The sequence below is a fragment of the Callithrix jacchus genome, chromosome 12, assembly GCF_049354715.1.
Source record: "Callithrix jacchus isolate 240 chromosome 12, calJac240_pri, whole genome shotgun sequence".
Lineage (NCBI taxonomy): Eukaryota > Metazoa > Chordata > Mammalia > Primates > Cebidae > Callithrix > Callithrix jacchus.
The window spans coordinates 43,398,879-43,687,236 of record NC_133513.1 but is presented as its reverse complement, the minus strand read 5'-3'; the positions used below and the strand labels follow the sequence as shown (position 1 = coordinate 43,687,236).

The following is a 288,358-nucleotide window of genomic DNA, read 5'->3' as shown; positions in this document are numbered from 1 at the left end:
AGAAAATCCCACTGCTGCCTTCCTCTCTTAACCCACTGGGTTTTTCCTTTTATTTTTTCTTTGAAACAGGGGCTTGCTCTGTCACCCAAGTTGGAGTGCACTGATGTGGTCATGTCTCACTGTAGCCTAGACCTCCTGGGTTCAAACGATCCTCCTGCCTCAGCCTCCTCAGTAGCTGAGACCACAGGCACATGTCACCATGCCCAGATAATTTTTTCATTTTTTTTTTTTAAGAGATGGGGTTTCACCATGTTTTCCAGGCTGTCTTGAACTCCTGGACTCCAGTGATCCTCCTGCCTCAGCCTCCCAAACTGCTGAGATTACAGGTGTGAGCCACCACACCAGGCTTTCTTTCACACCCTTGTTCATTGCTCATTTCATCTGATTTCACAGCGCTGCTTTGGCTCTTCAGTTGAATGTGAACTGTCCATCTCTACTTTGGCTTCCTCACTACCCTTGCTTACCAACCTCTTTCATCTCATTTTTACTGTTTCTCAGCTTGTATTTATTGTATTTGATCTTCTTTTATATTACTGTATTTTTTAGTTTTACCTTTACTCTTGGTAGCCTCGTGGGTTTTTACTTTAAATTTCCCAGGCCAGCAATTTTTGCATTGCTCATTCTATTAATTCGAGACTTTTATTAATTCATTCCTGGGTTTTCCCAAGGTTAGGGGGAGGGAAAATTCCAGCACCAGCTTGCCTGAGCCACCAGGGCAAGACCCACTGTTGTGCTCCTCTGTACCCTTCCCATGGCACAGTGCAGACACCCATGGCGGCAGCCTAGGTTGGGGGGGCTTCTGCAGGCTGGAGCCATGCCCCATGAGGAGAAAGGAAATCACACACTGTGTGTCCTCCCTAGATAGGAATGCCTCATCTTTCCAGGGCAAGGACGTCTTTACCCCAATTATACAGTCAGGAAACTGGGGCTCAAGACTGGATCTTCAGTCTACTTAGAACCAACTAGTCCGAAAGTTACTTGTGTGAAAAATTGCTTCCTTTGCAAAAGCAAGGAACTGCAAATGTCTGGTTCCCAGACCCAGGATCCCCAGGCAGGGTGGGTGGCAGGACCAAAGAGCAGCTTAGGCTTGTCTGGGGCTCTCATGCTCACATCCAGGGTTCCCCTTGGCCCCCTGGAGTCCAGTAAGGTTCATCCCTCCCTTAGAACCCTGCAGAGGTCAGATAAGGCAAGCTGGAGTGTGCACAAAGCTGTCTCCAAATGCCAAGGGAGAGCAAAGGAGAAGGAAGGCTCAGGTCCCAGGAACAACCCCCAGGAGCTGTCATCTCAGTCCCAGGCCTCAGGGCAAACCATGTCTCACCTCCTGCTAAAGCAGAGATTCTCCAAGTGTATGCCTCACAGCCTGGATCTAAGAGACTCTTCAGAGGAAGCTCAGAGCTCTTGGAGACCCCACTCCAAGTCCATAGCCAGCCTTGTGCATGGGCGCTCTGAGTCCAACTGTGTGTGGAGAACAGCTTCTGCTGCTGCAGTTCATACATGCAAAACCACAGCCCTGAAAAGCCTGTCCCAGAGCCCACAGGCTGGCCCAGGCCCTCCCAGGAGGCCTGCTGGGCTCCCTGCTCCTCAGCCCCAATGCCTGCCTGAGGTGGCTCCTCTCCTCTCTCCTTAATCCCTGGACTCTGCAACTCTGCTGCTTTTGCACTTTGGGGAGCACCCTATTCCCCAGGTGACTGGAAGGACTAAGTGGCAGGGTCCTGAATCCTGGCCTGTCTGACCCCAGAGCTGAACTCAGGCTCCTGTACCCTCATGAGCACTGCCTGGCTATCCCAGGACATGAAGCGCCACAGGGACTCCTGCCCCTCCCACCACTGCCCAGGGCTCGTCCTGCCCCTAATATCTCCTGCTTTAGGTTCCAGGGCTCCACACAGGTTCAGCTGAGACCTTGAGCTGAGTTAAGGAAGGGAGTGTGCCCTGCAGGCGAAGGGAACAGCAAGAGGAAAGGTATGGAGGAGGGGAAGCAAGTAAGGGAAGGCTATGGGGAGAGCGGCAAGGTGGGAAGGAAGAGGCAGCAGAGGGACCAGGGTAGAAGTTGACAGAATGGTCCTGATGGAGATCCTAAGGCCAGACACGCTCCTTCCCAAACACATCTCTACAGAGTGGGCCTGGGGTGTCATCATGGAAGCCAGAGACCTGTCAATCATCATGTCTTCACTGGATATCCTGGGTAAGAGAGCCACCCATCCACAAAAGGGAACTTCAACAGTGGAGTGAGAGGCCTTTGTCCCCCTGGCTACCAGGGAACTCATGGGAGACTGTCCCACCATGATTCTACACACAGTGCTCTATGCCAGTCATCTGTCCTCTGCCCTTCCCAGGAATGAGGCTGCATGTGTCCACACATGGAGCAGCGCCTTGTTGCTCACCAGCCACCACCTGCTCCTTGTCTGAGATGAGGTACCTAAATGTCAGCCTATACAGCAGGCCAGAGCTGCACAGTGGAGAGCCCATTTTGTTCAATGGAGGTGACAGGTCCACCCCACCACACCCCTCCTCATCCCATCCTAAGTTGGGTGCAGTGCAGGGGCTCCCACCAGCTCGAATCCTTTCAGAACCGAGCCCCTGACTCTCCCAAGGGAGCAGGGGTAGGGGGAGCTGTATACACCTGGAGCCCTTGCTCATCCAACAGAAAGCCCCTTCCCCAGACCCAGCCCTCCAGTTAAACGCAGCCCCTAATGGATCTGAGCACCCTACTCACAGACACACCCATTTCCAAGAGCATGTTTTCCAGCCTGTAAACTTCCTCCATCCAGCAATGAAAATGAAATCATAATTGATTTTTCCTATCTGGGTGTCATAGTGCATTTAGCACCCTGTAAACCTAAAGTAGGGAGGTACTACCTCCCAGGAGGCTCCTGGGGACTTGGCTTGGAGCACTGGCTGCCTGGCGCTCCTTCAGATGAGGCGGGGACATGGCAAAGGCCCTGAATCCACTGCCAATGTGCTAGGCAACCTTGGGCAAAGTCCCTGACTTGCTAGAGATCTGTCTGGAAAATAGAGAGGGACCCAGAGTTGTTTTTTGGTTTTTTGGCTTTTTTTTTTTTTTTTTTTTTGAAACAGTCTCTGTTGCGCAGGCTGGAGTGCAGTGACATGATCTCAGCTCACTGCAACCTCCACTGCCCATGTTCAAGTGATTCTCCTGCCTCAGTCCCCCAAGTAGCTGGGATTACAGACAGCACACCTGGCTAATTTTTGTATTTTTCGTAGAGAAGGGGTTTCACCAGGTTGGCCAGGCTGGTCTCGAACTCCTGACATCAAGTGATCTGCCTGCCTCGGCCTCCTAAAGTGCTGGGTTACAAGCCTGAGCCACTGAACTATTGGAGTTTTGATATGTAGGAACAGAAAAGGGAGTGGGAGGCAGCAGACACCCCCAGGGGAGGCTCTCAGGGAAGAAGAGGAACCTGCATGTGCTTAACCCTTGCCAAGCACCAGGCCTGTGCACCACAACAGCACACACACCTCACTGTGGAAACAGGAATGGGGGCCTGCAGATCAGAGGCTGTTGACAGGCCTGCCACCCAGGTCCTCTCACTGTCTCCAGGACCAAGGCAGATCAACCACCAGGGAAGGAGAGGGAGAGGCAGCCTCAGAGGTCAGAAGGGAGGGGCAGAGCTCAACCACCAAGGGAGAAGCACTGTTGCCTGCCAAGCACCTGCTCACAGCTTGTTGGTGACTGACTCAAGACTTTGTGAGAATGGGGTTCTTTCCACTCTACAGATGAGATCATCAAGACTCAGAGCAATGAAGTCACTGGACAGTTAATGAAAAATAGCCCCCAGCATATATCCACATTCTAATCCCCAGAATTTGTAGATGTGACCTTATTTGGAGAAAGCACTTGCAGATTTGATTAAGTCAAGCATCTGGAGATGAGGAGATGGTCCTGGATTGTCCAAGTGGGCCCTAAATGCCAGCATGAATGTCCATCTAAGAGAGAGGGAGAGAGAGATGACACAGACAAGCAATGTGACTACAGAGGCAGGCATTGGATTAGAGGGGTGTGGCCTCCTGCTAAGGAATGCCGGCAGCCACCAAAGGATAAAATTTCATATAGCAGCCACAAGAAATGAACATAATGAAGAGGCCAGGACACAAACCGAGATCAGCCTGATATGGTCCACCAGCCCTGTGCATGGGGACAAACCCCAGCTCCTTTGGGGAAAAGGTCCCCAGGGCCAGTGAGTCCAGCCCAGCATGAGCCCAGGCGACACACAATCACCACAGCAGCCACACGCCCCTCCTGGAGACCAGCAAACAGAGAGAGCTAGAGCAGTCAGCAAGGCAGCCAGCAGACAGGTATGGCCCTCCCAGGGACAGTGATGGTCCTGCACTCCACAGTGTCCTCTGAGGACTGCACCAGCCCACAGGGGCTCACAGGACCCAGGAGGATGGAAATTAGTGGGAGAGACCTCCAGGACCGCAGCACCCACAGCAGCTGTTTCTGAGCCCAGCTGCAACTACCTCCCCTCTGCCCTCCATTCCCACATAGCAATCCACCCCAACCTTATTTCTTAAAACACAAAAAGTCCTTTATTTCTTATATACAAAAGCTTGTTTTAATGTCTTGTTTGATTTAGAAAATGCCAGAAAAATGTGAAGAAGAAAATGATGATAACCCATGACACCACCTCCACGTTCTTCCCAAGTGGCCCATTCTGATCATTGAGACCTTGGCTGAAGTTCTGTTCACATGTAATAAAAGGCAGAGCCTCCGAGGTAGAAACACTTAGTTCCTCTGCCTTCCCCTTCTTCCTGCCTGGAAAGTAGACAGGAGACCTGGAGAAGAGGCTGCCGTCCTGTGACCTTGAGAAGCCAAGCAGGACATGCACAGCCTGCATTCCAGGAGGGCAGAGCCAGGACTGCTTTATCAGCTCAGAACACAGAAGCCAGTCAGACCCTGGCCTTTATAAGCTTCTGCAGTGAAGTTCTCAGTTATTCGTAAATTAACACAAATCCTACCTGATACCACCAACCAAAATAACCACCATTGACATTGTGATGCTCTTCTTCCCATCCTTTTTTCTATTGAAGTACAGTTTCAAAAGAGAAACAGACCAAAGTATTACTATCTGAAATTATGTTTCACTTCTTTCTTGCTTGTCTCCGCCTATAGAAGGAAAGCACGATAAGGAGGGTAATAGTATTTATCCTGTTTACAGTTGTATTCAGTGCCTAAAGAATACCTGGCATGGCTCACAGATATTCAATACATGTTAAATCAATTAATTAATTAGTGAATGAACATTTCAATGTGAGCATTTCTCTCTGCGATGAAATTCTCTTCCAAAAATAGGATTTTTTTTATGGCTGATTACAGTTCTATTCCATGGCCCTATCATACATTATTTAATAATTCATCTGCTGTTGAACATTCTCCCCAGTTTTTACCATTATAAACAATGCTTCTGTAAAAATACTTATACATGCATTTTCGGCTTTTGTGCAATTATTTTCTTAGTAGAATAAATAGCTAGCATTGGTATTGCTGGGTCAAAGGTTATGCATCATTTAAGCCTCAAATACGTAATTCCAAAACTGCCCTCCAAAGCTGATTTTAAAACAAGTCTACACTTCCATGAGCAGTTCATGAAAGTGTCTGCTTCTCTGCACATTCACCAACACTAACATTATTCTTTGTTTCATTCTTGATAAACGAAAAATCATATCTCTAGGTTGTTTTAGGGTGCATTTCCCCATCACTGGGACCACTGTTCTTTCCCCAGTGTGTGGCTCTTTGTGGGGCCACCTGAGGGAAGTGGCCTGCATCTGCCATCTTCTGTTCCAGGTCTGTGACCACAGAAGGGAGGGTCCCCTTGGCCTATAGGCCAGTGGTCAAGCCCTCCAGGAAATGCGGGGGAGAACAGCCAAAGGCTAGACTTCTGGAGTCCATGAGAGTTCCAGATTGGAATCATCTGGAATCATGGAGCTGACCTTCCTTCACAGGAGGCGGGACCATCCTCCTGGTCCCTGCCATGGGTCATGGTGGGTAGGACAGACACAGTCCTATTGTGGGCCCAGAGCCTAGCGGTGATGGTAAGGGGAGACCTTGGGTAGACCCAGGCGAGGACCGGATGTTCTGGGGACTGGCAGGGAAGGGAAGCTGATGCCAGGCCCTGAGATCTAGAAGGCTGTTAGGACTCTGAGATGCCTGAGGCGGGTGAATAAGGAGGAAGGGAGAGCCATTCCATAAAGCGGGTTCAAACATGGGGTGGGCTCAGGCCCAGATCAGGACCCTACGGCCCACGCATCTTCTCGGCGGTACTCCTTTCCAAGGGGCCACTTGAGCCCGCATGCCCCACGCAGGCCCAGCCCGTCTGCGCCCTAATGAAGGCCAACTTAGGGGTTGTTCAGACATCTCCCAACCCTCACTCTGTGCCTGGCCTGGGCCGAGCCTTGAGCCACCGCACAATTGCCCGTATTTCACAGATGGGGGGATTGTGCACGGACCAAGGACGGTCAAGGGCCTCCAGGCCCCGCGAGGGGCGGAGAAAGAGCCACGGGCTCTGGGGGCTCAAGGGCTGGAAGGCCTCATGGAAGAGGCGACGTGGCGCCCTGCCCGGAGAGACCCGGGCTGGACAGAGACAACGGTCTCCGGCTCCCGTGCCCGCCCTAGTGGGCAGGCGGCTACACGGGCAGTTCCACCGATACCGCAGTGACAGCGCGAGGGACGCAGACAGGACGCAGCCCCCGCCAGACGCGGTTCCCAGGCCTAACCGCCGTTGCCGCCAAGGAACAGTCGCAGTGCAATGCTACCCCCTGCCGGCGACCGCGGGAACGCGCCCCGGGCACTGCCGCGCGAGCTGCCCAGGAGACAAGACCTATCCCAAGAATAACCGCCTCCACCTGGTCCGGGAGACCAGGGGGCTGGTAGGCGGGGCGAAGCATAATAGGGCCTAGTCTCAGTGAAAATAACAGCATAGCCCATATTTACATAGCGTTTACTAAGAGCCAGGCACTGTTCTAATGCTTTGCATACATTATTAACTCATGTAATCCTCACCCAATCCTTCTCAAGGGAGGCACTCTTATTATTCTCATTTTACAGAGGAGTAAATAGAGGCACAAGAGAGTTACGTAACTTGCACAGCTGGTATGTGGCAAAATAGGATTTGAACACAGTCATTCTGGCTCCCCAGCCCACATCTTTGAACTATCTGCCAGTGAGGCATTCACCTTTACATAGCCCAGCACCGCTGTGTAAATTCCTTCGGATTTCTAGAGCCCAACCCCCACGGCCAGCCCCTACTGCAAATAGCAGGCAGGTGTCCTATAGCCTGGATCATTAACCATTCTCCGCCTGGACCACACAGAGGCACTGAGACCCTGGATTTCCAAGGGTCTCTTGGAGACTGCCTGAGCCTTCCCTGAGAGTCTTAAAAGGCCAGTTTCCACAGGGGTGACCCCAGTGTCCTCTTCCTAAGGCCATCCAAGATCCAGAGCAGGAAGCAGGCCTGGGTGAGCCTCAGCTTTTGTGAAGAGCCCATTGTGTGTGGCATCTGTCCTGGCAGCCCCAAGTTCTTGCCGGTTCCCCCTCACCCTGATTCCTGCCAAAGTTTCAGGCTCAGCTCTCTTAAAAATCTTAAGTCAAATTGTGACAGTCCTACTTAAAACTCTTTACTGCAAAAACAAAACCAACCTGATTAAAAATCAGGCAAAGGAGGTGAATAGCCATATCTCCAAATAAGATATATAAATGATCAAGAAGCACATGAAAAGAGGCTCAACATCACTAGTCATTAGGGAAATGCAATAAAAACCACAATGAGATACCACCTCACATCCATTAGGATGACTGCTAACCACAATCAATCAATAAACCAAGCAACAACATGAATCAGTTGGAACCCTTGTGAACTATTCGTGGGAATGTAAAACACTGCAGCCTCTATGGAAAACAGTAGGCCATTTCTCAAAAAATTAAAAATAGAACTACCATGTGATTTTCAACTTAACTGAGAGGGTCAGATTCTCATTTACAGAGTTTATTATGTGCAAAATTTAAGGACAAGTGGCCCAGGAAGCAAAGATTCCAAAGGATGGAAGTTGGTATAGATCCAAAGTATAGAAGTTTAGGATCATTCACAAATTTTAGGGAAGCTTAACAAAACATGTAACATTTTTTTATGTAAGTTTAATACATAGTTACAACAATCTGATTAGTCAAGATGGTCTTTTTTTTCTGGGAAAGGTATACTTAACATTCCACACTGAAGCTATAACTGTCATGGGGTCTTCCATGCTATCTGGTCTAAACTAGGTACAGGACAGTAAAAAAAAGCAGTTAATCTATAACTAAGATAGATTGGAAGGGGGAGTCCTGGTTTCTGGTCTCCCCTAATCATTTACAGAACAAGAGCAATGAGTACAAGAGTTCATGTTAATCTTTTTTTTTTTTTTTTTGAGACAAAGTCTCCCTCTGTCACCCAGGCTGGAGTGCTCACTGCAACCTCCGTCTCCTGGGTTCAAGCAATTCTCTTGTCTCAGCCTCCCAAGTAGCTGGGATTACAGGTGGCTGCCACCATGCCCAGCTATTTTTTGTATTTTTAGTAGAGACGGGGTTTCACTATGTTGGCCAGGCTTGTCTGGAACAAGGAGTTCCAGACAAATGATCTGCCCAACTTGGCCTCCCAAAGTGCTGGGATTACAAGTGCAAGCCACCATGTCCGGCCCAAATCTGTATCTAAGAAGAAAAATTACAGGCCAGGCGTGGTGGCTCACACCTGTAATCCCAGCACTTTGGGAGGCCGAGGCGGGTGGATCACAAGGTCAAGAGAGCGAGGTCAAGAGGCGGGTGGATCACGAGGTCAAGAGATCGAGGTCAAGAGATCATCTCTACTAAAAATACAAAAAATTAGCTGGGCATAGTGGTGCGTGCCTGTAATCCCAGCTACTCAGGAGGCTGAGGCAGGAGATTTGCCTGAACCCAGGAGGCGGAGGTTGCAGTGAGCCAAGATTGCGCCATTGCACTCCAGCCTGGGTAACAAGAGGTAAACTCCGTCTCAAAAAAAAAAAGTTTGTATCTTCACTGTGATAAACTAAAAAATAACCAATATTAGCAATAATCTAGATGGTCTGATGACCACTTTATAACAATGACATTTTCACTTATCATCACAATCTAATTAATGCCAAGAAGTACAACTTCAATTGTCTCAAGAATGGACAAAATACTGAAGTATATGTGATATGAGAATAATGATTCCCTAAGAGATAAAGACTACCTTATGCAAAAAAGAAGAGATGGCACTGAAGATATATAACTAACATTGAGAAAAGGAATGAAAATAGCCCAATGTATAAAAATAAAATAAAGAAAATGGAGGGAAAAAAAGAAGAGAGGCCAAGGCGGGTGGATCACTAGGTAAAGAGGTCGAGACCATCCTGGTCAACATGGTGAAACCCCATCTCTACTAAAAATACAAAAAAATTAGCTGGGTATGGTGGCGCATACCTGTAATCCCAGCTACTCGGGAGGCTGAGGCAGGAGAATTGCCTGAACCCAGGAGGCGGAGGTTGCAGTGAGCCGAGATCGCGCCATTGCACTCCAGCCTGGGTACAAGAGCGAATCTCTGTCTCAGAAAAAAAAAGAAAAAGAAGAAATATTGCAAACATGCTACATGAATGAGCGTCCAGGGCTTAACTTCCCCTTGGTATAATAAATTTAGAAAATAAAATAAATGTTATTTTCTTTTACACGATCCAGCAATTCCACTATGGGTATATATCCAAAAGAACTGAGAACAAGTTCTCAAAAAGATATTTGTACATCCATATTTATAGCAATATTATTCACAATAGCTAAAGGGTAGAAGTCACCCAGGTGTTCATCAACAAATGATGGATAAACTGTGGTCCATCCATGCAATGGAATATTATTCATCCTTAAAAAGGAAGGACATTCTGATACATGTTCCAACATAGACAAACCTTGAGGACATTATGCAAAATGAAATAAACCCATCACAGAAAGACAAATGCTGTCCAGAGTTGGTGGCTCATGCCTGTATCCCAGCACTTTGGGAGGCCAAGGTAAGTGGATTGTTTGAGCTCAGGAGTTTGAGTCCAACCTGGGCAACATGGCAAAAGCCTGTCTCAATCAAACAATACAAAATTAGCTGAGTGTCGTTACACACACCTGTGGGCCCAGCTTCTTGGGAGGCTGAGACAGGAGGATGGCCTGAGCCTGGAAGGCAGAGGTTGCAGTAAGCCAAGATCGTACCACTGCACTCCAACCTGAGTAACAGAGTGAGGCATCATCTAAAAAAAAAAAAGAAAAGGAAAGACAAATACTGTGTAATTCACTCATAGGAGGTACCTAGAGTAGTCAAATTCATAGAGACAGAAAGTGAATGGTGGTTGCAAGGGACTGAGGGGAGATGGGAATGGAGAGTTGTGTAATGGGAACAGAGTTTCAGTTTGCGAACATGAAAATGTTCTGGAGATGGATGTACAACAACGTGCATGTACCTAATGCCACTGAATTGTACACTTAAAAATGGTTAAGATGGTAAATGCTATATTATGTGAATTTTATCACAATTAAAAATAAAAATGATATAAAATCAAACAAACCCTTTGCTGGGCCCACTGTCAGCAGAACAATGACCAAGGTCCATAGCACTTGTGCTGTAGTGAATTTCTGCAGGACTGGCCCCAGGCATTGCCCCCTGCCCTAGGAGCTGCACCATCAAAACAACACAGGGCTATAGCAGGAATGGCCAAGGTCTTAGAAGACCCAGGCCCTGACTATGTCTGATTGGTCTGAAAATGGCCACCTACTCCAAAGATACAATCGGCACCCAGAATGCTTGAATAAAGAGAAGCGGGTCCTCTAAGTGATGGGAATGTAAGATGTGAAGTCAGGCTAGGCGGGCAGACATGATCCCTGAGGGGTAGAAGGAACCAGAGAAGCATGGACAAAAGGTGGTGGCTGTTCTCCTGTCCTCGCTGCCTTTGCAGTGTGTTTCTGCCACGTGTTATGGTCACTGGCAACCAAAAGATTACTGGCTAGAACAGAAGCCCTCCAAAGGGCTCCCAACCCCCCAGCGTGAAACAATTCTGTAACACTAATGAGCCACCCTGTCTCCCACCTCCCAGCCCTTGCTGTTCCCTCTCCTAGGAATGCCTTCTTTCATGGATGGTCCACTAAAAATATATGCAGCTTTTAAGATGAGATTGAAGCTCCATGAAACAGGAAACCTTTATTATCTACACCCCCAACTCCACATGGAAGTGACCCATCCTTGGGCCAACTGTGGCTGCAGCACCCACCATCACACATGTCTGTTCTCACAACTGCCTCCCTGTCTAGCTGGAAGGGTCTCAAAAGCTGAGACTCATCTGTGTTCCCACTACCCAGGAGAGTATCTAGTACCTAGCGGGTGCTCAATCAATGCTTACTGAATGAAGACAGAGATACAAAGTAAATATCATCAACCCTCTTTTACAGAACACACAACTGAGGTTCAATGACGTGGCATCCCAGGTCAATCCCTTACAAGCTGCAGGCACCCCCTTGTCCTATCCCATCTCCCAGCCCTCCCCAACTGCTGAAACCCATCCACTGGAACTCCTGGTTAATAGGAAATTCACACCTGGATACATCATAGTGAAAGAGCAGAAAACCAAAGGTACAGAGAAAAATTGTAAAAGCAGCTGGAGAAGAAAAACCAGATTTCTTAAACTGACAGCTAACTTCTCAACAACAGTACACACACAAGCCAAAGAGAGTGGAGTGGTAGCTTTAGCGAGCTGAAAGAACATTTCTACCTTAGAACTCCACACCAAGGAATAAAAATGTCTTTCAAGAATTAGGATGAAATACAGATTTTTCAGGCAAACAAAAATTCTGAGAGTTCAATTAGAAGCAGACATTCACTAAAGGAAATGCTCAAGGAGCTACTTCAAGCAGAAGGAAAGCGATCCCAGATGGAAGGACCTATGCACAGGAAAGAGTGAAAAGCAACAAGCATTTAAATGCACGGGTGCATATAAATGAACGCTGTCTAGAGCAGTGATGCCTATGGCATACAAAAAAATAACTAAAATAGCCGGGCGCGGTGGCTCACGCCTGTAATCCCAGCACTTTGGGAGGCCAAGGCAGGTAAATCACTAGGTCAAGAGTTCGAGACCATCCTGGTCAACATGGTGAAACCCCGTCTCTACTAAAAATACAAAAAATTAGCTGGGTGAAGAGGCAAGTGCATGTAATCCCAGTTACTTGGGAGACTGAGGCAGAGAATTGCTTGAAACCGAGGAGGCAGAGGTTGCAGTGAGCTGAGATTGTGCCACTGCACCCTGGACAATAGAGCAAGACTCCATTTCAAAAAAAAGAAAAAGAAAAAGAAACTTAGAACAGAATGACAAGTAGGTGGATCACGTGAGGTCAGGAGTTTGAGACCAGCCTGGCCAACATGGTGAAACTTCGTCTCTACTAAAAATACAAAAATTAGCTGGGCCTGGTGGCATGCACCTGTAGTCCCAGCTACTCAGGAGGCTGAGGCACATGAATTGCTTAAACCCAGGAGGCAGAGGTTGCAGTAAGCCGAGATCATGCCACTGTACTCTAGCCTGGGCAACAGAATGAGACTTTGTCTCAAAAAAAAGTAATAAGTGTATTACATGTAAGAGAACTGAATGCTTTAGTCAAATAGCAAATGTTAATCAACTGGATTTTTTTTGTAAAAATCTAGATGTGACAAAAGTCACATTTAGGATATAAAAGTAAAGAAATATTGAGAGTAAAAGGAATAAGGACACTGTGCTAGGTGAGCATTAACTAATAAAGAGCTACTGTGGCTATAGTAATATCAGACAAAATAGATTTTAAAGCAAAAAGTATTATTAGAGATAAAGAGGATTATTATGTGATGATAAAAGATTCCATTTACAAGGGAGACATAAAAATTTTATATTTCTATGCACTTAACAACATAGTTGCAAAATATATAAAGCCCAAAATTATATGTCTAGAAGAAGAAAGACAAATCCAACATCATAGTGAGAGCATTTAATGCAAGTCTCTTAGTACAGACAGAAAAAGCAGTAAAAAGCCATCACAATTCAGGGAAGAAATAAACCATCTGTACGATATTATTAACATATTTGATCTAGTGGACACATAGAGAATGCTGCACCAAACAAGAGCAGACTACAGTTTCTTTTCAAGCATACATGAACATTTACAAAAAGATAATGTCTAGGTCAGGCACGGTGGCTCACGCTTTTAATCCCAGCACTTTGGGAAGCTGAGACAAGCAGATCACCTGAGATCAGGAGCTCAAGACCAGCCTGGCCAACATGGTGAAACCCTATCTCTACTACAAATACAAAAATTAACCCAGTATGGTGGTGCGTGCCTGTAATCCCAGCTACTTGGAAGGCTGAGGCAGAAGAATCACTTGAATCCAGGAGGCAGAGGTTGCAGTGAGCCAAGATCACGCCACTGCACTCCAGCCTGGACAACAGAGCAAGATTCCATCTCAAAAAAAAAAAAAAAGATTATGTTGAATTGAAATTTAACATGATTTCTGATAAGAATGTAATTAACTTAGTAATTAATATTAAAAATAAAACTAGGAAATACATTTCTAAACAACTTGGTATACAAAAATAAAATGATACATGAAAATTAGAAAATATTTACAACAGAAGAATAACAAAAATATCACATATCAAAACTTGTGCTTCTCTCTCAGTAGCCCTTTATGTACTAAGAAGATTTAGTCTTGAAGGAAGAAAGGCAGAAAATTAATGAAAAGGTGTCTATTTCAGACATTAGAAAAAGAAATGTAGAATACCCCAAAAATGGTAGAATAAAAAAGTTGAGAGTATAAATAAAATATGAAACAAACATAATACATGCAATAGGGAAATCTAAATAAAATTTGAAAGTCAAAATTCATTTCTTTGAAACTATTAAGAAAGTTTTAAAATCCTGGCAAGACTGATCAAAATGGGAGAGAAGAAAAGAGAAAGAGAGAGAATAAATATAACAAAGCAAGAGAAGTTAACCAAGAATCCTACAGACATCAAAAAATAAGAAAATAGTATGAACATATATTTGAAAATTCAAATGAAATGGATAAATTTTGGGCCGGGCATGGTGGCTCACGCCTGTAATCCCAGCACTTTGGGAGGCCGAGGCGGGTGGATCACAAGGTCAAGAGATCGAGACCATCCTGGTCAACATGGTGAAACCCCGTCTCTACTAAAAATATAAAAAATTAGCTGGGCATAGTGGTGTGTGCCTGTAATCCCAGCTACTCAGGAGGCTGAGGCAGGAGAATTGCCTGAACCCAGGAGGCGGAGGTTGCGGTGAGCGGAGATCGTGCCATTGCACTCCAGCCTGGGTAACAAGAGCGAAACTCCGTCTCAAAAAAAAAAAAAGAAAAAGAAACAGATAAATTTTTTTCTACAATACAATTCACCAAAATTTATACCAGAGGAAATGGAAAACTTGGGCAGCTTTTAAATTTTAAAACCTTGAAACCAAGATGACTTCACTGGTGAATTCTAACAAACATTTAGGGAAGAAACAATGTCATGGTTACACAAACTTTTCCCTAGTTCAGAAAAAGAGAAACCATCCCAACTTGTTTTTTTGACACCAGTGGAACCTTAATACTAAAACTTGACAGATATTAAGGAAATGAAAATCACAAGCTACTCACTTTCATGAAAGTAAATGCAAAAACTCTAAATCAAACATTAGCCAACCAAATCAAAAAATATATTTTTAAAATATAAATATATTAAAATATATATTATAAATGTATAACCCATCCTGACCAAATTTTATGTATTCTAGTAATGGAAATTGGCTTAACATTTTTTTAAAAATCAATGATACTCGGGTCTGGATCCAAGATGGGTGAATAAGAGCAGCTCTGGATCGCAGTTCCCAGTGAGAGCATGGAAGGTGAGTGGTCGCCACATTTCCAGACAGATTTTTATTGCCCGCAGACCAGGAGATTCCCGGGCAGAGAGGCATCATGGGTCTCCAGTGGGCTGTTTCAGCCGTTGCGCTCTCTGCACACACACACAAAAAAAACTCACATGGGTCCAGGCACCATTTCAGCTGGCGACTGGAATGCCTGGGAGACAGAGTCACCTTTTCAACTGATAAAAAGGAGACTGAAATAGGAAGCCAGGCCAGGAGATTCCTGGGCGAAAAAGTGCCACGAGTCTCCAGCACGGCTATTTCAGCCAGTGCAGCGGGTCTGCACACAAAATCTCACACAAATCTGGGCACCTTTTCAACAGGCACCTGGAATGCTTGGGAGACAGACTCGCCCATTCAACTGATAAAAAGGGGACTGAAACAGGGAGCCAGGCCAGGAGATTCATGGGTGGAAAATTGCCTCCAGTGTGGCTGTTTCAGCCAGCGCAGCGGGTCTCCACACAAAATCTCACACAAATCCAGGCACCTTTTCAACTGGTGACTGGAACGCCTGGGAGACAGAGTCACCCATTCAACTGAAAAGAAGGGGGTCTGAGGCAGGGAGCCAGGTGATCAGGCATGGCTGGTCCCACCCCCACAAAGACCAGCAATCCCAAACACTCTGGATTGAGAATTTCACAGAAAGCACAGCTGAACCTGAGACTGTCCAGCTCTGTGTGGGAGGGGCATCCGCCATTACTGAGGCAACCCACCACTAACAAGGTAGTCCACCATTGCCGAGGGGGGTCTGCCATTGCCAAGGTGGCCCGCCATTGCCAAAGAAGCCTGCCATTAAAGAGAGAGTCCACCATTACAGAGGCAGGCCACCATTGCTGAGGCAGTTCTAACTATACCCCTATAAACAGGACTGCAGGGAAGTTCACACAGAAGCTGGGCAAAGCCCACAGCAGCTCAGCAATGCCTCTGCTGGCAGACAGTGACTAGGCTGCCTACTTGCTGGACAAGGCATCCCTGAGAAAAGGCAGCAGCATGACAGAAACTTATAAATAAAGCCCTACCTTCCCTGGACAGAGTACCTGGGGAAAAAAAAAGGCTGTTATGAGTTCTGCTGCAACAGACTTAAACTACCTGCCCAGCAGCTCTGAATGGAACAACGGAGCTCACAGCTCAGCACTTGAGATCCTATAAAGGACAGAATGTCTCCTCAAGCAGCTCCCTGATCCCTGTATATCCGAAGAGTCCCCTCATAAAGGAAAGCTCAGACTGACATATGGCAGGTAGCCTTCTGGGACAAAGATAGCAAAAGAAGAAACTGGCAGCAACACTTACTGTTCTGCAGCCACTCCAGGTGAGCCCCAGGCAACCAGGGTCCAGAGTGGACCTCCAGCAGTCCTACAGCAGAGGGCCTGACTGTTAGAAGGAAAACTAAGAAACAGAAAGAAATAACTTCACCATCAACAAACTGGATGTCCACTCAGAGACCCCATCTGAAAGTCACCAACTACAAAGACCACAGGTAAATAAATCCACAAAGATGGGAAGAAACCAGTACAAAAAGAATGAAAACACCCAAAACCAGAATACCTCTCCTCCTCCAAGGGATTACAGTGCCTGACCAGCAAGGGAACAAGGCTGGATGGAGAATGAGTCTGAGGAATTGACAGAAACAGGCTTTAGAAGGTGGGTAATAAGAACTTCTCTGAGCTAAAGGAACATGTTCTAATCCAATGCAAAGAAACTAAGAACCTTAAAAAAAGGTTTGATGAAATGCTAAGGAAAATAAATAGCTTAGAGAGGAACATAAATGAATTGATGGAGCTGAAAAACACAACACAAGAACTTCGTGAAGCATACACAAGTTTCAATAGCCAAATTGACCAAGCAGAAGAAAGGATATCAGAGGTCAAAGATCAACTCAATGAAATAAAACAAGAAGTCAAAATTAGAGAAAAAAGAGTAAAAAGAAACAAACAAAGTGTCCAAGAAATATGGAATTATGTGAAAAGACCTAATCTACATTTGATGTGACAGAGAGAATGAATCCAAGCTGGAAAACACTCTTCAGGATATTATCCAGGAAAACTTCCCCAACCTAGCAAGGCAGGCCAATATTCAAGTCCAGGAAATACAGAGAACACCACAAAGATATTCCTCAAGAAGAGCAACCCCAAGGCACATAATCATCAGATTCACCAGGGTTGAAATGAAGGAGAAAATGCTAAGGGCAGCCAGAGAGAAAGGTAGAGTCACCCACAAAGGGAAGTGCATCAGATTCACAGTGGATCTCTCAGCAGAAACCCTACAAGCCAGAAGAGAGTGAGGGCCAATATTCAACATCCTTAAAGAAAAGAACTTTCTGCCGGGCGCTGTGGCTCACGCCTTTAATCTCAGCACTTTGGGAGGCCGAGGTGGGTGGATCACGAGGTCAAGAGATCCAGGCCATCCTGGTCAACAAGGTGAAACCCCATCTCTACTAAAAATACAAAAATTAGCTGGGCACGATGGTGCACACCTGTAGTCCCAGCTACTCGGGAGGCTGAGGCAGGAGAATTGCCTGAACCCAGGAGACGGAGGTTGCAGTGAGCTGAGATTGTGCCATTGCACTCCAGTCTGGGTAACAACAGTGAGACTCTGTCTCAAAAAAGAAAAGAAAAGAAAAGAAAAGAACTTTCTACCTAGGATTTCATATCCAGCCAAACTAAGTTTCATAAGCGAATGAGAAATAAAATCCTTTATGAACAAGCAATTTTTCAGAGATTTCATCACCACCAGGCCTGCTTTACAAGAGCTCCTGAAAGAAGCACTAAACATAGAAAGGAACAACCAGAACCAGCCACTCCAAAAACATACCAAATGGCAAAGAGCATCGACACAATGAAGAAACTTCATCAACTAGTGGACAAAACATCCAGCTAGCATCAAAACAGCAGGATCAAATTCACACATAACAATATTAACCCTAAATGTAAATGGGCTAAATGCCCCAATAAAAAGACACAGACTGGCAAATTGAATAAAAAGCCAAACCCCATCGATGTGCTGTATCCAGGAAACCCATCTCACATGCAAGGATACACGTAGGCTCAAAATAAAGGGATGAAGGAAGATTTACCAAGCAAATGGAGAGCAAAAAACAAGCAGGAGGTGCAATCCTAGTCTCTGATAAAATAGACTTTACACCAACAGAAATCAAAAGAGACAAAGAAGGACTTTATATAATGGTAAAAGGATCAATGCAACAAGAAGAGCTAATGATCCTAAATATATACACACCCAATACAGGAGCACCCAGATACATAAAGCAAGTTCTTAATAACCTCCAAAGAGACTTAGACCCCCACATAATAATAGTGGGAGACTTTAACACTCCACTGTCAATATTAGATCAACGAGACAGAAAATTAACAAGGTTATCCAGGACTTGAACTCAGGCCTAGACCAAGCAAACCTAATAGACCTCTACAGAACTCTCCACCCCAAATCCACAGAATATACATTCTTCTCAGCACCACATCACACCTACTCTAAAATTCACCACATAATTGGAAGTAAATCACTCCTCAGCAAATGCAAAAGAATGGAAATCATAACAAACAGTCTCTGAGACCATAGTGCAATCAAGTTAGAACTCAGAATTCAGAAACTAACTCAGAACCGCACAGTTTCATGGAAACGGAACAACTGGCTCTTGAATATTGACTGAATAAACAATGAAACAATAGCAGAAATAAAGATGTTCTTTGAAATCAATGAGAACGAAGACACAACATACCAGAATCTCTGGGACACATTTAAAGTAGTGTCTAGAAGAAAATATATAGCAATAAATGCCCACATGAGAAGCAAGGAAAGATCTAAAATCAACACCCTATCATCAAAATTGAAAGAGCTAGAGGAGCAAGACCAAAAAAAACTCAAAACCTAGCAGAAGACACGAAATAACTAAGATCAGAGCAGAACTGAAGGAGATGGAGACACAAAAAAGCCTTCAAAAAATCAATAAATCCAGGAGCTGGTTTTTTGAAAAGATCAACAAAATAGACCATTAGCCAGATTAATAAAAAAGAAAAGAGAGAAGAATCAAATCAATGCAATAAAAAAAATATAAAGGGGATATCACCACAGATTCCACAGAAATACAAACCACCGTCAGAGATTTCTACAAACAACTATATGCACATAAACCAATAAACCTGTAAGAAATGGATAAACTCCTGGACACTTGCATCCTCCCAAGCCTAAACCAGGAAGAAGTTGAAACCCTGAATAGACCAATAACAAGGGCTGAAGTTGAGGCAGCAATTAATAGCCTACCAAACAAAAAAAACCCCAGGTCCAGATGGGTTCACAGGCGAATTCTACCAGACATAGAAAGAGGTACCACTCCTTCTGAAACTATTCCAAACAATCTAAAAAGAGGGAGTCCTTCTCAAATCATTTTATGAGACCAACATCATCCTGATACCAAAACCTGGCAGAGACTCAACAAGAAAAGAAAACTTCAGGCCAATATCCATGATGAACATAGATGCAAAAATCTTCAATAAAATACTCACAAACCAATTACAACGGCACATCAAAAAGCTTATCCATCACAATCAAGTAGGCTTTATCCCAGGAATGCAAGGTTGGTTCAACATACGCAAGTCTATAAACGTAATCCACCACATAAACAGAACCAAACACAAAAACCACGATTATCTCAATTGATGCAGAAAAGGCCTCTGACAAAATTCAACAGTCCTTTATGCTAAAAACCCTCAATAAACTAGGTATTGACGGAACATATCTCAAAATAGTAAAAGCTATTTATGACAAACCCACAGCCAATATCATACTGAATGGGCAAAAACTGGAAGCATTCCCTTTGAAATCTGACACTAGACAAGGATGCCCTCCCTCCCCACTCCTATTCAATATAGTATTGGAAGTTCTAGCCAGAGCAATCAGGCAAAAAAAAGAAATAAAGTGTATTCGATTAGGAAAGGAGGAAGTCAAATTGTCTCTATTTGCAGACGACATGATTGTATATTTAGAAGACCCTATCATCTCAGCCCAAAATCTGCTCAAACTGAGAAGCAACTTCAGCAAAGTCTTAGTATACAAAATCAATGTGCAGAAATCACAAACATTTCTGTACACGAATAACAGACTTAGAGCCAAATCAAGAACGAAATGCCATTCACAACGGCTACAAAGAGAATAAAATGCCTAGGAATATAACTAACAAAGAATGTAATCCGTATCAGTAACTTGAAAATGAGATATTAAGAAAAACCAATTCTTCCCTAAATTTAGTTCGTCTGGGCCGGGCCGGTGGCTCACGCCTGTAATCCCAGCACTTTGGGAGGCCGAGGCAGGTGGATCACAAGGTCAAGAGATCGAGACCATCCTGGTCAACGTGGTGAAACCCCGACTCTACTAAAAAATACAAAAAATTAGCTGGGCATGGTGGCATGTACCTGTAATCCCAGCTACTCAGGAGGCTGAGTCAGGAGAATTGCCTGAACCCAGGAGGCGGAGGTTGCAGTGAGCCGAGATGGCGCCATTGCACTCCAGCCTGGGCAACGAGAGCGAAACTCCGTCTCAAAAAAAAAAAAAAGACTAAATTTTGCAGTGAGCCGAGATGGCGCCATTGCACTCCAGCCTGGGCAACGAGAGCGAAACTCCGTCTCAAAAAAAAAAAAAAGACTAAATTTTTTTTTTTTTGAGACGGAGTTTCGCTCTCGTTGCCCAGGCTGGAGTGCAATGGCGCCATCTCGGCTCACTGCAACCTCCGCCTCCTGGATTCAGGCAATTCTCCTGCCTCAGCCTCCTCAATAGCTGGGATTACAGGCACGCACCACCATGCCCAGCTAATTTTTTATATTTTTAGTAGAGACGGTGTTTCACCACGTTGACCAGGATGGTCTCGATCTCTTGATCTCGTGATCCACTCGCCTTGGCCTCCCAAAGTGCTGGGATTACAGGCTTGAGCCACCGCGCCCGCCTGGCCCCTCGTCTGTCTTTAAAAGAACATTAAATGTAACCAATTTGTTGGATCGAGGTATTTCTTTTGGAGCATAAAATGTATGCTGCCAATGACCAATAAATATAAACTATGATAATTGGAGAAAAAAAATAATGTAAAGGACCTCTTCAAGGAGAACTACAAACCACAGCTCAACGAAATAAGAGAGGACGCAAACAGATGGAGAAACATTCCATGCTCATGATTAGGAAGAATCAATATCGTGAAAATGGCCATACTGCCCAAAGTAATTTACAGATTCAACACTATCCCCATCAAGCTACCAATGATGTCCTTCACAGAACTGGAAAAACCACCTTAAACTTCATATGGAACCAAAAGAGAGCCCACAGAGCCAAGTCAATTCTAAGCCAAAAGGACAAAACTGAAGGCATCACACTACCTGACTTCAAACTATACTACAAGGCTACAGTAATCAAAACAACATAATACTGGTACCAAAACAGAAATACAGACCAATGGAACAGAACAGAGGCCTCGGAGGCAATGCCACACATCTACAAGTATGTGATCTTTAACAAATCTCACAAAAACAAGCAATGGGGAAAGGATTCCCTGTTTAATAAATAGTGTTGGGAAAACTGGCTAGCCATGTGCAGAAAGCAGAACCTGAATCCCTTGCTGACACCTTACACTAAAATTAACTCCAGATGGATTAAAATCTAGGCAAAACCATTCAGGACATAGGCATAGGCAAGGACTTCATGACTAAAACACCAAAAGCATTGGCAACAAAAGCCAAAATAGACAAATGGGACCTGATCAAACTCCACAGCTTCTGCACAGCAAAAGAAACAATCATTAGAGTGAATTGGCAACCAACAGAATGAGAAAAAATTTTGCAATCTACCCACCTGACAAAGGGCTAATATCCAGAATCTACAAAGAACTAAAACAGATTTACAAGGAAAAAACAAACAAGCCCTTTCAAAAGTGAGCAAAGGATATGAACAGATACTTTACAAAAGAAGACAAATATGAGGCCAACAAACATATGAAAAATGCTCATCATCACTGGTCATTAGAGAAATGCAAATCAAAACCACATTGAGATACCATCTCACGCCAGTTAGAATGGCTATCATGCTGGAGAGGATGTGGAGAAACAGGAACACTTTTACACTGATGGTGGGAGTGTAAATCAGTTCATCCATTGTGGAAAACAGTGTGGTGATTCCTCAGGACCTAGAAATAGAAATTTCATTTGACCCAGTAATCCCATTACTGGGTATATATCCAAAGGATTATAAATTATTCTATTATAAGGACACATGCACATGAATGTTCACTGCAGCACTGTTTACAACAGCAAAGACCTGGAACCAACCCAAATGCCCATGGATGATAGACTGGACAGGGAAAATGTGGCACAGATACACCATGAAATACTATGTAGCCACAAAAAACAATGAGTTCATGTCCTTTGCAGGGACATGGATAAACCTGGAAACCATCATTCTTAGCAAACTGACACAAGAACAGAAAATTAAACACCACATGTTCTCACTCACAGGCAGGTGTTGAACAATGAGAACAAACAGACACAGGGAGGGAAGCATCACACGCTGGGGTCTGTCGGGGGGAACTAGGGGAGGGACAGTGGGGGGTAGGGAGTTGAGGAGGAATAACGTGCGGAGAATGCCAGATATAGGTGATGGGGAGGAAAGCAGCAAACCACATTGCCATGTATGTACCTATGCAACAATCTTGCACATTCTTGACATGTACCCTAAAACCTAAAACACAATAAATATACATATATATATATATCAATGATATTCACCACATTGTAATGGATTAATGGAGGAAAAATATATGAAAACCTATGAATTCTATGGAACAAAAAAAGGTACAAAGAGAAGCTTTCAGAACACCTACATAGATGAAGGGATATACTATGAATAAATATTGGAGGAACAAATATGATACAGAGTCAATTTTTTTTTTTTATAGGACGGGGTTTCACCATATTGGTCAGATTGATCTCAAACTCCTGACCTCAGGGAACCCAAAGTGCTGGGATTACAGGCGTGAGCCACCACCCCCAGCCAAGGATGTCAATTTCAATCAAAGATTCAAAAGATGTTTTGTGGAACTTGTCAAGTAAATCTAAAATGTATTGGGAAATATTAAAAACCAAGATAGCCAAGACACTTTTAAGGAAAAACAAGATGGGAGAACATATTCTGCTAGATGTGAAGACCTATTATAAACAGAAATTCAGACAGTGTGGTATTGACTCAAGATAGAAGATTAGAATGGAATAGAATAGAGAGCCCAGAAAGGACTCTTGCATACACAAACATTTGCTATCTGGCCAAAGTGGCACTGCAGAGCAGACAGGAAAGGACATTCTTCTGAATAAATGACACTTAGATGTCCGTATGAGGAAAAAGTTAAATTGGATCCCTACTTCACACCACACTCTAAATTCCAGGTTGGCTAATAACCTAAACAGAAAAGACAAAGTCTGAAAGCTTTAGATAGTTAGAAAGTTACAAAGCTCGGCTGGGCGCAGTGGCTCACGCCTGTAATCTCAGCACTTTGGGAGGCCGAGGCGGGTGGATCACGAGGTCAAGAGATCGAGACCATCCTGGTCAGCAAGGTGGAACCCCATCTCTACTAAAAATACAAAAATTGAGTGGGCATGGTGGTGCATGCCTGTAGTCCCAGCTACTCAGGAGACTGAGGCAGGAGAATTGCTTGAACCCAGAAGGCAGAGGTTGCAGTGAGCCGAGATCGTGCCATTGCACTCCAGTCTGGGTAACAACAGTAAAACTCTGTCTCAAAAAAAAAAAAAAAGAAAGAAAGTTACAAAGCTCTTAGGACCTTGAGGGGGAAATTTAAACAAGACTTAAAAAGCATTAGCCACAAACGGGGGAAAAGCTACAAAGAGAGTAAAAACAAAGCCATGTTGGGGAAAGATATTTCCAAAATAAAGAATTCTAAATAGAGGGACTATTTGAAGAACCACAAATCAATGTGAAAGAAGCTACACCATCAAGGGAGATGAAAGTTGACTACAAATTCTTTGCTATTCTTCTCATTGAAAGGTGGAATCAAATTCCCCTTTCCTTGAATCTAGGCTGGCCTTACTGACTTGCTTGACTGAAAAAACACATCTGGGACATTCAACACTAGGTCAGAAGAGGCCCTGCACTTTCATCCAATGCTTGCAATGCTTGTTCTGCAGACCACCTGAGACTGTCCTGCTGTGAAGAAGCCATTCCCCAGCTAGCCTCACCCCGTCCATTGAGTCATCACAGCTGAGGACAAGTCGCGCTCAACTTGAAGACCCATGAGCAAAAGAAATTAGTGCTGCTTTTTCTGGACACAAAATTTTGGAGTGGTTGGTGATATAGGAGTACATAACCAGAATAACAACTTAATAGAAAAATGAACAAAGCGTTTGAACAGGCACCTTTCAAAAGAAAAAACTCATTTGTGATTAGAGAGATACAATTTATTTGTTTATTTTTTTTAAGTTGGGGTTTCACCATGATGGCCAAGCTGGTCTTGAACTCATGACCTCAGGTGATCCACCCACCTTGGCCTCCCAAAGTGCTAGGATTACAGGCCTTAGCCACCATGCCCGGCCAGAGAGACACAATTTAAAACTAGAATGAGATGCCATTACACATCCATCAGAAAATAGGAGTGTAAAATCATGTATCCACTTTGGAAAGAATTTGGCATCACCTATTCAAGCTGCAGATACACATGCCCTCTGACCCACTCTACCCTAGGGAGTCTCCCGCATAAGGGCACACGAGACAGACCTACCAATGTTCACAGCAGCACTGTTTGTGAAAGGCAGAATCTGCAAACAACCCAAACTTCCATCTTAGTGGAAAAAGTAAATACATCATTGCAATATGTTTCTACAATGGAGGCCTATGCAGCAGTGAAAATGAACAAGCTGGCAGTTCGGCGGTCCCGCGGATCTGTCTCTTGCTTCAACAGTGTTTGAAGAAAAAAAAAACAGTGTTTGAACGGAACAGATCCCGGGGACTTTCTTCCAGCCTCCAACCGCGCTCTGATTTCCTATCCACTTGGAACCTCCGGGACCATCTTCTCTCCATCTCCTGCTTCTGGTGACCCGCTATTACCATTTTTGTGGTTAGCTCCTTTTTGCCGACGAACCATGAGCTCCCATTCGTCAGAATTACTCCACTAACGTGGAGGCAGCCGTCAGCCGCCTGGTCAATGTGTACCTGCAGGCCTCCTACACCTACCTCTCTCTGGGCTATTTCGACCATGATGATGTGGCTCTGGAAGGCGTGAGACACTTCCGCGAATTGGCCAAGGAGAAACGCAAGGGCTATGAGCATCTCCTGAAGAGGCAAAACCAGCCGCGCCATCCTCCAGGACATCAAGAATGCGGCTCAAGATGAGTGGGGTAAAATCCTGGACACTATGAAAGCCGCCATGGCCCTGGAGAAAAGTCTGAACCAGGCCCTTTTGGATCTTCATGCCCTGGGTTCTGCCCCCGCGGACCCCCATCTCTGTGACCCCCTGGAGAGTCACTTCCTAGATGAAGAAGTGAAAATCATCCAGAAGATGGGTGACCACCTGACCAACCTCTGCAGGCTGGCTGACCCAGAGGCTGGGCTGGGCGAGTATCTCTTCCAAAGGCTCACTCTCAAGCAAGTCTAAGAGCCTACTGAGCCCAGCGACTTCTAAAGGGCCCTTACAAAATAACAGGGCTTCTGCCTAAGCCTCTCCCTCCAGCCATTAGGCAGCTTTCTAACTACCCTAACAAGTCTTGGACCAAATGGAAATAAAGCTATTTGAAGCAAAAAAAGAAAAGAAAAAAGAAAATGAACAAGCTAAAGCTTTAGAAAACATGAATGCTATTTACAAACATGACATTGAATAAAAGACAAAACCAAAACAAAACAGAAAAAAGCCATATGTAGTGGCCTTTTATTCAAATGAAGTTAAATAACAACCGGTACAATTTAGAAATGCACTCAGATAGTAAAAAACTATTTTTTTTAATATTATCAGTGTCAGCTGGGCATGGTGGCTCATCCCTGTAATCCTAGCATTTTGGGAGGCTGAGATGAGAGGATCACTTGAGACCAGGAGTTTGAGACCAGACTGGGCAACATGGTGAAACCCTATCTCTACTAAAAATATTAACACAAAAAATAAGCCAGACACGGTGGCACACATCTGTAATCCCAGATACTTGGGAGGCTGAAGCAGGAGAATCACTTGAACCCAAGAGGTTGCAGTGAGCCAAGATGGTGCTATTGCACTCCAGCCTGAGAAACAGAGCAAGATTCTGTCTCAAAAATCAAAGTAAAACAAAATATTATCAACGTAGCCAGAATAGTGGTTATGTCTAGAGCAGAAGGAAAGGATTATGATTGCAGAGGAGCACTGGAAAGATGTTTGAGGTGTTAATACCCTTAACTTTTTTTAACTTGGGTGATGGTTACATTGGACCTACTTTATTCGCAAAATGGTATATTTGTGTTTTATGCACTTTTCAGTAAATATTGTTAATGTAAGGGAAAAAAGGAGAACGTCCACGAGCTGCACCTAGCTGCAGCGACATGCACATAATTTGCGTCCTTCTGCCCATTGCTTGGATGAAGCACCCCTGACAGCCAACACTAGACCTTGCTCTGCCAGGCCTCCCCCTCCTGCGTCAGTGAGCCTGCCTCTGCAGGACCTGCACTCACATCTCCCTCCAGATGCTCCCCATCTTCCCTTCAAAGCCTACACGCTGTGGGAAGGCTTGTCTAGACTCATTGTCTCCAGGTATTCGCTTCTCATTCTCTCTTGAACTCTCTCCAATTAAGCGTTCCTCCCACCATTCACCCACACTGCTCTATCAAGATCACTAATGACCTGATGGTGTCACATCCAGTGGTCGCCTCTCATTCCTCCTCTTGACCTGTCAGCACATTTGGGACAGCTGAGCAGCCCTCTCTTAAACACTCTCTTCACCTGGCTGTAGGGGCCTCCTCTTGCCCTTCTGGTTTTTCTCCAGCCTTCCTGGCTGCTTCAGCTCAATCTCCTCAGTCCCTCCTTCTCCTATCTCCCCTACCCACCTTTCCTCGGTCACTCTCTGGATGATCTCATACAGTTCCAATGCTTTAAAATGCCATCTCTATGGTTATGACTCCCAAATCTTGATTTCCAGCCCACCACCCCCAACTCTCACCGCCGTGAAGTCCTGCCTCACTGACACAGCCAGCATCTAACCAGCATCTCCACTTAAAGTCGGAACATTCATCTTCAACCAGAGGTGTCCAAAAGTGAGCTCCACATCTTCCCACCCTTAAACCGGCTTCTCCTGCAGCCTTCTCCATTCTGGCAACTTCCATCCTTTCTGAAGCTCAGGCAAAAAACCTGAGAGTCATCCCTGACTTTCTGTTTTCCTCCTCCCACCCCCAAGCCACTCCCACAGCCAAGCCAGTAGCAAATCCTGTCTGCTTTGGCTTCGATAAAGATCCAGAATCCAGCCCCTTCACGCTCCTCCGAGACCACCGCTGAGGCCTCTTGCCTCATTGCAGGAGCTCCTAATTGGTCCCGGGATCCCACCCGTACCCTCACAGCGTGTTCGCAGCAACAGCAGCCAGACTGACTCAGCTACACAGCGTGTCTGTTCTGTCTCTCCTCTGCTGAGAACCTTCGGCTTCCCACCTCCCTTAGGGGAAAAGTTCCCTCCATAGGAGGGTTTCTTCTCTATCCTCCTATCCCTCAACCTCTCACCTCTGCCTCAGTACAGTGGCCTACATATTTGTGCCCCCTGAACACACCTTTGCACCTACCGGTTGCTCTACCTGGCAAGCTTCTCCCCGAGACAGATACCTGCTTTCAAGTTTTCACTCGCTTGCCCTTCTCAGGAAAGCCTCCCAGACCACCCTACTTAAAACTGCAGGTCCTCTTTCCTGCTATGTGTTTTCCCCTAAGGAGTATGACCACCCAACAGTCTATGCTATTTTAAAACCTATTTGTGGCCGGGCGTGGTGGGTCACGCCTGTAATTCCAGAACTTTAGGAGGCTGAGGCAGGCGAATCACTTGAGGTCAGGAGTTTGAGACCAGCCTGGCCCTCTCTACTAAAAATACAAAAAATTAGCCGGGCGTGGTGGCTCACGCCTGCAATACCAACTACTCAGGAGGCTAAAGCAGGAGAATCGCTTGAAACCCGGAAGCATCGCCAGGCGCGGTGGCTCACGCCTGTAATCCCAGCACTTTAGGAGGCCGAGGCGGGCGGATCACGAGGTCAAGAGATCGAGACCATCCTGGCCATGGTGAAACCCCGTCTCTACTAAAACTACAAAAATTAGCCGGGCGTGGTGGCATGCGCCTGTGGTCCCAGCTGCTCGGGAGGCTGAGGCGGAAGAATCACTTGAACCCAGGCGGAGGTTGCAATGAGCCGAGACTGCGCCACTGCACTCCAGCCTGGCGACAGAGTAAGACTCCGTCTCAACAAAAAAAACGAAACCCGGAAGCAGAGGTTGCAGTGAGCTAAGATTGCACCACGGCACTCCATCCTGGGCGTCAGAGTGAGACCCGTCTTAAAACAAAATAAAAACCTATTTTATTATCAATCTCCCCACACTACACTCTAAGCTCCAGGCTGTATACTCAGTACCTGTAATGGTGCTTGGCATGTGGAAGGGGGTCAGTCGACGTTAATTAAAGGAATGAGGGTGACTTGCACACGCCGCATAGTAAAGCGGCGGAGAACCTGCACCAGGCCTCTCAGACCGCGATCCTGAGAAGAACTAGCCTGTAAAACCAGGAAGAAACTGGAAGGGGCGGGGCCCGGTAGGCGGGGCCAGTGCTGAGAAGCCCCGCCCCGCCCCCGGATTGGGAGCTCTCTGGTCTAGGCGCTAGGATTCTCTCAATCCCCGAGGAACGCGGGCCCTGCAGGGCTTGGGGAGCGTGGCTGGGCCCCTTCACCCAGGTCCGGGCAGCGCCGGGCCTCGCCGGGCCCGCTGGAGAGACTGAGCGCCGGGGTCACCGCTGCCTCCGGGGGGTGACAGAGCCAACTGGGCGCACCTGGGTGCTGGCGGCTGCGGAGCCGCGGGGCCCGGGCCTGAGGCCGCCTCCCACCTTGTCCTCGCGCCCTTTCCTGATCTGACCCACCACTGCGGCCCACTAGGCTGACAGCGCCCGGGACTCCTGGCGAGGCGTCTGGGAGGATCTGCGTGCTCAGGGTGGAGGGACCTTGGGGGCAAGCTGAAGAATGAGTTAATATCCAGGCAAAGAGCCAGAAGGTGTCTGGGCCTGGGGTGTCTGAAGCTGAGGGCGAGGAGGGAGCGTTGTTTGGAGGAGAAGACAGAAAGCCAATGTGACTGTACTCGCCACGAGGGCTGCTGTGGGGAGTAGGGGCCCAAGGCCCCAATGAGGATTTGGGCTTTTCCCCAAAGTGGCAATGATCCTTTTAATTGTTCCTCACCAGAGAAGCAGGATCAAACTTGTCTTGTAAACACCTCCCACTTGAATGGAAGGGAAAGGGAAGTGAAAAGCATGAGTAGGACAGGGTCCAGCCAGCCTGGACCAGGGGGAGTGGGGGCAGGTGTAGAGAGGGATAAATAGATTTTTGGAGTTAGAATCAATGGGACCCGGGGAGAAGTTAATTGCACGTGGGGGGGATGATAAAGAAAAAGCAGCCAAAACAGACGTCAGGGTTCTGGCTTAAGCAGCTGCCGAGAAGAGCTGCCACTTCAGGAAGGGGGAGAGGTCATTCCAGAAGGCAGTTTGGCGCCATTAAACCTTTGACACTCATGAGATTACAGCAAATCTGTTCCAATACTTAAGTCACTGGAAGAAACCACTTACCAGGGAAGTTCCAGCGAAGTTGCCTGTAGAGGATCTTTCTCCAGATCACAAAAAATGCTGCCATGCCTGGTGGGGCTGGACTCTGTCTATGCTGGGTTTGGGCCTGGATAAATGTTGCAGCCAGCCTTGATTCTGGGGAGAGGTATTTAAGAATGGGAACATAAAGGCAGCGGCAAATGAGATTGTCACATATATGTGGCCATGGCAGTCCATCCACTGCCTGCCTGACCCTGTGGCCCTGTGTGACTAGCCCAAGGAGCCAACTCTGCCAGCTGCTGTCCACTGTGAAGGCAGCAGGCCTGGCTGAAGCTGGCACTGTGGTTATGACCCTGTTGAGCCAAAACTGTCTGGGTTTGTAATCCCAGCTCCACCTCCTGCTACCTGCATGGCCTTGGTCAAGTTTCTGTTTCTTCATCTGTAAAGTGGGAATACTAACATCTAGATCATATGATTGCAGTGAGACACTCACCATGTTATAAAGGATTCACTACTTGATTAAGAAGAACCACGAGGCCGGGCATGGTGGCTCACGCCTAAAATCCCAGCACTTTGGGAGGCCGAGGCAGGTGGATCACAAGGTCAAGAAATAGAGACCATCCTGGTCAACATGGTGAAACCCCGTCTCTACTAAAAATACAAAAATTAACTGGGCATGGTGGCGTGCGCCTGTAGTTCCAGCTACTCGGGAGGCTGAGGCCGGAGAATTGCCTGAACCCAGGAGGCGGAGGTTGCGGTGAGTCGAGATCATGCCACTGCACTCCAGCCTGGGTAACGAGCGAAACTCCATCTCAAAAAAGAAGAAGAAGAAGAACCACGAGCCCGTGGGGACCAGCTTGGAGTGCAGCCACAGATTCCTTAACAAGTTTATTGAATTTTTAAGTAACTTTTTTTTTTTTGCTTCCCAGTCCAGATGGATCTGTCACACCGGCAGGTGGCGCTCAGAGGAGGAGTCGGGCTGGAAGACACCCAAGTAGGACAGGATGCTGGTGCCTTGAGAGTAGAGGCAACACCCTGGATTGGGCTTCTCAGCAACAGAGCACTTACATTACCTAGGAGTGTTGGAAAAATATCAGCAACCCTGGCCCTCCCCTGAATTCGATCAGCCGGGGCATCAGCATTTTGCAGACCTCCCTAATGATTCTCGAGCAAAGCTGAGATTGAGAACCTCAGGTCTAGAGAGGTCAGGTGGAGAGAGAAGGGCAGCAGCTGAGCAGCTGAGCAGGGGCAGGGAAGGGTCAAGTACAATTTTAGAGGCCAGGCTGAGGAGGAGGAGTGAGCAAGGAGACTAAGACTGTCTTGCCTTGGTGTGGGAGTGAATCCAGGAGCAAACTGAAGAGCCTGGAGCTTGAAATAATGAAAGAGGCAGAGCAAGGGACTGCAGAAGTCAAGGACTGAGATGTGGTGATTCCCTGTGGCCCCGGGAGGCCCCTGGTGACGTTAGCATACAGGATGCTAGGTGGAGATAAAAGCCTAAATGGAGAGTAGAGCCACCAACTGCGATTGGAAGACAGCTGTCCCTAAAAACGGGAAGGAGAGGAGATAGTAGCAGGAGGGAGTTATAGAGTCAAGGGAAGTTTAGTTTGTTTTCTTTTTAGGGCCTTCTGGGCCTGTTGGGAGGGTGAGGAAGTCCCCAGGAGTGGGAGAGGAGGGAAGGAGGAGGTGTGGGAACAGGTCTCTGAGGAGAGAGAAGATGCACCTGAGTCCAGAGGAGCCACTTCTGAGGGAGAAGGGAAGAAGAAGGTGCCAGCCAGAGAGGGCATGCACAGCTGGGGGAGAGGCCCCACGGTCCTCCCGACACCAGAGAGGGAACTGCTGGAAGGCAAGGAGAAATGCTCTAAGGGCAGGACAGAGGACAGACTCCATGTCTCCCAGGCACAGGTTGCTGATGACAGGAGAGGAAAGGGCATCCCCACAATGGAGAAGACTGAAGAGGGGGCAGAGCCCAGGCTAGCCCATGTCTATCAAAGCATCGGGGTGGGATGCTGATAAGAATGCATATGGGGGGATTTTGGGGGGCTAGAGCCCCTGAGGGTTCCCTGGAAGCAGAGGAGAGCAAGGGAAGGCTGGAGGTGGGGTAAGTGGAGGGGCTGCAAGGGGCAGGGTGGGAGTAGAGGAGAAGGCTGCGACCTGGGAATCATCATCATTGAGGTTGGCCACAGCACTGGAGCCTACCTCCCCCAATACCTGGCCAACTCCAGGCCCAGCCAGGCAGCTCTTCCTCCTGGAACTCTCCATATACCCCAGAAGGCTTGGTTCTCCTTCCTGGCTGTGCTCTGTGACCTGAGCCCACCTCAGGTAGAGCCCGCTGAAACCTGACCCCTAAATTACCCTGGGTGCCAGTGCCATCCCAAGCCTGGGTCAGACATGGCCGGGCAGGGCTGGGATGGACTCACGAATGATGCTTAGGAAGTCATGTCTGAGTGTCTCAGGGAGTCTGCCAACCTAAATGAGTGAAAGCAGCAAGAACTAGTTTAGAGTTATTGAAAGAGGAAGGTCAAGTACTGCGCCCGCCTGCCTCTGCTGGCCTTCTCCCTCTGAGTCCTGGGCCCCGTACTGTCACCCTATCCTGGCAGACTGAAGCTGGGGAACGCATGCAAGTGACACACGGTCAGCAAGCATGGCCCCATCCAACACTAAGATGGTGGACCCAACTGTTGGGCGGGGGTTGTGGGAGTTTGGGGGTAGGGTAGGGAACACTAATTTCTCTTTTCTTTTCTGTTTTTTGTTTGTTTGTTTGTTTTGAGATGGAGTCTCACCCTGTTGCCCAGGCTGGAGTGCAGTGGCATAATCTCGGCTCACTGCAACCTCTGCCTCCCCAGTTCAAGCGATTCTCCAGCCTCGTCCTCCTGAGTAGCTGGGATTACTCCCAAGTAGCTGGCAAGTGCGTGCCACTGTGCCAGCTAATTTTTGTATTTTTAGTAGAGATGGGGTTTTTGCCATGTTGGCCAGGCTGCTCTCAAACTCCTGACCTCAGGGGATCTGCCCTCCTCGGCCTCCCAGAGTGCTGGGATTATAGGTGTGAGCCACCGTACCCGGCCCAATCCTTTTAAAAATACTCATTGTGTTGTTGTATTCTGGCAGTGAGATGCACATGACATCATAAGTATGTGTGCAGCACTGCTTGCGATATGAAGCAAGAATGTGCAATGGAAGGACACGCAAGCCAGGGGTAGGGCTTCGGCAGCAAGGGTGGGGCAGGCACTGCCATGGAGCAGGACATCAAGGTGCTGTGTCGTGGGCACGAGAAGCAAGAGGAGCACCAGAGTAAACACTTGCGGGCCTCTCACACCTCCTCCCAGGCGCTCCCCAGCACTGGTAGAGTAGAGGGTGACAGATAGTCAGGAATGAAACTTCAAATTATACTCAACTGCAGAATTATTAAGTTATTTCCTTCTTATTCATTTTCCAATCCTTCTGATTACTTCACAGGGAAAATAAAAAGAACTCAGGCAGAGATAATACATTTTAATTATAAAATTTTTAAGCACACAGATAAATAATGATGTAACAGACACCCTCACCGGCCATGCAGAAATAACCCATGAAATCCCTTTGCTTTGGAGCTTTCTGTATCTACTAGAAATAAATCACTACAGAGAGAGCTGATGCTCATCCTTCCTACCGCTTCCCCTCCCCACAGCGGCGCAGCTGTTGATGTGTAGTATTGGTTACTCTGTTAAGTAGTCAGCTAAAAGGTCCAATTGACGTTTCTATACTTTGATATATGTGTATATTTTCATTAATGATATACATTACAGCGTCAGTGTCTTTCACTTTACATAAACTATGATGATGCTGTGCATATCGTGTTGCCATTTGCTTTTTCCTTGAATCATGTTTTTGATGTTTAGATGCATTGGCAGATGGAGTTTTCTACCTCTGGCTTTGCTGCTTTGGAGCATTCAGTGATATGGCAATTCCACGTCTCACTCTCATGTTCCCCTACCAGGGCAGAGTTAGGTTTTTTCCACTTCTTTAGAATGGTCGACAGTGCCACAATGAATATCTTGGTACTTATACCCTTTCGAACATAGGAACAGGTTTCTCTAGAGAAGGCACTTACAAATGTCTCTGCTACAAAGTATACAAAGATCTAAGGAGGATTCCCAAAGTGCTCTCCACATAGTCAGCTGATTCAGATTCCCACAAGCGGAGTACACAATTTCCTGTTTCTGCCGCAGTCTCACCAGCTTCCTTATGGTTCCCTCTCTGAAAATCTTGTTTTATCCTTACTCCTGAATGATAGTTTAAAATGAAATATATCATCAGGGCCAGGCATGGTGGTTCATGCCTGTAATCCCAGCACTTTAGGAAGCCAAGGCGTGCAGATCACTTGAGTTCAGGAGTTCGAGACCAGCCCACCCAAAATGGTGAAACCCCGTCTCTACCAAAAATATAAAAAATTAGCTGGGTGTGGCGGCGAGAGCCTGTAATCCTAGCTACTCAGGAGGCTGAGGCAGGAGAATCGCTTGAACCTGGGAGGCAGAGGTTGCAGGGAGCAGAAATCGTGCCACTGTACTCCAGCCTGGGCAACAGAGCAAGACTCTGTCTCAAAAAAAAAAAAGTATCGTCAGACTTTTTAAGTCATGCAGATCTTATGGGTGTACAGAAGTTAATTTTTTTTTTTTTTTTTTTGTAAGTCAGGGAGAATTTTAGCCTTTTTTTTTTTTTTTTTTTTTTTTGGAGACAGTCTCACTCTGTCATCCAGGCTGGAGTGCAATGGTATGATCACAGCTCACTTCAGCCTCCATCTCCCAGGCTCAAGCAATCTTCCCACCTCAGCCTCCCAAGTACCTGGGACTACAGGCACACCCCGCCACACTCAGCTAGTTTTTTTTGTATTTTTAGATAAAGTCTTACTATGTTGCCCAGGCTAGTCTTGATCTCCTGGGCTTATGTGATTCTCCTGCCTAGGCCTCCCAAAATGCTTGGATTACAGGCATGTACCACATCACCCAGCCTACATATATATTTTGTCGTTGTTGAGAAAAAGTCTCTCTCTGCCACCCAGGCCAGAGAGAAGTGGCACAATCATGATTCACTGCAGCCCCTACCTTGCAGGCTCAAGTGATCCTCCCACCTCAGCCTCTGGAGTAGCTGGCACTGACTACAGGTAAATGCCATCATGCCTCTTTTTTTTTTTTTTTTTTTAATTTTTGTAGAGATTAGATTTTGCCATGTTGCTCAGGCTGGTCTCAAATTCCTGGGCTCAAGCAATCTGCCCACCTCAGTCTCCCAAAGTGCTGGGATTACAGGCATAAGCCACCACACCCAGCCTATGTTTCATTTATTTATTTGTTTAAGATGGAGTTTCTCTCTGTCACCCAGGCTGGGGTACAGTGGTGAGATCTCAGCTCGCTGCAACCCTCACCTCCTGGGTTCAAGCAATACTCCTGCTTCAGCCTCCCAAGTAGCTGGGATTACAGGCACCATACCTGGCTAATTTTTGTATTTTTTTGGGGGGGGGGGCGGGGAGGAAGGCAGGAAGGGAGGGAAGAAGGACAGTAGGGAGGAAGGAAGGGATGAAGGAAGGAAGGAAGGAGGAAGCGGGGAGGTAGGGAGGGAAGGGAAGGAAGGAAATCATGCAATGAGAGAGACATTGCCGACCTGGATCTAGAGGTTTACAAGTTGATTTCTTTTTTTTTTGAGAGAAGGAAAGAAAAAAAAAAATAAGTAAAGGAGAGGAAGAAAGAGGAAGAGAAAGAGGGAGAGTAAATGGAAATATTGCTTTATTTTGAAAAAATTGGGTATTAATAATGGCCAATCAATGTTTCATTTAAACTTATGGGTAGGTGTGATGTGGTATTGACAATTTTTGTATTTTTAGTAGAGATGGGGTTTCCCCATGTTGGCCAGGCTGGTCTTGAACTCCTAACCTCAGGTGATCCGCCCCCGCACAGCCTCCCAAAGTGCTGAGATTACAGGTGTGAGCCACCATGCCTGGCTTCAAAGTATCCTTTTTAAACAAGTAACCTGATTTTTTAAATGAGAAAAAAACCTGAATAGACATTTCTCAAATGACATACAAATGGCCAACAGTTATATGAAAAAATGTTCAATATCAGTAATCATCAGGGAAATACAAATCAAAACCATGATGAGATACCATCTCACCCCAGGATTTCAAGTTAGAATGGCTATCATCAAAAAGACAAAAAATAATGGATGTTGGCAAGGATTCAAAGAAAGAACTTTCATACGCTATTAGTGGGAATATAAACTAGGACAGCCACTGTGGACAACAGGATGGGGGCGCTTCAAAAAACTAAAAGTAGAACTACCATATGATGCAGCAATCCCACCGCTGGATATATATCCAAAAGACAGGAAATCAGTAAACCTAAGAGTTATCCGCACTGTCGTGTATTACAGCACTGTTCACATTAGTCAAGAAATGAAATCAACCTAAGTATCCACCAGTGAACGAATGGATAAGGAAAATGTGATATATATACACAAAGAAGCATTATTCAGCCATAAAAAAGAACAAAATCCTGTCATTTGTAGCATCATGGATGGAGCTGGAGTTCAGTATGTTGAGTGAAATAAACCAGGTACAAAAAGACAAATATCACACGTTCTCACACATATGTGGGAGCTAAAAAAGCGGATCTTATGGAGGCAGAGAGTAGAATGATGCTTACCAGGGCCTGGGAAGGGTAGGAGGGAGAAGAGATAATGAAAAGTTGATTAATGATTACAAATATACAGTTCGAATGAATAAGATTTACTGTTTGCTAGTACAGTAGGGTGACTATAGCTAACAATAACTGATTGTATATTCCAAAATAGCTAGAAGAGAAGAATTGGAATGTTTCCAACACAAAGAAAAATGTTTGAGGTGATGGATATCCCAATCACCTGAATTTGATCATTACACATTGTATACATGTATCAAACTATTATACCCTCCAAATATATACAACCATCATATATCAATAAAACAAAGTGTCCTTTTAAAAATAAATTTGGCGGGGGGAGTTGGGGAGGGATAGCATGGGAAGAAATACCAGATATGGGTGAAGGGGAGGAAGGCAGCAAATCACACTGCCACATGTGTACCTATGCAACTATCTTGCATGTTCTGCACATGTACCCCAAAACCTAAAATGCAATAAAAAAAAAAAGTTTATTTGAGAGGTGATCACAGGAAGTACAAGGAGGACATTGAGAGAAGTAACACAGGAAAGAGTAGAAAGTCAGCGAAGGGGTGTTTTCAGTCATATTTATTTACTTGCTTTTTAGTATTGAGTCAAAACTCCAACATTGTCACATGCCTGCCATCTATTTCTTTTTTTTTTCTTTTTATTGAGACGGAGTTTCACTCTTGTTACCCAGGCTGGAGTGCAATGGCACGATCTCAGCTCACCGCAACCTGTGCCTCCTGGGTTCAGGCAATTCTCCTGCCTCAGCCTCCTGAGTAGCTGGAATTACAGGCACGCACCACCATGCCCAACTAATTTTTTGTATTTTTAGTAGAGATGGGGTTTCACCATGTTGACCAGGATGGTCTCGATCTCTTGACCTTGTAATCTACCCACCTTGGCCTCCCAAAGTGCTGGGATTACAGGCATGAGCCACCGCGCCCAGCCTATTTCTTGTATTATTTGTTAACTCAGGATAAGCTATGACTTCAGTGCTGCAGAGGCTGTTAACTTCAGCTTGCATCTGAATAATCTGGAGGGCTTGTATTATTGCAGATTACTGGGCCCCTCCTTCATGTTCACTCAGTGCTTCTGGTCTATGGCCTGAGAATATTCTTTTCTTACAAGTACTCAGGTGTTTCCAATGCCGCTTGTCCAGGGAAACCTTTTGGAGAACCACTGTCTGGGTGCATATAGTGGCTGTATTCTCCAGCAAGAATACTGACCCACAGAAGATGCCGTCAGAAACACAAGTGTCTAGATGGTTTCAAGTGGACTTTGGTCCAAATATGAAAGTGGGGTCACCATTGTGTTGAAGTTTCACCTGTGGTTTCAACTTAGAAGCCCGAGTACTTTTTCTGCTCCAAAGGAATACATTAACTACACATTCAGTGTATAAGTGTGTGCCCTGGGATGGAATCTAAACTCTGAAGTTTAAGATAATAGAGGCCTTTGTGAGCATAGCTGCATGAACACTTGAGAATCTGAGAGGTGAAAGAATTCAAAAATAAGGCCTTTGCGGGGTGAAGGGGATTGCTCAGAATTATTCTTATTGCTGTGGGGACTACATGGGGGAGATGTGAAGAAGATGATGGTAGTGGCATTGGAGGTTTCCTGGCATAAGGCCAAACCCAAACCTACGAGATAGGCTTCATTTTTCTGGATGCTGCTTTTTACATCCAGATAAGCCTCTTTATGGTAATTTCCCTCATTAGAAAAAGTATGTCTAGGAAGCTGGATTTGTTTTGCCATGTCAGGGACAGCTGTAGGTTGTAGTGTTTTCTCCTTGGAACCTCTTTCTGTTCTCTCCTTTTTTTTTTTTTTTTTTTTGAGATGGAGTTTCACTCTTGTTACCCAGGCTGGAGTGCAATGGCGCGATCTCGGCTCACCGCAAACTCTGCCTCCTGGGTTCAGGCAAGTCTCCTGCCTCAGCTTCCTGAGTAGCTGGGATTACAGGCACGCACCACCATGCCCAGCTAATTTTTTGTATCTTTAGTAGAGATGGGGTTTCACCATGTTGACCAGGATGGTCTCAATCTCTTGACCTCGTGATCCACCCGCCTCGGCCTCCCAAAGTGCTAGGATTACAGGCTTGAGCCACCACGCCCGGCCTGTTCTCTCCTTTTTCACCAACTTCAATATTCTCTCTCAATTGACACCTCAAAAATATTTAATCTTTACTGCCCATATATTGGATCACATTATGTAAATGGACTTCTCATACCATATCCAATAACATTTCTCAAATTATGAATAGGATTGAGAACTTGTATTTATATGCAATATTTGTGTTTCAAATAATTTGCTTTGTTTTTTAGTTTTTTGTTGCAGCTTTTATTAAAATAAATTGCCTACTTTATGAATACAATGTAAAAAAAATTTAATCTGGAAAAATGGCAGTGGTGGTGGTAACATAACTTTGTGCTTTCTGAATCCCCACATAAACACAGTCAGAGCAACAAGACATTAAAACCAAAACCCAAGGACAATATTGCAACACAACTAGGTGGCAAAGTATCCCCCTCTGTCACCACAAAATGCAAGTGAGTGGGCAACAGCCATGACACATGAGTATCAGCATGCGTAGCGGGAAAGCAGAGGGAAGCAACAGCTTACCTGGGCAGGGGCCGAGTGAGGACCAGCAGGTTTGGCTCACTCTGGATCTTACAAGGGGTCTGTGGTAAGGTCTGAAAATCTGTGAATTCTCACACTGACCTGCCAGGGCTCCCTTCCCAACGGCACCCCACAGTAGGCAGCAACTCCTGGGAACAGAATCAATATTAAGCAGTGGTCAGGCATGGTGGCTCACGCCTGTAATCCCAGCAATTTGGGAGGCCAATATGGGAGGATTGCTTGAGGCCAAGATTTCAAGACCACTCTTGGCAACATAGCAAGACCCAGTCTCTTTAAAAAAAAAAAAAAAAAAAAAAAAAATTGAACAGGATAAAAAAAAACAAAGAGCAAGGAAAGAGGAGCTCCAACTAAACTCCAACCAGGGTGAGGCAGGTAAGCAGAGAAGGGTCCTGGCCTGGAGCACAGAATTTCAGAGCACACTAAAGACTTCAGGGATGCAGAAAATGAGATTTTAATGAAACAATTTTTTTTTTTGAGACAGAGTCTAGCTCTTTCACCAGGCTGGAGTACAGTGGCTCGATCTCGGCTCACTGCAAACTCCGCCTCCCAGGTTTAAGCAATACTCCTGCCTCCTGAGTAGCTGGGACTACAGGCGCATGACACCACTCCCAGCTAATTTTTGTATTTTTAGTAGAGAAGGGGTTCTACCATGTTGGCTAGGATGGTCTCAATCTCTTGACCTTGTGATCCGCCCACCTCGGCTTCCCAAAGTGCTGGGATTACAGGCGTGAGCCGCCGTGCCCAGCCCGCAATAATTTTTTAAGCCAAGTTCAAAGCCAAAAAATCCATGATGAACAAAATATCAAACTGTTAAATAAAGATGGGATATTAACAGTCTTGTACTGAACCATACTGGGGCCTGAGGCCAAAGGAATGATCAGTGATGCTGATTCTGTCTTTTATAGTAACATGGTCCATACCCCTTCTTGAGGATCTACTAAAGCACTAGCTTCAGAGACCAAAATAGCTAGAGAAACGTCTCATTAAGGATTGGTGATGATTAACAAATGTATAGTTATTCGTGGAGTGAAGACTAAATGGTTTAGAAAAAGGGATTATAGTATGTAATGGCTTTACCATCTGATAATGCAAAGAGTACAAACAAAAATAGTGGGGAGGCCCGGCACAGTGGCTCATGCCTGTAATCCCAACACTTTGGGAGGCCAAGGCAGGCAGATTACCTGAGGTCAGGAGTTTGAGATCAACCTACCTAACATGGTGAAACCCTGTCTCTACTAAAAATACAAAAATTAGCCAGACATGGTGGTGCATGCCTGTAATCCCAGCTACTCGGGAGGCTGAGGCAGGAGAATCACTTGAACCCAGGAGGCAGAGGTTGCAGGGAGCCGAGATCATGCCACTGCACTCCAGCCTGGGTGGCACAGCAAGATTCTGTCTTTAAAAAAAAAAAATGGGGAAAAACGACATCCCGGGATTGCAGCTCTCAGGGAAGGCGCGGAGAACTAGAGGAAGCCACACTTTCAGACAAATTCTGGTCGCTCACGGAGCAGGAGATCCCCCAGTGGAGGAAACACACGGGTCGGCGCAGCGGTTCTGCCGGGACCTTGGCGCGGCAGCCCTCGGAGCAAAGTAAACAGGTTCGGAGGACCGGCCCGGGTCCCCAGAAGGACACCAGAGCCCGGCAGCGGCTGTGACGGCACCTCGGCGCGGGAGCGCTCGGAGCAGAGTAAACAGGACCGGTTCCCCTTCTGACCTAGGTTTGGAGCCCCGGGAAGGCAGAGTCGCCTACTACCCACACAAGAAGGAAGCCCGACAGGAGAATCCTGGGCAGAAAAGCACCATCAGTTTTAATGCCGCTGCTCTGGCCCTGGGAACTAACAACCTGGACGTCCACTCAAGAGACCTAATCTGAAAGTTGGTAATTTCAAAGACAACAGGAGGATAAATTTACAATGACGGGAAGAAACCAGCATAAAAATGCTGAGAATACTCAAAATCAGAAGGCCTCTCCCTCTAAAGATGATCACAGTTCCACATCAACAATGGAACAAGGCTTGATGGAGAACTAGCGCATCCCAATGACAGAATCACTCTTCAAGGAATGGACAATAAGAAACTTCGGTGAGTTAAAAGACCATGTTGTAGCCCAACGTAAAGAAACTAAGAACTTTGAAAAAAGGTTTGATGAAATCCTATTGAGAATAGACAACTTAGAGAGGAGTATGAGTGAATTAATGGAACTGAAGAATACAATACAGGAACTCCGAGAAGTATGCACAGGTTTAAACACTCGAATTGTTCAAGCAGAAGAAGGGATATCAGAGGTCAAAGTCCAACTTAATGAAATAAAACGTGAAGAAAAGATTAGAGAAAAAAGGATAAAAAGGAATGAGCAAAGTCTCCAAGAAATGTGGGACTATGTGAAAAGACCAAATTTACGTTTGATAGGTGTACCTGAATGCGACGGAGAGAATGAATCCAAGCTGGAAAATACTCTTCAGGATATTATTCAGGAAAATTTTCCTAAACTAGCAAAGCAGGTCAAAATTCAACCCCAGGTAATACAGAGAACACCACAAAGATATTCCTCAAGAAGAGCAACCCCAAGGCACATAATCCATAGATTCACCAGGGTTGAAACGAAGGAGAAAATACTAAGGGCAGCCAGAGAGAAAGGTCATGTTACCCACAAAGGCAAGCCTATCAGACTTACAGCAGATCTCTCAGCAGAAACTCTACAAGCCAGAAGAGAGTGGGGGCCAATATTCAACATTCTCAAAGAACAGAACCTTCAGCCCAGAATTTCATATCCAGCCAAACTAAGCTTCACAACTGAAGGAAAAATAAAATCTTTTATGAACAAGCAAGAACTCAGAGATTTTATTACCACCAGGCCTGCTTTACAAGAGCTTCTGAAAGAAGCATTACACACAGAAAGAAACAACCAGTATTAGCCTTTCTAAAAATACACCAAAAAGTCAAGAGCACCAACATAAAGAAGAATTTACACCAACGAATGGATAAAACAGCCAGTCAACATCAAATGGCAGCAACCCTAAATTTAAATTGACTAAATCCCCCAATCAAAAGACACAGCCAAAACCCAATGGCATTTTACATCCAGACCTGTTTCACATGCAAGGATACACAAAGACTCAAAACAAAGGGATGGAGAAAGATTTACCAGCCAAATGGAGAGCAAAAATAAATAATAAATAAATAAAAAGCAGGAGTTGCAATTCTCATATCGGAGAAAATAGATTTTAAAGCAACAAAGATATAGTGGTAAAAGGATCAATGCAACAACAAGAGCTAACGATCCTAACACCCACATACGAGACTTAGATTCAATGAGACAGAAAATTAATAAGGATATCAAGGACTCGAACTCAGATCCGGAACAAGTAAACTTAATAAATATTCATAGAGCTCTCCACTTCAAATACACAAAATATACATTCTTGTCAATACCACATCACACCTACCCATAAGTTTAAATGAAACATTGATTGGCCATTATTAATACTCATTTTTTTTTCAAAATAAAGCAATATTTCCATTTACTCTCCCTCTTTCTCTTCCTCTTTCTTCCTCTCCTTTACTTATTTTTTTTTCTTTCCTTCTCTCAAAAAAAAAAAGAAATCAACTTGTAAACCTCTAGATCCAGGTCGGCAATGTCTCTCTCATTGCTTGATTTCCTTCCTTCCCTTCCCTCCCTCCCTCCCTCCCTCCCCGCTTCCTCCCTTCCTTCCTTCCTTCCTTCATCCCTTCCTTCAAAAAAAAAAAAAAAATGGGAGGGATAGAAATAACATATGCATAAAGAAAAGTTTTAGATGTTTGCAGAAGTTACAGATACTTATGGTAGTATTGACATTGTTATTGTAAACTTGTGTTTGAATAAAACAAATGACTAATTGGATTCTAATTCAGTTATTCCTGGTGTCCTTAAGAACCAGGATTCCCAGTGTGGAAGAAAAGAGATACAGGTGTAATGAAGAAGTCCTCCATTTAAATTAGTTACATCAGTACAAATTCCAGTGTATTTTATCACATATGTAATTTATAGCTCCTCCATTGAAAAGACCTAGAAACAAAGATCAACCAAGAAATGAAGAAGATTCCTAGCATCTCAAACTAATAAGATGTCTTGTCATACCATATAACAAGGAAGCATTCAAACACTACTAGGGTCACATCTAAAGGACTCAAGAGTTAACCCAAAGAGGCTCTAGCTGCCCAAAAGATGGGACCATTTGTATGTCAGTAATGATAGTAACTGCAATGTATTGAAATCCATGTAGCACGTTTAAGTCCGCGGCGTCACGATGGTATATTTTTTTAACTAACTCATCATTTTGGGAGGATGACAGGTTAGCGATTCATTATCTTGAAAATTGATAAATAAATGCAAAGATAGAAGCATTTACCCTGCCTTTCCTCTGTGAATGGTTCCACTGGGAAACCAAATAGCAGATGAGAAAAAGAATCTCTTTATAAAATCAATGCAGATGATAAATTATATAACTAGAATATCACCGTTTTCATCCCCCAGGGAATTAATGAATGTAATCATTGGACATCATCTCTCCTCACATCTCAAAAAAGACCACCAGACATTATGTGCCTCCTGGAGTGCCTCCAGCACTACCCCACCTGGAGTCTCACCAAAAATCCTGAACCTGAATCTGATCAAGCCTTTGGATCCAGCTGTCAATTTGCAGGAAATGCCAAAAACAGGGAGATGTGTTGAACTGCACCGGGAGAAAATCAGTGAAATCCAGACTGGAATCTCTTCAGATTCTTCCAAGGATACATTGTAAGGAAAAGAAAGTGATGGAGAAAGAGCCTACAAATTAAAGAGACTTAAAAGATATTAACAAGGTTGGGCGGGGTGGCTCAGGCCTGTAATCCCAGCACTTCAGGAGGCTGAGGTGGGCAGATCACGAGGTCAGGAGATCAAAACCATCCTGGCTAAGACGGTGAAACCCCGTCTCTACTAAAAATACAAGAAATTAGCTGGGTGTGGTGGTGCGTGCTTGTAGGCCCAGTTACTTGGGAGGCTGAGGCAGGAGAATCGCTTGAACCCAGGAGGTGGAGGTTGTGGTGAGCTGAGGTCACACTACTGCACTCCAGCCTGGGTGACAGCGGGAGATTCCATCAAAAAAAAAAAATTAACAAAATGAGCAAGATTCTAGAGAGGCGAACTTGGGTGACAATTTTTTGTTGTTGTTATAGCACAACTTATATATTTCAAATGGACAAAAAGTTAGTATAATTTACAGTATCTTAAGATAAATTTTCTTTGAATGGGAGCTTCCTTTCCAGTACTTTGAGTTCTACAGGACATATCTAGAAAATTTACTACTGTGGAAATGAAGACTGCTTAAATCGAATGAGGGCGGGGAAGGGAAGGGCCTGTGGTGTTTCTTTTTGATTAATTCCTGTAACACTGTCCTGCAGGCGGCTGAGGGAGTTTCATATTTTCTTTAGACATCATTAGGCACCGAAGCTCTTGCAGGACAACTTTGATGCTATATGAATTCTGCCATTTTGCTAGCACTGATATGGCTCTTGGGTCCACGGCTCCATTAGAACTATTAACTCCATTCATATTAATTTTTGTTACAAATCTTACAAAGTAGGGTGCATCTGGGTATTTAGGTCCACATTCTATTTTAAGGCTGTATATTCGGTTTTCATAAATTGTTCTTAGAGGCCCAATTATCATCCCTGTCCATCTTGTGTCATGTCATGTCTTCGTCATCTTCTAGACCCCAGCTAACTGTGCCATCTCCTACTCCTTTCTGGCCTTCTTCCAGTTCTTCCAACAGTCGGAAGTTGCGAGGGACTTTTACTCCCGAGCCCGTGGTGGCTGCCATCATGCGTTGCTATCGCTTGAAGGCGGGCCCCTTCTTCGCCCCTCCGACAACAATTTTTTTAAACTAAGATAAGTAATTACTATGAAAGGCAGGATAGTGGCTACTTTGGCAAGGAAGGAGTCGAGTGAAATTGGAAAGGAGCACAAGAAGGTATTCTGGGGGAAAGTACTATTTATTGGCTTGGGTAGTGGTTACAAAGGTGTTCATTTTATAACAATCACAAAGCTTCATATTTCCGTGGCTTTCTGTATACTGGAGATTGGATTCAAACTCAGAACTTCTAAGGCCAGCGCCCAAGGCAGCAGACCGCAGAGGAAAGGCAGGCGCTCGGGCCTCCAGGCTGGGCGCGGACCGGAATGTATTCCGGACCCCGTGCAGGCGACGCCCCGCAGGGGGCGCTGCTGGCACACTGAGACCTCGTAGAGATGACAGCTTCCGGACCTAGCCCGGGACAAGCCCCAAAGCCTCTCTCACGTCCTACTCCGAGTGCGAGGGCGCGGGAGGAATGGACCCATCAGGAACCCGGCCGGCCTCCGCGCGATGAGCCCTAGGCGGCCGCGCAGCAGGGCAGTGGGCGCAGAGCTGGCAGTCAGCGACAACCCGCCGCTGTGGCCCTGCAGAGCTGCGCCATGCGGTCCTGGGCAAATCGGCTGACACGCGCGCTCGCCCCAGACGCACGGCAGAGGACAGGCAGAACGGGCCGGACTGGCAGCCCCGGCGCCGGGAGGCGGAGGCGGCGGGCGAGGGCCTTGGAGGCCTAAAATCCCGCGCGTCCCGGGGGAGACCTCCCGCCGGTGTCCGCGTGGCCCCGTCGCTCTCCAGGCCTCCTCTCGCCGCCGCCTCCGGGAAACCTCGGCCTCTCCCAAGCTTGCTTGAGCGCCCTCCTGACCTGGCTCTGGGCTCCGCCGCTGGTCGCGCGGGACTTGAGTCGGCCTTGGCTCCTCTCGCTCCTCCCACACCAGCACCTTCCAGACTGGAACGCCTGCCCCGCCCAGGGAGGATCACGGCCAGGGCGCTCCACCGCCCCTTCCATATCCTGGTCCCCGAGGCGGGCTACAGTCTGTGGTTTGGGGAAGAAGAGGTCGCGATTTGGAGCTGGTGGGCTCCTCTAGGGGAGAACAGGGAGTGGGAGACGCAACTCGGCCTGGTTTTCCGTCGCCCACCCACTTCTCGGGTTGGGAGACTGAGGCCGTAGGCATGACTAGGGCACCGCAGTGCCGGCGCCTCTGGAGACAGAGAGAGCGCCTGGAAGACGGCCACGGCGCTATGCGTCACTTGCCCACCTACTTACCAAGCAAATGACACCCGCAAACCCTGGCCCGGCGCCGCCCGCCTCAGGGTGCAGGGGAGAATAAAAAGGGCAGAAGACAGGAGAGGAACCTAAGGACGCGCCCGTCCCCCAACCCCCAGCCTCCTCTCAAGGTGGGCGGCGCGTCCCACCTGGGCCTCCGAGGCCACCGCTGGGTAAAGGGAGCTAAGCCGAGGCGGGGGCCCGGGCTGGCTGGGGTCCGCGACGCGGTTTCCTCCGCCATCCGGCCAGTGTCGAGACGCGCCCAGGTACAGGTGTTGGACTTGGGAGTCCACTAAGGGAAATCTCCGGCCCTCCCCACTGCTCAGTGCCAGGCCCGAGCTGGTCTCGAGGCAGAAGGGCCGGCCTCGGAGGCGGTTACAGCGTCGGGGCGGCCCGACAGGAGCGGAGAGCGCACCCGTGGCCCTGAGCGGCGAGGCGCCCTAGACAGCCCGTGGGCCTGGCCCGCGCGGGGCCCTCCCAACCCCGCCTGGACGTCCTCCTCACTCCGATCCTTTCCCTCTTTCTTGCCCTTGGAGCTCTGTCCTCAAGTCTCTTCTGTCCCTTTCCTCGAAGGACTCCTCTCCCTCCCAGGACTGGGACCGCGCTCCTGGGCGCCCCTTCCCCCGCAGCCCCGCAGACGCCCCGACCCAGCACTGGTGCCTCAGAGGCGCTGGGGAGAGGCCTGGACGTGAGTGACAGACTAGGTCCCTGCCATCTGGGGCTTCCATTCCGTGGGGGAGCAGCAGAAACTGGCGCGTCTACCTTTGCCAGCAGGAAGGAGTGCCGAGAGAACAAGGGAAGGGGTGGGAGGGCGTCGCCTACCGAGACGTAGGAAGGCCTCCTGCGCTCATCCGCCTCCGCCTTTGGAACACTGTGCTCAGTGTCATGTCATTTTACTGAAAAATATATATATATATATTTCAAAGAGAAAATATTCTCAAATAAACAATAATAACCCAGATGGAGGAGATCAGCAAAACATAAAACGTAGTACAATTTATTATAAAAGAGGTACAAATTTATTTCTATTTTCCAATGCCCAAGGAGACCCCAAATGGTTCTGAGGATACCTCAGAGAGGTGCCAGATTTGGGCGGCGATCAATGGGACTGCAGTTCAATGACTGCGGTTATTCTGGCTTAAAAAAAAAAAGTACCGGTCGGGCACAGTGGCTCACACCTATAATCCCAGCACTTTGGGAGGCGGAGGCGGGTGAGTCATGAGGTCAGGAGTTCGAGACCAGCCTGGCCAAGAGGTCGAAACCCTGTCTCTACTAAAAATACAAAAATCAGCCGGGCACAGTGGCAGGTGCCTGTAATCCCAGCTACTCAGGAGGCTGAGGCAAGAGAATCGTTTGAACCCGGGGGGCAGAGTTTGCAGTGAGCAGAGATCATGTCACTGCACTCCAGCCTGGGCAACAGAGACTCCATCTCAAAAAAAAAAGTATTTGATGGGCCGGGCGCGGTGGCTCACGCCTGTAATCCCAGCACTTTGGGAGGCCGAGGCGGGTGGATCACGAGGTCAAGAGATCGAGACCATCCTGGTCAACATGCTGAAACCCCGTCTATACTAAAAATACAAAAAATTAGCTGGGCATGGTGGCGCGTGCCTGTAATCCCAGCTACTCAGGAGGCTGAGGCAGGAGAATTGCCTGAACCCAGGAGGTGGAGGTTGCGGTGAGCCGAGATCGCGCCATTGCACTCCAGCCTGAGTAACAAGAAAGTAACTCCATCTCAAAAAAAAAAAAAAAAAGTACTTGATGTATTGTTGGGGAAACTGAGTATATATGCAAATACATAAACATCTGGTAAGGAAAGCTGAAGACAAAAGGAATGGGCATTGTCCTGGAGGTTTATTATTGTTTATTTGAGAATCTGAGAACTGGGGGTGCCTGTTCAGCCCAGGGCCCCTTTAAGGAAAGCGTATGGGCTGAGCTTTCATAGACTGGAAGGAACAGGAATCCGCAGAGAGCCCCAGGGCTGGCAGGGGCTTCTGAAGAAAGGAGGGAGAGCAGTGGCAGAAGGAGGTGTTTGGGGCAGCAGGGGAAGCATAGGCAGAGGGCATGGGCGTTGGCATGTCAGCCCCATGACAGGGAATCCTAGGGCTAGTCACCACAGCTGAGATGTGTTCTGATGTCCCTGAGTCTCCATCCCTAAGGGACCTGAGAGGATAATCCTCCATGCAGCCTGAGAGGACTTCATAGAATACAGTGCAGAGGCAAAGGCTGGTGCAGAGAGCAACACAGCAGGGCCCAAAGCAGGACAGTTTCCTTGCAGGCTGGGTTGCCTGTAGCCAAGAGGAGACATAACTCTGAGAGGCAGTGAGACTGAATCACATGGGTCCTTGAATGCCAGGATGAGATGGTCAGACTTCCTGAGGGCGCTGGCAGCTGAGGCCGGGTGATCCACAGGGTAGGGGCGGTTTTGGAGCTGGGCTGCAAAAAGCCACATTTGTGGCTGGGGAAGGTGATTTTCCTAAAGGCAAACCAGAGACTGGTTTGGCAAGAGCAAGAGAAACCTAGTACTGCAGGAGAAGGACCTGAATATGGTGATGGGGATGGAAAAGCAGAGGTCAATGGAACAGATGCCATGCAAGCCAGTGCCAGGGGATATGGATGTGGCTCCTTTAATCATGTGGAAAAGCCCATTCAGGCTACCTGGAGGAAGGGGGAGATTCCTTAAGGGCAGAGAAGAAGCCGAGCCAGGCCTTATGGAAACGAGGCTGAGATCTGGGAATCATTAACATTGGAGAAAGCTCCTCTCTTCATGTATGTGGGTCTCTCCTTTCTGTGACTCTACCCTGTCCTCTGTGACTCTAGTGCCCTGTGACTTCTTCCTGCACTGGTCTTCCACTGCCCTGGAGCCAATTCTGACCTCTCATCTCTGTGAACTGGAAGCTCCTGTGTTCCACACTTCTGCTCATAGTTAAGGGTCTTGACATGGAAATAATTGGCCAGCATTAGGCCATGTGTACACCAGGTCACGTGTCCACTCTTGGGTGAAGTCACCCAAGGCTGCCCCTTCCTGAGCTATGGCAAAGCAGATTAGTTCAGAAGTTGACTGACAGGTCTGGTAGAGATGCCAAAGAGAAGCAATCAAAGACAGCAGCAGGGACAACTCATTCTTACTAGAAACCACTGGTGCATTTCACTGAAAGAAAAACATGAACTCAGGCAATTGGTAAACTTCAACACCAGGTATTTATTTATTTACTGAGATGGAGTCTTACTGTGTCACCCAGGTTGGAGTGTAGTGTCTCTGTCTTGGCTCACTGTAACATCCACGCAGGTTGGAGTGTAGTGTCTCCCGGTTCAAGGGATTCTCCTGCCTCAGCCTCTTAAGTAGCTGGGACTACAGGTATGTGCCACCATGCCCGGCTAATTTTTTTATTTTTAGTTGAGTCAGGGTTTGATCACGTTAGCTAGGCTGGTCTCGAACTCCTGACCTCAGGTGATCCACCAGCCTCAGTTTCCCAAAGTGCAGGGATTACAGACATGAGCCACCTCAACTGGCCGGGAATTTTTTAAAAATCAACATCAGGCAGCCGGGTGCAGTGACTCATGCCTATAATCTCAGTACTTTGGGAAGCCAAGGCAGGTGACCACTTGAGGCCAGGAGTTCAAGACCAGCCTGGCCAACATGGTGAAACCCCATCTCTACCAAAAATACAAAAATTAGCTGGGCATGGTGGCGAGCATCTATAGTCCCAGCTACTTGGAACCCTGAGACAGGAGAATCACTTGAACCCAGGAGGTGAAGGTTGCAGTGACCTGAGATAGCACCACTGCACTCCAGTCTGGGAAAAATCAACATCAGGCAATATTCTCAATGAAAAATGTCAAAACTATTTTTAAAACAGAAGTACGTGTAGGATGACCTCTATCATTCTCTCTATTCAGTATTATACTGGCAATCCTAGCCAGCACAGTAAGAGAAGAAAAAGAAAATGGATGTGTAAAAAAGTGGAAAGGCAGAAATAAAACTCATTATGCAGGTAATAATCATATCTAATAGAAAACCAAAGAAATCTGTAGACAATTTATTATACTAATAAGAGCTTATATAAAAACCAATTGCATTTTTATACAACAGCAGTTAGAAAGCACAATCTTTTAAATGTTATGTATAATTTTTAAAATAATACTGGCCAGGTGCGGTGGCTCATGCCTATAATCCCAGCACTTTGGGAGGCCAAGGTGGGTGGATCACTAGGTCAAGAGATTGAGACCATCCTGATCAACATGGTGAAACCCAGTCTCTACTAAACATACAAAAAACAGCTGGGCATGGTGGCGCAGCCTGTAGTCCCAGCTACTCGGGAGGCTGAGGTAGGAAAATTGCCTGAACCCAGGAGGCAGAGGTTGTGGTGAGCCGAGATCGTGCCATTGCACTCCAGCCTGGGTAACAAAAGCGAAACTCCGTTTAAAAAAATAATAATAAAATAATACTATTTTCTCTAGGAACAAAAAAAAAATTCAAGGTATCTAGGAAAAAATCTTATGAAAGATGTGTAAGGAAAAAAATTTTAAACTTTATTATAATATATGAAGGACATAAATAAATACAAGAGTATAATGTGTTTTTAGAAAACTCAATACTGAATGAGGTCAATTTTTCCCAAGTTGATTTCTAGAATCTATGTAATTCTAAACAAAAACCCCAACAGGGTCATATTTGAGGGATTTGACAAGCAGATGCTGAAACTTATCTGGAGGCTGGTGCGGTGGCTCATGTCTGTAATCCTAGCACTTTGGGAGGCTGAGGAAGGTAAATCATTCGAGGTCAAAAGTTTGAGACCAGCCTGGCCAACATGGTGAAACCCCCATCTTTACTAAAAATATAAAAATTAGCGAGGCATGGTGGCATATATCCCAGCTACTTAGGAGGGAGGCTGAGGCAAGAGAATCCCTTGAATCTGTGAGGCAAAGGTTGCAGTAAGGCTAGATCATGCCACTGCACTTCAGCCTGGGAGACACAGCAAAACTTGAAAGAAAGAAAGAGAGAGCCTGGCGCGGTAGCTCATGCTTGTAATCCCAGCACTTTGGGAGGCCGAGGAGGGCGGATCATGAGGTCAAGAGATAGAGACCATCCTGGCCAACATGGAGAAACCCCATCTCTACTAAAAATACAAAAATTAGCCGGGCGTGGTGGTGTGTGCCGGTAGTCCCAGCTACTCTGGAGGCTGAGGCAGGAGAATTCCTCAAATCCGGGCGGCAGAGGTTGCAGTGAGCCGAGATTGCTCCACTGCACTCCAGCCTGGCACCTGGCGACAAGGCAAGACTCTGTCTCAAAAAAAAAAAAAAAGGGCCAGGCATGGTGGCTCAAGCCTATAATCCCAGCACTTTGGGAGGCCGAGGCGGGAGGATCACGAGGTCAAGAGATCGAGACCATCCTGGTCAACATGCTGAAACCCCGTCTCTACTAAAAATACAAAAAATTAGCTGGGCATGGTGGTGCGTGCCTGTAATCCCAGCTACTCAGGAGGCTGAGGCAGAAGAATTGCCTGAACCCAGGAGGCGGAGGTTGCGGTGAGCCGAGATCACGCCATTGCACTCCAGCCTGGGTAACAAGAGAGAAACTCCGACTCAAAAAAAAAAAAAGAAAGAAAGAAAGAGAGGAAGAGATGGGGAGGAGGGAGGGAAGGAGAAAGGAAGGAAGGAGGAAGAAAGGGAGGGAAGGAAATGGAGAAATTTCTCTGGAAAAGCAAAGGCCCAAGAAGAGTCAAGTAGCCGTGACACAGGTAGGAGGAGGAAGATAAAAGACCTGATTTACCGGGTGAGTATTTATAATGAAGCTACTGTAACAGAGTGTGGTATTGGCAGAAGGATACATAATAGACTAATGGAACAGGATAGAGAACAAAGAAACAGTCTCAGAAGAATATAAAACTTGATATCCAACAAAGGTGATTTTGAATACTATATTAGTTCCCTATTGCTACTGCAACAAATTACCGCCAATGTAGTTACTCAAAGCAATACACATTTATTACCAGGCAGTTCTGGCGGCCAGAATTCTAATATGTGTCTGCAGGCCTGTGTTCCTTTTGGAGGCTCAAGGGAAGAATTCTTTTTCAGCTTCTAGAGCCAGCCTACATTCCTTGGCTTGTGGACCCTTTCTCCATTTTTATTTTATTTTATTTATTTATTTATTTTTGAGATGGAGTTTCTCTCTTGTTACCCAGGCTGGAGTGCAATAGAGCGATCTCAGCTCACCGTAAACTCCGCCTCCTGGGTTCAGGCAATTCTCCTGCCTCAGCCTCCTGAGTAGCTGGAATTACAGGCACGCGCCACCATGCCCAACTAATTTTTTATATTTTTAGTAGAGACGGGGTTTCACCATGTTGACGAGGATGGTCTCGATCTGTTGACCTCATGATCCACCCGCCTCGGCCTCCCAAAGTGCTGGGATTACAGGCGTGAGCCACTGCGCCCAGCCCCCTTTCTCCATTTTTAACGTGCGTTACTTCAACCCCTGAGCTGCTTCTGTCTTTACATCTCTCTGATTCTAACTCCTCCAATGAGGACCTTCTGATTATACAGCGATCATCGCATAATCCAAGATAATCTCGCGTTCTTGAGATCCTTAACTTAATCATACCTGCAAATTCCTTTTCTCCTTACAAGATAACACATTCGGGGCCGGGCGTGGTGGCTCACGCCTGTAATCCCAGCACTTTGGGAGGCCGAGGCGGGTAGTTCACGAGGTCAAGAGATCGAGACCATCCTGGTCAACATGGTGAAACCTGTCTCTACTAAAACTACAAAACATTAGCTCGGCACGGTGGCGCGTGCCTGTAATCCCAGCTACTCAGGAGGCTGAGGCGGGAGAATTGCCTGAACCCAAGAGGCGGAGGTTGTGGTGAGCCGAGATCTCGCCATTGCACTCCAGCCTGGGTAACAAGAGCAAAACTCCGTCTCAAAAAAAAAAAAAAAAGATAAAACATTCACAGTTGTATGTGGACATCCATGGGGAGCCATTGTTTGGCCTACCACAAAGACCAACAAGGAAAGGACAGAAATGGTGCTGGGACAATTGATTGTTCATATGGAAAAAAACAAAATTGATATTTGTAACACAAAAATAATTCCAAAAAGATCACTTAAATGTGAAAATCAAAGTTTAATACTTTTAGAAACTACTATAGGAAAATGTCTTTAACAAGTTTGGTAGAGAATGATTTATTAACTAATATATTAAAAGTTGGAATCATAAAAGAAAAGATTAGGCCGGGTACGATGGCTCACACCTGTAATCCTAGCACTTTGGGAGGCCAAGGCAGGTAGATCATTTGAGCCCTGGAATTCATGATCAACCTGGGCAACATGGCGAAACATCATCTCTACAAAAACAAAAAACATTAGCCAGGCATGTTGGTGCAGACCTGCATACCTGTAGTCCCAACTACTCAGGAGGCTAAGGTGGGAGAATTGCTTGAGCTTGGAAAACAGAGATTGCAGTAAATCCAGATCATGGCACTTCACTCTAGCCTGGGTGACAGAGTGAGACCCTGTCTCAAGAAAAGAAAAAAAAAAATCTTCCAGAACATGAAGGTACATTTCATCATCATTTTATAAGAAAAAAAGAAAAGGCCAGGCACGGTGGCTCATGCCTGTAATCCCAGCACTTTGGGAGGTCAAGGCAGGTGGATTACCTGAGATCAGGAGTTCCAGACCAGTCTGACCAACAGGGTGAAACCTCATCTTTTTTTAAAAAAAAGGAAAGCTTAATAAATCCAACTGCATTAAAACTTAAAAGTTTCATAAAAGACACTGTAAAGAAAGTGAAAAGTCAAGGCACAAACTAGAAGAATATATTCACAACATACATAATCAACAAGGAAATCATATTCAAAATACATAAATATAAAAATCAATAAGAGGCCGGGTGTGGTGGCTCCTGCCTGTTATCCCAGCACTTTGGGAAGCCGAGACAGGCAGCTCACTTGAGGTCAGAAGTTTGAAATATTTACCCACCTGGCTAACATGGTGAAACCCTGTCTCTACTAAAAATACAAAAATTACCTGGGTGTGGTGTCTGGAGCCTATAGTCTCAGCTACTCAGTAAGCTAAGACATGAGAATCTCTTGAACCCAGAAGATGGAAGTTGCAGTAAGCCGAGATCGTGCCATTGCACTCCAGCCTGGGCAACAGAATGATACTCTGTCTCAAAAAAAAAAAAAAAGAGATGGAGATCATCCTGGTCAACAAGGTGAAACCCTGTCTCTACTAAAAATACAAAAATTAGCTGGGCACGGTGATGCACGCCTGTAGTCCCAGCTACTCGGGAGGCTGAGGCAGGAGAATTGTTTGAACCCAGGAGGTGGAGGTTGTGGTGAGCCAAGATCGTGCCATTGCACTCCAGTCTAGGTAACAACAGCGAAACTCCATCTCAAAATATATATATATATATGAAAAAGATAAACAACGCAATAGAAAAATGGACCAAAGACCAATGGTCTGGAAATATGCTCAACCTCATCAGTAATCAGGAAAATGGAAATAAAGATAACACTTGAGATGCTATTTTATGTCCAGTAAATTAGCAAAAGATTTAAAATCCGATTGTTCAAAGTGTTGGTGGAAAGATAGCGCAGTAGGGATGCCTTTAGCTGCACATGGGAGTATAAATTGGCACAATCGCTTTGGAAAACAAGTTGGCCATATTTTAAACTGAATATGCACGTATCCTATAGCTAGATATTTCACTCTTAGGTATCTATCTAGAGAAACTCTTATACATATGCATGAGGAGATATTTACAAAACAGATCATAACAGAATTCTTTGAAATTAAAAGTCTTGGGAGGGCCAGGCACAGTGGCTCACAACTGTAATCCCAGCACTTTGGGAGGCCAAGGTGGGCGGATCACTTGAGGCCAAGAGTTTGAGGCCAGCCTGGCCAAGATGGTGAAATCCCATCTTTACTAAAAGTACAAAAATTAGCCAGGCATGGTGGTGGACACCTGTAGTCCCAGCTACTTGGGAGGCTGAGGCATGAGAATCATTTGAACCTGGGAGGTGGAGGTTGCAGTGAGCCAAGACTGCAGCACTGCACTCCAGCCTGAGCAACAGAGTAAGACTCTGTCTCAAAAAAAAAAAATTCTGAGAACATTCCATATTTCCATGGATGGGCTACTGCATAGATAAACTGTGGAAATTTCATGTAATGAAATATTATCTAGCTGTGGAGATGAATGACCTACAGCTACATGTAACAATAAAGATAAATCTCAGAAACATAAAAGTGAGTGGGGGAAAAAAAAAGAAATCTTTCAGAAGACAGCACATTATAAGTTACTATTTTTATACATCTCAAAAACAGGCAAAACCAAGCAATATGTTGTTTAGAGATCCTGATAGTCCATTTTGTGCTGCTGTAACAGTATCTGAGGTTGGATTATTTATAAAGAACAGGAACTTATTTCTCACAGTTCTAGAGGCTGGGAAAGCCAGGATCAAGGCACCAGCAGGTTTGGTCTCTGGCTCCAAGATGGCACCTTGCTGTGTCTTCCAGAGAGGAGAGACGCTGCATCCTCACATGGCAGAAGGTAGAAGCGGACAAACCCACTCCTGCTAGCCGTGTGTGTGTGTGTGTGTGTGTGTGTGTGTGTGTGTGTGTAATAGAGTTTTGCTCTTGTTGCCCAGCCTCAGCTTCCTGAGTACCTGGGATTACAAGTATGTACCACCACCCCGGCTAATTTTGTATTTTGTATTTTTAGTAGAGACAGGGTATCTCCACGTTGGTCAGGCTGGTCTTCAAACTCCCAACCTCGGGTGATCCGCCCACGTAGGCCTCCCAAACTGCTGGGATTACAGGCATGAGCCACCATGCCCGGCCTGCTAGTCCTTTTTATAGCAGTGTTAATTCAGTCATGAGGACAAAGCCCATATGACCTAAACACCTCCCATTAGGCCCTACCTCACATATTTTGGGGGACACATTTAGACCATAGCAGAGATATATTTATGTTAGCTTATATTGTTTTTAAAAGCATGAAAATGATAAACACAAAATATATGGTGGTAGCCACCTCTGAAGAGTAGAGAGGAAGGCAGGGGTTGGCATAAGGGAGAGGCATGCTGCTCCAGAGGCTCACATTCCAGAGCTGAAGTTGGGGCAGGCTCACAGTATTCACTGTATTATCATTATAACTTTACATATGTACGTTATATTATTTTAAAGGTAAATCTTGGTTCGTTAATACTAAGTACTTGGCTGGGCTTGGTGGCTCACGCCTGTAATCCCAGAACTTTGGGAGGCTGAGGTGGGAGGATCACGAGGTCAAGAGATCGAGACCATCCTGGCCAACATGGTGAAACCCCGTCTGTACTAAAAATACAAAAATTAGCTGGGCGTGGTGGTGCGCGCATGTAACCAGCTACTCAGGAAGCTGAAGCAGGAGAATTGCTTGAACCTGGGAGGCAGAGGTTGCAGTGAGCCAAGATCGTGCCACTGCACTCCAGCCTGGCGCCTGGCAACGGAACGAGACTCTGTCTCAATAAAAAAAAAAAATACCAAGTACTTACGTTAAGAAAAATACGTTGTTATTAAGCAAGTGACTGGGAGAACATGTTCTCAACACATATATCTGACAAAATATTAATATGCAAAATATATTTTAAAACACCTATATAGCAATTACAAAACAACTCAATTAGAAAATGAGCAAATGGCTTGAACAAACCACTTCATAAAAAAGATAGCCAAATGACCAATAAGTGCATGAAAAAGGGCTCAACCTCATCACTCATAGGGGCAATATACATGAAAACCATCATGAGATGCCACCACATACCAGACAGGATGGCTAAAATGTAAAAGTCTGACAATATTAAGTGGTGGCAAATGGAGCAGCTAGAAATTATTAATTGTCAGAAGGAGAGTATTCCGTGTTTCTATTTTAGAAAACAGTTAAACATACGCTTAACTCTATGACCCAGCAATTCCATTCCTAAATATTTACCCAAAAGAAATTAGTGTATATATCTATAAAGGGCATGCATGCAACTGTTCATGACAGACTTATTTGTAATAGTCCCACAGAAGAAACAATCTAGAACATAAATCTGTAAAAGACATACACAAAAGTGTTCATGATAGCTTTATTCACAATAGCCCCAAACTGTAAGCAAACTAAATGTTTACCAACAAGGTAAATAAATTGTGGTATATTTATACAATTAAAAAGAAGAAACGGCCGGGCACGGTGGCTCACGCCTATAATCCCAGCACGTTGGGAGGCCGAGGCGGGTGGATCGTGAGGTCAAGAGATCGAGACCATCCTGGTCAACAAGGTGAAACCCCGTCTCTACTAAAAATACAAAAATTAGCTGGGCATGGTGGTGCGCGCCTGTAGTCCCAGCTACTCGGGAGGCTGAGGCAGGAGAATTGCTTGAACCCAGGAGGCGGAGGTTGCAGTGAGCCGAGATGGTGCTATTGCACTCCAGTCTGGGTAACAACAGTGAAAATCCATCTCAAAAAAAAAAAAAAAGAAGAAGAAGAAGAAACTACTAATACAATAACATGCATGAATCTCCAACATTATGTTGATCAAAAGAAGTCAGACACATACATGCTGTATGGTTCTCTAGAGATGACATTCTAGAACAGGTGAATTAATTGATGATCGTAGAAGTTGGAGTCGTGGTTGCCTCTTGGTGGGGAAAGGTCTTGCCTGAGAAGAAACATGAAGGAAACCTCTGGGTTGATGGAAATGTTCCAGATATTGATCTGAGTGCTGGTTACGTTGTGTATACACATGAAAAATGTTATCGAGTTCTACAGTTAGGACTCGCAAATTCTAATATATATATATACATATATATATATATATTTTTAAGTCCCCTACTTCTCTCTTTCAAGCAGATTTCCCCTCCTCACCATGCCCTGTATAAGAATTCTGGACTCCTTGACATTTGGCCTCAGGAAAGCCACTTGAATCACAGAGAACAAATATAGCAAAGACACTAATATTATCAGGAGTATAAAATGACTCACAGAGCCAGGTGCAGTGGCTCACACCTGTAATCCCAGCACTTTGGGAGACCAAGGCTGGTGGATCACTTGAGGTCAGGAGTTCAAGACCAACCTGGACAACATGGTGAAACCCCATCTCTACTAAAAATACAAAATTAGCCAAACGTGGTGGTACATATCTATAATCTCAGGTACTTGGGAGGCTAAGGCAGAATTGCTTGAACCCAGGAGGCAGAGGTTGCAGTGAGCTAACGCCACGTCACTTCAGCCTGGGCAAGAAGAGCAAAATGCCATTCCAAAACAAAACTGCTCACAGGATAAACAAGAAACCAGGAGGCACAGTTGAGAGGAATGTATTTTGCTGATGGAATGCAGATAAGTAGAACAGGAAAGCTGACTGCCTCATGAATTCATTTGTTTATTCCATAAACACTACTTGAACTTCGACCACATGCAGACATCAAGCCAGCTTCTCCTCTAAGGATCAGGCCATCTGACTGATCCCTCAGAAACCAGAACTGGCTTTATCTTCCCCTTCATGTTGACTCAGTTTCTCTCTGCTCCTGCCTTAGCCTCTCGTCCTTTCTTCTGTGGACCTTTTCCATCTCATGAGTTTAGCTGACTTGAATTTGACCATGGCCTATGAATCTGTGAACCCTTCATTTTGGCTCTTCCTCATAAGTATCTGTGTCAGTCAGCTATAGCTGTGTAACAAAGTACACCCAAACTTGGTTGCTCAAAACAGCATTTGTCACTCCACTCATTCTGTGGAGTTTGGCAGGGCTCAGTGGGCACAGCTTATCCTCCACATGGTGTCCTGGAGTGGTTCAACCAGGGCTGGGGGATCCAACACACCTTCCTCCCTGTGTGGGCCTTGAGATAGCTGTTATCTGTCAGCTCTCTCTGACTCTTCTGCCTTCTTCTCAATAACAGCTCATTAAGAATTACCTGAACACAGCCTCTCCTTTCCCACTGAGCTCTTGTAAAACTTTCAGATAGTGGCTACCACTGTCCCTACAACAAACACAGACAGGTGCTAAACCACGATGCTAAGTTCGGCACCAGCATGAGGAGTCCTCTGTGTTTCTAAGAACCAGGCTTCGTGAAATGCACAGAGATGGTGTGCAGCCTATGATTGGGAGACTAAGGCTGGGCTAAAAATATTTTATTGTCATTGTTAAGAAAGGGGGAAAAAAACCTATCTTGGGTAACCCCAGGTTAGACGAATAAATCAGCTGCTTCTCTTCACACTGTTTCCCACTCCACCCAGCTTCTTCCTGGATTTTCCATTCAGGCTAAATCTTCATAAATCCAAAGCCTCCGTGCGAACGGAGGTGGAGCAAAACAGAAATAAATGTCAAAGACTGCACAGACAGCATGCATCAGCCTCTGACCCAGCAGATTATTTCAGGAAACACCCACAGTGCTCAGACAGGAAATTCTGTACACTTCAGATCTGAGAGCTCACAGATGCAGGGAGCATTGCTGTTACAGCCCAGACTTGAAGAATTGAGATAAAGCATGAATTGGACCCTTCTCTGCTTGCTGTGATCCTTGACTTCTGTAGGTCACAGTTTCCACCGCTGTAAAAGAGATGTGGCAATGAATGAGACACTGCACATAAGCCACCTAGTAGGTGTTCAATAGATGTTGGCTTCCACTTGGACCATGGAGAAACCCAGCCCTGCAGTTGCTCCATGCCCCAAGTAGAAAGCTGGCCTTGTCCGACCACTTCATCAACTGTCGTGAAGCCAGGCCTGGCCAGGCATCATGGCTCATCCCTGTAATCCCAACACTTTGGGAGGCCAGAGCAGGAGGGTCACTTGAGCCAAGGGGTTCAAGACCAGCCTGGGCAACATAGCAAGACCCCATCTCCACAAAAAATAAATACTAGTTGGATGTGGTGGTGCACGCCTGTAGTTTCAGCTACTCAGGAGGCTGAGGTGGGAGCATCGCTTGAGTCCAGGAAGGCTGAGGCTGCCGTGAGCTGTGATCACACCACTGCACTCCAGACTCTGTCTCAAAAAAAAAGAAAGAAAAAAGAAAAGAAATCAGCTTATTGTGGGCCATCCACAGCTGGCACTGTTTCTTGTAAAGGGGTGGTCCTTTTTTCTCCCATGCTGGGCTGTACACACCTGTGGCTCACCCTTAGTACATTATATTACCATAGTCATCATTTGACCAGATAGAATAAGATTTTATTAAAATGCCATTATGTTAATATGCTGTGTATGAGACACCTACATGCTCTGCTATAAACAATTCATACATATATTTCCAGGCAATGCCCAAAGTAAACCTCTGTTGTATTTTTTAATGTCACATTGCCTTGAAAATCAGGTAAGAGTTCTCCTGATCATAGTTTTGAAAAAGAAAATCAGGTAAGAGTTTGTCTGTTCACACATGATGAACTCTTAAACCATAGACCTGGAAACCCAAAACGGGAACATAAACTCTCCTGGAAGTATCTAGCAATTGAAGACAGGCCCAGCATGGTGGCTCACACCTGTCATCCCAGAACTTTGGGAGGCAGAGGCAAGTGGATCACTTGAGGTCAGGAGTTTGAGACCAGCCTGACCAACATGGAGAAACGCTGTCTCTACTTAAAATGTAAAAATTAGCCGGCCATGATGGTGGGTGCCTGTAATCCCAGCTACTCAAGGGGCTGAGGCATGAGAATCGCTTGAACCCAGGAGGCAGAGGTTGCAGTGAACCAATATCTCCCCACTGCACTCCAGCTTAGGTGACAAAGCTAGACTCCATCTCTAGATAAATAAATAAATTGAAGACTGCAGGCACATTCTAGGTGCTCAGTAAATGTTCACAGTTAATATTAAAAACATTCCTCGGGCCGAGGGTCGTGGTTCACGACTGTAATCCCTGCACTTTGGGAGGCTGAGGCAGGTGGATCACGAGGTCAGGAGTTTGAGACCAGCCTAACCAACATGGTAAAACCCCATCTCTACTAAAAATACAAAAATTAGCCAGGCATGGTGGCACACACCTGTAATCCCAGCTACTCAGGAGGCTGAGGCCAGAGAATAACTTGAACCCAGGAGGTGGAGGTTGCAGTGAGCCAAGATCATGTCACTGCACTCTAGCCTGGGCAACAGAGTAAGACTGTGTCTCAAAAAAAAAAAAAAAAAATTCCTCAGAACATCATCCTGGGCTGCAGAGGCATGATCAGACAGTCGTTGGAACAGTAACAGGTGCTGAAGTAAGATGGTTTGCTTTACTCCATTTTCTTTTTTTTTTTCTTTTTTTTTTTTTTTTTTGAGACGGAGATTCGCTCTTGTTACCCAGGCTGGAGTGCAATGGTGCGATCTCGGCTCACCGCAACCTCCGCCTCCTGGGTTCAGGCAATTCTCCTGCCTCAGCCTCCTGAGTAGCTGGGATTACAGGCACGCGCCACCATGCCCAGCTAATTTTTAGTATTTTTTTTAGTAGAGACGGGGTTTCACCATGTTGACCAGGATGGTCTCGATCTCTTGACCTCATGATCCACCGGCCTCGGCCTCCCAAAGTGCTGGGATTACAGGCTTGAGCCACCGCGCCCGGCTGCTTTACTCCATTTTCATTTCTCATGTGTCTGGGTTCTCTGTGTCACTCTTCCAACCCTAAAAATAAATGCTGTATTTAACATTAGTCCACTTAAACTATTTCTGTCTGGACATGGTGGATTGTACAGTAATTCATGCTTACCATTTCACAAACCTCTCAATGATCCAAAGGTTAAATGCAGGATGTGGTTGCGGCAGGCTCTGGCATATATATAGCGCATGTTCAGTGCCGGCAAGCTATTTTTATGAAAGCTGTGCTTAAATTTTCACCTTGGATGACAGCCACATAAAACAGAAGTTAGAGTCGCAATGTGTGCTTATATAATATTTGGTTTGTCTTGTTTTATTTTCCATGGGGTGCTGCATAAGTAGAGTACTGACAACTACAGTACTGTAACCCTGAAAATTTATTTTTTATTATTTCAGTTTAGTCACCAAAAATTATTTCATGTATCACATGGCCAATCATGCAAAAATTCATGCTTAAGTGCCTCAGAAACTTTTCCATGGTCGAAAGGTTCAACTCAGGATGTGGTTTCCACCCCAAAGCCAGTCACAGCTGCCACTCACTTTTCTTTTCTTTTTTCTTTTTTTTTAAGAATTAAGGTCTCTTTCTGTCACCCAGGCTGTAGTGCAGTGGCGCAATCATGGCTCACTGCAACCTCAACCTCCTGGGCTCAAGCAATCCCCCTTCTTCAGCCTCCCAAATAGCTGGGACTACAGGCTCTTGCCACAATGCCTGATTAAATCCTTTTCAACTTATTTTTTGTAGAGTTTTTGTAGGGTTTTGCTAGCCTACCCAGGCTTGTCTCGAACTCCTGGCCTCAAGTGCTCCTCCTGCCTCAGCCACTCTAGATTCCGGAATTTCAGACATGAGCCACTGCACCTGGCCCCTCACTTTCCTTTTATAGCTTGAGTTTTATCTCTATCAAAGTAATAGGTGTGCATTCTTCAAAAATCAAACCTTTTATGGTGAAAAGGCTTATAATTAAAAATAATAGTCTCCTAGCCCTGCAGATTGTCATTGGCCTCTGTTCCCGGGAAGCACCCACTTCCAGCCCTGGCACCTGCTTTTTTCTGACGGTTACTTTAATCTCTCTCTCTCTCTCTCTCTCTCTCTCTCTCTCTCTCTCTCTCGCTCTCGCTCTCGCTCTCGCTCTCGCTCTCCTTTTTTTTGTTTGTTTGTTTTGAGACGGAGTTTCGCTCTTGTTATCCAGGCTGGAGTGCAATGGCGCGATCTCGGCTCACCGCAACCTCCACCTCCTGGGTTCAACAATTCTCCTGTCTCAGCCTCCTGAGTAGCTGGGTTTACAGGCACACGCCACCATGCCCAGCTAATTTTTTGTATTTTTTTGTATTTTTGAGACCAGGATGGTCTCCATCTCTTGATCTCATGTCTTGACTTTTCCACTGGCTGTCTGCCCTAGAAGACTAGAATTCCCCTCTCCTATGCCCCACACATATCTCCCCAATAAAACTCTATCACAAGTTTTGTTGAGATCAGTACTCAGTATTCAACATCCATGATTACAACTGTGTAAATATTGCTCCAGTGAGCCATATAGACTATACTATGATTGCATTTATTTTCTCGTGAAACTTTGTTTCCTCAAGGTTAATAATTTGCTTATTTTTCTAAGTATTTATCTTCCCTTCATCACAAGGTGCCAATTGACTCATGAATTGATTCCCAGAACACTCGGACCTGTGAGGTCCATTCTCTTAATATTTTCTTCTTTACTGTGTCTCTCCTGGAATTCTCCTGCTTCTAATTACTCTCTTCCTTAAAACTTTAAGCGGTTTCCTCCTTGCTATGAGGAATCAGAATTTATTTTAGCAATTGTTTGAGATAAAAATAAAAAATCACTTTGAGATCGTTTCAGTAGGACACTGAGTATTCAAACATTAATAAAACCAGCTTCCTGCCCTCAACAAACTTTATCTGAACAAGACAATCCATGAAACAGAAAAATTCAGGGATGTGTACACAGGGACTATGGGAGTGGCCACCCAGCAAGGACGGCATAGGGTCTCGGGACCCCCAGCTGCCCTGGGAATCAGGCAGACCTGGGTTCAAATTCTGATCCTGCCCCCATGTGACCTCAGGTGGCTAACCCAGACTCATGATATGAGATTTATTTCTCTGTGAAACACAGATGCCACCCACTCATCCTCCTACGATGTTGGAGAGCTTATGTCAGAAGACTTACGTGAAAGCACTCAGCACACAGCAGACCCTTGACATGGTCATGCCCTGTCAATCTCAACAGTTGAGTCAAGGAAAAACTCCTGAAAACCCCAAGAGCCACTTACTTTAGGATTTGTGCTGATTTTCATGTAATATTGCAGTTGTCCTCCCTAAAATCACCTTAACTTTTTCTTTTTTTAAGCATTTTCTTTCTTTTTTTATTTGAAACAGAGTCTTACTCTGTTGCCCAGGCTGGAGTACAATGGCGTGATCTTGACTCACTCCAACCTCTGCCTCCTGCATCCAAGCAATTCTCCTGCCTCACCTTCCCGAGTAGCTAGGATTACAGGCATGCACCACCATGCCTGGCTAATTTTTGTATTTTAGTAGAGATGGGGTTTCACCATGTTGGCCAGGCTGGTCTTGAACTCCTGACCTCAGGTGACCCACCTGCCTTGGTCTCCCAAAGTGCTGAGATTACAGGCAGGAGCCAACGCACCCAGCCTTTTTTCACACTTTCAAAGGCTTGTAACTAGGAAAGTAAGAAGCTCAATTTCACTGGAAGGTGATAACTTCATTTCAGTACATGCCCATTTCAGAGCTCAACTCCAGTTTTGCAAGTCAGAAATTCCTCGGGGTGGTTGTAAGAAAAATCCCCCAGTAAAAATTCTGTTGTTTTCTATTCTAAGGGAAGTATAGGTTTTCAACCAGGCGATCATTTAGTATTACTGGACAGCTAGAGGGACCATCATTTTCAAAGCACACGGATCTTATTCAGAGGTGGGGCTTAAATTGTCTCACCTGCTGCTTCCTAAGTCTTGGTTGTTAATCAGCAGCCAATGGCCAGGTTCTCCCAACATCTTTGTGAGGTTTGAGTAACTTCCCTGTTCCAGGGGTTTTTAAGGATGTTAAACACCCTGAACAGACTAATTTGGATATTGACTATTTTCATTAGTAGTCATTTTTTTCTAGGATTATTTTATTATTTTACTATTTATGTATTTATTTATTTTTGAAACGGAGTCTTACTCTGTTACCCAGGCTGGAGTGCAGTGGCACAGTCTCGGCTCACTACAACCTCTGCCTCCCAAGTTCAAAGCAATTCTCCTGCCTCAGCCTCCTGAGTAGCTGGGATTACAGGTGCATGCCACCATGCCCGGCTAATTTTTTGCATTTTTAGTAGAGATGAGGTTTCACCATGTTGGCAAGGCTGGTCTTGAACTCCTGACCTCAGGTTAACCACCAGCCTTGGCCTCCCAAAATGCTGGGATTATAGGCAAGCCACTGTGCCCAGCCATGTATTTATTTGTTTTTGAGACAGTCTTGCCCTGTTGCCCGTGCTGCAATGCTATGGCACAATCTCAATTCACTGCAGCCTCTACCTCCTGGCTCAAGAGATCCTCACACCTCAGCCTCCCAAGCAGCTGAGACTACAGGACCACCACCATGCCTAGCTAATTTATTTTATTTTATTTTATTTTTAGTAGAGGCAATTTCTTGCTATGTTGCCCAGGCTGGTCTCGATCTCCTGAATTTAACCAATCCTCCTGCCTCAGCCTCCCAAAGTAAGTGCTGAGATTACAGGTATGAGCCACTGTGACTGGCTGAGGATTGTTTTAGAGAATCAAGACATTCAGTAAAAAGATCCAAGAACTACTCCTTTTTTTTTTTTTTTTTTTTTTTTTGAGAAGGAGTTTCGCTCTTGTTACCCAGACTGGAGTGCAATGGCGCGGTCTCGGCTCACCCCAACCTCCGCCTACTGGGTTCAGGCAATTCTCCGGCCTCAGCCTCCTGAGTAGCCGGGATTACAGGCACGTACCACCATGCCCAGCTAATTTTTGTATTTTTAGTAGAGACGGGGTTTCACCTTGTTTACCAGGATGGTCTCGATCTCTTGATCTCGTGATCCTCCCGCCTCGGCCTCCCAAAGTGCTGGGATTACAGGCGTGAGCCACCGCGCCCGGCTTTTTTTTTTTTTTTTTTTTTTTTTTCCTTAATCTTATATTCCACTATAGCTTTCTGAACCAAGAACTATTCTTAATTTTGCTCATATTCCTGAAGAACGAAGGAGTGGGCTCATTTCAGCATTAACCTATTCACATGATGCTTGTTGAAATATACATTACCGCGGGCGCGGTGGCTCACGCCTGTAATCCCAGCACTTTGGAAGGCTAAGGCGGGTGGATCACGAGGTCAAGAGATCGAGACCATCCTGGTCAACATGGTGAAAACCTGTCTCTACTAAAAAAAACAAAAAATTAGCTGGGCATGGTGGCGTGTGCCTGTAATCCCAGCTACTCAGGAGGCTGAGGCCGGAGAATTGCCTGAACCCAGGAGCAGAGGTTGCGGTGAGCCGAGATCGCACCATTGCACTCCAGCCTGGGTAACAAGAGAGAAACTCCCTCTCAAAAAAAAAAAAAAAAAAGAAATCTACGTTACCTGTAAACCACTCAGGAACTGTTAGCTATAGATAACATGGTTATTATATCCACTGCCTCTGGCAACAAAGAATACTAATCTCTGCTCCACAGAGATCAGGTTTCCATTAAGCTATCAGGACTCTTCTAACTAAAGGGTGGATTTCTGGCGGCCCTTGAATTTAAGCAGGTCATCATTAAATTCAATGATATGGCTCAATATTCAGCACCCTCTGCCAACCCTTTCTAAATAACAGTGCTAGTGATACCAACTTTTTGTCTGTTCATTTGTTTTCCTGCTTTTTTCAATTTATTTTTAATACATAGGAAATGAATAGGTAGAGTCTCATTTAAAAGTCCAGGCCAGGTGTGGTGGCTCACACCTGTAGTCCCAGCACTTTGGGAGGCCAAGGTAGGAGGACCACTTGAGCTCAGGAATTCAAGACCAGCCTGGGCAACAGAGTGAGGCCCTGTCTCTACACATTAAAAAAAAAAATTAGCTGAGCATAGGGATGCATGCCTATAGTTCCAGCAACGCAGGAGGCTGAGGTGGGAAGATCACTTGAGTCCAGGAGTTCTAGGCTACAGTGAGCTATGATAGCACCACTGCATTCCAGCCTGGGCAAGAGTGAGACCCTGTCTCAAAAAAGAGAAGAAAAGAAAAATGAAAGAAAGAGAGAGAAAAAAAGGGAATGAAGGAGGAAGAGAGAGAAAGGAAGGGGAGAGAGAAATAAAGGAATCCAAATCAATACAGAATAAGCACAATTTGCCTTGTATATCCCCTCATCTCATCCCCTAGAAATAATAATGAGTTTGATATTTAACCTTTCAGAATTTTTCCATCTATGCACTCAGAAACATGCATAGAAATTATATGTACTTCAACCGATAGAACAAGCTGTACCTATTACTATGCCACTTAAATTTCCCTCTTGGCCGGGCGCAGCTGCTCAAGCCCGTAATCCCAGCACTTTGGGAGGCTGAGGTGGGTGGATCACGAGGTCAAGAGATCGAGACCATCCTGGTCAACATGGTGAGACCCTGTCTCTACTAAAAATACAAAAAATTAGCTGGGCATGGTGGCGCGTGCCTGTAATCCCAGCTACTCAGGAGGCTGAGGCAGGAGAATTGCCTGAACCCAGGAGGCGGAGAGTAAGCTGAGATTGCACCACTACACTCCACCCTGGGCGACAGAGTGAGACTCCATCTCAAAAAAATGTATATATATATGACTTTCTCTTTCCTTGTCAGCACAAGAGAGAGCTCTTTTCACTGCTGTGTGATATTCCATGCAAAAAAGGACCACAATTTGTTTAACGCAATTTCCTTACTCAGGGCATGCAGGGAGTTTTCATTTTTCACCATTTTGATGTTGGAGAGAACATATTCATATTTACTCTTTATGTACAATACAAGTGTCTTCTCCAGTGATTTACAAGAAATAAAATTCCTGGGTCAAAAGATACACATATTCAAAAATTCAATAGATACCATCAAATTGACCTCTAAAAGGCTGTCGCATTGAGAGAGGATAAATAGGTGAAGTACAGAACATTTTTAGGGCAATAAAAATACTCTTCGTCACTAACATGGCGGATAGAGGTCATTGTGCATTTGTTCAAACCCACAGAGCATAGAAGATCATGAGTGAGCCCTAATGCGAACTTGGACTTTGAGTGACAATGATGTGTCACGTGCATTGTAGCAAATGCACGACACTGATGCAGGATGTTCATAATGGGGGAGGCTGTGCATGTCGTGGGCACAGGGATACCTGGGAAGCCTCTGCACCTTCCCTTTAATTTTGCTGTAAAACTAAACCTACTCTAAAAAATAGTCTTTTTTTTTTTTTTGGAGACAGAATCTCACTCTTGCCCAGGCTGGAGTGCAATGAAGTGATCTCAGCTCACTGCATCCTCTGCCTCCGGAGTTCAAGAGATTCTCCTGCCTCAGCCTGCCATGTAGCTGGGACGACAGGCACATGCCACCACGCCTGGCTAAAATTTTGTAATTTTTGCCACTGTACTTCAGCCTGAGAGACAGAGTGAGACCCTCTCTCAATAAAAAAATACATTGACTTGGTCGGGTGCGGTGGCTCACGCCTGTAATCCCAGCACTTTGGGAGGCCGAGGCGGGTGGATCATGAGGTCAACAGATCAAGACCATCCTGGTCAACATGATGAAACCCCGTCTGTACTAAAAATACAAAAAAATTAGCTTGGCATGGTGGCGCGTGCCTGTAATCCCAGCTATTCAGGAGGCTGAGGCAGGAGAATTGCCTGAACCCAGGAGGTTGCGGTGAGCTGAGATCGCGCCATTGCACTCCAGCCTGGGTAACAACAGTGAAACTCTGTCTAAAAAAAAAAAAAAAGTTAAAAAAATACATTGACTGGGCTGGGTGCGGTGGCTGACGCCTGTAATCCTAGCAGTTTGGGAAGCTGAGGGAGGTGGATCATAAGGTCAAGAGCTCAAGACCTGCCTGGCCAAGATAGTGAAACCCTGTCTCTACTAAAAATACAAAAATTATCTAGGTGTCGTGGCACGCGCCTGTAGTCCCAGCTACTCAGGGGGCTAAGTCAAGGGAATCGTTTGAACCCAGGAAGCGGAGGTTGCAGTGAGCTGAGCTCACGCCTCTGTAGTGCAGCCTGTGTGACAGAAAGACTCCGTCTCAAAAAATAAAATAAAATAAAAATACATTGCCTGGTTGCCTACTATGTGTCAGGCCCTGTTCTGGGCACTGGAACTTAGCAGTAATGAAAGACACAAAGCTCCTGCCTTTGTGAAGCTTACATGCTAGCCAGGGAGAGAGATGATGAACAGATACATAATAAAAATACATTATTTTTATTATGTATCTGAAGTGAAGAGAGGTGGTGAGGAGTAGTCAGATTCTGGCCATAATTTAAAATGGAAGTGAGAGGGAAATAAATGAATTATATAAAGGGAGGTGGTGTCAAAATTATTTCTAGGAGCTCAGTGAAGGGAACTGAGCTATGAAAGGCTCATGGGTTACATACAGATTGGTGTGCCGAGGGTCTTGGAGTTTAGTTTTGACATATGAGGTAGGAGATGCCTGGAGACATTCAGGCAGAAATGGGGCACCTGCGCCTGATGTGCATGGTTAGAAAATGTTAGGACCAGGCCGGGTGCGGTGGCTCATGCCTGTAATCCCAGCACTTTGGGAGGTTGAGGTGGGCGAATCACGAGGTCAAGAGATGGAGACCATCCTGGCCAACATGATGAAACCCCGTCTCTACTAAAAATACAAAAAAAAATTAGCTGGGCATGGTGACGCACGTCTGTAGTCCCAGCTACTCGGGAGGCTGAGGCAGGAAAATTGCTTGAACCCAGGAGGTTGGGGTGAGCCAAGGTCACGCAACTGCACTCCAGCCTGGCACCTGGTGACAGAGTGAGACTCTGTCTCAGAAAGAAAGAAAATGTTAGGACTACAAATGTGGGAGTCATCAACACATAGGTGGTGTTCCAAGTCATGAGTCTTGGTGGTCTTACGGGTTATTCCAAGTCATTAAGACCGCCAAGAAGTCAGGGAGCGAGAAGGGGCCACAGACTGAGATCAGGGGTCTTCAGAAGCTTTTGTGTACACAGATGGACAGGTTTTAGTCTTAATATAAAGGCAACTTGGTTGTGAGGTATTCACTTTTTTTTTTTTTTTTTTTTGAGGCAGAGTCTCACTCTGTCACCCAGGCTGGAGTACAGTAGCACTATATCGGGTCACTGCAACCTCTGCTTCCCAGGTTCAAGAGATTCTTCTGCCTCAGCCTCCCAAGTGGCTGGGATTACAGGCACCTGGCCGCCATGCCTGGCTATTTTTTGTATTTTTAGTAGAGACAAGATTTCACCATGTTAGTCAGGCGATTCTCAAATTCCTGACCTCAGGTGATCCAACCACCTTGGCCTCCCAAAATGCTGGGACTACAGGCGTGAGCCACCGCTCCTGGCCACATTTTTTTTTTTTTTCTGAGACTGAGTTTCGCTCTTGTTACCCAGGCTGGAGTGCAATGGCGCAACCTCGGCTCACCGCAACCTCCACCTCCTGGGTTCAAGCAATTCTCCTGCCTCAGCCTCCCGAGTAGCTGGGACTACAGGTGTGCGCCACCATGCCCAGCTAATTTTTGTATTTTTAGTAGAGATGGGGTTTCACCATGTTGACCAGGATGGTCTCGGTCTCTTGACCTTGTGATCCACAATTTGGGAGTCATCAACACATAGGTGGTGTTCCAAGTCATGAATCTGTGGTCTTACAGGTCATTTCAGTGTTGGAGGTGGGATTAGGGGGAAGCCTTTGGGTCTCCCTCATGAATGGCGTGGTGCCCTCTCCGCGGTAATGAGTAAGTTCTGACTGTATTAGTTCATGCCAGATCTGGTTATTAAAAAGAGTCTGGTGCCTCCCTCCCTACTCTCTTGCACTCTCTCTCACCATGTGACATGGCTGCTCCCTCTCTGCCTTTTGCTTTGATTGGAAGCTTCCTGAGCCTTCACCAGGAGATGCTGGCACCCTGCTTCTTGTACAACCTGCTGAACCGTGAGCCATAGAAACCTCTTTTCGGGATGACCCAGCCTCAGGTACTCCTTATAGCAATGCAAAACAGATGACTGCACGTTCCTGTAAAGAAAACACTTGGCCTGTTAACTTGGGGAAAAGGACAGAAAAACGAGAAAAGAGAAAATAGAAAAAAGAAAAAAGGAACAGTGTTATACAAAGTCTGAGAAAACAGAAAAGGAGGAAATACTTTTCTAACCCGTTTGTGACTCATTTGTCCCTGACACCAAAACTTGATGTGGACATTGTAAGAAAGAAAGATTATACTGTAGTCCAATCTTTCACGGCTTGTATGTAAAATGGTAACAAAATGCTAGTCAGTAAATTATAGCAGTATATAAAAATGTGGCTGGGCGCGGTGGCTCACGCCTATAATCCCAGCACTTTGGGAGTCTGAGGCGGGTGGATCCTGAGGTCAAGAGATTGAGAGCATCCTGGTCAACAAGGTGAAACCTCGTCTCTACTAAAAATAAAAAAATTAGGGCCGGGTGCGGTGGCTCACGCCTGTAATCCCAGCACTTTGGGAAGCTGAGGCGGGTGGATCACAAGGTCAAGAGATTGAGACCATCCAGGTCAACATGGTGAAACCCCGTCTCTACTAAAAATACAAAAAATTAGCTGGGCATGGTGGCGCGTGCCTGTAATCCCAGCTACTCAGGAGGCTGAGGCAGGAGAATTGCCTGAGCCCAGGAGGCGGAGGTTGCAGTGAGCCAAGATTGCGCCATTGCACTCCAGCCTGGGTAACAAGAGCGAAATTCCGTCTCAAAAAAAATAAAAAATAAATAAATAAATTAGCTGGGCATGGTGGTGCACGCCTGTAGTTCCAGCTACTCGGGAGGCTGAGGCAGGAGAATTGCTTGAACCCAGAAGGCGGAGGTTGCGCTGAGCCGAGATCATGCCATTGCACTGCAGTCTGGGTAACAAGAGCAAAACTCCGTCTCAACAAAACAAAACAAAACAAAACAAAAAAACTACAGATGCATGCCACCACCCCAGCAATTTTTAAAAATTGTTTTTATTTTATTTTGTTTTATTTTTTTATAAAGACGGGGTTTCACCATGTTGGTCAGGCTAGTCTTGAACTCCCTACCTCAGGTGATCTGCCCGCCTTGGCCTCCAAAGTGCTTGGATCACAGGCATGAGCCACCACACCTGGCCTATTATTTTATTTTTAGTAGAGACAGGGTTTTACCTTGTTACCAGGATGGTCTCAATCTCCTGACCTCCTGATCCGCCTGCCTCAGGCTCCCAAAGTGCTGGGATTACAGGTGTTAGCCACCACGCCCAGCCCTAACCCCAGCTAATTTTTGTGTGTGTTATATAAAGACAGGGTCTTGCACCAGGCGCAGTGGCTCACACCTGTAATCCCAGCACTTTGGGAGGCCAAGGCAGGTGGATCACGAGGTCATGAGATCGAGATCATCCTGGCCAACATGGTGAAACCTGTCTCTACTAAAAATACAAAAAATTAGCTGGGCATGGTGGCACATACCTGTAATCCCAGCTACTTGGGTGGCTGAGGTAGGAGAATCGCTTGAACCCAGGAGGCGGAGGTTGCAGTGAGCCAAGATTGCGCCTTTGCACTCCAGCCTGGGCAACAAGAGCAAAACTCCATCTCAAAAAATAAAAAAGAAGGACAGGGTTTTGCTATGTTGCCCAGGCTGGTCCTAAACTCCTGGGGTCAAGTTATCCAACTGCCCAGACTCCCAAAGTGCTGGGATTCCAGGCGACAGCCACCATGCCCAGCACCAGGACTCTTGATATTTTTATTTTCATTTTCATCCAGTTCTAATTTATTTTTAAATTAAATTAATTTATTATTATTATTATTTTTTTTTAAGGCAGAGTCTCACTCTTTCACCTAGGCTGGAGTGCAGTGGCTCGATCAGGGCTCACTACAACCTCCACCTCTTGGGTTCAAGTGATCTGCCCCACTCAGCCTTTCAAGTAGCTGGGTCTACAGGCAAGTGCAACCATACCTGACTAATTTTGTATTTTTCATAGACATAGGGTTTCACCATGTTGCCCAGGATGGTCTTGAACTGCTGGGCTAAAAGTGATCCACCTTCCTCGGCCTCCCAAAACTGCTGAGATTATAGGTGTGATCCACTGAGCCCAGCCTAGTTCTAATTAAAAAAAAAAAAAAAATTATGGCCAGGTGCTGCGGCTCACACCTGTAATCTCAGGATTTTGGTAGGCTGAGGTGGGCAGATCACTAGGTCAGCAGTTCAAGACCAATGTGGCCCACATGTTGAAACCCTGTCACTATTAAAAATACAAAAATTAGCCAGGCGTGGAGGCATGTGACTGTAATCCCAGCTACTCAGGAAGCTAAAGCAGGAGAATTGCTTGCACTCAGGAGGCAGAGGTTGCAGTGAGCTGAGATTGCGCCATTGCACTCCAGCCTGGGCACCAGAGAGAGACTCCATCTCAAAAAATAAAAAAATATACTTTATTTTTTAGAGTAGTTTTAGTTTTACAGCAAAACTGAGTGGAAGGCACAGAGATATCCAAGGTACCCCCTGTGCCTGCGACATGCATAGCCTCCCCCATTATCAACATCCTACACCAGCAAGTCTTTGTATGAATATGTGCTTTCATTTGCCTTCAGTAAATACCTAGCAGTGAAATGTATGGGTGATGTAGAAAGTGTGTGTTTAAGAAACTGACAAACAGGCCAGGACAGTGGCTCATGCCTGTAATGCCAACACTTTAGGAGGCAGAGGTAGGTGGATTGCTTGAGCTCGGGAGTTCAAAACCAGCCTGGGCAAAATGATGAAACCCTGTCCCTACAAAAAAATACAAAATATATATATATGTCCCATAACCAAAATCTAATTGCAAAATCAAACACTCACAAAACAAAACAACAACAACAAATACAAAAAAAAGTGGGCTGAGCTAGGTGACACACGCCTGTAATCCCAGCATTTGGGAGGCCGAAGGAGGGGGCCAATCATGAGGTCAGGAGATTGAGACCATCCTAGCCAACAATGTGAAACCCTGTCTCTACGAAAAATTTTTAAAAATTAGCTGGGCGTGGTGGCATGAGCCTGTAATCCCATCTACTCAGGAGGCTTGTTATTCACGTCCAACAGAACCAAATATTAAACACATTTAATAAAGAGATAGAGCCGGGCGTGGTGGCTCACGCCTGTAATCCCAGCACTTTGGGAGGCCGAGGCTGGTGGATCACGAGGTCAAGAGATCAAGACCATCTTGGTCAACATGGTGAAACCCTGTCTCTACTAAAAATACAAAAAATCAGCTGGGCATGGTGGAGCCTGCCTGTAATCCCAGCTACTGAGGAGGCTGAGGCAGGAGAAGTGCCTGAACCCAGGAGGCGGAGCTTGTGCCACTGCACTCCAGCCTGGGTAACAAGAGTGAAACTCCGTCTCAAAAAAAAAAAATTAACCAGATGTCTTGGTATGCGCCTGTGGTCCCAGCTACTTGAGAGGCTGAGGTGGGAGGATCACTTGAGCCTGGGAGGTTGAGGCTGCAGTGAGCCAAGATCATGCCACTGCACTCCAGCCTGGGTTGCAGAGCAAGACCCTGTCAAAAATAAGACAGACACTAGGGGAAGGGAAAGGGGAAAGGGAAGGGGAAGAGGGAGGCAGAGGGGAAGGGAGGAAAGAGGGGGGAAGGGAGGAGGGAGGGGGAGAAGGGGAAGCGGGGGAGGGAAGGAAGGAAGGAAAGAAAGAAACTGGCAGAGTTTTCCAAAGTGGTTTTTCCACTTCACATTCCCACCAGCAGAGTATAAAATTCCAATAAATCCATGGATTTATAATCAACTCGTTTTCAACAAAGGTGCCAGTGTGACATGGTAAAAGGCCCCATAAAACTGCATACCTCAACCATACCGCAGCTTTCTGTTGAAACTGCTCTCTATAACCCAAATGTGAATAAGTAATTAAGGACTGTGATCACCATGCTACCCAGACAATGTGTAAACAAATGCTAATCTTGACTTTTGTGAACCACTTAAGTAACAACCAGAATGTCAAATAGTCCTGTGGCCCTGGGAATGTCGGGAGCCCCTCACCCTCATCTTCGCCTAGGAATCCACTGGAATGTCCGGAACCCCCTCATCCTCATCTCCGCCCAGAAGGTGATTTGCAGAATCCACTAGCCCTCGGAATGTCTGAAGCCCCTCACCCCCACCCCCGCCCCTCACCCTCACTCCCAAGGTGATTTTTACGAGTATAAAAGGTCTTGACACCCTGCTTTCGGGGCCACAGGTTGGAGAGACGTGAGTCCTCCGTGGCCTCAGGCAATAAAGACCCTGCAATTTAGCATACTTTTGCCTTGGAGTTGACTTTCTATGTTCGGGCCAGTACAACACCAGGACATACACTGGTATGACAGTCCCTTCAACAAATGATGCCGGGTACACTGGATATCCATATGCACAGGAGCAAAACTAGACCCCTATATCTTTCCATATACAAAAATTAAATCAAAATCAATTAATGATTTAAATGTAAGGCCTGAAACTATAAACTACTTAGGAAAAACCATGAGGGAAATGCTTCAGGACATTGGTCTGGACAGAGGTTTCTTGAGTAAGACTCAGAATCCCTGCAATCAGAGCGAAAATGGGTAAACAGGATCACACCAAACTAAAATGCTTCTGTATCCTGCAAAGGAAACAATCAACAAAGGAGAATACAGAATAGGAGAAAATATTTGCAAACTATTCAACTGATAAGGAATCTGAACAACCCAATAGCAAAAATACAAGGAATCAGATTTTTAAATGGGAGTAGACCTGATTACACACTTTTCAAAAGAAGACATACAATCGGCCAACAGGTATATAAAAAAATGCTCCTCATCTCTATTTTATTTATTTATTTATTTATTTATTTATTTATTTATTGAGACGGAGTTTCGCTCTTGTTACCGAGGCTGGAGTGCAATAGCGCGATCTCGGCTCACTGCAACCTCCGCCTCCTGGGTTCAGGCAATTCTCCTGCCTCAGCCTCCTGAGTAGCTGGGATTACAGGCACGCACCACCATGCCCAGCTAATTTTTTGTATTTTTAGTAGAGATGTGGTTTCACCATGTTGACCAGGATGGTCTCGATCTCTTGACCTCGTGATCCACCCGCCTCGGCCTCCCAAAGTGCTGGGATTACAGGCGTGAGCCACCGCACCTGGCCTAAATGGCTATTATCAAAAAGACAAAAAATAATGAGGCCAGCAAGGCTATGGAGAAACAGTAACTGGTACAGTGCTGGTGGGAATGTAAACTAGTGCGGCCACTGTGGAAAACTAACAATAGAACTACTATATGACCCAGGAGTCCTGAAGTCACCCTCACAGTGTTAAGAGGAATTCTGGACAGAAACAGAGTTATGATCAGGCTGCACTTTGGCAGTGTAACTGGAGGCCACGTAGCACCAGAGCCTGTTTGCATACCCATTGTTCCTATAGAGGTAGAATTGATGTTAAAATCATGTGGCTTTTGTTTAAGAATTGCTCAAGATGTTTTTCACATCTCCAATTCCAGCAAAACAGCTGATGCCAACCAGCCCAAAGACCCCCACGGAGGAATAGAATCAACATAATGGTTTCTTCCGCTTATGTTACAACTTCACCCTTCCCTCCTGGACTAATAACGATCTCTACACTTCAGCTCACTCCAGAACCCTTAAATACTTTAGCCCCAAACACTTCAAAGAAATCCATTTGAAGTTTCTTCCCATTTCCTCGTTTGGCTACCCTATAATTAAACCTCTGCCGCAACCCAGAGAATATTAACATTCTCAGGGTATTAACTTGCTGGGTACATCAGGTAACAGACCTGTTAAAGGTTTCAATCCCACTGTTGGGTATCTACCCAGAAGAAAGGAAGTATATTGGAGATATATCTGCACTCTTGTGTTTATTGCGGCACTAATCACAATAGCCAAGATATGGAATCAATGATTCCACAGTGTCCAGAAATGGAGAAATGGATAAAGAAAATGTGGTGGCCAGGCAGGATGGCTCATGCCTGTAATCTCAGCACTTTGGGAGGCCAAGGAGGGCAGATCACTTGAGGTTAGGAGCTCAAGAACAGCCTGGCCAACATGGAGAAATCTCATCTCTACTAAAAATATAAAAAATAGCCTGTTAGCACACACCTGTAACAGGCTGAGACAGAAGACCCGCTTGAACTGAAGATGCAGAGGTTGCAGTGAGCTGAGATTGTGCCATTGTACTCAGCCTGAGTGACACAGTGAGACTCTATCTCAAAAAAAAAAAAGAAGAAAGCCGGGCGCGGTGGCTCACGCCTGTAATCCCAGCACTTTGGGAGGCCAAGGCAGGTGGATCACGAGGTCAAGAGATCAAGACCATCCCGGTCAACATGGTGAAACCCCGTCTTTACTAAAAATACAAAAAACAAAACATTAGCTGGGCATGGTGGAGCATGCCTGTAATCCCAGCTACTGAGAAGGCTGGGGCAGGAGAATTGCCTGAATCCAGGAGGCGGAGGTTGCAGTGAGCCGAGATCATGCAATTGCACTCCAGCCTGGGTAACGAGCGAAACTCTATCTCAAAAAAAAGAAGAAGAAGAAGAAGAAAAAGAAAATGTGGTGTAAATACACAGTGGAATATTATTCAGCCATAAAAAAGAATAACATTAGGGCCGGGTGCAGTGGCTCATGCCTGTAGTCCCAGCACTTTGGGAGGCCGAGGCGGGTGGATCACGCGGTCAAGAGATAGAGACCATCCTGGCCAACATGGTGAAACTTCGTCTCTACTAAAAATACAAAAATTAGCCAGGCATGTGGGTGGACACCTGTAGTCCCAGCTACTCCGGAGGCTGAGACAGGAGAATTGCTTGAACCTGAGAGGCGGAGGGTGCAGTGAGTGGAATTTCACCACTGCACTCTAGCCTTGACAATAGAGCAAGACTCTGTCTAGAAAAAAAATAATAATTAAAAAATAAAATAAAATCCTGTCATTTGCAACAACATGAATGGAACTAGAGAATGTTATGTTAAGTGAAATAAGCCAGGCACAGAAAAACAAGTACCTCATGTTCTCACTGATGGGGGAACTAAGAAAATTGATCTCAAGGAGGTAGATAGTAGAATGATGGTGACTAGAGGCTGGGAAGGGTAGCATTGGGGAAGGATAAAAAAGGAGCTGGTTGCCGGGCGCAGTGGCTCACGCCTGTAATCCCAGCACTTTGGGAGGCCGAGGTGAGTGGATCACAAGGTCAAGAGATCGAGACCATCCTGGTCAACATGGTGAAACCCTGTCTCTACTAAAAATACAAAAAATTAGCTGGGCACTGTGGTGCGTGCCTATAATCCCAGCTACTCAGGAGGCTGAGGCAGGAGAATCGCCTGAACCCAGAAGGCAGAGGTTGCGGTGAGCTGAGATCTTGCCATTGCACTCCAGCCTGGGTAACAAGAGTAAAACTCCGTCTCAAAAAAAAAAAAAGGAGCTGGTTAATGGGTGATGGAACTGAAGCAAGTGATCAGTGCTGCAAAAATATAGTTAGACTGTAGGAATAAGATTGAGTGGTAGCACAATAGAGCGACTATCGTTAATAATAATTTATTGTATATTTCAAAATAACTACAAGAGTAGATTTGGACTATTCTCAACACAAAGCAATGCTAAATGTTTGAGTTGATGGATACCTTAATTATCTTGATTTGGTCATTACACAGTATATGCTTGTATCAAAATATCACCTGCACCCCACAAATATGTAAAAGTTGGTTTTTTTTTTTTTTTTGAGACCGAGTTTCGCTCTTGTTACCCAGACTGGAGTGCAATGGCGCGATCTCGGCTCACCACAACCTCCGCCTCCTGGGTTCAAGCAATTCTCCTGCTTCAGCCTCCCAAGTAGCTGGAACTACAGGCGCGCAGCGCACCACCATGCCCAGCTAATTTTTGTATTTTTAGTAGAGATGGGGTTTCACCATGTTGACCAGGATGGTCTCAATCTCTTGACCTCATGATCCACCTGCCTCGGCCTCCCAAAGTGCTGGGATTATAGGCGTGAGCCACCGCGCCCGGTCGAGTTCCCTGTTTTTCAATGCTCCAGAAGAATTTGTATAAGATTGGAATTATTTCTTGATGATTTAGTGGAAATAACTTTCAAAACCATGGACTTTGTGTCATGTGTGTTTTGAAACCTTTTAATAATGCTGATTCAACTTCTTTAGAAATTGTAAAACTCTATCTCTTTTTGTGTCAGGGTTTTCTTTTCTTTTTTATGACAGAGTCTTGCTCCGTTGTCTCAGCGGGAGTGCAATGGTGTGATCTTGACTCACTGCAGCCTCCGCGTCCCAGGTTCAAGGGATTCTTGTGCCTCAGGCTCCCAATAGTTGGGATTACAGGCACGCACCACCACATGAGGCTAATTTTTGTATTTTTAGTAGATACAGAGTTTCACCACGTTGGCCAGGATGGTCTGTGCTCCTCACCTCATGTGATTCACTCACCTCAGTCTCCCAAAGTGCTGGAATTACAGGCGTGAGGCACCACATCTGGCCAGGTTTTTCTATTTTGCTACATTATTCTAGGAATTTGCCTACTTCATTAAATCATAAATTCATTAGCATGCATTTATTCAGAATATTTAATTAAATCATTTTAACCTCAAGTGTTTCTGTACTCATGTGTCTTTTAAAATTTTATTTATTTATTTGACACAGCGTTGCTCTCAGGTTAGCATGTATTGATTTTTATACTTACTTTTTTTCTGCAGAAAAGAAATTTATTAGGGAGGGAGGGAGGGAGGGAGGGAAAGAGGAGAGAGGGAGAGAAGAGAGAGGGAGGGAGGGAGAGAGAGAAGAGAGAAGAGAGGAGGAGAGAGGAGAGAGGAGAGGAGAGAAGAGAGAAGAGAGGAGAGGAAAGAAGAGGGAAGAAGAGAGAAGAGAGGGGAGAGGGGAGAGAAGAGAAGGGAGAGGGGAGAGGGGAGGGGGAAGGAGGGAGGGGGGAAGGGGGGAAGGGGGGAGGGAAAAGGGAGAAGAGAGAAGAGAGTTTGTTTTCCCGGGAGCCGCGGTGGCTCTGGCCAGTTGTCCTGTGCTTGAGGAGGCGAGGCTATGAGTTCAAGGCCAACCTGAGCAACATGAGAAGCTCTCATTCATTAACAAAAAAAAAAAAGAGAGAGAGAGAGAAAGAGAGTTCCCAAGCTGTCGTGGGAGGTGATCCAGAGATGGAGTCTGTCCATACTTCCTTTCGTAATTTATACTTTATTTCTTCCTTCTTGGTCAGGGTCCTCAAAATTTAGACTTTGCAAAGAATCCATTTTTCACTAATTTAAGAAATTTGCCGTTATCTTCTTCCTTCTACCTATTAAGGGTTTATTCTATTGCTCTTACTCTGTCATCAAGATGAATATGTACTTTACAATTTTTAGTCATTCTGTCTTTCAAATATAAGAATTTAAAGCTAAACATTTCTCCTGACGTACCATTTTGCTGCATCCCATGATTTTTTTTTTTTTTTTGAGACAGAGTTTCCTTCTTGCCGTCCAGACTGGAGTGCAATGGTGTGATCTCATCTCATTGCAACCTCCACCTCCCGGTTTCAAGTGATTCTCCTGCCTCACCCTCCCAAGTAGCTGGGATTGCAGGTGCACACCACCAAGCCCAGGTTATTTTGTATTTTTAGTAGAGATGGGGTTTCACCATGTTGGCCAGGCTGGTCTCAAACTCCTGAACTCAGGTGGTCTACCCACTTTGGCCTCCCAAAATGCTGGGATTACAGGCATGAGCCACTGTGCCTGGCACCATGACTTTTGATATATTTTATTTTCATTATCATACAGTTCTAATTTATTTTTTAAATTAAAAAAATTTTATTGAGACAGGATCTCACTCTTTCACCTAGGCTGGATTGCAGTGGCTCACTGCAACCACCACCTCCTGGGTTTAAGTGATTCTCCCCCCTCAGACTCTCAAGTAGCTGGTACTGGAAGCATGTGCCACCACACCCAACTAATTTTGTATTTTTCATAGAGGTGGGGTTTTGCCATGTTGCCTAGGATGGTCTCAAACTTCTGGGCTAAAGTGATCCATTTGCCTTGGCCTCCCAAAAGTGCTGAAATTACAGGTGTGAGCCACTGTGCCTAATTCTAATTAAAAAAAAAAAAATTATGGCTGGGTGTGGTGGCTCACGCCTATAATCCCAGTACTTTGGGAGACTGAGGTGTGTGGATCACCTGAGGTCAGAAGTTTGAGACTAGCCTGGTCAACATGGTAAAACCCCTTCTCTACTAAAAAAACAAAAATTAGCTGGGTGTAGTGGTGTGCACATGTAATCCCAGCTACTCAGGAGGCTGAGGCAGGAGAATCGCTTGAACACAGGAGGTGGAGGTTGCAGTGAGCCAAGATTTTGCCACTGCACTCCAGCCTGGGTGACCGAGGGAGACTCTGTCTTAAAAAAATAAAAAAATGATTATAATTAATTTAACCCATGATTTATCAGGTTGTGTTTTTACATTTCTAAGCATATAGCTTTTTTCATTTAACTGCTTGTTACTGTCTTTTAAATAAATTGTTCTGAATATTTTCACCTTAAATAATATTGCCTGTTCTATGATTTTGTATAAATCAATGCATAAGTATCAAATTCGCAGTCTCAAGCAATCCTCCCACTTTAGCCTCCCAAAGCACTGGGATTACAGGTATGAGCCACCACGCATGGCTGTATTTCACGTATTTTGAAAATTCAGCTTCTTCCATTCAGCATTATGAATGTGAAATTTCTTCATGTTGTTATTTATTTATTTATTTTATTTGTTTTTTTGAGATGGAGTTTCGCTCGTTACCCAGGCTGGAGTGCAATGGCGTGATCTCGGCTCACCGCAACCTCTGCCTCCTGGGTTCAGGCAATTCTCCTGCCTCAGCCTCCTGAATAGCTGGGATTACAGGCATGCACCAACATGCCCAGCTGATTTTTTGTATCTTTAGTAGAGACGGGGTTTCACCATGTTGACCAGGATGGTCTCGATCTCTTGACCTCGTGATCCACCCACCCCGGCCTCCCAAAGTGCTGGGATTACAGGCTTGAGCCACCGTGCCTGGCCCGATGTTGATTTTGAAAGTAATTCACCGGGCATGGTGGCTTACGCCTGTAATCCAAGCACTTTGGAGGCCAAGGTGGGCAGATCACCTGAGGTTGGGAGTTCAAGACCAGGCAGACCAACATAGTGAAACCCCATCATTTAAATTAATTAATTAATTAAAAGTAATTCATGCCTCTTTATTACTATTTTATCTCATGAACATATCAATTTGTTTATTGTCTGTGGATGAACATTTGAGTTGTTTCCAGTATTTCCTATTTGTTGATAAAATGATTATCAATATTTTCTACAATTTTTTCTGTTGAATATTTTCATTCCGTCTGGATAAAGTGAAACTGTTAGGATGAAGGACAGGTGTATCTTTTTTGTTTTTGTTTTTGAGCTGTGGCCCAGGGTGGAGTGCAGTGGTGCAAACCTGGCTCACTGTAGCCTCAACCTCCTGGGCTCAAGCAATCCTGCCTCCTGCCTCAGCTGGGAGTATGGGCATGTCCCACCATGCCCAGCTTTTATTGACTGATTGATTGATTGGCAGAGATGAGGTCTCACCACATTGCCCAGGCTGGTCTTGAGTTCTTGGCCTCAAGTGATCATCCTGCCATGGCCTCCCATGGGATTCCAGGGGCGAGCCAGTGCACTCAGCCCAGACAGGTATATCTTTAATTTCACAAGGAATTGACAAAAGTCCTCCAAAGTGGTATTAGATTTTATATTTACAACAGCATTAAAAAAGTTCCAGTTGTTCATGTGCCAACATTTGGTGGTCTTTTGAACTGACCATTCTACTGAATATATAATAGCATCTCATTGTCGTTTTTATTTTTATTTACTTAATTTGACACTGAGTCTCACTGTGTCACCCAGCTGGAGTGCAGTGGCACAATCTTGGCTCACTGCAACCTCTGCCTTCTGGGTTCAAGCAGTTCTCCTGCCTCAGCCTCCTGAGTAGCTGGGACTATAGGCACATACTGTCACAGCCAGCTAATATTTGTATTTTTAGTAGAGATGTGGTTTCACCATGTTGGCCAGGCTGGTCTCAATCTCCCGACCTTGTGATTTGCCCGCCTTGGCCTCCCAAAGTGCTGGAAATACAAGCGTGAACCATTGTGCCCAGCCTATTCTATTTTTGAGATGAGATCTGGCTCTATTGCCCAGGCTGGAGTACAGTGGCATGATCTCAGCTCACTGCAACCTCGATCTCCTCGGCTCAGGTGATTCTTCCACCTTAGCCTCCTGAGTAGCTGGAACTATAGGTGCGCACTACCATGCCTGGCTAATTTTTCCTATTTTTTGTTGAGACCAGGTTTCACCATGTTGCCAGTCTGGTCTTAAGCTTATGAGCTCAAGCAATCCACCTAACTAGGCCTCCCCAAGTGCTAGGATTACGAGGGAGAGCCACTGCGCCCAGCCAACCACCAGACGTGGCCTGTGATTTAAATTTGCAATTCTATGACTCATATTGGCTATTCATATATCATCCTTTGTGAAGTACCTGTTCAAGATTTTTGTTCATTTTTAAATTGAATTATTATTGTAGTAGTTCTTTATAGATTCTAAAGATCCCTTTTTCAGACATATGATTTGTGAATGTTTTCTCCCAGTCTGGCTCTTTATTTTCTTCCAAAGCTAGAATGTAGCAGCATGGTCATGGCTCACTGCACCCTTGAACTCCTGGGCTCAGGCAGTCTTCAGTCTCAGCCTTCTGAGTAGCTAGAACTACAGGCATATACCACCATGCCCAGCTCATTTATTTTTATTTTTTGTAGATAAGGCAGAGGATAGGGAAAGTCTAAGTTGCTCAGGCTGCTCTCAAATTCCTGATCTCAAGTGATCTGCCTGCCTTGGCCTCATGAAGTGCTGGGATCACATGAGCCACCATGCCCAACCCTCTTCATTTTCTTAATGGTTCAGGAATTTACTCAAAGTCAATAAACATGTATCAGAAAAAGAATTCAAATTTTATGTGTGATTTGTCTTTCTATCCATAGCCTGAAACCACTCTTACACGGTCATGTTTAAGTGGGGAGAATAGATGGAAACTCCCAGGAAAGATCCTTAAATCTAGCTTTGTGGCTAAAAGCAGTAAGAAGAGGTTGAGGAATCTACTTGTGGTAAATGCAGGAAGCCTAAAGGCTGACAATAAGAAGAAAACTGAAAAGCTACAAAGCACTATAAAACCTCAGACACAAAGAAGTCTTGGATCATACTCATAGGAGCAAAAAATACCTAATTCAGCACAGTAAGTATGCCAAGGGCCTAACTGAAAATCCAGTTCCTAATCGGCCTGAGTTAACATTATATTCAGGTGAGTATTATTAAAAACATGGAGAAATACGTAGTATTTAACAAAAACTGGTTAAATGTGTGTTAAGTGACACAGTGTATTTCCCATTAGAGTCAGCTATATAGTTTGTGGCACTTTGTCCTCCAAAATAGGTCAATAGACTTATGTTAAAGACAACATGTGTATTGAAAGTAGCAATTTTATTTGAGTTAAAATTATTTACAAAAACCCAAAGACATACTTCATGAAACTGGTACAAACTATTTTTTCCTGCCGTTGGCTTTTGCTCCAAAGATCACAGCTGAGAAATACTGTATAAAATAAAAATAGGATTGGATTCAGAAAAGTACTCTACTGTTCTAATTTCCAATTGGTAGTATTTACAGAAATATTTACAATGGAAAAAAAGGTTACTTTAAAACTTTAGTTAATTTGCAAGTCAGCCTCAAGTACCCTAAAATGCAGAGTTCTCTGAGGGTTAAAAACACACAAATGCACTGCAGTTGGTGAAGTGATTATCTCCCCCACCACCTCCCCCCACCAAAATCTGCATCTCTATCAGTGTTTGACAATTAGTTATTATTTAAAAAACAAAATAAAACAAAAAACTGTTAAACACTGAGGTAAATCAATTCTCAAATGATTACCGGTGTAACAGAAAAATGTAGTTCGCCCTGATTGTTCTCATCCAAATGTTTTATAATATTCCTTACCATCTGCCACAAGTCAGGTTCACCAAAAATCTGTCCCTTTTCCTAAATCCAATGATTAATAAATATCAATATATTTTGCATTTTAAAATAATTAAACAAAATATATCTAATTTAATTTTATGGGTATCGTTTACCAATATGCTTTTAAAAATATTTTGCTAAGCTAGCTTTAATACTCAGGGCAAATACAATCTCAGTGGTTCCCACGTTACACTGGCATTCTATGTTCTTAAAAGGTGATGGGTAGGGATTGGGGTGGGTAGAAGGAAGAAAACAATTTGCCTGGAATCAGTTACTTCCTTAAAGATTTCCCAACAATCTGCATTATCAAAAATAGGAAGACAATAGAAGGCAGCCACTGCATTTAAAAACATTACAGCTGGCACTGATACAAGAGCCCCGATTTGTCACTTTATACAAGGAAATAACAAAGTCTAAATGGGTAAAAATTAGACTTTTAGCTATTTTCCCCAATACACACCAAACTAATATTTTTATGGCTTCAAGTTTTTCAAATCCAATGAAGAAACATGATGTAACTACCTGAAAGGTATTTAAAAAGCATTAATGAAAAAGATCTCTAGAAAGCCTGTATTCAGGCCCAATCAATAAAAAGGGAAAAAAAGTATATAACCATTGATCTGAAAAATAATTAACACAAGAAAAATTTGCAATGTTCTGAAATTAAATCTATAAAATGTTTTGTGTTCCATTAACTGTTTTTCAAACAACTGCTCTATGAACAAAGAATCTGAATGAAAAAAAGGTCTTCTCTAAACCAGCAATTTAAGGCTTTGCGCTTATGCAATTGATCCTGTCACTCTATAGAAGAATATACATGTTACTGGAAACATGAATTCCACATTGGTGTTTTAGCTTCCTTATATTTATTGTATTGAACATTAGAAAATATATCCAGAGAGTATTTCCTCAAAACTTAATGTTTTAAGAGCCTCCCTAGCATTAAGTGTAAACTACCCTGGGTTTGACTATTTTGCTTCCTCCGTTATTTAACAGGGCATATCATCTTATATAATATTCCCTCAAAGTGTTACTTCTTTTCTTGTGTCTATAGCTATGACACATTATAGTATGATATTGAATATGGTTGTGGTCTCAAAAGTAAAAAACAGTTCAATAACCCAAACCTAATCAAGAATAAAAAAATATACTATTAATCGCTTGTATCTTTGGATTCCATCTAATTTTAAATACAGACAGTAGTTCAGGGAACAACAACCAAAAAATTCACAAAATTATTAAAAGCTTTATTTACGATTGGAATCATTCAACAAAAAAGCAAAAGCAAATGAGCCTGAAAAAGGAACTAAGCTGTTGTCTAGAATGTCCTCAGAACATTCACTACCTCAGTAGCTAAGCTGCCTTTGCACCTGGCTGGCATGACAACAGTGGCTCAACATACACAGCAGTTGCACTAACAGCAGCACATATTTTCCCCTTAAAACTTGCCCAGAATAAAGCAAGAGAACAAGGGGAGGGTATAAACTCTGCCAAAGTAAATGTATTTAAATACTGCATGGAAATGTTAACAGCCTGAACCTTTTCCCTCATTTTTGATAGTTGCAGATTGATGTAGTAACTGTCATTTAGCAAATGCTGAATGCATGACGATGAAATCAGGTGGCCTTAAAAATCCAAACATGAATGATATTGATGAATGTTCTTGGTATGTCTTCAAGGACTTCTTTCATGACTTGACTTTTCTTTGTCTAAGGATAGCTCCAGTATTACCAAGCACCTGAAGCAAAGGGAAAGCAGCTAGCAATGTTCCAAATACTCAATCACTCTAGAGATAGATTTCTGGCCAGTTGTTCCAACAGCACACTGAAAGGGGGGTGAAGGGGAAAGGAAGTAACAGTTAATATTTAACAGATTTGAAGAAGTATTAAATAAAAATTTACTTCTAGATTTACTAAACTGAACACTACAAATCAAAGTATACTAAGTTTAAATTGTGGGTTTGATAAAGTTATTTGCCATAACATGCAGTAATTATCTTGAAGAAATAGAACACAATTACTAAAATTAAAAGAAAATCCCTTTTGCTCCCACTTGCTATGGTCATAGTGTTTTTATTTCTACTGTCAATGCATTATACTTAAATCTAAAATCATATAAGCTCCAATAAAAGCTACTTACAGTAAGATTCATGAAGCTCAAAAATTTTTTGAGCATCTCTGTCATTATTGAAAAGTCCCCTTCTGGCAGATATTCCCGCACAGTGGTTACATTGATCTGAGCAAAACAGAGCAAGAAATATTGGTCAGCTGGAAGAAAACATGAGATTGCACCTCATACAATGTTGCTGGGTTTTTTTGTTGGCTTTTTTTTTTTTTGAGACGGAGTTTCGCTTTTGTTTCCCAGGCTGGAGTGCAATGGTGCGATCTCGGTTCACCGCAACCTCCGCCTCCTGGGTTCAGGCAATTCTGCTGCCTCAGCCTCCTGAGTAGCTGGGATTACAGGCACACGCCACCATGCCCAGCTAATTTTTTGTATTTTTAGTAGAGACGGGGTTTCACCATGTTGCCCAGGCTGGTCTCAAACTCCTGAGCTCAGGCAATCCGCCCATCTCAGCTTCCCAAAGTGCTAGGATTACAGATGTGAGCCACCACACCCATTTTTCTTTTCTTCTTCTTTTTTTTTTTTTTTTTTGGAGATGGAGTTTCGCTCTTGTTACCCAGGCTGGAGTACAATGGCGCGATCTCGGCTCACCGCAACCTCCGCCTCCTGGATTCAAGCAATTCTCCCACCTCAGCCTCCTGAGTAGCTGGGATTACAGGCACGTGCCACCATGCCCAGCTAATTTTTTGCATTTTTTTTTTTTTTTTTCAGTAGAGACAGGGTTTCACCATGTTGACCAGGATGGTCTCAATCTCTTGACCTCGTGATCCACCCGCCTTGGCCTCCCAAAGTGCTGGGATTACAGGCTTGAGCCACCGCGCCTGGCCTCTTCTTTTTTTTAATGAAACAGTCACTCTGTTGCCCAGGCTGGAGTGCAGTGGTACCATGTTAGCTCACTACAACCTCCACCTCCTGGGTTCAAGTGATTCCCATACCTCAGCCTCCCAGGCAGCTAGGATTAAAGATACGTGCCATGACACCTGGCTAATTTTTGTATTTTTAGTAGAGACAGGGTTTCATCATGTTGACCAGGCTGGCCTCAAGTAATCCACACACCTTGGTCTTCCAAAGTGCTGCGATTAAAGGCGTAAGCCAGTGTACTCAGCCTACTTTCACAAATGCAAAGAAAAAGGCCTGAAATAACAAACTGTACTGTTTAACGTATGTGTGTGTTTCATTGGGGGACCAGAGGGGATAGGAGTAGAGGGTGAGGACTTCAGACTTGAGAATATTCTCACAGAGCTGCTCACAAAATAAAAAGATCAAATAAAATTCACATGCTTCACAGGTGAATCCAACTAATTATATAGGACAGAAATTAACTAGAAGTACCTTTCTAAAGGTAATCTAACCTCATCTATAATAAATAGATTCTCAGACAGTATCAGAAGAGGAAACCTGGGCCGGGCAAGGTGGCTCAAGTCTGTAATCCCAGCACTTTGGGAGGCGAGGCGGGTGGATCACGAGGTCAAGAGATCGAGACCATCCTGGTCAACGTGGTGAAACCCCGTCTCTACTAAAAACATAAAAAATTAGCTGGGCATGGTGGTGTGTGCCTGTAGTCCCAGCTACTTAGGAGGCTGAGGCAGGAGAATTGCCTGAACCCAGAAGGCAGAAGTTGCAGCGAGCCGAGATCAAGCCATTGCACTCCAGTCTGGGTAACAAGAGCGAAACTTCGTCTCAAAGAAAAAGAAGAGGAAACCCTTCATTATTAGGAAGAAGCAGCCAAACGATGTATAAACCAATCGGTTGTATGAAAAACATTACACAACCTGCTTAAAAAATTGTTCATTTCATTGTAGTAAAGAATGCTTTTGGCGGGGCGTGGTGGCTCACACCGGTAATCCCAGCACTTTGGGAGGCTGAGGATGGCGGATCACGAGGTCAGGAGTTCAAGACCAGCCTGGCCAGCACGGTAAAACCCTGTCTCTATTAAAAAAAAAAAAAAAAAAAAAAAAAAGAATGCTTTAAATGTTTTAGGGAGAATCAAAAGAAAAGATCTTCGAGGAAGGTTCAAATAAGGAGCAAAGGAAAGTATACTGTACCAAGTGGGGGGCACAAGGTAAAGGAAGGTTCACCTTTAATAAGGAACAAAAGAAAGTATACTGTACCAAGTGGGGACACAAGGTAAAGGATTAAACAAAACCAACCAAACAACAACAATAAAATACATGAAAGCTTACAATTTGACTTTTGTTATTAGAGGCAAAAAAGGAGACACGACATACCACTTTTCAGAAATTTGCCACTACCCACCTCCTTTTTCCTATTCCCATGCCAGGGTACTTGAAAATTAGAAAGCAGCAAAATAATGAGATGAATACAGCTTCAGAAAATATCTAATCGAAATACTGCTAAAGTACTCATGTGCTGAAGGTATCAGTTACACACATTCAAACTGATCCTCTCCACCAAAAGTTATCACAGTGGTGGGCAGAGTAGTGGCTAAGGTGTCTCTGGAGAACAGCTCAGTAGAAAAGTGCACCTCTATAATAAAGAATATATGATTAGCTTCTATGTTTTTGAATGAAAGGCCCTCATTAATCCAAATCAAATCCTTCTCTATCAACACACTATAGAACATAACATATAGCGTTTCTGAGGCAAGGGAAGGGACAGTGACAGCATTTTATTAACAGAGCATAGCAGGTACAAAAAGAAAAGGTATGATACAGCATGGCCTATTTGAAAATTTTAAAAAGTATCCACGGGGTTTGGATGTAGGTTTGGAAACTGCAGAATCAGTCTGAAGTTGAGGGTCTCGCAGCACTAAACAAAGTCATTACTCCCCTTACCGGCTATGAGTCAAAGAAGACTGGGCAAGGAGCTATGTGATCAGCAAGTGTTCTGATGTAAGTTAGCTCTGGTGGCAATGTGCAAGGTCAGGAATGGGGAGGCAAGAAAGCAGAAAGAGCAGTGAGGAGACTGACCACTGCAATGCACCCGATGCAAAGTGAGACGTCATGGAGGGCAAGTGAAAACAGGATCAGACCACAAAGCAGCATTTACTGCAACAACCACATGCTTTTTTGTCTGTCTCTTTCACTTACACATCAGGCAAACTAACTCCCTTTACTTTTTGTGGTATCAGCTAGCTTTTTGGGGTTAATCATAATAATCTCCAAGACAACGAATAAATCTGAGGCTCTATGAATTTACAACATTGCCCACAACTAAGAACATTCTCTCTTTAGAGACAAGATAGATACAGGCAAACACAAGTTAGAATTAGCATGGGAATGATAGGCTAAGGTAAATTATATGTGGTAATAACACAATTTCAAGAACAATTATGTAAGGAAAAACATGACTGAAATATGACTAAACCTATGGTGGATACAAAACAGTGTCTAAAAATATTTATATTTAACTATTATTTTCAATGCTTGTATTTGAGGCCTGAGTTTTCCTCCTGTGTGTGATGTGTTTCTGACTTGCTCTTAAAATCCTGTCACTGGAAATAAGAAAAAGGAATATAAAGATCTTGCAGGGCCTCCAGAGCCATGATGAGAACTTTGGTCTTGATCTTGAAAGCAGTGGTACCCAGATGGGACTCACAGAGTGGGCTGGTGTATTTAGATTGGTTACAATATAAGTGTGGAAGAGATGGACAAGATGTACTCAGAAAAATACACAGAACTTAGATACAGAAAGTCGGGGCGGGGGAGAGGGAAAGGCAATACAGATAACTAGATGGCAAAAATGAGGAAACTGGCCCCTGCTTTCTACTGAAATTAACCCCCTCCCTATAGGTCTCCACTCTTTCTTGCTCCTAGAAAACAATCTGCCTTCCATTTTGAAATATGGCTTTTCATTTTTTGAGATGGAGTTTCGCTCATTACCCAGGCTGGAGTGCAATGGCGCGATCTCGGCTCACCTCAACCTCTGCCCCCTGGGTTCAGGCAATTCTCCTGCCTCAGCCTCCTGAGTAGATGGGATTACACGCAAGCACCACAATGCCCAGCTAATTTTTTGTATTTTTAGTAGAGACGGGATTTCACCATGTTGACCAGGATGAACTCGATCTCTTGACCTTGTGATCCACTCACCTCGGCCTCCCAAAGTGCTGGGATTACAGGCTTGAGCCACCGCGCCCGGCCCAAAATATGGCTTTTCAAATGGAGTTTACACTTAAAAATAATCGACCTGTGCCCAACCCCCCATCTTAAAGGGAAACACTGGCCGGGCGTGGTGGCTCACCTGAGGTTGGGAGTTCAAGACCAGCCTGACTAACATGGTGAAACCCCGTCTTTAAAAATAAATAAATAAAAAATTAAAGGGAAACACTGACAATGATTCTGCCAATTTCTTCCTCAACAGTTTCACTCCTCATCTTTGTTTTTCCCAAGGTAGCAGACTTCCCAGAGTCATAACCTTCCACTTCTGGGCTGGCTCAGCCTGATTGTCTAGACATTCAAATTTCTCCTAAGTGAATCCTGATGATCTAATCCACTCACAGTAATCCCTGTTCCTGGCCAGTGACTGGTTCAAACAAAAGCATGTGACCCAATATTGGCCAACATGAAAAGTCCACCTGGTGAAACGTGAGAGTGGCATGGGGTCCCACAAGGGAAACAAACAGTTGTCTTAAAAAAAAAAATACATATTTCCAGCCAATGCAGCTATGGGGGGAAAAAAAAAACCGAACCATAGAGGAAGTGGCACCAATACTGTTAGGCATTAACTTGATGAGGCAACTAACTGCAGACAGCACAGGACCATGAGGGTTAGCAGAGGACAACATGTGGAGGAGCGCAGCTGAAAGACAGAAATGGGCTGGGCATCACGGTTCACACCTATAATCCCAGCACTTTGAGAGGCAGGAGGATCACTTGAGCCCAGGAGTTTGACACCAGCCAGGGCAAAAAACCCCATTTCCACAAAAAACCACAGAAAAATAACAATGACAGAAATGATCTAAGTCTCTGATGACCAGAATGATGCACTGACAACACACAAACTTGCCATCTTAAGCCAGGTGAGTACAGGTTTCATACTATCCCTTCTTTTACTCCAATCAAAGGCATCTGAACAGATTCATGCATCAAACAGCTTTTTTTTCCTTCTTTACTTTTTTTGTAACAGTCTTGCTCTGCAGCCCAGGCTGAAGTACAGTGGCACGATCCCAGCTCACTGCAAACTCCGCCTCCGGGATTCAAGCTGAGATTACAGGTGTGCACCACCTCGCCCAGCTGATTTTTGTATTTTTAGTAGAGACATGATTCCACCACGTTAGCCAGGCTGGTCTTGAACACCTAACCTCAAGGTATCTGCCCGTCTAGGCCTCCCAAAGTGCTGAGATTATAGGTGTGAGCCACCACACCCTGCCACAAGAGGTTTTTCATTAGACTTAATGTATTCTGACCTTTGGGATGTACCTTAAAAAGCTCAACAAGTATTTAAAAGTTTTTAGTATTATATGCCATCTTAATTTTAAATTTGATTTCTTATATGTAATTCTTCATTTTTCATGAGATTAAAAGCACTAACTAGCTTGTTTTTCAGAACGACTTTTTCTTATATCTTTAACAGCCTAACTCTGACAGGTATATCCTTTCTAATAAAGCCATAAAGATCAACTTTATTTCACTTTTTAAAAAGTGAAAACCAATTTATTCCACTCCAAACTTTACTTAGTATAACCTATATTGGAAAGGATTAGCATGTAAAAAATGCTACACATTCCCTTTCCAGTTTTATTAAAGTTTTTACTTTAAAACTATTTAGGTAATTTAAAATAAAACTACCGGAAATGTTAACGCATTTTCTACCATTTTTCTTTCATAAAAAACACAAAACAGTTGAAATAACCCTATAACCAGCCAATAGCCTTTGTGAAATAAGTTGAACATTAAAGGGGAAACACTGAAGAAATAAATAAGTGAAACAGACAATGGCATGAAATTGTTACATTGGAATCTTTCAAAGATACATAAAACAGTACTGAACTATGTACTTACTGGACTTTCCTGGCAGAGACACCCTAGAAGTAGTGCTGTGTAGGAGGCCACAATGCAATCCTCCATGTGTTTGCCAGCATGCTGAAGGGCTGAGAGAGTTGAAGAATGGTAACAGATATTAATTCAGACAAATCTCACAAAACCAACCATTCTGTTAATTATCTTTACTTCAAAATTGCTACAAATCGACAAGTGATGCTAAAACAACTGGATATCCACAAACTAACAAAAATTAAATCAAAATGGAATAGGGATCCAAAAAAAGAGGTGAAACCATAAAACTTCTAAATTTTTGTGTTGCAAAGGACACAATTAACAAAGTGAAAAGATAATCCACAGAATAAGAGAATATATTTGCACATCATGAACTTGATAAGGGTCAAGTATACAGAACAAATAAAAAAGTCTTGGCCAGGCACAGTGGCCCACACCTGTAATTTCAGCACTTTGGGAGGCCAAGGTGGGTGGATCATGAGGTCAAGAGATTGAGACCATCCTGGCCAACATGGTGAAACCCAGTCTTATAAAAAGAAAAAAAAGAAAGAAAAGAAAATTCTTACAACTCAACAACAAAAACAATCCAATTAAAACTGGGGCAAAGAGTCAGGCATGGTGGCTCACACGTATAATCCCAGCACTTTGGAAGGCTGAGACGGGAGGATCACTTGAGCTCAGGAGTTTGAGACCAGCCTAGGCAACATAGTGAGACCTTTCCACTAAAATTCAAAAACCTTAAATGGGTGTGGTGGTACAGGCCTGTAGTCCCCAGCTACTTGCAAGGCTGAGGTGGGAGGACCACCTGAGCCTGGGAAGTCAAGGCTGCAGTGAGCCCTGATCCTGCCACTGCTCTACAGTCTGGGCGACAGAGCAAGACCCTGTCTCAAAAACAACAAAAACAAAAAACCTGCAAAACTGGGCAGAGGACTTTATTTCTTGAAACAAGATACACAAATGGCCAATGAACACATAAAAAGAGGGTCAACTTCATTAATCACCAGGGAAATGCAAATCAAACCACCATGAGATAAATGCCCACTAGGATGACTGAAAACTTTCTTTTACAAGTAATTTGAAACCTTCATACATTGCTGATGGGACTGTAAAATACTGCGGCCACACTGGAAAACAAGTGGGCATTTTCTTAGAATGTTAAACAGAGAGTTAACATACACCCTAACAATTCCAACTCCTATGTATATATCCAAAAGAAATAAAAACATTATGCCTACAAAAAAACTGGCAGATAATTGTTCAAAAAGCAGAAACCACTCAAATGCCCATCAGCGAATAAACAAACTATGGTATAACAATATTACAGAATATTATTTGTCTAAGGAATATAGTATTAACACATACTATATCATGGACAAACTTTGACAACATTCTTCTGGCTGAAAGAAGCCAGTCAAAAAAGGCCACATATTGTATGACTCCTTTTAAAATGGAATGTCCAAAACAGGCAAATCCATAGAAACAGAAAGTAGATTAGTGGCTGCTAGTGGCCAGGGAGGAGGGGAAAATAGGGGTGATGGCTGCTAATGGGTACAGGGTTCCTTTAGTGGTGATAAAAACGGTATTTGGAATTAGAGGTAGTGGCAGCACAACCTTGTGAATATACAAAAAACTACTAAATTACCCACTTTAAAAGCATAAATTGTATAGTATGTGAATTGTTTCAATAAAGCTGTAACTTTTAAAGAGTCTTCTAAAAAAACAAAAATGTTATTATGCCAAAAAAAGAACAGCATCAAAACCTATTAACTGGGAAAAAGGAAAAGAACTATATTACAGTATCAGAACTAATGGCATCAGATTTGGGGAGGAGTGGGAGTAACAGAAGAGCCTCAGAATGAGACATTGCTGCAACTTGCTTTCCAGTGATGTGAAGCTGAACATATTACAGTCATCCTTCTGCATCCGAGGGGGGATTGGTTCTAGGATGCCAGGACCCTCCAATACCAAAACTGGAGGATGCACAAATCTCTGATAGGAAAGAGTGCAGTATTTGCATATAACTTACACACACCCTCTGGCATACTTTTAAATCATTTTTAGATTACTTATAATACCTAAAACAATGTAAATGTTATGTAAATAGCTGTTATACATTATTTATTAACCTGTATTATTTTTTCTTCCTGAAATATTTTTGATTTGTGGTGGGCTGACTCCATAGATGTGGAACCCACATGTATGGAGGGCTGACTGAACTTAAATTTATAACCTTATTGATAACGAAGTTACAAATGGCTATTCTGCAGAACTTGTATGAATGGCAAAAGTTGTATGACAAATTCTGACAATAGTAGATACTCAATAATATATAACTGGTGAAGATACTATCTGCAGTATCTTTTTTTTTTTCTTTGAGACGGAGTTTCACTGTTGTTACCCAGGCTGGAGTGCAATGGCATGATCTCGGCTCACCGCAACCTCCGCCTCCTGGGTTCAAACAATTCTCCTGCCTCAGCCTCCCGAGTAGCTGGGACTACAGGCACGCGCCACCATGCCCAGCTAATTTTTGTATTTAGTAGAGATGGGGTTTCACCATGTTGACCAGGATGGTCTCGATTTCTTGACCTTGTGCTGGGATTATAGGCGTGAGCCACTGTGCCCGGCCGTCTTTTTTTTTTTTTTTTTTTTTAAATGAGAAAGGGTCTTACTCTGTCATCTACGGTGGAGTGCAATGGTGCAATCATAGCTCACTGTAATTTCAAATTCCTCAGTTCAAGCCATCCTCCCACCTCAGCCTCCCGAGTACCTAGGACTACAGGCTTATGCCACCATGCTAAGCAAATTTTTAAAATTTTTCGTAGGGATGGGGTCTTGCTACCCTGTTTCAAACTCAGCCTCAAGCAATCCTCCTGCTTCAGCCTCCCAAAGCGCTGGCCTTGCAGGTGTGAGCCACCAACCTGCAGTATATTTCTTACTATGTTTACCATCTAGTACTTACCCTTTGAGAACCATTACTGTAATTTATAATGAGATCTTCAAGTTTAAAGTGAAGCTAAAAAAAAGGCAATCTCAAAAACTGGAAACTGGAAAAATCCTATTATGTATCCTATGTGTCTGCTCACAGATGAGTAAAGGAAAGGAGGCTCCAGGAAGAATAGTGACTTGACTAACTGGATCTTTGCCATCATTAGCATGCCTGCCACTGGCATGCACCTTCCTCACTGCAGGAGAACTACCACAAGCACTCGTATCAAAGCTTGTGTGGCTTGAACTAGGGAGGTCCTCAAGTAATAGCCAGATTAAGACAATCTGTGAATTAAAATGGTTTGAAGAAAAAAATAAAATCAAACCACTATCTTCCATTTAAACACATCATTCAAAGTAAATATACCTTTATTGAGGTCAAGTTCTTCATCATCCTCCTCCTTCTTATGTTTCTCTTCTGTACCATCAGTCTTTTCAGTTGACACCCACTGTATTTCTCCACTTGTTTCTTGCCACTCTCCACTCTTATCATGCTGAGTGGTGGGAGCATCTTTGATCAACTCATCTGTTTTACTTTCTGCTAGCTGGGCTGCCCGCTCTCGCTCAAGGAATAGCTGATAAAAATTATTTTTGAAGATCATTAAAAAGAGATCGCCAATCAATACGTATATGTGCAAATAAAAAGTTCTGGTTGCTTTTAATCTATCACTAACTCTAAGATGGTTATGTGGTAAAAAGAGGTGAGTATAAGTAAAAGCTTTATTCTGCATCCTACTGAAAGCCAAAACAAAAGTATAAATGCTGCTGGGATTCAATGAAGTCATCTATTAATGATGCAGGTTGCTTGCAAAATGAATCTCCGTAATTTCCCTTAATTTGCATACAAGAAATTCAAGCAAAAAATACAAAATTAGAAAACTCTTAAGTCAAAAGGGAATATGCCAAATTCCTTGCCTTCACTTAACTTTATTTTCCCTATGCTGGTACAGTACTGACAAAGAAAACACTGAATATACTCATTGACATGATTTGGGAAATGCTCCAGTTACCAGAAAGGACTGCCGGAAAACCAAATGCCAAGTAGACCCCAAAGATTTGTTAAGTATACAGAAGAGTGGCATATAAACTTCAAAGAGAGACTACATAAGAAAATATATTTTAGAAAATAAAAGGTAGCCTTCACAGAGAGCAGCAATTCTCAAAACTGGGTTTAAGAATCCCTGTGGATTCCTAAGACCCTATCAGGGAGTATGGGAGGTCTTACACTCATATTACTAACAGGTCTGCTGACTTCTTTTTTCTTTCATTAAGTTACAGTGAAGTTTTGAAGTCTACATGCTATGTGATTATGTCACTGCTCTAACAGCTAATGTAATGTTTCCCAGTTTTAATCTCTAATTCAGTAAATATAGATATATAAAGCACATATTAACAACAAAAGTTGCTTGGGTTTCCCAATAATTTTGAAGCACTGAGATCAAAATGTATGAGAAGACAATCAAGGACTCCTACTTATGACTCCAAAAAGAACTGAGTTGTTATGGGTTACTTTGAAGACAAAACTTCAAGGATTACTGCCATTGAAAAGACCAAAAAAGGAAGTTAAACAGTTAGCAACAGCTTTGGAAAAATAAAAAGAACGAACCATTACTGTTTCTGGACATGTACAAAATACCATTTAAGGAAATACCAAAAATATCTAGGAACCTGTTAGACTGGCAAAAATCTTGGCTTAAGAGTATGAAGGAATGGGGACTCGTTTTAGGGGGACGTATAAATTGAGGGCACAGGAAATATGTGTTTGGTGATAAGGGTGGGAGGAGTTAGGCATATCAATTTTAAATACAGTACAATATATTCTGATACAACAATTCCTAAACCTGGAAATTAGGCCCACAGACATATTTTGGAAAGAATGGCCTGGCCAGGAGGGGTGACTCACACCTGTAAATCCCAGCACCTTGGGAGGTCAAGGCAGGCAGATCACTTGAAGTCAGGAGTTCACAACAGCCTGACCAACATGGTGAAACCATCTCTACTAAAAATACAAAAATTAGCCGGGCGTTGTGGCGCATGCTTGTAATCCCAGCTACTTGGGAGGCTGAGGCAGGAGGATTACTTGAACCTGGGAGTCAGGGGTTGCAGTGAGCAGAGATGGTGCACTCTAGCCTGGGAGTGAGACTTTGTCGCCAAAAAAATTAAAAAAAAAAAAAAAAAAAAAGAAAAGTACAGCCTAAGATTTAGATACTAGGATATTTATTCCTTAATTTTTGTTAACAAAATAAAACTCCCAGCACTTTGGGAGACCAAGGCAGGTGGATCACCTAGGTCGGAAGTTCAAGACCAGCCTGACCAACATAGAGAAACCCTGTCTCTATTAAAAATACAAAATTAGCCAGGCATGGTGGTGTATGCCTGTAATCCCAGCTACGCAGGAGGCGGAGGCAGGAGAATTGCTTGAATCCAGGAGGCAGAGGCTGCAGTGAGCCAAGGTCAGGCCATTGCACTTCTGGGCAACGACAGCAAAACTCCGTCTGAAAATAAAAAGGCCAGGTGGGTGGCTCACGCCTATAATCCCGGCACTTTGGGAGGCTGATGCAGGTGGATCACAAGGTCAGGAGTTTGAGACCAGCCAGACCAACATGGTGAAATCCTGTCTCTACTAAAAATTAGCCAGGTGTGGTGGCACGTGCCTGTAGTCCCAGATACTTGGGAGGCTGAGGCAGGAGAATCACTTGAACCTGGGAGGCGGGGGTTGCAGTGAGCCAAGATCGCGCCATTGCACTCCAGCCTGGGCAAGAGAGAGACTCTGTCTCAAAAAAAAAAAAAAAAGTGTATATTAGCAGAGGTTTGATTAAAAACTACCACAGCAGGGATGGTAGCTCATGCCTATGATCCTAGCACTTTAGGAGGCAAGGCAGGGGGATCACATGAATGCTTGAGTTTGAGACTAGCCTGGGCAACACAGTGAAACCTCAGCTCTACAAATACAAAACTTAGCCGAAGATGGTGGCATGTGCCTGTGGTCCCAGCTATTTGGGAGGCTGAGTTGGGAGGATCACCTGTGCCTGGGAGGTAAAAGCTGCAGTGAGCTATTAATGCACCATTGCACTCCAGCCTGGGAGAAAGAGTGAGACCATGCATGTATGTATGTATGTATGTATGTATGTATGTGTATATATATGTGTGTGTGTGTGTGTGTGTGTGTGTGTGTGTATGTGTGTGTGTGTATATATATATATGTAGGAATCAATCAAAAAGCTACTGAATGGTTTGCAGTCATTACAAAGCATGTGATAAACCTATGTGTTGACATAAAAAGCTCAGGAAGACACAGTAAGCAAAAAGCAGTATACACTAATCACTATGTACAGTAAGAGTCCATTTATATAAAACACATTGCACATTTATTTTTTATTTACTTTTCAGACAGGATCTCACTCCCATTGCCCAGGCTGGAGTGCAGTGGCAGGATCATGGCTCACTGCAGCCTCGACTTCCTGGGCTCAAGTGATTCTCCCACCTCAGCCTCCCAAGTAGCTGGGACTACAGGCACATGCCACCACACTTTGCTAATTTTTTATATTTTTAGTAGAGATAATTTTGCCATGTTGACCAGGCTGGGCTTGAACTCTTGGGCTCAAGCAATCTGCCTGCCTTGGCCTCCCAAAGTGTTGGGATTACAGATTACAGGCATGAGCCACCATGTCTGGCCTGCACGTTTATTTTGATATATGCATAACACTAACTTCTCAGGACAGACACAAAACTATTACAAATGGTAACGTTTTAGGAAATAGATTTGTGGAGTTTAAACCTTTCTGGATCTGACATTTTTTCCCCCCCACTATGTAAGTGAATTATGTTTGGTTTGTAAAAAATAAGCAGATCCATAAATAGATAAGAAAAGAACAGTTAGAAAGAGGAAAGTTCATGTCAGTAATCAAAACTACCTGTATGATTCCATTTATACATTATTAAAAAGATACGTAATTTGAAAATTACTGAATTCAGACTGATGTTATCAGTAGCATAAAGGATATAAATCTAAACATGGATTTTTCCACAGTATCTTTGAATATCGAAATTAAGAGCCATTTCTTAATTCTTAGGATAACTGATGTGAGTACAAGGCAGCATGATTTTCTATAATGAGTAACAGAACCCATCACCAAAAAGGTATTAAAATTGAAAAACAAAAACTTGAGACTGATTTTAAAATGAGAAACCATAAAATAAATAAATAAATTAAAAAAATGAAAAGCCATAAACCACAGCAGATAAAGATATAAGGTGATACCCTGAAGGACAAGAAGCTTCTGTAACACTAAGCACGAAAGAGGAATACTGGAAGTGATATTCCCAGGTCAGTCAGATGTAGTAGGAAAATTTGAGACGATCCCTAAAACAACTCACAAACAAGGGTCTCCTGGGGTGTGGGGATGGCTTCTAAAAATTAACCCCTATTATGTGAATAATGCAGATCTACCATCTGTACCTTCAAACACAGCTCCTGAGGCCACCAATGTAAGTTTTTATTCATTTCTAGGTTCCAGTTGAAGAAAAGTCAATTTTTAAAAGACAGGGACTAGAATAATAGAAAAAAATAAAACAAGTGATGGAAAAGGATGAAAAACAGGTTAGTGGTAGCTAGGAGACAGGGAGGGCAGGCAGGCTGTGAGTGAGCAGCACAAGGGAATTCTTTTGTGGTGATGGTTTTATACCTCAATGTAGTGGTGAGTACATGAACCTATGTAATAAAATTGAACAGAATTACATACATTACACACAAACATATATGAATGCAGATGAAAATGGTGAAAGTGAATAACGTATAAAGTGCAGTTTATACTTTATACCATGCTGACTGCTCAGTTTTGCTACAGTACTACAGTTATGTAAGATGTCACCATTTGAGAAGTTAGGTAAAGGGTAAATGGGATTCTTTGGACTATTTTTGTAACTTACTGTGAGTCTCTATTCTGAAATAAAAAGTTTGAAAACAAATCAACTGTACAGAAAAAAATATATCCTTTTTTTTTTTTTTTTTTTTGGAGACGGAGTTACACTCTTGCTACCCAGGTTGGAGTGCAATGGCGCGATCTCGGCTCACTGCAACCTCTGCCTCCTGGGTTCAGGCAATTCTCCTGCCTCAGCCTCCTGAGTAGCTGGGACTACAGGCACGCACCATCATGCCCAGCTAATTTTTTGTATTTTTAGTAGAGACGGGGTTTCACCATGTTGACCAGGATGCTCTTGATCTCTTGACCTCAGGCCTCCCAAAGTGCTGGGATTACAGGCGTGAGCCACCGCACCCAGCCTAAAATATATACTTTTTTTTAAACGTTTTTAAGACAGGGTCTCACTCTGTTGCCCAGGCAGGAGCACAGTGGCGTAATCACGGCTCACTGCAACTTCAAACTCCTGGGCCCAAGCAATCCTCTCACTTCAGCCTCCTGAGTAGCTGGTACTATGGGCATGTACCACCACACTTGACCAATTTTTTTACTTTTTGTACACAGGATCTCACTATGTTGCCCATGCTGGTCTTATCCTGAGTTCAAATAATCCACCCACCTTGGCCTCCCAAAGTGCTGGGATTATAGGTGTGAGCTACTTTGCCTGGCCAAGAAATGCTTCATTTAGCAGAAAAATAAGTGTCAATGGGATCAAGGCAGGAGGTACCAAATGTTTTTAGCATTAAATAAAATCTCTAAATCATATCTGGAGACTAAAAATAGTTAATTACCAATTATTGTTAGTAAATTACTACTACCATTTACTATTACCATTATTGATAAGTTATGAAAATTTATCACTAGTTTCACATTTAATATTGTATTTTAAATAACTAAAATTTCAAGGCTCTTGAAGACTGAATATTACAAATCTAAGAAGAAAAGCCTAGCGATTAACTAATTCTTATCTATGGTCAACATTCAATCACACATAATAGATTAGAACAAAAGAGGATAATAAAAATATGACTTTAAATGGCTCAAAGAAACATTCTCATTCACAATTTCCCAGACTTGGCTACTCTGCCACTTTCCAGAGTGGGTAAGGAAATAGGTGACAAAGGAGTTCTGGTTTTCTATGGTCCGTAAGGTTAAACAACGTTCTGGACACAGATCAGACCAGTAAATAGAGGATGTGAAGTAAATGAGATGGGCCTGGATTCTTGATCTGACTTAAAAAAAAAAAAAATACAGATGGGAACTCACTATGTTGCCCAGGCTGGTCTTGAACTCCTGGATTCAAGTGATCCTCCCCACCTCAGTCTCCCAAAGTGCTGTGATTACAGGAGTGAGGCACTTTACTAATTTGATTAATAAAACAGATGTGCCTTTGTCTCTGCTTTTTGATAACAATGCGTAGGGAGTGATAACAGTTAAGAAAAAACAGCAAAATAAAGAGTACATCTTAAGCAGTGTACCTCTTACTGATTTATAGAGAAATTATACCACCATTTTGTTTTGTTTTGTTTTTTTGAGACAGTCTTGCTCTGTTGCCCAGGCTGGAGTGCAGTGACATGCTACCTCGGCTCACTGCACTCTCCACCTCCTCAATTCAAGCAATTCTCCTGCCTCAGCCTCCTGAGTAGCTGGGACTACAGGTGTGTGCCACCATGTCCAGCTAATTTTCGTATTTTTAGTAGAGACGGGGTTTCACCATGTTGACCAGGATGGTCTCAATCTCTTGACCTCCTGATCCGCCCGCCCTGGCCTCCCAAAGTGCTGGGATTATAGGTGTGTACCACCGCGCGCAGCTATTTTTGTATTTTTAGTAGAGACGAGGTTTCATCATATTGGTCAGGCTGGTCTTGAACTCCTGACCTCAAGTGATCCACCCACCTCGGCCTCCCAAAGTGCTAGGATTACAGGCATGAACCACCGCGCCTGGCCTGTACCACATTTTTAATTGGTTACAAATTCTGGTTTAAAATAAGCTTTTACCCTAGAAGGTATGAATATTTAAAAATTGGTCAGGTGTAAAACAGTCCCTTTCCACCCCAGCAGAGACATGTTTCAGGAGTTCTAACTAAGAAGGCCGGGGTAAGGGTGGAGGGGGCCAGCAGTGGAAGGGCAAGACAAGGGGGTAAAAGGTACAATTGCCAAAGAAATTGGACAAATGTAACAAACTGTAGTTATGGGTTTGTTTTTAAAGTGGTTGCTTACCTGCACTAAAGCCTGGACAGCATGAACTTGTCCAGCTATCCTTAAGCGATCATCCCCTTCTCCAGTACAGATGGAAGAATCAAATGAACACGATGTTTCCATGTTGACAAGACAGTGCCGATTCCGAGCACTATACTCCACTAGATTTATCAGCAGACCTAAGCCCTTCAAAAATTTTAGGAGACACGTATTATCAGAGATGAGTACTTAAAACAAATGAACACAATATACATAATTTTTATTGGCAGCTAAAAAGCTGAAAATCAGTGTTCTACCATCTATAAAATGGCTAAAAACCATTAAATATGAAAGGCCAAAAAATAAAGACCAAAAAGGAAAAAAAGGCCAGGCGCAGTGGCTCATGCCTGTAATCCCAGCACTTTGGGAGGCTAGAACGGGCAGATCACCTGAGGCCAGGAGTTTGAGACCGGCCTGGGCAACATGACGAAACCCCATCTGTACTAAAAATACAAAAATTAGCTGGGTGTGGTGGCACAAGCCTGTAGTCCCAGCATCTGGAAGCCTGAGGCAGGAGAATCGCTTGAAGCAGGGAGGCAGAAGTTGCAGTGAGCCAAGATGGTGCTACTGCACTCCAGCCTGGGTGATGGTGAGAATCCGTCTCAAAAAAAAAAACAAAAAAAAACAAAAAAAGAAGTATGTTCATTAGGAAATTCATGAAAACAACCACAATATTAAAGGGTTGATTCTTAAACCCAAACTAAGGTGAATATTTTGCACACCTTACTAGATACAATACTCTTCCTGAAAAAGTCATTTCAACTTACCAGCACTCGAATATCAAATCTCTGCTCCTGAGGTAGGTACTTTGGAACCTGAAGCACACAGTTTAACGCTGTGCCTATGAGACCGTCCTGCTCTCCTGTTTTGGTGCTGCCCCACTCTGAAATAAGAAATGGATATAGGAAAATTGTTACTGATTCTGCCTTAGGACAGTAATAACAGATTTATTAACATGGATATTAACTTAGGATTGTATAGTCATTCCTCTATTGAAACATACTGTTGATACTTCCAGGTCAAGATACTAGGCTTATAGAAATACCAACTCTTAAAAGTGATTTTTAAACCTACACATAAGTACATTAAGACAAATAAAAAAAATCACTACACCAAGAAAAGGAGAAACAAAAAAAAAAATAACTTGTTTTCACATGCAACATACATCTTTCAATGAGAAAAAAAATGGAAAAAAATCTTACCATTATCATTAGTTAAATTGAGCAACACCCCAATGATGGCCCTCATGCAGTCCTCTACTGCTTTGCCCACATGGTTAGTTACATTCTGGTGAGGCAGAGGCTTACTGTCAGCTAAGCATATGCTGTCCTCAGCGCGGTTGTACTGCTGAATCAGTTCTTCACAATGTTGTAATGCTCTTAAGAGAAAATAAAATATAGACTATTATAGTAAATAATAGGTACACAACTTATTTCTATTTACTTGAACCTAAAGGCTATCAGATAAAACTTCCCTTTATTTTGGAAAAACCTGATACCTTAAAAAAACTACCCAAGGAATGTTAAAAATTAAACACTAATGGCAGAAGTTTTTATCTGTGCTACCTACATTTACTCTAGTAATCTCTTTATTTCCAAGTTGTCTCACATGTTATTGATCTCTTCGTCAGACAGAGCACAACCCTTTCTCAAACAGGGAAAATGGTTAAGAGCTAATGTTGAACACTTCTGAGGTAGTAAATGTTATTGCCATTATTACACAACAAATGTTAATGTAAAGACAAGTATTAATACTTCATATGCATTAGAGCAAATAATTATTATCTTAACTATCAATGTTACAGTATAATCATTATTTTTTAATTGAAGGTCAAGCTGACATGTCTCCTTGCCAGTTATCCAAGGGGATGAGCTACATCCAAGTATTCTCAAGATACTACCCAAAATAACAAGGAAATATAATCCCTAAATGGGTCTAGTATTTCTAAAGATGCTGTTTAAATCACCAACTCCACTATTTTTAAGTTTAATACAAATCAAGTAAGCGGTCTCTGTCAGTTGATTCTTCATGCATTATGTAAAATGATACAAGATTCTTAAAAAAATCATATCTAATCTAGGCCTAGTTGCCCTTTAAAACATACTGAGGAAATTCTGTAAAGGTTTCCTAATATTTTACAACCCTTTGGTCAGGAAGGTGTTCCTCATGTGTAACCTAAAATAATTTGTACTTCTGGTATTGAATGCTTGTCAGGATTACCATACTGCCATTGGTAACTCAACTGTTTTTAGACTGAGCTAAACTAGGGCTTTGAAGATAAAAGGAGGTTCAGCATATGTTATTTAATCTTTCTGTATGCTACCCCTGCATTGATCATGGTTTCTGCTGAAAAGCTTAAAATCTAGAGATGAGTGCTCTTTTACAAACAATTCTGACCTCTACCGTCACTTCCAAGACATTTGGTCTGAACTTCCTAATCATAACAAAAGAGCTAAAATGTGTCATATTAAATACTTCCATTTACAAGGCACTTGTTGGAGAGAATTAAGTATACATAAGAGATATTTTTAAATCAGAAACAACATATACAATTTTTATTTGTCAATTTAAAAAAGAAAATGAAATCAGAAACATTTAACTTCAATAATCTTTGGTAAGAAAGGGTAAAACATGGTAGCAAACAAGCAGAATGCATGTGGTAAGAGCACTAACTATATAGGCAGGGCATAGTTCATGCCTATAATCCCTACACTTTGGGAGGTCAGCGTGGGAGGATCACTTGAGCCCAGGAGTTTGAGAACAGCCTGGGCAACATAGCAAGACATTGTATCTATTTTTTAAAAAAGAATGCTAAATATATATATAAAATAGGCCAGGTATGCCTATGATCCCAGCACTCTGGAAGGCTGAGGAGGGTGGCATTACCTGACGTTAGGACTTTGAGACCAGCCTGGCCAACATGGTGAAACCCCATCTCTAATAAAAATACAAAAATTGGCTGGGTGTGGTGCATATGCCTGTTGTCCCAGGTACTCAGGAGGCTGAGGCAGAATTGCTTGAACCCAGGAGGTGGAAATTGTAGTGGGCCGAGATCATGCCACTGCACTCCAGCCTGAGCGACAGAGACTCCATCTCAGAAAAATAAATAAATAAAAGCAAAATATACCATTGAAAAATACAAAATGTAGAAATGCAATCAAGTCCACAAATGCTCTGGAGGAAGACAAAAAAAAAATGTACAAATGCAAGACAAAAAAAGGAGATTTAAAAAACCTATAGATTAAGAAATCTATTGAGACTAGAAATTTGAGATTACTGAAAATTAGAATATTGACTAAACATAAAATAGTAAGCAACTAGATAATCAATAGTATGAAAATAGTATTGGGTTATATTTTTTAAAAGTCATTTTCTTTCAGACATTGTATACTTAAGTATTTATGGATGAAATGATAATATCTGGATTTGCTTCAAATAATACAAGAGGGGGAATGGATGGGGTTATAGATGAAAACCAGACTGGCCATGACTGATAATGTGTACATAACAGCTTATTACACTATTTATATTTGAAATCCTCTAAAATAAGAGGTTAAAAACAGATAAATCAGAATAAGACTGCAATGGGCCTTTGCAAAAGGCCGACTTCCTGTAATAAGAAAGTTGCACATATATCCAAAGACAATAAGCAATCAGAGATTTGGGAAAGTTAACTTCATGTATTACTGTTCTAGGCTAAAGGCCAGAGAAGTAGGGCAGATATTAAGAACTAGGACAAAGATATCATGAAGAGGCTGCTGTAATAAGATAGAACCAGGACTGGAGACATAGTTGGAAATTTTACCTGCACAGAGGTGACAGCATTAGCCTAATTGTGATGAAATATGTGTGGGAACAAAGAATGTGGAATAGAAGTTATATACAGATATGGAAAAACAAGTCTAAATAAAGTACAGAAGAAGAGGGCTAGAAAAGTCCATTTAAAACAAGAATGAGGACAAATGCTCAGTATTTATTATATGCCAAGTATTGTTCTAGGCATATTAACTAATTGAACTCATTAATACGTATTATACATAATATACAAAAGATACTTTTTAATTTAAATTTTAAAAATGTTTTATATATATTTTTAATATACACATATTTTAAAGTATCTATTAAGAATATATTTCTTACAAACATATAAATTAACTCATTTTATTGAAATAACAATCCTAAGTGGGTTAGATACAATTATTATTATTTTTTTTTAACTTTCTTTTTTGAGACAGAGTTTCACTCTTGTTACCCAGGCTGGAGTGCAATGGTGTGATCTTGGCTCACCGCAACCTCCGCCTCCTGGGTTCAGGCGATTCTCCTGCCTCAGCCTCCTGAGTAGCCGGAATTACAGGCACGCACCACCATGCCCAGCTAATTTTTTGTATTTTTAGTAGAGACGGGGTTTCACCATGTTGACCAGGATGGTCTCGATCTCTTGACCTCGTGATCCACCCGCCTCGGCCTCCCAAAGTGCTGGGATGACAGGCGTGAGCTACCTCGCCCAGCCCATAGATACAATTATTTATCCCCTTTGTAAAGAGCTTAATTTGTACATTACAAAAGTTATACAGCTGAAATTATCAAGCTGGAATCCACATTTTGTGTCCAAAATCTGTACTCTTAAAACTTTAGTTATATAATGTGCACCAATTCATCGAACTCAATAGAGTATTTCATAAAGGAAGCTAATCCAAATTTCTTTCATTTGTGGTCAATCCAAATGTTTAAAATAAATAATGTTAGTTGTTAGCTAATAAAAAACTTACTTAGCTGATGAAACAATAAGTTGGGAATCTTTATATGCTATCAAGTAGCTTTGATTTTCAGGATTATGCACAGTTACCTACAAGGGAAGAATATAAAATAATTGTGGCAATCCAAAACTTTCATTCACATATTACACTCTGCCTGGTCCCTAAAAGATAAAAAGATGAGGAAAAAAACAGTCCTTGTTGTCTAAGGGAATAATTTCACAACCCACAGGTTCCAGATGTAAAATAAGAAAGCTAATGTTTTGTGAAAAAATTAAGACATCACTGTTATTATTCATTCATATTTTACACTATGTATTCACTGTAACGAACTGCCTAACACATTGAATGTCAGAACAGAGCAGTCCTTAACAAATAACAAACAGCAAGCAAATAACATAAAGCTCTTAAGTAGATTCATTTAGAATACATTTTTACAAAGAAATATCTGTTATCTACTGTTCCCAAAGAACTGTAGAAGACACACGGAATAATTACCATTTAATCTATGCCAGAAGTTTTTAATTTATACTACACTATTTTCCCCACGAATGCTTTTAAAATAAACTGGTGAACAAATCTATGCATTCTGAGGTTAGCTGGCAACATAAATTCTAATCTATATGGAACTCGGTTAAAGTCCTTCATAAGAGTCAAAGAACAAAATACACTTACTACAATTCAACAGTATCATTTTCCAAAGCCAAATATCATGACAAACCGTGCTTATAAACAATCTGATGCAGGCCAGCCATGGTGGCTCACGCCTGTAATCCAAGCACTTTGGAGGTCAAAACGGGCAGATCACCTGAGGTTGGGAGTTCAAGACCAGCCTGACCAACATGGTGAAACCCCATCTTAAAAAAGAAAAAAATTTTGAAGGAAAAAAAAAATCTGACTCAAATAAAAGTCAAATAAACCAAATGCTAATAATAATTTAAAAATAAAACCTGACCACATTTAGCTATTGTTATCTGCAAACAATATAGTCAAGCAGAAACTCACATTAAGGAAAAAACAATAAAGACTGAAGGGGCTCAGCAAGGTAGCTCATGCCTGTAATCCCAACACTTTGGGAGGCCGAAGCTGGCAGTCCACTTGAAACTGGGAGTTTTGAGACCAGCCTGTCCAACGTGGTGAAACCCCAACTCTACTAAAAATACAGAAATTAGTAAGGCATGGTGGCAGACACCCGTAATCTCAGCTAGAGGCTGAGACATGAAAATTGCTTGAACCCAGGAAGTGGAGGCTGTAGTGAGTCAAGATCACGCCACTGCCCTCTAGCCTGGGTGACAGACCAACATTTTGGCTCAAAAAAATAATAAAATCTTTAAAAAAAAGATTGGTATATATAAATAAGCCTGAACTTTCATTTGCAGCAGTAATACAGGTACTCTTCAAAAACTGCTCATTTCACTTGTTTAATCACAACTGGTTGCTAAAAAAAAAAGGTACTGAAATTTCTATCTGGATTAACAGAAGTGAACCCCACAGGCGTATATAAAATATCTGGCAGTCTCTCTCTTACACAGGCATTCACAATCAAGATTGAATACTTTTTGCCAAATTGTCATCCATACTTACACTTTCTAAAACTCGTAAACATCTCTCTGCTCCCCATAATGAGGCTACAAGTTTCTCTTCATCCTCATCTCTACTTAAATGATCCACACATTCTTTTACTACGTGAAAAGAAACAAACATAAGTTAATACTTATCATCAATACTTACCAATACAATACTTTTAGCTAACATTAAAAGCCATCTGTACACATGCTATGAACATGCTGGAATCTCTGTGAACATTTTTTATTCTAGGTTTCATACTTTGAGATTTTGAAATGTATCATACCCTGTAATTATTTCGTTTCCATAATCTCCCAATATCAAAATGTTAACAGTCTTTTTTTTTTTTTTTTTGAGACAGAGTTTTGCTCGTTCTTCCAGGTTGGAGTACAATGGTGCAATCTCAGTTGACCACAACCTCCTCCTCCCAGGTTCAAGCGATTCTCTTGCCTCAGACTCCCAAGTAGCTGGGATTAAAGGCATGTGCCACTATGTCCAGCTAATTTTGTATTTTTGGTGGAGATGGGGTTTCTCCATGTTGGTCAGGCTGATCTTGAGCACCTGACCTCAGGTGATCTGCGCCTTGGCCTCCCAAACTGCTGGGATTACAGGCATGAGCCACCGTGCCTGGCCTGGCCTCTTCTTTAAATGTTAGAAATCTGCAGGATACTACTTTTAAAAACAGACGTTTCCAAACTGATACAATAACTTTTTGAAGTATGTCAATAGAGTATTTTCTTCAGGCTTTAAATAATATATAAAAACATTATACATGTGAATATCATACCTTTATCTACAATATGATCCAGACCACCCAAAAGTCGGAGTTCTTCCTTAAACCAGTCTCCTGCTCGTTTAGAAGTAAGGGACAATAATGTCTCCATAGCTAAATGCCCAGTCTAAAAACCAGAAGCATCATTAATGAATATTTACTTTTAGCAATTCTAAAGATTGTTTCTCTTTTCAAAAATTTACTGCACGCTATCAGTACAGTTTTTTAACACTATATTTATACATAAAATTGAATTTTCAATTTTATCAGAACAGCCCGCATTTAACAAAGTTCTAAAACTAGCTTTTCATAGAGAAAATGTGCTATTACAGTAGTCTATCATTTGTCAGTTTATTATTACACATACGTAGAGGTACTCATTTCTATAGTACAGAGGCCTAGTGTCAGACTGCTAAGTCAAAGGATACATGTATTTTTTAATTATTAATCAATATTAATTTGCCACAAAGGATTTAACAAGTAACACTCTCAGGAGCAAACTGTGGGATTGCCAGTTGTCCTGAATCTTCAAAAGCACAAGTTATCACTTAACATTTTTGTCTGAGGGCACAAAATGGTATAACACTTTGGGTTGTATCTTTTTTTTTTTTTTTTTTGAGACGGAGTTTCACTCTTGTTACCCAGGCTGGAGTGCAATGGCGCGATCTCAGCTCACTGCAACCTCCGCCTCCTGGTTTCAGGCAATTCTCCTGCCTCAGCCTCCTGAGTAGCTGGGATTACAGGCACGCACCACTATGCCTAGCTAATTTTTTGTATTTTTAGTAGAGACGGGGTTTCACCATGTTGACCAGGATGGTCTCAATCTCTTGACCTCGTGATCCACCCACCTCGGCCTCCCGGTTGTATTTTTACAACTACAGTAAACTTGACCAGTTTTTCACATATTAATGAACTATATTTCTAGTATGAGATTCCTGTTCGTTATTCTTTCCATATTTTCCTACAAGACTGATTGTCTTTCCTTATTGTTCGGTGTATTGTGCATATTTTGCATACAAATCCTTTGCTCACTTTAGTACAGCAAACTGACTAGTTTTAAACTGAAGACTGCAGGCTTAATAGCTCAGATATTCATCATGTGGCCATGATGACAAAACTATTCAAATAATGCTTTAGGATCACCACCAGAAGAGTACAAAAGCTAACAGCCACATTTACAATCAGAGTAAAGTTTGTCTTTCTCTTTATTTCACTTTAGTTGTTGTTTTTCTATTTAAAGCATAAAGCCACCTCCCAACAAAGAGCAATTTGGTTTCTGTTGTAATAAAGGAATTTCAGCACAACAAAAGAAATGCTTTAATTAGCAAAGATTGACAAGACCTAGTTTTTCTCCCAGTTTCTCCCCTTCAAAAGATGATAGTTTACATTAGGTCCTTCCGGCCTATTTGAAAACTGTACATAAACTAGATACTTAGAAATTCAAACAACAGGTATTACCAGTATTGCACATTTGGGAGAGATATAGAAGATTTTTAATCTACTTCTTTTAAAACAGTTGTTCTTGGCTGAGTGTGGCTGGTAGCTCATGCCTGTAATCCCAGCACTTTGGGAGGCTGAGGTAGGTGGATCACCTCAGATCAGGAGTTCAAGACCAGCCTGGCCAACATGGTGAAACCCTATTCTACTAAAAACACAAAAATTAGCTGGGCATGGTAGTAGGCACCTGTGATCCCAGCTACTCACTACTCAGGAGGCTGAGGCAGGGAGAATTGCTTGAACCCAAGAGGCGGAGGTTGCAGTGAGCCAAGATCATGGCACTGCACTCTGGCCTGGGCAACAGAGCAAGATTCTGTCTCGAAAAGAAAAGAGAAGAGAAAAGAAGAAAAGAAAAGAGAAAAAAAGGTTGTACTCCAAGGTGACAAATGTAGAACTAGAACCCAATACTACAAAAACAGATTCAACTCTGTCATTTCTCATTCTGTCCCTCAAAGAATGATTTAGATTGGTTTTAGGTGTATTAATTCATGAGTCATACTGGAAAAGCTGAAGACTAATGAGGCATTCTTTGTTTAGAAAGAAAGATGATGGTAATTTGATATTAATAATTAAAACTCGTGCCTTTTTATGCTTAAAAGGGAGTTTCACTTTTGTTTCTATTGGCATAAAAAGGATTCTTTAATGTTTTAGGCTATATTAAGTATACTGCATGCTAGCATTTAAAAATTGCCTATTATTCAAGCATGTTATTTGAAAACTTGAATAGTCCTCAGAATTAAAGCACAGCCAAGTCATTAACCAGAAAATAAGAGGATTAGGCTGTGAGATGGCTACACCTGTAATCCCAGCACTCTGGGACGCTGAGGCACAGGATCGCTTAAGCCTGGGAGGCGAATGTTGCAATGAGACCAGATCACATTACTGTACTCCAGCCTGGATGACAGAGTCAAAGAGTCTCAAGGGGGAAAAACAACAACAAAAAACCACCCTGAGACAGGTCCTTCAGGAGGCATTCCAGGACAAGGCATTGTTATCACAGGAGATGACATCTCCATTCATGTTTTACTGTCCCTAAAACCTTCCAATGGGACAAGATGTGGAGGTGGAAGACAGTCCTATTGATAATCCTGGCCCTGTGTGAACCTTGGTTAACGTGTGTGTCTTCATTTTTACAAAAAAAAAATTTTTTTAAGTTAAAAAAATAATTAATTTTGAAAGAAGAAAAAAGCTCATAGAATATTTTTGCACAGTATACAGTGTTTTAAGCTAAGAGTTATTATAAAAGAGTCAAGAGTTAAACAGTACAGCCAGAGTACAGTGTTTATCAAGTCTACAGTGGTGTGCAATAATGTCCTAGGTCTTCACGTTCACTCACCATCACTCACTCACTCACTGACACAGAGCAACTTCCAGTCCTGCAAGCTCTACTCAAGGTAAGTGTCCATATAGGTTTACCTTTCTAAATCTTTTATACTGTACTTTTACTGTACCTTTTTTTTGTATTTAGGTGGACAAATTTTGCCACCACTGTGTTCCAATTGCCTGCAGTGATCAATATAGTAACATGCTGTACAGGTTTGCACCCTAAAAGCAACAGGCTGTACTACATGTGGTACAGCCTGTTGCTTTTAGGGTGCAAACCTGTACAGTCTAGATGTGTAGTAGGCCATAACTTTTAGGTTTGTGTAAGCACAGTCTGATGCTCGTACAACAACAAAATCACCTAATGATTCATTTTCAGAACACATCTGTCATTGAGCAAAGCATGCCTATACTACTGTTTTAAATTATCTTTTCATGGCACATCAGCAATACCAATATATTCAAGAAATTAAGTAACTAGTAACAAAACTAATGTGTAGAAGATATTCATTGTACAAAACAACACAGTAAATCTACTGTACAATTTAAAACAAACAATACTCAAGAATAGTTAACGTTAGGGGGAAAAAAGTGGAATCCTAAAATTGACATCTGTGCTCTGGCTTAATCATATGAATAAAAAAGTTGTTTTATCTAATACAGTAAAGTTTTTATTCTGGTATTTATCATCCTAATAAATTCAACAAAACATAAGACAAATTAAATCATCAAGTTTATCATTGCCATTTAACAGCATACCGGAAATGAATCTAAATGTTGAACATAGGAGACAAAAAAATAAAGGCACATCCACCCAACTATGTAGGCAGTTAAAAATTACAGGCTCAAATTTATTCTTTTATAGTATGAAAAAATGAGTAGACATTGTAAAAATTGTATAAATAAATAAAAATTACAAACGTTTTAACCAGGCTCAGTGGCTCATGTCTGTAATCCCAGGAAGGCTGAGGTGGGCAGATCACCTGAGTTCAGGAGTTCAAGACCAGCTTGGCCAACATGGCAAAGCCCCATCTCTACTTTAAAAAAAAAAAAAAATAGCTGGGCATGGTGGCATGCACCTGTAATCGCAGCTATCTCGGGTGCTGAGGCTTGAGAATAGCTTGAACCCAGGAAGTGGAGGCTGCAGTGAGCCGAGATCACACCACTGGACTCCAGCCTGGGTGACAGAGTAAGACTTCATCTCAAAAACGAAAAAAAGTTAAAAAGTTTTCAATGGAGTATACAGATGGTATGATGACATGGAGGAATACAGATTTGCCATCTGAGTGCAGCATCTCTCTCCACAATCTTATAAAGTGAAAAGTACTGAATACATGTCAGTTTTGTATCTTCTTGTTTAAAGTTAAACTGCTCTCCCATCCTCCACCTTAACCAGAATCTATTACCACCTCTAACCTAATTAACACAGAATAGAGCAAGAGCCTTAAGTCACATCTGGCTAGCACAAAGCATTCTATACATTTTTGTGACAAATGCTGCTGTAGTCTTCAGTTAAATAATGGGGAGACATTGGCTTTTTTTTTTTTTTTTTTTGAGACATAGTCTTACTGTCACCCAGGATGGAGTGCAGTCGCACCAATTCCAGCTCACTGTAACCTCTACCTTGCCTCGTAGGTTCCAGGTTCAAGCAATTCTTGTGCCTTCACCTCCCCAAGTAGCTGGGAATACAGATACCTGCCACCAGGTCCAGCTATAATTTTTATATTTTTAATAGAGATGGGGTTTCACCATGTTGGCACAACTCCTGGTCTCAGGTGATCCGCCCACCTCAGCCTCCCAAAGCACTGGGATTACAGCTGTGAGCCACATCATCTGGCCTGAGATCTGATTAACATCTGTTCTGGGAAAGCCTCTAAAATTTCTGGTTTACTCGTTGTTCCCTGTGTAAAATCAGGTACTTACTGTATATCTTAACCTGAGGTCAAACAACTTGATGTACTTCAGTGGCCCTACACATCTATTCTGAATTATACTTTCCCTATGGCATATAAACCCTAAATGTGGGGGTAATAGCATGGGGATCCCAAGACACAAACACGGCTTTTGATTAGAAGTCCCTACTAAATGTTTCTTTCTGAAAAACTGGATTTGTCACTCTTCAGTTTCTCAGCTTCCCTGGACTTTCGGGGTACGTTTGCATAGAAAATAATAAATGTTTATTATAGTTTTGATGTTGGAAACGTCTACAAACCAGGTTATTATGTAATAAACACTCTTATTTTTTCCAAAATCACAAGCCAATTATCTTCTACTGGCCTAGAAACCACTGGAACATTATTGATTCTATAAGTAAAAAAGCCAGAAGAAAGCAGAACTGAAATAAAGCAAAAATGGCACAGCCATCTCACACATGGTGCATTGTGATGAGCATAAGAGCAGCTACTGGCCATGACCGTATTATAAAAAACACCACCTCAGGGGAGGTGAGGTGCCTAAGAGTCTTCTTTGAGGTGTCTTCAGGGTTCTTCAGGTCCCGTGAAACAGACACCCTGAGGTACTTGGAATAAATAGATGCCTATTCATTGAAAATGGCAGTTGTGTCAGGAGTGGTGGCTCACGCCTGTAATTCCAACACTTTGGAGGCTGAGGTGACCTCGCTTGAGCCCAGGAGTTCAAAACCAGCCTGGGCAACGTGGTGAAAACCCCATCTCTACCAAAAATACAAAAGTTAGCCAGATATAGTGGCATAAACTTGTAGTCCTAGCTACTTGTGGGGCTGAGGTGGGAGGATCACTTGAGGCCAGGGGCTTGAAGCTGCAGTGAGCCATGACTGTACCACTGCACTCCAGCCTGGGTGACATAGCAAGACCCTGTCTCAAAAAATAATTATTATTATAAATTAAAAAAGAAAAAGGCAGACGTAAATCTTCTGAAGTTTTTATTCCTGAAACCTATGGAGAATAAGAATGCAAATTCCTAATAGCCTAAATGTAGTTCTACCTTTTTTTTTTTGAGATGGTCTTGCTCCGTCACCCAGGCTGGAGTGCAGTGGTACAACCTTGGTTTACTGTACTCTCAAACTCCCCGGGCTCAGGAGATTCCCCCAACCTAAGCCTCCTGAGTAGCTGGGACTATAGGTGCACACCACCATGTCCAGCTAATTATTTTGTATTTTCTGTAGAGATGGGGGTTTTGCCATGTTGCCCAGGCTAGAACCAAACTCCTAGGTTCAAGAAATCCAACTGCCTTGGCCTCTCAAAGCAGATATTGTAGGCGTGAGCCACTGCACCTGGCCCCTTTTATTTCTTAAAAAATAAAATAAATAATAAAGAGAGAAGGATTAGGCAAAATGCAACAGAAAATGTGCAGCAATTTACTGGGCAAAAAACCTAAAAGCACATAAACTAGGAAGTTCAGGCAAGGAATGAAATTATACTCAGAGCTAAACCTGTTAATTTGCCAAACTGTAAACCAAGGTTAGAAGTTAAATCATTTGCCCACAGTCACCCAGTTATTGCAACTAACCAAAGACTTTCTGAAAGTAATTCTCACCTTGGAAAGAAGAAGGAACCTACCGTTATATTTTCTAGATCAAGATGCTTGTTGTGTACAGTTTCACAGAGCCTTCGGATTTTTTCTTTAATTTTGTTCATGTCTTTTTCATTCAGTAGCTTGGCTGACGAAGCATCTTGTTCCAGTTCCAAAAGTCGAATCATGAGATCTAAACTAGCTCTATCAAGATCCATGTTCAAACGATCTCTACTCAGTATATACATGAGGGCAGCTGTACAGAGGGACAGATTCTTCAACAGACCAAAAAAAAGGAAAAGAAAAAGTTCATGTGAGCAACTCCTGACAATCTCAGGAAATAAGACTGTTAGTGACTTTTGCTTACAAGTTAAAATGCCTAAAACTTGTATTACTGACCATGTTGGAAACTTGAAAAATGTTTTATTCAGTGGTCCCTCTAAAAATATTCTGAAGAAACATGCTTAAAAAATGAAATGCTGTTGCTTAAGATTATCCTTTCAATGGACCTTCCATACGTGAATGCCTGAAAGCTGTAAGAATATAAGCTGAGTTACATATTTCTTTGGCTATTCTGTGCTAAATGAAGAGTTTATAGAACATTTTTACAGACCTGTGTGTGTGTACCGGTATAAATTCTACTATGATATACCTCACTTTTTTCTGAGACAGGGTTTCACTTTGTCACCCAGGCTGAAGTGCAGTGGCATGATCTCAGCTCACTGTCACCTTGACCTTCTGGACTCAAGCAATCTTCCCCACCTCAGCCTCACAAGTAGCTGAGACAACTGGCATGTGCCACCATGCCCAGCTGACTTTTTTGTATTTTTGTAGATAGGGTGCCCAGGCTGGTCCTAAACACCTGAAGTCAAGTGATTCACCCACCTTGGCCTCCCAAATTGCTAAGATTATAGGCATGAGCCACCATGCCCAGCCTATTCTTTATGATATAGTAGACAGTCATATTACAGTTTAAAATCAGTAACTGAAGGCCGGGTGCAATGGCTCACACCTGTAATCCCAGTACTCTGGGAGGGTGAGGCAAATGGATCATGAGGTCAAGAGATGGAGACCATCCTGGCCAACATGGTGAAACCCCGTCTCTACTAAAAAAATGCAAAAAATTAGCTGGGCATGGTGGGGTGTGCCTGTAATCCCAGCTACTCAGGAGGCTGAGGCAGGAGAATTGCCTGAACCCAGGAGGCGGAGGTTGCGGTGAGCAGAGGTCGCGCCATTGCACTCCAGCCTGGGTAACAAGAGCAAAACTCCGTCTCAAAAAAAGAAACAAACAAACAAAAAAAACCCTCAATAACTGAAATAATTTTAAATCGTATCAAACCCTTAACGTTCTTTTCCCCTGCAAAACACAGCTGTGTTTACATCTGTATATAAACCCAGAATGCTGAATGACACATATTTGCATTTCTTTAAAATAAACCAATTGCCAGATCTGGTGGCTCATGCCTGTAATCCCAGCACTTTGGAAGGCCAAGCCAGGTGGACCACTTGAGGTCGGGAGTTCAAGATCTGCCTGGCCAACATAATGAAACCTCATCTCTACTAAAAATACAAAAAAAATTAGCTGGGCATGGTGACGCACGTCTGCAATCCCAGCCACTCCGGAGGCTGAGGCAGGAGAATTGCTTGAACCCATGAGGCAGAGGTTGCAGTGAGTCAAGACTGCACCACTGAACTACAGCCTGGGTGACAGAACGAGATTCTGTCTCAAAAAATAAATAAAAAAATAAAACATCAGGGAAGGATAATGTTAGGAGAAATACCTAATGAAGGTGATGGGGAGATGGAGGCAGCAAACCACCATGGCATGTGTATACCTATGTAACAATCCTGCAAGATCTGCACATGTACCCCAGAACTTAAAGTATAATAAAATAAATAAAATAAAATACAAAAATTATCCAGGTGTGGTGGCGGGTGCCTGTAGTCCCAGTTACTTGGGAGGCTGAGTTGTGAGGATTGCTTGAAATAATACAATAAACCAATCAAGTCTGAGTGAACCAAATAATTTTTTAAATCATTAATAAAATGTACCAAACCCACTCAGGTCAAGTAGTTAAGTTAGCACATTCTATATTTAATTTTAATTTTTTTTTTTTTTAAAGGAGTCTCACTCTGTCACTGAGGCTGCAGTGCAGAGGCACAATCTCGGCTCACTGTAACCTCTGCCTCCGGGGTTCCAACTATTCTTGTGCCTCAGCCTCCTGAGTAGCTAACGTTACAGGCATGCACCACCATGCCTGGCTAGCTTTTTGTATTTTTAGTAGAGATGGGGTTTCGCCATGTTGCCCAGGCTGGTCTTGAACTCCTGAGCTCAGGCAATCTGCCCACCTTGACCTCCCAAAGTGTTAGGATTACAGGCATGAGCCGCCACACTCGGCCAGCACACTCTACTTATACAATCTAAAAATACTGAAGATGAAGTATTTTAGATAAATGTGAATATAAAAAAATGTCTTACATATGGGATATTCCAACACTTGAGATATTCTGTTCTTACACTTATTTCAACATACAGAAAATACAACTATCTAAAGATTTAAACTTTGAGACCCTAAAGTATAGAAGTGTCAGACCAGATGTCTGATTAAATGTTTATGCAGCAAATTATTTTTGGAAAATAGGATGCCATAGTAAAGGCCATGGGGGACCCACTGCCCTTAAGATCACACACTGTAATGCCTTAGTCCCCTGTTAACTGCAATAATAAAGCAAACAAAGTCTTTTTTGTTTGTTTTTAAGAGATGAGCTCTCACTAGGTTTCCCAGAATGGATCTGAAACTCCTGGGCTCAAGAAATCCTCCCACCTTTGTCTCCAGAGTAGCTGGGACTTACAAGTGGGGACACGCCCTTGTCCAGCAACAAACTACTATTTTTTTTTTTTGAGACAGAATCTGTCTCCCAGGCTGGAGTGCCGTGGCAAGATCTTGGATCACTGCAACCTCTGACTCCCAGGTTCAAGTGATTCTCCTGCTTCCGCCTCTTGAATAGCTGGGACTGCAGGCACGTGTCACCATGTTGGCCAGGCTCATCTCAAACTCTTGACCTCAGGTGATCCGCCCACTTTGGCCTCCCAAAGTGCTGGGATTACAGGCATGAGCCAAGACGCATGGCCCAGAAGATGCAGTATTAAATTAATTCTGTATCACCTAATCCGTTTTTAGAACATAGTTTCTTTAACAAAAATATTGCAAGGCCATCTCAAAATACTACTAATCATAATAATTAGCAATGATGGTTACTTTTTTCTAATTTTGGAAAATATAAACCTATTTACTTTCATTATGTTTACTTTATTATTAAGCAAAAACATCAAAGGCAAGGAAAATGAAGAATTTATTCCTTATCACAATGAGGCTATGTTCGAGTCAATGAACAGAAAAGTTTCTAAGAAAATTAAAGCTGCATTTCCAAACCAGTTTTTTCCCCATGCATTAGTATCAAATAATATTAACAGATTCTTCTCAGCGCTTTCTGATTATTGGGAAAATCATGCTTTTAAAATTCAGTATCAGTATGCCACATTAGCCAAGATAACAAAATAAAATTTTAATAGTATAAAATGACAAATTAAGAAAAAATGTGTTCATGAGAAAATAAGTTAAGCAAAATCTTCTGACCATAAGCACTACAAATTTAGGAAATAAAATGAACTCAATCTATAATTAGGATTTATTTATAGAATATCCAGTGAAGACATTTTTTGATAGCCAAACAGACTAGTAGTTTTCTCAATCTCAGAAAGTTAAAAATACCTGATGGTGCTGGGAATCATCCAAGGTTTTAAAGACCATTGCTACCATCCCATGTGCTCTCAGGTGCATTCGAAAACTGGGCATGGCACATTTAGTAGCCAAGCTAATAACACTAGAAGAAAATACAGTAGGTTAGGGGAACTGGAAACAGCTAGTACATTAGTTTTGTTTGTGTAATACCATAACCAGCAAATAGGAAGGGGGTAAAAGGGTCAAAGCACTGCCCATACATCATCACAATATAAAAACCAGAGGCAAAACACATTAATAAAATATACTGGTGCCTAGTATGTGATTAGGTATACTGTATTTTTTAAAAATAACATAATTGTCTTTAGTGCATTCTTTACATTACTACTATCATTAAAAGCTTAAACTCTGAGCTACCTTTCATAATACTTCTAATAAAAATTAGAATTAATTACATTTGATTGACTATACTCCAAATGACTCAAATATTCAATCAAAATTATAGTATTCAATCAATTCATTAGGGAATACAAAAGATCATCTTTTTATTTTGAGCATTTGGGTGTAAATGTAAGCACTCAGACCACAACATGCTTAAATAAACCTAATTTATTACGTGAACATCAAAGTAAAAATAACTTAAAAGATTCTTTTTTAAAAATTATTTATTTTCTTTCGGTATTTTTTTCTTCCTTTTTCTGGAGACAGAGCCTCACCTCACTCTATCATCCAGGTCAAGCCATCCTGCCACCTCAGTGGCCCAAGGAGCTGAAACTGCAGGCACATGCCACCATGACTCACTTTTTATTTTTTATAGACACAGGGTCACATTATGTTACCCAAGGTGGTCTCGAACTCTCGGACACATGCAATCCTCCCATTTTGGCTTCCCAAAATGCTGGGATTACAGGTATGAGCCACCATACAGGGCAAAAAGGCTTTAGCATGTTGTTCTTGTTTTTTAACCACTTAAAAACTGAAGCCTATGGTATGCTACAAATGCTATGATCACCCAGCTTTCCCTCAATCATGTAGAACCAAATTCCTTATAAAGAAATGAATAGTTCTGACTGGACAAGGTGACTCACGCCTGTAATCCCAGTACTTTGGAAGGCTGAGCAGGTGGATCACAAGGTCAGGAGCTCAAGACCAGCCTGACCAACATAGTGAACCCTCATCTCTATTAAAACTACAGAAAAGTAGCTGGGCATAGTGGCTCATACCTGTAATCCCAGCTAACCGGCTACTCGGGAGACTGAGGCAAGAGAATCACCTGAACCCAGGAGATGGAGGTCACTGCACTGTACTCCAGCTGGGGTGACAGTGTGAGAAACGAGAAAAGAGGGGACAGGAGAGAAAAGGAAAAGAAGAGAGAGACAGAGGGAGGGAGGGAGGGAGGGAGGGAGGGAGGGAAGGAAGGAAGGAAGGAAGGAAAAAAGGGAGGGAGGGAGGGCGGGTGGGCATTTTAACGTATCACTGGCTATATATACTATACACATCATAACAAAATTAAAAATGTCTGGCTTTTTGGATAATACATAGTTGAAAAAATTTAATACAGCATGTACATAATTGTAAAATATAAAAATCTTACCTAAGGCAACGCGTGTTTAGAGGCTGAGTGCTCTTTAAGCCACTTAACAAGTATTCAATGTCATCAGTGAACTCTTGATTTTCACCAAATTCTACGACATCATTGAAGTGCTTCACGTGCTGAACAACAGTATATAACTGCCAAGAAAAAAAAATGTCACCCCTTTTTAACTATGAACTATTTAAATCTGTGGGCTCACTGTACTTTATATAAGTGCATAAAAGAGTTTGTTAGATAGCAACAAAAATATTTTTAGAACAATGATGATGGTAGGACAAAAGAAGTTTGTGGTTCAAAACTGAGTATCAGTATACTGATATTTGTTGAAGATATTAAAAGGCTGAATGTTACATACAAAAATCTATCAACATGCAGTAAACACTGTATATGGCTGCTTACTTCTTTGTCTTCTCGTCTGCATTTCAGTGCAGTAACTATATCTTGGTAGGGCTGAGTAGGTATTGTCACAGTTTTTATCACTTTGGATGGTGGTGCAGGAGCCTTAAAAACTCCATCATCTTTTTGATTTGGTTCCTTTGAAGACAGCCTCACCTATTAATAAAGGTATTAAATTAGTTGTTCTAAATAAATATACAAAAATAGGAACATCTCATCTATCTGGCAAATTCGGCTTCAGAAAAAGTAAATAAAGCTTTTTAAAAAGGGGGGAATGGGGAGGCCTCTCAAAGGCCTTTAGAAATATTTTGAATTCCATGTGCTAACAGGTAAGACATATGCATGTCTACATACAGAAGAACCACTCAAAAATTCTTTCTGGTCTTTTTTAAACTTTTTATTTCACACAATTTGTCTCTAGTACCATGAGAAAGACTACAGAACCACAACTGCATGCAAAAATAGCTTTCATAAGCAGAAAGGGACAGGACAGAAAAACTAGAGTCAAAAGAATTTTAACATCAAAAGAGTGTGAAATAGTTTAGGGCAGAAATAAACAGCTGTAACGGGAGCATGATATATTACTACCAATATACAAAATGATTTCTTTATACTATCAAGAGGAGTCTAAACAGTTTACAAAGACAGGAAACTGTACATTATATATTAGAAAAACTTCTATCCCCAAATTATTTGTTGTTGTAAAGAACTACTTTACCTGATAACCCCAGATGACTGAAGCTTTACTGTTAACCTAGAAATCATGTATGATACTATCAGTCATTCTGGAGAAAATAAGTTGCTAAGAATCTTTTTCCTAATGTTTTGGATTAAAAAGTATTACTGGAATACAGGAAGAAATTTGCCTCTGAAAAGCAAATTAAGCGTGGAAAGCCACTTAGAAATACATATAGATGCAATATACAATATACCTCTTATAAAAACATCAAATATGGACAATCTTGCTCTTAAACACTAAATACTATAAATTCCATGAAATGTGGGTCATGAGTAACAAGAGTCTTATTTTTTATGGCTTTCATTCTTAACCTAGCAGCACTAGAATCTCTGCTATCTTACCGACAACCCTCAGTTTTCCAATGAATTAAACTGAAACTACTGTTTTAGTAAAGAAAGTCAAAACAAACTGTTAAATAGGGAAGTCAAAGATTTACAAATTGTGAATTAAAAGGGTAACTGCTTAATGTATAGCTTTTTAAAAAAACACAAAATAAGTAAGTACAGTTCACTTACTGTGACACTCTGAGGTTTTACTACTGGTGGTCCAGGCAGTTCTTCTGAATCGGGATGATTCCAATGTCTGGCATTATATACAGCTTTTGTGGGTGACTAGAGAAATGAGAGAAAGATCAACTGCTTCCATCCTTATAAAAGACTCAATAAACTAAAAATCATAAAGAATAATTTATATGCATAAACGTGTATCCTAGAAACAGCAGGACAGATGCTATCTGGGTATAGTCCCACCATAATTCCCATTCCCATGCCATTAGCAAATATAATCACTGTAGGACTAGGTCACAATATCAGCAATTAGTGCTCTGAGCAACTATGACTAACCAAGAAAAGATGGCACTTGAAAGTAAACCTAGGCAGGGCATGGTGGCTCATGTCTGTAATCCAGTACTTTGAGAAGCCAAGGCGAGTGGATCACTTGAGGTCAGGAGTTTGAGACCAGCCTGGCCAACATGGTGAAACTCCACCTCTACTAAAAACAACAAAAAATTAGCCAAGTGTGGTGGTGCATGCCTGTAATCCCAGCTACTTGAGAGGCTGAGGCAGAAGAATCACCTGAACCTGGGAGGCAGAGGTTGCAGTAAGCTGACATTGCTCCACTGCACTCCAGCCTGGGAGACAGTGATATTCCGTCTCAAAAAAAAAAAAAGGTAAGTAAACCTCTTGCTAGGCTTGTACTGACTAAGTAATCAACACATTTAATTCAACATGGGTTGGGCATGATGGTTCATGCCTGTAATCCCAGCACTTTGGGAGAGTGAGGCAAAAAGATCACTTGAGTCCAGGAGTTTGAGACTAACCTGGGTGACAAAGCAAGACCCCATCTCAAAAACTTAAAAAAAAAAAAAAAGAAAAATTAATGATAATAGTTCAACATGTTCTTTGGCAAAACTTTATTCTTCAAACTACTGATTCATGCCTCACAATCTTCCAATCTTCCAACAATGGGAATCCAGCAGTTTATGACAAATAATGCAGTCATTTAAAGCAAACCACTGCAGCCAGATGTATGCTACCACTCAAAAGTTCTCAATTCTGTTTAGAATACATATACCACATATTCCAAGACACAGTGGGATCTAAAAAAGTACCATGTAATAACATACATGGTTTCTGCAGCAAAATGTCACACTAAGCAGGATAAAGATGTAAAGTCTATCACATCAAGTCAGGTTATTGTGCTGCTCTATCAATTTACTTAACTTATCGGGGGGATTTTCAGTTTTAACACTGAATTTCAGAATTGAGAACAGATAACAGTAAACCTACAAAATCAAATCAAGGAAAAGAACAAAACCCTCACTTTCAATAGAAAATGCAGAATTACAAAGATTGACAAGACAGAAAGGTAACACCTAATTCTCTCTATCATCTACAAAAGTGATGTTAAATTATGTTCTGAAGTTCAAATAAATGGTGTGGTCATAAACCATTTCTTTCTTTCATAAACAGAGATTTTCTTTCATAAACGGAGAAACTTTCTGATTATAAAACTAATCTTTTTTTCGGTACAACATAAAAATAAGTGGAAAAACAGTATTTCAAGACGGTCCATCAATCTACATTTAAAAAGCAGCTATCTCCCATTACTAGCTGCAGTAACACAATTAGCATTAAGCATTAGTGTGACCTAATGGTTAGCTTTTTATATATTATCTTTACTAAGGCAGAAAAACCTCATCTGTATTGTGTATACAAACCTATCACTCTTATATGCCAGGTTTGCATAATATGATGATGCATTAGCAATCTGAAACAATTTATGCACTCATGCAATGACTCACACTGCTTTCCTGAGGCACAACACAAAGAGTGGACACAGTTTTATGTGATTAAAACCTACCTCTCTATTCCTTCTATTCTTTTCAAAGACCAGCTACATAACATGTGTGTCTGCTAGCTATGAATCCCTGATTTGAACTACCTTTGGTACCGCATGCATACTCAGAGCCCAGGCTTTGGTAACAGCCTTTTGGTAAGAAAAAGTGCCTTAAAGCTCAATTTTACTTCTTTTTAGAAAGCACTGACTAGGCTAGACGCAGTGGCTCACACCAGTAACTGCAGCACGCCTGTAGTCCTAGGCAGGAAGATCACTTGAAGCCAGTTGTTCAAGACCAGACTGGGCAACAAAGCAAGACCCTGTCTCTAACAAAAAATAAAATCAATAAAATTAAAAAAACAAAAAGAAATTATAAAAAAAAAAAAAAAAAAAAGCATTGATGGCTGGGTGCGGTGGCTCACGCCTGTAATCCCAGCACTTTGGGAGGCCGAGGCAGGCAGATCACCTGAGGTCAGGAATTCAAGACTAGCCTGGCCAACATGGTGAAACCGCATCTCTAACAAAACAAACAAAGAAACAAAAATAAACCAAAAGCATTGACTACAGTTAATAATCTAGTTACCTAGTTCCATAGCTAACAAAATACTAGGGTGGCTCAAAGTTCTAAATTAAAACACTGTAAGGAATACCTGAAAGAGTATGTGCTTTGTAAGTATTAAATATTATCGATAATAATTGTTACGTAATGATGTGCTGCTCAGTTTAAGTCTAATACATTTGTAAGAAAACAAATATATAGCTTAACTACCTAATAAAGAATATGATAAACAAATAGGATAACTGATTGGTCTAGGATAATAGGTAACTCATCTCAAAACTCCTTGAAGCATAATGGTATATCACTGAATAGCTTATATTAAAAGGTCATATTAAGGGAACATTTGGTTATGCTGTTGAACAAGGTGATTTAGTAACACTATTAAATTTAAAGCTTTTGATGATGTGTTACCATTTTAATACTAATAAGCAATATAAAGGGAAGAAGTCCATTAAGAACTTTTTCTTGACTTTTATTTCAATTACAAGACTAATATAGGATTTATTAAGGGTGGAGGGATACTGGAGACACATCCCTCTAACTAAAAATGAAAATAAGTAATATCTGTATATGGCTAATATACACACATGGCAGAGAGTGGAAGAAACAGGGAAAGAGAAAAAGGAACACTGACTGAGCTTTTTACATCATTCCACAACAGTACAATAATTCCACATGCTCATGAGTGAATTGTGTATGTGAACCGCACAACAGTGGTATGTCACATACTAACTTCACTCAATGAAAGTGATTGTGTGTGTGCATGTAAAAATAGCATACAGCAATCAACTTTCCATGGAAAATAAAAAATCACCCTTACCATTTAGCAACCTAGCTAAATGATAACAGCATCATTCTGATTGCATCATCAGGCTTGTCTTTAATCTTGTTAATTTTATTCTGGTTTGAAAAGCAGATACAGGGCCAGGCACAGTGGCTCATGACTATAGTCCCAGCGTTTTGGGAGGCTGAGGCAGGTGGATCACTTGAGGTCAGGAGTCAGAGACTAGCCTGACCAACATGGTTAAACCATCTCTACTAAATACATAAACTTGGCCAGGCATGGTGGCGGGTGCCTGTAATGCCAGCTACTTGAGAGGCTGAGGCAGAAGAATCGCTTAAACCCAGAAGACAGAGGTTGCAGTAAGCCAAGATTGTGCCACTGCACTTCGGCCTGGGTGACAAAAAAGCGGCTCACGATTGTAATCCTAGCATTCTCAGAGGCCAAGGCAGGTGGATCACGTGAGGTCAGGAGTTCAAATCCAGCCTGGCCAACATTGTGAAACCCCATCTCTAATAAAGATATTTTTAAAGTTAGTAGGGTGTGGTGGTGGGCATCTGTAATCCCAGCTACTCAGGAGGCTGAGGCAGGAGAACTGTTTGAACCAGGGAGGCAGAGGTTGCAGTGAACAGAGATCGTGCCATTGCACTCCAGCCTGGGCAACAAGTATGAAATTCCATCTCAAAAAAAAAAGAAAGGAAAAAAAGAGAAGAAAAGCAGATACAGCAAATAAACCAGATTCCTAAACTTTTTTTTCTGTGTAAAAAAAAAATTTGTGGCTAGGCGTAGTGGCTCTCACCCGTAATCCCAGCACTTTGGGAGGCCAACGCAGACAGATGGCTTGAGCCCGGAGTTTGAAACAGCCTGTGTAACATGGTGAAACTCGGTCTCTACAAAAAATAGAAAAATTAGCTGGGCACATGCCTGTGGTCCCAGCTACTCTAGAGGCTGAGGTGGGAGGATCACCTCCTGAGTCCAGGAGGTAAAGGCTGCAGTGAGCCAAGATCATACCACAGCACTCCAGCCTGGGTGACAGAGCAAGATTCTGTCTCCACAAAAAAGGGTGGATTATGTTTGCTATACAAATTAGTAAGCAAAATACTTATAACAAAATAAGCAAAAAGTTTGTAAAAATAACATTCTAAATATTCAGAACCATTTTAGCATATTTCAATATAATAATTAAGTAATCTTAAATATATTATTCTTTTGTATTAAGTGCTCTGGGGCATGATAAGCAAGAAAAATCTCAAAAGTGACATTCCATTAAAGCTAAGGAAAAAAATATTCCAGTGATAAACTGAAGGGGCATTTCTCCATGAGAGATAATATAGCTTCCATAAAAACAATGGATAAAAATTGGTTTTTATACCACCACCAAGGTTGTGGTTAAAAGATTGGATTGCTGAATCACAACTATAAACCAGAAGAAAAGGCTAGGCACGGTGGCTCATGCCTGTAATCCCAGCACTTTGAGAGGCCGAGGTGGGCAGATCACTTGAGGTCAGGAGATCAGACTGGCCACCATGGTAAAACCCTGTCTCTACTAAAAATACAAAAAAATTAGCCAGGCCTGGTGGCACACGTCTGGAATCCCAGCTACCCCGGGAAGGCTGAGGAAGAACTGCTTGAGTCCAGGAGATGGAGGTGGCAGTGAGTCAAGACTGCACCACTGTACTCAGCCTGGGTGACAGAGTGATACTCCATCTCACAGAAAAAAAAAAAAAAAAAACCACTAGAGGAAAGGAAGCATTCCTTCCTGAAAAGCTAAGAGGAAGTGACAACATGATGTTATCCCCCACTGGGCTGCTCATAAAAGGGAGAAGAAAGGAATTTTTTAAGCCATGAATACTTCATAAACAATAAGAGCAAATTTATTTATACATTTTAAAAACTATATGCTACATGAAGACAAAACAAGTAAGCTGATTAAAATTCATCCAGCCTTACCCACCGAAGGATAACACCAGTAATTCAATCAGCATGAAGTACAACTAAATGAACGCTGAAGAAGTACTGCACAAATAACTGTGTGGATGTGTGCACAGTACTTTAGGGGAAATTCAAAAGGGGAAAGAACAAAACAAAACAATCTCGATTTGGATTTTTAAAAATTTCATTAAAGAGGCAGGGCGTAGTGGCTCACACCTGTTATCCCAGCGCTTTGGGAGGCTGAGGCAGGCAGATCACTAGGTCAAGAGTTCAAGACCAGCCTGGCTAACGTGGTGAAACCCTGTCTCTCCTAAAAATACAAAACGTAGCTGGGCATGCTGGCATGTGCCTTAAATCTCAGCTACTCGGGAGGCTGAGGTGGGAGAATTGCTTGAACTGGGACTCAGGAGGCGGAGGCTGCAGTGAGCAGAGATCATGCTGCTGTACTCCAGCCTGGACTACAGAGCAAAACTCCAGCTCAAAAAGAAAAAAATTATTTAAAAGACTTTTATAAAACAGTTTAAATCAGATGCAGGAGAGGAAAGTCTTACAAAGAATCTTTTAGCTCTTTACAACTCCCTTTTAAGCATAATAATACAATCTCAAATTGTCTTAAACTATAAAAAATGTAACACATGTTAAATATTCAGAGTATTGAATTATTTGAAGGAAGATTAGAGAAATTCCTAAATTAAAGCCAACAGCATCTGTACTATCAAGAACCAGAAACTGTAATAGGCAATATGCAACACTGCGTGGAGAATCTAATCCACAGCTAACGGGAAGAAATAAAGCTGCAAAGTCCTTCTCTGCCTGAATCAATTACCTACTACAGGTAGTAACAACTTTTAAAAAGACAGCTATCATTTTTTTTTTGAGACACAGTTTCGCTCTTGTTACTCAGGCTGGAGTGCAATGGTGCGATCTCGGCTCATGGCAACCTCCGCCTCCTGGGTTCAAGCAATTCTCCTGCCTCAGCCTCCCAAGTAGCTGGGACTACAGGCATGTGCCACCATGCCCAGCTAATTTTTGTATTTTTAGTAGAGACGGGGTTTCACCACATTGACCAGGATGGTCTCAATCTCTTGACCTCGTGATCCACCCGCCTCGGCGGATGCTGGGATTACAGGCGTGAGCCACCGCGCCCGGCTGACAGCTGCCATTTTTATGAAGAAACTGTCAGTTCCTTTCTTCATGAAGAACAATGCACACCACTACCCTGAGTATAACTTCAAAAGTGTAACTGGTAGCCACAGTTTTATACAATAAAAGATTTAACTTTTATTACATAAAAGTTATTTTAAAAACCCAGAAGCTGTAACTTGAGACAACACCTGTGATTAGGGAATATCCATTCTACCCTTCCTTTAAGAACATTTAGCTGGACACATGCTCACATAGATTTTTCAACATCTTAATGCTTGTGTGGGCATGTAACTAAGCTCTAGTCAATGACATGTGAAGAGAGGTGAGGTATCCCTTCTGGGTCCTGGCTTCTAGGGAAGGTTCATTGCCTCCCCTTCCAGTTCTATCTTAGTCAAGAGCCTAGAAATGGCAGAACACTACCACACAAGAGATGCCTGGGTCCCCTACACTGCAGCAATTTGAAAACTGTCCAGAGATAAACAACCAGAGTCTGGTAAGCCAGAGAAAAATAAGCCATCTATTAAAAACTAATTTGGGATTTCTTTTACAACATCTGAACCAAATCCTAGGACACCACCTTTGAACAACAGTAAAGTTGAGATTACAAGCAAATAATAGGACATGCTGAAAGTATAAAATTTTGGCAATACTGGATGTGCATAAACTATGCACACATAACAGTAAAAAGAAACAACTTAAAAGATATAATCAGTCAAGGTGTAAGAGAATGGAGGAAGACAGAAACTAAAGGAGAAAATAAAATCTAAAACCAGCTTTTTAGAATTATAAAAATATATACTAAGAAAGAGCTATATGAACTGATACAAAGTGACTTCCAAGAAATATTATTCAATTTTAAAGGCGAAACAGTGCAAAAGAACACAATAGATGTTACTTTTTATGTAAGAAAAAAAATTTTTTTAATTAAATTTTATTTTTTTTGAGACAGTGTCTCGCTTTGTCACCCAGACTAGAGTGCAGGGGTGCGATCTCAGCTCACTGAAACCTCTGCTTCCCAGGTTCAAGTGATTCTCCTGCCTCAGCCTCTCAAGTAGCTGGGACTACAGGCGTGTGCCACCACGTGCGGCTAATTTTTTCTACTTTCAGTAGAGAGATGGGGTTTCACCATGTCAGCCAGAATGGTCTCGATCTCCTGACTTCGTGATTTGCCCACCTCGGCCTCCCAAAGTGCTAGGACTACAGACATTAGCCACTGTGCCTGCCCCACCCCACCCCCGCTTTTTTTTTTTAAGTCAGAGCTTCACTCGTTGCCCAGGCTGGAGTGCAATGGTGTAATTTTGGCTCACTGCAACCTCTACCTCCCAGGTTCACGTGATTCTCCTGTCTCAGTCTGCTGAGTAAGCTGGAATTACAGGCATGTGCCACCACACCCAGCTAATTTTGTAGTTTAGTAGAGACAGGATTTCTCCATGTTGGTCAGGCTGGTCTCGAACTCCCAACCTCAGGTGATCTGCCCTTAGCCTTAGCCTCCCAAAGTGCTGGGATTATAGGCTGAGCCACTACACCTAGCCGAAAAATTTTAAAGTCTGCTTATTTTTATATAAAATAGAAAAACAGAAAAAAAAGCAGAAAACACTAAAATTGGTTCCCTACAAGGGTGGATGACAAACTGGAACAGCTCTCAGATGAAGACCTCATTAAACTTACCTTTTTATTTAGTTTTGTCTTTTATAAAGACAAAAATACTTTTTATTTAAAAAAAAAAAGTAAGAATAGAAAGGGAAAATACTACCTTTAAGTTTGCTAAAGCAAACCAGAACAAAGAAACCTACTCATATTTCACATGGACAGCAAATACCGTGGAGAGAAGACAGACAAATCACCCATCTCACTGACCAACCTCGAGGCAGGCAGGCAAAGCAGAAATAATCCCAAGTAATTTGTGAACACATTTGACTTTATACCCTCAATCGTGGCAGGGTGGAGTGGGGCAGGTGCAGAACTGCCAAACAATTCCTAAAAATTTTTGTAGAGTTACTTATTGTAGTGGAATGGGCAAAGCAATTCTGTACCTATTAAAGGTTGAGTAAATGTGTTGCTGTTGTTCACTGTGAAAAAGACAGAAGGCAAGAAAGAACCCTGGGTTCTTGCTGTGAAAAAGACAGAAGCAAAGAAATCCTGAGAGGATGCATTAATACTGCAGATATCAGTGTGAATTCATGATTTCTAGATTTATGTGCATAGGCATGAATCCACATATATATGGGAAGATATATTTATATGTGAATGTATGTGAATATACATACACGTATGTAATATACGTATACATGCATGTTTCCTATGTCTGTTTGCTAAAAGGGCCAAGAAGCAAAGAGCACACCTAGGGCCCATTATCATAGTCTCCAATACCATTCTCCACTAAAGAGAATGATCACTCCTCAGAGAACGGGCCTGATCCCAAGGCTACAGCTGAGCAGGTAACAAAGATCTGTGTTACACCAGGAAGAAAGAAGTTTTCATAGAATGATGGGGACATGGCAGAGGAATAAAACAGCCAGCTTGATGAGGCTCTACTAGCCAACTGAGGACCAATTTAGGCCCAAAAGAATTAAGTACAGTAAGCTAGGCGTGGGGGCTCACGCCTGTAAATGCCAGCAATTTGGGAGGCAGGCAGATCACCTGAGGTCAGGAGTTTGAAACCAGCCTGACCAACATGGAGAAACCCTGTCTCTACTAAAAGTACAAAATTAGCCGGGCATGGTGGCACATGCCTATAATCCCAGCTACTTGGGAGGCTGAGGCAGGAGAACTGCTTGAACCCAGGAGGCAGAGCTTGTGGTAAACCAAGATCGCACCATTGCACTCCAGCCTGGGCAACAAGAGTAAACCTTGGTCTCAAATAAAAGAATTTAGTACAGTAATAGATTATAAACCATTGGGGAAAAAGTAGGTATTCACTAAGGAAGTCAAATTCGTAGGAATGAAGAGTAGAAAGGTGTTTGCCAGGGCTGGCAGGTGGGGAAATGGGATTTGGGTCAAAGGGTAGAAACTTCCCACTATAAAATGATTAGGTTCTGAAGATCTGACTTATAGCATGGCGACTACAGTTAATAATAATGTACTTTATAGAGTCATGCACCACATAACAAGGTTTTGGTCAATTACAAACTTCATATACAACGGTGGTCCCATAAAATTTTAAGGGAGCTGAAAAATTCCTGTTGCTTAGTGACATCTTAGCACTATGCATTATGTGAGTGTTTGTGGTGGTGCTTTCATAAACAAACCTACTGAGCTGCCAGTGTTATAAGAGATAGCATATAGAACTAAGTACAGTATGTAACACTTCACAATGACTAGTAACAATAATATAGTTACTACACTGTATTTTTAACCATTTTAGACAATACTCCTACACGTAAAAGGAAAAAAAGTTCATTGTAAAACAGCTTTAGACAGGTCTCCTTCAGGAGTTATTCCAAAAGAAGGCTGACATCATAGGAGATGACAGCTCCATTCATGTTATTGCCCTTGAACACCTTGCAGTGGGGCAAAATATGGAGATGGAAGACAGTGAGAATGATAACTTTGACCCTGGGAAGGCTGGGATTTTTTTTTTTTTTTTTGAGACAGTCTTGCTCTGTTGTCCAGGCTGGAATACAGTGGCGTGATTTCAGCTCCTGCCACCATGCCCAGCTAATTTTTGTATTTTTAGCGGCGATGGAGTTTCACCATGTTGGCCAGACTGGTTTCAAACTCCTGACCTCAGGTGATCCACCCGCCTCGACCTCCCAAAGTGCTGGGATTACAGGCATGAGAGCCACCATGCCCAGGCAACAAAGAAGTTTTTAAAGTAAAATTTAAAATAATTTTTAAAATAGAAAAAAGCTTACAGTAAAGATATAAAGAATGAAAATATTTTTGTACATAGTACAGTGTGTTTAAGCTAAATGTTGTAACAATAGCCAAAAAGTTTTAAAGAAATTAAATGTTTATAAAGTTAAAAAGTTACAGTAAGCTGGCTGGCCACAGTGGCTCATGTCTGTAATCCCAGCACTTTGGGAGGCCAAGTGGGGAGGATGACTTGAACCCTGGAGTTTGAGACCAGCCTGGACAGCATGGTGAAACCCCATCTCTACATGAAATACAAAAATGAGCAGGGTGTGATGTTGTCCACCTGTAGTCCTAGCTACTAGGGAGACTAAGGTGGGAGGATCAATTGAACCCAGGAGGTTGAGGCTGCAATGAGCAGTGATCACACCACTGTACTCCAACCTGGGTGACAGACTGTCTCCAAACAAAAAGCAAAAAAGGAAAGCAAAACAAAAAAGCCATTACAGTAAGCTGAGGCTAAGTATCATTGAATAAACTTATCATCTTATAACTTTAGTGCAGCATATGTGTACAGTGTTTATGAAGTCTACAGTAGTGTCCTAGGCTTTCACACTCACTGACTCCCCACAGCAACTTGCAATCCTGCAAGCTCCATTCACAGTTAAGTGTTCTATATTAAGTATATCATTTTTATATGTATTTTTACTGTACCTTTTTCATGTTTAGATACACAAATACTTACCATTGGGTTACAACTGCCTACAACATTCAGTACGGCAACATGCCAGGAGCAACAGGCTACCCCATATAGCCTAGGTGAGTGTAGGCTAGCTTATCTAGCATTGTGTAAGTACACTATTTGCACAACAATGAAACTGCCTAATGATACAGTTCTCAGAACGTATCCCTGTTAAGCAATATGTGAGTGTAGTACAAAATGGAAAAACAAGTGAAATTCCTAAACACCCTAACATACACAAAGGCACATATGCGTGCGCATACTTACACTTTCTCTCTCTCTGACCATCCCCCGCCCCGCCAACTGTCAAATGGATGCCAGTGCCTTCCAGCTCTGGATTACCTATGGCCACATTTTCTCATTTCAAGCCTCATTTCCTGGGAAATAAGTTAGAGTAAAATACTCTGAACTTTCAAACTTTAAAGGCATCTATACTAAAGAAAATAAGATTAGGCTGGGTGTGGGGGCTTACACCTGTAATCCCAGCACTTTGGGAGGAAGGCAGGTGGATCACTTGAGATCAGGAGTTCAATACCAGCCTGGCCAACATGATAAAACTCCATCTCTACTAAAAATACAAAAATTAGCCCTAGAATATGGTGGCACCTGCCTACAGTCTCAGCTATTCAGGAAGCTGAGGCAGTAGAATCACTTGAACCCAAGAGGCAGAGACTCTACAGTGAGCCAAGATTGCACCACTGCACTCTAGCTGGGCAACTGAGCAAAACTCTGCATCCAAAAAAAAAAAAAAAAAAAAAAAAAGAATAGTACTTTCGTTCCATATTAAAATCCTTCCAGAATAAAGTATTAAAGAAAAAAAAAAAGCACAAGAATTGGATCGCAGAGAGAAAATAAATTACATTTTCCTAAGTGTTTTTGACTTAGGAAAATCAAATAAGGAAGATATATAAGGAAGATAAATGCTTCTGGTTTGGAACAAACACATTGAGGAAATGCTAAGAGTTCTCAAAATTCCAGTAAGAAAAACAATTCTGCCTTTTTAAGATTCCCTTCTTATTCCTTTTTGTATCCCTAGCACAGTGAAAATCATGTAATAAACACTAAATAAAAACAATAATGGAAAAAGGCCAACTAAAACTAACTCCCTCTCTTCCATACCCAGGCCCAGCCAGAACCTTCTTAGCTTCAACAACTCTGGATCACCGACCCAGGAGCTGTAAATGAATGGCGGCAGCTATTAACTTCCACACTTTTGCCAGTTTCTCTCACCACCAAGCCAACTGCTACAGTCTTTTTTCAGGCTTCGTATCAATTAAGATCTCAGGTTTCTAGTACTTGAGAATATAGTGGATCTCACAATACCACATGATGACTGGATCTCAAGATGGTCAGTGAGTCCCCAAACATAGAACAAAGGTAACACTGGGTAAAACTGTTCTGACAGATATATGCTATTTCATGAGACTGGGTTCTAACTGCTAAAGGAAGATATTGTGTGAAAGAAACATTGTTTTCTGAGTGAGATGTAGGAGCACCTGCCCTTTAAAGTCTTCAAGTGTAAGATTTTGCTAGTAAGTTGACAACCTATATAAACTCATTTTATAAAACAAAAAAATAAGTTTATCAAACTATAAAGCTATACCCAACTTTAAAATGCAGGTTTATATAATTATAACATTCTAAAACAACTAAATATGTAACCATGATTTATACTGATAAATTTTAATTGCCCAGATGCCCATTATCCAGTGTCATATCGAAGGACAGATGGGAAGAAAAAATTAAGTCCAGAATGTTCCTTAAAGAGTTAGACAAAAGATAGTGCCAGAAGGGCATAGTTTTAAACCATAGGGGAATAATAAAAGTAAAGGTACAAGCTGGGCACCACGGCTAATGCTTGTAATCCCACCACTTGGGAAGCCAACACCAGCAGATGGCTAGAGCTCAGGAGCCTGAGACTAGCCTGGGAAAAACGGTGAAATCTCATCTCTACAAAAAGTTAGCTGGGTGCAGTGGCGTGCACCTGTAGTCCCAGCTACTCGAGACGCTGAAGCAGGAGAATCACTTGAGCCCAAGAAGTTGAGGCTACAGTGAGACATGATCACACCATTGCACTCCAGCCTGGGCGAGAGGAGTGAAACCCAGTCTCAACAACAACAAAAAGAAAGAAAGTAAAGCTATAAATATTTGAGAATTGAAACTGAGACTGACGTTATGGTTAGTTTCATCAATGACCCAGCAGCAGTCTTCAAGGCAAAACAAGACGACCAACATCCCAGGTAAAACACCACCCATCCTGCAAGCGGAAAACCTATTTATAGTCAGGCTAACTATATAGACAATGAATGCTTACAAGCAGGGAAGACAGGCAGCAGCTGAATAAAAAGGTAGAAATCAAACCATAAGCAAGGCAAGCAGAGGACACAATCTATCAGCACAAATATGACAGATACAAATAATGGCATGTAGGGAAACTGTAGCCAGAAATCAGAAACCAGATGACATTTCATTGATGAAAGCACCAAGAATTGCTCCATGATAAAAACCTTACCTAGAAACAACAGGTACTTAAATCCAGGTATGTTTCAACCCAATCTATCAAATCCTACCTTTATTTTTCTCACCAGCAAATGACAACTTTTCTGAATCATCATTTCAACTATGTTCTTGCTAGAAGTTTTCTTCACCCTTCTCATCTTCTTTCTGGACATGTATTCCTACAGTCAGCCCTCAATCTGGATATTAACAACTTCTCTATATTCCTGGGAGATGTTAAAGTAAATTCTCACAGACAAGTATGCTTAAGAGTTAATGCTTTCTAACACAAGGTAGAGGGTCAGGAAGAGGGAAGGGGGACCTCTTGGCCAGACTCTGTCAGCAGTACTAAAGTGAGGAAGATGGCCGGCGTAGTCAAGAAATTGGTTACATAAATGAGGATTGAGAAAATAAGAACACATGCGGAGGATAAGGGAAACCAGATTTCTCTTGGTGAAGAGAAGTAAAATATGGCAAATGACAAGTCTAGAATAAAACATAGTATTGGACTAGAATCAGAAATATTAGTGTGAACTCATTGTTCTAAACATATATAGAGGCCAGGTGGGTGGCTCAGGCCTATAATCCTAGCACTTTGGGAAGCTGAGGTGGGTTAATCACATGAGGTAAGAAGTTCAAGATTAGCCTGGCCAACATGGCAAAACCCTGTCTCTACTAAAAATACAAAAAAGCCATGCGTGGTGGCACATGCCTGTAATCCCAGCTACTTGGGAAGCTGAGGAAGGAGAATCACTTGAATCTGGGAAGTGGAGGTCGCAGTGAGCCGAGATTGCGCCACTCCACTCCAGCCTTCGTAATGGGAGCGAGACTCCATCTCAAACAAAAAAAAAAATTACATAGAATGATCATGAAATAGGCATGTGTCTGAATATGAAAGAGAATATGCATATTTTCACATATTTCCTAGCTGTCTACTCAAAGAGGGCCTAGAAGTAATGACACTTCAGAAAAAATAACCATACCGAGTAGTGAACAACTCTCTGTCGCCAGGCTGGAGTGCAGTGGTGCAATCTTGGCTCACTGCAACCTCCACCTCCCCGGGTTCAAGCAATTCTCCTGCCTCAACTTCCTAAGTAGCTGGGATTACAGGCACCCACCACTGTGCGTGGCTAATTTTTGTATTTTTTTGTAGAGATGGGGTTTCGCCACCTTGGCCAGGATGGTCTCGATCCTTTGACGTTGTAATCCGCCTGCCTTGGCCTCCCAAAAGTGCTGGGATTACAGGCGCAATTCACTGTGGCCAGCCTAAAATACATATATACATTCTAACATACATGGAGGGGAAGAAAAGATACCCCTTACAACAGAAGGCCAAATACTAGTAACTGTAGAACAAATGCTATAATTAGGACATCACATTTGGCAGCCAATGTTGTAAAAACTGACTCAGGCAAGAATCAGTGCTAAAACTAGGGGATCAAAGTCTAATCAACAAAGGTGATGAACCTGATAGATACCATCTTAACCAAGTGATCAGTTAACATTAATAGTAATGGTACAAACAGATATTGAGTACCACCTGATGGGACACAGCAAGAAAATGGCATCTCCTCTGTACTGCCATCAAAACTGTGTAACATAAATCAAATCATGAGACAGCATCGAACACAAACTAAAGGATATTAGACAAAATAACTGGCCTTAACTCCCCTAAAGATGTAAAAGCCATGAAAAGTCCAGGAAACACAGATCCCATGGCAGACTGAGGGAGAGTAAAGACTTTTGACAACTAAACGTAACATGTGATTCTGGATTAGATCATGGGTTCTTTGTTTAGGAGATGTAGGGGTGTGGTTTAGTTGTTTTGCTATAAAGAACATTACTGGGGCCGGACTCGGTGGATCACGCCTATAATCACAGCACTTTGGGAGGCCGAGGTGGGTGGATCACGAGGTCAAGAGATCGAGACCATCCTGGTCAACAAGGTGAAACCCCATCTCTACTAAAAATACAAAAATTATCTGGGCATGGTGGTGTGCGCCTGTAGTCCCAGCTACTTGGGAGGCTGAGACAGGAGAATTGCTTGAACCCAGAAGGCGGAGGTTGCGATGAGCCAAGATCGTGCCATTGCACTCCAGTCTGGGTAACAACAGTGAAACACTGTCTCAAAAAAAAAAAAAAAAAAGAACAATACTGGAACAACTGCTGAAATTTGAATGGGATCTGTGGATTAGACAATGGATTACATCAATGTTTGATGGGTATGCTGTGGCAATATAGTGAAGTGCTCTTGTTTTTAGAAGATACAAACTAGGTATTTAGGTGTAATGGGCATCATATCTGAATTTACTATCAAGTCACACACACACATATATATACATCAGTGTGATAAGGATGCATTTCACCCTCAAGGGGCATTCAGCAATGTCTACAATGTCTAAAGACATTTTGGGTTGTAACAACTAGGAAAGGCGGGGAGGGGTGCTACTGACAACTAGTGGATAGAGGCCAGGGATGTTGCTGAATATCCTCCAGTATACAGGGCCAGCCTCCAAAACAAGAATTATTCTGTCCAAAATATCAATAGTGCTCAAGCTGAAAAACTATGATAAAGGAGGGGGGAAACTCCTGTCACTCTAAGTCACAAACTACCTCTTTACCACTTGGAAATGGGGCCACTGATACCCTTAAATCTAATCAGATTAAAGAGCCAGAAAATCCAGATACTCCCACTGACTACCAACTACACAAGGGTGTTTCTATTATAACAGAGAATGAGCCAGACACAATGGCTCTTGCCTGTAATTCCAGCACTTCAGAAGGCCAAAGAGAGCAGATCACCTGAGCCCAGGAGTTCAAGATCAGCCTGGGCAATATAATGAGACCCCATCTGTACAAAAAAATACAAAAATTAGAAAGTGTGGCGTCATGTGACTGTACTCCCAGCTACAGGCACTAGCTACCCTCAGGAGGCTGGGATGCAATGAGCCATGATCATGCCACTGCACTCCAGCCTAGGCAACAAAGCGAGACCATGTTTCAAACAAAAACAAAAACAACAAACAAAAACAGGAACTGGAATGACTGCTGAGAACATTTCCTGTATCCACCTAACTGGCCTTCTTTTTTTCCTCCTGGTATGTGCAAGATAACTTATGTAAAACTTCCTTGGAGAACTGAGCTTTCCATGCATCCTAATTTCTCATATATAAACAAATCTGTGTCATCCACATAAGTAAGCCTCTTCTGGGAATAAAATGTTAGGGCTACACCTAAGATCCTGCTCCTGTTAAGTGGTGAAATCAACTGAAGTTGGCTCCTAAAAGTTGTGTTTATTCTAGTTTTGTTTGTAAGTAGGTTTTGTGAGAATTCATTTATGTTTACTATATGTCTTTTAAATTAGAAAATATTTTTGGCCAGGTGCAGTGGCTCATGCCTGTACTCCCAGCACTTTGGGAGGCTGAGGCGGGTGGATTACTTGAGGCCAGGAGTTCGAGACTAGCCTGCCCAACATAGTGAAACCCATCTCCACTAAAAATACAAAAACAAAAAAGAAAATTTATCCGGGTGTAGTGGTGGACATCTGTAATTCCAGCCACTTGGGAGGCTGAGGCAGGAGAATCACTTGAAACTGGGAGGCAGAGATTGCAGTAAGTCGAGATCACATCACTGCACTCCAGTCTGGGCAACAAGAGCAAAAACTCCATTAAAAAGAAAAGAAAGAAGCCAGGCGCAGTGGCTCACGCCTGTAATCCCAGCACTTTGGGAGGCCGAGGCGGGTGGATCACGAGGTCAAGAGATCGAGACCATCCTGCTCAATATGGTGAAACCCCGTCTCTACTAAAAATACAAAAAATTAGCTGGGCATGATGGTGCGTGCCTGTAATTCCAGCTACTCAGGAGGCTGAGGCAGGAGAATTGCCTGAACCCAGCAGGCAGAGGTTACGGTGAGCCGAGATTGTGCCATTGTACTCCAGCCTGGGTAACAAGAGTGAAACTCCGTCTCAAAAAAAAAAAAAAAAAGAAAAGAAAGAAAATATTTATTATGTATGTCCTTTTAGATTTTGCGTGCAGTGCATACTTTGAAATGATCACCCAGTAGTGTCTTATCTAGCATTGTCTAAATTTGAGAATCATACGGTGGAATCAAATTTCAGTAGGAAACCACGAGTTATTAATACATTTTCCATTCAAATACTAATTTCAGAAGAAAACATAAACTATTATTCTTAATAGGGCTGATCTGAATTAATCTGCCTTTATGTTTGGGGAAAAAAATAGCTAAGACATTGCATGCAAGATGTTGTGGGATATACGCTTATCTTTTGGCCCCATTTGTTAATTACCTATTTGAACACTGTCCTGTTCTGTTGTTAGTTTTCTTTACCATTTACTGTATAGTCAACTTTTAAAGTTCTGTAATATGAGACCTTTCTCCAGCTTTTAAATTATTGTTATCTAAAGTTAATAAATCCAGATTATATGTTTCTTACACGTGGGTAACATTAAAATGAATAAAGGCTTTGCCTTGCAAAAAAAAAACAAAAAAGAAAAAAGAAAGTTAGGGCTACTATGTTAAAACATAGCTTGTTAAGACAGCTTTGGCTGGATGCGGTGGCTCACCCATGTAATCCTGGCACTTTGGAAGGTCAAGGTGGGTAAATTACTTGAGGTCAGCAGTTCAAGACCAGCCTGGCAAACAGGCAAAACCCCATCTCTACTTAAAAATATAAAAATTAGCTGGGCATTGTGGTACATGCCTGTAATCCCAGCTACTCAGAAGGCCAAGGCAGGAGAATTGCTTGTACCCAGGAGGCAGAGGTTGCAGTGAGCCGAGATCATGATACTGCACTTCAGCCTGGGGGACAGAGTGAGACTCCATCTCAAAAAAGATACAGCTTTACTAATATTTTTCAAATAAGCTCAGTCCCATAGCCCTTTTTGTTTTGTAAATTAGCAATAATTTTCTTAATTTTCCCTGACACTATCACGTTGCATCCATCAACAGTAAATAGGTCTGCTGCTGACTCAGTTGCCATGACCTGATTTACTTTAGGCCAGGCAGATTCCTTTGTAATCAGGTCAAGTACATGTACACTGCTGCCTTCTAAGTTATGTTAGTTAACAAAGAAATTACTCCAATATTAAGTTCAAAATTAAAAAAACAGAACACAAATAGTTACAAATGAACTCAACTGAACATAGAATTAACATAAGCAGACAATATAAAAATCATTTCAACTAATTTTAACATACTACCATGGCTGTTCATTCTAAGTAAACTATAATCTAAGGACAAATTACAAAAAAATTAAAATTCACTCAATATATTTATTGCTCATATTATTGCAATTATAATTTTTATATATGTATGCTGTAGGATAAAGCAAGTAAGTACACAATTCTGTAATGCTAAATTTGAAATAAAACTATCAATAATATAAACTCATGGTTCATTTTTCAACATATTTCCTAACTCTATCCGAAGAAAGAACCTAGAAGTAATGAACGTACTAAGCACTCAGATCTTGGTTTCTAAGTACTAATGTCCACAAAAACAACCAAGGTTCCTAGAAAAACAGATGATTCCATAAAACAGGGAATCCACAAGATGAGCCTAAGCCATCTTACAGTACCGGAGGCAAGGGAAGTTTTCTCAAAGACGATAGGTTATTTCAAAAGGATACAAGAGACAACTTGAAATGGTTCACATTGGCCAAATCTGAAACAACTTCAACTTTAAAAAAAAGGCAAAATCAACTATAAAACATTTACTAAATATTTATTTTTATTGCATATATTTAACATACGCAAAATGTTTTGATATACACAGTGATTAATACAAGCAAGCAAATTAACATATCCATCACTTTCCCATAGTTTACCCTGTGTGTGTGTTAAAAGCACCTAAATCTACTCTCTTAGCAAATATCCTATATATATTATTAACGACAGGCCTCCTACTATATATCAGAGAGCTACATTTATTCATCCTGTATAACTGCAAGTATGTACTATCTGACCAACACTGGCCTATTTCCTCCCCCTCCTCATCCCTGGTAACCACCATTCTATTCTGTTTCTATGTCTTCAACTATTTTTAGTTTGACACGTAAGTGAGACCATGCAGTTTTTAATATTCTTTGTGTCTGAGTTATTTAACTTAGCATAATGTCAGTAAGTAAACTGTTATCCAATAAGCAAAAACTACTGAGTCTATAGATGAGGACAGTGGGAAGAAGAAGGGAAGGAGAAGAGAGATGGAGGTTCCTCTTTACAAAATTCCAGTTATTATTCCATGAGTATGAAATAACGATTAGAAAACTCATTCTATAGCTCAAGCAACAAATGATGTAGGCAAAGCTCAACAATGGATACTAAAATATGAGGTAAGACAGTAATGTGGAATACGGCACGCACGTGGTGCCAGACTAACACTCTGAAGTCTACTACTAAATTATAAAAGGAGAAATGTATTTTTATTTTGGAAAGAGCTGGCAATCACAACCTTAACTAGGTGGTCCAACAATGATAAGAGGGGAATAATCAGGTGTCATGAAACTTCTGATGTAAAGCATCACACACAATGCAACTGCTGAAATAGTCTTACCACCATGACCCCCAAAAAAGTCTAACCTAAATTTAATCCAACTTCTAGACTTAAATTCCGGAACTTTAATACAGTGAGGCAACAAGTTAAATAGCAATGCTAGGAAACAATCAGATAAATTCTGAATGTAGAACTTTCTGTATCCTGGGCTCTTATAAAAAACATCAGGGCCAAGGGAAATTTTTTTCAAAGGAGGGGACTCTTCAAAAAAAAGAGACATAACTAAATGATTATAGTTTGGAAAAAAATATGAAGACATTTTGAAGATGAGAAACATTGAATACACAGTGATTATCAGATTTTATCAAAGAATTACTAGGAATTTACATAAGTGTTATATAACCACAGGTATGAGACCTTTTTCTTAAGAAATTCAGGCAACTTATTTTTCAAATAAGACCATATATATATTTAATACAGTAAGTATTACACATCATACAATAAATACATACAGAGAAGAGACCATGTACAATTATAGTCAAAATGTTAATTGGAAAGCAATCTAGGCAGAGGGACATGGGTATTCATTTTACTGCTCTTTCACATTTTCCGCATATTTCAAATTTTCATTTATTTATTTATTTTTAAGAGACAGGGTATCACTCTGTTGCTCAGGCTGGAGTGAAATGCTATGATCATAGCTCACTGCAGCCTTGAACTCCTGGGTTCAAGTGATCTTCCTGCCTCAGCCTCCCAATTATGTGGGACTATAGACAAGTCACCATGCCCAACTACATTTTTTTTTTTAAGAGATGGGGCTGCCAGGCGCTATGGCTCATGCCTGCAAATCTCAGCACTTTGGGAGGCCAAGGTGGGTGGATCACGAAGTCAGGAGTTGGAGACCAACCTACTAAACAAGATGGTGAAACCTCGTCTCTACTATAAATACAAAAATTAGCTCAGTGCAGTGGCAAGTGCCTCTAATCCCAGCTACTCTGGAGGCTGAGGCAGGAGAATTGCTTGAACCTGGAGGACAAGGCTGTGGTGAGCTGAGATTGCACCACTGCACTCTGTAGCCTGGGCAAAAGAGTAAGACTCCATCTCAGAAAAAAAAAAAAAAAAAAAAGGCCGGGCGCGGTGGCTCACGAGGTCAAGATATCGAGACCATCCTGGTCAACATGGTAAAACCCCATTTCTACTAAAAATACAAAAATTAGCTGGGCACGGTGGTGCGTGCCTGTAATCCCAGCTACTTGGGAGGCTGAGGCAGGAGAATTGCCTGAACCCAGGAGGCGGAGGTTGGTTGCGGTGAGCCAAGATCGCGCCATTGCACTCCAGCCTGGGTAAGAAGGGTGAAACTCCATCTCAAAAAAAAAAAAAAAAAGATTGGGCCAGGTACATTGGCTCACACCTGTAATCCCAACACTTTGGGAGGCCGAGGCAGACAGATCACCCGAGGCCAGGAGTTCAAGACCAGACTGGCCAACATGATGAAACCCTGTCTCTACTAAAAATACAAAAAATTAGCCAGGCATGGTGGTGCTCGCCTGTAGTCCCAGCAACTCAAGAGGCTGAGGCAGGAGAATTGCTTGCTCCTGGGAGACAGAGGTTACAATAAACTGAGATCACTGAGCCACTGCACTCCAGCCTGGGCAACTGAGCAAGACTAGGTCTCAAAAACTTTTTTAGGCCAGGCACTGTGCCTCACACCTGTAATCCCAGCACTTTGGGAGGCCGAAATGGGCAGATCACAAGGTCAGGGATCAAGACCATCCTGGCTAATACGGTGAAACCTCATCTCCACTAAAAACACAAAAAATTAGCCAGAGTAGTGGTACACACTTGTAGTCACAGCTATTCAGGAGGCTGAGGCAGGAAAATCACTTAAACCCCGGAGGCAGAGGTTGCAGTGAGCAGAGATCGCACCACCACACTCCAGCCTGGGCAACAGTGCGAGACACTGTCCAAAAAAAAAATCAAAAGATGTTATTTGGCTTTTTACTGCACTGACATTTGTATGGATGGGTAAAATTGCTGATGCCTTGGCATGAATCAAGGTAGGATCTCTGAACTGCTACATACTATGTAGCGGTCAAAAAATAAAATGTCAGTTTCACTTAAAGCCCTTAACGAAGGAATAAAAATGATTATTTTTATCAAATCTCTACCGCTGAATATACTAATAATTTCTGTGACAAAACAAGTATGCATAAAACACTGCTGCTGCATACAAAGCATAGTGGTTGTATGGAGGGAAAAAGCACCACTGTTTAAGTTGCAAGCCAAACAAACTACTTTTTTCTCAAACATCGTTCTTTTTTGAGACAGAGCCTAACTCCATCATCAGGCTGGAGTGCAGGGGCGTGATCTCAGTGCACTGCAACCTCTGCCTCCCAGGTTCAAGCGATTCTTCTGCCTCAGCCTCCTGAGTAGCTGGAACTACAGGCACACACCACCACACCCAGCTAATTTTTTGTATTTTTAGTAGAGAGAGGGTTTCACCATGTTGGCCAGGATGGTCTCAAATTCTTGACCTCATGATCCACCTGCCTTGGCCTCCCAAAGTCTGGGATTACTGGCATGAGCCACCACAGCCGGCCTCAAACATCGTTCTTTACTGGAAAGATTGACAAACTATGCTGATTCAAACGTGGGAATGTGGCAGGTATTTTCTCACAAACAAACAGTAAATCTGTCACTGCCAGTTGTTTTCCTTGAAGTATTTGCTTCCAATTAAAAAAAAAAAATTGAACTTTCAAGCAAAAACGACTTTTAGAGAACTTATATCTACCACTGTTAACTTCACACGTTCCCAGTACTTACAAACTTTTCTGAATTTGGCAGTGGTATTAACGTGGTTTTTTTTGATACTGTATAATGAAATGTGTCATCATTTGAAAGATATGCATAATTTATTGTTACCAGTATTTTGCAAGTGACCAGTGTACGATGTTACAAAGCATGTATGGGTAAACACCCATTCAAAATGCAAAACAAAGCAACAGATCTTAATATAATGGTATAAAAGGTTACTGGCATGGTTTTAAATTCCAAGTTGCAACTAAGAAACTCCCATTTCTTGAGTTCTGGGGAAGTACTGTATATATAAGAATATCCAAAATTACCTGAAAAGGCTATTAAAATACAACGACATATCACCATGAAGTCATAGAGTTTTCTAGAAATTCAAAGTCTCAGCTAAGCACCTGGGAGTGCAAAAGCATAACACAATTACAGTGAAAAGATCCCTAAATGGGCTCTTTAGGTAAAAGAAGAAAAACCAGGCCGGGTGCGGTGGCTCCCGCCTGTAATCCCAGCACTTTGGGAGGCCAAGGCGGGTGGATCATGAGGTCAAGAGATCAAGACCATCCTGGTCAACAAGGTGAAACCCCGTCTCTACTAAAAATACAAAAATTAGCTGAGTGTGGTGGTGCGCGCCTGTAGTCCCAGCTACTTGGGAGGCTGAGGCAGGAGAATTGCTTGAACCCAGGAGGTGGAGGTTGCAGTGAGCCGAGATCATGCCATTGCACTCCAGTCTGGGTAACAACAGCAAAACTGTCTCAAAAAAAAAAAAAAGAAAGAAAGAAAAACCAACAATAAGGGCATAAAAATTGAACACATTCATTCTTTAGTTACTAAAAAGCAATTCAATCTACAAGAATAAAAGGTACTGACAGCCTCTAATTGTAACTTTAAAGAACAAAATACTAAAACAAGCTCTTTAAGGAATGTTTTACAAAAAAGGTGAAGCCAAACAAATCATTCTCAATACCTATTCTGGACCATATTACACTTTGGGAGGCGGAGGCAGGCAGGCAGTCTGAGCCTAGGAGTTGAAGACCAGCCTGGGCAACAAAGTGAAACCCCATCTCTACAAAAAATACAAAAGTTAGCAAGGTGTCATGGCGCACACTTGTAGTCCCAGTTATTCAGGAGTCTGAGGTAGGAGGATCACCTGAGTCTGAGGAGGTCAAGGCTGCACTGAGCTGTGATCATGCAACTGCACTCCAGCCTGGGTGGGAGCGAGACCAACTCAAAACAAAAGAAGAAGAGAAATAAAACTTGCCCTAATCTTATGCCATATACAAAAATTAACTTAAAATAGAACAAAAACCTAAACATAAAGGCCTGAACTCTTGGAAGAAAACATAGACGAAAAGGTATGTATCACTGGATCTGGCAACAATTTCTCAGACATGACACCAAAAGCACAGACAACAAAAGAAAATTTAAAATGTTTTTACATCAAAGGACAGTATCAAGACAGTGAAAAGCAACTAACAGAATAGCAGAAAATATTTGTAAATCATATAACTGATGAGGACTAACATACTACTACAACTCAATAAAAACAAAAAAACTCAATTCAAAAATGGGCAAACGGCCAGATGTGGTGGCTCAGGCCCGTAATCCCAAAACTTTGGGAGACCAAAGCAGGTGGATCACCTGAGGTCAGCAGGTCGAGACCAGCCTGATGAACATGGTGAAACGCCATCTCTACTAAAAATACAAAATTAGCCAGGCATGGTGTCACATGCCTGTAATCCCAGCTACTTGGGAGGCTGAGGCAGGGGAATCGCTTAAACCCAGGAGGAGGAGGGTTGCAGTGAGCCAAGACGGTACCAATTGCACTGCTGCCTGGGTAACAAGAGCAAAACTCCATCTCAAAGCAAAAAAACAAAAATAGGCAAAGGACTTGGACATTTCTTCAAAAACAGCCAATAAGCACATAAAATGTGCTCAATATCACTAATCATTAGTGAAGTGCAAATTAAACCACAATGAGATACCACTTCACACCTATTAGGCTATGATCAAAAAACACAAATAGAAGTGTTGGTAAGGATATGAAGAAACTAGAGCCCTCATATGCTGCTGGTAGCAATGTAAAGTGGTTGCAGCCACCACAGAGAACACTTTGGCAGCTCCTCAGAAAGCTATCAATCCAGGAAATCTACTCCCAGGTATATATCCAGAAGAACTGAAAGCAGAGACTCAAAAAGAGAGATCTATATGCCAACCTTCACAGCAGCATTATTCACAGTAGCCAAAAGGTGAGAACAATGCAAGTGTCCATCAAAGATGAATAAACAAAATGTGGAAGGTGTGGCGGTGTGCGGATGTGTGTCGCACACAATGGAATATTATTCATATATATATATATATATATATATATATATAAAACTCACATACAATGGAATTTTATTCAGCTACAAAAAGGAGTGAAATTTTGACATACAGTAAAAGACAGATGCACCTTAGAAACATCAGGCTTAGTGAAATAGACACGAAAGGACAAATATCGTATGATTCTACTTACACAAGATAGTTAGAAAAGGCACATTCCTAGAGATAGAGTAGAATAGTGTTGACTAGGCATGGGGTGGGTTATTGTAATGGGTACAGAGTTTTTGTTGGATATGATAAAAAGGTTTTGCGTATAGATAATTAACATCATGAAAGTAATGCCACTGACTTGTACACTTGAGAATGGTTTAAAAATATGTGTATTTTACCACAATTTAAAAAATACAGTTACATTTGAAAAAATGACTTACATATATCCTTTGAAAGACAGTTGCTGTTTATTAGTGACTTTCAAATTAAAAATTAAGAGTTGAGCCCTCCAATAACAAATCAATAATAAAAATCACTGATAATGCTTTACTTACCCGTTTGGGGCCACTAAAAATCTTTCTGGTGTTTTCTTTTGATTTATCTCCTTGTTTATTTATGGGTTTCTTCACACTTTCAGGCACACCAGGCAAGTCCTCTGTAAAATCCAAGTTTTCTGAAATGGTAACCAAAACTGTCTAGCTTACTAACATTTCAAATTACCTACCAGACAACCCATGAAGATTAAATATATATGAATGAATGAAAATGGGAATTAAAGAATAAAGGAATCAGAGCACCACAGAGCTCCCCAGAATACTCCCTAGAATAAGAAGTTTCATTCTGCCATTCTTCTCCCTTCCTGCTTGTCCCTTCCATAAGAGAAATCATAAACCTGGTTGCTGTCTATGTGTTCTAGTCCTAATTTATGTTAAATGGCAAAATTAAATCTTTTCCAAAATAATTTTCTTACTTTCGAGAAGTCACGTAACTGCTGGATATCTATGGATACTGACACTGGAAAGGTCTAGTTTACGTACATATAAAACATCATGTGGTACCCACCTGTAGCATTTTTTTAGGAACTTTAAATCCACTAAATCATGTTAGCGTTCAAAGAATGCCTGTTGGCAACTATAAAAGCCACATTGAAAACACCAGAAAAGGCCGGGTGCGGTGGCTCATGCCTATTATCCCAGCACTTTGGGAGGCCGAGGTGGGTGGATCACGAGGTCAAGAGATCGAGACCATCCTGGTCAACAAGGTGAAACCCCATCTCTACTAAAAATACAAAAATTAGCTGGGCATGGTGGTGCACACCTGTAGTCCCAGCTACTTGGGAGGCTGAGGCAGGAGAATTGCTTGAACCCAGAAGGCAGAGGTTGTGGTGAGCCGAGATCGTGCCATTGCACTCCAGTCTGGGTAACAACAGCGAAACTCCGTCTCAAAAAACAAAACAAAACAAAAAAAAACACCAGAAAAGGAGGACAGTTATCCTTGGCAAGAGATTTTAAATGACCTAATATAACAAAGTTTAATGGTTTGTCAGTCTTCAAACACAACTAACCAAACAATCAGCTTATTTCCCAACTGGTTAAAAATATGTATCTTTATCTAAGCTAAACAAAAAAAAGAAAATAGGAAGACTTTTCTCTATCCCAATGCTTAAAATTTTTTGCTGCTTCATATATGGTATGAAGACTGAAATTTCAACTTTCAGTAGATCAACCAAATGGCCTCTAATTTTCAAATGTTATTTATTATCTACTTTAAGTTTCTCAAAAGGAGTCTAATTCCACATTTTAAAGCTTTAAAAGTTTTACTACCCAATGTGTAAATTTCAGCCACAGATTTTCAATTGCAGACGAGGATAACTTGCTATCCAAGTCAGAATAAAAGCTAAGTCAACTGTAGCAGGACAAGGGCACCGGTATTGTATAGCAGCATTTATCATTCTCCTGAGGAACCAAACGTCTAGCTATTCTGCCCAGCCAGATCTCAAGATACAGTAAGGCTGCTGCAAACTTCCATTATCCAGAAAGCATTCAAAGATAACACTGGATGTATTCCTTTTTTTCTGGGGGAGGGGGTGCGCCCCTAGGGGTACTCCTGTGTATTTCTAGTTTTGAAGAATAAATTGAACAAAATTATTTTTAGGCCAAATAAAGCAAAATGGTAGATAATCTCAAGAATGACTTATACTCTACAAGAGAATCTCTATTTTAAAATGCTATTATAATTCTAATTTACCATAATGACACTTCTGTGGCCCTATCAGGACAAAAACTTTACTTAATATGTAAACCAATCCAGAAAAACTGTATTTGGTTAAAAAACCATGTATCCCAGAGGCTTCCACAAATTCTTCCTCACTAGACAGTCAATCCAGTTCATAAAGTCCTTGTAAGGTAATGACTTAATTATAGTAGAGCTAACCTATTTCTTTTGTCTCTCTCTCACAGTGGAGACTGAACTCCTAGAGGACCTTTCGTCATCACTGGGTCTACAATCTCCCACAAATTAAATTTCCACAGCTAAGAGTGAATGCATACTTACCTGGCACTCTTCAATTTTACTGAACCAACTTAAGAGGGTTTGAGGGTATTTTGAATGTTTATCAGTTTTAATTCAACCACAAAGCGTTTTTTAATTCTAATCTGTTCTTTCCCTCATTATAACCATCTGTTATCAGTATAGTTCCAAAGGTCCAAAACCTAACCTATGTCTTCACTGCATTTGGATTTGTCAAAATGAAAACATCATGATGTCTAATGCCCCTGCCCCATATACCTATATGCTTTAAAGTTCTCAAGTGCTAAAGGTTAAATTAAAACTCAAATATGAACACTCTCCAATTTACAAATTGGTTCCTTACAACCTGGGACCTGATCATTAACACTTAAAATGCTGTACCTCTGAATAAGGTAATCTGCGGTTCTCAACAGGTACTTTTAACAAACATAACAACCTAAAATTGAGTATCTAGGAAGAAACTATGTAGCTGTTGATTTAAGCCTGAAAAGCACACTTAAAGTAGTCCCCCTGCCATCAATAGGCGATACATATCAGTCCCTAGTAGATGCCTGAAACCATGGAATAATACACCAAAACCTGTATGTACTATGTTTTTTCATATACATACCTACGATAAAGTTTAATTTATAAATCAAGCACAGTAAAAGATTAACAATAAGAATAAAACAGAATCATTATAACAATATGCTATAATAAAAGTTATGTGAATGAGGACTTTATCTTCTTATATTGTACTCACCTCTTTCCAGAATGTGGTTGACCTTGGATAACTGAAACCATAGAAAGTGAAACTGTGGATACGGGGGGACTACTGTACTTATTATACATATTTTTAAATTCTTACCTGCATTATTAGTACCAGACTGACTGTCCTGGGAATTATCATTGCTTTCTGGGGGAGGTTGCAAGGAGGGTGATGGAGCCGTTTTAGTTCTTTTTTTGCTTGTCTTTCTTTCCACTTGACAGTCTTCATCTTCATCATCTTCGCTTTCACTGAGATCATCAAAGCCAAAATATTTAATTTTGTAATTAGAACTTCCAGAACCTCCTTCATCACCTCCTGTCTCATGATCTTCAAAACCAAAAAATTCAAGTTTAACATCCTTTTTGGATTTAGTATTACTAGGTCGAAATCTAGTAGTGGTCTTAGAAGTTGCAATATCTGCCTTTTTTCTGAGACGACCAGCTTCTCCCAAATCTGCAGGAGTGGATGCAGTGAATTCATCCATGCTGCGTTCCATAGTATCCTGTATAGTAACATTACAAACTGACAAGCAAGATGGATGTAAAACAGTATAATCTCTAGTCCGTCCAACTGTCCCTCTAAAACTGGTCCCACAACTTACACCACCTTTCTTTGCCTGATTCAGGCCATCTTTACTCGATTCACTGTTTGCTTTGGCTAAGGCCTGACTGGTGCCGTCCATCAGCTTATCAAAATTTGATGCTCCTTGGGAAGATTTCGCTTTATTGGCCCTACAGTACGTCCTACAATTGGTTGGCCTAAGAACACTTTGAACAACATCATCCTCAATGGCTTCATTCAGATTTTCCAATCGATTTTTAAAATCATCATCCTTCATCTCCAAAAGGGAATCACTATCCAAACTTAAAATACAGTCTTCTGATCTGATATCTTCAAAATCATTATCCCATTCATATAAACCAGTTCTTACAGATCCCTTGATTGGAGATATTTCTGATGGCGATTCTGGCCTTTTCCCACACTGGGAGTTCCAAGTATCATTTGTTTCCTTGATTTCAGAGGCCACTGTAGTTTCTGCACTGGGCTTCTTAGTACTGTCGTCAGCATTTTTGTGAATATGGTGACTGTTCTTTTCATGTTCTTCATGAAAATTCTCTACTTTATCTGTAAAAATAAGTCAAATGATAAAAACATGAATGGTATCAATATAAAAGTTAATAAATAACAGATATGTGGTTAATCGATGGTATATGATCAATCTTGAAAGAACTATAATTATTTTAAGTTGTGAAGAAATTAACGTTTAAATATCAGACATTTCCTCTCCTACCTTTTCAGTATATAGCTCTCATGTCTTCTACTGACCTTTCCTTAGGCAACCAAGTTCCTTAAAATTATAAACTCACGAGAAATTTCAGCAGGGTTAAGCAACTGAATCCAATCAGAATGGCATATAAATGACTCAGCCACATCTTCTTAGTGGTATTATGGGCTTTTCAAATAAAGATGCTTAAATTAAAAAATACTTAGTAAAACCTAAACCAACTGAACAGTTAATAAAAACCTTCCATCAGTGTTTGTATTTATCTGGGACAGGGCTGCCCATAACGTGTGCTAGTTCTATCTAGAAGCCTGTCCTCAGGATCAGGTTTCTCTAGCTATTTCTGTTCTTTTTTCTAATCCTAAAAGCCATATAGCCTCAAGGAACTTTTAGCAGTAGTTCTGGTGTATTAGTTAAATGGCTAACAGAGGCTATTTATGCATATCAGCCAGTAATAAATCCTTAGCCTGACTATTCATCTTGTATGTGGAGAATTCATTTTTGTTACCTTTAATTTTTACTATCAGAAACATTCTTTTAACGTTTCCAAATGAGATACAAATATGATTCCAACTGGTATTTTGATTAATTCCCTCAGTACTTATAGAAAAACACTGGCAAAATGTATACTCTATGCCAAGCAAAAAAATTACTTCCACAAAACACATCTACATTTATGAAAAGCTATTTACAAATCTCAGTATCATCAAATACAGGTGACAGGGATGCTTTACATGGACAGATTCACCGTATACTTTTTAATGCTACCCCAATAGGTTTTCTTCCCCAAGATAGGGTCTCACTCTGTCACCCATGTTGCAATATGGTGTGATCAAGGCTCACTGCAGCCTCGGAGACCTCCAGGCCTCAAGTGATCCTCCCACCTCAGCCTCCCGAGTAGCTGGAATTACAGGTATGCACCACCACACCTAGTTTGTTTGTCTGTTTAACAGATGGGGTCTCACTATGGTGCCTAGGCTGGTCCTGAACTCCTGGGCTCAAGCAATCCTCCTGCCTCGACCTCCCACAGTGCTACCATTACTGGCGTGAGCCACCTCGCCCAGCCTCCTATAGGTTTTAATATAATTTAACAGGTTAAGATTTGGTAATATCTTTTAAAACTAAAAATGTGCATGTGAAAGAAACGGACTGAAATCTTGAAGCCAGCAGTTTCATTTATAAGTATTTAGAAATAACAAGAAACTCACTACAATACTGTTTCCTGGTTTTTGCTTTCATAAACAATACAAATACCAATCAATAAAAAACTCATTAAATTACAACATGCCCACACACCTGAATACTATGTAGTTGTTAAAAAGAACCAGGCAGTTCTACACTGTTTATACTGTATTAAGCTGTCTATTCAAAAGCCAGAACATAAAAACTGCCAAAATTACACATTAAATAAATACCTTAAAGTGTATTTTTTTGAGGTCCTTATCTGTCAAGTATATTTATGAATGAAATAAAACATCCAGAATTTGCTTTGGTGAGGATAAAAATAAAACGACTGGGCGATGCATTGGCTCACACCTGTAATCCCAGCACTTTGGGAGGGCGAGGCAGGTGGAACACAAGGTCAAGAGTTTGAGACCAGCCCCAACATGGTGAAACCCCATCTCTACTAAAAATACAAAAATTAGCTGGGCATGGTGGCACATGCCTGTAATTCCAGCTACTCAGAGGCTGACGCAGAAGAATCACTTGAACCCGGGAGGCGGAGCTTGCAGTGAGCTGATATTGTGCGACTGCACTCCAGCCTGGGCGACAGAGCAAGACTCTGTCTCCAAAAAAAGGGAAACAAGACTGGCAATGAACTGACGTTTCTTGAGGCTGGAGATATAAATAGATACATACATACATATATAAATATATATAGAGAGAGAGAGAGAAATTTTTTCCTAGACATATACACAAAAATGTATACAACTGTGTAATGTATACCAGGTCTATATACACAAATACATACATACTTCCTTCACCCTTCTTATAAGAAAATGAAGATGGCCGGACGTGGTGGCTCACACCTGTAATCCAAGCACTATGGAGGCCAAGGTGGGCGGATCACCTGAGGTCGGGAGTTCAAGACCAGCCTGACCAACATGGTAAAACCCCATCTTGAAAGAAAGAAAGAAAGAAAGAAAGAAAGAAAGAAAGAAAGAAAGAAAGAAGGAAGGAAGGAAGGAAGGAAGGAAGGAAGGAAGGAAGGAAAAGAAAAGAAAAGAAAAGAAAAGAAAAGAAAAGAAAAGAAAAGAAAAGAAAAGAAAAGGAAGATATTTCCTTTGACTACTTACCAAACCCATCATTACACAGATGAAAAAGAAAGACCCAGAGAAGCTAATGACTGCAGAGGTGGCCAATTAAACCAACAGCCAAAAGAGACTTCATAAAAAGACCCATACCAAGCTGCATTACACTACCTCTAGTGGTGGCTGCTAAAACCTGAAATGCTAGACAGCCCACGCCTGTAATCCCAGCACTTTAGGAGGTTGAGGCGGGCAGGTCACCTAAGATCAGGAGTTCAAGACCAGCCTGGCCAACATGGTGAAACCCCATCTCTACTAAAAATACAAAAATTAGCCAGGCATGGTGGCAGGTGCCTGTAATCCCAGCTACTCAGGAGCTGAGGCAGGAGAGTCACTTGAACCCAGGAGGCAGAGGATGCAGTGAGCCCAGACAAAAGCAAGCCTTCGTCTCCAAAACAAAACAAAACAAGCATAGACATACATACTGTGCCTATTAAAAACTGTGTAACAAACTGTTAACAATACTTGTTTCAGTGAAAGGGAATTTACTTTTCACTGTTAATTAAGGGCATTGGCTAGTCATCAGAGGCACCTAAAAAGCCACAGAAAAAACACGGCACATCTTCTTAACTGAGCAAATCTTTATTCAAAGATTTAAAGGTAAAAATTATTTTTTAAAACAGTTAAGGCCAAGTGCTGTGGCTCACGCCTGTAATCACAGCACTTTGGGAGGCTGGGGTGAGCAGATTACTTGAGGTCAATAGCATAAGACCAGCCTGGCCAACATGGTGAAACCCCATCTCTACTAAAGATACAAAAATTAGCCATGAGTGGTGCTGCACACCTGTTATCCCAGCTACTCGGGAGCCTGAGGCAAGAGAATCACTTGAACCCGGGGGGGAAGAGGCTGCAGTGAGCTGAGAACACACCACTGCACTCAGCCTGGGCAACAGAGTGAGACTCCGTCTGGGGGGCAGGGTTGGGGAACCAAAAAACAGTTAAATGCAACCCAAAACATTTTATACTTTTAAGGCATACCTATAAAATACAAAATTTGGCCTGGCGTGGTGGCTCACGCCTACAATCCCAGCACTTTGGGAGGCCGAGGTGGGCAGATCACCCAAGGTCAGGAGTTCAAGACCAGCCTCCCCAACATGGTGAAACCCCATCTCTAAAATAAAAAATAAAAATAAAATATAAAATGCAGATGCAATTTTAAAGATAAAACACTAAACCAAAAACAATTTCAAAAGTACTACTCAGTTTGGCCCACTACACAGAACCATCCAAGTTATCACAACCTTCCCCAACCCCCATCAACACGGCCTGTGGGGAGCTTCCCAGCCAACTGCCACAGCTTATCTGCACATCAAGGAACTTGTTTGCTCCCTGGCCTCCTGCTGAAGCTACCCATCTCCGCCCCACCCCTGCAGCAGAATAGGAAAGACACCACACACCCCCACCACTCCTTAACCTTGGGCCTCTCTTTGAGATGGCAATTAACTCTTCAAACTAGAGACACATATGCCCGGAGGTATACAAAGGCCTACCAAATACAGGTACAATTGCATTTTTTTTTTCTTAAAGTGTTATAAATTTTATTAAAGTTAACATTACAAGAGCTCGTACTCACACAAATCCAAACTGCAAAAAATTCCAGGCATTAAAAACTATTATCTGTGTTAGTGTGCCATCTTTCTTCTCCAAATGTGAAACTGTCCATAAAAAAGTCTTTAGAAAGTCAAATCCACTGTCCATTTGTGTTGGGTAAGAAACCTATGTCTTCATTCACTGTATGGAATCCATATTAAAAGAACCCTGTGTCTTGGTTGTATATTATCACAGGACTCTTGATTTAATCCAGTTTCCTCAATTCCCCATAGTAGACTGACATCTTGATTTCTCAGTGGTAGGGTCCATTTGAAACTCTTCAAGCTGATTGGGTGTAAATGCTTCCTCCAATGTCTACGTCATTGTATGGGGCCTTTAGAGTTCATTCAGTATAAGGTTCATATTTTTTTTTCAATCACTCCTGTTCACAAGTATGATTACAATAATCACCCTTGATATTTTACTGACTTTCCCAAAGATTTCCTTTATCCTCAAGGATAAAACTCCAATGTCTCAGTCTTCAAAACTGCATACCTCAAATAAAAGAACTCTATCTGTTCAGAATCATCAGCAACCAAATGAATTTTAATCTCTTAAATCACCGGGTCCGAGCGCGGCCGCCGGCACCTCCTGATCGCCCAAACCCGAGTCCCGGGCCGGACCGCGCGCCCGAGGCTTCAGTCCGCGCCAGGTCCAGCCGCCGGGGCCCCGGGGAGCCTCCGAGGCTGCTGCCGCAGCGACGCTTTCGACGTCGTGGGCCCCGGTACAATTACATTTTAAGGAAATTCACTTCTAAATCCCCAACCTCCAGGTGTATATTGTTCCAAAAACTGAGGTGCCAACCCAGCTGGGATAAACCAATCACTCTTCTCCCAATACACTATTACAAGTATCAGTAACAGCATATTGCTCTCCTGTCCCTAATCTTATATGGTACATTCCTCCAACCCTTCACATGACCTATAAAGAAATAATGTGATAAATTGCTGGTTTCTGTACTTCATAATTAAGTAAAACTTCCCTGTGTGGGTAACAAATCCCTTGGATGTCAGGTGGTTTCCAATTAATTGTATTTCACAAAATCGGAAAGACCTAACAAATTGATTCATTATTCCAATGAATTTTTATAATTACCACATGCTTTGTGGCACAGAGGAATTCAAGTAATAGGCCGGGCAAGGTGGCTCATGCCTGTAACTCCAGTACTTTGGGAGGCCAAGGCAGGTAGTAGATCACCTGAGGTCAGGAATTCAAGACCATCCTGGCCAACATGGTGAAATCCCATCTCTACCAAAAATACGGTGGCAGACATCTATAATCCCAACTACTCGGGAGGTTAAGGTAGGAAAATTGCTTGAACCCAGAAGGTGGAGGTTGCAGTGAGCTGAGACTGTGCCACTGCACTCCAGCCTAGGCAAAAAGAGCAAAAGTCCATCTCAAACAAACAAACAAAAAAAAAACAGAATTCAAATAATAGAAACTGCTATAACAAAACTCTTATCATTCCTATGTTTATTTTGTTAATTTATGGCTTCTCAACATTCACACATATTAAAAAGTTGAAATAGGAATAATAGGGCATAGTAGCACACACAGCTCCCACCCAGAGCTACCCAGAGCACTGAGGCCAACAGTTCATTTGAGGCCAGGAGTCTGAGGCTGCAGTGTTGTGATCACACCTGTGAGTAGCACACCAGCCTGAACAACAGTGAGGCTCCATCTCAACAACAATAAACAAAAAATAGGAATGAAATTGATGCCAAAAAATTTTTTTCCAAAATCTTTATATATGCTAGCAATAATATTCATTCAGATTCAGATATATATATAAACTAATTGAAAAAGGCTCATTCATCTCTTAAAAGGTAAATTTCCAATAAATTTTATCTTTTTTTTTTGAAACACTCACTCTGTCATCAGGCTGGATTTCAGTGGTGCGATCTTGGGTCAGTGCAACCTCCGTCTCCCAGGTTCAAGGGAGTTTCCTGCCTCAGTCTCCCGAGTAGCTGGGACTACAGAGATGGAGTTTCACAATGTTGGCCAGGATGATCTCAAACTCCTGACCTCGTGATCCACTGGCCTCCGCCTCCCAAAGTGCTGGGGTTACAGGCGTGAGCCACCGTGCCCGGCCTAATTTTGTCTTTATATGTAGCATTTGGCCGGGCACGGTGGCTCACGCCTGTAACCCCAGCACTTTGGGAGGCTGAGGCGGGTGAATCACCTGAAGTCAGGAGTTCAAGGCCAGCCTGGCCAACATGGCGAAACCCTGCCTCTACCAAAAATACAAAACTTGGCTGGGCATGGTGGTGGGTGCCTGTAATCCCAGTTACTCAGGAGGCTGAGGCAGTAGAATCGCTTGAACACAGGAGGCAGAGAGGCTGCAATGAGGTGAGACTACACCATTGCACTCCAGCCTAAGCGAGAGAGTGAGATTCCATCTCCAAAATATATATACATATATTTATACATGATTCAAGTTTGATTATAGCATTCAAGCTTGATCAGATATTCTGCTGAGAGAGAGCATTTGATTAACAAAATAAAAGTTTGCACTGATAACTGTGATCATGATGTAGTACAGAATCATTTTTAAAACAGTTTAGAGCATTACAGTCACATAAGCTGTGGGGTTTTTTTTGATAGAGACAGGGTCTCCCTATGTTGCCCAGGCTGGTCTCAAACTCCTGGTCTCAAGCAATCCTCCCATCTCAGCCTCCCAAAGTACTGAGATTACAGGCTTCAGCCACAGCAACCAGCCTTTTTTTTTTTTTTTTTTTTTTTTTTTTGAGAGAGAGAGTCTAGCTGTCACCCAGGCAGTGGTGCAATCTCCGCCTACCGCATTCAAGTGATCTCCTGTCTCAACCTCCTGAGTTGCTGGGACTACAGGCGTGTGCCACCATACCCAGCTAATTTTTTCATTTTTAGTAGAGATGGGGTTTCACCAGGTTGCCCAGGCTGGTCTCAAACTCCTGACCTCAAGTGATCTGCCCTCCTTAGGCTCCCAAAGTGCTGGGATTAACAAGCATGAGCCACTGCACCCAGTCACAGCTCTTAAAAGTTTGAATTTAAGTGCATACACATACTTTTGTACCAAGAATTATGAAAAGGGTGACCACTGGGCCGGGCGCAGTGGCTCACACCTGTAATCCCAACACTTTGGGAGACCAAGATGGGTGGATCACGAGGTCAAGAGATTGAGACCATCCTGGTCAACATGGTGAAACCCCATCTCTACTAAAAATACAAAAAAATTAGCTGGGCAGGGTGGCGCGTGCCTGTAATCCCAGCTACTCAGGAGAATGAGGCAGGAGAGGTGCCTGAACCCAGGAGGCAGAGGTTGCAGTGAGCCGAGATTGCGCCATTGCACTCCAGCCTAGGTAACAAGAGCAAAACTCCGTCTCAAAAAAAAAAAGAAAAGGGTGACCACTAAAAGTCTAAACATAAATACTATAATCAATAGGATAAAATTCTGAAGGGGAAGTAAGATAGAAATACAACTTCAAAAAGAACAAGGAACACTACAAACATTCTGGCTATTGAAGAGTGTGTTCTATTTTTTTAAACATATGAAAGTGAATACTTTCTGGGGCATAATGGGTGCTTGTAAGAAAGAAAAATTATTAAAGAAAAAATTTTTAAAAGAGAATGAACAGCAAGTAATTATGGCATTTGCAAGCAAGAAATTACAAGCCAGAGCAGTGGTTCATGACAGTAATCCCAACACTTTGGGGAGGTCAAGGTGTGAGGACTGCTTGAGCTCAGGAGTTAAAGACCTCAATCTCTACTAAAATAAAAAAAAAATGGCCTGGCATGGTGGCTCATGCCTGTAATCCTAACACTTTGGGAGGCCAGGAGTTTGAGACCAGCCTGACTAACATGATGAAACCTTGTTTCTACTAAAAATACAAAAATTAGTCGGGTGTGGTGGCAGGCATCTGTAATCGCAGCTACTCAAAAGGCTGAGGCAGGAGAATGGCTTGAACTGGGAGGTGGAGGTTGCAGTGAGATCTCGTTACAGCACTCCAGCCTGGGTGACAGCGAGACCCTGTCTCAAAAAATAAAATAAGATAGATAAATAAAAGAAAAGAAAAGAAATTAGCTGGCCATAATGGCAAACACCTGTGGTCCCAGCTTCTTAGGAGGCTGAGGCAGAAGGATCACTTGTGCACCCAAAAGATTGAGGCTGCACTGAAACATGACTGTACAACTGCACTCCAGCCTGGGCGACGGAGCAAGAGCCTGTCTCCAAAACAAAAAATAGATTCTGACAGAAGATAAGATGGCAGTTACTTTGAGAGTAAGGAAGAAGTGATGCATGAAAGAGCTTCTAGAGTGGCTGGCACAATTCTATTTCTTAACCTAGGTAATGGTTATAGAAGTGTTCCTCTTCTAGTAATTAATTAAGCTAGACCTCTTGTGTTTTCTGTATGTTTTAGTTTTAATTTACAATTTAAAAAGTTAAAAGAAATCACTATGATACCTAAACTGAATGTTATATTTTAAAATGTCGGGCGGGCACAGTGGCTCACACCTGTAATCCCAGCACTTTGGGAGGACAAGGCGGATGGATCACGAAGTCAAGAGATCAAGACCATAATGGCCAACATGGTGAAACCCTGTCTCTGTTACATATAAGAAATTTTAAAATGTTTTTTTATTTTTATTTTTATTTATTTATTTATTTATTTTGAGATGGAGTTTCCCTCTCGTTACCCAGGCTAGAGCGCAATGGCGCAAATTTGGCTCACCGCAACCTCCGCCTCGTGGGTTCAGGCAATTCTCCTGCCTCAGCCTCCTGAGTACCTGGGATTACAGGCACACGCCACCATGCCCAGCTAATTTTTTGTATTTTTAGTAGAGACAGGGTTTCACCATGTTGACCAGGATGGTCTCGATCGCTTGACCTCGTGATCCACCTGCCTCGGCCTCCCAAAGTGCTGGGATTACAGACGTGAGCCACCGCGCCCGGCCCTAAAATGTTTTTATTTTTAAAAATAAATAATAAAATAAAATGTCAATATTGGCCAGGCATGGTGGCTCACGCCTGTAATCCCAACACTGAGGAGGACCAAAGCAGGGGAATCACTTGCATCCAGGAGGTGAAGACCAGTCCAGGCAACAGAGCAAGAATCTGTCTCTACAAAATAATTTTGAAAATCAGCCAGGCATGGTGGCACATTCCTATAGTCCTAGCTACTCAGGAAGTGCGGGCAAGAGGATCACTTAAGCCCAGGAGTTTAAGGTTGCAGTGAACTATGATCATGCCACTGCACTCTAGCCTGGACAACAGAGTAAGACCTTGTTTCTAAAAATACAAATAAAAAGGATACCTGGGGTTCATTCTTTCTACCATTTCCTTGCCCTACACTTGACTGAGGATGCCTCTTCTCCAGCAGCCCTCCCTACTATTTCAGAGCAGGACAGTTTGGGGACATTGATATGCTGATTCTCCAGAGCCTCTTTATGAAATGATCACTCCTCCACTGAGTTATAAAAGCCCCTTCTTGGCTTGTTTTTCTTGTATAAGACTTAACAAATAATAATAACAATAGGGCCGGGCTCGGTGGCTCACGCCTATAATCCCAGCACTTTGGGAGGCCGAGGCAGGTGGATCACGAGGTCAAGAGATCGAGACCATCCTGGTCAACAGAATGAAACCCCATCTCTACTAAAAATACAAAAATTAGGTGGGCATGGTGGTGTGCGCCCGTAGTCCCAGCTACTCAGGAGGCTGAGGCAGGAGAATTGCTTGAACCCAGGAGGCGGAGGTTGCAGTGAGCCAAGATGGTGCCATTGCACTCCAGCCTAGGTAACAAGAATAAAACTCTGTCTCAAAAATAAATAAGTAAATAAATAATAATAACAATATTAATACAACAAAAATAAATGAGGAAATAGTATTTTTAAAAAAAGAAAGGGCCAAGCACAGTGGCTCATGCCTGTAATCCCAGCACTTTGGGACGCTGAGGCGGGCGGATCACGGGGTCAAGAGAGACCATCTTGGCCAATATAGTGAAATCCCATCTCTTCTAAAAATACAAAAATTAGCCAGGTATGGTGGCAGGTGCCTGTAATCCCAGCTACTCAGGAGGCTGAGGCAAGAGAATTGCCTGAACCTGGGAGGTGGAGGTTGCAATGAGCCAAGATTGTGCCACTGCACTCCAGCCTGGGCAACACAGGAAGACTGTCTCAAAAAAAAAAAAAAAGTAAAGCCCCTTCTTTTGAGGCTTGTGTTAGTTACCCTATAATCTTCCTAATACCTGTCATCCAACAACCTCTTATTCACCCTTAATGTATTTAAGGATTTTACGCCAGATTTATAATCTACTCCTCCCTACCAATTTTGCTATCACACTGAATTCCACCAAATTCCAACCCTCTGACTTCCCAGCCTAACCTTACCTCATCAACAATCTGCCACATTCCATCTCAGCCAGCAGTTCTCACAGTTTCATCCAGAAGTTTGCTATATGTCCCAAAATGCTTCATTTTTTAAACATTAAAATCAGATAACCCACTTTTTTATCACAACCTACCAACCATCCAAGTTGCTTGTGCCAGTACACCCATTTGTCACTTTAACTGAAGAAGATTCTCAGTATACTACCCACCGCACTTCTCCCCTTTCTCCTATTTATTAGCCCGGTCCGGGCACTCAACATTTTAAATTCCAGTTTATCTTCTCACTCACTCTCTGGGCAATAATACCCTAAATTCTCTTGCTTCTCTATCTCTTCATTCTACATGCTGAGTGACAAAATGTCTATTGAGGCCAATTCTAATAATTTTATCCAATATTCTGTATTCTGTGCAGGTTCCAGATAACGGGGCCTACTAAAGAAGGGGGAAAAACATACTCACACAATAGGTAGATTAGTGACCATGTGTTTTTTGTTTTGTTTTGTTTTTTGTTCTTCTCGCTGGGCTGCCCAGGCTGCAGTGCAGTGGCACGATCTCAGCTCACTGCAACCTCAGCCTCCCAAGTTCAAGCAATTCTCCTCAGCCTCCCGAGAAGCTGGGACTACAGGGGGTGCCACCATGCCCAGCTAATTTTTAGCAACAGCAACTTCAACTAAGGCCTCAATAACGTCCAGAAATTCTACTTTGTCTCTAGACAACACACTCTCACACTTTTAGCAACATCTATCTGAACTCTTTCCTGTTCCACTAAAATCCTCAAGTTACCCTGTCTTTCTCCCTTTCAGTAATAACCTCTTTAGTCACTTTATAGGGGGAGGGAAAAACACTTTTAGCTAAAAACCACCTTCTCTTATGTCCTCCCACTAAGCTCATTTTTCCTCCTTCCAAAACTGCTCTCTTGTGCCTTAGATCCCATGCATGAAACTATCCAGAATCCCTCACATCCTTCTATCTGCCCTTTTTCTTCTCCTCCCTTCAAACATCTTTAACAAGCTGTAAACACTTGTTATCCCCATTTCCTCACCCCTTAGATGACTCCAATCCAAGCTGCAAATCCAAGGTCTACCTTGGAGTCCTTACTTTAGGTGACTGCAGCAGCATTCCGATTCAGTCAATATTTTCTTAAACACTTTTATGTTGGCTTCCATAATCTATCACTCCCCTGGACTGCCTTAAGCTGCTCTAGTGGCTCCTACTTAATTTTCTTTCTAGTTCCTTCCTCTTCACTCCTTCTATTAGCATTGAAAGTCCTTTACAGCATAGTCCTAATACTTTTTCCTCTTACACTCTCTTTAATGCCTTCAACTAATCCTCTCTTTTCAGATAATATTTATATACTGAATTTCAAATTAATTGTCTCTAGCTAATCAAGGCTTATTTTGGCTCCATTCCAGCAAATCTGCTATTTAAACATATCTTACAAACATCTCAAACCCAATGTGCCCAGAACTGAACTCAAACTTTCTGTCAAAATGTTTCCTATCTCAGTAAATGACACTACCATCTGCTCTGCTGCGCACATTACATAGCTGGGAATCATTCTTGATGTCTCCTTCCTCATTGCTCATGTCACCAAACTCGGCCACTACTATCCTTTCTCAGTCCACCAACAGGTCTCAGGTTAAATGTCAGCCTTGCCTACATATCCGCACCCCCAGGACAAGCAAATAAGCCCACAGTGCTACACTCCCACAGCACTCTGTATTTTTTCCTTAGTTTTCAACACACTTGTGATTCTTCATTCTATCTTCCCCAGTACAATGCAAAAAATGCAATTGAGTCCATCTTGTGCATAGACACTAAAATAATAGCTGAATACTTAGAAGGAGGTATCACCTAGACCTTCCTATGATCAAGCTCATTCTCCTCTACCATTGGGGGTCTAGGAAAGTGGAATACCACTTCCTAAAGGCATAAGTGCCAGACAAGAAAAATTCATGAAGTATAATCTGGCTCCAAGTTCTAAAAGCACAGAATACTTATGAAAGATGCTCTGAAAAGTATAACGTATTAATATAAAAGTGTTGACATCATGTTAGAAGCAAGTTCTTATCATGACTAGCAGAAGTCAATAACTCTAAAGAACAGAGACTGTTTATAAATTTCATATTTTACCCTATGACTGCTATTCAATCTGGATCTGAGGAGAACCTTGTTAGTTGTCTCCCACGTTTTTGTTAATGCAAAAACCTTGAGAATAATATTCCTTTTATTCAGAAAATCTGAGTAAGAAACAAAAGTTCTGCTTTAGAACAAAATGAATTCACTTAAAATTATAATGCCTCTTTTGTAATTTACATAATGTTGAATTTCCATTAGTATATACACACACACAAAAAAGTAGAAAATATCTACACAAATGAAGTCAGCATTACTTGGTAAGTATTAAAAATAGTCTCATTTTGTTTCTGAGATGGTATATCTTGCTCTTGTTGCCCAGGCTGTGACCCAATCATGGCTCACTGCAGCCTTGAACTCCTGGGCTCAAGTGATCCTCAACTCAGTCTCCCAAGCAGCTGGAACTACGGGTGCACCCCAACACATCGGGCTAATTTCTTTTTCTTTTGTAGAAATAAGATGTCACTATGTTGACCAGGTTGGTTCTGAACTCCTGGGCTCAACAAATCCTCCCACTTTGGCCTCCCCAAGTGTTGGTATTACAGTTGTTAGACACCACACCTGGCTCATCATTCTTATTAAAAAGAAAATATGCCAGGCACGGTGGCTCAAGCCTGTAATCCCAGCACTTTGGGAGGCTAAGGTGGTCAGATCATGAGGTCAGGAGTTCGAGACCAACCTGGCCAACCTACATAGTGAAACTCATCTCTACTAAAAATACAAAAAATTAGCTGAACGTGGTGGTGGGCACCTGTAATCCCAACTACTCAGGAGGCTGAGCCAGAAATCACTTGAACTTGGGAATCGAAGGTTGCGATGAGCTGAGAGTGCAGCAACCACTGCACTCCAGTCCAGCTGACAGTATAAGACTCCGTCTCAAAAAAAAAAAAAAGAAAAGAAAATTACTGACAGGCATGGTGGGTCACTCCTGTAATCTCAGTCCTTTAAGAAGCCGAGGTGGGTGGATCAGGAGTTCGAGACCAGCCTGGCAAACACGGTGAAACCCCGTCTCTACTAAAAATACAAAAAATTAGCTGGGTGTGGTGGCAGGTGCCTGTAATCCCAATTTCTGGGGAGGCTGAGGCAGGAGAATCGCTTGAACCCAGGAGGCGGAGGTTGCAGAGTCAAGACTGTGCCACAGCATCCAGAGCCTGGGCAACAGAGGGAGACTCTGTCTCAAAAATAAAATAATAAAATTACTTAAGACAGGCGGCATGCCTGTCATCTCAGCTGCTCAGAAGGCTGAGGCAGTAGGCTGAGGTGCGAGCATCACCTAAGCCCAGATGTTTGAGGCCAGCCTGGGCAAGATAGTAAGATACCAACTCTTTAAAAAAAAATCAAATTTTAAAATTAAAAAAAGCAGAAAATTACTTAAATAGAGACAAGAGGGAATTCATAATTTGCCCCTCGCAAAATAACTTTATTTTCAACATCAAGATAAAATTGTTCTTACAGTGACTGTCTCTTCTAAATAGACAGCTTTGAAAATGACAAAATTAATCTTTCATATCAGAATACAACAGCACTGTATGTAAAGAACACTTTGGATATTTCCCAGATTTTCCACTTAACAGTTCAAGTTATTCAACCTTTGAACTGTGCCTTACCCTCAGTACAATGGAAAAACAGGAGGTTTTATTTCCATTGTACTGAGGGTATAGTGATTAAGGGTCAATTGATACGTAAAAGTAGGAATTTAAGAAATAACAGGGCTGGGCACAGTGGGTCACCCCTGTAATCCCAACAGTTTGGGAGGCAGAGGTGAGAGGATCACTTAGCCTAGGAGTTCAGGACCAGGTTGGGCAACATACTGAGACACTGTCTCTACAAAAAATTTAGAAATTAGCCCGGTGTAGTGGTGCATTCCTGTACTCCCAACCACTGGGGAGGCCGAGGAGGGAAGATGGCTTCAGCCCAGAAGGTAGAAGCTGTGACAACCTGGATGACAGAGTGAGACCCTGTCTCCAAAAAAGAAAAAGAAAAAAAGAAACAATTGGTCTTATCTGCTTCTCTTAAAACTCGGACTTTAGGTATGATTTAAATATATTCTATACAATGGATACATTCAATGAATAAAGGCAAGTAACTCTTACTGATACTATCCTCTGAGGGTTTAAAAAATAGTTATAGGCCGGGCGCGGTGGCTCACGGCTGTAATCCCAGCACTCTGGGAGGCTGAGGCGGGCAGATCATGAGGTCAAGAGATCGAGACCATCCTGGCCAACATGGTGAAACCCCGTCTCTAATAAAAATACAAAAAAATTAGCTGGGCATGGTGGCGAACTCCTGTAGTCCCAGCTACTGGGGAGGCTGGTGCAGGAGAATTGCTTTAACCCAGGAGGCGGACGTTGCAGTGAGCCGAGGTCGCGCTACCGCACTCCAGCCTGGCGCCTGGTGACAGAGTGAGACTCTGTCTCAAAAATAATAATAATAATCCTCATTAATTACCTGTAGTTTATCCAATAACAATCTCATCTCTGGTCATAAGTTCCTGGCCTATTTCCCTTTCTTAAAAATCACCTTCAGTTCTAAATCTAAGTTCAAAATCTCCTGACAATACCATCCCTCTTACACAAATACTCATTATAGCTTTAAGCAAATTAAAAAAAATTTTATTGGCTACAAAACCAGTCAGGCAAATTAAGAGCCTATGCTGTAGTTATCTCAATATTTGGCAGGATATGTAGACTGAATCCCAGCTGGCTGGCAAGGAAAGTGTGCCAAGCTGAAATATAAGTCTTTGCACACTTTATTCTAGAATCCAGATTAAAAACCTGTAGAGGCCGGGAGCAGTGGCTCAAGCCTGTAATCCCAGCACTTTGGGAGGCCGAGGAGGGCGGATCATGAGGTCAAGAGATCGAGACCATCCTGGTCAACATGGTGAAACCCCGTCTCTACTAAAAATACAAAAAAAATTAGCTGGGCATGGTGGCACGTGCCTGTAATCCCAGCTACTCAGGAGGCTGAGGCAGGAGAACTGCCTGAACCCAGGAGGCGGAGGTTGCGGTGAGCCGAGATCACGCCATTGCACTCCTGCCTGGGTAACAAGAGTGAAACTCCGTCCCCCCCCCCCCCAAAAAAAAATACCTGTAGAAGACAGCACAAAGACAGAAGTAGCCTCGCATAAAAGGCAAGACAAGCCTTCTTTTACCTCTAATAGACAACACTGATTCAAACCATTAAGGAATACCTGGAGATCTCTTAGAAGGGTGAACCTCTAGCTCCTACTAACGTTCATTTTTAATTGGCACACCTGACTGATAACTCACTGGCTTTAACAGCAATTGCAATCAGAAATTTCTGTTTTCAAAATTAAAGATTAGATACAGAAGCATTTGCAGATAGAAACATAAATCCTAAATTAGCTTTAAAATCCAGGAAGTAAAGGAGGGGAAGTGGAGAGTAGCGTGCAAAACAGATGAAACAAGATCTGCCAGATACTAACAAGTATTGGAGGTGGACAATCGAGTACATGAGCTTTTTTTTTACTCTTCTATTTTTGTGTGCCTGAAAGTTTCATAATAAACATTTTCTTCTTGTTTAAATTAAGGAATAGGACATTTTAGCAACTCAACCCTTCCCTGCAGTATCTATTCCGTTTGTAATCTTGTTTCTGGTTCCAAGCATCTATCTGTCTGGAAAATGGAAACCACTATGTTTTGTTTTGTTTTCTTTTCTTTTTTGAGATAGAGTCTCGCTTTATTGCCCAGGCGGGAGTGCAGGGACACAATCTTGACTCATTGCAACCTCCACCTTCCAGGTTCAGGCAATTTCCAGCTAATTTTTTTTTTTGAGACGGAGTTTCGCTCTTGTTACCCAGGCTGGAGTACAATGGCACGATCTCGGCTCACCGCAACCTCTGCCTCCTGGGTTCAGGCAATTCTCCTGCCTCAGCCTCCCAAGTAGCTGGGACTACAGGCACGCGCCACCACGCCCAGCTAATTTTTGTATTTTTAGTAGAGATGGGGTTTCACCATGTTGACCAGGATGGTCTCGTTCTCTTGACCTTGTGATCCACCTGCCTCGGCCTCCCAAAGTGCTGGGATTATAGGTTTGAGCCACCGTGCCCGGCCTTTCCAGCTAATTTTTCATATTTTTAGTAGAGATGGGGTTTCACTATGTTGGCCAGGCTGGTCTCAAACTCCCAACCTCAAGTGATCCGCCCACCTCAACCTCCCAAAGAGCTGGGATTACAGGCGTGAGCCACCATGCGCGGCCATTGTATGTTTTTGTTTTGTTTTGTTTTGAGACAGAGTTTTGCTCTCATTACCCAGGTTGGAGTGCAATGGCGTGATCTCAGCTCACCGCAACCTCCGCCTCCTGGGTTCAGGCAATTCTTCTGCCTCAGCCTCCTGAGTAGCTGGGATTACAGGCACGTGACACCATGCCCAGCTAATTTTTTGTGTTTTTAGTAGAGACGGGGTCTCACCATATTGACCAGGATGGTCTCGATCTCTTGACCTCGTGATCCACCCGCCTTGGCCTCCCAAAGTGCTGGGATTACAGGCTTGAGCCACCGCGCCCGGCCCATTGTATGTTTTATAGTGAACTACTCAACCTGAGTTTCCTCTTCGAGTGAAACACAATTTTTAAAAGTACTATCCATTGCCAGGCGTGGTGGCTCAAGCCTTAATTCCAGCACTTTGGGAGGCTAAGGCGGGTGGATCATGAGGTCAAGACATCGAGACCATTCTGGTCAACAAGGTGAAACACCGTCTCTACTAAAAATACAAAAATTAGCTGGGCCTGGTGGTGTGCGCCTGTAGTCCGAGCTACTCGGGAGGCTGAGGCAGGAGAATTGCTTGAACCCAGGAGGTGGAGGTTGCGGTAAGCCGAGATTGTGCCATTACACTCCAGTCTGGGTAACAACAGAGAAACTCGGTCTCAAAAAAAAAAAAAAAAGTGCTATCCATTATTAAAGTACTTAAAGAATTTTAAGTGTCAAAAAAAAAAAATCAACCACATATTCCCCTATAGAGAAAGATACTTAAAAACATAATGCCAGGACAGATGATACAATATTCCTGAGCCTGGATAAGCCCTTTTCACTGATGTGATACAATTGTACAGCAAAAAATAGTATGAATGAGCAGGGACACTCAACACTCCACTGGAAAGATACACTGAAACTTTACAGGTGCACTTTGAACAAGTTGTTAAAATTTGCAACCAGTTCTTAAATAAAATGCCTAAACATGACCTGCAAAAGACTGCTAAGATTTCTGAGACCTAAGTAGGTACATGAGTACTTGCATGGAGAAAAGAGTTCAAAACTTTATTATTCTCAGAAGGGACCCTAATGCAAAAAAGGTTAGGAACCACTTGAGATTTACAAAGACCTCTTTTATCAAAAATTTAGGTTTGAGTTTCTAAATTTCTACTAAAATTACAAGGCTTCCTGAGTGAGGGTAAAGGCAATGAAAATTGACAACATAATGCAAGAAAACAGTCTAGGCACAAGGAAAATGACCAATGTTTAGAGGGGAAACACAAAGGAAACGTCACAAAGTACAAACGCATCCCCACAACTAAAACCAACTTACAAACATACAAACTTATAAATGGTTTATAAGAATAACTAACTTGCACACATTAGAGACAGCGTAAGACTACCATGAAAATTAAATGTACTCCCTCAAAGTTCACTTCTTATCCTACAGGGAGCTGCCAAGGTTGCTGCAGCTCTAGATGGCCAAGGGAGAGGAGAAAAAAAGAGAAATATTCATAGTGCTACACCATTGCCTGACCACCAAGAAAGCCTTTGTGAAGGAGGATGGAAGAGGGACAAGATGTTCTTGAACATCTATTTACCTGTATTTTAGTATGCATTTTCTCCTCTCAAACCAATTTAAATGGAGTTTGTACTCAAGAGTCAGTAGTTCTATCAGCATTAGAACTCTAATTTAGCTACATAGACCGGGAAGCAATTACCCCACTTAGCTGCCAACTTCCAACAGAATGAACACAAAGATATACTGTCAGCAAGGCTACATAAACAATTACTTACATGATTAACTTTCACATTCCTTTTCCCCCTCACCTAAACATTCATCTTTATTAATACACTCTGACATCAGGGACCCTGCCTGCCAACGATGCCCCATTCCTCAAAAGACCACACACTTAAGGAAGCTGGAGTCAACCTTGAGCATTTTCACCATTTGCACAGCTTCATCTTACTTCCTCCAGCCCACCCACCCCACAACACTGTAGATTATCTGAAAACAGCAAGAAACGTCAGTAGAAACAACAAACAACACAAGCAGAATACCATTTGCAGAGCGTATTACGGTGGGGTTTGATAAACATTAGGTGCTCAATAATATGTTGACAATAAACGAATCTCATTCCAATTCTGCCATTATCTGACCTTAGACACTTAACCTCTTTGAGCTTCAGGTATGAGACCTGAGTTAAAATTCACTTTCATTCAAAAAAGTTTGATGGGCCAGGCATGATGGCTCACTCCTATAATCCCAGTACTCTGGGAGGCCGAGGCAGGTGGATCACCTGAGGTCATGAGTTCAAGATCAGCCTGACCAACATGGAGAAACCCCATCTCTACTAAAAGTACAATATTGGCCGGACGCAGTGGCTCATGCCTATAATCCCAGCACTTTGGGAGGCCAAGGCGGGTGGATCACGAGGTCAAGAGATCGAGACTATCCTGGTCAACAAGGTGAAACACCATCTCTACTAAAAATACAAAAATTAGCTGGGCATGGTGGCATGTATCTGTAGTCCCAGCTACTCAGGACGCTGAGGCAGGAGAATTGCTTGAACCCAGGAGGCGGAGGTTGTGGTGAGCCGAGATCGCGCCATTGCACTCCAGCCTGGGTATCAAGAGCAAAACTCCATCTCAAAAAAAAAAAAAGTACAATATTAAGTCAGGCAGTGGTACAAGCCTGCAATCCCAGCTACTCAGGAAGCTGAGGCAGAAGAATCACTTGAACCCGGGAGGCAGAGGTTACAGTGAGCCGAGATTGCCCCACTGCACTCCAGCCTGGGAAATAAGAGCAAAACTGTCTCACGAAAAAAAAAAACCTGTCTCTACACTTTATGAAGTAAAAAACTTAATTATTAACCAACTTATAATACGGTATCTACAAAATACAGAAATTAGCCAGGCATAATGGTGGGTGCCTGTAACTCCAGCTACTGGGGAGGCTGAGGCAGAATCACTTGAACCCAAAAGGCAGAGTTTGCAATTAGCTGAGATTGTGCCACTGCACTCCAGCCTGGGCAACAGAGCAAGACTCCATCTCAAAAAAAAAAAAAAAAAAAAAAAAGATGATTTTTAACACATTTTTAGGAGCTGACCTGGAAAGTTTTTATGCTGGGTTGCTTTTTTTCTTTTTTTTTTTTTGTGACATCTTGCTCTGTTGCACAACTGAGTGCAGTGGCACAACCTCGGCTCTTTGCAACCTCTGCCTCCTAGGTTCCAGTGATTCTCCTGCCTCAGCCTCCCCAGTAGCTGGGATTACAGGCGCCCACCACCACGCCCAATTAATTTTTTGTATTTTTAGTACAGATGGGGTTTCACCAGGTTGGCCAGGCTGGTCTTGAACTCCTGAACTCAGGTGATTCACTTGGCCTCCCAAAATTCTGGGATTACAGACACCTGGCCCTTTTTGATGCTTTTTAATGCAAATTTAACCTAAACTTGTGAACAATGCCTAAGGAGAAATGTAGACAAAGCAGTAGGAACAGCCAAATTAGAATTAACCCTGAGGATCAAGGGAATGACAGTAACAGCTGGCTCATCATCTCATCCAAGAGTGAGAAAAAGAGTGAAAAAATGCTCAGCATTAAAACTATGTAAGGGCCAGCACACTGTACTGTTTGACGTGCTTACATTAAACCTTCAAAGGACAAATTCCCCTTAAAAATTCAGTAAAGTTTTGTGTTTCTGTTTACTTCCTTTCAAACTTTGAGATTCTTATAACCTTTTATTATTGCTAAACTTTGCCAAGAAGTCAAGAACTAAGGTTTCTTTTCAATTTCATTATAGTGACACCCTTGTCCTACAGCTGATAGAGTGCTCCCACTTCTCTCCCCCACCTCTTCCCTAACACCCTCAATATTAGCTCTTCAGTCTTTTAGTTAATTGCACTTTTCACTTAAGTCTCAAATCCTTTACAGGAGTAGGACAGAACGAACAAAATATTTTGTTTTAGGAGAGAATACTAGATGCTATTTTTACAAATTAAAAATATAATCAGTTTTGTGGTTTAAAATCTATCAATACAAATTGCTACTGCCCCCAAACTAATTTCAATTTGGAGTCAAGTTCAATTCTTTAATGTCTCCACTCAATACCTCCTTAATCCTTCTGAACTAGTTTTGGAAGAGGGTCTACTATTCTTAACTAATCCTCATTTTAAATATTCATCTCATTCTCATTACCAATAACCATCCAAATCCTCCGTAATAATAGAAATTAGATACTTTGTGATCCTAACACAACAAAAAGAGATATTTCTTACTGGAATTGGGGTTAGAAACTTCTTGCTGTTCCCAATATGTACACCGAGTTAACAGTCTTTAAACATTAATATCCAAGTTGTTTTATTAAATATTTCAACCTCTAACTGGTTTCTTTAAAGTTGTTAAATGTCTTTTACAAAACTATCATTAGTCCCCATTTATCCTAAGTGCAGGAAAAAACACTATATAGATATATATAGATATATATATATACTTTTTTTTTGAGAAAGAGTCTCACTCTATCACTCATGCTCTGTCAGCAGGCGCCAGGTTGGAGTGCAGTAGCACAATCTCAGCTCACTGCAACCTCCACCTCCCAGGTTCAAGCGATTCTCCTGCCACAGCCTCCTGAGTAGCTCGGATTATAGGTGCGCACTATGACGTCCAGCTATTTTTTGTATTTTTAGTAGAGATGGGGTTTGGCCAGGCACGATGGCTCATGCCTTTAATCCCAGCACTTTGGGAGGCTGAGATAGGTGGATCACAAGGTCAAGAGATTGAGACCATCCTGGCCAACACGGTGAAACCCCGTCTCGACTAAAAAAATAAAAAAGTTAGCTGGGCGTGGTAGCACGCGCCTATAGTCCCAGCTACTCAGGAGGCTGAGGCAGGAGAACTGCTTGAACTTGGGAGGTGGAGGTTGCAATGAGCCAAGATCATGCCACTGCACTACAGCCTGGCGCCTGATGACAGAGCGAGACTTTGTCTCAAAAAAAAAAAGAGATGGGGTTTCACCATGTTGGTCAGGCTGGTCTCAAACTCCCGACCTCATGATCCACCCATCTTGGCCTCCCAAAGCACTGCGGCCACTGCGTGCAGCCGAACAATATATATTTTAGAATTTAAATCATTTAAATAAATTTCTTGCACAAATCTCTCTTCGCTAATAAAGAAAATCAAAACTTACCTGAAGTTATTAATTTATTACAGCTACTTATGCTTGCATCATCTTCTATGATTCGGTTTGTGCTCTTTTCTTTCCCAAGCGAAGTGTCCTCCAAAGGGAAGCATTTATCAGATACAACAGTGTCTTCAACCACCACATGACTAATTTTGCTATTAGCTTCAAGTACTGAAGTGACTTCTTCCAGCTGAGCAGCTTCACTAGATTCTGAATAAGAACCCTTACCCTGGGCTAAATTCTTTGAAGAAACTGGTAGAGACTCATCATCACTATCAAATCCAAAAGGATCTCCAGTATTTTCTTCTTCCACTTTAGGTTTCTTCGGAATTTCTTGGATATCTGGTTTAAAATTGGGCCTCTTCTGCCCTAATTTAGCCATAAATGTGGTCTCTCCCCATTTTGTGCTAAGGGTGGTCCGTTTGTTGGAAAAGACTTCATCAAATTTTGAACTGCCATTTCCACCTTTCCTACTGTATGTTTTCCCAAATCTGGATGTCATTTTGACACCAGTTTCATATTCTCTGTGAAAAAAAAAATTTTAAAAATATATATAATCATCAAATACTTAACAAGTGTTAATTAAACAGTGTGTATAAAAATAAAAACCTAGGGATTTTCCCCCTCATGATTTTGTCACACTCACCATACGGACTTTTAAATAAACAAATATGAGGAAGGTGTATAAAGAAAGGCTGATTTATTACTCTAAATGCTTCCATGTCAATTTTCCTCTATGATGAGTATATTCCTACGCTTTATGAAGTAAAAAACTTAATTATTAACCAACTTATAATATGGTATCCACAAAGTTAACTTAAAATGTATTTTTAAGTTCAAAATGAATCAACTTACTATTCTTATAAACATCATTTATACCTTGATCTATATAGGCTGGGCACGGTGGCTCAGGCCTGTAATCCCAGCACTTTGGGAGGCCGAGGCAGGCACATCAAAAGGTCAGGAGTTCGAGCCCAGCCTGGCCAACATGGTGAAACCCCGTCTCTACTAAAAAAACAAAAATTAGCTGGGCGTGGTGACGCCAGCTACTTGGGCGACTAAGGCAGGAGAACTGCTTGAACCTGGGAGATGGAGGTTGCAGTGAGCCAAGATCGCGCCACTGCACTCCAGCCTGGTGCCTGGTGCCAAAGAAAGACTTTGTCTCAAAAAAAAAAAAAAAAAAAAAAAACAAAATTAGCTGGGCATGGTGGCGCACACCTGTAGTCCCAGCTACTCGGGAGGCTGAGGCAGGAGAATCACTTGAACCCGGAAGGCAGAGGCTGCAGTGAGCCGAGATCATGCCACTGCACTCATGCCTGGCGACACAGCGAGACTCCATCTCAAAAAAATAATAACAATCTGTATAGAGGCTGCGTGCTCTATACAGATTACACTCAGACCTGTAATCCTAGTACTTTGGGAGGCCAAGGAGGGCAGATGACTTGAGGTCAGGAGTTTGAGACCAGCCTGGCCAGCATGGTAAAAACTCATCTCTACTAAAAATACAAAAATTTGGCTGGGCATGGTGGCTCACACATGTAATCCCAGCACTTTGGGAGGCTGAGGCAGGTGGATCACGAGGTCAGGAGTTAGAGACCAGCCTGGCCAACGTGGTGAAAACCTGTCTCTACTAAAAATACAAAAATTAGCCGGACGCAGTGGTAGGCTCCTGTAATCCAAGCTACTTGAGAGGCTGGGGCAGGAGAATCACTTGAACTCAGGAGATGGAGGTTGCAGTGAGCCAAGATTTTGCCACTGCACTCTAGCCTGACAAGGCTAAAAAAAACTTAAAAAAAAAAAAAAAATTAGCTGGGACTGCTTTTGATCCCAGATACTTGGGAGGATGAGGCAGAATTACTTGAAGCTGGGAGATGGAGGTTGCAGGGAGGTGAGATCACACCAATAACTATAATAATATTAATATAATAACCCATATAGGGTAATTACCTCTAATAGAAAATCTTAAGCACAGAATGTTAATTTTTTTCAGGATCCCAGAAATATCCAATAATTTATTAAATTTAGTATTTTGAAATTTCATAGCACTAATTTATGAGAAAAAAGGTCCCCAAAATGGTGCTTTTTCTCATGTTTTACAATCTGCAGCTTTTAACCCAATCTTAAAGATTATGCTTCTTGGTGCAATGTAATTTGGGCTGTGACTTAAAAAAATATTCCTTAGATGGTCAGCTCTCTAAGGGAAAGAAACTATCCTTATCCTATCTGCCTTGTCCCGATAGTGCTGTGCTCATTTGCTGAGTTACATTTTCTGGAGCTTGTGAGCTCCAGCATATTACCCTGTTTCATACAGGAATAGAAACATATAACCTTTATTTCACTCTTGAATTTATAAATGACAAATCGATTCACCTGATTTATCTACTTCACAGGACAAAAAAAAAAATCTTGAGGGCAGTAAATCAAGAGTCAAACATCTTTTTAAAACAAGGTACTTGCATTGGTTCTGTGCCCGTTAAAAAAAAATTACAGTACTTTTTAAACATTATCAATCCTCATCAGTTTCGTACACTTTGACCTTTCTACAGTTCAAACATCAATACATCGAATATAACTTTAAAAACTGAACAAAGGCCTAAGGGCTTGAAAAATCTTCATTAATTTGAAACCTACAAGAATTGAAATATTTGAACTATACTTTTGAATGTTTTGACCTATACTTATTTTCCCTTAACTTAAATTTCTACAACTTATAATGAGTCACTGTCTGAGTTTTATATAAAATCAGTAGTGATTCGTGCCCCGCCCCATCCCCCCTTTGTGAGAAGCCAATTTTATTTGACAAAATAATTTAGTCATCATACATCTGTGTTAAAACAGTGTTCCTGAAGGAGATCTATTTCATCTTCTACTGCAGCTCTAACACTAACAAGTCTTACTGTCTTTCTTGTTAAGTACAGCCTAAAACACAACAGAATACTGGACAACTACCACAGACAACAAAATAAAAGTCAATTATCTTGATTCCTTTAAGAATGCAAAGCTGGGCTGGGCACCGTGGCTCACACCTGTAATCCCAGCACTTTGGCAGGCCAAGGTGGGCAGATCACAAGGTTAGGAGTTCGAGACCAGCCTCCTGACCAACATGGTGAAAGCCTATCTCTAAAAAAAAAAAAAAAAAAAGTAAAGCTGAGATCCTGCAGGTCTGTAAGTGTACTTACATATACACCACGGAAGCTAACTAGAATGCTTTGGATACACTTACATGGTAATCATCTAAAAACACCAAAGGCCAAACCAAAAACCTAGACTTGAGTTCCTTTATGCCAATATCAGAAAAACTCATTATAAAAATGGTTCTAGAACCACAAAGCATTCACTCCTGACCAAGTTTAAAGTCTGCAGATGAATACACCACAACAGTAAGGACTTAATTATTTTATGTGATGAGAAATAATTTTGTGATGGCCCGGCACGGTGGCTCACCCCTGTAATCCCAGCACTCTGGGAGGCCAAAGCAGAAGGATCACCTGAGGTCGGGAGTTCGAGACCAGCCTGAACAACATGGAGAAACCCCATCTCTACTAAAAACACAAAATTAGCCGGGTGTGGTGGTGCATGCCTGCAATCCCAGCTACTCGGGAGGCTGAGGCAGGAGAATCCCTTGAACCTGGGAGGTGGAGGTTGCGATGAGCCCAGATGGCGCCGCTGCACTCTAGCCTGGGCAACAAGAGCGAAACTCTGTCTCAAAAAATAATAGAAATTTTGTGCTAAAAGACTACATCTTTTACAAATACATACTGAAATACAGATGAAATAACATCAGCGATTTTCCAACATTAAGAAATGAGAAGTGTATAGATGAAATAAATTTAATAGTAGCTGCTGAATCCAAGAAATGGGTACAGAAGAGTTCATTATATAATATCTCCTCCTGATTGCCTTTATCGTTTCCCACAATAAAACGTCTTTAAGTCAGCACACTGTTGCAATGGCATTATCTAAGCTTAAAGCACTATAGATTCCAAAATAAGTGTGCAGACGTTTTTGAAGTAAAAATTTAAGTGTTTCAAGTACCAATCTTGCTCAACCTTTTAACTCCAAAAACTGTCCTAACTAAAAAGGAAAGAATGATTCACGACTAAGTCTTCTCGCTCGTTGGGCTTTTGCCCTAGCCCAAAATCAGGTCGAATTTTGAGGGAAGTGCGCTGTGATTTAAAAAAAAAAAAAAAAAAAAATTTACACTTCACTCCCATCCGAATCTAGCGTCCTCCCGGTCCCCAAAGGCTCTAAGGGCATCCATTAAGGAAGAAAAGAAGACGGGACAAACCCTTACCACCCAGAAATCCTCACCTGGGGGCGGCCGGTACACCACGGGTAGTGGGCGCGGCGGCCCCCTCTGGCTGGACACTTACCAACTTTTCTCCTCCCCACCCGCGCCGCCCAGGAAAGGGAGGTCGCTTCCGACGCCCCGGAAGCTTCTGCCACCGAATCCCTAGGGCAGTGCAAGGCCCCAGTGGCAGCCAGGGGCGGATAAAACCTCGAGAAAGGACTCGGGGCTGAAATCAACACAGTTGACTGGGTTTGGGGAGCTAAGTCAATCTGCAGTAGCCCGAAAAAGAACTCCGAAAAAGGAAAATAAAAGCGGAAAAAAAGAGTTCTTCAGGTCGTTCCCCTGCCCAACTTCCTCAGCGGCCAGGTGGGCGAGGCAGTGAGACTTCCATCGCCCGCTCCCAGCCTCTGCCTCCCCCACCCTCCCGGCGCCCTCCCGGCCTAGGCAGCCGCCCGACACCTCACTTACCCTCGGCGCCTGGCGGGTGCTTTGGCTACGGACCGCCTCCGACTCTGCCTCTCCCGCTCCCTGCGGCCCGCAGGCAGGCGCGGAACCCCCGCGCGGGAGAGCAGGACCGGCTGGTGAGAGACGAGAGGCGAGGGACTCTGCTTTCGGTAAATAGGAAGCCCGGTGGGGGGGAGGAGCGGCGGCCCCGCAACTTCCCTCCCCGCCTCGAGTACCGCCGGCCGGGCCCGGGCCTACTCTCGCTGGCCGCCGCCGCCGGAGCTGATGCCGGAGCCCGCTACGTGCCCCCGCTTGGCCGCCGCCGCCTCCTGCGCCGCCGCTTCCGCCGGTGAATGGTCAGCGCTGGAGTTTGAACAGGGCCCTGAACCATCTCAACGCCATTTGCGCTCCCGGCCCCCACCTCCTTCCTCCAACAGCCGCTCGCTCCGTCACTCCGCTTCCCACAGTCCCCGCGCGGCCGCCTGACCCCGCAGCCAATCGTGCAGCCGTTTACTCAAACCGCCGCGCAGGCGCTGCGCCCCGCATGCTCCGGCGCCCGCCATTGGCCCGGCCGCGGGGCCCGACGGGAGTTGTAGTCCAGGTCCGCGAGGTTGCGGAGCCGAGGTCCAGGCGCTGGCGCGGGAGCTGGAGCGGGCGACAGGCCTGGCCCTCCTGGGCTCTGGAGCCAATGCTAGCTCCTCGCCCCGCCAGGAGATGCAGGTGCCACGGGGATAGGCGGCCGGGCCGGGGGCGCAGTGCAAGCAGCTGTATCAATCGCTTCCCCTCCGGGGACCCGCCGGTGTCTGGGGACCGCGGGTTGTGCAGCTGTGCCGGGCCTGCAGGGGCCGTCGCCCAGGAGCGGAGAGGCAGGGAGCGCGTGGTCCAGAGCCTCCCTCGATCTGGCCTGGCCGGTCCTGGCCTGGCGCAGGTGACAACGGCGGGGACTGCGAGGCGCCGGACACCCGAGGGCGCGAGCAGTGTCGTCCCGCGCTTTTTCGCGCCCCTCCAGCCCTGCAGTCCTTCCTCCGACTCTTAACTCCGTATATCCCTCACCTATTAAAAGTGGCCCCGAGAATATTGGATGGTATTGAGCAATTATCATTAATCTTGCTGGGTGTGGTAACGGTAATGTGGTAATCTTTTTTTTTTAAAACCTAATGTGTTGACAGGTAGAGTGATCTGGTGTCAGAACTGTAAAATACGCCTATGGAAACGGGGAGAGGAATAAACAAGCTGGCAGGACGTTTTTCATTGTTGACACTGCGTGATGCGAACACATGCGCTCATCATACAGTCTCTCTACTTGTGTATCTGAAACTTTCCATAATAAAAAGTTTAAAGAAGTGTACTAGTGATTGCCTCTAGGGAGGACAGGGAGGTGGTGGATGACGGGAGGAAGGAGTATTAATTTTCGCTGTACACCCTTTTGTGCTGTTTTAGGTTTTTCCCATTCAATGTGTTACCTAATTCAGAAAATTGGGAATGTTTTTTTAAGGCTACCATGGGAAAACAGCGTTCTAAAGAGTAGCACAACCAGTTCCCCCTAAGAGAGGTGCATGATTCATCGGATTCGGACAGCCTTGGTGTTTGTTAGACGGTTAATGGAGACCCACCTGGGAAATTGGAAAACTAATTGCTTTCAGTGAAAAGCCCGCCCTTCCACAAATGGATGATTTGCTTTTAATGCACCCAGAAGTTATCCAGCTCCCTCCGGTATAATCGGGAAAACTCCAAATAAAGGAAAAGTAGTTCAGAGACCCTGCAGCCTTTCCCAGTAGGAATTTAAGATGGATTTTAGTGTGGTTGGATTGTTTTGCCTACCTGACTGTTTGCAGAATTTATATTCTGACATTTACAATTTCCCAAATACTGAATCCGTATTTTTCTTGTTTCAAAATAAATCAACTTCTTCTGCAGTTTATATGAATAACAAGTCGTGTTTTCCACTGTGGGTGGAATCCACATGACTTTTATTTGGGTCAGTTTTGTCTCTTTTCTTTAATTGGCAGTTTAGGAACTTGTTTTTATCATTTTGTTTAAATATCTCTGGCAGAGGTGCAGGTTGCACTTACTATAATTATTTAGATGACAAGGTGGTGGCGGGTGCTAATTAAAGGGTAATTATCATCAGAGGCAAAAGGTAAGATCAAAAAGCCAGAAGAGGTGAGGAGACAATTGCCAAGATCTTCCTGTAGGAGGGTGTTGTGAACCTCCCAAGACCAAAGGATGTGTCCATTATGCTTGGCCTCTCTAGTGCTGGACACTTGGCAGGGTCAGTGGCTGCAAGAAGCTGAAGTGGAAGGGCTCATTGTCTACACTGTGTGATGCCTTTTGAGGGCTTTTGTGTGGTGGTTGTGTTAAGTAATGGAACTTAGTGTCAAATTCTTGCCAGTCAAAGAATGATCCCCAGTCAGCAGTGTAGCATAACCTGGGAGTCTGTAAGGAATGCGTAATTCCTGTCTTCACCCCAGCTCCACTGAATCAGAACCTGCATTTTAACAGGATTCCCCCAGCTGATTGCACTGCACATTAAAGTTTGACAAGCACTGATTTAAAGTATACACGTAGCATGTGACAGCAACCTAGTATTTTTTGTTAGGATGAGGGAGAGGAAGGAAGATGATTAAGAACCTTGTATTTATCACGTAAGATGCTAGGCTGATCAGGGGCCTTGTCTGCTTCCCAGCCTGTTACCCTATCTTACAGGTAAGAAAATGGGGAGACTTGTATATTATAACTAATGAGGGAGTCAAGCTTTTTCTTAACAGTTGTTTACCCACTAGTACTTGTGAATGTTCTTGAATCTGGTAGAAAGTGGTACGTGATTTGAGAAGTAAACTGTGTGTGTGTGTGTGTGTGTTTAGTTTGTGGAAGCTTATTTGTGTGTGTGTGTGTGTGTATTTAGTCTATGAAAGCTTATTTTGTGTGTATTTAGTCTGTGGAAGCTTAGTGTGTGTGTGTGTGTGTGTGTGTGTGTATTTAGTCTGTGGAAGCTTGGTATATGAATATTAAGCAGAGCTCTTCTGGGCTGTGTACTCTTGTGTGCCTCATACTAAAGAGACCTCTCGGTCCCCTCGAGGGAGTTCAGACTCTCAGCCCTACAGTCTGTACCCCCACCTTAAACCTTTACCTCCCCTGCTTCCACAGAGGCAGGCAAATGTCCTGAAGTCATCTCATTCCCTTATGGGGGCCCTGGGTTCCACGCCAGAATGAGCAAACAGGACTCCAGTGTGGATGTTACATGGCTGAGCAGTTTTTTGTTGTGCTGTTTTTGTTTTCCTAGTTCTCTCAACTCAGGCTCCGCCCTCTGCCCACCCACCTGGCCCCCCTCAATCAGTAGAATGGTTGTCTTCTTGAGAATCTTCTTCACACTAACATCAAGTAGCCTATAGGTGCTTTTTGTTTTGCTAGAAAGCCTCTGTGCAAGCTCTCAGATACCTGATTTATTCCCCTCACTAAATGCTGTATTTGTGTCAGAAACTGAAATCATGAATTGGAGCCAAGTTTGTCGTACCCTTAGGAGGGGCTTCTGCCCTCCTGTGTGCTGCCTGCTTGAGGGCAGAACTCCCTACTTCCTGGAGCTCCACTTGAGCGGGCCCATACCTGTATTTTCCTCTGAAAAAAGAAAATCCTACAAAGAAAATAGAAAACACAGGCCGGGTGCAGTGGCTCACACCTGTAATCCCAGCACTTTGGAAGGCCAAGGCAGGCAGATCACGAGGTCAAGAGATCAAGATCACCCTGGCCAACATGGTGAAACCCTGTCTCTATTAACAGTACAAAAAATTAGCCAGGTGTGGTGGTGCCTGCCTGTAGTCCCAGCTACTCGGGAGGCTGAGGCAGGAGAATTGCTTGAACCCAGGAGGCGGAGGTTGCGGTGAGCCAAGATCGCGACACTGCACTCCAGCCTGGCGACAGAGCAAGACTCCACCTCAATTAAAAAAAAAAAAAAAGAAAACATCTGTTCTGCCATTGTGGTGCCCTTATTCTAGCCCAGACATGAGAACTGTCAGAATTGGAGTTACTAAACAGAATTTGTTAGTCTTTTTCTGATTATGTTTAGTAAAGTGTATTACAACTTACAGAATTCTACATAGGGAACCTGAAGGTCAGAAACTACCATTTTGGTAGCAGTCAATTTTTCTTTGCCATAGAATGTTGAATAAAATGTTAAATTGCAGGCCGGGCGCCGTGGTTCAAGCCTGTAATCCCAGCACTTTGGGAGGCCAAGGCGGGTGGATCACGAGATCAGGAGATGGAGACCATCCTGGTCAACATGGTGAAACCCCGTCTCTACTAAAAATACAAAAAATTAGCTGGGCATGGTGGCATGTGCCTGTAATCCCAGCTACTCAGGAGGCTGAGGGAGGAGAATTGCCTGAACCCAGGAGGCAGAGGTTGCGGTGAACCGAGATCGCGCCATTGCACTCCAGCCTGGGTAACAAGAGTGAAACTCCATCTCAAAAAAAAAAAAAAAAAAAAGTGTTAAATTGCACGCTTGGATATTGTCGTGGTTGTGTTACAAAGCTCTACAAGATGTGGGCCAGGCCCTGCCCTTCACTCATGCAGCTCCTACTTTCTGCTCTGCCTACACCTGACTCTTTGCTGTTTCCCCAACTTAGGGCCTTTGCATTTCCTATTGCCTTTGCCCACAACTCCCCGAGATACCAGCCTGCTTCAATTCCTCACCTCCTTTAAGTTTTCACTTAAATAGGACTTTTCAGTGAATCTCCCCTGACCAACTTATTTTAAATTGTTGTAACATCGTCACTCCTAAATGTCACTGTCCCTGCTTTACTTTCCTTCAGGGGATTTATCTTTCCATCTAACATCAGGCGTTTTGCATGTTTATCTTACATGTTGTTAAGGGCAGGGATCTCTGCCTGTCTTGTGAAAACAAGACAAACCTTGCTGCAACCCTAGCACCTAGAAGAGTGCCTGGCATAGAGTACGTGCTCAATAAATATTTGTTGAATAAAGGCACCCATTTATTTCCGTCTTTCATGTAAGATTATATACATATATATACACACATGTACATATATGTGTGCTACTGCACTCCAGCCTGGGCAATGCAGTGAGACTCTGTCTCAAAAAAAAAAGTGTGTATATATATATATATATATATATATATACACCTTTTTATGTATATATATATTTATACACATATATATGTATATATATATTTATACTTTTATTTTTTGAGACAGAGTCTCACTGCGTTGCCCAGGCTGGAGTGCAGTAGTACCATCTCTAGTCACTGCAACTTCCACCTCCAGGGCTCAAGCCATCCTTCGACCTCAGCCTCTCAAGTAGCTGGGACTACATGTCTGTGCTACCACTGCCGCGCTAATTTTTGTATTTTTGTTAGAGGTTTTCACCATGTTGCCCAGGCTGGTCTTGAACTCCTGGGTTCAAGCCATCCACCCTCCTTGGCCTCCCAAGTTGCTGGGATTACAGGCATGAGCCCTGCCCCTGCCTATATCTTGAAAGGAAAGTGACAAAACTATCAAGAGTTTCACATAACCTGGTAGCTCCAATAAAGTGTTGACTGGGTTTTCACAATGCGGAAGGGTGTGCCTTCTGGAGTTACCTTTTGTTCTTGTCTGGATAGGTTTTCATTCTGAGAATTGAGAAAGTGAGTACTCTCATAATCCCAATTATCTTATTTCCCAGGATAATTGGAATGTGTTCTTTGGAGATAGTGACAGCCTTTGGGGAATACGCCGCTGTCTAGGTAGATGACACACAAAGCAAAGGAAATTCTCTAGGAGCACATTGCCTGACAAGATTGGTACCAGAAACCTCAAAGAAGTGTGGCTTCCTAACCCATGTCCTGGAAACAGCCCTTTTCTTCCCAGGATCCTTACCCCTAATACCGTATGATAACCCCCTATCAAAAATCCTCAAGGGTCCTCCTGTCACTAAGACTAAAATCCAAAATTCTTATGGCAAAAAGGCCCTGCGTGATCTAGCCCCTGAGTACTTCTATCCCTAGCCGCCTTGCCAAGCCCGTCTACTACTAGAATATGCCAAACCAGCTCCTGCCCTCGGGCCCTCTTCGTACTTACTGTTCCCTCTGCTAGTCCTCAGAAGACACACATGACTCAGTCCCTCCATGCTTTCAGGTCTTTGCTCAAGTGTCTCTTTCTCAGTAGTGTCTTCCCTGGCCATGCTATTTAAGGCCATCCAGCACCCTGTATCTCCTTTCCCTGCTGCTGCTTTTCTCCATAACATAGTCATTGCATTTGTTTGGCTACGAATTTGTATATTATCTCTTTCCTTTCAGAAGGATATCAACTCCATAAGGATGACGATGGTTGACTTTTGTTCACTTTATGTGCCCAGCACACCTAGAGTAGTGCCTCACATACAGAAAGTGTGCTATAAATATTTGTTGACTGAATACCTGAATAAATTCAAGCTTTAAATTGTGTTCAGCTCACACCTGTAATCCCAGCACTTTGGGAGGCTAAAGCAGGTGGATCACCTTAGGTCAGGAGTTTGAGAACAGCCTGGTCAACATGGTGTAACCCCGTTTCTACTCAAAATAAAAAAATTAGCTAGGTGGGTGGGAGGCACCTGTAATTCCAGCTGCTTGGGAGGCTGAGGCAGGAGGGTCACTTGAATCTGGGAGGTGGAGGTTGCAGTGAGCTGAGACCACACTATTGCACTCCACCCTGGGCAACAAGAGCAAAACTCCATCTCAAAAATCATAAATAATAAATTGTATGTAACTTCTATATCTTTAATATTTTTTGTCTGCTTGACCTATGATTGGAAAACATAATGAAAACCTCTGACTATAAAGTAATCGTAACCAGGTGAAGTGGCTCACACCTGTAATCCCAGTGCTTTCGGAGGCTAAGGTGGGTGGATCACCTGAGGTCAGGACTTCGAGACCAGCCTGGCCAACATGGTGAAACTCTGTCTCTACTAAAAATACAAAAAATTAGCTGGGCATGGTGGCACACGCCTGTGATCCCAGCTACTCTGGAGGCTGAGGCCAGAGAATCGCTTGAACTAGGAGGCAGAGGTTGCAGTGAGCTGAGATCGCACCACTGCACACCAGCCTGGGCAACAAGAGTAAAACTCCATCTCAAAGGAAAAAAAAAAGTATTCTTATCAATTTCTATTGTCTATTTTAGAGTGTTTTGTTATGCAGCATTGTGGCAATAGATAATTGATAATAGACAGGGTTTCACCCTGTTGGTCGGGCTGGTCTTGAACTCCCACGCCCGGCCAAAAAAAAGTATTCTTATTCATTTACCCCTGTAGTTCTATTTTTCTTTTTGCATTTTGAGGCTATTTTATTGGGTACATATGGTACAAGTTTAGAATTGCTATCGCTTCCTGATAGAATTGAAAGCTTTTAAAGTAATATGGGAGATTAATTGCAAAAATTGCCTAAATTTTCCACTCCTCCCTGTAGCCGCACCATTTGCAATGTGATTTGATAGCTCCTCCCAGAATCTCAGCTGGATTTTAACTCACCTTGGCCAAAAGAAAATGACAGAAGTGACAAAGTCCTGAGCCTGAGCCTTAAGACATCTTGAATGCTTCCACATTCTCTTTGGGATCCCTGCCTCTGCCATGAGAACAGGCCTGGGCTAGTTTGATGGAAGATGAGAAGCCATCTCTTCAGAAAAGAGCTGAAGTCTTCCCTGACCCTGAACAGCCAGCAGATCCCAAACATGTAAGCCCAGCCAGGAGCAGCATGGCCACCCACCTGACCTGCAGCCACCCAAAGATGAATATGTGAGCTCACCTGGTAGAACTGTCCTGATGACCTGTAGACTCATGAATAATAATAGCCAGTTATTATGTTAAGCCTCTGAATTTTAGAGTGTTTTGTTATACAGCATTGTGACAATAGATAATTGATAACAAGTAGTGATTTTCCCATAGGTAATGGGTCTCAACCACCCAAAGGCTTTCCTGACTACGCAGGCAATCTGAAGCAGCTTCCCAGTCTCTATCATAACACTGGTGTATTATTAACACATATAACTCTCCAAAATTATCTTTTTTTTCTTTCAGATAGGGTCTGCCTCTGTCACCTGGGCTGGCGTATAGTGGTGCAGACATACACAGCTCACTGCAGCCTTGACCTCCCAGGTTCAGCCTCCTGAGGAACTGGGACTACAGGCAGCGATGCCCAGGGAAAAATTCAAAAAATTTTTCATTTTTGGTAGAGATGGGGGTCTCACTACATTGCCCGGGCTGGTCTTGAACTCCTGGCCTCAAGCAGTCCTCTCACCTGGGCTTCCCAAAGTGCTACAATTGCAGGTGTGAGCCACCACACCCAGCCTGCTTGCTTCTTTTTTTTTTTTTTTTTTTTTTTTTTCTGAGACAGGGTCTCACTTTCTCACCCAGACTGGGGTGCAGTGGTGCAATTTCGGCTCACTGCAACCTGTCTTCCAGGCTCAAGCAATTCTCCTGCCTCAGTCTCCCGAGTAGCTGGGATTAAAGGCATGTGCCACTACCACCTGGCTAATTTTTCTATTTTTAGTAGAGACGGGTTCACCATGTTGACCAGGATGGTCTCAATCTCCTGACTTCAAATGATCTACCCGTCTCAGCCTCCCAAAGTGCTGGGATTGCAGGCAAGAACCACCACACTGGGCCTACTTTATTATCTGTCTCCCACATTAGAATGTCAGCTGGGTAAAGGCAGATACCTTGTCCATTCTGCTCTCTGCTGTATGCTCAGCACCCAGCACGGCCTGCACAGTCCAGTGTGGTAGCCATGAGCTCTGTGTCTACCGAGCATTTGAAATGTAGCTAGTCCAAGCTGAGAAGTGCTGACAATGCAGAACACACACTGGATTTCTTTTCTTTTTTCTTTTTTTTTGAGATGGAGTCTTACACTGCTGCCCAGGCTGGAGTACAGAGGCGTGATCTCAGCTCACTGCAACCTCCGCCTCCTAGGTTCAAGCAATTCTCCTGCCTCAGCCTCCCGAGTGGCTGGCATTACAGGCACCCGCCACCGTTCCCGGCTAATTTTTGTATTTTTAGTAGAGACAGGGTTTCACCAAGTTGGCTGGGATGGTCTCGATATCTTGACCTTGTGATCCGCCCACCTTGGTCTCCCAAAGTGCTGAGATTATACAGGTGTGAGCCACAGCTCCCGGTCTCACACAGTGGATTTCAAAGGCTTCCTACAAAAAAAGAAAATTAAATGTCTCAATATTTTTTACACTGATTAAATGTTTTTTTTTTCTTCTTACATTTTTTTTTAAATAAAGACGGGGTTTCACCCTATTGGTCAGGCTGGTCTTGAACATCTGAACTCAGGTGATCCACCCGCCTTGGCTTCCAAAGTGTTTGGATTACAGGTGTGAGCCACTATGCCCAGCCACTGATTAAATGTTGAAATGAATTTTTTTTTATCGAGTTATATAGAGTATGTTTTTGTTGTTGTTGTTTAAAGATGGGGTTTCACCATGATGGCCAGGCTGGTCTTGAACTCCTGACCTCAGGTGATCCACCCACCTCGGCCTCCCAAAGTGCTAGGATTACAGGCGTGAGCCACCGTGCCCGGCCTATATAGAATATGTTAATTTCACCTGTTTTTACCTTTATTTAATGTGGGTACTAGAAAAAATTAACTTACCTTTGTGGCTTGCATTATATTTATATTGGAAGCACTGATATAGAACCTCAGTAGCTGCATGCAGTGGCTTATGCTTGTAATCCCAGCACTTTGGGAGACCAAGGCAGGGTGAATGGCTTGAGCCAATGAGTTTAAGACCAGCCTGGGCAACATGGTGAGACCCTGTCTCTACAAAAAATACAAAAATTAGCCGGATGCAGTGGGGTGAGCCTGTAGTCCCAGCTACTTGGGAGGTTGAGGCAGGAGACTCTCTTGAACCTGGGAGGCAGAGGTTGCAGTAAGCTGAGGTCGCACCACTGCACTCCAGCCTGGGTGGCAGAGCAGACTCCGTCTCTAAATTAATAAATAGAATAATAGAGGAAACTGGGGAAGGGGGTTGGAGAGGGAGGTATATGGGAACTCTGTACTATGTGCTCGGTTTTTCTGTGAACCTAAAGTTGTTCAAAAAACAGTCTATGGCCAGGTGCGGTGGCTCATGCCTATAATCCCAGTACTTTGGGAGGCCGAGGCAGGTGGATCATGAGGTCAAGAGATCGAGACCATCCTGGTCAACAAGGTGAAACCCTGTCTCTACTAAAAATACAAAAATTAGCTGAGCATGGTGGTGGTGTGCGCCTGTAATCCCAGCTACTCGGGAGGCCGAGGCAGGAGAATTGCTTGAACCCAGGAGGAGGAGGTTGCGGTGAGCCGAGATCGCGCCATTGCACTCCAGTCTGGGTAACAACAGCGAAACTCCATCTCAAAAAATAAATAAATAAATAAATAATAAAAAGAGTCTATTTTTTAAAAACGAATGTACTCTTCTTTCACAGCTCCCAGAATATTTCTAAAACATACATTTGAGAAATCACTCCCCCCTCCTGAAAAAACAAACCTTTTGCTCCCCACCATCTATGGGAATTAAGTTCATATCCCATAGGCATAAGTAATTTGCATTGGCATTTATTGTTGTGTTCCACCTTGCTGTGCCTCTCTCCCTCCTCTCCTGACTAGCTGGACCAGACTACTCGACTCCATGCCCAACTCATGCAGTCCCCTCTATCTAGAACTTCCTTCTCCCTCTGCACTTGTGGAGCCTCACACTGATGGCGTCATACACTCTCTCATATATGAATCAATCATCCTCTACTCTTTGGTTCCACCAGTTCTATGTTAAAAGAAAATACAGGCCAGGTCCCACGGCTCATGCCTGTAATCCCACACTTTGGGAGGCTGAAGTGGGTGGATCATTTGAGGTCAGGAGTTGGAGACCAGACTCACCAACATAGTGAAACCCAATCTCTACTAAAAATACAAAAACAATTAGCTGGATGTAATAGTGCACGCCTGTAGTCCCAGCTACTCGGGGGGTTGAGGCAGGAGAATCGCTTGAACCTGGAAGGCACAGGTTGCAGTGAGCCGAGATCGTGCCACTGCACTCCAGCCCGGGAGACAGAGTGAGACTCTGTCTCAAAAAGAAAAAGAAAACAAAGGTAGCCAGGTGTGGTGTGGCATGTTTCTGTAGTCCCAGTGAGGCAGGAAAATAGGGTTTGGAGGCAGGGAATATAAGGCCAATTCACACTTCATCTATAAGAGGAAATACATTTTCCATAGGGCATACACCGTAAATGACTTTGTAACTTTTCTTCATCCTCTCCATTTATATAGGGCAGTACCTGAAGTAACCAATGAAATCCTCTAGGGGGTAATTAAACTCCCAAAAATTCTGTAACGGGGTCTTTGAGCCTCATGTTTGGGCTGATTCCCACACTGTGGAGTGTAGGAGTGTACTTTCATTTTCAATAAATCCCTTCATTCCTTCCTTGCTTTGTTTGTGCATTTTGTCCAATTCTTTGTTCAAGACAACAAGAACCTGAACACCCTCCACCATTAACAGAGTTCTGTTAACACCAGCTACTTGGGACACTGAAGTGGGAGATCACTTGAGCCCAGGAGTTCAAGGTTACGGTGGGCTGATTACTTGAGGACAGGAGTTTGAGACCAGCCTGGCCAATATGGCAAAACCCTGTCTGTACTAAAAAAACAAAAATTAGCTGGTCGTGGTGGCTGGCACCTGTAATCCCAGATACTCAGGAGGCTGAGGCAGGAAAATGGCTTGAACCTGAGAGGCAGACATTGCAGCGAGCCAAGATAGCGCCATTGCATTCCAGCTTGGGTGACAAGAGTGAAACTCTGTCTCAAAAACAAAAAACAAACAAACAAAAAAACCCAAGATGGATATAATGGGTCTATATATTAATCTTGGAAATTTTGAAAAAGAATCTGGTAGCTGTTGGTGGGTAAGGAATTAATAACCTTGCGATGGAAATAGTAGAAGCGGAACAAGGCTATTGAATGTCAGGGAAGATCTGCTTGGGCTCACCTTCTAGGTGAGAGGCAGCAGGACACCCAGCTAGGAGCAGAATCCCAGCAGTGAGGCCCTGCTCGCTGACTGCTTGCCCACAATGATGTCAGGAGAAGGCCTCTGGGGTGTCACCTGCTCTGAAAGCCAATCTGCCTCTGAATGCTACTTGCCCAAGTGAGGATGCCATGGCTATACAGTTTCAGGTATTTAACTTCCAGAGCATGACTGAGTGGAGGTAGAGGTAGTAGCAACATTACTGATGTCATGGTCTCTACCTCCATACTGTGGAGCCTCAGGAGAGTGTGTGAGAACAGAGGCAAGCTCCAGCTACTCAGGAGGCTGAGGCAGGAGGATCTCCTGGGCCCACAAGTTCAAGGTTGCAGTGAGCTATGATCATGCCACTGCACCACCACATGAGTAATAGAGCAAGGTCCTGTCTCTAAAAAAATTTTTTAAATAAAAGAACAAAGGCAAGCAGCCCCCTAGGTGCTGAGTTGTTCTATTCTTACCTAGGGAGAAGGCTACCATTTCCTGAGCCCTAGTCTTTGCCAGCCACAATGCAGATTTCCCTGCATTGTAATTTACATTGTCATTGATGCCTCATCTCCTTATCAGGGCAGCATTATCCTACCATTTCTCTGATGTAGATCCCAGAATATCAAGCCAGGTAGAGAAACCACATCCTTCTGTTGTCCTTTCAAGCCAGAGGCACCAGCCTGGAGGAGTGAGAATCAAGGCTGAGAACTCAAAGCTGTTTGGAGGAAGAAGCCAAGTTCAAGGAGGAGTGAGGAATGGTAGGTGGAGAGCCTTTGGCCTGGGGGAGATCAGGTATTTATGAGCAGCAAAGGTAGGGCAGACAGACATCCACAAGGCCAGGTTGTCAAAGTCAAGGTCACAGTGCCTTGTCTTAACCAGGCCATGTCTCTTCTTGCCCTGCCCACTTGGTTCTTGACAGCATCCAGATGCATTGCTGGGGCCTGGAGGGAGCTCCTCTACCATAAGCCGCTCTTCCTTCACAGCAATGTCCCACGGCTAGGCCATGGGCTCTGCAACTGGCCTCTGGGCAAAGGGAGGAACTGGCAGAGGGGCAGGAGCTCATGCCTGTAATCCAAGCACTTTGGGAGGCCAAGGCGAGCGGATCACCAGGTCAGGAGTTCAAGACCAACCTGGCCAATATGATGAAACCCCATCTCTACTAAAAATACAAAAATTCCCCAGGCATGGTGGCGCGTGCCTGTAGTCCCAGTTACCTGGGAGGCTGAGGCAGAGGAATCGCTTGAACCCGGGAGGTGGAGGTTGCAGTTAGTCAAGATTGCGCCACTGCACTCCAGCCTGGGCAACAGAGTGAGACTCAGTCTCAAAATAAGTAAATTTAAAAAAACTAAAAGGGAGGAACTGTGCTTTCTGAGAAGTGCTCAGGAATAACCTGGGAGGGGATCTCCTTGTGTGAGGAACTCCAGGCACTGAGTAGGCAGAGGAGCTCCTCAGCTTGCCTCCATTCCTCTGATTCACCCCTAGCCTGGCCCATAGTTTGGGTCCCTTGGGCCGCCCTGCAGATTCCCTGAGCCGAGGGGCCTCTCCTAGGAGAGTGGGAAAGAATTCTGTCCTTTGTGTAACTCGCTTCATGATGTATGAGTATTGGCTCCCCTGGTTGAAAAATGATCACTTCTCTATTGGGTTCGCCCAGCTTGAGGCGAAAGCTTTTGGAAGCTCAGGCAGCTTGGAAGATTTCGGGGATTAGAGAACATTGAAGTTGGAGAACTGCAGTGGGGCCTAAAAAACGTTCCAGAATCAGGATGGCGCCTGATGCCCTACCCAGCCCCTCTCCAGCACACAGGAGCCCTGGGCCCTTAGCAATCATGTCTCTGCTTGGACCCCATATCCAACAGGGGAGCGTGCACCAATTTACTCTCACCCCACCAGGCGAGTGGAGGGCAAGTGACCTGCCAGTTCTCGAGAGAAGCCAGATGACTGACTTTGGTCACCTTATCACAGGTTAATCCATGAGAAGAGCTTGGAACAGCTCCCGGCAGAGTGTCAGCGCTCCCAAAGTGTGTGCGGGTATGATTACCATCGCCAGCGGCTGAGCTGGGCAAGGGATCTGACTAGATAATGTTGGCAATAACTCGACAAACTATCCAATGTGGACAGGGAAACACATGCCAGGGTTTTTAAAAAGCTCCCGCTGTGACACCCTCTGTGTCCTCCCTGGGCGCAGCGGCCTCCCGGCAAGGGACACCCAATCCCGCGTGGTCAGGGCTACCCACGGACGTCCCAAGGCGTGGGGGCGACTTGGCGGCGGAGTGCAGGCCGGGCTGCCCAGCAGGACCTGCGCGAAGCCTGCGGCCCGGGCGGGACCGGGGTTGGGCTCTGCGGGAGCTGAGCAGCCACCGCCCCGCCCAGGCTTCCCCGCCCCCACCTGTGACCTGGATTCCGCGGTGCCTGCGCGGGGGCGGAGGGTGTCAAGGACGCGAGCAAATAAATGTCTATGGACCGGGGAAACTTCAACTCCCGGAATCGGTGCACCAAGGATATGCTATGGCGAGGGGTCGGGGCTGTGTAATCATTTACCCGGTTCGTCGGTGTACACCGGCCTCTCTCGCTTATACCAACGCATGTTTTACCCGGTTCGCACCCGAGTCAGAGGCGGTTTGTTTATTAATCCCACAGAGGCTTCTGCCTGCCTTCTAGGAGACTGATCTGGGCCAAGGGGAAACTTCAAAACATTAACATTTCAAATAAATGCCCCGGGAGTTGGGAGCGGGGTGCCTCCGATTGCTCCCCCCCCAGGACCCCCCTTTGCATTGGGGTCACCCAGGGCATTTACAAGACAGAAGTCGCCGCCCGGGCCGCTTTTATTGAGCAGGTGACCTTCCCGGTCTGGTCGGTGGCCCCGCTGCTCTGCCGGGCTGTTCTGGTTCCGGGAGCGGGCGCGGGGCGCTGACCCACTGCCAGCCCGAGATCGCCCCGGCTCCGCCGTCAGCCGCTGTCCGCGCAGTGCTGGGGCCGCCGGGGACCGGGAGCCGGGGCGAATTAGGCCGCCGGCCCCCACCTGGGCTTTGATCTTATCTGAGGCTTAGCAGCGACCGCAGCGTGCCCTAACGACAGGGACACCCGCACCTCCGAGCCTCCCCCTGCGGAGTACCTATGAGGCCAGGCCTGCGCAGCCCCGGGAAGAGGGGTGGGTGCAAACCCGCGGTGGCGGGGGGGGGGGGGGCGAGGCCCGAGGGCTGCAAGGTTCCTGCCATCCTCGCTGCGCCCTTTCTCCCGCGCTCGCGCCCTCCGTCCTGCTGAAGCTGATCGACACAGCAAACCCGACAGCCACCGACCTGTGTCCCCTTCTTTCCCTCCTCGCCTCCTCGGCGACCCTTGAAAGCACGCGAGTAGGAAGTTACAATTGCAGTTATAATTAACTGCGTCCGACTTCGGCTTCCCCAAGTCTTGGCTTCCGTTAGGACACTGTCCCCGGGTCTCCCTGTCTCGGGCAGCCCCAGTTCCCAAGAAATAGTTATGAATGGATGTTTGCATCCGGTACCCAACCTCAGGCTGTGTACTCCTTTCTCCAAGCACAGAGATTCTTCTGGAAGGCCCAGGGATGGTGGAAAGGGAACTAGGCGTGAAGTTCCGTAAAATGAGGACAATTATACCAGCCCCCTCCCCCTTCCCTTCCCAGAAAAGGGATTTAGGAGGCACAAGTGAGGTAGCCACACGCCTGCAGGCTGATTGATAAGCAGAGGGCCCCAGGCAACCTGGATCTTGTCTCGTGCCAGAAGCCGCAGTGGGTGTCCTGATGCAGAGCCTGCGTGGCAGTGCTGTTACAGTGGGTAGCCGCAGACATGAGAAGGGCAGGAGAGCCCCTCCCAACCCCAGGAATATCAGGAGACCATCAGGTGATCGTCCGGCAGTTGGTAAGCTGTCTCTCTAAAATGACAATTGGTCAGAGCGCCAGAGAAAGGCAGTCTCCCAACAGACAGAAAAACCCAAAACTGGTGATCAGCTTCCCAATTAGATCTCAGGTGCTGAGCGTGTAGGCTCAAGCATGTGAACTAAGAGGCAAAATGGCAGAGTTTAACTGGTATATGAGCTCTGGGAACATCCAACTGGTAAGAGCAAAACAACTCGTGAGCATGCGCACCACTTCAGTGAACGCTGTGCCAGAGGCCCCTCCCAAGTGCTGGCAGCCACCCCAAGAGAAGAATCAGGGGAGAAGGGACGAAACTAACCCCAACGGAAGATCAAGGGAGAATGGACGCAACTACCCCGGCACCCACCAAGGATCCGAACTTATAAGATCCTAAGTCAAAGGTCAAACCGTGCAGTTGAATCTCTCCAGTCACCCACTTGGCCCTCTTCCAAGTGTACTTTTACATTTTTTCCTGCTCTAAAACTTTTTATTTCATTATTTTATTTTTATTTTGTTTTGTTTTGTTTTTTTGAGACAGAGTTTCGCTCTTGTTGCCCAGGATGGAGTGCGATGGAACCATCTCGGCTCACTGCAACCTCTGCCCCCTGGGTTAAAGTGATTCTCCTGCCTCAGCCTCCAGAGTAGCTGGGATTATAGGCATGTACCACCATGCCAGGCTAATTTTTTGTATTTTTAGTAGAGACAGGATTTCTCCATGTTGGTCAGGCTGTTCTTGAACTGCTGACCTCAGGTGATCCGCCTGCCTCGGCCTCCCAAAGTTCTGGGATTACAGGCGTGAGCTGCCGTGACTGGCCTATTTTTATTATTATTATTATTTTGAGACAGACTATTTCTCTTTTGCCCAAGCTGGAGGGCAGTGGTGTGATTCAGCTCATTGTAACCTCCACCTCCCAGGTTCAAGAGATTTCCATGCCTCAGCCTCCCAAGTAGTTGGCATTACAGGTGTGTACCACCACGCCCAACTAATTTTTGTATTTTTAGTAGAGACAGGATTTCACTATGTTGGCCAGGCTGGTCTTGAACTTCTGACCTCAGGTGATCCACCTGCCTCGACCTCCCAAAGTGCTGGGATTATAGGTGTGAGCCACCTCGGCCGACCATGTGTTTTTACTTTCATTCCTGCTCAAAAGCTTTTAATAAAACTTTCACTTCTGCTCTAAAACTTGCCCTTCTCTCTCCGCCTGTCTTAGGCCCCTTGGTGGTATTCTTTCTTCTGAGGAGGGAAGAATTGAGGTTGCTGCAGCCCCTTATGGATTTGCCACCAGTTACAGCCTTTGGTGCCCACATCCCCTGGGGCTAACAGTCTCAACCTTTGAGAAACATATGTTTTGTTAATTCTCCATGTCCTGAAGGATGCACATGTCCTTCTGATTTTGTGTGCACCCTGTTTCAGGCTCCCCTATGAAGTTTGCCCAAGCCCAGGTTTAGGAATCTTGTTCACCTTCCCTGCTTATGCCTCTTGCTGGCCTACTTGCTGTTCCCGCAGCAGTCAGCTTGGGCTGTCCAGCTTATTTCTTACCAGCAGTGAGCTTGGCTATGGGAGTACCCACTTCCTCTACACCCACCCCCACCCAAATTATTTTTTTTATTTTTATTTATTTTATTATTATTATTTTTTTGCCAATCAGTTTGAGCTTTATGAGGTTGCTCAGGTTAGCCTTGAACTGATGACCCCGCCTTCGTGAGCGCCATGACCTCCGGCTGGAGCCACTTTGGACCCCGTATTTTTTTTTTAATAAAGATGGGGTTTCACCATGTTGGTCAGGCTGGTTTTGAAATTCCAACCTCAGGTGATCCACCTGCCTTGGCCTCCAAAATGCTTGGATTACAGGCATGAACCACTACGCCTGGCCCACCTAAATTCTTTCCTTTCATCCTTCTCCACGGCAGCCAGGGGTCCTCACCTCCCAGCCTCACCAACAGCTTGGTGAGCCTTCTGATGTGGCGCCCACTGCTTAGGGTATCAGTCCTGGTGGCTGACACGCTCCTGAGGCAGGGCCTTGACTTCACTTTCTGTCCTTCTCCCTGCCCCATTAGGCCAGAGGATTCTCAGAATTCACAGCATTATCTTGCTGACTGGGCAGTGCTCCAGGACACCTGTGATGACTTCACTGCCAAGGTAATCCCCTAAATGTTCTTTTGACTGGAGATGCCACCAAGAAATCTCCAGACCTTGGAAGGCATGCATAATAAATCCTAAGACTCAAAAACCTTGCAGGATTCTTCCGCATAAAATGAGTGGAGAAGTACTTTGGGGCTTCCCACATTGAGGACTCTGTTTATCCCGTGGGCTGCTCCACAGCAGTGGATTGAGACGATCACCAGATGCTGATAGAGGCCTTTCGTGTACCAGGCAGCAGTTTTGGGGGCTGAAGGTCCCCAGAGCAAGTTGGGGTTAGGAAGTCTAAAACATCCAGGCGCGGTGTCTCATGCCTGTAATCCCAGCACTTTGGGAGGCTGAGGTGGGCGGATCACCTGAGGTCAGGAGTTTGAGACCAGCCTGACCAATATGATGAAACCCCATCTTTTTAAAAAAAAGGAAGTCTAAAACAGATGACAGCCATAGTGTCTGCTTTTCAGGAGCACTTCCTGCTCTTTCTGAGCTGCTCTCAAGGCTTAAAACTTATTTCTGAGGCCGGGCGTGATGGCTTACGCCTGTAATCCAAGCACTTTGGAGGCCAAGGCGGGTGGATCACCTGAGGTCGGGAGTTCAAGACCAGCCTGACCAACATGGTGAAACCCCGTCTTAAAAAAATAATAATAAAATAAAAATAAAACCTTATTTCTGTCCCTCCCCACGACATTAGCGTCTCCTTCCTTTGTGCACCGGTACTTTCCTCTCTTTGAGCAGTTGTTTCATCAGTGCCCACCCGAGCCAGGCTGGTACCTACCTAAAGAAAGGCCGCCAAACATCCTCTAAGCCTGACTGTGAAAGGAAAGGCAGGAAAGGGATTCTGAGGTTGGACACATGCCAGTCGGAGGTGCTTGGCCCTGAGGAATCAACAGCTTTGTTTGTTTGTTTGTTTCGAGACAGAGTCTTGCCCTGTCACACAGGCTGGAGTGCAATGGCACCATCTTGGCTCACTGCAACCCCCACCTCTGGGTTCAAGTGATTCTGTCTCAGCCTCACAAGTAAATGAGATGACAGGCGTGTGCCACCACACCTGGCTAATTTTTTTGTATTTGTGGTAGAGATGGGGTTTCATCATATTTGTCAGGCTGGTCTAGAACTCCTTGCCTCAAATGATCTGCCTTCCTCGACCTCCCAAAGTACTGGAATTACAGGCCTGAGCCACCACACTCGGCCTTCAATGGTTTTTAAATTCATTTAAAAACTTACCATTTTTTAATGATCAGTTTTACTTTTTAGTGTAGCAAAATATAAAGAATAAAAATTATACCTAGCTCTCAGATCTTGGTTTTAATACCATTCTCTAATAAAAAGAATTAGGGCTCGTAATTCTTTTTAGGGCCCGTAATTAGAGAAACGGCTGATTCTAGGACTAGGGCCCATAATTAGAGAAACGGCTGATTCTAGGACTAGGGGTAGGAAATATACAAGATGAGCGTGCAGTATGATATCTTGTAGGGTCAGAAAGTAAGGAAGTATTAAAAAACAAAACCCTAAAAACCCAATGCTGAGGCTATATCAAAAAAACAAATGAGCCAGGCGCAGTAGCACACGCCTGTAATCCCAGCAGTTTGGGAGGCAGAGGCGGGTGGATTGCTTGAACTCAGGATTTCAAGACTAACCTGGGCAACATGGTGAAACCTCATCTCTACAAAAAAGACAAAAATTAGCTGGGCATGGTGGCACATATCTGTGCTGCATGTCTGTAGTCTCTGTTACTCAGGAGGCTGAAGTAGAAGGATCGCTTGAGTCCAGGAGGTTGAAGCTGCAATGAGCCAAGATCATATGACTGCATTCAAGCCAGCGCAACAGAATGAGACCCTGTCTCAAAAACAACAAAGACAATGGAAAAGAGCATCCAGTGGCCAAAGCAGGAACAATTTAAGTAACAGAATCAATAAAATACTGGATTATGACCCAAAGTGTAAAATAAATATCCATGAATCTGTACTAATATAAATAAATGATTGAATAGATAAAAGGAGAATTGTAGACAAATCTCCCATGCAGGAGAATCCCAAGTAATTTATATGGCTACTGTGCCCTCAGGGAGGGAACATTACTCCACGCTCCTTCAATATAGGTTGTGCTTAGTGACTTCCTTCCTAAGAGTTCATATAGAAAAAGAGAAAAAAAAGACTACATGGAGAAACCTGACAAATACTTCCTCAATCAAGCGATCAAGTCATTGATATGTCATGTTGATAAGTCACTTGAGAGTAAATTATAAAAATTAGCTAGGCATGGTGGTGGGCATTTGTAATGCCAGCTACTATGGAGGCTGAGGCAGGAGAATCGCTTAAACCTGGAAGGTGGAAGTTACAGTAAGCTGAGATCACACCACTGTACTGCAGCCTGGGTGACAGAGGTAGACTCCATCTCAAAATAAATAAATAAATAAGAGAGGAAGTATGTACCCTTGATATGATATGATTAACATGGGACTTTACCCTGTAGTCCTACTCCTGAAAATCCACACTCCTGGTTGGGTGCACTGGCTCACACCTGTAATCCCAGCAATTTGGGAGGCCAAGGTGGGTAGATTACCTGAGGTCAGGAAATCGAGACCATCCTGGCCAACATGGTAAAACCGTGTCTCTACTAAATCTTAGCCGGGCATGGTGGCACGCACCTGTAGTCCCAGCTGAGTAGTACTCAGGAGGCTGCGGCAGGAGAACAGCTTGAACCTGGGAGGCAGAGGTTGTAGTGACCTGAGATAGCGCCATAGCACTCCAGCCTGGGTGACAGAGCAAGACTCCACTTCAAAAAACAAACAAACAAAAAATCCACACTCCTAGTTCAACCACGTGAAAAACACCAAAGATATTATATTAGAGGGATGTCCTACAAAGCACTGAACTTGGCCAGGCACAGTGGCTCACGCCTGTAATCCTAGCACTTTGGGAGGCCGAAATGGGTGAATCACTTGAGGTCAGGAGTTCAAAACCAGCCTGACCAACATGGTAAAACCCTGTCTCTACTAAAAATACAAAAAAATTAGCCATGCATGGTAGCAGATGCCTATGATCCCAGCTACTCAGGAGGCTGAGGCAGGAGAATTGCTTGAACCAGGAGGCAGAGGTTGTGGTGAGCTGAGATCAAGCCACTGTATGTACTCCAGCCTGGGCAACAAGAACAAAACTTCACCTCATAAAAAAAAAAAAAAACGCACTGAACTTAAAGTACCTCTTAAAGTTGTCATGGTCGGCCAGATGCAGTGGGTGATGCCTGTAATTCTGGCACTGGTGGGAGGCTGAGGCAGGTGGATAGTTTGAGCTCAGAAGTTTAAAACGAACCTGAGCAACATGGTGAAACCCCATCTCTACAAAAAATACAAAAACTTAGCCAGGTGTGGTGGTGCACACCTGTTGTCCCAGCTACTTAGGAGGCTGAGGTGGGAGGATGGCTTGAACCTGGGAGGCAGAGGTTGCAATGGGCCAAGATTGGATCACTGTATGCCAGTCTGGGTGACAGAGCCAGACCCTGTCTCAAACAAACAAGAAAAAATTGTCATGGTCATTAAAATAAGGAAAGTCATCAGGCATGGTTGCTCACGCCTGTAATTTCAGCAATTTGGGAGGCCAAGTAGGGCGGATCATGAGGTCAGGAGTTCGAGACCAGCCTGGCCAACAGGGTGAAACCCCATCTCTACTAAAAATACAAAAATTAGCTGGGCATGGTGGTACATGCCTGTAGTCTCGGCTACTCAGGAGGCTGAGGCAGGAGAATTGCTTGAAACTGGAAGGCAGAGGTTGCAGTGAGCTGAGATCATGCCACTCCACTCCAGCCTGGGAAACAAGAGCAGAACTCAAAAAAAAAAAAAAAAAGGAAAGTCAGAGAAACTGTCCCAGCTAAGAGCAGCTTAAGGGGATGTGACAAGTAAATGTAATATAAATGGATGGGCTCCTGCAACCTGAGAAAGCTATTAGGTAAAAAATAAGCAGCTGTGAGTGGTGGCTCACACCTGTAATCCCAGCACTTTGGAAGGCTGAGCTGGGTGTATCACCTGAGGTCCGGAGTTTGAGACCAGCCTGACCAACATGGAGAAACCCCTTCCTTACTAAAAATACAAAAAAATTATCTGGACATAGTGGCACGCACCTGTAGTCCCAGCTACTGGAGAGGCTGAGGCAGGAGAATCTCTTGAATTGGGGAGGTGCAGGTTGCAGTGAGCCAGGATCATGCCATTGCATATAGCCTGGACAACAAGGGCAAAGCTCCATCTCAAAAAAAAAAAAGAAGAAAAGCTGAATAGCTGAGCTCAGTGGCTCATGCCTGTAAACCCAGCAGTTTGGGAGGCCAAGGCGAGCAGACGCAAGGTCAGGAATTCGAGACCAGCCTGGCCAATATGGTAAACCCCTTCTCTACTAAAAATACAAAAATTAGCTGAGCAGGGTGGCACAGGTCTGTAGTCTCGGCTACTCAGGAGACTGAGGCAGGAGAATCACTTGAACCTGAGAGGTGGAGGTTTCAGTGAGCCAAGGTCTCACCACCGCACTCCAGCCTGGACGACAAAAAAAAAAAAAAAAGAAAAGAAAAAAGAAAAGGTGAATAAAGCATGCACTTCTATGGACTTTTGTTAGTGATGCTCTATCAATATTTGTTCATTAATTTTAACAAGTATACCATACTAATGTAAGATATTAATAATAGGGGATATTGGATGCAAGGCATATAGAAATTTTCTGTACTATTTTGTCAATTTTTCTATAAATCTTTTTTTTTTTTTGACATGGAATCTTGCTCTGTTGCCCAGCTGGAGAGCAGTGGTGCAGTCTCAGCTCCTAGCTCACTGCAACCTCTGCCTCCTGGGTTCAAACAATTCTCCTGCCTCAGCCTCTTAAGTAGCTGGGGTTATAGGCACCCACCACCACGCCCGGCTAATTTTAAAAATATTTTTAGTAGAGACAAGGTTTCACCATGTTGGCCAGGCTGGTCTCGAACTCCTGACCTCAAGTAATCCACCTGCCTTGGCTTCCCAAAGTGCTGGGATTACAGGCATGAGCCACCATGCCTGACCAATTTTTCTGTAAATCTAAAACTGCTCTAAAAATAAAGTCTATTATTTTAAAAATTATATCTGTCTGCTTGTTTTGGTTTGTTTTTTTGAGACAGAATCTTGCTCTGTCACCTAGGCTGCAGTGCAGTTGCACAATCATGGCTCACTGCACCACCTGGGCTCAATCAATCCTCCGGCCTCAGCCTCCCAAGCAATAGAGACTATAGGCATTCATCACCATGCCCAGCTAATTTTTTTTTTTTTTTTTTTTGTAGAGATGGGTCTCACTGTGTTGCCCAGGCTGGCTGGCTATTTTTTTCTATTTTCTGTAGAGACAGGGGTCTCACTATGTTGCCCAGGCTGGTCTCAAACTCATAGACTCAAGCCATTGGCCTCTTCAGCCTCCCAAAATGTTGGGACTACAGGCGTGAGCAACCACACCTGGCCTAAAAACAACATGTGCTTTATTATAAACTACCTAGTACCCAGCAAGAAGATGGGCTGAGGGGAGGTCCTGCAGGCTGAAGCCTCAGAGCATCCACTTCTGTTGGTGCATCCAGTATTCCTGCCATAGAAAGTTCATTTTGGAAAAAGGGATATTATCCTTTTTATTTTTTTTTCAGATAGGGTCTCGCTCTGTCGTCCAGGCTACAGTGCAGTGGCGTGATCTTGACTCACTGCAACCTCTGTTCTGCCTCCTGAGTTCAAGCGATTCTTATGCCTCAGCTTCCCGAGTAGCTGGCATTACGGGTGCCCACCACCATGCCCACCTGATAATGCTGTGAGGAACACTATTCCTTTTTAAGTGACTGGGAGTTAGAACTGTTTGCTTAGTTTGCAGCAACCACGTGAGGGCAAAGCCACCCACGTGGTTTGGAAGGACGGGAACTGGTCCTGTGCCAAGCTGTGCCTTCTCTCTCAGTGGTGGAGGGGGTAGTGCGGCCTACAGGGAACTAGGCAAACTCAGGCCCTGCCAAAAGGGATGGCAGATGCTCCCCTCCAACCGACAATAGCCATGGGAGAGAGAGGACCCAGAACTGCCAGATCTTTCCATATTTCAAAAGACATGATTAATCTAGCTTTTCTTGTGAAGTCTTCTGATATTTTTCCTTTATTTTCCCTCACAGACAAGAATTCTCCTGATTTTTGAATGTTGCCAACTAATTCTAATTTTATTTAAACACTGCTCACTGTATAAACAATATACATCCAGGTCACTATACAATACGCATGTGTGGGCCACATCTGGTCAAGCCTTACATAGGTTGCATTTCTCAAGGATGGGTTCATCCAGTTTTATTCTTTCTGTGCCCCTCAGGACCTACCATGGCACCTGATGTGTAATTGGTACTCCAAAATATATATGGAATAATGAACAAGATAATAGGGAAATGACACATACATATATTGACAATATATATATTTTTTGATATTGAGTTTCACTCTTGTCACCCAGGCTAGAGTGCAAAGGCATGATCTCTGCTCACTGCAACCTCCACCTCCCGTGTTCAAGCAATTCCCCTGCCTCAGCATCCCAAGTAGTTGGGACTACAGGCATGTGCCACCACGCCTAGCTAATTTTTGTATTTTTAGTAGAGACGGGGTTTCATCATGTTGGCCAGGCTGGTCTCAAACTCCTGACCTCATGACCCGCCCACCTCAGCCTTTCAAAGTGCTGGGATTACAGACGTGAGCCACTGCACCTGGCATGAAATCCTCTTTTTTTTTTTTTTTTAATTAAATTTTTTCTTTTGTCAGGTGTCTTGCATTGGAACTGAAATCCTCTTAAGTCTTGACTAAGAGGCTGGAGGATCTGCTTTCAAGGTGGCTTATTTCACACATACCTGAAAAATTGCTACTAGCAAGTCAAATTCTTTCCATATATGGTCTTTCTACACGTGGCCCCCTCCACAGGACTGAGTGACTTCACAACATGGTAACTAGTTTCTGCTAGAGTGAGCACTTCTAGAGAGTGAGACAGGAAGTTATCACTTTATCCCTATTACAATCTAGCCTAGAGGGTCATATAGTATCATTTCCATCATATTGTATTCATTAAGTCAGCTGTAGTCCAGTCTAGTGGCTCACACCTGCAATCCCAGCATTTTGGGAGGCTGAGGCAGGCAGATCACGAGGTCGAGAGATCGAGACCATCCTGGCCAACATGGTGAAACCCCATCTCTACTAAAAATTCAAAAATTAACTGGGCATGGTGGTGCGTGCCTGTAGTCCCAGCTATTTGGGAGGCTGAGGCAGGAGAATTGCTTGAACCTGGGAGGCAAAGGTTGTAGAGAGCTGAGATCATGCCATTGCACTCTGGTGATAGAGTGAGACTCTGTCTAAAAAAAAAGTCAGTTGCTAAATCCAGCCCACAGTGAACAGGAGGAGAGTCATCTTGTCTGAAGAGCTCTTAGAGACCTCACTAGAGGAGTGACCTGCCATAGGAGTTGAATTCTGCACATCCCCACCCAGTGCTAATCCAGACCTATTACTAGAACTGTGGTTCTCAATCTCAGCTGCACATTGAAATCATCTGGGAGCCTTAAAAAACACTGGATCCCATCCCCCCAAACTTCGATGTAATTGGTCTGGGTTCTAATGTATTTATTTATTTATTTGTTTGTTTGTTTTTTGCTTTTTTATTTTTTCTTTCTTTTTTTTTTTTTGAGACGGAGTTTCGCTGTTGTTACCCAGACTGGAGTGCAATGGGATGATCTCGGCTCACCGAAACCTCTGCCTTCTGGGTTCAAGCAATTCTCCTGCCTCACCCTCCCGAGTAGCTGGGATTACAGGCACGTGCCACCATGCCCAGCTAATTTTTGTATTTTTAGTCGAGATGGGGTTTCACCTTGTTGACCAGGATGGTCTCGATCTCTTGACCTCGTGATTCACCCGCCTCAGCCTCCCAAAGTGCTGGGATTATAGGCCTGAGCCACCTCACCAGGCCTATTTTATTTTATTTTTTTTATGTATTTGTTTATTCTTTTTTATTTTCATTTCTTTTGAGACAGAGTCTCACTCTGTCACCCAGGCTGGAGTGCAGTGGCATGATCTCAGCTCTCCAACCTCTGCCTCCTGGGTTCAAGTGATTCTCATGCCTCAGCCTCCCAAGTAGCTGGGATTATAGGCACAAACCACCATGCCTGGCTAGTTTTTATATTTTCGGTAGAGACAGGGTTTCTCCATGTTGGCCAGGCTGATCTCGAACTCCTGACCACAGGAGATCTGCCCGCCTTGGCCTCCCCAAAGTGCTGGGGTTATAGGCATGAGCCAACGTGACCGACTAGCTCATAGTTTTTGTATCTTCTTAATCTCCCTCACTCTGAAACAGTTCTTCAAGTCCTTCTGTAACTTTCATATCCTTGATATTTTTGGTGATTGCAATCCAATTATTTGGCGATAGCCCCAGTGTTGGTTTGTCTGCTGTTTCGTCATGTCTAGAGTCATGTTTCCACAGAAGTGATGCTGAGCTCCTCTCCTTGCATCCGGTCAGGTGGTGCATGACTTTAATTTGTCACATTAGGAATGATGTTTGCCCTGCTCACTTAATTAAGGTGACGTCTGCAAGGCTTCTCTGGTGTAAAATCATCCATTTCCCCCTTGTAATTAATACATATTTTGTGGATACTCTGAAACTCTATAAATAGCCGGTGCCTCATCAATGTTCTCACTTATTTATATATATGAGTATGGACTCATGCTTTTCTATTTTATTCAAAATAGGGCTATACTTTCTTAATTTGATTGGTTCACATTATACCAGATTTGGCCAGCAGAAGCCCCTTGATGATGGCTCATGGGTCCTTTTTATATGCCCCTAACATTCTTTTTTTTTTTTTTAAAGACAGGATTTCACCGTGTTGGTCAGGCTGGCGTTGAACTCCCGACCTCAGGTGATCCGCCCACCTTGGCTTCCAAAGTGCTTGGATTACAGGCGTGAGCCACCACGCCCAGCTGCCCCTAACATTCTTTAAGCAAATCCTTGCTTTTGGTACAAAAAGATGTTTGGGGCTCATCTTGCATATTCCCTGCTCCAAGCCCAGGATCCACCATTTCTCTCATTCCTTTTAGAGAAAATGATATTTCTGGGTCCGAAGTGTACTCAAGCCAAGATTTGAGTGCCAGATATGCCCATTGCTGTTAGGATTCTGCTCCTCCCAGGCCCTCTCCTGTACAGCAATAGGTCAAATAGGACACGGACACACACACACACACACACACACACACACCACAGTTCTAGTAGTAGGTCTGGATTAGCACTGGGTGGGGATGTGCAGAATTCAACTCCTGTGGCAGGTCACTCCTCTAGTGAGGTCTCTAAGAGCTCTTCAGGCAAGATGACTCCGCAGACAACCGAGGCTCAGTGCGCTTTTGAGAATCTTCCTGTTTACTTATCATTGCCCTCACTTCAACTTAAGAAACTTGGTGAGGCTATGAATTCAACTGATACTGTCATTTATCAAACTATTGCTCAAATGTCAGGTCTAATTTTTGGCTACTTCAGCCCTGTGGCAATAAGAGGTTAGAGATTCTTTTAACACAATCACAGAAAGTGACTGGACCATGCTTTAGATTGAGAATTTATAGCATATTCTTTCTTTCTTTTTAAACTTGATATAGTCTCGGATTTCCTCTCCCCTCCCAACCAAGAACCATCTGAGAGTAAGTTGTTGATGTGATTATCCCCTAATCCTTTAGTGCAACCTTTCTCAACCAGGGTTCCTCATGTGATTGACAGAATAGAAAAAAAAATGATTTGAATTTAAAAAAGCAATCACCTCACCAGGAACTGAATTAGCCAGAACCTTGATCTTGGACTTCCCAGCCCCCAGAACTGTGAGAGTTAAATTTCTGTTGTTTAAGCCACCCAATCTATCATATTTTGTTTTAGCAGCCCAAGTTGATTAACAGGAGGCCTCCTAAAGAAGGCTTGGAGGAAGTGCTACACTATATACTCAGAAAGTTATGGTAGGCTCTTTCCTTCAGTGTGCATTTATTCAAGGGACTCTGGACCTGAGAGCTGACTTGGGCTTGGAAATTGGAACAAGAACTATTTCTTTTTATCATGATGGCTTCAGTCAAACCTCTGTTTGCCAGACTTAGAGTTTTTAGTTATTCCGTAGAAATGTAATGGGCTGTATATCTCTCTCTTTCTGGCTTGTAGATGGCTGCCTTCTTGTTATATCCTCACGTGGCCTAGGTGCATGTATGTGAAAAGAGAGATCTCCTTCTCTTCCTCTTCTTAAAGGCCAATAATCCCATCATGAAGGCCCCATCCTTATGACCTAATCTAACCCTAATTACTTTCCAAAGGCCCCATCTCTAAATATTATCATACTGAAGGTTTGGGTTTCAACGTGTCAATTTTGGGGAGAACACATTCAGTCCATAGTATTATACCCCTGACCTCTTAAAAGTACACTGAAGTTTACAGTAGCCCAAACTATAGTCTTCATTCATTCATTCCATCCTGCCAGTCCCAAAAGTCTTAATTTGGTCCAGCACCAACTCTAAAGTCTAAAGTCAGAAGTTTCATCTAGACTACTATGGGTGAGACTTGAGGTGTTCATCCTGAGGCAAATTCCTCTCCAGTGCTCAACCTGTGAAACCAGACAACTACAATGATGGGAAGGCATAGGATAAACATTACAACTTCCAGAGGAAGAAATAGGCCAGGCACAGTGGCTCATGCCTGTAATCCCAGTGCTTTGGGAGGCTGAGGCGGGTGGCTCACCTAAGGTCAGGAGTTCGAGACCAGTCTGGCCAACATGGCAAAACCCCATCTCTACTAAAAATACAAAAATTAGCCTGGTGTGAGGGCTGGCACATGTAATCCTAGCTACTCGAAAGGCTGAAGCAGGAGAATCACTTGAACCCAGGAGGTAGAGGTTGCAGTGAGCTCCAATCTCAGCAACAAGAACAAAACTCCGTCTAAAAAAGAAAGAAAGAAAGAAAGAAAGAAAGAAAGAAAGAAAGAAAGAAAGAAAGAAAGAAAGAAAAGAAAGAAAGAAAAAGAAATAGAAAAGGACAGGGTGATTCTGCTAAAAATGTTAAAGAAAGAAAAGAAAAAAAGGGGGGGGAAAAGGACAGGGTGATGTGTCCCAAGCAAATTCAAAACTTAGCAAGGTGTATTCTCTTTGATCTAAAGCCTTGAGAATAATCCTCTTTGGTTATATGCTCTGCTGTGTGGACCCACTGGGGTGATGGTCCACCTTCAGGGCTTACTGGGACAGTGGTCCTGGCTCTGCAGCTCTGCCAGGAAGGGTGTGACCTACCAGTTTCTGGGAGTCTAGTCTGAAGGTTCTGCACAATGGTTCCACCTCCAAGGCTTCAAGTGGTGGCCATCTGGCCAGCTGAAGTTGAGGCAGGTCTCTGAATCTTCACTGGGGTTCTCAAGGTCATTTTTCCATAGTCTTGAAGAAGAGCACAGATTTTGCAGCCAAATAGCTCTGTTGTCCTGTCTTGTAGAATCTAAGAAGTCCTACAGTTTTTCTTCATGTCATCTTGTATCTGTCTTTTTCTTCATTTCATCCCATATCCATCCCATATCTTTTGTTCAAACTGGCTATGTGCCTGCTCATATAATCCCATAAACCCTTCACAAAGCAATAGTCCAAGCACACCCTCAGTGTTCCCTTTAGAACAAGCTTTCTCATTTTTTGCAATACTGGCAGGCTGAGTGAGGATTATCCAAATCTTCAAGTTCTGGTTCTTTTTTTTTTTTTTTGAGACAGAGTTTTGTTCATTACCCAGGCTGGAGTGCAATGACGAGATCTCGGCTCACCACAACCTCCGCCTCCTGGGTTCAAGCAATTCTCCTGCCTCAGCCTCCCGAGTAGCTGGGATTACAGGCATGCGCCATCACGCCTGGCTATTTTTTTTTTTTGTATTTTTAATAGAGATGGGTTTTCTCCCTGTTGGTTAGGCTGCTCTTGGACTCCTGATCTCGTGATCTGCCTGCCTCGGCCTCCCAAAGTGCTGGGATTACAGGCACAAGCCACCGCGCCTAGCAAGTTCTGGTTCCTTTTTGCTTGACAATTCCTCCTTCAATTAATCTCTTTCTTCTCACACTTTACTGCAAACGCTGAGGAGGAACCAAGCCATTCTTTCCAGACTTTGCTTAGAAATCTCCTCAGCTGGCTGGGTGTTGTGGCTCACGCCTGTAATCCCAGCACTTTGAGAGGCCAAGGTGGGCAGATCACAAGGTCAGGGGTTCGAGACCAGCCTGGCCAACCTCATGAAATCTCGTCTCTACTAAAAATACAAAAATTAGCTGGGTATGGTGGCATGTGCCTGTAATCCCAGCTACTCTGAAGGCTGAGGCAGGAGAATCACTTGAACCCGGGAGGGGTGGAGATTGCAGTGAGCTGAGACTGTGCCATTGCATTCCAGCCTGGATGACAGAGCAAGACTCTGTCTCAAAAAAAAAAAAAAAAGCTGGGCGCAGCGGCTCACACCTGTAATGCCAGCACTTTGGGAGGCTGAGGCAGGTGGATCACGAGGTCAAGAGATTGAGACCATCCTGGTCAACATGGTGAAACCCCGTCTCTACTAAAAATACAACAAATTAGCTAGGCATGGTGGTGTGCGCCTGTAATCCCAGCTACTCAGGAGGCTGAGGCAGAAGAATTGCCTGAACCCAGGAGGTGGAGGTTGCGGTGAGCGGAGATCGTGCCATTGCACTCCAGCCTGGGTAACAAGAGCGAAACTCCGCCTCAAAAAAAAAAAAAGAAGAAGTCTCCTCAGCTAAATATCCAGTTTTATCACCTGCAAGTTCTATATTCCACAAAACACAGAAACATGATTCAGCCAAGCTCTTTGCCATTTTATTATGAGGATCATTATTCCTTTAGTTTCCAATAACATGTTCCTATTTCTCTCTGTGACTTCAACAGGATTTCCCTTAATGTCTGTATTTCTAATACTTACCTCAAAACTGTTCCAGCCTCTACCTGTTGTCCAGTTCCAAAGGTGCCTCCATATGTTTAGGTATTTGTTACAGCAACACCCCACTTCTTAGCACCAAAATCTGTATTAATGTGGGTTCCCCATATAAAAAGAACCAAATATGTATGTGTGTGTGTGTGTATACATATATATATATATATATAGTGTGTGTGCATATACATATATATATATAGTGTGTGTGTGTCCATACACATGATTCATTTATTTATTTCGAGACAAGATCTGGCTCTACTGTAGAGTCTGGAGTGCAGTGGTGCAATCTAGCTTAATACAACCTCTGCCTTCTGGGTTCAAGCCATCCTCCCACTCTCAGCCTCCCAAGTAGCTGGGACTACAGGCATGTATCACCATGTCCTGCTAAGTTTTGTATTTTTTGCAGAGAAGAGGTTTCACTGTGTTGCTCAGGCTGCTCATGAACTCAAGCGATCTGCCCACATCGGTCTCCCAAAATGCTGGGATTACAGGGGTGAGCTATCATGCCCAGCAAGAGATTTGTTATAAGGAATTTGCTCATATGAATATAGAGGCTGAGAAGTCCCAAGATCTGCAGTTGGCAAGCTGGAGCCACAGGAGAGTTGATGGTGTAAGTTATAGTTCAGGACTGAGTCAAAGACAGGAGAAGACTGATGTCCCAGGTCACAGACAGTCAAGTAGAAAAAGTAAATTACCTGTTTATGGATGAGTTCCATGCAAATTAGGGAGAGCCATCTGCTTTACTAAGTCTACTGGTTCAAACGTTTATCTCTTCTGGAAACACTCTCACAGACAACCAGAATAATGTTTGTTTGTTTGAGACAGAGTCTCACTCTGTTGCCCAGGTTAGAGTGCAGTGGCGTGATCTTGGCTCACTGCAACCTCTGCCTAAAGGTTTAGGTTTCTGCTAGAGACTTAAAACAACACACACTTGCTATCTCACAGTGTTGGTGGGTTAGATATCTAGGCACAGTTTGTGTCCTCTGTGCCAGCTCTCACAAGGCGGCAGTCAAGGTGTCAATTGAGGCTGTGTTCTTATCTGAAGACTGGGGATGGATCCATGCTCAAGCTCCCTCACCTGCTTGTTGACAAGATTCTGTTTTTTACAAATGGTTGACAGAAATCAACCTCAATTTGGTGTCAGTTGGTGCTCTCCAGCATGTCAGCTTGCTTCATTAAAGTGTGCAGACACAGAAGGTGGAGAGCAAGAAGGAAGTCACACTCTTTTTTTTTTTGAGACAGAGTTTCGCTCTTATTACCCAGGCTGGAGTGCAATGGTGTGATCTCGCCTCACCGCAACCTCTGCCTCCTGGGTTCAGGCAATTCTCCTGTCTCAGCCTTCTGAGTAGCTGGGATTATAGGCACGCGACACCATGCCCAGCTAATTTTTTGTATTTTTAGTAGAGACGGGGTTTCACCATGTTGACCAGGATGGTCTCGATCTCTTGACCTCGTGATCCACCTACCTCGGCCTCCCAAAGTGTGAGCCACAGGATTACAGGTGTGAGCCACCGTGTCCGGCTCTCAGTCTTTTATAACCTAATGATGGAAGTGATAGTCCATCATTAGGAGCAAATCACTGGGTCTGGATTACATGGGTGAACACCAGGAAGCAGGGATGTTGGTGAGCCATCTTTTTTCTTTGAGACGGAGTCTTGCTCTGTTGCCCAGGCTGGAGTGCAGTGGCATGATCTTGGTTCCTCTGCCTCCCAGGTTCAAGCAATTCTCCTGCCTTAGCCTCCCAAGCAACTGGGATTACAGGCATGTGCCAGCACACTCGGCTAATTTATGGTGAGCCATCTTAAAGGCAACCTACCACAGTAATCTTCAACCCTATCTAGGGAAGAAGACCAGTCTCAGATTTTCTCCATTTCCCTGAGTCTATTGCTTATACCTCATACCTCATATAAATTGCTTTTCTATTCAGAATTCTTGATTGCAAAGTTAAAAACTAATTCTGGTTAACTTAAGCAAAAATGGTCTCTATAAAGTTAGGCTTAGGCCGGGCAGAGTGGCTCACACCTGTAATCCTAGCACTTTGGGATGCTGAGGTGGGTGGATCAAGAGTTCAAGACCAGCCTGGCCATCATGGTGAAACCCCATCTTAAAAAAAAATAATAATAATGGTGCGGTGGCTCAAGCCTGTAATCCCAGCACTTTGGGAGGGTGAGGTGGGGGGAATCACGAGGTCAGGAAATCGAGACCATCCTGGTCAACATGGTGAAACCCCGTCCCTACTAAAAATACAACAAATTAGCTGGGAATGGTGGCGCATGCCTGTAATCCCAGCTACTCAGGAGGCTGAGACAGGAGAATTGCCTGAACCCAGGAGGCGGAGGTTGCGGTGAGCCGAGATCATGCCATTGCACCTCCAGCCTGGGTAACAAGAGCAAAACTTCGTCTCAAAAAAAAAAAAAAAAAAAATAATAATAATAGTTAAAAAAGAAAATAAATTAGGCTTAGAATTCTGAGGAATTTTTTTATATTCTCGAAAATGACCACTAGGTATGTAGTGAATACATCATGGTTTTTGTTTGTTTTCTTTACAGACGAGATCTCTCCACATTGCCCAAGCTGGTCTCAAACTCCTGGGCTCAGGCTATCCTCCCATCTGCCCTCCCAAAGTGCTAACATTCCAGGCAGGAGCCACTACACCCACCCCATCATGGTTTTTGAATGAGTGAGGGAAAGGCTAAATATAAAAGTGAATAAATTAACAAAATCTCCAGAAGTAAGTGCATGTTAGCTGGTGGCATATTTGGCTTGGGAAATCTCTCAAAACCTGGAACTGTTTGTTTGTTTGTTTATTTATTTATTTATTCATTTTGAGATAGAGTCTGTCACCCAGGCTGGAGTGCAGTGGCACAATCTCGGCTCATTACAACCTCTGCCTCCTAGGTTCAAGTGATTCTCCTGCCTCAGTCACCTGAGTATCTGGAATTACAGGCGCACACCACCACACTCAGCTAATTTTTTTTTTTTTTTTGAGACAGACTCTCGCTCTGTCATTTAGGCTGGGGTGCAATGGTGCTATCTCAGCTCACTGCTTCCTCCGCCTCCTGGGTTCAAGCAATTCTCTTGCCTCAGCCTCCTGAGTAGTTGGGATTACAGGTGCATGCAAACCACGCCCCACTAATTTTGGTATTTTTAGTAGAGACAGAGTTTCACCATGTTGTCCAGTATGGTCTCGATTTCTTGACCTTGTGATCCATCTGCCTTGGCCTCCCAAAGTGCTGGGATTACAGGCATTAGCCACTGCTCCTGGGAGCTGTTTTAATAACAGGATATTTATATGTATTCACTTGGAAAGTTGTCAACAATATGTTACTAGGTAACAAAAGTACATTCTAAACAATTTTTAAAAATTCAGGTACATTTAATTTCAAGTAGTCATCAACTTTTCAAGTGTCCAATAACAAAACTGAGGGCAAGGTCATGGAGGGGCTATCGATTGATGATTTGGAGATCTTTAAGAGGATTAAAAAAGAGCAGTTTCACAGGAGGCATTGGACACCCCAAAGAGAACCAATATTGGTGGCTCCTCCAGTCCTAAGAAAAAAAAGTTTATCAATTTTTTATTGTTCTGCATACATTATCCCAAAATATAGTGACTTAAAGCAACAGCCATCATTTTATCAGCTTAACAATAACCCACAACACTCGGACCAACTAACAGCCATCGTTTTATTACCTCATTCTGTTCCTGGAGTTGACTGGGCTGAGCGAGGCTGTTCTTGCTGGGATCTTTCAGGCAGTTGTAGTTAAGCCACAGCTTGGGCCTGCAGGCTCCCTCTCAGCTGGGGTTTCAGCTAGATCATCCATATATGCCTCTCTCCCTGTGGCCTAGGTTTCCTCGCAGCACAGCAGCTGGATCTGTGTATGAGTGTCCCAAAGAGAGAAAGCCTCGCTGGCAGCTGATCTGCTCTTACAACCTGGCCTCAGAGGACATTTTGCCTCAGCTCCTCTGTATCCCATTTGTTAAAAGAAAATTGCTAAAAACAGCCCATATTCAAGGGAAGGGAAATTAAGAGTCCATTCTTTTTTCTTTTCTTTTCTTTTTTTTTTTTTTGAGATGGAATTTCACTCTTGTCACCCAATGCAATGGTGATATCTGGGTTCACTGCAACCTCCGCCTCCCAGGTTCAAGCGATTCTCCTGCCTTGTAGCTGGGACTACAGGTGCCCACACCACACCTGGCTAATTTTTGTATTTTTAGTAGAGACGGGGTTTTACCATGTTAGCTAGGCTGGTCTCGAACTCCCAACCTCAGGTGATCCACTCGCGTCGGCCTCCCAAAGTGCTGGGATTTCAGACGTGAGCCACTGCTCCCAGCCTTAGACTCCACTCTTGATATAACAAGTCTCCAAGGATATGTTTAAAAACTGCCACAGGAGCCATTAAACTGGCTGCTCTGGGCTCTGCAAGTGAAGTCTTCCCAGGCAAATGCAATGACAGCTGAATAATGAGCAGGGTGTGCACGAACTTTAGCAAAGACAGACATAGGGACAGATCCTGGGCATGCTGTGGTCTAGGGCATGGAGCACAAACAGAGTTCATTTTCTATTCCCAGTGCTGGATCTCATCCCAGGCACCCAACTTGCTTGCTCTTCAGGCCGGCTCCATCTCAGGCAGTGCAATCTGATTTGGCAAAACAAGCATGGGCTTTGAATGCAGACAGACCTGTTTCCAAGCCTGGTTATGCCACCTACTAACATTCAAACTTGGATGAGTTACTCATTATCTCTTTAGGGATCCTATCAGTCAGGGTCCTGAAGAAAACAGATGACACCCTTGATTGGGTAATTTGAGGAGAGTTTAATCAAAGGACTATTTACAAAGGTGAGGGTAAGGTGTAGAGTAAGCAGGAGGGATAGTGCAGTACTCCAGGACTAGGAACAATAGGACCATTGCCTCCCCTGGGCATAAAGGGGCCAGCAAGGGGAATGGTTTTCAGAACCCAGAGACAGAGAGACTGTGTGCAGGGCACACCTGTATCAAAATGGAACTGTCAGTGCTGCCCACAGCCAGTCAGTAAAGGCTCTGCAGAGGGAACCAGGGACCGTGCACCCAACTCTGGCCTGTCAGCTCCTGCTGGTGCCAGGGGAAGCCAGAGGAGGAAGAAGCTTGCCAATGCTGAGCTTCTCAAAGCCTCAACTTCCGGGGGTTGAGTGGAGAGCCAATCTGGAGGGGCAAACAGAAGATACTCAACACAGAGATTACATGAAAAATGTATAAAAACAGCCTCAGCCGGGCACGGTGGCTCACGCTTGTAATCCCAGCACTTTGGGAGGCCGAGGCGGGTGGATCACAAGGTCAAGAGATCGAGACCATCCTGGTCAACATGGTGAAACCCCGTCTCTACTACAAAGACAAAAAATTAGCTGGGCACGGTGGTGCGTGCCTGTAATCCCAGCTACTCAGGAGGCTGAGGCAGGAGAATTGCCTGAACCCAGGAGGCAGAGGTTGCAGTGAGCCGAGGTCGCGCCATTGCACTCCAGCCTGGGTAACAAGAGCGAAACTCTGGCTCAAAAAAAAAAAAAAAAAAGCAGCCTCACCCAGAGAAGACACTCAGTAGATCTTAGTTCCAATGCCTTGCTCAAATCTTTACTTAATAGAGAAAGTAAGTAAAGGTGTAGAAAAGGTGCTGGGCTCTATTTTGGATAAAAATGCACACAAATCTCCCAGGCACAGTGGCTCACACCTGTAATCCTAGCACTTTGGGAAGCTAAGGCCAGTGGATCACCTGAGGTTAGGAGTTTGAGACCAGCCTGGCCAACATAGTGAAACCCCGTCTCCACTAAAAATACAAAAATTGGCTGGGCACAGTGGCTCACGCCTATAATCCCAGCACTTTGGGAGGCTGAGGTGGGTGGATCATGAGATCAAGAGATCGAGAGCATCCTGGTCAACAAGGTGAAACCCTGTCTCTACTAAAAATACAAAAATTAGCTGGGCATGGTGGTGCGGGCCTGTAGTCCCAGCTACTTGGGAGGCTGAGGCAGGAGAATTGCTTGAACCCAGAAGGCAGAGGTTGCGGTGAGCCAAGATTGTGCCATTGCACTCCAGTCTGGGCAATAACAGCGAAACTCCTTCTCAAAAAAAAAAAAATACGAAAATTTCCCTGGCATGGTGGCATGCACCTGTAATCCCAACTACTCAGGAGTCTGACGCGGGAGAATTGCTTGAACCTGGAAAGCGGGGGTTGCACTGAGCTGAGATCACACCACTGCACTCCAGCTTGGATGAAAGAGCAAGACTCTGTCTCAAAAAAAAAAAGATAAAAAAAATAGGCACACAAGTGTGTTTTAACACAAAACATTTTGAACATTTATAATTTGCCCCCAGGAAGGCAGAAAGGCAAACGTATCCTGTTTGGGAGGCACACCACAGCCTAGAGCAGCATCTAGTGGTTGTTAAATGCATAGAAAAATATGGGAATCCTAGATATTCCCATGAAACCAATTGTTACAAATTCAAGTAATGGTTTCCAGGCAAATTGGACAGGTTCGTCTAGGCCTCCTGGAATTTGGATGCCAGGTTTCTTTTTTTTTTTGAGACGGACTGCCCCGTGCCACCCAGGCTGGGATTCGGTGACATGATCTTGGCTCACTGCAACTGGATTCAAGAGATTCTCTTGCCTCAGCCTCCCCAGTAGCTGGGACTACAGGCGTGCACCACCATGCCCGGGTAATTTCTAGTAGAGACAGGGATGTTGACCAGGCTGGTCTCAAACTCCTGACCTCAAAGTGATTCGCCGCCTTTGACTCCCAAAGTGCTGAGATTACAGGTGTGAGCCACCTTGTCTGGATTCAAAAAATTTTTCAAAACCGCAGTGAGCCGTGTTGCCTGACAAAAATGGGAACTGACGTTTAGTTGTCACCTGGCAGCCAACCTCAGGAAAGGGTCTGCTTCACTTCTGTCCTTCCCTTTTCTTATTGGAAATACAATATAAGGACATGAATGGTGTTTTTTAAAAAGAAAATCACTTATAATACCACGCCCCCATCAGCCCCTTTTTTGCAAGTGTGCTTTCTGGTCTCGAACTCCCAACCTCAAGTGATCTGCCTGCCTTGGCATCCCAAAGTGTTGAGATTACAGGCATGAGCCACCATGCCCAGCCTGGATGCCATGTTTCTCATCATCCCTTTCTTGGAACCCATCTGAGGATGTAACCAGTTACTTCGCTCTTGTAACTTCATATTATAGTATAGTTATAACTACTTACTCCACTTGTGTTTTTCAACAAAGACACCACAGAGACTTCTTAATTATGAATCTTTAATCATTGCATAATATCCATTGAGATGATACACTGTAATTCATCAGTTATTCCCTTATTGTATATTTATTCTGTTCCTTCCCCCAGTTTTTTTTTTTTTTTTTTTTTTTGCTTTTATAAAAAAATGTTTTTGGCCAGGCATGGTGGCTTAATAAAAGTTCTCATGGACATTTTAAAAAATTGGTATATATTTATCTTTTGAATTGGGGTCTCCCTCTGTCACCCAGGCTGGAGAGCAGTGGCACAACCATAGCTCACTGCAGCCTAAAACTCCTGACCTCAAGCCGTCTGTATTAGTCAGTTTTCATGCTGCTGATAAAGACATATCTAAGACTGGAAGAAAAAGTGGTTTAATGGATTTACAGTTCCACATGGCTGGGGAGACCTCATAATCATAGTGGAAGGCAAGGAGGACCAAGTTATGTCTTAAACAGATGGCAGCAGGCAAAGAGAGAGAGCTTCTGCAGGGAAATTGACATTTTAAAAGCTCTCAGATCTCATGACTTATTCACTATCGTGAGAACAGCATGGTAAGGATCTGCTCCCATGATTCAGTTACCTCCCCTGGGTTCCTCCTACAACACATGAAAATTCAAGATGAGATTTGGGTGAGGACACAGTTGAACCATGTCATTCAGCCCCTGGCCCCTCCCAAATCTCATGTTCTCACATTTGAAAACCAGTCATGCTTCCTAACAGTCCCCCAAAATCTTAACTCATTTCAGCATTAACTCAGAAGTCCACAGTCCAAAGTCTCATCTGAGACAAGGCAAGTCCTTTAAGCCTGTAAAATCAAAAGCAAGTTAGTTGCTTCCTGGATGCAATGGGGGTACAGGCATTGGGTAAATACAGGACAAGGCAAGTCCTATAAGCCTGTAAAATTAAAAGCAAGTCAGTTGCTTCCTGGATACAATGGGGGTAGAGGTATTGGGAAAATACAGTCATTCCAAATGGGAGAAATTGGCCAAAACAAAGGGACTTCAGGCCTCATGCAAATCTGAAATCCAGTGGGGCAGTCAGATCTTAAAGCTCCAAAATGATCTCCTTTGACTCTATGTCTCACATCCAGGTTATGCTGATGCAAGAGGTGGGTTCCCATGGTCTTGGGAGGCTTCACCCCTGTGATTTTACAGGTATAGCCTCCCTCCGGCTCCTTTCACGGGCAGCATTGCATTGAGTGTCTACAGCTTTTCCAGGCACATGGTGCAAGCTGTTGGTGAATCTACCATTCTGGAGTCTGGAGGATGGTGGCCCTCTTCTCATAGCTCCACTAGGTGGTACCCCAGTAGGGACTCTATGTAGGGGCTCCAACCCCACATTTCCCTTCTGCACTACCCTAGCAGAGGTTGTCCATGAGAGCTAAGCTCCTGCAGCAAACTTCTGCCTGGGCATCCAGGAGTTTGCATGCATTCTCTGAAATCTAGGAGGTGGTTCCCAAACCTCAGTTCTTGACTTCTGTACACTGGCAGACTCGGTACCATTTGGAAACTGCCAAGGCTTAGGGCTTGCAGCCTCTGAAGCTATAGCCCAAGCCCTACATTAGCCCCTTTCAGCCATGGCTGCAGCAGCTGGAGCAGCTGGGATACAGGGCACTTTGCACTGCATCCCATGCTGCACAAGGGTTCAAAGACCTAAGAGGAAATAGCAGGGGATAAAGAAAATACATACAGACAGACATGTATAAAGCTGGGCCAGGCAGTCCAAAAAGCTGATGATGTCAGTCTCTTCGGCCCAGACCTGCCTTAGAGTACTTTATTTTATATGTTCACAAAGCACATAGCAGAGGGAGGGTGCACTTACTTAGAACAGCCTGTGGTTACAACTCTCATACTTCAGTTAACATACTTCAGCTAACAACTGTCTTGCAGCAAGGTCAATGAGAGCTGGTTATCTTTTTCTAGGCCTCTCTGCTCTTCGAGACATACACATTCCACTATTATGGTTTTGCTTCTCTGGAGTTCACCCAAAGTTCACAGCAGCCTTGCTGTTGATTCCCCCAGAGGAGGTGGGCCACTCTGGCTCTCTACAGGGCACCAAGTTCCTAGGCTACACACAGCATGGGGACCCTGGGCCTGGCCCATGAAACCACCTTTTCTTCGTAGGCCTTTGGGCCTGTGATGGGAGGGGCTGCCAGGAAGACCTCTGACGCACCGTGGAGACATTTTCCCCATTGTCTTGGGTATTAACATTTGGCTCCCTGTTACTTATGCAAATTTCTGCAGCCTGCTTGGGTGTCTCCTCAGAAAATGGGATTTTCTTTTCTATAGCATTGCCAGACTGCAAATTTTCTGTATTGCTTCCCTTTTAAAACTGAATGCTTAAGATGGCCGATTGCTAACATCCCGGGATTGCAGCTCTCAGGGAAGGCGTGGAGAACTAGAGGACGCCACACTTTCAGACAAAGTCTGGTCGCTCACGGAGCAGAAGATCCCCCAGTGGTGGAAACGCACGAGTCGCCACCGCGACTCTCGTGGTCGGCGCAGCGGTTCCGCCGGCACCTCCATGAGGCAGCGCTCGGCGCAGAGTAAACGGGACCGGTTCCCGTTCTGACCGAGGTTTGGAGCCCCGGGAAGGCAGAGTCGCCTACTACGGAAACAAGAAGGAAGCCCGACAGGAGAATCCTGGGCAGAAAAGCACCATCAGTTTTAACGCCGCTGCTCTGGCCCTGGGAACTAACAACCTGGACGTCCACTCAAGAGACCTAATCTGAAAGTTGGTAATTTCAAAGACGACAGGAGGATAAATTTACAATGACGGGAAGAAACCAGCGTAAAAAGGCTGAGAATACTCAAAGTCAGAACGCCTCTCCCTCTAAAGATGATCACAGTTCCACATCAACAATGGAATAAGGCTTGATGGAGAACGAGCGCCTCCTGATGACAGAATCACTCTTCAAGGAATGGATAATAACAAACTTCGGTGAGTTAAAAGAACATGTTGTAGCCCAACGTAAAGAAACTAGGAACTTTGAAAAAAGGTTTGATGAAATCCTATTGAGAATAGACAACTTAGAGAGGAGTATGAGTGAATTAATGGAACTGAAGAATACAATACAGGAACTCCGAGAAGTATGCACAGGTTTAAACACTCGAATTGTTCAAGCAGAAGAAGGGATATCAGATGTCAAAGTCCAACTTAATGAAATAAAACGTGAAGAAAAGATTACAGAAAAAAGGATAAAAAGGAATGAGCAAAGTCTCCAAGAAATGTGGGACTATGTGAAAAGACCAAATTTACGTTTGATAGGTGTACCTGAATGCAATGGAGAGAATGAATCCAAGCTGGAAAATACCCTTCAGGATATTATTCAGGAAAATTTTCCTAAACTAGCAAAGCAGGTCAACATTCAACCCCAGGTAATACAGAGAACACCACAAAGATATTCCTCAAGAAGAGCAACCCCAAGGCACATAATCGTTAGATTCACCAGGGTTGAAACGAAGGAGAGGATACTAAGGGCAGCCAGAGAGAAAGGTCAGATTACCCACAAAGGCAAGCCTATCAGACTTACAGCAGATCTCTCGGCAGAAACTCTACAGGCCAGAAGAGAGTGGGGGCCAATATTCAACATCCCCAAAGAACAGAACCTTCAGCCCAGAATTTCATATCCAGCCAAACTAAGCTTCACAACTGAAGGAAAAATAAAATCTTTTATGAACAAGCAAGAACTCAGAGATTTTATTACCACCAGGCCTGCTTTACAAGAGCTTCTGAAAGAAGCATTACACACAGAAAGAAACAACCAGTATTAGCCTTTCTAAAAATACACCAAAAAGTAAAGAGCACCAACATAAAGAAGAATTTACACCAAAAAATGGATAAAACAGCCAGTCAACATCAAATGGCAGTAACCCTAAATTTAAATTGACTGAATTCCCAATCAAAAGACACAGCCAAAACCCAACGGCATGTTACATCCAGACCTGTTTCACATGCAAGGATACACAAAGACTCAAAACAAAGGGATGGAGAAAGATTTACCAACCAAATGGAGAGCAAAAATAAATAATAAATAAATAAAAAGCAGGAGTTGCAATTCTTGTATCGGATAAAATAGATTTTAAAGCAACAAAGATATAGTGGTAAAAGGATCAATGCAACAACAAGAGCTAACGATCCTAACACCCAGATGGGAGACTTAGATTCAATGAGACAGAAAATTAACAAGGATATCAAGGACTCGAACTCAGATCCAGAACAAGTAAACTTAATAAATATTTATAGAGCTCTCCACTTCAAATACACAAAATATACATTCTTGTCAATACCACATCACACCTACCCATAAGTTTAAATGAAACATTGATTGGCCATTATTAATACCCAATTTTTTTCAAAATAAAGCAATATTTCCATTTACTCTCCCTCTTTCTCTTCCTTATTCTTCCTTTCCTTTACTTATTTTTTTTTTTCTTTCCTTCTCTCAAAAAAAAAGAAATCAACTTGTAAACCTCTAGATCCAGGTCGGCAATGTCTCTTTCATTGCTTGCTTTCCTTTCTTCCCTTCCCTCCCTCCCTCCCTCCCTCCCGCCCTCCCTCCCCGCTTCCTCCCTTCCTTCCTTCCTTCATCCCTTCCTTCCTCCCTACCGTCCTTATTCCCTTCCTTCCTGCCTTCCTCCCCCCGCCAAAAAAATAAAATAAAACTGAATGCTTATTTTTTTATTTTTAGTAGTAACAGGGTTTCACTATGTTAGCCGAGCTGGTCTCGAACTCCTGACCTCAGATGGTCCGTCTGCCTTGGCCTCTCAAAGTGCTGGGATTGCAGGCATGAGCCACCATGCCCGGCCTAAAACTGGATACTTTTAATAGTACCCAAGTTACCTCTCGAATGCTTTGCTTCTTAGAAATGTCTTCCACCAGATGCCCTAAATCATCTCTCTCAAGTTCGAAGTTCCACAGATCTCTAGGGCAGGGGCAAAATGCTGCCCGTTTCTTTGCTAAAACATAACAAGTGTTATCTTTGCCCCAGTTCCCAACAAGTTCCTCATCTCCACCTGAGACTACCTCAGCCTAATTTCATTGTCCCTATTATCAGTACTTTGGTCAAAGCCATTCATCAAGTCCTTATGGAGTTCAAAACTTTCCCACATTTTCCTGCCTTCTTCTGAGCCCTCCAAACTGTTCCAACCTCTGCCTGTTACCCAGATCCAAAGTCAGTTCCACATTTTTGGGTATCTTTTCAGCAGCGCCCAACTCTACTGGTACCAATTTACTGTATTAGTCCATTTTCCCCCTGCTGATAAAGACATACTCAAGACTGGGAAGAAAAAAGGGTTTAGGCCAGGCAGGGTGGCTCACACCTGTAATCCAAGCACTTTGGGAGCCTAAGGCAGGCAGATCACAAGGTCAGGAGTTCAAGACCAGCCTGACAAACATAGTGAAACCCGTCTCTACTAAAAAATACAAAAAAATTAGCTGAGCATGGTGGCATGTGCCTATAGTTCCAGCTACTCAGGAGGCTGAGGCAGGAGAATCACTTGAACCTGGGAGGTGAAGGTTGCAGTGAGCCAAGATTACACCACTGCACTCCAGCTTGGGCAGCAAAGGATTTTCAAACCTCTCAAAAAAAAGAAAAAAAAGAAAGAAAAAGAGACTTAATGGACTTACAATTCCACATGGCTGGGAGATCTCACAATCATGGTGAAAGGCAAAAAGGAGCAAGTTACATTTTATACAGATGGCAGCAAGCAGGCATAGAGAGAGAGCTTGTGCAGGGAAACTTGTGTTTTTTAAAACTATTAGCTCTTGTGAGACTTACTCACTATTATGAGAATAGCACTGGAAAGACCTGCTCCCATGATTCAGTTACCTCCCAACAGGTCCCTCCCACAACACGTGGGAATTCAACATAAGATTTGGGTGGGAACACAGCCAAACCATATTACCATCCTCCCACTTCAGCCTCCCGTAGTGCCGAGATTACTAACATGAACTATCAGGCACAACCATGGACTTTAGTTTTTGAGATGGAGTCTTGCTCTTTTGCCCAGGCTGGAGTGCAGTGGTACAATCTGTCAGCTCACTGCAACCTCCAACTCTCCGTTCAAATGATTCTCTTGCCTCCACCTCCTGAATAGAAGGGATTGCAGGCACCCACTACCATGTCCAGCTAATTTTTGTAGTTTTAGTAGAGATGAGGTTTCACCATGTTGGACCAGACTGATCTCGAACGCCTGGCCTCAGGTGATCTGACCGCCTCAGCCTCCCAAAGTGCTGGGATTACAGGCGTGAGCCACTGCACCCGGCCATTTTTGTTTTGTTTTTAATAGCAAACGTACAGGAACAGCACAGAAGACAGACAACATTAAAAACAACATGTACTTGCATGTAGGACAACTCAGTTAGAAAAGTATAGTGAATATCAAAGTTGAACTTTCTTGAGGCTTATTTTCCCAAAATGCCTGCAGTGGGATTCTGGGCGTGGGCTGGTCAGGGATCTGGCCCCCACTCTGAGGGTTGGCCTCTCCCACCATCCGCAGCTCCCCTCTGTGTTCCTCCCCTCAGCACAGCCATTGCAACGCTTCAGCTGTGGCTCAGACTACACTGAATGGAAAAGCCCAAATTAGAGCAAACGGGACCCCAAACAAAAATATTATTTGCCTTTACAGAACTTGGAGTCCAAACACCTAAAAGTTCTTTAATCACAACACCTTATCCTGCAAATCCCAGGACTAACTGAAAAGCAAAATTGGCCGGGTGCTGTGACTCATGCCTGTAATCCCAGCACTTTGACCGGCCAAGATTGGAGGATCACTTGAGCTTCGGAGGTGGAGATCAGCCTAGGCAACATGGCAAAATCCCATTTCTACAAAAAATGCATGGCCGGGCACAGTGGTGTACCTGTAGTTCCTTCTGCTTGGGAGGCTGAGGTGGGAGGATCTCTTGAGCCTTGGAGGTGGAAGTTGTAGTGCGCCATGATCACGCCACACACCACTGCACTCCAGCCTGGATGACAGAGCAAGCCTGTCTCAAAAAAAAAAAAAGGAAAAAGAAAAGAAAAATTGGAGCTTTGGGCTCCTCTGCCCAGCAGCCCAGGCCTGAACTATAGTTTCCTTGGGTTCAGGTTTCTGAACTTTAGACCTGTTGCCCAGAGGTGATATTTCCCCATGAGAAAGAGTCCAGGCCTGGGGATCTTTGAGTATTTTGTTTTCAACCTCGTGGAAGAAAGCTGAAATGCATTTCTCTCTGGCATGAGTTTTCTGACCCCTGCATCTGGTTATGACCTGAAGCGGCTGTGATCTAGGGACCTGGATGTGAGCCTTGGGCACCTCTGAGCCTCATAACTAGAGCAAGAGTCATTCCTGGGTCCTGAGCAAAGTGGAAGTCTGCAGGATCTGTGCGGGAGGTCTTTGGACAGGAAAAAGCATCAGAAATAAGCCATGCATCTCCTCAGGGCTGGGCCCCAGGAAAGTGAGAAGCATTTGTCAACAAAAAGCATCAAACTCTGTAAAATATTTGAGGAGATTTATTCTGAGCCAAATATGAGTGATGATGGTCGGTGACACAGTCCTCAGGAGGACTTGAGAACATGTGCCCCAGGTGGTCAGGGCACAGCTTGCTTTTATACATTTTAGAGAGGCATGAGCCATCAATCAAATACACTTAGGAAATACGTTGGTTTGGTCCAGAAAGGTGGGACAACTCAAAGCAGGGGCTTCCAAGCTACAGGTGAATTGAAACGTTTTTTCTTTTTCTTTTTCTTTTTTTTTTGAGGTGGAGTCTCTGTCACCCAGGCTGGAGTACAGTGGCACCATCTGGGTTCACTTCAACTTTCACCTCCCAGGTTCAAGGGATTCTCCCACCTCAGCTTCCTGAGTAGCTGGGATTACCACGACTGACTGATTTTATTTTTAGTAGAGACGGGTTTCACCAGGTCAGCCAAGCTGGTCATGAACTCCTGAACTCCGGTGATTCACCCACCTTGGCCTCCCAAAGTACTGGGATTACAGGCAAGAGGCACTGCCCAGCCGAATTTAAACATTTGCTGGTTGATAATTGGTTGAGTTTGTCTAAAGACCTGGGATTGATAGAAGGGGAATGTGCAAGTTAAGGTAAAAGATTGTGGAGACCAAAGTTCTTTTAGGTATTATAGTGGCTGCCCTTAGATGACAAATGTTTCCTCTTCAGATCTTAATCTCTGTAGGATTGGGAGGGTCTGGAAGAAAAATGTCTAGCTATATTAACAGAGATTCTTTACAGAGGCAACTTCCCCCCCAACAAAGAACAGCTTTGCAGGGCCATTTCAAAATATGGCAAAGAAACATGTTTTGGGGTAAAATATTTTGATTTTCTTCCTTGCCTCTTAATGTTATGCCAGTGTCAGGTTGGAAAGTAAATCACAGCCACATGCAGCAGCTCATGTCTGTAATCCCAGCACTTTGGGAGGCCAAGACTGGAGGATCATAAGGTCAGTAGTTCGAGACCAGCCTGGCTAATATGGTGAAACCATGTCTTTACTAAAAATACCAAAATATTAGCGGGGCACAGTGGCGCATGCCTGTAATCCCAGCTGCTCAGGAGGCTGAGGCAGGAGAATTGCTTGAACCTGGGAGGTGGAGGTTGCAGTGAGCCGAGATCATGTCACTGCCCTCCAGCCTGGACCATAAGAGCCTGACTCTGTCTCAAAAAAAAAAAAAAGAAAAAAGAAATAATGATATAAAGGGTTAAATAAAATCTATCTGATGAGAATTTATAATTTGTAGGGCACGACTCCCCAGACCCCTTCAATAAGTATTTGTGTAAGATTAAAAAAAAATCAGAGTTTAGTCCTTAGGCTGCAGTGCTTGTCTGGTCATGCATGTGCCTATTGGTGCCAGAGTGAGCAGAAGCTCTCAGAGAGTTGCATTTAGGAATTGCTCCTGTCCCTCAACGTCTGCTTGGCCTTGGCCTCAGCTGTCCTGTGCTCGGAGCTGGCTCCTAAGAAGAACTTGCACCCAGTGTAGTGCTTGGGTAGAGCTGAGAGGCCCTTAGGTCCTGATGTTTCCCACATGGCTCTAAAAGGAATCCCTCCAGAGGCCTCTAAGAATATGGATGTGTGGGTCAGGATTGGAGCAAAGACAACTACCTTGTCTTTCCCTTTGGGGAATCCTGGCACTGACCAGCCTGCTCTGTTCTGGAATTTGTCTTGTTAGCTGTGCATGTCTCACAGAAGGAACTTGGGTCATTTCAGACAGACAAAACCACCCAGTGGGTTCAGCTTGCCAGAGCCAATTTATCAAGACAGGAGAATTGCAGTAGAGAAAGAGTTATTCCCATAGAGCCAGCTGTGCACGAGATTGGAGTTTCATTGTTACTCAGATCAGTCTCCCTAAGCATTGGAGGATCAGAGGTTTTAAGGACAATTTGGTAGGTGGGTGTGGGGGAGGCAGCCAGTGAGTCAGGAGTGCTGATTCGTTGGGTCGGAGATGAAATCACAGGGAGTCAAAGCTGTCTTGTGTCCAGTAAGTTCCTGGGTGGGGACCATAGGATCAGATGAGTCAGTTTATAGATCTGGGTGGTGCCAGCTGATCCATCAAGTGCAGGGTCTGCAAAATATCTCAAGCACTGATCTTAGGCTTCACAATAGTGATGTTATTCCCAGGAGCAGTCTGGGGAGTCACGTAGCCTCCAGCTGTGTGACAATGGCAGGACAAGTCTCCAGGCAAGAAGGGGGTTTGTTTTGGGAAAAGGCTATTATTTTCACTGTTCTAAACTATAAACAAAATTCCTCCCCAGAGTTAGTTAAGCCTATCCCCAGGAAAGAACGAGGACAGATTGGAGGTTAGAAGCAAGATGGAGTTGGTTAAGTCAGATCTCTTTCACTGCCTCAGTTATAATTTTGCAATGGTGGTTTCACTCTCCCCCTACCACTTCTGATTCCAAGTGTGGGGGAAACGCTGTTGGACCAGGTCACACAGACTCCTTCTTGCCAAGGGTTTCTTCTACAATAAGGTCTGGGCTGAAAGATGATTCAGGAGTACTTTGCATTTCTGGAAAGAGAGGATGCAATTAGGCAAATCCCGAAAATGAGATACACGGCATTCAACACCAAAGACTGCATATCTAAGCTAAGTCCTGCAATTTCGGGGAAACATTCTGCTTTCTTTCTTTCTTTTTAAACACCCAGAGGTCTTTTATTTATTTATTTATTAACACATATTATGCCATGAATTCATAGGAAATAGGTTCCAGCAGCTCAGGCTTCTTCCCATTGGTTCTCACAAAATGTGCTTCTCTGGGTGGAGCAGGCTGGGCTTCAGTTGAAGCCAGGTACCTTTCTCTTTGGCTTCTTTCTTTTTCTGATCATTTCCCTTCACACGTTTCAGGAAGCGATCTCAGCTCTTAGAGTGCTTGATGTGCTCATTAAGCGCATTAATTCTCTTGGCAAGAATCTTGCTCTTAACTTTTTTTTGTGTGTGTGATGGAGTTTCGCTCTTGTTACCCAGGCTGGAGTGCAATGGCGCAATCTCGGCTCACCGCAACCTCAGCCTCCTGGGTTCAAGCAGTTCTCCTGCCTCAGCCTCCCGAGTAGCTGGGACTACAGGCGCGCACCACCATGCGCAGTTAATTTTTGTATTTTTAGTAGAGACAGGCTTTCACCTTGTTGACCAGGATGGTCTCGATCTTGACCTCGTGATCCACCCGCCTTGGCCTCCCAAAGTGCTGGGATTATAGGCATGAGCCACCGCGCCCGGCCATAACTTGTTTGTTTACAACAATGCTTGGTAACATTGTAGACTCTTCCAGTTTGCCATGATAACATTTGTGGGGCATTCCTTTTTGAACAGTACCCGTTTCCTTCGTGTCTACAATATCATCTTTGTTATAGATTTGCATATATGTGGCTAAAGGAACAACTCCATGTTTTCTAAAAGGCCTGGAGAACATATACCGAGTGCCTCTCCTCTTTCCTTTTGTGTTCGTCATTTTGGCAAATTACTGGAAGATGACGGTTGTGGCCGAAAGTATGCTTTTCTTTATTTATTTTTAATTTTTTTTTAATGTGCTCGGGCCTCAGAAGGGCCAGGATGTGGAGTGGAAAGCTCAGGGTCAGATGGGCTTAGGTGTGCATCTCTTGCTCTGTGAGGTTCATGCATTAAAAAATAATAATACCACAATGAGATACCTCTTCTTCTTCTTTTTTCTTTTTGAGATGGGCTCACCGCAACCTCTGCCTCCCAGGTTCAAGCAATTCTCATGCCTTATCCTCCCAAGTAGCTGGGATTACAGGCACCCGCCTTATGCCCGGCTAATTTTTTGTATTTTTAGTAGAGACAGGGTTTCACCAGGTTGGCCACACTAGTCTCAAACTCCTGACCTCAGGTGATCCACCTACCTCTGCCTCCCAAACTGCTGGGATTACAGGCGTGTACCACCACACCTGGCCAGATGCCTCTTTATACCTATGAGGACAGCCATTATTTTTACAAAGTGTTGGTGAAAGTGATAAGAGAAATTGGAACGCTCATATATTGCAGTGTGAAAGGAAAATAAATCCCGGGGCCCCTAAACCTATCTCTAAACTAAGGGGAAAAGTCAAACTGGGAACTGTTTAGGGCCAACCTCCCTCCCATTCTATTCAAAGTCACCCACCTGCTCACTGAGATGAATGCATATTTGATTGTCTCCTTGAGGCTATCAGAAACCCAAAAGAATGCAACCATTTGTCCCTTATCTACCTATGACCTGGAATTCCCCTTCCTGGCTTTGTCTTCGTCTTTGCGTCCAGTTGTCCTGCCTTTCCAGGACATCTTGCATATATTGATTGATGTCTCATGTCTCCCTAGAATGCATAAAACCAAACTGTGCTCTGACCAGCTTGAGCACACCTCGTGAGGACCTCCTGAGGGTATGTCATGGGCCTTGGGTCCCCAACCTTGACAAAATTAATTTTCTAAATTAACTGAGACCTGCCTCAGATTTTTGGGGTTCACAGCAGGTGGGGATATAAAAAGATGAGCTGCTATGGAAAACAGTATGACAGTTTCTTAAAAAGGTGAATATAGCATTATCATATTATCCAGCAAGCCACTTCTGGGTATAAACTCAAAGGAATTGAAAGCAGTGGCCTAAACCTATATCTATTCTTGTATGTTCACAGCAGCATTATTCACAAGAGCCAAAAGATGGAAACCACCTAAGTGCCTATCAACAGATGAGTGGATAAACAAAATGTGAAATATTCATATAATGGAGTATTACTTAGCCTTAAAAAGGAATGAGATGGTGATACATGCTACAATACAGATGAAACTTGAAAGCATTATGCTAAGTGAAATAAGTCAGCCACAGAAGGACAAATGTCATGTGATCACACTTACATGAGGTACCTAGAGTAGACAAATTCATCCATACAGAAAGTGTATAGAAGTGGCTGGGTTCAGTGGCTCATGCCCGTAATCCCAGTACTTTGGGAGGCCAAGTCTGGTGGATCACCTGAAGTCAGGAGTTCGAGACTAGTCTGATAGATATGGTGAAACCCATCTCTACTAAATACAAAAAAATTAGCTGGGCATGGTGGCACATGCCTGTAATCCCAGCTACTTGGGAGGCTGAGGCAGGAGAATTGCTTGAACCTCGGAGGCGGAAGTTGCAGTGAGCCAAGATTGAACCGTTGCACTCCAGCCTGGACAACAAGAGTGAAACTACATCTCAAAAAAAAAAAAAAAAGTGTACAGAGGTTACTAAGGGCTAAAGGGAAGGAATGTGGAGTTACTGTTTAATGGGTGAGGGATTTTTGTTTGGAGTGATGAAAACATTCTGAAAACGGATTGTTGCAATGGTTGAACAACATCGTGAATGTACTTAATGCCACATCACCGCTGAACCACTGTCAGCCCTGGACTTTCTAACATTTGTTCCAGGACATCTCCACTGCCCCATAACCTGGATGGTGCCCTTGCTGTGGTTCATGATCCTAGAAAGGATTCTTTGCAACAAAGATCCCAATTCAGATCTGGGCAGGATGCAGTTGATTGGCCAAGCCTGTATTTTAGTTGTCCATGTTCTACGTGCAAAGAAGCTGGAAAAGCAAGTGTCTGGTCTTATGTCTTCTGTAGTTGAAGGTTAAGGTCTTTGTCTCCCAGCAAAAAGAGCCTTAAAAGAAAAGTCAAAACTCCATTTCACCCATCTTCACCTAGATTTTCTCCAGCCTCCCGAGTTACTGTGCTAGTCACTATCCAGATGTCATGTTTCCTTGTAGTGCACAGCAGAGTTCCTGAAGATTTAAAGAAAAAAATTACCTGAAGAATGATTTCTGATGCTGGCAATGAAGGACACTTGCTTGGATGGAGGCAGGGGTGAGCATGAATGTGAGCTTGTGCGTGTGTAATAATTTTATGGCATCCTCACTATATTTGATATTATTATTGGTTTTTTGTTTTGTTTTGTTTTGCTTTCAAGATGGGGTTTCACTCTTGTTTCCCAGGCTGGAGCGCAGTGGTGGGATCTCAGCTCACCGCACCCTCCTCCTCCCGGGTTCAAGCAATTCTCCTACCTCAGCATTCTGAGTAGCTGGGATTACAGGTATGTGCCACCATGCCTGGCTAATTTTGTATTTTTAGTAGAGGCAGGGTTTCTCCATGTTGTTCAGGTTGGTCTAAACTCTCGACCTCAGGTGATCAGTCTGCCTTGGCCTCCCAAAGTCAAAGTGCTGGTATTAGAGGTGTGAGCCACCGTACCTGTCCTATTATTGTTTTTGTTTTGTTTAGAGATGGGGTTTCACCGTGTTGCCCAGGCTGGTCTTGAACTCCTGAGTTCAGGCAATATGCCTGCCTTGGCTCCCAAAGTGCTAGGATTACAGGCGTGAGCCACCATGCATGGCCCTATTTGTTTTTTTTTTTCAGATTTCAATTTTTATTTTTAGAGACAGGGTCTTGTTCTGTTGCCCAGGCTGGAGTGCAGTGGTGTGATTATAGCTCACTGCAGCCTCAATCTCCCAGGCTCAAGTCATTCTCCTGTCTCAACTTCCCAAATCACTGTGAGAACAGGGATGAGCTATTATGCCAGCTGATATTTTAAATTTACTTTTTTTTTTTTTTGAGACGGAGTTTTGCTCTTGATACCCAGGCTGGAGTGCAATGGCGTGATCTTGGCTCACCGCAACCTCCACCTCCTGGGTTCAGGCAATTCTCCTGTCTCAGCCTCCTGAGTAGCTGGGATTACAGGCACGCGCTACCATGCCCAGCTAATCTGTTGTATTTTTAGTAGAGACGGGGTTTCACCATGTTGACCAGGATGGTCTTGATCTCTTGACCTCGTGATCCACCCGCCTCGGCCTCCCAAAGTGCTGGGATTACAGGCGTGAGCCACCGCGCCCGGCAAATTTACATTTTCGTATAGGCAGTATACTCAATGGGTTCAATATAAAAATTTTCATTCTTAGAAGTTTTGCTTACACTCAAGTCACCATCCAGCCCATCACCTCCCTACTGGCCTTTTGTAGAGAACCACTTTAGTGAATCTTTCCAAGTTTTGTTTGTTTTGTTTTTATAGAGACTGGGTTTTGCCATGTTGCCCAGGCTGGTCTTGAAGTCCTGGACTCAAGCAATCCACCCACCTTGGCCTCCCAAAGTGCTGGGATTACAGGCCTGTTTTTTTTTTTCCAGTGTTTGTTTATGCAAATAAAAGAAAATATAAATAAGTATGTATTCTTATTTCTCTCACTTTCTCACAAAAACAGGTAGCATGTCGTTTTTACTGTTCTGCATCTTGCCTTTACATTTAACAATATTTTCTCAAGAAAAAATTCTTTTGGAGGGGACAGTGTTTCAGGTTTCACTCTATTGCCCATGCTGGAGTGCAGTGGTGTGATCCTGGCTCACTGCAGCCACTGCCTCCCAGGCTTGCATGATCCTCCTGCCTCAGCCTCTCAAGTAGCTGGGACTGCAGGGAGTGCACCACCATGCCTCGCTAATTTTTGTAGTTTTTGTAGAGACAGGGTCTCACTATGTTGCCCAGGCTGGTCTTGAATTTCTGGGCTCAAGCAATCTGCTCGCCTTGGCCTCCCAAAGTGCTGGGATTACAGGCATGAACCACTGTGCTCAACCAGGAAATTTTTATATCAACATATAAAAAGCTTTCCTTTTTTTTTTTTACTTTAAAAATACTTTCATCTACTATATAGATGAACTATTTAGTAACAACAAAACACCAACAGATGGACATTCGGGAAGTTTCCAGTATTTTACTATTAAAAATAACTTAGCAATAAGTAAACTTTATCTTATAGTAAACTGTAGTAAATACATTAATGCAATAAATAATCTCATAATAAGTAAATCATTTTTTTTAAACCCAGATATTATTTTGTCCATACGCAGGAATATCTGTCAGATACATTTTTTGAAGTGATATTGCAAGGTTAAAGAGTGTGTACATTGTAATTTTGGTGGATAGTGCCAAATTTCCTTCTATGGGTGAGGTGCCAGTTTGCATGAGGATGCCTGTTTCCCACAGTATCAGAGAGGCTGTTGTCAGCCTTTTGAATCTTTGCCAGTCTGATAGGTGAGAAACTTAATTTCAGTGTGGGTAAGATTTGCCTTTCTTGGCTCATGCCTGTAATCCCAGCACCCTGAGAGGCTGAGGCGGGCAGATGACTTGAGGTCGGGAGTTTGAGACCAGCCTGGCCAACATGGCAAAACTGGTCTCTACTAAAAATGCAAAAATTAGCCTGGTGTGCTGCCACCTGGTGTGCCTGTAGTCCCAGCTACTCAGGAGGCTGAAGCATGAGAATCGCTTGAACCCAGGCAGCAGACATTGCAGTGAGCCGAGATCATTCCACTGCACTCCAGCCTGGGCGACAGAGTGAGACTCCATCTCCAAAAAAAAAAAAGAAGAAAAGGAAAAATGCAGAAAAAGCATGCACAGTTTTTAGAAAAAAAGCAATGAAAATCACCCTTAAACATGTGAAAAAAATGTTCAGCTTCACTCATAACAAGAGAAATGCAATTTTTTTTTTTTTTTAAGATAGAATCTTGTTCCAGCACCCAGGCTGGAGTGCAGTGGAATGATCTTGGCTCACTGCAACCTCAGCTGCCTGGGTTCAAGCGATTCTCCTGCCTCAGCGTCCTGAGTATCTGGGACTATAGGTGCACGGCACCACGCCCAGCTAATTTTTGTATGTCTAGTAGAGACTGACTTTTGCCATGTTAGCCAGGCTGGTCTTGAACATCTAACTTCAAGTGATCTGCCTTCCTCAGCTTCCCGAAGTGCTGGGATGATAGGTGTGAGCTACTGTGCCTGGCCTGCATTTTTCTACGAAACTAGTGGTCTTTGACTTCTTGATTTCTAGAGGTTCTTTTGCTGTTGGTGGTGGTAGTTTTTAAATTTGGTTTGGGTTTTTTTTTTTTTTTTTCCGAGAGAGAGAGGATCTCACTAGGTTGCCCATGCTGGTCTTAAATCCTCGACTCAAGAGATCCTCCAAAGTGCTGGGATTAAGGAGTGAGCCACTATGCCCAACCAGTTTTTTTCTTTTTTTAGGTTGTAAGAATTCTTTACATATTCTGGAAATAGTCTTTATCAGACACGTAATTTGCAATTGTTTTTTCCCATTTTGTGGATTGACTTTTCACATTTATTTGTTTGAGTTGGAGTCTTGCTTTGTGTCACCCAGGCTGGAGTTCTGTGGCACGATCTTGGCTCACTGCAACTTCCTCCTTCCCGGTTCAAGTGATTCTCCTGCCTCAGCCTCCTATGTAGCTGAGATTACAGGCGTGTACATTTTTGTATTTTTGATACAGACCGGGTTTCACCTTGTTGGCCAGGCTGGTCTTGAATTCCTGACCTCAAGTGACCCACCTGCCTCAGCCTCCCAAAGTGCTGGAATTATAGGTATAAGCCACCATGCTTCCTTGACTTTTCAGATTTTTGATGGTGTTTTTTGAGTTCCAAAAGTTTTAAATTTTGATGATGGTCAATTTATCCTTTTCACTTTCTTTGCTTATGCTTTTGGTATCATATCTAAGTAAGCATTTCTTTTTTCTTTTTTTGAGATGAAGTTTCACTCTTGTTGCCCAGGCTGGAGTGCAGTGGTGCAATCTTGGCTAACTGCAACCTCCGCCTCCTGGGTTCAAGCGATTCTCATGCTTCAGTCTCCCAAGTGACTAGGATTATAGGTGCCTGCCCCCATGCCTAGCTAATTTTTGTATTTTTAGTAGTGACAAGGTTTCGCCATGTTGGCCAGGCTGGTCTTGAACCCCTGACCTCAGATAATCTGCCCGCCTCGGCTTCCCAAAGTGCTGGGATTACAGGCGAGAGCCACTGCGCCCAGCCAATATTTTCTTAATAGCCAGACATAATGTACTAGGTGAAAGGAACTTTTGTAAATGGGCCTTTAGTCCTGTGGTGGTAAGGTTCATAAGGAGGGGAAGTTTTCTACAGTCTTAATGTTTCTATCTCAGTCTTTTAGTGGGCCTGAGCCTATAGACCGGGAACTGCAAAAGTGTCTCTCTTACTTAATTTTTATTTTTATTTTAGGCTAGGTCTTGCTCTGTCACCCAAGCTGGAGTGCAGTGGCACAAACACAGCTCACTTTAGCCTCAACTTCCTGGGCCAAAGTGGGCCTCCTGCCTCAGCCTCTGTGTAGCAGAGACTGCAGGTGCGTGCCACCATGCCTGGCTAATTTTTTATTTTTCTTTCTTTTGACAGACAGATCCTCCCTCTGTTGCCAGCCAGGCTGGAGTGCAGTGGTGCGATCTTGGCTCACTGAAATCTCTGCCTCCCAGGTTCAAACGATTCCCCTGCCTCAGCCTCCCTAGTAGCTGGGACTACAGGTGTGCACCACCACACCTGGCTATTTTTTTGTATTTTAGTAGAGACAGGGTGTCACCATGTTGGCCAGATGGTCTCAATCTCCTGACCTTGTGATCCCCCTGCCTCGGCCTTTCAAAATTCTGGGATTATAGGCGTGAGCCACCATGCCTAGCCAATTTTTAAATTTTTTGTAGAGACAGGGTCTCACTATGTTGCTCAGGCTGGTCTTGAACTCCTAGGCTCAAGCATTCCTCTCAACTTGGCCTCCCAAAGTGGTAGGATTATAGGTGTGAACCACTGTGCGTAACCTTCTCAGTTTTTTTCTCCCCACTTTGGTGGGAGAGGATGGCTAGAGTGGGCTTGAATTGGGTATTTGCTGCAGTTTTGTTAGATTATTTGCAAGTTTTCCACAATATAATTAACCCATTTGTGCCTGAGCTTGCAATTTTTTGAATTCTTCCAATGAGACCTTGGTGATGACCTTGAGCAGTAGGATATAAATAACTCTCACATACTTAGTGTTCCAATAATGGAACACTAGGCTTAAATGGTTAATCAGGTAAGAAGACCTATATCATTTATTTATTTATTTTCAGAGACAGGATCTCCCTCTGTTGCCCAGGCTGGTCTCAAACTCCTGGCCTTAAGCAATCCTCCCTCCTCAGCATCCTGAGTAGCTTGGATTACAGGCATGAGCCACCATGCCCAGCTTCTGTATCACTTAGAACAGTTGTCTCACTGAAGTCTTCACCCATCTCTGGATCTAATCCCTCTTGGTGAACTTGGTCCTGTACTTCAGTAGCTTTCTCATAGTCAGGTATCAACATTGTGCCTTCAGTTTCCAACAGGAGACTTCATTTATTACTCCTTAAGTTATCGGTAATCAAGTTTTATATCCCTCGTTTGCTTTTTCTTCTTGGGGGGCTTAATAATTTTTATCTGGTGGGGCTGTACTCTACCCATTAGGAAAACATGACCTATCAGCATAAAAGTGAAGTGGAAAGCTTGTCTTGAGCTTAAAAGCTGAGCTATTCATTGAGTGATCCACTGTCAACTGAGATGTAGGAGTTTTTCCTGAGTTGGCTGCACAGCCATGGGACCCGTAGGCGGAGAGCCCTGCTCCTGAACCCACAGAGTCTAAGGCAGTAACTGGCATTGCCTCCCCACCAGCACCCATGCTGGGCAGATGCTTGCCCAGCCTCTCTTTGTTGTCCTGGAGCAGGGGTCAGTAAACAACAGCCTGTGGGCCAAATCTGGCCTGCTGCCTTTTTGCAAATAGAGTATTATTAGAACACAGCCACATCCATTCTTTTATATATAATTTAGGACTGCTTTCATGCCACAGTGGCAGAGCTGGGCAATCGTAATAGAGACCAAAGTCCCGTGAAACCTTAAATATTTACTATCTGGCCCTTTACAGAAAAGTTTGCCAAGTCCTGTTCTGGAGAACTGTAACTGTGAAGGAAGCTTGGTAGTCTCCTCTTTCTACACTGTTCCAAAGCCCTAACCTGGCATGAAGGGGCCAGCTGGGGTGTGGCCATGGCCCTTCTGGCTCCTTTATCCTGGCTGATTCCCATTTTCTACTTACTAACAAAGAACAGCGTCTTAGTTTGAGTAGCCCCAGAAGGCAACTCTGAGACAAGGATTTAGTGAAACTAGGTGATGTTAGAAGGTATCCCTTGATACTTCAGTAAGGGAAAGAGGAAATGAGAGAGGAAAGGAAGTCAACAAAGAGTACGTCATGAAGCAAGTTACCACTGTGGGCAGCTGGAGCTCCGTTCCACCATGGAGCCCTGCAAGCCAGCATGAAACACTGCCTCAGTGCTATCCCACCTGCAGACGGAGGAAGCTGGGGTATTTGTAAACCAGCTCCTGCCAGTGATTAAGTAAAGGGCTGCTGTGCTGCCAGGAGGTATTAATTCTCTCAATTCTGGCCAGTTTTTTTTTAATTTCTTTTTTAATTTTTATTTTTTGAGATGGAGTTTCATTCTTGTTGCCCAGGCTGGAGTGAAATGGTGCGATCTCAGCTCATGGCATCCTCTGCCTCCTGAGAGATTCTCCTGCCTCAGATCAAGAGATTCTCCTGCCTCAGCCTCCTGAGTAGCTGGAATTACAGGCATGCACCACCAGACCTGCTAATTTTGTATTTTTAGTAGAGATGAGGTCTTTCCATGTTGGTTAGGCTGGTCTTGAACTCCCGCTTAGGTGATCTGCCTACCTTGGCCTCCCAAAGTGCTGGGATTACAGGCATGAGCCACCACACCTAGCCTTTTTGTTGTTTTTGAGATGGAGTATTGCTCTGTCACCCAAGCTGGGGTGCAATGGTGTGATCTGGGCTGGCTGCAACCTCTACCCCCAAGGTTCAAGTGATTCTCCTGCTTTAGCTTCCTCAGTAGCTGGGACTATAGGTGCCTGCCACCACACCTGACTAATTTTTTGTAGTTTTAGTAAAGGCAGGGTTTCACCATGTTGGCCAGGTTGGTCTTGAACTCTTGACCTCAGGTGATCCAGTCCCCCTACCTCGGCCTCCCAGAGTGCTGGGATTACAGGAATAAGCCCCTGCACCTGGCCTCTTCTGGCCTGTTTTGAGGAACAGAGAATGCTCTGAGGCAATTAGATGCAAGTTCTGGCATTCAGAAGTCGAGCCAGCAAGCAATGGAATGGTAAAGGTTAAGAGGGTGCAGGCAGAATACTAACAGCATCTGCTACCAGACAATACGGATACCAAAGTGGCTGTGCCCAAAGATCCTCAGGGTGGAGGGTATGACGCCCAGAAAAGGCAAAACAAAACAAAACAAAAATTCCTCTGGAAACTTCTAGTTGAAGCGGTCTGAGTGTTCACTTCTGTCTGTGTGATCCTGGCCAAACTCCCTCTACTCATGGAGGCTCAAGGCTCCTATCTGTGAGGCTGAAATGATATGATGGGGTTCCTCCCTCTCCTGAGGGAGCAACACATGACTCATAAGACATTCAAAGATATAGGGACTAAAATGCTGGAATGTTTATTTCCTCCTTAAATGGGAATCCTACTATTTTTACTGATAACAAGAAGGTATATTGTAAATGGGGTTGGTTGGTTTGTTTTTAGATGGAGTCTTGCTCTGTTGCCCAGGCTGGAGTGTGGTGGCACGATCTCACTGCAACCTCCACCTTCCAGGTTCAAGCAATTCTCCTGCCTACCCCCAGTAGTTGGGACTACAGGTGTGCACCACCATGCCCAGCTAATTCTTGTATTTTTAGAAGAGGTGGGGTTTCACCATGTTAGCCATGCTGGTCTTGAACTCCTGACCTCAAGTGATCTGCCTGCCTCTGCCTCCCAAAGTGATGGGATTACAGGCATGAGGTACTGCACCTGGCCATAAATTTTTTTTTTTTCAATCCAGAGCTGTAGAAAATCGAAAATTCTAAATGCAACCCAAAGCTAGCTACACCTAAATGTTTAATGTGACTTTCCAGATGTTCACATAAATATAAAATTAAATTTATATTTTTACATAGAAAAATGTGGCCGGGTGCAGTGGCACACGACTATAATCCCAGCACTTTGGAAGGCCGAGGCGGGTGGATCACGAGGTCAAGAGATCGAGACCAACCTGGTCAACAAGGTGAAACCCCATCTCTATTAAAAATACAAAAATTAGCTGGGCATGGTGGTGCGTGCCTGTAGTCCCAGCTACTCGGGTGGCTGAGGCAGGAGAATTGCTTGAACCCAGAAGGCGGAGGTTGCGGTGAGCTGAGATCGCGCCATTGCACTCCAGTCTGGGTGACAACAGTGAAACTCCGTCTTGAAAAAAAAAGAAAAATTCATAGGGAACATAATAGTTTTGGTTTCTTTTCGGGGGGATAGAGTTTCACTCTTGTTGCCCAGGGGAGCACAATGGCTCGATCTCAGCTCACTGCAACCTCTGCTTCCCAGGTTCAAGCAATTCTCCTGCCTCAGCCTCCCGAGTAGCTGGGATTACAGGTGTCTGCCACCATGCCCTGCTAAGTTTTTGCATTTTTAGTAGAGAGTAAATATACAAAATACCATGTTGTCCAGGCTAGTCTCGAACTCCTGACCTCAGGTGATCCACCTGCCCTGGCCTCCGAAAGTGCTGGGATTACAGGCGTGAGCCCCTGTGCCTGGGCCATAGTTTTTTTTTTTTTTGAGACAGAGTTTTGCTCTTGTTACCCAGGCTGGAGTGCAATGGCGTGATCTTGGCTCACCGCAACCTCCACCTCCTGGGTTCAGGCAATTCTCCTGTCTCAGCCTCCTGAGTAGCTGGGATTACAGGCACGTGCCACCATGCCCAGCTAATTTGTTGTATTTTTAGTAGAGATGGGGTTTCACCATGTTGACCAGGATGGTCTTGATCTCTTGATCTCGTGATCCACCCGCCTCGGCCTCCCAAAGTGCTGGGATTACAGGCTTGAGCCACCGCGCCTGGCCTACCAGTCTACTGTTGATGAGCTTTTGTGATTTTTCAATTAGCCTATATAATGAATAATGTTACAAGGAACATTCTGGTATATTTATTTTTGGCCAGTTGTGCAGGTGTTTCTACAGGGTAAATTTCAAGATGTGGAATTGCTTGATCAGAGAGTATGCACATTCAAGAATTTTGAAAGTACCATCAATTGAAAGATTGTATAAAAGTACTTGCCCAGTCACCGAAGGTGAGGGCCCATTTTACCTCACTAACAGCAAGCATTCCCAGTCTTTGTGAACTGTAGTTTTCACATCAGTTGCCCATTTTTCCACTGGAGTACTAATTTTTTGTTTTATTTACATGAACACTTTATGTATTAAGGATAATATATCATGAAGATATTGACAATGTAACAGTAAGCTCTGATGGAAAGATGACACAAAACATCACTTGCTTACATTTATATAAGGCCAGGTATGGTGGCTGAGTTCAGGTGGCTGAGCCAGGCTGGGAAACATGGCAAAACCCTGTCTCTACACAAAACAACAACAAAAATATTAGCCAGGTTTGGTGGCATGTGCCTGTAATGTGCCTGTAGTCCCAGCTACTGCTACTTGGGGAGCTGAGGTGGGAGGATCACTTGAGCCTAGGAGGTCAGGGCTGCAGTAAACCGAGATTTTACCACTGCACTCAAGCCTGGGTGATAAAGTGAGATCCTGTTTTAAAAAAAAAAAAAAAAAGAAAAAAGAAGTAGTTGGCCAGGCAGAGTGGCTCAAGCCTATAATCCCAGCACTTTTGGAGGCTGAGGCAGGGAGATCACCTGAGGTCAGGAGGTTGAGACCAGCCTGACCAACTTGGAGAGACGCCCATCTCTACCAAAAATACAAAATTAGCTGGGCGTGGTGGCACATGCCTGGTAATCCCAGCTACTCGGGAGACTGAGGCAGGAGAATTGCTTGAACTCAGGAGGTGGAGGTTGCAGTGAGCCAAGATTACGCCATTGCACTCTATCCTGGGCAACAAGAGCAAAACTCTGACTCAAAAAAAAGAAAAAAAAGTAGTTGTTGGTAAAGGGGCAAAGGCAGAGGACAGAAGGGGCTTTATCTTCCTTAATCCCTATCAGCTCCCCTCTGGCCATCCTTCTTCCCTCCCCTCATCATTATTCAAATAGATAAATACATAAGTTTTCTGTTGTTGAGCAGTAAAATGTATAAATAAAAGTGTTTTTGGAAAGCTGCAGTTTGTGCACAATTTAAAAGGATAGGTTGCTCATGCTATGTAAATATAGCTGGGAGCAAAGCCGTTGATGCCTCCCTGACTGCCTCCAGCAGTCAGCTGGAAGGGACCAATTCCTCTAACAGATGACCTGGATCCCCATCCATGGTGGGCAAGCCTGGCTCTGAGGTGCGACACTGGTGGAGGGAATGTGAAGATTTTCCCCATCTCTAGCAAACCCTTGCATCCAGGAGACCCTGTGTGCCTTCAAGCACCCCATCACCTGTCACCAGCGTCACTTATAAATGATGAAAAGAGGTGCAAAGTATCTGCTTGAATAATCTGCATGAAGTGCCACACCCAGCCCTGGCTGGCAGCCTCACCAGTGAGGACTTGGGGGGAGAGAACAGGTGCACCCTGATGGGCATGCGATCGAGGGTCCAGCCAACCCTTTGCTGACCTCCTAGTTGCAAACCTCAGTCATTCCATCTCCTATTGTGCTTTGTAAAAGTTTTACAGTTTGGATGTGGTTTTCAACACCGTCATGGGTTAACTTCTGCATAGAAAATTTGAAAACTAGAGGCTTTGTTCTATCTTCAAAAATGTAATGAAAATTTATGGGCTAGGTATTAAATCACTTCCCGGTTGCATGAATTGTGTTCCAAGGACAAAGATATATTCTGGCTTTCCACTGGACCCAGCCCTGACCTGAAGCCAGCAGAAGAGAATCCTCCTCCCCAGGTGTCCCCAACACCTGCAGGACACTAGGGTGTGCCTTCAGGTCAGTCAAAAGGGGTCCTTTAAACTTTTTCATTTCTCAATATAAAGACCCCCATTTTCTTTCTTCCTTCCTTCCTTCCTTCCTTCCTTCTTTCCTTCCTTCCTTCCTTCCTTCCTTCCTTCCTTTCTTTCTTTCTTTCTTTCCTTTCTTTCCCTCCCTCCCTCCCTCCCTCCCTCCCTCCCTCCTTCCTTCCTTCCTTCCTTCCTTCCTTCCTTCCTTCCTTCCTTCCTTCCTTCCTTCCTTTCTCTTTCTTTCTTTTTTAAGACAGAGTCTCGCTCTGTCACCCAGGCTGGAGTGCAGTGGTGCCATCTCGGCTCACTGCAACCTCTGCCTCCCGGGTTCAAGTGATTCTCCCACCTCATCCTCCTGAGTTGCTGGGACTACAGGCGCCTGCCACCATGCCCGGCTAATTTTTGGTATTCTTAGTAGAGACAGGTTTTCACCATGTTAGCCAGGATGGTCTAGATCTCCTGACCTCCTGATCCGCCTACCTCGGCCTCATGAAGTGCTAAAATTACAGGCATGAGCCACTATGCCTCACAAAGTGCTAAAATTATAGGCATGAGCCACCGCGCCGGGCTGGAAGATCTGTTTTACAGGTGCAGTCACTGAGCCCTGAGGGCTTCCGTACCCAGGCCAAGGTCATTGGACTTTAGGTCAAGTGCCGGAAGGCACAGCAAGAGGACAGGAGGCCAGTTACCTTTCTTCACTACTGGGAGACTTCCAGTGTTCTGGTTGTCCTAACACCAGGGACTCTCCATGTCCCTTAGCTAAGTGCTTTCAATGGGAACAGAGCAATCTGGGATAGCCACACCAAAGGTCCTGGCCACCGAGGCCCAGCCCGCTGCTGCCTGGGGAAGGTGGCTGACGGAAGCCTCCGACCCTCAGCTCCCTACAGACGGCCGTGCTACGGACTGGGCAAAACCTCCCTGGGCACATGTCACCCCCACCCCCACCCAAACCCCCTGCACAGTGCCCTGGGAGCCTGCACGGTGAGAGGCAGCCAGAACTAGAATGGCACACCTAGGACTCTTCAGCAAGACTCAGTTGCCGCCTCCTCCCCTGGGCCCCTCAGTGGGAACCGCTTGTTCTTGTGCTTCTATTGGAGCAACTAATTACATCTATTATGGGAGCAATTAATTTGTTGTCCATGTGACTGCTCCACTGTGGGCTCCTGGAAGGCAGGACCTATTTCATGTACCTTTTCGTAACCCCAGATGGAAAGCAATTTGCCCAGCACAGGAGGACCCAAGTGAAGCTCCCCCATGTCACCCCTGTTGCGGGCAGTTTCCCTTAGGTGTTGTCCCCCTCCTGAGGCACCACAGTGCCACCCAGTGGTAGGATGGCTGCACTGAGCTGCCCGGGATGGCTCTTCAGCCCCACACTCTGCTGGGGGCCACTTACAGTGGGGGTTGAAGGTGAGTAAAGGGTCACCCTCCTGGCAGGGCCCTCCTGCATGCCACAATTAAGGTCAAAATGGGAGCAAAATGGTAGAGAAGCACTCCCAGGGCCTTCGTGGGCTCCATGTATTGCAGTATCTGCCTGAGGCTCATGCAGTTTCTCTCACTGTTCTTTTGTGTGTGTGTGTGTGTGTGTGTGTGTGTGTGTGTGTGTGTGTAGACGGAGTTTTCCCTGTGTTGCTCAGGCTGGTCTTGAGCTCCTAGACTCAAGCAGTCCTCTCACCTTGGCCTCCCAAAGTGCTGGGATTACAGGGATGAGCCACCCTGCCCGGCCCTAGTTTGGGTTATTATTCCTTAGTGAACAACACTGCTGGAGGCAAGGGGCGTGTCTGATCCATTTTATGAGCCTATGGTAAACACTTAAAAAGTACTACATCTATGCAATGCATAGGAACAGCCAGCCCTTGAATGGGTCTTAGTGAGCAGAGGGAGTCAGGGTGAAACACATGGGGTCTGGCATGAGAAGACCCTCATCCCAGTCCTTTCTCATTGTGTGGCCATGGGCATGTCTCGCCCTTTTCTGGGCCTCGGTTTCCCCATTAGGAAGTCAAAGGAGTTGCAGTAGACTGTTCAAAGGCTGCTCTGATCCTCCTGGGACCTCAGGACTCCTGATCTGAGGATGGCCTAGTTTTTCTTCTCTGAACCCTCCCTACCCTCAAGCCTTTTCCTCGGATTGGCCGGACTTAGTTACAGGATAAAACTTCTGTTTTTGGAAGGTAGATAAGAACCGTGTTCCAGAGAAGGTGTGCAGTTGGTGTGGGAGCAAAGGAGCAGCCCTGGGGCATGGGGAAGGGAGGAGAGGATCCTGTGTTCCTGGGAAAGATGTGTCTATTGCAGGGTGACACCAGGGAGCAGAGACATGTCAGGCCTGGATTCAGATGGAGAACAGAAAGGGGACCCCAGCTGTGTTAAGAGGGGATAGGGCCACCACTACACAGGAGAGGAGACTGACGGTGGGTGGGGAGGGTGGCAGGGACACAAAGAGAGCTTTCAGCGTTTGCATCCTGTGTCCAGCAAACAAATGTGCAGCATCGCTTCCAACAGCGAGGGAAGTGACTTCAAAGATGAGTAAATGGAGTGACTCTTCACCTGGGGAGGAGGACGGCCCACTCTCCGGGAGGAATTCCAGAATATCAAATGGGGCAGGGAGGCTTTTAAAGAGAAAAGAAACATTCAATAAATCTTGGATTTTAACAAAATTAACAACCAAATACAAAGCTCAGTCAGTTCTCCGAGAGATGCACAAAAAGCTGGAGTGAGAGAGTGCTGCAGTAGGAGCCTCGGTTTGAGTCTCAAGAAGAGCTGCCCTAAAAGAATTGGTGGTGGGGCATTGTGGCTCATGCCTGGAATCCCAGTACTTTGGGAGGCCAAGGCAGGTGGATCGCATGAGGTCAGGAGTTCAAGACCAGCCTGGCTAACATGGCGAAACACTGTCTCTTCTAAGAAATTAGCTGAGTGTAGCCTATAATCCCAGCTACTTGGGAGGCTGAGGCAAGAGAATCACTTGATTCTAGGAGGAGGAGGTTACAGTGAGCAGAGATCATGCCATTGCACCCCAGCCTAGGCAACAGAGCGAGATTCCATCACACACACACATACACACACACACACAGAGTTGTCATTGGGACCCTGGACCTTTTTGGCAGCTGTTGTGGGCCCTGTTAGTGAAGAGCAATAGGGGCAGGTCATGTGTGCAGAGAGGCTGCCTGTGATCACACATTAGGGTCCAAACTCCCATCAGTCTCTGAAGTGGGCCTCTACAATGATGCTTGGGCTTTGTTTTAAACATTTTACTTTTGGCTGTGGGTGGTGGCTCATGCCTGCAAATCTCAAATGGTTGGGGAGGCCAAAGGGTGAGGATTGCTTGAGGCCAGGAGTTGGCAACCAGTCTGGGCAACATAGAGAGACCTGGTCTTTTTTTTTTTTTTTTTTTTTTTAAAAAACGGGGTTTCAACCATGTTGGTCAGGCTGGTCTTGAACTCCTGATCTCAGGTGATCTGCCCGCCTTGGCCTCCAAAGTGCTTGGATTACAAGTGTGAGCCACCGCTCCCAGCTGAGACCTTGTCTTTAAATGCACAAATAAATAATGAAGGCCGGGTGCAGTGGTTCATGCCTGTAATCCCAGCACTTTGAGAGGCTGAGGCGAGTGGTCAGGAGTTCGAGACCAGACTGGTCAACATGTAAAAAATACAAAATACAAAACTGTCTCCACTAAAAATACAAAACTTAGCCAGGCATGGTGGTGCACATTGGTAATTCCAGCTACACAGGAGAATCACTTGAACCTGGGAAGCAGAGGCTGCAGTGAGCCAAGATTGCACCACTGCACTCCAGCCTGGGCGACAGAGCAAGACCCTGTCTCAAAATAATAATAATAATAATTCTAAGAATCCTAAAGAAATAACAGTGAATATGCACCACAATTTATTTATAAGGTGACTTATCACAGCATTCTTGGCAACAGTGAGCAACTGGAAGTAAGCTAAGCCGTTAGCAATAGGACAGGGTACTAGATCCAGAGAATCATATCCCGGGCAGCTGCTAAAATGGTGGTGATGGAGAATTGCAGAGGGAGTTTGATTGTGGTTGGGTAGCTTGACTGGTGCCTTTATTTAATTATTTGTACCCTTTCAAAATTTTCCACAATAAAAATAATAATTGTTGTGAACAGGCAAATAACTAAGAGAATGTACCTTTGCCTAAGGTCAACCAATCTAGAATCAAATTAAGCTGTACTAAAAAGCTTATCAGTGGCCGGGCTCAGTGGCTCATGCCTGTAATCCAAGCGCTTTGGAGGCCAAGGCGGGCAGATCACCTGAGGTTCGGGACTGGAGAGGAGGAGAGAACATAGGGGTGAGGTCAGTCCGACGAGGGGACAGGCAGAGAGAAGGGATGAGAGAGGGAGGGGAAGAACAGAGAGAGAAAAAGAAAGATGAGGGCAGAGCGAGGGTTTGAAACAGAGAGAGAGAGAAGGGAGAGGGAGAGAAGGTGGTGGTGAAGGAAGACAGCAGTGGAAATGGAAGGATGGACTCACGGAGAGAAGTTGATTTGGGCCCAGGGGGAGAGAAGGAGAGATGGAAGAGACAGAGACAGAAGGACCTATGGTGAGAACCAAGGGAGCTGGAGGGAGGGAGACGGACAGTGATCCAGGCACCGAGGGAAGACAGAGAGAAACAGGACAGAGGAAACCAGAGAGATGGGAGGACTGAGGCAGGCAGAGGGGCTGCAGAGAAGCACAGAGAAACAGCCCAGGAGAGGAAGGGAAAGAGTTGTCAACAACTCTGTGACAGGGTCACAGAGAGAGACAGAGAAAGGAAGGACAAAGAGGCGGGCAGAGAGAGGCCGAGAAAGAGAAAGCAGGGAGCAAAGGGGTGAGCCTGCAGAGGGGGAGGGGGACGGATGGCCCAGGGGAGGGGACAGAAAAGGCAGGTAGTCCTGGGTCTCAGCAGCCGAGAGGAATTCTTGCACTCCATGGCTGTGACCTCCTTAGGGCCCAGCTCCATGAAAGCCCATCACACGGGGACAGGCAGGCCTCCCTTGTGGCTGGGTTGCTGGTGGAGGCTCGGGGTCTGTCTCTGAAGCAGCTGAAGCAGGAACTTCAGGGGAGAGGGCTGCCCTGGCTCAGGTTTGCCTCTTCTGTGGGGCGGGGACCCATAGCCTCCCTCACTGCCCTGGTCCCTGCTGCATTTCCCATCCTGGCCAGCTAGGTGGCCATCAAGTCCCATACCTGGGAACCAGACTGGGACCTCTTGTCCCAGCCTCATCTGTTCTCACCTGGCTGCAGATTGCAGCCACAGCTCTGGCAAACAGTCCACACATGCTGGCTATCCCCCGATCCACACATCCCTGGAGGACTCCTGCCCGGTTCCCACGGTGCAGCCCTCAGCTAGTGGAGACAGGAACGTGGGGTTAAATGCTTTTCCCCTTTTCACTGAGAGACAGAGATGCACAAGCTGATGCAAAATTTTTTATTATTATTATTTTTAGGTTTAAGACGTGTCTCATTCTATCACCCAGGCTGGAGTGCAATAGCCTGATCTCAGCTCACTGCCACCTCCACCTCCTGGGTTCAAGCGATTCTCCCACCTCAACCTCCTGAGCAGCTGGGATTACAAGCGCCTGCTGCCACGCCTGGTTAATTTTTGTAGTTTTAGGAGAGACAGGGTTTCACCATATTGGTTAGGTCTCAAACTCCTGACCTCAGGTGAACTGCCTGCCTCAGCTTCCCAAAGTGCTGGGATTACAGGTGTGAGCCAGCACGCCCAGCACCCAGCCACAATTCACTTTCTAGATGTATCCTAGAGATCACACTGGGTTAAGCCTCAGTTGCCCTCAGTGTGGTCATCTCTACAGTATACGCTTAGCTTCTCTCTCCTTCACTTTCCCAGACCCTCACTCTGCTCCCAGGATTCACTTTATCAAATAACCCTCCTGCTGCAAAGTCCTGGGCACAGGCCCTACTTTCAACATTGGAAGGGGGCCCAGGCCAGGACCAAGAGGCCCCGCTCTGGGCTCCCACAGCCCGTTCCTCCCTCTACTTCCACCACAGTTACATCCTCCTGTCCCTCGGTGCTTCCTCACCTTTCCCTCTGGCCCACTGTGAGATCCCAGGGGAAGGGGCAGCCCCTCTGTGCCCCAGTGCAGGGCTTGGCCTCAGCACACGGTCAGTCTGTGCTGGGGCGAAGTGGTGAATGAGTGAGTGGTTGAGTGATAATGCATGGTCAGATTTGTCTCTTCCACATGTCTCTATCTCGGCCCAGTGTTCTTATCCACATGATGGGCATATGAGGCTGGGTGTTCCTAAATCCTGCAAATTCAGAGCTGGCATAGTCACCACAGCTGGTGACTGACCTTCCTTGACTTCACCTCACTTTCTGTATTTATAAAATGGGGGGGGGTACCTTTCTCTAAGAGTTAAGGGACGGCCTGACACAGGGAAAGAAACTCTCCAGCTTGAGCACTGAGAACATCTATCTTGCTCTCAAATACCTAATCAGGGGCCACGCTTTCTGCTCTAATTGGTTTTGAAGCTGGTATCATTTAGTAAAGGCAATTCGGTTATGAAGCCTCAATTATTAAAACAGTGCAGTAAATGTGTGTGTGGACAGACAGATACATGTAATAGAAGAGCAAGTCCAGAAGTGACAGAAATCCATATGGGAATAGAGAATGGGACAAAGGAAGCATCTCAATGCAGGGTGTTCAGACACCTGGCCAATCACCTGAAAACTAAAAGAATAAAATTGGCCCGACACCATGACTCACACCCGTAATCCCATCATTTTGGGAGGCCACGGTGGGTGGATCACGTGAAGTCAGAAGTTTGAGACCAGCCGGGCCAACACGGTGAAACCCCATCTCTATTAAAAATATAAAAATTAAGACAGATGTGGTGCTGGGCCCTTGTAATCCCAGCTACATGGGAGGCTGAGTCAGAAGAATCACCCAAAAGGCTCAGGTTACAGTGAGCTGAGAACATGCCATTGCACTCCAGCCTGTGACAAGAGCAAAAGTCCGTCTCAAAAAATAAAAAGAATAAAATTTAGTTCTTTCCTCAAAGTAGACAGTGGTATAAATTCCAAAATGCACTGTGATTTAAGATTTAAAGAAAAATCATATGATTTCATAAGGATGTACATGTGTCAGCCTCATCAAGTTGAATCCTTTAAATAGATGCCTTTTGTTATATGGAAATTATACCTCGTGAAAGTTGGTTAGAAAACATAAAAGTATTGGAAGAATATGTGAAAGAATTCCATTCTAACCTGGAAGTGAGTGGGGTGACTGGAGACCCTCTAACTGTGACTCTATCCAAAAATCATAAAATAAATTGATTAATACATTTGGCTACACAAATTAAAAAAAAATCTACATGGCATAAAGCACCATAAGAAAAATCAAAAGAAAATGCAAACTGGACAAATACTTGTAACTCAGATCTCAGGAAAAGGGATGACCTCATAAATATCTGGAGTTCAAAAATGAAAAAAAGCCAAAAGTCTACTGAAAAAACATGCACGGAACAAGAACTGAAGTTTTTTTTTCTGAGACAGAGTCTTGCTCTGTTGTCCAGCCTGGAATGTAGTGGTCCATTCTTAGCTCACTGAAACCTCCTCCTCCCAGATTTAAGCAATTCTCCTGCCTCAGCCTCCCAAGTAGCTGGAATTATAGACACCTGTCACCATGCCCAGCTAATTTTTTTGTATTTTTAGTAGAGACAGAATTTCCCTATGTTGGCCAGGCTGGTCTTGAACTCCTGACCTCAGGTGATCCACCTGCCTTGGCTTCCCAAAGTGCTGGGATTACAGGCCTGAGCCATCACACCTGGCCAAGAGCAGACTTTGATAGAAAAGGTAAACACATACAGCTGTTTATCTTAGGGGAGGCAATCTGAAGCACGCATAAGCCCTTTGACATATCAGTTTCACCCAACCAATAAGTAGATCAAGCCAAAGAAAGAATTTCTGAACTTCAGGACAGGTCTTTTAAAATAACTCAGACCACATAAATAAATACATGAAGCAAACCTCCATTACAGATGGGACACATAAGTGACCAAATTCTAAAATTTGGGGAATTCCAGACAGAGAAGAAATGAGCAAAGATGTAGAAAACCTATTTAATAAAATACTAACTGAAAAATTCTCAAGTCTTGCCAGAGATCTAGATCCAGATATATGATGCTCAAAGATCCCCAAATAGATTAGAATCCGAAAAGGTCTTCTCCAAGGTACATTATAGTCAAACTGCTGAAAGACAGAGAGAAATTCAAATAACAGCAAAAGGAAAGCACCAAGTCCTTTATGAAGGAATCTCCTTCAGACTGACAGTGGATTTCTCAGCAGAAACATTACAGGCTAGGAGAAAATAGAATGCCAAAAACAACAACAACAAAAACAAAAACATCTGCCAGCCCAGAATACTACATTCAGCAAACTATCATTCAAAAATGAAGGTGCCTGGCTCAGTGGCTCACATTTGCAATTCCAGAGACTCAGGAGGCTGAGGTGGGGGAACCATTTGAGTCCAGGAGTTCAAGGCTGCAGTGAGCTATGATCATGCCACTGTACTCTAGCCTGGGTGACAGAGTGAGACCCTATTTCTTTGAAACAAAATGAAGAAGAAGAAGTCTTTACCAGAAAAGCAAAAATTGAAAACATTCATTGCCCTGTAACTGGCCCTACAAAAAAATGCTGAAGGGAATCCTACATAGTGAAGCAAAAGAACAATGTCTGCCATGATGAAAACACACAGAAGTATAACACTCTGTGATAGAGCAGACACAAATGAGAAAGAGAAAGGATTCAAATGTTACCACTCAAGAAAACCACCAAACTGCACCAATAAGTGACGAGAGAAAAAAAGAATAAAGAGTGTACAAAACAACCAGAAAACAATGGACAAAATGACAGAAATAAGTCCTCACCTATTAACTCTAACCTTGACTGTCAATGGGTGAAATTACCCACCTAAAAGATACAGACTGGTGTAATGGATAAAGCATGACCCAACGATATTCTGGCTATAAGAAACTCACTTCACTTGTCAAGACACTTAGCGACTGAATGTAAAGAGATAGAAAAAGGTAATACCACATGAACAGAAATCAAGAGTAATCAGGAGTAGCTACACTTATACCAGAGAAAACAAACTTTAAATCAGAAACTCTAAAAAGAGACAAAGTAGGTCATATAATGATAAAGGGTTTAATTCGGCAATAGAATAAAACAATTCTCTCTCTCTCTCTCTCCATATATATATATATGCAATTAACACCAGAGGCTCCAGACATACACAACAAATATCATTAAATCTAAAGGGAGAAATTGACTGCAAAACGGTAACAGTTGAGGACTTTAGTATCCCACTCTCAGCACTGGGCAGATCATCTAGACATAAATCAACAAAGAAACATTGGATTTAAACTGCACTTTAGACCAAATGGATCTAATAAATATTTCCAGAACATTCCATCCAGCAGCTGCAGAATACACACTCTTCTCATTAATGGAGCATTCTCCGTGTTAGGGCACAAAATGGGGCTCAACAAACTTAAAGAAATTAAAATCATATCAAGTATCTTCTTAGACCACAGTGGAATGAAACTGTACAAATACACAGACATTAAACATGTTCCTGAATGACCACTGGGTGAATGAAAAAATTAAGATGGAAATTTCAAAATTTCTTTGAACAAATAAAAATGGAAGCAAGAAAAACTGATGGGACACAGCAGAACAGCACCATGAGGAAAGTCTATGGCAATCAACGCCTACACCAGATAAGTGGAAGGATTTCACATAAACAACCGAATGACGCACTTCAAGCAGCTCAAAAAACAGGAACAAAGCAACCCCAAATTAGAAGAAAATGGTAAGCGTCAGAGCAGAAATGAATGAGATCAAGACAAAAAAGAAACACCAAGGATCAACAAGATAAAAAGGTGGTTTCTTGCAAAGACAAACCAAATGGGTAAACCACTGTGAGACTAACCAAGAAGAAAAGAAAGGAGACCCAAACCAGTAAAATCGGAAATGAAAAAGGAGACATCACAGCTGTTACCAAAGAAATACAAAGGGTCATGAGAGGCTCTGGTGAACAGCTGTTCGCGAATCAATGGGAAAACCTAGAGGAAAGGAATCAATTCCTGGACGTATACAGCCTACCATGATTAAACCTGGAAGAAACAGAAAACCTGAACAGAACAACAATGAAGAGTGAGTTTGAATCGATAATAAAAAGTCTTCCAACAACAAGAGGTCCTGCTCCCGATGGCCTTTCTGCTGAGTTCTACCAAACTTAGAAGGAAGAACAAACGACTCGCGTTTGGGAACAGAGCAGGACTCCGATGCAAGACCCTAGTCATTCCCAAGGCCCTCCCCTGTCCCCGGACCCTCCAAGGAGACAGGTGTAGGAACGCAGGGTCTACACTCGCAGGCAGCAGGAAGCGCTAGAAACTTACTCAGGGAGGAGCAGTACCTGAACCAAGACAAGCGACAGAAGCTGGCGGAGAACCTCGACCTCTGGGAGCACCAACTGCAGGCGTGGTTGAAGAATCGTCCTGCCAAACTAGCTTCGGAGCGGCGGCTCCAGCGGCAGCCCTTGCGAGTCCCCGGGGTGGGGTGGAGAGGCCGCGGAGCCCTCGCTGCCCCCACTATCCCTGCAGCCGCTGCCTCCTCCCCTCAGCTGGGACCCTCGGGAATCCTCCCAGTGGCAGAACCCACGATCTGCAGCCTCGACGAGGTCTGGTGTGGCCCAGGGTGCGGAGCCCAGAAGGGCATCCCAGCTGCCCTGGATCTGGGCCCTGGTTCAATCCCAGCCCAGATCCCAGGTCCACTCTCAGGCGCAATCCCCAGCCCCAGTACAGACCCCAGGCCCAATCACAGGCCCAATCCCCAGCCCTACCCAGATCCCAGGCCCAGGCAGACTCCCAGGCCCGGGTCACTTGGTAAGCCCTGGCCGGATGCCAAGCCTAGGCTCATTCCCAGCCCCAGCCCCAGGCCCAGGCCTAGGCTCACTCCCAGCCCCAGCCCCAGGCCCAGGCCCAGGATCACTCCCAGCCCCAGCCCCAGGCCTCGTGGGCTCAAAGCCCATATGTCTTCCACTTCTTGCCAGACACTCAGTTATTCCCTCACTTCACAGAACTACTCCCACCTCTAGACCCCTTGGTGGGATCTCCAGTCTCCACCATGATGTCTCAGTCCTAAGAAGATGGTTCTATGGACAAAAAGGCTCAGGGTTTCAGTACCAAGAGAAGGATGCCTCTGTGAAGGAAAACCACTCAGACCCCAGGTGATTACTGGATTTATAAGCGGCCTGTGCCTGCAAAGTCCTACGGATCCCAAAAATGCACCACCCTTACCCACCCTGCTGCAGGTGGCCATTTGCTGTCTTTACTGTGCACCATCACAGCTGGCTCTGCTGTGAATGTGCTTGCCTCTCATTTGAATTGAGCCTGAGCATTTCTTTGCTGGGATTGGAGTCACTGCTCACTGGGATCTTTGTCATTAGTGGATGCTGCTTGAGAGCTTCGTAAAGGGCTTTTCCCAGTGCTTCTGATGGTCAGCATCTTCCCCAACATTTAGGATTGCAAAACTTTCTAATGTTTGCCCATCTGATGACCTGTGGCTTTGTTGTGGTTGTAATATCCATTTCCCTGATGATTGAGAGGTTAAAAAGTTCCCACATCTTAATAGAACCTCAGAGATTCTCATAATGTGTCTATTTGTTTGCCCATTTTTCTTTTATCGAAATGTATTCTTATATTCTCTTGGCAATGTGCTACAAGTGCCAAAAAAGAAAACAAGCAACAACAAAAAAGAACAAATACCATTTCTTCTCAAGCTACTCCCAAAAACTGGAGAGGAGAGAATTCCTCCTAACTCAGTCTATAAGGCCAGCACTACCCTGATACTCAAACCAGGCAAGGATACACAAAAAAGGAAAACTGTAGGCCAGTGCTCCTAATGAACATAGATGAAACAATTTTCAACGAAATACTACCAAGCCGAATCTAACAATGAATCAAAAAGATAATACGCCATGATCAAGTGGGTCTTAGGGGTGGTTTTGGGATGAAACTGTTCCACCTCAGATCGTTAGGCATCAGTTAGAGCCCCATCGTAAGGAGCCGGCAACCCAGATCCCTCGAATGTGCAGTTCACAGTAGGGTTCCTGCTCGGTGAGAATCTAATGCTGCCACTGATCTGACAGGAGGCGGAGCTCAGGCGGTGATGCGAGGGATGGGGAGCGGCTGTAAACACAGATGAAGCTCCCCTTGCTTGCCTGCTACTCACCTCCTGCTGTGCAGCCCCATTCCTAACAGGCCAGGGAGAGTCTTTGGTCAGAATTTGGGGGCCTACCCTGCTGTAGTGGGTTTCTACCAAGATTAGAAGGGAAGAAGGAAAGGAGGCCACCTGGAAGCCACATGGAGAGGGGGCTAGACATGAGATGCCTGGAGAAAAACATGACCCAGGAGGACACAGTCACTGAGTCTTTGAAGGACTGTTGTGTGGAAGAAGAGGCAGACTTGTATGAAGTTCACAACTGTGTCCTATGAGTAGAAATTAGAGGAATATAGATTTTGACTGTAATGTATAATTAGAGCAAAGCATTTAGTAATAGAATGAACTGCTTCAAGATGTACTGAGCTCTCATCACTGGAAGTACGCACGCAGTGATTGGCTGCCTGTCTGCCAGAGAGGCTGTTCACCTGCATGAGTCCTACATGAGGGATCATATGATTCCTACATGAGGAATATCAACAGATGGCTCTAAGGTCCCTAAGTTGTTTTGTTTCTCTTGTTTCTTTGTTTTGAGACAGGATCTTGCTCTGTTGCCCAGGCTGGAGTGCAGTAATGCGATCTTGGCTCACTGCAGCCTTGACCTCCTGGGCTCAAGCTATCCACATCGTTTCACCTCCTGAGTAGCTAGGACTACAGGTGCATGCCACCATGCCCAGCTAATTTTCTTTTTCTTTTTTTCCTTCCTTCCCTTCCTTCTTCTTTCTTTTCTTTCTCTCTCTTTCTTTCTCCTTCCCTCCCTCTCTCTTTCTTTCCTTTTTTTCTTCTTTCTTTTTTAGAGATGGGGTTTCATCATAGTGAGCAGGCTGGTCTTGAACAGCTAATCTCAAGCAGTCACCTGCCTTTGTCTCTCAAAGTGCTAGGATTACAGGTGTGAGACACTGCACCTAGCCACCTGGCTCCTAAGCTTTTGATTGATGGTCAGAAAGGCAGCCTTGTCCCTTCAGGTCCTCCACTCTCAGCAAATTCATTCAGTCACTGAGACAGTCCTTTTGCATTTGGTGGAAGATGTTAAATTGCAACTGTATGCTCAGGCCAAGGCTTTGGTGATGCCCGGCACATCTAGAGGAAAAACAGTTGTAGAGAGTAGAATTTCAGAGAGAAGGGGAAAGGTTGAGGATGATGATTCAGAACATAGACTCCAAGAGTCAGAACTATTCCATCTGAGCCAGATGTGTGTACATAATTTCCCCTGTGTACATAATGCACCCATCTGGGTCTCTGCAGAAACAGAATCACTCCAGATGGCTTCCATAAAGATACTATAAAGCAATACTGAGACAGGTGGCAGGTTAAGTGGCTAGATGGGGAATGGAGAGGCTCCCAGAAACTAGCAACCATGGGAAGACTTTAGCACCCCTAGGCTGAAAGGGTTAGGAGAGGAAATGTGCTGGACTTTATAAGAGCTGGAGCCATGATAGAGTCACCCAAGGGAACAGCAACCTGGGAGATCATGCAGCTGCAGATGCAGGGTAGAATCATCTTCTCTCCTTCCACCATCCAGAGTCCCATGGTGCCGCCCATTGGTTAATCAAAAACCAGAGGCAAAGAGTCAGAGAGACTCAGGCTGCAGGAGTGAGCCTCCCAAGGCACAAGGCAGAGAGAAAGGCAGAGAAGTACTGGGGGCCAGGGAGTGAAAAACAGAATGACCAGTGTAGGGGCTCCTTTCCTTGCCCCATGACAGAGATTGTGGGTTGCTCCACAGTATCCTGCTGCGTGGATGCAGACACACTGTCAGCCATTTTAGACCATAAAGATGAGGTTCAGGTCCCCAAAGCCTCAGGGCTACTGCCAAGCTCCAGAATGCTGTCAACCTGCACCCTCTAGAGCTAGTATTTTGATAATTGCAGAGTCTCCATCTTTAAAGAGCCTTTAAGTGCTCACTGCATGGTTTCATAGTGGCCAGAGAGGGCTAGGCCCCTTCTTGCATAGGACTCCCAGCCCTGAGATTGTCCAGAGCAGCTCTGCCTTGCTCAGAGAAGTTCTCACCCAGTACAGATTTCCTTCCAGTGCCCTCTGCAAAATGCTGATGTTAGCACTGAGCATGGCAGGGCAGAGCTGGATGACTCTGCAGCTCTCTGCCTCTCTTCAAGGCAGGCTCTCTGTCCTGCATTGCTGTTCTCCCCCTCACTGGCTGCATCTTCTCATCCCTGGACAGTTCAAGGGAGGGCAGTTCCTGGTAAGAATCACTTCCCCAGATAATAAGAGCTGGCCCCTGTAAGCAGCATCTTACTTCCTGTGTGACTCCATTAAGCCCTCCCCTGGAGGCAGCAGGGTCCCTGCTTGGTCACTTCACATCCTATGGAGCGTGGGATGCCCTGACCTGCAGGAAGTGGGGGAGGAACACAACAGAGGAGAAGACATGCCCCCCATTCCTGCCTCCGCCTTCCAAGTTGCCTGCCTGGCTCACACAACGAGGCATATACAGTTTATAGATAATCTATTTTAAGAGTTCTTTTTTTTAGGTTACAAAGTAATCGCACATAGTTTTACTCACCTGGAGAAGTTTGAAAAAAGCAGTTTTCTATTCCCATTTGCGATGAAGAAAAACGGAGGCTTTGAATGGGTAAAGCAGCTTATGCAGTGGCATTAACTGGCAACCAGTTGGGCTAGGACTGAAACCCAGTTTCTAAGATTTATTTCGGAGGGTCTTTTTCTTTTTCTATATAAGCTCTGTATAGTTAAGAAAAAACTTCCTTTCCAAGGTGGACATTTTATGAAAGACTTAGAAATTCTGACCTTTCTGTCCTCCTGCCCTGGGACAGAGATAAAGGACACTCACACCCCAAAGAATCAGCTCAGGAAATTGGAACCCACCCAGCTCCATGAAGAGACAGAGGGTTTGGAAGAGCCTGTCTAGACGCTGCAGGCCCATGCTTCACAATAGAGAGAGTGTGTGTGTGTGTGTGTGTGTGCGCACGTGCGTGAGCGTGTGTGTGCGTCCAGTTGAGGGTATAATGGATAGCTGTGTTGTGTGTGTCTAGTGTTTGTGGTATGTGTGAGTGTGCATGAGTCTTGGTGTGTTGTGTGTGTGGATGTGGGGTGTGTGCTTAGGTGTGGGAGAGTGTGCTTGGTGGGTCTTTCCAAGTCGAGTGTGTGGTGGTGTGTTTTTGTGTGGGTGGGTGGGTGTGTGAGCTATGTGAGTGTGTGCAGTATAGTGTAAAGTGTGTGTGTAGAGAGGGCAGGCAGGTGACAGAGAGAGCTGGGAGAAGAAATCCATGTCTCTGACAGCTCACATGTCCTAGGCTCCTCCATGAAACTCATGCCCCCTTCCCCAGAGGTGGCTCATAGCTCCCCAGGAATCCTTCACAGCATCACTGCCTGGCAAGGTCAGCATGCCCAGCCAAGACCAGTTTCAGTTGGTCCACTGGCTTGCCTTTATAGACAAAGCTCCCATGCTTGGATCAGACCGTGACTTCACTTTGCCCCAGTCTTTGACTGCAGTCCCCTTTTAGGCCACACAGCCTCCCTGAGCTCCAGCAGGACAGCCCATGGGGCAGAAGGACACCTCCCAGCATCACCCAGAATAGCTTCACCCATAACCCTGTGTCTTCCTGACCCTGGAAAAAGTGAAAACTAGTGCCCGACACCAGCACTCTAAAAACGTCAGTCCTCTGGTAGGGGACGTTTAGTGGCTGCCTCAGCTGTTGCCCTCTCAGGAACACCTGTCCAGATCTTCCTCTTCCAGATGGCACTGCTGCTGCTTCCCCTCCCCCGCCGCCGCACTCTTGACCCCCTTACTGCAGTGCCGTTTCTCTTTGTCTGTAAATAGTACTTATCACCTTCTAACATTCTGTACAATTTCCTTCCTGTGTAAATTTCATATTTGTCTCCCCTCACTAGAATGTAAGCTCCAGGAGGGCAGGGACTTTTATTTCTCCATGTGCCTAAAACAGTGCACAACATTCCGGAGTACAAAAAACCATGTGTGCAAGGAAGGGAGTGAGGGAGGGCCCTATCACTGACATTCCACACAAGGGCCTAGGGCTGTGGTCCAGGCATGTGGACCCTGGACCTCTCACTCATGACCTGGGGGTGGCTGAGACCGGGAGCAGCCTCTGCTGGCTGAGGATGGGAGGCCCAGTCAATGGCTCAGCACCCAGCCTGATGGGAAGGCACAGCTCTGGGTGAGAGGGAATAGGGAAGAATAATGCGTTCATTTTTTTAAATTGCATTTTAGGTTTTGGGGTACATGTGAAGAACATGCAAGATTGTTGCATAGGTACAAAGATGGCAGTGTGATTTGCTGCCTTCCTCCCCATCACCTATATCTGGTATTTCTCCCCGTGCTATCTCTCCCCAACTCCCCACCCCCCACTGTCCCTCCCCTATTTCCCCCCAACAGACCCCAGTGTGTAGTGCTCCCCTCCCTGTATCCATGTGTTCTCATTGTTCAACACCTGCCTATGAGTGAGAACATGCGGTGTTTGATTTTCTGTTCTTGTGTCAGTTTGCTGAGAATGATGGTTTCCAGGTTCATCCATGTCCCTACAAAGGACACGAACTCATCGTTTTTGATGGCTACATAATATCGATGGGCATTTGCATTGGTTCCAGGTCTTTGCTATTGTAAACTGTGCTGCAATGAACATTCGTATGTAATGCGTTCATTTTATGGGGACAGAGCTACTGGCCCGGGATGGACTTAACTGAGCATGAGTGTGGTGAGACAGGGGCAGATTAATGCTGATCAGGTGCAGTCCTTTCCCTGGGGCTGGGGGCTGGTGTGTTGCTGACCAAAGGGGCCTGAAGACAGGCCCAGACGGGGGTAAGTCAAACACCCCTTTTTGACACAGCAATCCTTCTTCTAGGGAAAGAAGACTGCTGGACCTTGCCTGCCTGGGCTATCATGAGCCAAAAAAGTTAGTAGTTTGACTTTACAACCTACCAACCCCTTTTGCAGGTATGGTCATATTTGGGCCCTACAGCCACTTATCAGGGAACACAAGTAGTTATAGGTGAGGCGAGGGAGGCTAAGAGGGCAGAGGATATTTGCAGGAGCAGCGGGTGGTGGCTGGAACCCAGGGTTCCAGATCCCTTGCTGGCTTGCTCACCCATTTCATGGGAGGAGCTAACACTTGTGCACTTCCCCAGCTGTGGACTGGGCCCACTGGGGAGGCTGGGTGACCCCTCCAAGCCTACATCACACTCTGTGCTGTTGTCAGGCAGGCAGAACAAACCTGCACTGAGCACCAACATGTCCAAGGTTGATCATGCACTCGGCCGCAGTTTGGGCAAGCTCCTGCTGTTCCCTGGGATTCAGTTTCCCCATCTGTACAAGCCAAGCCCTGTCCAGTTGATGAAGCTCAGGTGGGCTTCAATAAGACCTGAGCACAACTAGGCTTTGTGCCCTGATTGGACTCCAGTCACTACCCAGGAGCTTCCAGAAGCTTTTGTGAGAGCTCAGCCTCACCCCTTTCCTCTCCCTTCAGCTTCCCTTTCTCTTCCTATCCTCTTCTCCCTGTTTTAGTCCATGAGATCTGAATAAAAGCAAAGCAACTCGGAAGTGCTCTCCACAGCCCCTGTCCAGCAGCCTCTCCAGTGAACACCATGGCGGCCACAGCAGCTACCAGGAGAGGACACTTTATGGGAAGAGGACTCAGGATGGGGCCATGCCTACTCCCAAGGGCTGAGTAATGATAGCGGGACCCACTCCAGGCTTTCAATGGCTTTCACTTCTCAAAGGGGCCAGTGATTGAAATGGCTAAATGCCCATCAAGGATGAATGGACAAGCAAGATGCAGTCCGTCTATACAATGGGGTGTCATTCAGCCTTAAAAAGGAGTGAAGTACTGTCCTGTGCTCAAGGAGCAACCTTGAAAACGCACCACATGAGAGAGGCCAGAAGAGAGAAGACATGTAGTGTGTGATTCCATGTGAATGAAACACCCAGAACAGGTAAATCGAGAGACAAAAGATGCATTTAGCAATGGCCAGGGGCTGGGGGAGGGGAGAATGGATTGTGACTGCTTAATGTCTCTGGGGTTTCCTTTTTGGGTGGTGAAATGTTTGGGAATTAAATAGAGGTTGCACAGCAGCATGAATATACTAAGTAACACTCACAAATGGCTGATTTTATGTAACAAGATTTTAATATTTAAAAATGGGGCTAATGCAGTAGGTGCAGGGTACCTATACCACCCACCTCCCCAGCCTTGCCTGCCTCCAGCTGCCCTCTGCAGGGCCCACCAACACCCTCCTCTGCTGCCGTCCTTCAATTCCAGGCCAGCCCTGACCTGGCAGAGGGTTTTTAAACCACCCGATGCTGAGCCACTCCCCCTGGGGTTCCACCAAGTTTAACACAGTTGTCCTCATTTATTGAGCACCTACTGTACACCAGGCCCTTGTGAGCAGTCCCACACCTCTGCCAGGTGGGCGCAGTCTCAAGCTCATCATGGGAGAGAGATGGCTCGCATTTCATGGGCTCGTGGTGAGGACGTGGTGTCCAGCCTGTCTCAGTAAGCACCCAGTGCAAGACAGCGGCTCCAATCGCTGTGATTATTGCAGTCCCGGTTTCATACATGTCCAGGCCAAGGCTCAGGGCTCAAGTGACCTGTCCAATGTCAGCCAGCTGGTGCTAAATGTCCATTGGGCCCATGACTATTTCAGGCCAAAACATGCAGTGTTGAAACAGAGGAAAAGGAAATGGGCGGTTGTTTGTGGGCTGGGGCTCCTGGGAGGTGATGAAGATGCCTGCAGAGCCCTGAGCCTGCGGACTCGGAGGAGAGCAGGCCTGAGTAGTACAAGGCCAGAACATGGGAGCTTCAGAGCACAGGGACAGACAGAGGGTGGAGGTAGTAGGAGCCAGAGGGACAGGGAAGGCTACACAGCACCCTTGGGCTACAATCGTGTTTTTCTCACCTATAAAATGAGGTGATGACACCATCCTTGGAAGCAGATCTGCTAACCAGTCCTGAACCACAAGCCAGTGGCCTCAGGCCAGATGTAACCTGTGCTAGAGGCAATTCTGCTTCCTGGACAGGGGCTTGAGCCATCTCCAGCCCAGATGGAGTCCTCGAGGGCTCTGGAACTTCATCTGGTCATTTGTCCAGTAGCCTCAGCTGACAGATGAGGAAACGGGCCTGGAGTGGGTTTAAGACACTTGCCCATGGTCCCATTGCAGAGTGTGGCTGAGGACTGGGTCTCATTCCCTGTCACATGCTCCTTCACTGCACCACGCTGGAAACCTAGATTGGTAAGAGACAACAGGGAACCCCGGGACCCGGTGGTGTGAGACTGAGGTCCCAGAAGGCCCCTATCCCCCGTCCTGGAATCCCACCATTAGAGAAGGACTTGCTGGGAGTAAGGGGCCACCCACTGCTCCATGGGTGCACCCTCTGTCTGGGGCTAGTTTATCATCACAAGGTTGGCACTGTGCAGAGTCTAAATTCCCCTTGAAAGTATGTTACTGCCAGGTGCTCAGGCCTGTCACCCCAGAACTGTGGGAGGCCGAGGTGGGCAGGATGCCTGAGCTCAAAAGTTCAAGACCATCCTGGGTGATATGTTGAAACCCCATCTCTACAAAAAAAACAAAAATTAGCCTTCATGATGGTGTGCACCTGTAGTCCCAGCTACTCAGGAGGCTGAGATGGGTAGATTGTTTGAATCCAGTAGGTCAAGGCCCAGAGACCTGAGATCACACCACTGCACTCCAGCCTGGGTGACAGAGAGAGACCTTGTCTCAAAAAAAAAAAAAAAAAAAAAGGTATCTTATGAGACACCTGGTAGAATTCCCCCTACGGTCCCTCAGTAAACTCATAAGGACAGATTTTCCTTGCAGCATGGCTCAGATCTTCATTTCTTTGGTGGACACCAGAAGAAATAGCTGGCTCGTGCTTTAGGCTCATATATGCTCATGCAGCACCCATCTGTTCCCTTCCCAGCATCGAAAGGAAGTTGTACTGTGAGGGAGACTGGAGGCCCAGCTGGGGCAGATTCATGCTTCACCCTGGAGACCCCTCACCAAGAGGAACTAGTGTGGGGGTCTCCTGCACTAGCCAAATCATCCTCTCCTCACTGTCGCTCTGGGCCAAGCGTGTCCTGCTGAAGTGGCCTGAGTTTCCGGTCATGGGCTGCTCCTATCAGGGAGGTGAATCATTCGATTCCAGAGTGTTCCTGGGCAAGTGTGTGGCAGGTCTTTCCACGCCATGTGGTGGGATGAAAAAAAAGCTTGGACTCAGAATCATCACAACTGGGTTTAAACCCTAGCTTTACCATTTCCTCTTCCTGCTAACAAGTCAAATTTCCAACCCTCTCTGGCTCTCATTTCCTTATTTATCAAAAAAAAAAACAAAACCCAAGATATTTAAGGATAAAATCAAACAAGTATTCAGGAAATAATAGTGAGCACACACACTTACAAGTACACACACACACATACACTCCTCTCCCTGGGGTGGGCATGGTGATATTGATAGGGACACAGAAAGTCAGAGGTCATTGCTCTGGGAGGCAGTTGGAAGTGGGGGCATTTAGGGACCTGGTGGAAGAGGACGCTGGGAAGGCTTATGGGTGGGGGTAGTGCCAAACCAGGAGGCCCCCACCCCAAGGCAGGTCCCGCCCCACCACACTGGGTAGAAGGTGTCCCAGGAAGCCTGGCCAGCCAGGGAACCAAGGGGTGGACGCCAAGCCAAACATCAAAGATGGGCCCAAGGTTTCTGGCCAAATGAAGAGCAGCAGGAATATGTCTACAGTTGAAAGGCCCAAGAAACCCCAGGTGTCTGAGCTCCCATGGCTTCAGAAAGACCCAGGTGGAGTGGCTGGAGCCTTCTGGAATCTGTCCAGACCCTTGGCTAGCCCTGCTTGACTGTCTCTTTGACTCATGTCTGCAAAAGAGAGAAGGGAACATAGAGGGAGGAGAGGGGAAGCCACATAGCTGTTCCTTAGTTGGGGGCCTAGGAAATTCAAGCCAAGCCACAGGCTGCTGGCAGGCAGGAGAGGGCCTCTTAAAAGCCACTTCTGAGGCCCTGGCCTGGTCTTGCCAGCAGTCCCAGGATTAGCTCTGCAGCCTTCTCTGAGCCCTGGACATCTGCAGTCTGAAGTCCACTTCCCTCTCTCTCAGCCCTATGGGGCAGCCCCCTGTGACAGGGGAAGGGGGAACAGACAGCCTAAGACTCAGGTTTGGGACAGAGCAATGGTGCAGGAGCTGACTGGGACCTCATTCCAGAAATGCCTTCCCCTTTCTCCATCTTGTGAGCTTGAAAGAGATGGGGGTAAGGGAAAAAGCAAGGGAAATAACATCTGCACAGGCCCACCAGGCACCAGGGACGTGCTGGGTGCTGTACCTGACACAGCCTTCTCAGAGTTGGTCTTATTACTTCTAGCCTTCATTCAAGAAGACAGGCTCAGAGAGGTTAGGTAACTTGCTTATGGTGACACAGGAAATAAGTAGTAGTGTCAACATAGAAAGAAACTCAGATCCAGGTCAATCAAGCTCTACATATTAAAATCTCATTTTATCCAGAGCCCAAAGAATTAGAACCAGGCAGGTCAGAATGGAATCCAGGGACGAGGTTAGCCTTGTTTGTCTGCTGAAGGCTCAGTGTGATCACCGGCTGCATCACTGAGGTGGAAAGAATCCTGAGAAGAGGGGAGGGGCAACAGCTGCTGCAGCTGCTGGTGTACACAAGTGAGCATGGACCCTGCTGACACTGCCCCAGTATGGGGAATGGAGTCTTTAGATTTTTCCAAAATGGACCCTGATGACACTGCCCCAGTGGAGCGCTTTGCCCGGCAGCCCCCAGTGGAGTGTTTGTGGCCAGCAAACTGGAAACACCTTGGCCATCCAGTGCCAGAGGTTTCTAATCTGAATGGGCCAGAGACAAAGTCAGGGACCTGGTACCAGTCCCCCAGAGCTAGAGCACACAGCCCAGGAGTGCTGAGCTGAGCCTCAGTCTTCTGAAATCTTCTAGAATTGGATCTAGTTGGCTGAACCCACCTTATACCACAATCAAACCCCCAAGGGCCTCAAAGAAGATAAAAGCAAACAACTCCTCCCAAAGGACAGCAACATCAAATATTAAAGGGACATGAGCCCACACAGATTAAAAAGAACCAGCACAAGAACTCTGGCAACTCAAGAAGCCAGAGTGTCTTCTAACCTCCACATGACCACACTGGTGTCCTAGCATGTCTAGGTCTGCAGCGGCTGAAATGTCAGACATAGATTCCAGAATATAGATAGGAATGAAGATCATTGAGATTCAGGAGAAAGTCAAAACCCAATCCAAGGAATCTAAGGAACACAACAAAACAATAGAGGAGCCAAAAGACAAAACAGTCATTTTAAGAAAAAACCAAATTTATATGATAGACCTGAAAAACTTACTACAAGAATTTCATAATGCAATTGCAAGTATTAACAGCAAAGACCGAATGGGGAAAGAATCTCAGAGCTTAAAGACTGGTACTCCAAATTATGTAAATCAGAGAAAAAAAGAAGAAAAGGAATGAACAGCCAGGTGTGGTGGGCTCCCACCTGTAATCCCAACACTTTGGGAGGCCAAGGTGAGTGGATCACAAGGTCAGGAGTTCGAGACAAGCCAGGCTAACATGGCGAAACACCATTTCTATTAAAAATACAAAAATTAGCCAGGTGTGGTGGCACACACCTATAATCCCAGCTACTCAGGAGGCTGAGGCAGGAGAATTGCTTGAACCCAGGAGGCAGAGGTTTAAGCCAATAGTGATAGAAAAAAAAAAAAGGAGGGCATTACATAAGTGTTAAACTCAACAAGGAGACTTAACTGTCCTAACTATATGTGCACCCAAAACAGGAGCACCCAGATTCATAATACAAGTTCTTAGAGACCTATAAGGAGACTTAGATAACCAATGATAGTAGTGGGAGACTTTAACACCCCCCTGACAATATTAGACAGATTATTGAGATAGAAAATTAACAAAGATATTTGGGACCTGAACTCAACATTTGACCAGATGGACCTAGCAGACATCCACAGAACTCTCCTATCCAAAACAACAGAATGCACCTTCTTCTCAACTATACATGGCCCATACTCTGAAATCAACCACACAATCCAGCATATAACAATTCTCAACAAATTTAAAAAAAAACAGAAATTACACCAGCCATACTCTCAGACCACAGTGCAATAAAAATAGAAAGCAATACAAAGAAGATTGCTTAAAACTATACAATTACATGGAAATTAAACAACCTGCTCTGAATGACTTCTGGGTAAACAGTGAAAGTAAGGCAGAAATCAAAAAAGTATTTGAAAGAAATGAGAACAAAGATACAACATGCTAGAATCTCTGGGACACAGTTAAAGCAGTATTTTGATTGTTTATGGCAGGGTCTCCCTCTGTACAATGGTGTGATCATAGCTCACTGCAGCCTCAACCTCCCCAGCTCAAGTAATTCTCCTGAGTAGTTGGGACTACAGGCATGTGCCACCATGCTCAGCTAACTTTTTTTTTTTAGAGACAAGTTCTCACTGTGTTGTCCAGGCTGGTCTTGAACTCCTGAACTCAAGATATCCTCCCGCTTCAGACTCTGAAAGTGCTGGGATAACAGGCATGAGTCATTGTACTCAGCCTGAAAGCAGTAATAAGAGGAAAGTTTATAGTGCTAAATACCCACATCAAAAACTTTAAAAGATCTCAAATTGACTGCCTAATATTACACCTAGAGACCTAGAGAAACTAGAAAAACAAGAGCAAACAAACCCCAAACCTAGCAGAAAACAAGAAATAGCCAAAATCAGAGCTAAACTGAACTGTTCTTTCCTCAATGTACGTTCATGGCACTTTCGTTGAAAATGAGTTCACTATGGATGCGAGGATTTATTTTTGCATTCTCTATTCTGTTACATTGGTTTATATGTGTATTTCTATGCCAGTCTAATTCTGTTTTGGTTACTATAGCTCAGTAGTATAATTTGAAGTCAGGCAACGTGATTCTTCCAGTTTTATTTATTTGTTTTTTTTTTTGGTTCAGGGTGGCTTTTGCTCTTCTGGGTCTTTTGTGGTTCCATATGATTCTAGAATTATTTTTCCTATTTCTATGAAGAATATCACTGATATTTTGATGGGGATTGCATTGAATCTGTAGATTGCTTTGAATCTGTAGATTGCTTTGGGTAGTGTAGACATTTTAATAATATTGATTATCCTAATCTATGAACACAAAATGTCATTTCATTTTTTTGTGTATGTTTCCTCTTCACTTTCTTGCATCAATGTTTTATAGTTTTCATTATAGAGATCCTTTTACTTCTTTGGTTAAGTTTATTTCTAGGCATTTTGTTATATTTGCTGCTATTGTAAAGGGGTTAATTTCTTGATTTCTTTTTCCGAGTGTTCACTATTGACACATAGAAATGGTACTGATTTTTGTATGTTAGTTTTGTGTCCTACAACTTTACTGAATTTATTTATCAGTTCTAATAGTTTTTTTTGTGGAGTCTTTAGATTTTTCCAAATATGAAATTATATCATCTGCAAATAAGGATAATTTGACTTCTTCTCCAATTTGGGTGCCTTTAATTTCTTTCTCTGATATTCCAAAACTGGAAGTCCTGACTAGAGACTTCCAGTATTATGTTGAATAACAGTGGTGAAAGCGGACGTTCTTGTCATTTTCCAGATCCTAGAGGAAAGGCTTCTGGTTTTTCACTGTACAGTATACTAGCTGTGGGTCTGTCGTATATGCCTTTTATTGTGTTAAGTTACGTTCCCTCTAGACTCAGTTTTTTGAGAATTTTTATTGTAAAGGGATATTAAATTTTATTAAATGATTTTCAGTATCACCTGACATCCTATGGTTTTTGTTCTTCATTCTGTTAATATAATGTATCACCTTAATCAATTTACATATGGTGAACCATTCTTTATTCCTGGATGAATCCCACTTGGTCATGATGAATAATTTTTTTTAATGTGTTGTTGAATTTGGGTTGCTATGATTGTGTTGAGAATTTTTACATCGACGTTCATCAGAGATATTGGCCTGTAGTTTCCTTTTTTTTAATATAGTCTTTGTCTGGTTTTGATATCAGGGCAATACTGGCCTTGTAGCGTACATTTTGGCAGAATTCTCTCCTCCTCTTTATTTATTTATTTTTTGGAATAGTTTGAGTGGGATTGATATTAATTCTTTAAATGTTTAGTAGAATCCAGCAGAGAAGCCACTGGGTCCTAGGCTTTTATTTAATGTGAGGCTTTTTATTATGGTTTCCAATCTTTTTATTTGGTGTTGGTCTATTCAGGTTTTGAGTTTCTTCATGGTTGAATTTGGTAGCTTGTATGTATCTAGGAATTTATCCAGTCCTCTAGGCTTTCCAATTTATTGGCATATGGTTGTCCATAGTCTCTAAGGATCTTTTGAATTTCTGTTGTACCTGTATTTCTGAATACTGGTCGTAATGTCTCCTTTTTCATCTCTGATTTTATTTATTTGGGTCTTCTCTCTTTTTTCTCAGTCTGGTTAAATGTTTGTTGCTTTTGTTTATTTTTTTTTAGAAAACCCACATTTCATTTTATCTTTTGTATTTTTAAATTTCAATTTATTTCTGCTCTGTTCCTTATTATTTCTTTTTCTACAAATTTTAGGTTTGGTTGCTCTTACTTTTCTAGTTCTTTAAGATCCATCCTTAGGTTGTCTATTTGAGGTTTTTCCACTTTTGTGATGTAGGCGCTTACTGCCATAAACTTTTCTCTTATTACTGCTTTTGCCATATCCACGTTTTGGCGTGTGTTTCCATTTTCATGTTTCAAGGAATTTTTAATGTTCCTTCTTAATTTCTTCAATGGCCCATTGGTCATACAGGTCATATTGTTTTTTTTTTTGTTTTTTTGAGACAGAGTTTCGCTCTTGTTACCCAGGCTGGAGTGCAATGGCGCCATCTCGGCTCACCACAACCTCCGCCTTCTGGGTTCAGGCAATTCTCCTGCCTCAGCCTCCTGGGTAGCTGGGATTACAGGCACGCACCACCGTGCCCAGCTAATTTTTTGTATTTTTAGTAGAGACGGGGTTTCACCATGTTGACCAGGATGGTCTCGATCTCTTGACTTCGTGATCCACCCGCCTTGGCCTCCCAAAGTGCTGGGATTACAGGCGTGAGCCACCGTGCCCAGCCATATGTTTAATTTCCATGTGTTTGTACAGTTTTCAAAGTTCCTCTTGTTATTTATTTATTTATTTTTATTTTAATTTTTTTTTGAGACGGAGTTTTGCTCTTGTTACCCAAGCTGGAGTGCAATGGTGTGATCTCGGCTCACCACAACCTCCACTTCCTGGGTTCAGGCAATTCTCCTGCCTCAACCTCCTCAGTAGCTGGGATTACAGGCACATGCCACCATGCCCAGTTAATTTTTTGTATTTTTTTTTTTTAAGTAGAGACGGAGTTTCACCATGTTGACCAAGATGGTCTTGATCTCTTGACCTCGTGATTCACCCGCCTCAGCCTCCCAAAGTGCTGGGATTACAGGCTTGAGCCACTGCGCCCGGCCCTCTCATTATTTTTAATTTTATTTCTTTTTTGTCAGATAAGATACTTAATATAATTTTCATTTTTTTGGAAATGTTTATGACTTGTTTTGTGGTCTAACACATGGTGTATCTTTGAGAATAATCCCTGTTCTGAGGAAAAGAATATGTCTTCTTTGGCATTTGATGAGTTATCCTGTAAATATCTGTTAGATCCATTTGGTCTATAGTCCAGATTAAGTCTGATGTTTCTTTGTTGATTTTCTTTCTGGATGATCTGCTCAATGCTGAAAGTGGAATGTTAAAGTCTCCAACTATTATTCCATTGCATTGGGGTCTATCTCTCTCTTTAGCTCTCATAATATTTGCTTTATATATTTCAGTTCTCCAGGGATGGGTGTAGGTATATTTATAATTGGTACATCCTCTGGCTGAATCAATTCCTAATTATTATATAATGACCTTCTTTGTCTCTTTTTATCACTTTTATCTTGAACTTTACTTTATCTATATAAGTATAGCTACTTCTGTCCTTTTCAATTTGCATGGAATTTCATTTGCATGAAGTATCTTTTTCCATCCCTTTATTTTTATCTATGTGCATCTTTATAGGAGCCTCCCTGGTTTAAGCGATTCCCCTGCCTCAGCCTCCCGAGTAGCTGGAACTACAGGTGCACATCACCATGCCCAGCTAATTTTTGTATTTTTAGTAGAGATGGAGTTTCACTATGTTGGACAGGCTGGTCTTGAACACCTGACCTCATGATCCACCTGACTCGGCCTCCCAAAGTGCTGGGATTACAGACCTGAGCCACCATGCCTGGCCCCTTCAGATGATTTCTTATTGCTTGTTAACGTCCTTTCTTTTTCAGATTGAAGAACTCCCTTTGACATTTCCTATAGGACAAGTCTGGTGTTGATAAAATCTCTAAGATTTTGTTTGTCTGGAAAGTCTTTATTTCTCCATGTTCGAAGGATATTTTCACTGAATGTAATATTCTAGAATAAAAGTTTTTCCTTCAGCACTTTAAATATGTAATGCCATTCTCTCTTGGCCTGGAAGGTTTCCACTGAGAAATCTGCCGGATGTATTAGAGCTCCTTTTTGTGTTACCTTTTTCTTGTATCTTGCTGCTTTTAGGATGCTTTCTTTATCTTTGACATTTGGAAGTCTGATTATTAAATATCTTCAGATGGTCTTATCAGGGTTAAATCTGCTTGGCGTTCTGAGACTTTCTTATACTTGAATATTGATCTCTTTCTCTGGGTTTGGGAAGTTACCTGTTATTATCTCCTTGAATGAACTTTCTACTCTGATCTTCCTCTCTACCTCCACTTTAAGGCCAGTAACAGATTTGCCTTTTCTTTTTCTTTCTTTCTTTTTTGGCCAATTGAGTCATTATTATTAAAATATACTTTGACAAAAATAGAATCTCATTTCACATCAATACAACAACAAAAAACAGTTTCCTGGACTGTTACACCGCTAACATTTTCCAAAGTCACTATTTACAATTACAGTAGCCAAGAGGGAAGGTGGGATGCGGCCTGGAGGTGGTGGGACAAGGAGGTGGCGAGAGACAATGGGGGCACCAAGAGCAAGGAGGTGGGGTCAGGAGCAGAAGGAGCTAACAGGAGAAGCTAGGGAGAGGCCCAGGTGGAATGAGGGAGGTGGGCCCTCTATGGACCTCCCACCCCACAGACGATCCCAGTGTCTGCTCCCCCAGGTAGTGTGCATGCAAGGCCAAGGACATCCCCTCACCACACTTGCCCCGATGGAAGAGCTCTGGCCTGGATCACCCCAGAGAGGTCCAGGCCGATTCTCGCCCAGAGCCACCTCACTGAAGACCCTCTCCCCATTCTCCCTGCACATTGTGGCCAGCTTTACAGGGCTGGCATCAACCGAGGGGCAGGAAGCTATTGCACTGTATATCTTAGAGAAAAGCTGGGGAAGGGAGGGGCTCGATTTGCACCCTGCCTAGCCCTTCCGCCCTCTGCAGCCCTCTCCTCATGGCTCTGTCTTTCTCTCCAAATGTGCTTCCAGAGAGGCCCTCACCTCGAACCTGTCCCAAGCCTCAGATTCCCCAGGCTGCCTTCCCAGCCCAAAGCTCAGCCAGCACCCACACACCTTGGGGGTGCAGCACACACAAGAATCAGCACAGGTGTGGCATGTGTGTGCAGGGCATTTGGGGACCAGGCTTCAGTATTCTGCTCCATGTGCCAATGGCCACATGAACCCAGAAACAGAGACCCTTTTCAGAAACTCTGCCTCACTTTCCCCTTGAGACACAAACCCACCTGTCAAACCCACTTTGGGGTTTCAGTCTATGGTGTGGGTTTTTTTTTTGTTTGTTTAGTAGTTTTTTGGTTATTTCCCTCTATCTGGGTGGTGGGGTGGGAGGGCTCCACAGGCAGGGCTCAGCACCTGTCCTTTCCCAAAGGCCTATTGGGCCCCACACCCCCTTCCTGCAGCATATGTGTACAACGTGCAAAGTGTCCCCCCAGCCAGTGAAAATGGTGGTGGGGGGGACAGAAAGAGGGGATGAGAGCATCCCCCTCTCCAAATCGAGAATCCAAATTTTAAAAAATATAATAATAATAATTATACACAAATGTAACCATCAACAGGACATGGAGCACAAGAAAGGAGGTGGGGGTCGAGCGGGAGGATCCCGGGGCAGGGAAGGGCGGGTGGTGAGATTGTCAACTCTTCATCAGGGAGGCTGAGAGGAGGGGAGTGGGAACCCTCACTTTAATGTCCAGGTATTGAGCCGCATCCTCTTCACAGCTGAGCCCTCAGCCTCAGGCTCTGCGGCTGGGCGCAGCAGGCCCAGTGTGGGCCCGAAGTCCCCCCCGTCCGTCATCCCAGTCCCCAGTCTCATAAGATCCCCCGGCCGGGCTGCTGAGACCATCGCCAGGCTCAGGGCGGGCAGCTGGGAACACAGCTGGAGGGGGAGGCGCAGGGCCGCGGTCATGGCTTGGGGACACCGGTTCTGACTTGATGCTGATGTGGGGGGTGGGGGGTGATTGTGAGAGCAGCACCCACGTGGGGCAGGGGGCTGCCCGGGATGAGGTTGCTGAGCGATACAGGGACCAGGTGGGACTGTGGCTGAGGTGGCTGTTGCGGCTGCTGAGGCTGCTGTGGCTGTGGCTGCGGCCGCTGCTGCTGTGGAGGATGTGGCTGCTGCAGCTGCTGTGGCTGTTGTGGCTGCTGTGGCTTCTGCGGCTGCTGGGGCTATTGTGGCTGCTGCCAGGCTGTGACATTGCCTAGCCACAGCCCCCCAGGCGAACTGAAGGCTGGTAAGGAGGAGATCTCTGCACTGGTCAGCTGGTAATCTGTGTTGCAGGCAGTGGGCATGGAAGAGAAGGGGAGGCCCTGGCTCCGTATACTCGGCGTTGCCACAGAAACCACTGGGGTGATGAGCGAATGTGGAGACTGGGAGACTGCAAGGCGCTGGGCATTTTTCAAGTGATGCATTAACCCCTTTCCTGCCTGGGAAGTGATGACTCGCAGGTCGGGCTTGGCTGGGGGCTCCAATCTGGGTGCTGTGGGTGGGCGGGGGTGGAGACTTGGCAGGGATGACCTTGTTTCGGCTGTTGCCATTGGCCACAGGGAGGAGGCCAGGGGAAGCCCGGGCAGTGACGTAGCCATTCCCAACAGGGCTGTGGCAGGCTCTGTTAGCACTGTTCAGGTCACCCCAAGCATGGCCCCTGCACTAGCTGGCCGCTGGGGCAGGCCTGGAGACACACTGTTCCTCTGTAGTGCTGGCTGCTGGGGGGACAGGAGCCGCGGGTCTGTGAGGGATGACGTCACCAGGGAAGGGGTGACCAGGGAGCAGCTGGGATTGCTGAACTGCAGTGAGCTCTGATTGGACACGGGCACCGTGATAGGCGTGGCAAAGTTGGGGGCCGGGAGAGCGGACCCACAGCGCCGGAAGAGCCCGTCGAGCTACTCGCTGGCGCGCCGGTACTTGCCCTCCAGCAGGGGGCTCTGTTCCAGCGAGTCCTCCCCGTCGGGCTCCGGGCTGTCGCAGCCGTTGAAGCCCTTCTTCCTCAGGGTCTCGATGATGTCCGCGTTGGTGCGGCTCTCGTGCGGCTGGTTGTACTCCGCGTACTTGAGCAGCACCTTGTCCATGTCGGTGCTGGCGTACTGGGACAGCTTGTTGGCGCGGTTGAAGATGATGAGTGCGATCTCGCAGTCGCACAGCACGCTCAGCTCATACGCCTTCTTCATCAGGCCGAACTTCCGCTTGGTGAAAGTCACCTGTCGGCTCCGCTCATCGGTGATTCCCTGGATCTGACTCTTTTTCCTCCCCATCTTTTCCGGGGGTCCTCAGTGCTACGGAGGGGAGGGGCTTGCTGGGTGGTGGGTCTTGGTACACCTTACACTGTGCTCATGAACGGTCTGGGAACAGTGCTCAGTTCATGGTCTGCAGGATACCTTCTGCACAGCCTCCAGCCCGACTCGGGGAAAGGGGTTGTCACGGCAAAGAGCAGGCAGCCCTCGCCCCTGGTCCGGGGATCTTCAACACCGGGAAGCCGCAGCTCCGGGCGGGGGGAATAATAATGAGGCCGGCGTCCGCGCGAGCCCTGGGCGGCGCTGGGGGGCCTGGGCCCCTGTCGTGGGCGCGGGGCCAGCAGCGGCGGCTGACAAGCTGGGAACCCGGACCTAGCGCCCCAGCCGCCTCGGCTGTTGTTGATATTTTGCTTCCTTCCTCCTTTCGGGCTCCAAAGGTAACTCCTCCAGCCCCCGGGAGTCGAGGCCGACGTAGGCACAGCTTAGCCCCCAGATTTGCCGTTTCAAAGCTGTTTTATAAAATTCACTATTTTTATTATTTTTTCTTTTGACTCTTCTGTGTATTTTAAAATATCCTGTCTTCAAGCTGACTAAATTTTTCAGCTCCAGAATCTCCGCTTGATTTTTAAAAATTACTTCAATCTTTTTGTTAAATGTATCTAACAGGATTCTGCATTCCTTCTCTGTATTATCTTGAATCTCATTTTCTTTTTTTTTTTTTTTTCTTTTGAGAAGGAGTCTCACTCTGTCATCCAGGCTGGAGTGCAATGGCACAGTCTTGGCTCACTGCAACCTCGGCCTCCCAGGTTCAAGCGATTCTCCTGCCTCAGCCTCCTGAGTAGCTGGGATTACAGGCGCCCACCACCACACTAGGCTGACTTTTGTATTTTTAGTAGAGACAGGGTTTCATCATGTTGGCAGGGCTGATCTCAAACTCCTGACCTTGTGATTCACCCACCTCAACATTCCAACATGCTGGGATTACAGGTGAGAGCCATAGCGCCTGGCCTGAGATTTCTTAAAACAACTATTTTGAATTCTCTATGTGAAAGGTCACATATCTCTGTAACTCTGGAGTTGGTCACTAATGCCTTAGTTTGTTTTGTGAGGTCATGTTTTTCCTGGTGGTCTTGCTGCTGTGGTTATTTGTCAGTGTCTGGGCATTAAAGAGGTGTTTATTCTAATTTTTTTTTAGTCTGCACTGGTTTGTACCTGTTTTTCTTGAGAAGCCTTTTTAAGTGTTCAAAGGGAATTGAGTGTTGTAATCAAAGTCTTTGGTCACTGAAGCCAAATACTCAGTAGAGGGAACCCCAAGCTCAGTAATTCTGTGACTTGTGGACCCATAAAGGTACCTCCTTAGTGGTCTTGGATAAAATCCGAGAGAATTCCCTGGATTACCAGAGTGTCTTGTTCTCTTGCCATATTTTCTCTCTGTTTTTCCCAAACAGACAGAGTCTCTCTATCCATGCTGAGGTACCTGGAGTTGAGGAAGAGATGACACAAGCACTCCCATTGCTGTCACTGCTGGGATTGTGCTGGGTCACACCTAAGGCCTCTGGTGACCATTTCCTGGCTACCACTGATGTTTATTCAATGCCCAAGGGCTCTGTAGTCAGCAGGGGATGAATCCTGGCCAGGACTGAATTGGACTGAATTTTTCTCTTCAGTGCAGCAGTTTCTCTTCTGTCTCAGGGTGTGTCGAGAAATGCCATCCCTGAGGGATGGGGTCAGGGATTGGGGATTTTATGAATCTGCTTGGTGCTTTATTTTACTGAGACTGAGCTGATACCCAAGTTACAAGACAAAGTCCTTTTTACTTTTCCCTCTCATTCCCTCAAGGAGAAGGAGTCCCTCCCTGTGGCTGCCACAGCTGGGCATATGCTGGGTTGCATGTGAAACCAGCAATGTTCTGGGTCTCATTCAAAACCCATGGTACTTACTGCCTGGCTACCACTGATGTTTCTTCAGGGCCCCAGGACTCTTTAGTTAGCAGGGGGTAAATTCTGCAAGGACTGGGTTCTTTCCTTGAGGACAGTGGGTTCCCTTCTGGCCCAGGAGTCTAGAAATTTCATCTGGAAGCTGTGGCCTAGAATTGGGGCTTCAGGACACTGCTTGGTGCTTTATTTTACTGTGGCTGAGTTGGTAATCAAGTTGCAAGACAAAGTCCTCTTTACTCCTTTTTCTCCCAGAGCTGTGAGCTGCACTGCCTGGAATTGGGGGAGGAGTGATGCACTCCACTGCCTTGGCCACTCCAGCTGATGTCTCACTGGGTCACATACACCTGAAGCAAGTCCACTGGCTCTGAGCCCAGCACAGCACAGGGACTTACCCAGGAATTTCAGTCCTTGTGGCCTAGACTGCCTTTCAAGTTTATTTAGGACCCCAGAGTACTTTATGCCATGGAGGTGGGTATATCCAGAACCTAGTGGGTCTCTCCAGGTTCTGACCCCTGGAACGGACAATTCTCCTCTGGCTAGGGCTGGTCTAAATGCTCCGTCTGTGAGTGCTGGCCAAACTGCGTCCTGTGTTGCTTTCTGCTGTGACAGCATTCCAGTGCAAAGTTCCATAATCACTTTGCCCTCCCTCTCCCAAGTACATAGATTCTCTCTCCACATACCACTTGATGCTGCCGGTACGGGGGTATCAATGCTGCCGGTAATGGGGGTAGTGTGGTGTAGGCAATTCAAGACTGTCTTTCCTACCCTCTTCACTGCCTCTGTCCTTGATATGATATTAAAACCATGCACTGTGATTGCTCACCTGGTTTTTGGTTCTTATGAAGGCGTTTGTGTGTGTGCGTGTGTGTGTGTGAGTGTGTAGGTGTCCATTTTGGTGTTCCTGCGGGGCATGGGGTATGATCATTGAAGGGCTCTGTTTGGCAATCTTGCTCAGCTTCCTGATCCAGTTTTTTTTATCAATATTTTCTTGTTTTTCAGTGTACAGATCCTCAACCTACTTGGCTGAATTTATTCCTAGATACTTTATTTTTAAATTTTTTTATCTTCTGATTTATGTTCTCTCATGGTATTTTTAGATATTTTAATATTTTGAAGCTATTTAAATAAGATTGTTTTCCTAATTTTTGTTTCTGATAGTTTGTTGATAGTATTTAAAATGCAACCTATTTTTGCATGTTAATTTTGTATCCTGCAACTTTACTAAATTTATTTATTCTAATAGTTTTTTGGAGAAATCTTTAGGGTTTTCTAAATATAAAATAATGCAATCTGCAGACAGATAATTTTACTTCTTTCTTTCTGATTTGGGTGCCTTTTATTTCTTTTTATTGCCAATTGGTCTGGCTAGGATTTCCGGTATTTTGATAAATAGAAGTAACAGGAATGTACATACTTGTCTTGTTTCTAATCTTCAAGGAAAACATTTTAGAATTTCACCAGTTGTTACCTGTAGATCTGTCAAATATGGGCTTTATTTTATAAGGTACATTCATTCTATAGTTTTTTTTTTTTTTTTGCTGCCCAGGCTGGAGTACAGTGGCATGATCTTGGCTCACTGCAGCCCCAACCTCCAAGGCAAAAGTGATCCTCCCACCTCAGCTTTCCAAGTAGCTGAGCATGTGCCACCACAGGCATGTGCCACCACACCTGGCTCATTTTTGTAATTTTTTTAGAGATGGGGTTTCATCATGTTGCCCATGCTGGTCTTGAACTCCTGAACTCAAGTGATCCACCCATCTTGGCTTCCCAAAGTGCTAGGATTACAGGAATGAACCACTGCACCCAGACTATACCTAATTTGTTATGAAAAAACAAATTTATTTTTTATCATGAAAGAATGTTGAATTTTGTCAAATATTTTTTCTGCATCTATTGAGATGATACGGATTTTCCCTTCATTCTGTTGTTGTGATGTATGACATTTACTGATTTGCATATGTTGAACTATCTTGCACCCCTATGATAGGTTCCATAGATTATAGCAAACAGCATTGCATCTTGGACAGATGGTGACTAATCTACCATAACTACAAATTATGGCAAATCTGATAAAAATAAAAAGGCAAAAAAAGGAAAAAAAAGGGACATTCTTTTCATTTTAAAGGAAAGGTAAACAGACTGCAAGAGGTTAGGCTCACCTGTTGTTGAATGCTACTGTCAGGGTAAGTCAAGAAATTCTTGCGCTCAGAAAAGGATTGTGATGCTTAGCCAGCTGGGAGAAGGGTGGTGCTAGAGAGCAGGCTAAATGAAAGATGTGAGGTATCGGGCAAGATCTCTTTACTGAAAAATAAAGCTTCCCTCAAAATTGAAGATAATGAAAGAAAGAGAGGAAGAAAGAAGGGCGGAAAAGAAAGAAGAAAAAAAGAAGTAACTCCGAAGATACCGAGTACCAGCTTGGTCGGGAGACCCCCACCCAGTAGGCGCCGAAGGTAATGAGAGGCAGACACTCAGAACAGCAGTGTGGATCTGTCCTGGAGGCCCTCAGCCTGAGAGCCTCAGGGGCTGACAGCATTCCAGGCTGAAGGCCCTGAGCAGATACTCATCCACGTACTTAGTCTCTCTTAAACAGGTGATTCTCTTTTTTTTTTTTTGAGATGGAGTTTTGCTCTTGTTACCCAGGCTGGAGTGCAATGGCGCCATCTTAGCTCACTGCAACCTCCGCTTCCTGGGTTCAGGTAATTCTCCTGCCTCAGCTTCCTGAGTAGCTGGGATTACAGGCACGCGCCACCATGCCCAGCTAATTTTTTGTATTTTTAGTAGAGACGGGGTTTCACCATGTTGACCAGGATGGTCTTGATCTCTTGACCGCGTGATCCACCCGCCTTGGCCTCCCAAAGTGCTGGGATTACAGGTGTGAGCTGCTGCGCCCGGCCAAACAGGTGATTCTTATTAATAAACAGGTGTTCTGTATTTACTTATAACTCAAAAATATACCAAGTAGGCAGCTGTTAACTGCCTACCACTAATTGCAAACTAAAAGGTCTTCTCCACCAGGGAGCCATGGGGGCAGGGTAACTTAATGTTTCTCAGCAAGAAGACCTACTTCGTGTATAAATATAAAAAAATCCACAACAACTGCTTGTTGTAGATATTGTGGATATCTGTGTTGTAAAGCAATGACTGGATGCAAACGACTACATTTAAATAATTCCAGCTGGCTAGAGGGCTCCAGATAATTAAAAATAATGTGGTGTGTACTTTCACCACAGACACCTGAAAAACTCAAGTTTTTTATATTACCATGACGACAAGAAAAACTAGACAGGTTAATTTGGAGATGAGACTGATTACCTGTGAAACTAGATACATCAAATAGCTTACAATGTTGCTGTGTGCGTGTGTGTGTGTGTGTGTGTGTGTGTGTGTTGCTGTTTGTTTATGATTGAGTACCAGAAAAGCTGCTTGCTGGAACTAAATGAAACATTGTAAGTATTAATAAAAGTAATGTCCTGTGCAACTCCAGGATTCTTCACAGCTAGTAGCTTGCTCTCTGACCTCAGGTTTCAGCTGGGGTTTTTTTGTGAGCAGAGCACCGATACAGTGCTGTTGTTGGGAAGGATTTCCCAGGGTGAAAAGACCTTGACTGGGGGTCAGGCACTAATTGCAGAGACTTTTGCTAAAGAAAAAGCCAGGGTCTACGCTGGATTTGGCTCCAGAGGCAAAGTGGTCATGTTTCACTCCTATAGTTTTTTCCCCACTGTTTTAGTCTGTTTTCATGCTGCTGATAAAGACATACCCAAAACTGGGAAGAAAAGAGGTTTCATTGGACTTACAGTTCCATGTGGCTGGGAAGGCCTCAGAATTATGGCAGGAGACAAAAGGCATTTCTTACGTGACTGCCATCAAGGGAAAATGAGGAAGAAGCAAAAGTGGAAACCCCTAATAAACCCACTGGGTCTCGTGAGACTTACATACTATTACGAGAATAACCTGGGAAAGACCAGCCCCCATGATTCAATTAACTCTCCCTCAGTTCCTACCACAACACCTGGGAATTCTGGAGATGCAATTCAGCTTGAGATTTGGGTGGGGACACAGCAAAACCATATCACCCACTCTGAGGGTGGTTGGTAGGCAGCACCCAATGACCCACGCCACTTGAACTAGAAGTGGCCTGCTAGTCCCATAACTTGGTCTTGAAGACTTCTTGTCCCCAGTTCTCAGAAGGGGGAGGTGGGAAAGCTTCATTATGCTCTTGTTGAATGCTTGCGGTATTTCCCTTTGGGTGCAGATGGCTTTACTGAGAAAAGCCCTTCTTTTTTAGCCTGGACTTGGACTCTGCAGCAGTGGCAGTGGTGGTGCCATCACACTTCTGGCACCAGACCTGCTTTATCAGCCATTTTGTCACTCATTCTCCAAAACTCTGTGGTTTCCCAGAGCAGTGGGTGTGATTGGCTAAGTAGCCAGGGCCTTCTGGGAGCATGCAGACATGTTTTTGCAAAGGCTGTCAGGTGATGGGATAGGATCCGCTGTGCAAGCCTGGATCTCAAGGCTCCTTTGGGCTGGCTGGCCGGGACCACAGAACCAGCTGAACTCCAGCTTTCAGCACCATTTATTGCCTTTGGCAATTCCAGTTCCCCCAAATCTTAAAGTCCCCATGCTACTGGAGTCACTCTTTCCTTTCAGAACCAGTGGCCATCACCTTGATTCTTTTGCCAAAAAGAGAAACTCTTATTCTGCTTAAGGCCACTGTACCCAGAACTCTTGCTTCACAAGGTGTAGCCCACCACTTCTGCCAAAGAAAAGACTCTTCTCCCCTTTCTGCAGTAGCTGTAGGTACATCTGTTTATATACAAATGAGAATAGAAAGGTGCGATGAGTAGAGAGGTGAAGGGACTGTTGAAGTAGAGAGAGATACAGAGAGATACATTTTACATACATTTAGAGGTAGATGGAGAGGTATATGTATATGTATGTATTTTGTATATACCTTACAATTGGCCAATATCAGATTTTTTTTCGTAAACCAGAGAACTATGATCACATCACTTGTGGAAATATAGTCATGACTAGAAATACTAGACTATCTCATCTCTGATGGCATGCAAGAAATATCTGGGGACACAACTGAGAATAAAACAACTAATGGCATAGTTCCAATGCTGTCAAATAAATTTCTCCATTTAAGGGGAATCTCTGATGCTACTATTTGTGTGTGTGTGTGTGTGTGTGTAGATTCTCATGTCATAATTACGTATGAGGAATAGTTAACATCAGCACTATGAGGAAAAGTATCCTCTACTTGGAGTAATCTGGCAGTAACAAATGAGCTTGGAATTTTCTGGCACTTGTCCTCCATATACACAAACCAAAGAAATCCTTTGACATAATGCATCAGAGTCATCCCAAGATGTTCACTGCATGACACTGGGTGTTATTCCAGACTGGCACCTTTGTAGATGCAAGCTGTGAACTAGAGCTAGGCATCCTGTCCTTGCTCTCGTGTATATATAAGAAAGGAGACAATGCAAAGACTAATGGAATTGTAAAAAGATGGGGAAGAGGTATATTGATAAAATAACAAAAAATTAACATTTTGTTTTCAATGATATTTTTAATGTACCAGTGGAAACTGCCCTAGAGCTTGAAAATCCATGCTGTATCCTTGAAAGTTACAAAAATAAAAAAGAGAAGACACAAATGAAGGAAGAAAACCAAGAGGCTTAAACTTAATGTACAATTTATTTATAATAAAAAGAGAAGCTGCATGTTAATATTTACAAAAATGCTAACAAGGTGGGAAGATTAATGCTCATAGACTTTGTTCAATGATTTCATGGAGGGGCTATTGTAACTTTTCCTGTGATTTTCTCTCTGTTTCAATGTTCAAAGGGAAAATCACACATGAAAACAGCTCAGTATTATGGATGGATATAAGCTCATTGAGTTAATCTGTGAGAGATGGAGAGTGAAGTAACTTCCAGTGCCCATTTGGAACTCTCAGAGCTAGGATAAAAACTTGTCATGAACTCACAGAATGAGAAAGTCTAGCATCCTGCCATGTTCTACCCATTTACCTGCCTTCAGGTTTGACTTTCAAACTTGCCAAAAGGGAGAAAAGTCTGGACATGTCCCCTTTTCACCTATTCTCATCATCTTGGTTTGGTTCCAGTTTGTACGTGGTACTCAATTCCCAGGAAATGATGGCTTCAGGGAAGTCATTTATAGCCTGGTTCCCATGCTTTCTCTAGGGACAATATGGAGCTTGGAAACAATTATCTAGGTCATGAAGTGAGGACAGAAGTTATGTGCTATCCACAGGACTGAGTTGAAATGCTCCTTTTTTGTTTTAAAGTGGCTGACACTTCTTGGCTTAGTTTTGCTCCCCAATTTATTGTGTTTCTTGTTCCCCGCTCCTTTGCATCACGCTAAATTTGCATCCAAGGAGAGGAGGCCTGGATTGGTGTGATAAGAATGACACCTTTCTCCTAAAGATGATGCCCTGGCGAGCTTTGCAGCATGACAAACAGTCTAAAGTTATTCCTTATTGAGAGGGGGTTTGGGTGGTGGAGGGTCATCCTCCTATGGATTCCAGAAAAAAACAGAGATGAACAAAGGTATAGAAAACCTATTTAACAGAATAATGGCTGAAAACTTCTTAAGTCTTGCAAGAGATATAGACATCCAGGTACATGAAGGTCAAAGATTTCCAAATAGAGTCAACCCAAAATGGTCAGTTCAAAGGCACATTATATTTAATCTATCAAAAGTTAAAGACAAAGAGGGAATCTAAAAACAGGAAGAGAAAAGCATAAAGTCACAGGTAATAGAATTCCCACAAATGAACAGGGAGTTTACAATTGATATTATAGAAACAGAAGAGATCATTAAAGATTATTGTGAGCAACTATATGCCAACAAATTGGAAAACCCAATGGAAATGGAAAAATTCCTGGACACATACAACCACCAAGATTAAACCAAGAAGTAATAGAAAATATGAACAGACCAATTACGAGCCACAAAACTCAATCAGTAGTAAAAAGTATCCCTTCAAAGAAAAGCCAAGAACCCGATGGCTTTATTGCTGAATTATGCCAAATATTTCAGAAAGAATTATTATCAATTCTTCTCAAACTTTTCCAGAAAACTGAAGTGGAAGCAATTTTTTTATACTCATTCTATGAGGACATTACCCTGATACCAAAACATGACAAGGTCACAATAAAAAAAGAAAACCATAGGCCAATATTTCTGATGAACAGAGATGCAAAAATCCTCAAAATAAATACTAGCAAACAGAATTCAACAACACGTTAAAAACATCATTCACCATAATCAACTGGAATTTATCCCAGGGATGGTTTGACCAATGCAAATCAATCAACATGATACATAACATTTACAGAATGATGGACAAAAACAATATGACAATCTCAATAGACACAGAGAAAGCATTTGATAAAATTTGATATCCTTTCATAATAAAAATCTTCAACAAACTAGATATGAAAGAAACATACCTGAACATAATAAGGACCACATATAACAAATCCACAGCTAGCATTATGCTGAGCAGGGAAAAGCTGAAGTATTTTCCTCTAGAAACTAGAAGAAGACAAGGATGCCTACTCTCACCACTTGTATTCAATCTAGTATTGGGTGATGTTCTAGTCAGAGCAACTAGGTAATAGAAATAATTAAAGATCATCCAAACTGGAAAAGAGGAAGTCAAATTTTATGTTTTTGCAGATAACATGATCTTATAAATAGGAAAACCTATATAATTTACAAAAAACTCTCAGAACTGATCAATTCAATAAAGTTGTAGGATACAAAATTAGCACACAAAACCCAGCAGCATTTCCATATGCCAACAATGAACTACTGAAAAAGGAAATAAAAAAGCAATCCCATTTACAATAACTACGAAATAAATAAAATACATAGTAATAAATTTAAACAAGGAGATAAAAGATCTCTATAAGTAAAACTATAAAACACTAATGAAAGAAATTGAAGAGATCACAAAAAATGGAAATATATCCCATGTTCACAGTTTGAAAAATTAATATTGTTAAAATGACCATACTAACAAAAATGATCTATGGATTCAATGCAGTTCCTATCAAAATATGAGATAATCTTCATGGCAGTAAAAAAAAATAATCCTAAAACTTACATGGAAACAAAGGAGACCTCAAATAAGCAATGAAATGAGCTAACAGAATGAAGCTGGAAGCATCATATTACCTGATTTCAAAATATACTACAAAGCTGTAGTAACCAAACCAGCATGGTACTGGCATTAAACCAGACACATAAACGAACAGAACAGAATAGAGAACCCAAAAATGAATTCATGCATTCTCAGCCAACTGACTTTCGACAAAGATTCCAAGAACACTCAATGACGAAACAACAGTCTCTTCAACAAATGATATTGGGAAAATGAAATGTTCATGTGCAGAAGACTGAAATTAGACCCCTATTTCATGCCATATACTAAAATCAACTGAAAATGGGTTAAAGAGTAAATATAAGACCTGAAAAAATTACTAGAAGAAAATGGGGGAAACTCCATGACATTAGTCTGGGCAATTATTTTTTGGATGTGACCCCAAAAGTAAGGGCAATAAAAGCAAAAATAGACAAATATGATTACCTTAATTTTTTTAAAATGAAAGAGAGGGAGAAAGAGAGAGAGAGAGAGAGAGAGACTGTTAAATTCTGCAGTGCAGTGGTGTCATCCTAGCTCACTCACTGCAGTCTGCAGTCTGGACACACCTTGGCTCAAGATTCTTTCACCTCAGCCTCCAGAGTGCCTGAGACCACAGGCATGTGCCATTGTGTCCAGATCTTTTTTTTTTTTTTTTTTTAAGAGACAGTATTTTACCATGTTGGTCAGGCTGCTCTCGAACGCCCAACCTCAGGTAATCCACCTGCCTCAGCCTCCCAAAGTGCTGGGATTACAGGCATGAGCCACCACACCCAGCAATTACTCAAATTAAAAGCCCCTGTACAACAAAGAAAAACAAACATCAGAGTTAAAAGAACCTACAGAATTGGAGAAAATAGTTGTAAGCTATACATCTGATAAAGGGTTACTATATAAGGAACTCGAGCACTCCATAACCAGAAAATAAATAGCCTGATTTAAAATGTGCAAATGATCTGAACAGACATTTATCAAAAGAAGACATACAGAGGCCAAGAGGTATATGCAAAAATGCTCGACATCAGTAATTATTGAGGAAATGCAAATTAAAACTACTATATCACCTCACTCCTTTTAAAATGGCTACTATAAATAAAGACAAAGGATAATAAGTGTTGTTGAGGATGTGGAGAAAATGAAAATATTCACAAACTATGCATCTGACAAAGTTCTAATATCTAGATTTTTTTAAAAAATTGAGACAGAGTTTGCTCTTTTGCCCAGGCTGCTGTGCAGTGGCATGATCTCAACTCACTGCAACCTCCACCTTCCAGTTTCAAGCGATTCTCTTGCCTCAGCCTCTCAAGTAGCTGTGATTACAGGTGCCCACCACCATGCTTGGCTATTTTTGTATTTTTAGTAGAGATGGGGATTCACTGTGTTGGCCAGACTGGTCTCAAACTCCTGACCTAGTTATCTGCCCACCTTGGCCTCCTATAGGCATAAGCCACTGTGCCCGGCTTAATATCCAGAATTTATAAGGAACTTAAATTAACAGGCAAGAAACAACCCCATTTAAAAGTGGGCAAAGAACATGAGCAAACACTTTTCAAAAGAAGTGTGGCCAAAAAACATGCTAGAAAATGCTCAATATCACTATCATCAGATAAATGCAAATAAGAACCATGAGATACCATATTACACCAGTCAGAATGACTATTATGAAAAAGTAAAAACAAAAAACAAAAACCAGATGCTGGCAAGGCTGCAGAGAAAAGGGAATGCTTATACACTGTTGGTGGAAATGTAAATTAGTTCAGCCACTGTGAAAAGCAGTCTGGATATTTTTCAAAGAACTTAAAACAGAACTACCTTTTGACCCAGCAATCTCATTACTGGGTATATATCCAAAAGAAAACAAATAATTCCACCAAAAAGACACATGCACTTATATATTCATTGCAACACTATTCACAATAGCAAAGACATGAAATCAGCCCAGGTGCCTATCAGCAGTGGATTGGATAAAGAAAATGTAGTACATATACATCATGGAATACCACACAGCTATGAAAAAGAATAAAATCATGTTCTTTGCAGCAGCATGGATGGAACTGGAGGCCATTACCCTAAGAGCATTAATGTAGCAACAGAAAACCAAATACTGCATTTTCTCACCTGTAAGTGGGAGCTAAACATTAGATACTCATGGACATAAAATGGCAACAATAGACACTGGGGCTGGGGAAGTGTTGAAAAACTATCGGGTACCATGCTCACTACCTCGGTAGTGGGCTCAATAGTACTGTAAACCTCAGTATCACACAAGATACTCGTGTAACAAACCTGCATAGGAACCCCCTAAATCTAAAAGTTGAAATTATTATAATTTTTGATATGGAGTCTTGCCCTGTCATCCAGGCTGGAATGCAATGGCACCATCTCAGCTCACTGCAACCTCTGCCTCCTGGGTTCAAGTGATTCTCCTGCCTCAGCCTCCCAAGTAGCTGGGATTACAGGCACACACCACCACGCCCAGCTAATTTTTTGTATCTTTAGTAGAGATAGGGTTTCACCATGTTGGTCAGGCTGGTCTTGAACTCCTGACCTTGTGATCCACCGGCCTCAGCCTCCCAAAGTGCCGGGATTATAGGTGTGAGCCACTGTGCCTAGCAAAAGTTGAAATTATTTTTAAAAATTTCTAACTAAAAGAAATCATAACTATTTGAAGTGATGGATATCCCAAATATCCTGACTTGACCATTATATATTATATGCATGTGTCAAGATATCACATATACTCTAGAAATGTGTACACTATTATGTATCAGTAACATTTTTAAGAAATAAAACATAAAAAGAAAATGGGATACATATGCACCATGAAATGACACACAGCAATAAGCAATAATGAAATTATGTCCTTTGTGGCAACATAGGTGCAACTGGAGGCCATTATCCTAGAGCAAATTAACATGGGAACAGAAAAACAAATATCGTGTGTTCTCACTTATAAGTGGAAGTTAAACACAAGCTCACTGGATATAACAAGCTCCTAACGTGTGCAAGAAAGAGACAAATAAATAGAAACAGGGACAAAAGAGATTATGTAAATGTTGTTTTAGAGAAGGGGAATTCCAAATGGTTATAAATACATGACAGCATATTCAACCTCGCTAATAATCATAGAAATGCAAACTAAAATAGCAATAAGATTTTAATACTCATTCATTATATTCACAAAATGAGAAAGCAATAATACTTCAGAATTAGCAATGATGCTAGGAGTAAGTACTCAGACGTTCTTGGTTGAAATAGATACCATACTAGGTTTTTGAAAGCTTCTGGCAATATTTATTAAAATGAAACTGCATATACCTTCCAATCCAGTAGTCACATTCCTAGATTTCTGTTTGTTTGCTTGTTTATGAGACATGGTCTCACTCTGTCATGCAGGTTAGAGTGCAGTGGTGGTCACAGCTCACTGCAATCTTGAACTCCTGGGTTCAACTGATCCTTCAGCTTCCCAGGGTCAGCCTGCCAAGTAGCTAGAGCTGCAGGAATGTACTACAATGTCCAGCTAATGTTTTAATTTTTTGCAGAGACAGGGTCTCTACGTTGCTGAGACTTGTGTCAAACTCCTGGCCTCAAATGATCCTCTTACTTCAGCCTCCCAAAATGCTGGGATTACAGATATGAACCACTGTGCCCGGCTGGAAATCTTTTTAATAAATACAAAGACACCAATAATAAGGAAAGATAGGCAGATAGATGATAGATTGGTAGATAGGTGATAGATGCTTACGTGCAGATATATAAATGTATGTGTGTGTGTGTATATATATATGTATATGAGACAAAGAAGTTCTTTGTAATACTTTTCATGGTTATAAAACCTGAAAAAGTCAACTTTAATATAAATATTTAAAAGGTTTTAATAAGTTTACACCATGCAAAATTATACTGCTCTAAAAAAGAGTGGGTTAAATTTATATGCATGGAGTTGAATGAATTTTTACAATTAGTGTTAAAAAGAAAAATTTAACAAACAGAAGCAAGTTTAATATGATCCTTAGAAAATGGAAACTTCCAACACACAAGCATAAATATATGCATATATGCTGATAAATAGTCGCAGCATCATAGACAAGTGAATGTAAATTCCACATGGAAAATGTTACTTACTTAGCTGTGGGGGACACTGGAGTTAAAAAACAAGACAGGTGAAAGAAGAGGAAGACAGGAGAACAACTAAAAATAACTTTAGAAAGTAATAAAGCTATTAATAAGGTAAAAATGCATTACATGATTTTCATCATACAATGTATATTTTTGTAGATAAGTATATATAAAAATATTCACTTGTATATTTACATACACAGAGCACAGATTCACATATACATAGAGAAATAATAAAGACATGATCACCAAAATGTTAAAACTCATTATTGACAAAACTCAAAACCAAAAACCAAATCACAAAAACTCTAAGGAAGGTAGAGTGTTGGTGATTTTACACTTTTTTTCTCACAATGTTAAATTTTCACAATAAATATGTAAGTCATTGTTATATGAAATCAGATGGATTCTACAACAGTTTTTAAAATTATGCTTTTAGATGAAAATTCTGTTTTTTCCTGAAATGAATATAGTTGTGTCTCTTTACTTCCTGCCAACATTTGCCTCATATTTCTTTTTCTGTCTCTTCGTCGTTGACTCAGTTATCAATAGTAAGAATAAAAGAAACACTTTTTTCCAGTAGTTTCAAATGATGCAGGAGACAGAAATAATACGAGTCAGGATGCAGTAGAGATGTTTCCCTTCAACCACTCCTTTCTCTAGTGAATGATAGAGCCACACAGTAAAGTGTTTTTCCTTTATTGTATGTGTTAATATTTAAAGAAACAAAGGGTAGAGTATCCAGAATTCTCATTCAAAAAGGTAGTTTCAAGCACTCTCACTTTGTTAGTTTTATTAGGTTAGGCATTCAGAGAACACGCATATGCATGTCAGTTGGATTCAGCCGGTTGACCATTGTTGCAGAATCTAGTGAACAGATTAGACTGCATCAATACAGAGCACTTGAGTGTAACCTTTTCTGTGTGGTTGTGGTGGAGGGAGAAGGTGGAGGATTACAGGTTTATACTACCAAGCTTCTAGATTTTGTAGAACATAAGGTATGGCACTTTTTTTTCTTCAGGATCCCTGTATTTGTCTTTCTTTGCAATTTAGTTGCAAAGCAAAATGATAAATATTTTAAGATAAACCCTTACTATTCAAAACATTGTGGTCTCATGACACCAAGAAGATAGCAGCATAGAAGATCCCCAGCCTTCCTTCCTGCTCGGAAATACCAATTTAAAAGAATCATTCATGGACATAATATCTTTATAAAACCTTTGGGGTCCAAGTAAA

The 288,358-nt window shown here is 43.8% G+C and overlaps 2 protein-coding genes, 2 long non-coding RNA genes and 3 pseudogenes across 12 annotated transcripts; 3 read left to right on the top strand and 4 right to left on the bottom strand.

Annotated features, from left to right (window-relative positions):
• Positions 1–44,315: 44,315 nt before the first annotated feature.
• Positions 44,316–44,882, bottom strand: LOC100895095 (ubiquitin-conjugating enzyme E2 variant 1 pseudogene; annotated as a pseudogene).
• Positions 44,883–45,031: 149 nt separating this feature from the next.
• LOC144578649 (uncharacterized) lies at positions 45,032–46,959 on the bottom strand. Its single transcript, XR_013524858.1, has 2 exons — positions 46,316–46,959; positions 45,032–45,935 (listed from the first exon to the last, which is right to left on the bottom strand). It is a non-coding gene; the product is annotated as an uncharacterized LOC144578649 (long non-coding RNA).
• A 37,411-nt stretch (positions 46,960–84,370) lies between these two features.
• Positions 84,371–179,963, bottom strand: WAPL (WAPL cohesin release factor). Of its 8 annotated transcripts, none has more exons than XM_054242888.2 (20): positions 179,532–179,963; positions 174,779–175,296; positions 151,804–152,829; positions 148,982–149,100; positions 123,529–123,624; positions 122,278–122,430; positions 121,879–122,015; positions 120,315–120,426; positions 116,589–116,816; positions 110,248–110,359; positions 109,479–109,576; positions 107,910–107,986; positions 104,343–104,518; positions 103,908–104,023; positions 103,123–103,287; positions 96,351–96,558; positions 93,005–93,093; positions 87,063–87,158; positions 86,662–86,747; positions 84,371–84,500 (listed from the first exon to the last, which is right to left on the bottom strand). In XM_054242888.2, exons 2-19 carry the CDS (start codon positions 175,272–175,274, stop codon positions 86,682–86,684), a joined length of 3,570 nt encoding a protein of 1,189 aa, XP_054098863.1. In that variant the 5' UTR covers positions 175,275–175,296; positions 179,532–179,963; the 3' UTR covers positions 84,371–84,500; positions 86,662–86,681. The 8 variants fall into 8 exon arrangements, with proteins under 8 accessions (XP_054098863.1, XP_078201547.1, XP_078201548.1 ...); XM_078345421.1 differs by having other exon boundaries at positions 84,371–86,747; positions 148,982–149,082; positions 179,532–179,567; positions 179,828–179,963; XM_078345422.1 differs by having other exon boundaries at positions 84,371–86,747; positions 179,532–179,721; positions 179,834–179,963.
• LOC144578648 (uncharacterized) lies at positions 179,917–180,855 on the top strand. The gene is made up of 2 exons (XM_078345423.1): positions 179,917–180,591; positions 180,677–180,855. Exon 1 carries the CDS (start codon positions 180,052–180,054, stop codon positions 180,541–180,543), a length of 492 nt encoding a protein of 163 aa, XP_078201549.1. The 5' UTR covers positions 179,917–180,051; the 3' UTR covers positions 180,544–180,591; positions 180,677–180,855.
• Positions 180,856–195,105: 14,250 nt separating this feature from the next.
• On the top strand, positions 195,106–213,126 carry LOC144578647 (uncharacterized). The gene is made up of 3 exons (XR_013524856.1): positions 195,106–195,375; positions 197,430–197,511; positions 213,013–213,126. It is a non-coding gene; the product is annotated as an uncharacterized LOC144578647 (long non-coding RNA).
• A 39,059-nt stretch (positions 213,127–252,185) lies between these two features.
• Positions 252,186–263,943, top strand: LOC100414654 (tetrapeptide repeat homeobox protein 2-like; annotated as a pseudogene).
• A 7,028-nt stretch (positions 263,944–270,971) lies between these two features.
• LOC118146274 (myocyte-specific enhancer factor 2D pseudogene) lies at positions 270,972–273,366 on the bottom strand (annotated as a pseudogene). The gene has a single exon (XR_008475464.2). The product of XR_008475464.2 is annotated as a myocyte-specific enhancer factor 2D pseudogene (transcript).
• Between the last annotated feature and the right edge of the window lie 14,992 nt (positions 273,367–288,358).

What these genes read in the sequence shown, in the direction of transcription:
- WAPL (XM_078345421.1), bottom strand. Translation starts at nt 179,898, where the DNA reads ATGGTTCAGGGCCCTGTTCAAACTCCAGCGCTGACCATTCACCGGCGG. An exon ending in GCACCCGCCAGGCGCCGAGG is followed by an intron (nt 175,297 to 179,531) that starts GTAAGTGAGGTG and finishes TTTTTTTCACAG; the next exon opens with AGAATATGAAACTGGTGTCA. An exon ending in GGATCATATTGTAGATAAAG is followed by an intron (nt 109,577 to 110,247) that starts GTATGATATTCA and finishes CTTTTCACGTAG; the next exon opens with TAAAAGAATGTGTGGATCAT.
- LOC144578648 (XM_078345423.1), top strand. Translation starts at nt 180,052, where the DNA reads ATGCTCCGGCGCCCGCCATTGGCCCGGCCGCGGGGCCCGACGGGAGTT.